The 288,358-nt window shown below is 43.2% G+C and overlaps 5 protein-coding genes, 1 non-coding gene and 1 pseudogene across 13 annotated transcripts in view; 2 read left to right on the top strand and 5 right to left on the bottom strand.

The window, feature by feature from the left end:
• Positions 1–37,083, bottom strand: part of Ppp6c (protein phosphatase 6 catalytic subunit) — a 69,115-nt gene extending 32,032 nt beyond the window's left edge. The window contains exons 1-2 of the mRNA XM_045153683.1: positions 36,904–37,083; positions 421–516 (exon numbers count right to left, since the gene is read on the bottom strand). Coding sequence (XP_045009618.1) covers positions 421–516; positions 36,904–36,978 — 171 coding nt within the window. The 5' untranslated portion in view covers positions 36,979–37,083. The remainder of the gene's footprint in view (positions 1–420; positions 517–36,903) is intronic.
• Rabepk (Rab9 effector protein with kelch motifs) lies at positions 37,061–78,812 on the top strand. Of its 2 annotated transcripts, XM_045153665.1 has the most exons (9): positions 37,061–37,394; positions 45,235–45,342; positions 51,706–51,764; positions 56,723–56,880; positions 59,463–59,615; positions 68,634–68,795; positions 73,399–73,548; positions 77,870–78,019; positions 78,495–78,812. In XM_045153665.1, the coding sequence occupies exons 2-9, from the start codon at positions 45,244–45,246 to the stop codon at positions 78,785–78,787; spliced, it is 1,224 nt and encodes a 407-aa protein (XP_045009600.1). In that variant the 5' UTR covers positions 37,061–37,394; positions 45,235–45,243; the 3' UTR covers positions 78,788–78,812. The 2 variants fall into 2 exon arrangements, with proteins under 2 accessions (XP_045009600.1, XP_004662861.1); XM_004662804.2 differs by lacking the exon at positions 45,235–45,342 and having other exon boundaries at positions 37,063–37,394.
• Positions 78,813–80,247: 1,435 nt separating this feature from the next.
• Positions 80,248–85,084, bottom strand: Hspa5 (heat shock protein family A (Hsp70) member 5). The gene is made up of 9 exons (XM_004662806.3): positions 84,930–85,084; positions 84,603–84,828; positions 84,266–84,497; positions 83,624–83,761; positions 83,066–83,178; positions 82,591–82,981; positions 82,233–82,470; positions 81,841–82,008; positions 80,248–81,151 (listed from the first exon to the last, which is right to left on the bottom strand). The coding sequence occupies exons 2-9, from the start codon at positions 84,725–84,727 to the stop codon at positions 80,589–80,591; spliced, it is 1,968 nt and encodes a 655-aa protein (XP_004662863.1). The 5' UTR covers positions 84,728–84,828; positions 84,930–85,084; the 3' UTR covers positions 80,248–80,588.
• An 18,999-nt stretch (positions 85,085–104,083) lies between these two features.
• Positions 104,084–235,334, top strand: Gapvd1 (GTPase activating protein and VPS9 domains 1). 7 transcript variants are annotated; one of them, XM_045132893.1, is made up of 27 exons: positions 104,084–104,207; positions 133,381–133,598; positions 137,315–138,158; positions 141,286–141,372; positions 150,128–150,262; positions 150,379–150,568; positions 152,798–152,878; positions 155,145–155,305; positions 167,575–167,641; positions 170,742–170,867; positions 172,470–172,643; positions 177,656–177,796; positions 181,793–181,927; positions 182,510–182,629; positions 192,213–192,290; positions 192,396–192,766; positions 198,519–198,606; positions 199,526–199,606; positions 206,473–206,595; positions 211,684–211,813; positions 214,003–214,112; positions 214,492–214,651; positions 215,984–216,171; positions 224,649–224,862; positions 227,286–227,358; positions 230,641–230,838; positions 231,408–235,334. In XM_045132893.1, exons 2-27 carry the CDS (start codon positions 133,414–133,416, stop codon positions 231,546–231,548), a joined length of 4,401 nt encoding a protein of 1,466 aa, XP_044988828.1. In that variant the 5' UTR covers positions 104,084–104,207; positions 133,381–133,413; the 3' UTR covers positions 231,549–235,334. The 7 variants fall into 7 exon arrangements, with proteins under 7 accessions (XP_044988828.1, XP_044988822.1, XP_044988846.1 ...); XM_045132887.1 differs by having other exon boundaries at positions 167,575–167,704; XM_045132911.1 differs by lacking the exon at positions 152,798–152,878.
• LOC101593523 (suppressor of cytokine signaling 2) lies at positions 160,652–161,749 on the bottom strand. Its single transcript, XM_045132928.1, has one exon. The coding sequence runs from the start codon at positions 161,507–161,509 to the stop codon at positions 160,913–160,915; it is 597 nt and encodes a 198-aa protein (XP_044988863.1). The 5' UTR covers positions 161,510–161,749; the 3' UTR covers positions 160,652–160,912.
• Positions 166,484–166,585, bottom strand: LOC123458173. The gene has a single exon (XR_006635471.1). It is a non-coding gene; the product is annotated as a U6 spliceosomal RNA (small nuclear RNA).
• On the bottom strand, positions 219,491–222,527 carry LOC101598667 (annotated as a pseudogene).
• Positions 235,335–288,358: the final 53,024 nt, after the last annotated feature.

Raw genomic sequence — 288,358 nt, 5'->3', positions numbered from 1 at the left:
GTTTCATTTTTCTGAACGCTCCCTATTCTCATTCCAACTAGGGAAATGGTAACATTTTAATATAATAGGAAAAGACCAGCCTAAAACTATACCTCCTATTATCACTATATGCAGTGCAGTCAATACTTGTACTAGCTCCTCCTACCCACATCACACATCCAACATCACAGAACAGCAGCACAGCAATCTATATACTTCACAGTAACTGCAATTAACTTCATGAAATTATATGACCACTGCTTTTCTCTACCAGTACAGTAAACCAGGAGCTACTAATGTCATTAAGACTGAGGTAACTTAACCATTTGTTGGGATTTCTTGGGGTTTGGTTTTGTTTTGTTTGGTAACTCTGCAAAACAAGTAAAAACATAAATGGTTTATACATAGTAGAAAACCTAAAAATCCTCTGTGAAATTTTACCTGTCCATGTATGTCCCCACACACTGTTACTGGTGTTGATACTGGCTGAACATTCGACTCTTCCAAGAGAAGGTCACAAACATAGTCACAGAGCCGCTGAAAGCAAAGACAGAAGGAAAAATTTTATTAATTATTATTAAAGAATAAAAAAAATACAAGGAATAATATTCACACAACCTAAGTATCTTTCATTTGCAAGCAGAGAAAGACAGGGAGAGAGAAAACAGGTAGGCTGGGGCCTCTTGCTGCTTCCACCAAACTCCAGATGCACGTGTCACTTTGTGCATCTGGTTTTACATGTATATTAGGAAATCAAACCTGGGCCAGCAGGCTTTGCAGACAGGTGTCTTTAACCACTGAACCATCTCCCCAGCCCTGAAGTGTCTTCTTTTTTTTTTTTTTTTTTTTTTCTGGTTTCTTTCTTCTTTTTTTTTTTTTTATTTTTATTTATTTGAGAGCGACAGACACATAGATAAAGACAGATAGAGGGAGAGAGAGAGAATGGGCGCACCAGGGCTTCCAGCCTCTGCAAACGAACTCCAGATGTGTGTGCCCCCTTGTGCATCTGGCTAACGTGGGACCTGGGGAATCGAGCCTCGAACCGGGGTCCTTAGGCTTCACAGGCAAGTGCTTAACCGCTAAGCCATCTCTCCAGCCCTTTTCTGGTTTCTTGAGGTAGGGTCTCACTCTAGCCCAAGCCAACCTAGAATTCACAAGCCAACCTAGAATTTACTATGTAGTCTCAGGGTGACCTCAAACTCACAGTGATTCTCCTACCTCTGCCTCCTGAATGCTGGGATTAAAAGCATGTGCCACCACAATAGGCCCTCTAAGATACTTAATCTTTTTTTTTTTTTAATTTATTTATTTATTTATTTGAGAGCGACAGACACAGAGAGAAAGACAGATAGAGGGAGAGAGAGAGAATGGGCGCGCCAGGGCTTCCAGCCTCTGCAAAAGAACTCCAGACGCGTGCGCCCCCTTGTGCATCTGGCTAACGTGGGACCTGGGGAACCGAGCCTCAAACCAGGGTCCTTAGGCTTCACAGGCAAGCGCTTAACCGCTAAGCCATCTCTCCAGCCCTACTTAATCTTTTTGATAAGAAAGAAAACTATCTTTTGATGACTACAGAATTACATTTCTGTCAACTTTCACCTACATTTCAAAGTACCTAAGAAGTGATACAAGTACTACAAAATGTAAACTCCCTAACTATACAGACAAATTCAAGGAGAAACAATAGCTTTAAAACTGCAAAATGGACCTAGAGAGATGGTCTCAGTGGGTAAAGTACATGTTGTACAAGTCTCGTGACCTGAGTTCAGAACCCAGGTAAAGCCAGATATGTAGCATAAGTGTCTGAAATTCCATTGTGTCTATGGAAAGAAGGGAAGTGGAGACAGGAGAATTCCAAAGCTCTCAGACACCCTAGCCTGACAAACAGCAGCACCAACCAAGAGAGACCACACTTCAAACCAAAGTAGAAAGTGGGGGCCAACACTGGAGATTGCTTCATGACCTCCATATGCACACATGCAAGCACACACACACAAATACATGACACACAGTAACTAATTATAAAACAAAACTTTTCAGCAGAAAGAAATGTAAGAGAATATAATGTTAACAGCGTTTGTTCTGGGTACTGATAGCAGGGCCACTGAGCTGCATCCTCAGTCCTTCTGATTTTTTGTATTTTGAGACAAAGTCTGAATTGCCCAAGCTGGCCTTGAACTTGTTATCCCCCTGCCTCAGACTCCCAAGTAACTGGGATCACAGGTATATGCCAGAAAAGGAAAAGTTGGGTTTATCTGCTATTATTTTATTTTGGTGTTGTATGGTGGTGTATGTGTACACACACACACAGCCTAAGAGCACATGTGTGGTGGAGTTAAGAGGACAGCTTCAGGTGTAGGTCCTCGACTTCCACCTTGTTTGAGTAGGGTTTCTCCTTGTTTACAACTGCCTGTGAGGCTACCTGCCCCAATATAAACACACAATTCTCCTTCTCACAGTAAAAGCCTTCTGGGATTACAGCTTCCAGTTTTTTTTTTCTTTTTTCTTTTTTTTTAAATTTTTATTAGCATTTGCCATGATTATTAAAAAAATCTCATGGTAATTCCCTCCCTCCCCCACCACTTTCCCCTTTGAAATTCCATTCTCCATCATATTACCTCTCCATCACAATCACTGTACTTATATATATACAATATCAACCTATTAAGTACCCTCCTCCCTTCCTTTCTCTTCCCTTTGTGTCTCCTTTTTAACTTATTGGCCTCTGCTACTAAGTATTTTCATTCCCACGCAGAAGCCCAATCATCTATAGCTAGTATCCACATATGAGAGACAACATGTGGCGCTTGGCTTTCTGGGCCTGGGTTACCTCACTTAGTATAATCCTTTCCAGATCCATCCAATTTTCTGCAAATTTCATAACTTCATTTTTCTTTACTGCTGAGTAGAACTCCATTGTATAAATGTGCCACATCTTCATTATCCACTCATCTGTTGAGGGACATCTAGGCTGGTTCCATTTCCTAGCTATTATAAATTGAGCAGCAATAAACATGGTTGAGCACGTACTTCTATGGAAATGAGATGAGTCCTTTGGACATAAGCCCAGGAGTGCTATAGCTGGGTCATATGGTAGATCAATATTTAGCTGTTTTAGGAACCTCCACAATGATTTCCACAATGGCTGGACCAGATTGCATTCCCACCAGCAGTGTAGAAGGGTTCCTCTTTTTCCACATCCCCGCCAACATTTATGATCATTTGTGTTCATGATGGTGGCCAATCTGACAGGAGTGAGATGGAATCTCAATGTAGTTTTAATCTGCATTTCCCTGATGGCTAGTGACGTAGAACATTTTTTTAGATGCTTATATGCCATTCGTATTTCTTCCTTTGAGAATGCTCTATTTAGCTCCATAGCCCATTTTTTGATTGGCTTGTTTGATTCCTTATTATTTAACTTTTTGAGTTCTTTGTATATCCTAGATATTAATCCTCTATCAGATATATAGCTGGCGAAGATTTTTTCCCATTCTGTAGGTTACCTCTTTGCTTTTTGCACTGTGTCCTTTGCAGAGAAAAGTCTTTGTAATTTCATGAGGTCCCAGTGATCGATCTGTGGTTTTATTGCCTGAGCAATTGGGGTTATATTCAGAAAGTCTTTGCCAAGACCAACATGTTGAAGGGTTTCCTCTACTTTTTCCTCTAGCAGTTTCAGAGTTTCAGGTCTGATGTTAAGGTCTTTAATCCATTTGGACTTAATTTTTGTGCATGGCAAGAGAGAAGAATCTATTTTCATCCTTCTACAGATATATATCCAGTTTTCCCAACACCATTTGCTGAAGAGGCTGACTTCTCTCCAATGAGTATTTTGGGCATTTTTATCAAATATCAGGTGGCTATAGCTACTTGGGCTTACATCTGGGTCCTCTATTCTGTTCCACTGATCTACATATCTATTTTTGTGCCAGTACCACGCTGTTTTTGTTACTATGGCTCTGTAGTATAGGTCAAAATCAGGGAGGGTGATACCACCAGCCTTATTTTTGTTGCTCAGTATTATCTTAGATATTTGAGGGTTTTTATGATTCCAAATGAATTTTTGGATTGTTTTTACTATTCCCATGAAGAATGCTTTTGGAATTTTGATAGGGATTGCATTAAATTTGTAGATTGCTTTTGGTAAGATTGCAACTTTGACAATATTGATTCTTCCAATCCAGGAACAGGGGATGTTTCTCCACTTTCTAGTGTCTTCCGCAATTTCTCGCTTGAGTGTTTTAAAGTTCTCATTGTAGAGATTCTTTACTTCCTTGGTTAGGTTTATTCCAAGGTACTTTACTGTTATTTTTTTTTGATGCAATTGTGAATGGGAGTGATTCTCTGATTTCATCCTCTGTGTGTTTGTTGTTAGCATATATAAAGGCTACTGATTTCTGTGTATTTATTTTGTATCCTGCTACATAGCTGTAGGTTTTGATCAGCTCTAACAGTTTGCTAGTAGAGTTTTTAGAGTCCTTTATGTACAGAATCATGTCATCTGCAAATGATGATAACTTGATCTCTTCCTTTCCAATTTGTATCCCTTTTATGTGTCTCTTGCCTTATTGCTATGGCTAAGACTTCCAGAACTATATTAAATAAAAGTGGGGACAGTGGACACCCTTGTCTTGTTCCTGATTTTAGTGGAAAAGTGTCCAGTTTTTCCCCATTTAGTAATATGTTGGCTATAGGCTTGTCATAAACAGCTTTTATTATATTGAGATATGTTCCTTCTATTCCCAGTCTCTGTAGGACTTTTGTCATGAAGGGATGTTGGATTTTGTCGAATGCTTTCCCTGCATCTAATGAGATGATCATGTGATTTTTGTCCTTCAACCCGTTTATATAATGTATTACATTTACACATTTGCGTATATTGAACCATCCCTGCATCTCTGGGATAAAGCCTACTTGGTCAGGGTGAATATCTTTTTGATATACTCTTGTATTCTGTTTGCCAATATTTTGTTGAGAATTTTTGCATCTGTGTTCATGAGGGAGACTGGTCTGTAATTTTCTTTTTTTGTTCTATCTTTGCCTGGTTTTGGTATCAGGGTGATGCTGGCCTCATAGAAAGAGTTTGGTAGGATTCCTTCTTTTTCTATTTCCTAGAAATCTTAAGAAGCAATGGTGTTAGCTCTTCCTTAAAGGTCTGGTAAAATTCAGCAGTGAATCCATCTGGGCTGGGCTATTTTTAGTTGGGAGATTATTGATAACTGTTCAGATCTCCATGTTTGTTATAGGTCGATTTAAGTGATCAATCTCATTTTGATTTAATTTAGATAGGTCATATAAATCAAGGAAATCATCCATTTCTCTCAGATTTTCATACTTTGTGGAGCATATGCTTTTATAGTATGCCCCTATGATTTTTTGAATTTCTCTGGAATCTGTAGTGATGTTACCTTGTTCATCTCTGATTTTATTAATTTGTGTCTCTTCTCTCTTTCTTTTGGTCAGATTTGCTAAGGGTTTATCAATCTTGTTTATCCTTTCAAAGAACCAACTCTTTGTTTCATTAATTCTTTGGATTGTTCTTTTTGTTTCTATTTCATTAATTTCTGCCCTAATCTTTATTATTTCTTCCCGTCTACTACTTTTTGGTTTGCCTTGTTCTTCTTTTTCCAAGGCTTTAAGGTGAAGCATTAGGTCGCTTACTTATGACCTTTCGAATTTCTTAATATAGGCACTTAAGGCTATAAATTTACCTCTTAGAACTGCCTTCATTGTGTCCCAGAGATTTTGGTATGTTGTGTTCTCATTATCGTTTGACTCTATAAATTTTTTGATTTCCTTCTTGATTTCTTCATTGACCCATTCATCATTTAGTAGTGTATTGTTTAGTTTCCATGATTTTGTGTATGCTCTATAGCCTTTCTTGCTACTGATTTGTAGTTCAATTCCATTGTGGTCAGATAGAATGCAAGGAATTATTTCAATTTTCCTGAATTTGTTAAGATTTGCTTTGTGTCCTAATATATGATCTATTTTAGAGAATGTTCCATGTGCTGCTGAAAAGAATGTATATTCTGCAGCCTTTGGATGAAATGTCCTGTATACATCTGTTAGGTCCATTCCTTCTATGACCTCATTTAGTCCAGATGCCTCTCTGTTTATTTTTTCCCGGGATGACCTGTCAATTAATGAGAGTGGGGTGTTAAAAGTCACCCACCACCACTGTGTTTGGTGTTATTTGTGACCTTAGTTCGAATAGTGTTTGTTTGATGAATATGGGAGCCCCCATGTTAGGTGTATATATGTTTAGGATTGTAATGTCCTCCTGTTGGAGTGTGCCCTTAATCAATATAGAGTGACCTTCCTTGTCTTTCTTGACTAACATTGGACTAATGTCTACCTTGTCAGATATTAGGATAGCAACCCCTGCTTGTTTTCTAGGCCCATTTGCTTGAAACACCGTCTTCCAACCTTTCACCCTAAGATAATGTCTATCCTTTGTAGAAAGGTGAGTTTCTTGGAGCCAACAAATTGTAGGATCCTGCTTTTTAACCCAGTCTGCAAACCTATGTCTTTTCGTTGGGGCATTGAAGGCTGTTGATATTAATAGATATTATTGAAAGGTGTATATTTATGTTTGCCTTTTTTTTTTTATTGTGGTTCCGGTTCTACCTGTGCTCTCTTCTATTAACTAGTATTTGAGTATTGCTTGTTTTCTCTACGTTCCTTACATGTGTGCTTTTCCTTTTCTTCAGCATGGAGGATTCTATCAAGTATTTTCTGTAGAGCTGGTTTTATTTTCAAATACTCCTTTAACCTGCTTTTGTCATGGAATGTCCTTATTTCTCTGTCTATTTGAATGGATAACTTTGCAGGATAAAGTAACCTTCGTTGACAGTTGTTATCTTTCAGAACTTGGAATATATCACTCCAAGCCCTTCTAGCTTTAAAAGTTTGTGTTGAAAAATCTGCTGTAATCCTGATGGGCTTGCTTTTGTAGGTAACTTGATTTTTCTCTCTAACTGCTTTCAATAATTTTTCTTTGGTGTGTGTGTGTTTGGATGGAAGTTTGATTATAATATGGCGAGGAGAGGTTCTTTCCAGGTTTTGTCTGGCTGGGGTTCTAAAGGCTTCCTGTATCTGTATTGGCACCTCTTTCCCGATTTGGGGGAAATTTTCTTCTATGATTTTGTTGAAGACACCTACTATGCCTTTGGAGTGGAATTTTCCTCTTTCTACTATGCCCTGAATTCTTATATTTGATCTTTTCAGTGTCCCGAATATCTTGAAATTCCCACTCATACTTTTCTATAAGTTTGTCTTTCTCTTTGTTGGACTGTATTAGATCTGTCCCCTGGTCTTCTAGCTTAGATATATATTCTGTCCTCTCCCTCATCCATCCTACTGGTGAGATTTTCTACAGAGTTTTTTATTTCATTAACTGTGTTCTTCATTGCTAGTAATTCTGACTGGTTTTTCTTTATTATTTCTATTTCCTTATTTATGTCTTGTATTGCCTTCTTTATTTCATGAAATTGGTATCCTGCATCTTCTTTGATTCCTTTGATTTCCTCTTTGAGATCCTCTTTGACTCCTTTGATTTGTTCTCTGACTTCTTTGAACATATTTACAATCATTCTTTTGAAATCTTTCTCAGGCATTTCCTCTAACTCGTTCTCACTGGAGGTCATTTCTGATGCATTAATACTTTTAGGTGGATTTATATCATCTTGCTTTTTAGCGTTTCTTGTGTTATAATGTATATATTTTTGCATCTTGGATTAAGTTAATGCTTGGATTTTCTAGCTAGCTGGGTATTCTTAGCTGTATCAATTGATTTGATGTAATATATTTTCAGGGTAGGAGCTTAAGGTGTTAGGTGTGGCTCTTAAGACTCTCAGAGTATCTACAAAGGTGCTCCTAGGGGTTGAGCCTCCCTGCTATGGGAATATTCAAGTAGGTTGAGTAGAATAAAATACAGGTAGATTCTAAAAGTTAACTAAACACTGTACCCATTCAATCAAAAACAGCCCCAAGTATGTATGCCAGAGTAGTTATTACAACAACCAGATCCTCTATCAACATAGAGGCTAAGATTTCTGATCTGTTGAGGGATCCAAGTCAGCTTGTGACCAAGTGAGACCCTTCCCTGGTGCAATCCCAGTTACCTTGGATGATTTTGTTCTCAGTCAAGTTGCTGCCTGGGTCGTCGGGCTGCTGTTCTGATTTGTGGAGCTGGGCACTGGCTTTTCCTGCGGGGCAAACCAAGCCTGGCAACTGTGGCCCTGCAGATCAGCACCCTGGCTGGTGGAACTGCTGCTGTTAAAGCTGCCTCTGCTGGGTCTGTCAGCAGCTGAAGCTGCTGCTGCTGCGCCCAACACTGCTGCTGCTGCTGCTGTAGCTGCCACTTCTGGAGCCACTGCTGCTGCTGGGTCCACTGATGCTGCTGCCACTGAAGCTGCTGCTGCTGGGTCAGCTGCTGCTGCCACTACTGGGTCTGCTGCTGCTGGGGCTGCTGTTACCAGTCCCTGAGGCACTGATGTTGCTCCCGGACTCTGTTCCTGTTTGGGTCCTGGGACTGCTGCTCTGTTCGCTGGAGCTGGGCTCAGGCAGTGGGGGAGGGGATGGAGCCGCAGCTGCTCTGGTTCTCTCGCTGTTCCACGTGTTCTTCCACCTCGTGGTCTGCTCCTCCGTTGCTCACTGCCGCTCTCCCTTCACGTTTTTTGAGTTGCAGAGAGCGCCAGTGTGAGTGGAAGCTCCTGCACGTGGCTTTTCCTGTGGCTAGAGCCGAGCCTGGCGGCTTTCTGGTGCGCTGCCACCACCACGGTTGGCAGAGCTGCCAGGGCCGCTTTTGCCGGCCTTGCGGGCTCTGGATGCTCTGGATCTCTCCTACTTCTCCGCAGCTACTTCAATTTCCTATACACCTCACTTTTTAGTAAAAGTGTGTGTTTTGCTGAGTTTTTTTGGTCTTTTTCCCCCCCGCAGGCTGCTTTGGCGTGGTACCTACGCCACCATCTTAACCGGAAGTGCACAGCTTCCAGTTTTACATGGGTTCTTTGTGTCCAAACTCATGTTTGTATAGCAACAGTTGTATACACTGAACTATCTCCCTCTGCCCTGTTCAGTTTCTGGGGCAAGGTTTCCTGTCGCTCAGGCAAGTCATGAACTATATAGTTGAAGATGACCCTAAATTTCTTGACCCTCTTGCCTCACAAGTGAGAGCAGATGTTAGGTCATGAATACAACAGCTGTGTCATGTCCAGAAGACAGACTATTGAAGACAGTTTGCTGGTTTGCATCCTTTATCCATGAAATGCCCTTTTTAAAAAAAAAATTTTTTTTTTTAATTTTTTTTCAGTTTTTAAGGTAAGAGCTCACTCTAGGCCGGGTTGACCTGGAATTTATTCTGCAATCCCAGGCTGACCTCAAACTCAAAATGATCCTCCTACCTCAGCCTCCCAAGTGCTGGGATCACAGGTATATGCCACCATGCCCGGCTGTGTCCCACCTTTTGACAATGTAACATGATGCTGCTATCTAAAAATGTGTTGGGCTGCATGTTAGACACACTTGCATCTTTTTTTTTTTTTGTAATTTTTTATGAGAGAATTGGCATGCCAGGGCCTCCAGCCACTATAATTGAACTCCAGACGGCATGTGCCATCTTATGCACATGTGCAACCTTGCTTGCTTGCGTCACACTTTGTGCATCTGGCTTATATGGGATCTGGAAAGTTACAATGGTCCTTAGGCTTTGCAGGCAAGCGCCTTAACCATTAAGCCATCTCTCCAGCCCCACATTTGTATCTTTGACAAGCCCATAGGGAGGAGAGGTACTGTTGTGGTGAGGAGGTGTTCTTTTCATTTTCTTGGGAATCTCCATTTGCTGATTACAAAAGGAAGAAAGTGAGCCTAACCGATGTGGAAAGCCTCACAGTGCTTGACAGAACCTGTTACAGGGAGACTCCTTTCACAGGCTCACCTACTGATCTTGCAAAACACCTCTGAACTTGATATCCCTGTTATTGGAGAAGAAGCAACAAGAAGTGTACATACATTAGACACTCATCACAAGTTTCTAAGAGCAGTAAAAATGGCTTCATGGTTTAACGTATGTGTCCAGTTTGGGGCACAAGCACAACCCTAAAGCATAGTTGTGGACACTGCACATCCAAAGAAGCAGGACTGAGACTATGCTAAATATATTGCTTGTGACACTGAATTGAAATGCTCTTATTCTAGAAATTAACATAATTTCCAGATTTCATTAACATAAAGAATTCTTTTTAACATGGATAGGTAAGGGGAGAACTTGAGAAGCTATGATAAACTACCTGACGACATAAGTCTGTGAAACTTACTTATTTTGGTAGAGAATACTGATCAAAGCCAGTGTGGTGGCTCAAGCCTACAATCCTAGCACCTAAGGTAGAAGGATTTGTGTGAATCCAAGACCAATCTGGGCTGCAATGAGACCATGCCTCGTGGTGGTGGTGGAGAATACTGATACACAAGATAGAAATTATCAATAATTAAGGTATACTATTTTTAACATTCATTTATTTGCAATGAACTACAGAAAAAGACAATGACAGAGATGTGGGTGCACCAGAACAAACTCCTGATGCATGTGTCATTATGGCTTTAAGGGGGGAATAGGGAATCAAACCTGTGCCATCAGACTTTGCAAGCAAGTGTTTTTAACACCTGAGCCATCTCTTCAGTGTATTCTTTTTTTTAATTTTTTTGTTTATTTTTATTTATTTGATAGTGACAGAGAGAGAAAGAGGCAGATAGGGAGAGAAGAGAGAGAATGGGCGTGCCAGGGCCTCCAGCCATTGCAAATGAACTCCAGACGCTTGTGCCCTCTTTTGCATCTGGCTAACGTGGGACCTGGGGAATCGAGCCTCGAACCGGGATCCTTAGGCTTCACAGGCAAGCAATTAACTGCTAAGCCATCTCTCCAGCCCCTCTTCAGTGTATTCTAAAGCTACTACGATTAAAAAATTAAAGTAGAAGCCAGGCATAGTGGTGCATGCCTTTAATCCCAGCACTCAGAGGCAGAGGTAGGAGGTTCGCCATGAGTTTGAGGCCAGCCTGAGACTATATAGTGAATTCCAGGTCAGCCTGGACTAGAGCAAGACCCTGCCTCGAAAAACCACTGGTACCCCCAAAATATGACAGGCTATTGTCAAGGCTTTTGGTTGCCCACCAAAAGTAGATAAGACCCTACTGCTAAAAACTCCACATGCTGAGACTACAGGTTACTGGCAAATCAAACTGGAGCTGAGCTGGAAGCCTCCCTGTTGACTAGTTGTCAGGATGCTGGAAAGACCTATGCAGCTTCTTGGAAGACATAAGTTATCAATGGTCTTAACCAGTAGTGGACCCTATAAGCCAGACCAAATGCACCAACTGGTGTGATGGTAGAATGACTGTTACTAGGGACACCAACTGCTCTCATATTGGACCTAAGGGCCACATCAGGGGAGGAAAATTTTGCTTGGTACTGAAAACCTAATGAAAAGCCTATGACTAGAGATGTTATAAGCTATAGGGGGGAAACTATTATTGCTGTCTAGTTAAATACATATATTATGCCCAGCAAAATGCCCTCTAAATAATTATGTTTATCTGCAGAAGGATGAAAATAGATTCTTCTCTCTTGCCATGCACAAGAATTAAGTCCAAATGGATTAAAGACCTTAACATCAGACCTGACACTCTGAAACTGCTAGAGGAAAAAGTAGGGGAAACCCTTCAACATATTGGTCTTGGCAAAGACTTTCTGAATACAACCCCAATTGCTCAGGCAATAAAACCACAGATCAATCACTGGGACCTCATGAAATTACAAAGATTTTGCTCTGCAAAGGACACAGTGCAAAAAGCAAAGAGGCAACCTACAGAATGGGAAAAAATCTTCGCCAGCTATATATCTGATAGAGGATTAATATCTAGGATATACAAAGAACTCAAAAAGTTAAATAATAAGGAATCAAACAAGCCAATCAAAAAATGAGCTATGGCTGGGCGTGGTGGCGCACGCCTTTAATCCCAGCACTCGGGAGGCAGAGGTAGGAGGATCGCCAAGAGTTCGAGGCCACCCTGAGACTACATAGTGAATTCCAGGTCAGCGTGAACCAGAGTGAGACCCTACCTCGAAAAAAAAAAAAAAAAAAAAGAGCTATGGAGCTAAATAGAGCATTCTCAAAGGAAGAAATACGAATGGCATATAAGCATCTAAAAAAATGTTCCACGTCACTAGCCATCAGGGAAATGCAGATTAAAACTACATTGAGATTCCATCTCACTCCTGTCAGATTGGCCACCATCATGAACACAAATGATCATAAATGTTGGCGGGGATGTGGAAAAAGAGGAACCCTTCTACACTGCTGGTGGGAATGCAATCTGGTCCAGCCATTGTGGAAATCAGTGTGGAGGGTCCTAAAACAGCTAAAGATTGATCTACCATATGACCCAGCTATAGCACTCCTAGGCATATATCCAAAGGACTCATATCATCTCCTTAGAAATACATGCTCAACCATGTTTATTGCTGCTCAATTTATAATAGCTGGGAAATGGAACCAGCCTAAATGTCCCTCAACTGATGAGTGGATAATGAAGATGTGGCACATTTATACAATGGGAGTTCTACTCAGCAGTAAAGAAAAATGAAGTTATGAAATTTGCAGAAAAATGGATGGACCTGGAAGAGATTTTGCTAAGTGAGGTAACCCAGGCCCAGAAAGCCAAGCGCCACATGTTCTCTCTCATATGTGGATACTAGCTACAGATGACTGGGCTTCTGCGTGGGAATGAAAATACTTAGTAGCAGAGGCCAGTGAGTTAAAAGGGAGACATAAAGGGAAGAGAAAGGAAGGGAGGAGGGTACTTAATAGGTTGATATTGTATATATGTAATTACAATGATTGTAATGGGGAGGTAATATGATGGAGAATGGAATTTCAAAGGGGAAAGTGCGGGGGGTGGGGAGGGAGGGAATTACCATGGGATTTTTAAAATAAAAATGCTAATAAAAACTTAAAAAAAATAATTATGTTTATACACGTATTGTTTTATTTTATTAATTTTTTTATTTTTTATTTTTTGTTTTTTGAGGTAGGGTCTCACTGTAGCCCAGGCTGACCTGGAATTCACTGTGGAGTCTCAGGGTGGCCTCGAACTCACTGCGATCCTCCTACCTCTGCCTCCCAAATGCTGGGATTAAAGGCGTGTGCCACGACGCCCGGCTCTATACACATATTTTTTAATATTTTATTTATTTGAGAGAGAGAGGAAGAAAGAAAGAGCTAGATAGAGAATGAGTATGCCAGGGCCTCTAGCCACTGTAAACAACCAGACACGTGCACTACCTCGTGCATCTGGCTTACATGGGTACAAAGGGATCAAACCTTACACTTTGCAGGCATGGACCTTACCCACCAAGGCATCTCTCCAGCCCTGTTTCCAGTTTTACCTTTCCCATAACATCATATAGTTAGAATCATACATACATAATCTATGCAGATCAGCTTCTTTCGTTCATTTAGATGCACTTAAGATTGCTTCATGAAGCCAGGTGTGGTGCCTCATGTTTTTAATTTCAACACTGGGGAGGCTGAGGTAGAAGGGTCACAAGTTCAAAACCAGCCTGGGATAAAATGAAACACTGCCTTACAGAAAATAAAATTTGGGCCAGGCATGGTGGTGCACGCCATTAATCCCAGCACTTGGGAGGCAGAGGTGGGAGGATCGCCATGAGTTTAAGGCCACCCTGAGACTCCACAGTGAATTCCAGGTCAGCCTGAGCTAGAGTGAGACCCTACCTCGAAAAACAAAAAACAGAAAAAATAAAATTTGGGACTGGAGAGATTGCTCAGTGGTTAAGGCAGTTGCCTGTGAGGCCTAAGGATCCAGGTTCAATTCTCTAGAACCCACATAAGTCAGATGCATGAGGTGGCACATGCATCTGGAATTCATTTACAGTGGCATGCCCATTCTTTCCTATCTGCCTCTTTCTCTCACACACAAACACAAATAAAATATTAAAAATAAATTAAATTTTAATTTTAAAACATACAGAGCTGGAGAAATAGCTTAGTGGTTAAGCCACTTGCCAGCAAAGTCTAAGGACCCAGGTTCAATTACCCAGTAACCCATGTAAGCCGGATGCACAAGGTGCCACTTGATATGGAGTTCATTTGCAGTGGCTAGAGGCCCTAGCATGCCCATTCTCTCTCTTTCTGTCTCTCAAATACACACACACACACACACACACACACACACACACACACACACACACATATATTATTTTTATTTTTTTTTTTTACAAGCTATGGTCTCACTGTGGTCCAGGCTGACCTAGAATTAACTATGTAGTCTCAGGGTAGCCTAGAACTCATGGTGATCCTCCTACCTCTGCCTCCTGAGTGCTGGGATTAAAGACGTGTGCCACCACACTAGCTCAAATAAATTCAATTAAATAAAGACATTTGAGCTGGGGACATGGCTCAGTGGTTAATAGCATTTGCTTACAAAGCCTGCTATCTCTAGTTCAATTCACCAGTACCCATGTAAAGCCAGATGCACCATGTGGCACATGCATCTGGAGTTCGCTTGCAGCACCAGGAGGCCCTCGTATTCTCTTTGTCTTTCTCTGTCTCTCTCAAATAAAACAACTTTTGCTGGGTATGGTGGAGCATGCCTTTAATCCCAACACTTGGAAGGTAGAGGCAGGAGGATCATTGCGAGTTTGAGGCCAGTCTGGAACAACAGAGTGAGTTCCAGGTCAGCCTGGGATAGACTGAGACCCTACCTTGAAAAAAATTAATAAAAAATCAGGTGTGGTGGCACACGCCTTTAATCCCAGCACCCAGGAACCAGAGGTAGGAGGGTCACTGTGAGTTCGAGACCACCCAGTGACTCCATGGTTAATTCCAGGTCAGCCTGTGCTATAGTAAAACCCTACCTTGAAAAACCAATAAAGAAGAAAGAAAGAAAGAGAGAGAGAGAAAGCAAGCAAAATAGAAGGTAATTTTTATTGCTATGCTGAATACATCTATGGAAAACACCCTGTATTTCTCTAACAAAATGAGTTACCATTTAAGATTTTGAAACTAATCTCAACAGACTCTATGGTTTCCACATACCAATATGCCAATATTTGCACGTTCAAGTGACTGGCTCTCCTAGTCTATGATGCCTCTTGAATTGCAAGGCCTGCCTAGCTCGCATTTCCAATGCTAATTTGAAAATAAGAGCACACTATAAACACCTGAAGTAAGCACTAAGGCATAATCTTTTTTTATTTTTTTAAAGGTGCCTATGCAACACTTCTAGGCAGCAGCTTTTAGCTAGAGTAAAAATTCCAGCCACCTTCTGTGACTGCCACTTCTGCAGGCCATCAGCCCAAAGCATTGCCTTTCATCTCTTCTGTTCAGTAGTAGTTGACAAGTACATACCATATACCCACGAAAATAAGAACAGTCTATGAAATTTCAGAGTGTACCCTGCACAGGTCAGCAATTACACATAGGGTGGGTTCACACAGCTCAGGTACACCATGAGCAAGACAAATGTCATCACCTTCCCAACACTTCATAGTTTTATTTGCTGCTTGATGTGTGAAAGCATGGCTTCTCTTACTACTCACAATCTTACAGATTCTAAAATGGGTGTGGTAATGCACACCTTTAATCCCAGCACTTGGGGAAGCAGAGGTAGGAGGATCACTGTGAGTTCAAGGCCAGCCTGGGACTACAGAGAGAATTCCAGGTCAACCTGGGCTAGAGTGAGACCCTACCTTGAAAAAGCAAAACAAGGCCAGGTGTGGTGGCACACGCCTTTAATCCCAGCACAAGGGATGCAGAGGTAGGAGGATTGCTGAGAGTTCGAGGCCAACCTGAGACTACATAGTGAATTCCAAGTCAGCCTGAGCTACAGCAAGATCCTACCTTGGGGGAAAAAAAAAGGCAAAATAAATAAATAAAACATGCTATTTCCTATGTTTACTTCAATATACTGTTATTTATAAGACACTCAGTTTCAAGGTCCTGGTTTGTAAAGCTGAAGGAGAAATTAGAGGTAAATACTTTTTTTTTATAGACAGTTGGGGCAGCGGCCCAAGGAGAAAAAAAGAGACGCCATCCCACATGCGTTGGCAGAACTAGAATTCATGGCTATTCCAGTCTCACCTAAAATGAGTAAGAGCAATTCCGCCGTGACAGTGCCTCCTGCTTCTTCCTCAATCTGGCATAACTTGGTGGGCTGGGACCCACGCTGGATCAGTTCCTTGAGTCCAAAAACCAATCAGGTCTCTCTTTTATACACCAGAGTTTGACAACAAAAGGCTGATGTAATTACATTCTCTTGGTATCTGAACCTCCTGGTCCCTACTCTGGGAAGCTCTTTCCCCTTCCTAGTCTGTCTGGGAAGGGAAAAGATCAATTTCTCGTTTGCTTGGATCCCTGCTTGTTTGTTTCTTTTCTTTAAGCTTGAGTCCTTCACTCTTATTTCTTAGTCTTTCCTGAACCCTATGTGATTATAGGGGTGAAGAACTTACACTTCCAAGCTCCACTTCCCACATATGCATATATGCCTGTGTTTCTTTTAGATCTTTTGGCATGAGCTCTCAGGTCCTGCCTTCTACTCTCCACCTCCCTTCCCCCTTGCAGCTGAGCAAGAAATTCCCTTCTGGCCTAAATCATTCCAGCCTTTCCCTGGATAACTTTCCCAAAATAAACCTCATAGCTGGGTGTGGTGGCACACACCTTTAATCTGAGCACTCGGAAGCAGAGGTAGGAAGTTCCTGTGAGTTTAAGGCCACCCAGAGACTACATAGTGAATTCCAGGTCAGCCTGGAAGCAAAACCCTACCTTGAAAAACCAGAAGAAAGCAAAAAACAAAACACTCATAATAAATTAACAATTCATAATTTACCCTTTTCAGAGTCTGTTTTCTCAATTCTTTTTTTTGTTTGTTTGTTTGTTTTTTGAGGTAGGGTCTCACTCTGGTCCAGGCTGACCTGGAATTAACTCTGTCATCTCAGGGTGGCCTTGAACTCATGGTGATCCTCCTACCTCCGCCTCCCGAGTGCTGGGATTAAAGGCATGTGCCACCACGCCCGGCTTCTCAATTCTTTGTTACAATAGACTAGACTATAAATGTTGTGGTCCACAGGCCAGGGGATCCCTGGTCCCCAAAGTTTGGTAACAAAGCCTGCCAACTGGGTTCAATTCCCCATAAAAGATAGATGCATACTACGGGAATGGTAGAGGAACGACAGTGATCTTGGGATGACTCAGAAGGCATCATGGTGCTGAGTTTGTTACAGGAGTACTCAGCACTGCAATATCTCTATCACACCTTCCAAGGCTCAGGATCTATGGCAGAAAGAATGTAAGAGCCAAAGGAAGGGTAGGACTCCTTACAATGTGCTCCCCCCAGACAGAAAATGGCCTGGATATCCATGACCTCACAGTGCCTGATACTACCTATGCAAGACCATCACAAGAGGAGGAAAAGATGATGACATCAAAATAAAAGAGAGACTGAGATGGGGAGGGGATATGATCGAGAGTGGAGTTTCAAAGGGGAAAGTGGGGGAAAGGAGGGCACTACCATGGTATATTGTTTACAATCATGGAAGTTGTTAAAAAAAATTTTAAAAAGATAGATGTACACAGTGGCACATACATCTAGAGTTTGTTTACAAAGCAAGAGGTCCTACAGTGTGCATCCATTCTCATTCTCTCTCTGCTTGCAAATAAATAAATATTTTTTAATGTTTTATTTTTATTTATCAGAAAGAAAGAATGGGCATAACAGGGGCTCTAGCCACTGCAAATGAACTCCAGATGTATGTTCCACCTTGTGCATCTGGCTTATATGAGTCCTGAGGAATCAAACCTGGTCCTTGGGCTTTGCAGGCAAGCACCCCAAACGCTATGCCATCTCTCCAGCCCCAAATAAATATTTTTTTAAAAATAAAAATCTATCCTGATTGTATTTCACAAAAACATGATTGTTGGAGCCAGACGTGGTGGTACACGCCTTTAATCCCAGCACTCAGGAGGCAGAGGTAGGAGGATCGCTCTGAGTTCGAAGCCACCCTGAGACTACATGATGAATCCCAGGTCATCCTGGGCCAGAGTAAGACCCTACCTTGAAAAACCAAACAAACAAAAGATTGTTTGTTGTTTATTTTGCAGTGCTAGGAATCAACCTAGGACTCCATCCATGCTAAGCAAGTGCTCTACTACTGAGCTACCCTTGTTTTTTGTTTTTTGTTTTTTTGTAATTTTTTATTTATTTGAAAGAGAAAGAGGAGAGAAAGAGGCAAATAGAGAATGGATACACCAGGGCCTTCAGCCACTGCAAACGAATTCCAGATGCATGCAACACATTATGCATCTGTCTTATTGTGCATCTGGCTTATGTGGGATAGGGAATCAAATCTGGGTCATTTGGCTTTGCAGGCAAGTGCCTTAACCACTAAACCATTTCCCCAGTCCTTTTTTTTTTTATTTAATAAAAAAGGCAGGATCTCACTCTAGCCCAAGGAGGCCTTGAACTTACTATGATCACCAGCCTCCATAACGCAATGATTATAAGTACGAGCCACTGTGCCTAGTTTACCCTGCCCTTTTTAAAAAATTTTTTTTAATTTTTGCAAACAGAAAGAGAGGAGACAGACAGACGGTACAAACTCCAGATGCATGTACCACCTGCGCATCTGGCTTTACACGGGTACTGGAAAATTAAACCCAGATCATTAGGCTTTGCAGGGAAGCACCTTAACCACTGAGCTCTCTCTCTAGCCCACCCTTGCCTTTTTAAACTTTTTTTATTATGGACTGAAGAGATGGCTTAGCAGTTATGGTGTTTGCCTGCAAAGCCAAAGGACCCATGTTCAACTCCCCAGGACCCACATAAGCCAGATGCACAAGGGAGTTTTTGGAGTTCATTTGCAGTGACTGCTTCTTTCTCTGTCCTCTCTCTTTCAAATAAATTTTTAAAAAAGAAATTTTTTATTATATTTTTGTGTGTATATGGGGGGTGAGGGTAACAGTGCCTCTTGCTTCTGTAATGCAATGCCTATCTGGCTTTGCATGAGTCATTTGGCTTCATGTGACTGGGAAAATGAACCCAGCCAGGCCAGAAGACTTTGCAAGCACTATCTTCACTGCCTTGTTACCCCTGCCTTTTTTTTTTAAGGTGGGATCTCACTCTGCCCGGGCTGATAGGGAACTCGCTCTGTAACCCAGGCTGCCCTGGAACTCATTGTGATACTTGTATCTCAGTCTTCTGAGTACTAGGATTAAAGGTGTGTGCCACCATGCCTGGCATACTCTTGCTTCTTCCTCACCCTGCCTCCCAAGTAGGGTCTCACTCTATTCTACCCCAGGCAGACCTGGAAATCACTGTGGTCTCAAACTCAGACTGGCCAGGAACAAATGGTGATTTCTCCTACCTCTGCTTCCCAAGCGCTGGCATTAAAGGCATATGCCACAGTGCCAAGGTCTTGTTATGTAGCACAGGCTGGCCTTGAACTCATTAGTACAAGCTGACTTCAAACCTGTGATCCTCTGCCTCTGTCTGTCTTACAAGGACATGCTAACATGTCTAGATAGGTAGCCTTGATGATGTAGTCTCTAATATAATGCAAATTACTGGAATGGAAGAACAGGACTCAGAGTTAACAATAATATTCACACTTTATGCTCTAAAAAGAATATCTATGTCTTCAGGCTAGCCTTTTTCTCAACCCTGACAGGCTACTTGTTGAAGGCAGCATGTCTGCAGCAGCAATAACTCTGGCTTCTTCACTTACCAGATGCTTATAGCACCCTCTAGCTGCAACAATCAAAAATGTCTCCAAACATTGCTAAATACTGGAAGGGGGATGGGCAAAACTGTCCCAGTTGAGAACCATTTGTCTAGTTTTTTCCTTAGGGTTAGTAATATTAGGGTAGTACTTGAAGCACATTAAGTATTTGTTGCCTCTTTTGGTAAAGAACCTTCTCTTTTCAGATGGCAGTGACCTTGGGATGACTCAGAAGGCACCACGGTGCTGAGAAGTGACAGAAGGCACCACGGTGCTGAGAAGTGACAGAGGAGTGCTCAGCACGGTAGTATCTCTAACACACCTTCCCAGGCTCGGGGTCTATTGCAGAAGAGGTGGCAGAATGTAAGAACCAAAAGAAGGGTAGGACTCCTTACAACGTACTCATCCAGACACAAAATGGCCTGGATACCCATGATCTCACAGTGGCTAACACTGCCTACACAAGACTATCATAATAGGAGAAAAAGATTATGACACCAAAATAAAAGACAGACTAATTGAGTGGGGGAGGGGATATAATGGATAGTGGAGTTTCAAAGGGGAAAGAAGGGAGTGTTACCATGGGATATTGTTTACATCATGGAAGTTGTTGATAAAAAATTAATTATAAAACAAATTAAAAAGGGAAGAAAATATTTGTTGCCTACCTGACCTGTGTATCTAGTAATCTTGTAGACTTCTTTACCTCAGCCATTTACCTTGGAACATCTTAAAATCATGGCCCAAAATCCCAGCATTCAGGAAGTAGAGGTAGGAGGATCACCATGAATTCAAGGCCAGCCTGAGACTACATTCTGAATTCCAGGTCAGCCTGGGCCACAGAAAGAAAGACCTGCCAGGCATGGTGGTGCACACCTTTAATCCCAGCATTCGGGAGGCAGAGGTAAGAGAATCGTTGTGAGTTGGAGACCACCATGAAAACTACATAGTGAATTTTAGGTCAGCCTGGACTAGAGTGAGACCCTACCTCGAAAAAAAAGAAAAAGACCTTACCTCAAAACCCCCACGACCCCACCCAAAAGAATGGCCCAAACCAAACTCCCCATAATTGCTTTTTGAGAAAGTGTCTCACTATGTAACCCTGATTGGCCTAAAACTTACCATGTAGACAAAGCTAGCCTCAAACGTGCATCGATCCTCAGGCCTCTGCCTTCTGAGTTATGGGATTATAGGAAATCAAGTCTGAATTACTTAATCAATAATAGTAAATCATCCTTGCCAGAAACTAACAGGTTATTGTGAATCCCTCTCCTCAATTTAGACATAGTCTGTCAATAGGTGTCGTTCTTTTCATTTTCTTAGTCATATTGGGAACCAAACTGAGAGCCTCCTACATAGTATGCAAGTCACAACCCCAACCCAACAACTGTTCACTTCCAGAATATGTAAAACCTGACTTTTCTGTTGGTAATTCTGCCTCAGGAATACCCTATGGAGCTGTGTGTGGTGACATACATCCTTAATCCCAGCATTTAGGAGACAGAGGTAAGAGGATCACTGTGAGCTCGAGACCAGCCTAGGAATACAGAATAAATTCTAAATCAGCCTGGGCTAGAATGAGACCTTATCTTGGGGGTGGGGGGGGAAGAGCCGGGTGTGGTGGTGCATGCCTTTAATCCCAGCACTCAGGAGGCAGACGTAGGAGGATCACTGTGAGTTTAAGGCCAATTTGGGACTACAGAGTTCCGGGTAAGCATGGGCTAAAGGGAGACTCTACCTCAGAAAAGAAAAGAAAAGAAAAAAAAAAACACTAAAAAGTTACATACATATACTCAGCCAGAGGTGTAACTCAGGGGTACAGTTCTTGTCTAGTACTGCAAGGCCCTGAGTTCAGTGCTCTGTTCCCCTGCATGTGCAAGTGTGCCACACACATACATTAAACTTCTTATTGGAATTGTTTGTTTATTTTATTTATTTATTTATTTTTTGGTTTTTCAAGGTAGAGTCTCACTCTACCCAAGCTGACCAGAAATTCACTAGGTAGTTTCAGGGTGGCCTTGAACTCATGATGATCCTCCAATCTCTGCCTCCCAAAGTGCTGGAATTAAAGGTGTGAGCCACCATGCCAGGCTCTGGAACTTTTTTTGAATATTCCATTTATTGGCTGGATGTTAAGGCTCCTATGTATAAGCATTAATATTCACACCAGGCAGGGTTTTAGAAGACACAGGAGACTGATTCTGAGGCCAAAAAGACAACAAAACGCCAGTCATTATCAGCAGGGATCTAGAAAGCCCTCTGGTAGTTTTCTACACAAAGCTGCCATGGTGCAGCTACTGCTGAACTGTGCTTCTTATTCTCCTCTGCACTAGGAAAGTCACTGGAAACTGGGGAAATAACTCAGTGGCAGTGACAGTGCTGAACACGCAAGAGCTCCTGGGTGGGAGCACAGCCTATCAGGAACAAACAAAAAAGATTCAACACAAAAGCCAAACAGAGCAGAGAATATGGAACCAGAAATGCCTCTTTTTGCAGTCTTCCAAAAAACAGATTTCAACTCTTAGATAAAAGATTGTATTGTTGTTCCCACTCCTCACACTCAGATGCCATTACATTAAGAATCTGTCACTTGGGCTGGAGAGATGGCGTGGCAGTTAAGCACTTGCCTGTGAAGCCTAAGGACCCCGGTTCAAGGCTTGATTCCCCAGTACCCACATTACCCAGATGCACAAGGGGGCACACACATCTGGAGTTCGTTTGCAGTGGCTGGAGGCCCTGGCGCACCCATTCTCTCTCTCTCTCTTTCTCTATCTGCCTCTTTCTCTATCACTCTCAAATAAATAAATAAAAATGAACAAAAAATAAAAAAAAAAAAAAGAATCTGTCACTTGAGGCTTCCATTTAAGATGGCAGCACAGGAACCATGCCAAAGCAGCCTAGGGGAGAAAAAGCCAAAAAAAAAAAAAAAAAAAAAAAAAACGGCAAAATACAGTCTTCTACTAAAAAGTGAGGTGTATAAGAAATTACCAGTGGCAGCAGAGAAGGAGAGATCCAGAGCATCCAGAGCCCACACAGGCAAGCAGAAGCGGCTCCAGGTCTGCCTGGCCACAGATGCAAGGCTCGGCTTGAGCTGCAGGAAAAGCCAGGTGAGGGAGTTTTCCACTCACACCGGAGCTCTTCACATACTCAAGAAACATGAAGGGAGAACTAGAACCACCATCCACAGGCTCCCTCCCCCACCACCAGTGCCAGCACAAGCACCAGAGACCAGGGGAAGGGAGATCATAGCACCCAGCACCAGCGACCAGAGCAGTGATCCAATGGCCCAGCCAGCCTACTTGAACCCACAGTGCACCAAAGAGGGACCCAAGCAAAAGCGCAGCATAATTGAGACCAAAATCATCCCAAAAGGTAACTGGGATTACACCACGTCAGCACCCGCCAAATAAGCCTGGTACAGAGACCTGAACCGGAAGTACTAATTGCACCTTCCATATCAGGAAAAATTATATGTTAAATCTCATGGATGGCTGGATTTGCCATTCCTAAATAACTTTTTTGGGCTTGTTATTTGTTGCTTCTTGATTTATAGTGGCTTTGTTTCCTCTTCTGTTGTACATTATTAGGAAAGGGTCTCACCTGGTCACAAGTTAACTTGGAACCCTCAACAGACCAGAAATCTTAACCTCCTAGTTGACAGGAATAAAGGTGTGGGGTACCACATATCCTAAGGGACTGTGACTTTGTTAGAGGATCTGGCTGTCATAATACCTACCCTTGCATAAATACTCAGTGAAGTTTTTCACTGAATATGTACACTGTGTAGTTAAATTTTAGAATCTGCCTGTATTTTGTCCCACTCAGCCTACTTGAATACTATCATAGCAGGCAACCCCAAAATCTAGAGTCACTTTTGTAGATACACTGTTGGTCTTGAGAGCCACACCTAGCATCTTAAGCTCCTACCCTGAAGATATATAACATCAGATTGATTGATACGTCTAATAAAACTGAAGCTAACTAGAAAATCTAAGCATTAAATTAATCCAAGATGCAAATATATATACATTATGTATAACACAGAAATACCAAAAAGCAAGACAATATAAATCCACCAAAAAGTATTAATGCATCAGAAATAACCTCCAATGAGAATGAGTTAGAGGAAATGCCTGAGAAAGATTTCAAAAGAATGATTATAAATATGCTCAAAGAAGTCAAAGAAGAAATCAAAGGAATGAAAGACGAAATCAAAGGAATCAAAGAAGACACAGGAAACCAATTTAATGAAATAGAAAGGTCAATATAAGACATAAATAAGGAATTAGAAATAATAAAGAAAAACCAGTCAGAATTACCAGCAATGAAGAACACAGTCAATAAAATTAAAAAAAAAAAACAACTCTGTAGAAAATCTCATCAGTAGAATGGATGAAGGAGAAAACAGAATATCTAAACTAGAAGATCAGGTGGCAGATCTAATACAGTCCATTAAAGAGAAAGACAAACTAATAGGAAAGTATGAATGGGAATTTCAAGATATTTGGGACACCAAAAATCAAACATAAGAATTCAGGGTATAGGAGAAGGATAAGAATTTCACTTCAATGGCATAGTAGACATTTTCAACAAAATCATAGAAGAAAACTTCCCCCAAATTGGGAAAGAGGTGCCAATGCACATACAGGAATCCTTGAGAACACTAACCAGACAAAATCTGAAAAGAACCTCTTCTTGCCATATTATAATTAAACTACCAAACATACAAACCAAAGAAAATATATGGAAAGCAGTTAGAGAAAAAAAGCAAGTTACCTACAAAGGCAAGCCCATCAGGATCACAGCAGATTACTCAACACAAACTTTAAAAGCCAGAAGGGCTTGGTGTGATATATTCCAAGTTCTGAAAGATAACAACTGTCAACCAACGTTACTTTATCCTGCAAAGCTATACGTTCAAATAGACTGAGAAATAAGGACATACCCCAACAAAAGCAGGCTACAGGGATTTTTGAAGACAAAACCAGCTCTACAGAAAATACTTGAAAGAATCCTCCATGCTGAAGAGAAAGAAAAGCACACATATAAGGAACCTGGAAAAAAACAAACCATACGCAAATACTAGTTAACATGAGAGAATAGGTAAAACCAGAAGAACTACAAAAAAAAAAAAGGCAAAAATATATACACACCTTTCATGATATCTCTTCCTATCAATGGCCTCAATGCCCCCACCAAAAGAAATAGGTTGGCAGTCTTGGGTTAAAAAGCAGGATCCTTGGGGCTGGGTGTGGTGGCGCACACCTTTAATCCCAGCACTCGGGAAGCAGAGTTAGGAGGATTGCCATGAGTTCAAGGCCACCCTGAGACTACATAGTTAATTCCAGGTCAGCCTGGGCCAGAGTGAGACCCTACCTCAAAAAACCAAAAAAAAAAAAAAAAAAAAAAAAAAAGCAGGATCCTTCAATTTGTTGCCTCCAAGAAATTTACCTTTCTACAAAGGATGTACACTATCTTAGGGTGAACAGTTAGAAAACTGTGTTTCAAGAAAATGGGCCTAGAAAATAAGCAGGGGTTGCTATCCTAGTATCTGACAAGGTAGACTTCAGTCCAACATTAGGAAAGATAAGGAAGGTCACTTTATATTGATTAAAGTACACACTCCAACAGGAGGACATTACAATCCTAAACATATATGCACCTAGCATGGGGGCTCCCAACTTCATCAAACAAATGCTATTGGAAAAAGTTGTAGTGTGGGTGACTTAAACATCCCACTCCCATCAACTGACAGGTCATCCTGGCAAAAAAAAAACAAATAGAGAGGCATTTGGATTAAATGAGGTCATAGAACAAATGGACCTAACAGATATATTCAGGACATTTCATCCAAATGCTACAGAACATACATTCTTTTCAGCAGCACATGGAACATTCTCTAAAATAGACCATATATTAGGACACAAAGCAAATCTTAACAAAAACAGGAAAACTGAAATAATCCCTTGCATTCTATCTGACCACAATGGAATCAAACTGCAAATCAATAGCAAGAAAAGCTATAGAGCATTCACAAAATCATGGAAACTAAACTAAATGATGAATGGGTCAATGAAGAAATCAAGAAGGAAATCAAAAAATTCATAGAGTCAAATGACAATGAGAACACAACATACCAAAACCTTTCCAGTCCTTAGGGGTAAATTTATAGCTTTAAGTGCCTACATTAAGAAATTAAAAAGGTCTCAAGTAAACAACCTAATGCTTCACCTTAAAGCCTTGGAAAAAGAAGAACAAGGCAAGCTGAAAATCAGTAGATGGGAAGAAATAAGAAAGATTAGGGCAGAAATTAATGAAACAGAACCCCCCCAAAAGTAAATTCAAAGAATCAATGAAACAAAGAGTTGGTTCTTTGAAAGGATAAACATGATTGATAAACCCTTAGCAAATCTGACCAAAAGAGAGGAGAGACACAAATTAATAAAAAGAGATGAAACTACACTATCACAACAGATACCACAGAAATTCAAAAATCATAGGGACATGCTATACATATACTCCATGAAGTTTGAAAATCTAAAATAAATGGATGATTTCCTTGATTTATATGACCTAACTAAATTAAATCAAGATGATATTAATCACTTAAATAGACCTAAAACAAATATGGAGATCCAAGCAGTTATCAAAAAAATCTCCTAACTGAGGGGATATGATGGAGACTGGAGTTTCAAAGGAGGAAGTGGACAGAGGAGAGAATTATCATGGAATAATGTTTACAACCATGGAAGTTGTTAATTATAAAAAAAATTAAAAATTCCCCACCAGAAATCGATGGTAAGACCCTATTACTGAAGACTCCACATACTTGGGTTGCAAGGCCACTGAGAAATCCTGCTGGAACTGAGCTGATAACTTCCTCCAGGTAGACCAGCTGACAGAAAGCTGGAAGAAGCCATTCTACATGCCATTCAATGGGAGAAAGAGATACCACTAGTGAAGATACTCAACAGTGGACACTGCAAGCCTTATAATTGGCCAGCCAGGCCAAAGGACCCAACGGGTGCAAGAGTGGCACATCTGTCATGGTGGAAACCAACTGCCCTCCAATTGGACTGGAGGCTCGCTCCAAGGAAGGGAATACATCTGATACTGAAAACTTAAAACAGGGGTAGTCATGAGCCTTAGGGGTGTAACATCTGCTGATGTCTGGATAGTGTATATACTATGCTTATCAAACTGCCCAGTAAGCACTTCTCTTAATATTCATACCCTTATATTAACACTACTCTCACTTTGGGTAGAGAATCTTCTCTTTTCAGATGGCAGTGACCTTGGGACGACTCAAAAGGTATCATGGTGCTGGAAAGAAGTGACTAGAGTACCAACTAACATCTCGATCATACCTTCCAAGGCTCAGGGTCTAATGCGGAAGAGGTGGTGGAAAGAATGTAAAAGCCAAAGGAAGGGTTGGACTCCTTACAACGTGTTCCCTCCACACATAAAATGGTCTCGATATCCATGACCTCATAGTGCCTGACACTACCTACACAAGACAATCATAACATGAGGGAAAGATCATGACATCAAAATAAAAGAGAGACTGATTGAGATGGGGAGGGGATATGACAGAGAATGGGATTTCAAAGGGGAACGTGGCGGGGGGGGGGGAGGCATTACCATGCAATACTTTTTATAATCATGGAAAATGTTAATAAAAATTGAGAAAAATAAAAATAAATTTCTCTTCCCTTTATATCTCCTTTTTAACTTACTGGCCTCACTTAGTATAATCCTTTCCAGATCCATCCATTTTCCTGCAAATTTCCTAACTTCATTTTTCTTTACTGCTGAGTAGAACTCCACTGTATAAATTGGCTTGTTTGACTTCTTATTATTTAACTTTTTGAGTTCTTTGTATATCCTAGATATTAATCCTCTATCAGATATATAGCTGGCAAAGATTTTTTCCCATTCTGTAGCTTGCCTCTTTGCTTTATTCACAGTGTCCTTTGCAGTACAAAATCTTTGTAATTTCATGAGATCCCAGTGCTTAATCTGTGGTTTTATTGCCTGAGCAATTGGGGTTTTATTCAGAAAGTCTTTGCCAAGACCAATATGTTGAAGGGTTTCCCCTAATTTTTCCTCTAGAAATTTCAGAGTTTCAGGTCTGATGTTAAGGTCTTTAGTCCATTTGGATTTAATTCTTGTGCATGGAGAGAAAGAAGAATCTATTTTCTTTTATATTATTATTATTATTATATGACAAAGGCACTTTATTTTTTTTAATTTTTAATTCTTTTTTTCTTTTCATAATTTTTATTAACATTTTCCATGATTATAAAAAATATCCCATGGTAATACCCTCCCCTCCACCTATTTTCATCCTTCTACAGATACATATCCAGTTTTCCCAGCACCATTTGCTGAAGAGGCTGTCTTTTCTCCAATGAGTATTTTGGGCATTTTTATTGAATATCAGGTAGCTGTAGCTACCTGGACTTATATCTGGGTCCTCTATTCTGTTCCATTGATCTTCATATCTGCTTTTGTGCCAGTACCATGCTGTTTTTGTTACTATGGCTCTGTAGTATAGGTTAAAATAAGGTATGGTGATACCTCACACCTTATTTTTGTTGCTCAGTATTGTTTTGGATATTCGAGGGTTTTTTGTCATTCCAAATGAATTTTTGGGTTGTTTTTTCTATTTCCGTGAAGAATGCCTTTGGAATTTTGAAAATTTTTTAAAAATCTCCCAACTAATAAAAGTCCAGGCCCAGATGGATTCACTGGTGAATTTTGCCAGACCTTCAGGGAAGAACTAACACCATTGCTTCTTAAGCTTTTCCATAAAATAGAAAAAGAAGGAATCCTGCAAAACTACTTCTACAAAGCCAGCATCACACTGATACCAAAACCAGGCAAATACAGGACAAAAAAAAAAGAAAGAAAGAAAATTACAGACCAATCTCCCTCAAGAACATAGATGCCAAAATTCTCAACAAAATATTGGCAAACAGAATACAAGAATATATCAGAAAGATCAGTCACCCTGACCAAGTAGGCTTTATCCCAGAGATGCAGGGATGGTTCAACATACATAAATAAGTCGATAAACGTAAGACATTATTTAAATGGGGAGAAGAACAAAAATCACATAATCATATCATTAGATGCCGAAAAAGCATTTGGCAAAATCCAACATCTCTTCATGATAAAAGTCTTACAGAGACTGGGAATAGAAGGAACATATCTCAACATAATAAAGGCCATATATATATATATTTTCCCCCTAGGTAAGATCTCACTCTAGCCCAGGCTGACCTGGAACTCAAGGGGATCCTCCTACCTCTGCCTCCCGAGGGCTGGGATTAAAGGTGTGCACCACCACGCCCGGCTATAAAGGCTATTTATGACAAGCCTACAGCCAACATATTACTAGCCCAGGCTGAGCTGGAATTCACTATGTAGTCTCAGGATGGTTCAAACTCACAGCAATCCTCCTACGTCTGCCTCCTGAGTACTGGGATTAAAGGAATGCACCACCATGCCTGGTTTTTTTTTAAAAAAGGGGGGGGTTCGAAATAGGGTTTCACTCTAGCTCAGGCTGACATAGAATTCTCTATATAGTCTTAGGGTGGCCTTGAACTCATGGTGATCCTCTTACCTCTGCTTCCCAAGTACTGGGATTAAAGGCATGCGCCACCACACCCAGCTATGAGTCGTGTTTTGTGTTTTTTTTTTTAAATATGTGTGTGTGTGTGTGGCAGACACAGAGAGAGAATAGGCACACCAGGGCCTCCAGCCACTGCTAAGGAACTCCAGATGCATGTGCCACCTTGTGCATCTGGCTTACGTGGGTACTAGGGAATCAAGGCTTCACAGGAAAGGGCTTAACCACTAAGCCATCTCTCCAGTCCCCATCCACTTAGGAGCTGGAGAGATGGCTCAGCAGTTGAGGTGTTTTCATGGAAAGCCTAATGACGCAGATTCAATTCCCCAGTACCCACATAAAGCCAAATGCACAAAATGATGAATGCATCTGGAGTTCATGTGTAGTAGTTAGAAGCCCTGGCATGCCCATATTCTCTGTCTCTCCCCTCTCCTCTCTCTCTTCTCTCTTCTTTCTCTTCTCCTCTCCTCTCTCTCTCTCTCTTTGGTTTTTATTGAGGTAAGGTCTTGCCTCCAAACTTTTTGGAATCCAGGTGTGGTAGTATTCTCAGCACTCAGAAGGCAGAGGTAGTAGGATCACCTTGAGTTCAAGACACTGAGACTACATAATGAATTCCAGGCCAACCTGAGCTAGAGTGAGACCATCTATGGAAAATATATAGATATAGATAGATATATTTTTAATTCATTTATTTATTTTGTGGGAGAAGAAAAAGAAAATGGGCACACCAAGGTCTCTTGCCATGGCATACAACTTTCAATTGTGTATTTCACTTTGTGCATCTGGCTTATTGCAGACACTAGGGACCTGACCCTAGCCAGCAAACATTCTAACCAAGTACTTTTTACTGCTGAGCCATATGCCCAACCCCATCTTCTTTTTGCTTTGTGTTTATGGTAGGATCTCATGTTAGCCCAGGCTGACCTGGAACTCACTGTGCCACCCCAGGCTGCTGGCCTTAAAACTCGTGGTGACTACTACCACCCCAGCCTCCCCCAGTGCTGGGACTAAAGACATGGGCACCATGCTTACCCCACTTTTTTCTTGAAGACAGGGTCTATCATTGGTCTGGAGATTGCTGATTAGACTATACTGGCAGGCCAGCAAACCCCAGGAATTCACCTGTCTCCATCAGGCATTTTCATATGCATCTGGGGATTAAACTCAGGTCCCCATATATGCACAGTAAGCATTTTAAGAAATGACCTATCTCCCCAGCCCCTTGTATGTCATTGTTAGGAAGTCTTTTTAAAAAATGCCAAGCATGGTGGTACATGCCTTTAATCCCAGAATTTGGAAGGCAAAGGAAGGAAGATCGCCATGAGTTCAAGGCCACCCTGAGACTACCTAGTGAATTCCAGGTCAGCCTGGGCTACAGTGAAACCTTACCTCAAAAAAAAAAAAAAAAAAAAAAAAAGCTGGTAAGAAACAATATCACGCATGACAGTACACACCTGTAATCCCAGCACTTCGGAGTCTGAAACAGGAGGATTGCCTTGAGTTTGAGGCCAGTCTGGGCTACATAAGGAGTATCAGACCAGCTAGAGCTACACAGAAAAACCCTGTCTCAAAAAATGTGTGGTGGGGGGGAGGACGACTCAGTGATTAAAGGCACTTGCTTGCAAAGCCTCAGGCCCAGAGTTCAGTTCCCCATCTACTTAAAGGCAGATGCAAAGCAGCTCATGCATCTGTGATCCCAATGCACCTACAATGGGAGGCAGAGCTAGTCTGACATTCTTTGCACTCTGGAAGTTCCTTTGCAATGGCAAGAGACCTGACTCAAAAAAGGTAAAGTATAGGCACCTCCTCTGACCTTCACACACATTCCCTAGCACAGATGCCCATAAACACACTCATACACAATCAATAAATAAATAAATAAATAAATAAATAAATATTTTTAAGTGTGGGGAGGACTAAAGAGATGACTCAGCAGTTAAAGGCTCTTGCTTGCAAAGCCTGCTAGCTTGGTTTCATTCCCCAGTACCCACATAAAACCAGATGCAAAAAGTGGTACATGCAGAACTGGAGAGAGGGTCCAGCAGTTAAGGCACTTGCCTGCAAAACCTGGGGCTGGAGAGCTGGCTTAGCAGTTAAGTACTTGCCTGTGACGCCTATGGACCCCGGTTCAAGGCTCGATTCCCCAGGACCCACGTTAGCCAGATGCACAAGGGGGCACACACGTCTGGAGTTCGTTTGCAGTGGCTGGAGGCCCTGGCTCGCCCATTCTCTCTCTATATATATATACCTGCCCCTCTCTCTGTTACTTTCAAATAAATAAATAAAAATAAACAACAACAACAACAACAAAAACCTGACTCCCTGGGTTCAATTCCCCAGTACCCATGTAAACCCAGATGCACAGAGTGGCACATGCATCTGGAGTTCATTTGCAATGGCTAGAGGCCCTGATGTGCCCATTCTCTCTGTCTCTCCTCTCTCTCTCTGCCTGCACAACAATTCTTTAAAAATGTATTTTTTTAAAGTGGTGCACAGCCAGGTATGGTGACACACACCTTTAATCCCAGCACTTGGGAGGAAGAAGTGGGAGGATTGCTGAGAGTTGAAGGATACTCTGAGACGACATAGTAAATTCCAGGTCAGCCTGGGCTAGAGCGAGACCCACCTCAAAAAATAAAAAGTGACGCATGCATCTGGAGTTTGTTTAGGGCAGCAAGAGGCCCATCCACACATATACACAGACACATGTACAAATGAACTTTTTTGGTTTTTGAGGTAGGGTCTCACTCTAGCCCAAGCTGACCTGGAATTCACCATGTCGTCTCAGAGTGCCCTCAAACTCTTGGAGATCCTCCTACCTCTGCCTCCCAAGTGCTGGGATTAAAGGCATGTGCCACTATACCTGGCTGGCAAAAAAAAAAAAAAAAAAAAAAAAATTAATAAATGAGGGGGGGTATAATCTCCACATTACAGAACCTCACCTCCCCAAAACTCTTTAAGTATAAGGTAGTATTTGAAAAAGCTGAGAATCTAATTCAGTGGTAGAGTGACTGCCTAGCAAGCACAAAATGCTGGACTGGATCCTCAGCACTGCAAAAAAAAAAACAAGTAAAATTTAAAAAGTAAGTAAAACCTCTTAAGATTAAGTATTCAGTAAATGTGCAGACCAGGTATGAAATCTGTACCTTCTACGGCATTCTCTGAAATCTTACAGATAAGAGTCCCTGAGCCCTTTATGAAAGTTATACTGTGTCTAATCACTTTTAGGAATTTCACTCTCATCCCTTCAAAACAGGCTCTAGCAATTTCCCCATTTCCTACTCAGCTACAGAGCAACTGGAAACACACCTACAAACAAAAATGTAGTTTTTGATCTAGTACCTCTAAATTTGTCTCTTCTTTTCCAAAAGAAAATCTTGTCCATTATGTTCATTAAGTGCTCCCAATTTCTTTTCTTCCAATGGTACAATCGTTTATTTTGGCTTTAAAAATTTCAAAAAGGGTACTCCTAGAATACTTTCTTGGCCTGCTTATTTTTAGTTTGTACTTCATGCCAAGAAACAGAAACAAATTTAAACAGCTTTAAATATACTAGATGGCTCAGCATAGTGGTTCATGCCTTTAATTCCACCACTTGAGACTGAAGCAGGAAGATTACAGTTGCAACTACTTCAAGGACAGCCTGGGCTACATAATGAGGTCCAGGCCAGAGTGGGTTACAGGGCAAGATCCTTTCTAGACAGACAGACGATAAAGATACACAGACAGACGGACAGACAAATATACTAGCAACTAGCAGCACAAGTAAATTTATTGATTAATTTATTTTTGATTTCTCAAGATATGGTCTTACGCTAGCCCAGGCTGACCTGGAATTCACTCTGTATTCTCAGGGTGGCCTCGAACTCATGGTGATCCTCCTACCTCTGTCTCCTGAGTGCTGGGATTAAAGGCGTGCTACCACACCCGGCCAAGTAAATTTATTTTGATAAAAGACATTTCCAGACAGAAAAGAAGCCTAAGGGCTGGAGAAGTGGTTTAGCAGTTAAGGTGCTTGCCTATAAATCCTAAGGATCCAAGTTCAACTCTCCAGGTCCCACATAAGCCAGGCACATACACACAAGGAGGCACACATGATTGCAATGGCTGGAGACCCCTAGCAGCCCAATTCATTCCACCACCTTCCACCCCCCCACACACACACACATAAGAAAGGAAAAAAAAGCCTCAAATTTTAGAGAAGTGTTCAAAATTCTTTTCTCAGTGGTTAACCAAAAGACTGGTGGTGTGTGTGTGGTGGGGCAGAGGGGGGCAGTCCTATTAAAAAAGAAATAAAGAAGCTATGGATGTAGTAGTGTTAGTAGAGTGCTTGTCAGGAATGCATGAGACCCTGGGCTAAATTCCCAGGAGCACCATAAGACCAGGCATACTAGTAGCACTCCTGTAACCCCAGCACTCTGGAGGTAGAAGCAGGAGGATCAGAAGTTCAAAGTCATCCTCAGTCTACATAATGAGATTGGGCAGGGGAGGTGTTTGTTTTGGGTTTTTTTCCAAGGTAGGGTCTCATTATAGCCCAGGCTGACCTGGAACTCACACTGTAGCCCAGACTGGCCTTGAACTCACAGCAATACTCCTATCTCCACCTCCCAAGTGCTGTGATTAAAGGCATGCACCACCATGGCAGGCTAAAAAAAAATTTTTTTTAAAGGGGCTGGACAGATGGCTTAGTGGTAAAGTGCTTGCCTGTGAAGCCTAAAGCCCATAGTTCGAGGCTCAATTCCCTGGGACGCATGTAAGCCAGATGCATAAAGTGGTGCATGCATCTGGAGTAAGTTTGCAGTGGTGAAAGGCCCTGGCATGCCCATTCTCTCTCTCTTTCTCTCTGTCACTCTCAAATAAAAATTAACAAAAATAAACTTTAAAAAAAAGCAGCACCAGGACTGGAGAGATGGCTTAGTAGTTAAGGCATTTGCCTGCGAAACCAAAGGACCCAGGTTTGATTCCCCAGGACCCAGGTGTACAAGGGACACATGCATTTGGAGTTCGTTTGCAGTGGCTGGAGGCCCTGGTGTACCCATTCTCTCGTGGTCTGTCTCCCTTCTCTTTCTCTCCCTTTGCTTACGAACTAATTAATTAATTTTTTTTTTTAAAGCAGCACTAAGCAGACATACAAAGCAAATGACTGACTCAGGCAAAATTGAACAACCCTATCATGTGACACAGAATTAACATGTACGTACAATTCCGTTACATTCAAAAACAGCACATGATGGGCTGGAGAGATGGCTTAGCGGTTAAGCACTTGCCTGTGAAGCCTAAGGACCCTGGTTCGAGGCTCGATTCCCCAGGACCCACGTAAGCCAGATGCATAAGGGGCATATGCATCTGGAATTCGTTTGCAGTGGCTGGAGGCCCTGGCATGCCCATTCTCTCTCTCTCCCCCTCTGCCTCTTTCCCTCTCTGTCTGCCGCTCTCAAATATATAAATAAAAATTAAAAAAAAAAAAAAACAGCACATGAGGCCTTAAGAACATCTGGCTAAAAACCAACTTCTGGTATACAAAAGGAGATAGGAAAACAGAGTAAACACTTCCCTAAAAGAAATAACTCACTGACAAAAATAATTTTTTTTCTTGAAAGATAAACTGTTTTATTTATTTATTTATTTACTGGGTTTTTTCAAGGTAGGGTCTCACTCTGGCCCAAGCTGACCTGGAATTCACTATGTAGTCTCAGGGTGGCCTCGAACTTATGATAATCCTCCTACCTCTGCCTCTTGAGTGCTGGGATTAAAGGCATGTGCCACCACGCCTGGCAATAAACTGTTTTAAGCCTATAGTTTAAAGTATAAAAAGAAACCATCAAGAGTTTACCCATCTGCCACACAGCAAATAAGTTAACAGAACAGAACAGACCACTGGATGAACACTTCTGGGGACCTAACCACCAGTTTTATAAAAATAAAAATAGGGGCTGGAGAGACAGCTTAGTGGTTAAGGCACTTGTCTGCAAAGCTAAAAGACCCAGGTTCAATTTTCCATATAAGCCAGATGCATAAGGTGGAATATGCATCTGGAGTTCATATGCAGTGGCCAGAGGTCCTGCCACACCCATCTTCCCCTACCTCCATCACCACCAATATTTCACTCTCTCTCTCTCAAAATATAATAAATGTCTTTTAAAGAAACTTTTTATACTTAATATTTATTTATTTGCAAAGAGCGGGGGGAGAATGAATATGGGTGTGCCAGGGCCTCTAGCCGCTACAAACAAACTCCAGATGCATGTACCATTTTGTGTAGCTGACTTTACGTGGGTACTGAGGAATAAGGAAACCCAGGTCATTAAGCTTTGAGGTAAGTGCCTTAACCACTGAATCATTTCTCCAGGTCCTTTTAAAAATATTTTTATTTATTTGAAAGCAGAGAGAGAAAAAGAATGAGAATGGGTGTGCCCAGACTTCTTGCCACTGCAAACGAACTGCAGATGCATGTGCAACTTTGTGCATCTGGCTGTCCGTGTGTACTAGAGAACTGAACTCAGGCCAGCAGGCTTTGCAATCAAGCTCCTTTAACCGCAAGCCTTTTCTCCAGCCCAAAAATCATAAACACTTTAAGAAAGGCAGACGGAGCCGGGCATGGTAGCACATACCTTTAATCCCAGCAATCCGGAGGCAAAGGCAAGAGAATCGCTTGAGTTCGAAGCCACCCTGAGACTACATAGTGAATTCCAGGTCAGGCTGGGCTAGAGTGACATCCTACCTCGGAAAAAAAAAAAAAAAAAAAAAAGAATGCAGACCAAAGGCAAAGGTTTATTTTCTTTATGTTCTTTTTTTTTTTGTTTTTAAAGTCACTCTTACTTGGACTTGGTAGCAACGGGGGGAAATCGCCTTTTTTAGAAAATGCTATCTTGAGTTATGGGGGAATGGCTAATGGCCGGAAAAACATTTGTACTTAGTGACAACCCGTTTTGTTCATTTAAAGCAGCTCAACAATATGCTTCAATTGTTGAGAGAAAAGCAACCCTCAAAAGCAACTCCAGAGTTTGGTAAGGAAAGAGGCGACTTGACACTTTCTCTTCCATCACTGCCACACTGATCCCGCCCACCGCCTTCCCGGGTCTCAGGCACCTAAACACCGAGCTGCACCTCCTGTCAGGTGCCTCCCGTCACCCCCGGGAGGAGGAGCCCATCCCGAGAGCAGTGCCCGCCGACGCCTGGGTGGGCTTCGTCTCCGAAGGCCGGGCTGCTGAGGGCTTCGAGTCCTGGAAGGCCAGCAGGGGCGACCCGGGCACCGAGGCCGCGACAACCCCCTCGGCATCCCCTCTAGGAAACTCGGGGAGCATTTAAGGAAGTCGGGTCTCCCAAGTCCTCCGCGTCTCGCCACATCGACCCCGGTGGCCCAGCACCGCGCAGCGCCCTCCAGCGCGCAGGCACCGGTTACCGGGCTGGGGTCCAGCCGAAAGAGAAGGCGGGCCGGCGGCTGCCGCACAGCCGGAAGGACTCCCCGCCCGCTAACAGGACTCCCCCCGGCCCCGCTCACCTTCAGGTCGTTCTCGGGAAGGTACTTGCACAGCCGCGCTATCTCCACATACTTGTCCAGATCCAGCGGCGCCATTTTAGAAATAACAAACCGCAGCAGCGGCGGCGACAGCAGCGGAGGCGGTAGTAGCGGCGATAGTAGCGGAGGAAGCGGCTGAGGCCGGAGCCGGAACTCTGGCTACGTCACATCCGGGCGTCTGCGCAGCGACGTCGAAGCCTAACCCTCTTCTCTCCGCCGCTTCGACACGCACCGCGCCCCCTCCAGCTGAACCCCGGGGCCGTCGGTCTCCAAGACACGTCCAACCACTCGGTGGCTGATACCTGCTGGGACCCGTAACTGTCTGCGGAGAGGGAATGCTGGGATTGGTAGTTTCAGGCGCGGCCAAATTCACCTCGCGGGCAACCGACGGAAGACTGCGAAGTGGGTAACTAGGCACCGCCTGGTTTCTCGTTCCGACCTTGTTAAGCACTCTCCCAACATCTTCAGAGAAGGTAGGAAAACACTGCATCTAGCAACCTTTCCAAAGCCTTGCGAAGACCGGGCATACACCTGTGGTACAGACGTCAGGTTCCCAGTCCCAGAAAACAAATGTTAAAGCGTTTCTTACACTAAATTCTATACAAATACTGGATCTCTCTCTCTCTCTCTCTCTCTCTCTCTCTCTCTCTCTTTTCCTTTCTTTCTCTCTCTCTCGCGTTTTATTCTAATAAGATTGAAAAATGCAAGCCTTGAACATATTAACTTTCCCCAAATCTCAAAGAGATAAAACCAAGATTGGAAAATAGGATCCTGGCCTTAATCATACTTCCGTTTAAGTTGCATGAGAACAAACTTTTGTGTATCTCGTTGCCAAGAATAGTCTCTGGCACTTAGTATAGCCTTCATACTGGTTTGTTAGCTGTTTATTAAGCAGTAACTATGCTGAAGAGATGGATCAGTAGTTAAAGGCGCATACATTTTCGCTAAGCTTATGAACCCTGGTTCAGTTCCTCAGTACCACCCTAAAGCAAGATGCACGAAGTGGTGCATACATCTAGAATCTGTTTGCAGTGGCCCTGCTGCACCTTCTTCTCCACCCGCCCCCCAAAATGTAAAAACAAAATAGTGGGCTGGAGAAATGGCTTAGCAGTTTAAGACGCTTGCCTGCAGGCACCTAAACACCAAGCTGCACCTCCTGTCAGGTGCCTCCCGTCACCCCCGGGAGGAGGAGCCCATCCCGAGAGCAGTGCCCGCAGGTTCATTGTGGACCCAGGTTCAATGGCCCAGTACCCATATAAACCAGATGCACAAGGTGGCACATGAATCTGGAGTTCGTTTGCAGTGGCTAGAGGCCCTGGTGTGCCCATTCTCTCTCTCTCTCTCTCTCTCTCTCTCTCTCTCTCTCTCTCTCTCTATCTATCTCTCAAATAAATAAATAAATATTTTTTTTTAAAGTTTAGGGAAACCAGGTATGGTGTCACATGCCTTTAATCCCAGCACTCAGAAGGCAGAGGTAGGAGGATTGCCATGAGTTCAAAGCCACCCTGGGACTACATAATTAGGGAGATGGCATAGAGGTAAGACACTTGCCTGCAAAGCCTAAGGACCTAGGTTTGGTTCCCCAATAACCACATAAGCTAGATGCACTTGGTGGCACATGCATCTGGAGTTCATTTGCAGTGGCTAGAGGCCCTAGTGTGCCCATTCTCTCTATATATCTGCCTCTTTCTCTCCCTCTTTCTCAAAGTAATAATGAAATGTTTCTTTAAAAAAAAAGTTTAGGAGCTAGATGAGGTGGCACATGCCTTTAGTCCCAGCACTCAGGAGGCAGAGGTAGGAGGATTGACATGAGTTTGAGGCCAACCTGAGGAAAAAAAAAAAGGCTGGAGAAATGGCTTAGGAATTAAGGTGCTTTCCTGCAAAGCTTAAGGACCCATGTTTGACTCTCCAGGTCCCACGTAAACCAGACACTAGACATACAAAGTGACACAAGCATGCAAGCTTGTACATGTGTACAAGATGGCATGTACATCTGGAGTTTGATTGTGGTGGCATGAGGCCCTGGCACACCACCAATTCTCTTTCTGTCTGTCTCTGTCTCTCTCTCTCTCTCACACACACACACACACATACACCATATATATATGGTTTTTAAAAAAATAGTAAGCAACAACTATGAATGAGGTATAATGATAGACATTTGGAATATTCATTGAATTCAGTAGTTAAAAACCTCTGTCCACATCCAGTGTGGTGGTGCACACCTTTAATCCCAGCATTCCGGAGGCAGAGGTAGGAAGATCTTTGTGAGTTCAAGGCCAGCCTGGGACTACAAAGTGAATTCCAGATCTAAAAGTTTGCTAAAACATGATGCTAACAAGCATTCATCTCTTCACACATTCAACACATATGTTTATATAGTCCCTGTGACATGAATAAGTTGGTATGATCCCTATCCTAATGGGGTTTAAAGTTTTATAGGAGAGACAAGCAGTAAACATAGCAAATATAGAAGAATGTTCAGGCAGGGTTTTACTATATAGCCCAGGGTGGCATATAACTTGCCATCTTCCTGCTTCATCCTCTTCAATACTGAGTTTATTTGCATGGGTGGCATGTGCCACCATGCCCAGCTTGAAACAAGCAAATATTTAATTATAAAATGTGACTAGTAGTCAAAGAGGGAAAAGAAGTTTTCATAAGAAAAATGGAAGTAGAGACGCTGAGATATAGCTCCTTTGGTAGAGTACATGCCCAATATATAGGAACCCTAGATTGAATCCCCAGCACCACATAAAATAGGTATGGTTGCACAGACCTGTAATACTGGCACTTAGGCAGTGGAGGCAGGAACAATCAGAAGTTCAAATTCATCCTTGGCCACATTAATGAGTTTAAAACCAGTCTTAAGAGGATTCTTAATAGGTTCATATTGTATATATGTAATTACAATGATTGTAATGGGGAGGTAAGATGATGGAGAATGGAATTTCAAATGGGAAAGTGTGGGGGTGGGGAGGGAGGGAATTACCATGGGATATATTTTATAATCATGGAAAATGTTAATAAAAATTTAAAAAAAACAGTCTTGAATACATGAGATTCTGTGAGAGAATTAAAGAAAAATAGAAGTCGTCATCTACTTAATGCTGGCAAGAGTTACAGGAGGCATGCAGACTAATGCAGATGGCTGGGCTTATATCCAGGCTGTACAGCTTACTGTGGTACTTTGGGCAAAAGTTATTTATCCTTTCTGTGCTCCAATTTTCTTGGCTCCGACATGGTGATATTAATGGTTCTTCATAGGTTTATGTGGGGCTTAATATTATCAATATATGAAAATGACTTTAGTCAATATCTATCACAAAGTAAAGGTTATAAAAGTACTAGTCCTGGATATTGGGTGATCAGGAAAGACCTTTCTGAAGAGATAACATTTAAAACTATTTTATTTAAAAAATAAAAAGATTGGGCTGGAGAGATGGCTTAGCGGTTAAGCGCTTGCCTGTGAAGCCTAAGGACCCCAGTTCAAGGCTCGGTTCCCCAGGTCCCACATTAGCCAGATGCACAAGGGGGCGCACGCATCTGGAGTTCGTTTGCAGAGGCTGGAAGCCCTGGCGCGCCCATTCTCTCTCTCTCTCCCTCTACCTGTCTTTCTCTCTGTGTCTGTCGCTCTCAAATACAATAAATAAAAAATTTTAAAAAATAAAATAAAATAAAAAGATTGGCTGGAGGGATGGCTTATCAGTTAAGGTGTTTGCCTGCAAAGCCAAAGGACCTACGTTCAATTCCCCAGGTCCCACATTAGCCAGATGCACAAGAGGGACATGTGTCTAGAGTTCATTTGTAGTGGCTAGAGGCCCTGGCACACCCATTCATATACCCCCTCCCTTTTTCCCTGTCAAATAAAAAAAATAAAATATTTTTAAAAAGATAAAAAGAGGACTGGGGCAAGGCATGGTGGCATACATCTTCAATCCCAGCACTTGGGAGGCAGAGGTAAGAGGATCACCATGCGTTTTGAGGCCACCATGAGACTACAGAATGAGATCCAGGTCAGCCTGAGGTAGAGTGACAACATTACCTCGAAAAACCCCTCCCCTCCAAAACAATAGAGGGCTGGAGAAATGGCTCAGCAGTTATAGGTGCTTGCTTACAAGGCCTAAGATCTGGGTTCGATTCTCCATTGCCCACATAAAGTCAGATGCACAGAGTGACACATGCATCTAGATTTTGTTTGCAGTGACAGGAGGTGTTGGCACACCTATTCTCTCTCTCTCTCCCCCTCTACCTCCCTCTCTCACTTTCTCTCTGTAATAATAATAAAATATTTTTAAACCAGGCTTGGTAGTGCACGTCTTTAATCCCAGACTCAGGAGGCAGAAGTAGGAGGATTGCTGTGAGTTCAAGGCCACTCTGAGACTACATAGTGAATTCCAGGTCAGCCTAAGCTAAAGTGAGACCCTACCTCAGAAAAACCAAAAATAGATAAATAAATAAAATATCTTTAATATGAAAGGAGGACTGGAGAGATGACTTAACTGTTGAGGCGCTTGCCTGCAAAGCCTAAGGACCCAGGCTTGACTTCCCAGAACCTACACAATCCAGGCACACAAGTTGACACACACACACAAAGCCACACATGCATACAAGGTGGCACATGCATCTAGAGTTTGATGGCAGTAGTTGGAAGCCCTGGCATGCCAATTCTCTCCCTCTTTCTCCTCTCATTTAAAAAAAAAAAAAAGGAAAGAGAAAGAGAAAGGAACAATATACTCCGTGAGGAAAAGATGCTATTATAATTTGTTTTTGTTTTTTCATTATGATCCTAGCTCAGGCTGACTTGGAATTCACTATGTAGTCTCACAGTAGCCTTGAACTAACAGCAGTCCTCCTACCTCTGCCTCCCGAGTGCTAGGATTAAAGGCATGGGCCACCATGCCCAGCTGCTTGCTTGGTTTTTGCTTGTTTATTTGTTTGTTTACAAACATTTTTGGAATGCTGGTAATTCATTTTTTATTTCTGTAATTAGGTGTAAATGCTACTCAAGATACATTGTCAGTAAGTCAGGCATGATGGTTCAAAAAATATTCTCAGAAATAGCAAGGGCTGGGGAGATGGCTCAGCCATTAAAAGAGCTTAATTGCAATTCCCAGGTTCTAATCCCCAGCACCCACATAAAGCCAAATGTAAAGTGGCACGTATGTGGAAGGAAGAAGGGAGGGAAGGAAGGATGGAAGAGACAAGGAAGGGAGGGAAAGACAAGAAATAAGGAGGTGAACATCAGTGGGGTTTCTTGTTTGTTTGTTTGTTTTTAATTTCAGGCAGGATCTTATTCTAGTCCAGGCCAACTTGAAGCTCACTCTGTAACACAGGCTGGCTTCACTGCAATCTCCTTACCTCAGCCTCCCAAGTGCTGAGATTAAAGGGGAAAACCACGTGACCATCCCATGAATGCTCCCTCTAAATTATAAAATGTTTAAAGGGAATTGAAGGTGCTGAGATAGTGCTTAGTTGATAAAATGTTTATCTTGCAAATATAAGAATTTGAGTTCAGGGGCTAGAGAGATGGATCAGCAGTTAAGGCACTTGAATGCAAAGCCTAAGAACCCAGGTTTGATTCTCCAGCACCCTCATAAAGCCAGATACACAAGGTGGTACATTTGTCTGGAGTTCATCTGGAGGATTGCTGTGAGTTTGAGGCTAGTGTGGGACAACCGAGTGAGCTTCCAGCCCTGCTCCAGCTTGATTTCTCAGTGACCTGAAGTTCAAGTATGTGGAGTCTTCAACAATAAGGTTTTACCCTGTAGTTTTGGTGGCAACCTAGAGCCTTGGCAATAATAGCCTGTAATGTTTTGGGAGCATGAGGGCACCTTCAACAACTCATTGGAAGATATCCCACCCCTGGAAATGAAGATTTTTCTAGTAACTATCTGTGGCTTCAAAGCACAACAAAAGTATTTGTGTGTGTGTGTGTGTGTGTGTGTGTGTGTGTGTGTGTGTGTGCAGGGTTCCCTTCGTTGCTACATACAAATACCAGATTCTAGCACCCCTTTGTAAAAAAAAATTATTTTATTTATTTTTTTATTTTTATTTTTATTTTTTTGGTTTTTCAAGGTAGGGTCTTACTCCAGCCCAGGCTGACCTGGAATTCACTATGGAGTCTCAGGGTGGCCTCGAACTCACAGCAATCCTACCTCTGGCTCCCGAGTGCTGGGATTAAAGGTGTGCGCCACCACGCCTGGCTTATTTTTATTCTTTAGTTAGTTATTTGAAAGAGAGAAGGTGGGAGAAAGAGGCAAAGAGAGAGAGAATGGGCACATTAGGGCCTCTAGCAACTGCAGATGAACTCCAGCTGCATGCGCCACCTTATGTCTCTGGCTTACATGGGTCCTGGGGAGTTGAACCTGGGTCCTTTGGCTTTGTAGGTAAGCACCTTAACCACTAAGCCATCTCTCCAGCCCACTAGCACTCCTTTTTATATCTGGATTTACATGGGTGCTGGGTAATTGAACCAGGGCCAGCAGGCTTTGCAAGCAAGTATCTTTAAGTACTGAGCCATTTCCCCAGCTTGAACCTGGATTTGATATTTTAATTTTTATTTTATTCTTATTTATTTATTTATTTGACAGAGAAAGAGGGAGAGAGAGAATGGGCGTACCAGGACTTCCTGCCACTGCAAATAAACTCCAGACACATGCGCCCTTCTGTGCCTCTAGCTAAGGTGGGTCCTGGGGAATTGAACCTGGGTCCTTTGGCTTTGCAGGCAAACACCTTAACGGCTAAGCCATCCCTCCAGCCCTGAATTCAGATTTTTAAGAATATTTCATTTATTTATTTACTTGAAGAGAAAGAGGCAGATAGAAAAATTGAGAATAGACACACCAGGGCCTCCAGCCACTGCAAATGAACTCCAGATGCATGAGCCACCTTGTGCATCTGGCTTTATGTAAGTACTGTGGAATTGAACCCAGGGCCTTAGGCTTTGCAGACCAGCATCTTAACTGCTGAGCCATCTCTCCAGCCCTTGAAGCCAGATTTATCTGACCTTTTCCCACTAATCTACCTCTGCTGTTTTCAAGTTCCTACGATAGTAACTGCTTCAGAATGGAGTACTCAGTACACATAGGTGAGCCCCCTCTATTTTAGGAGAGTCACAGGGAACCTATGGTTAGGAATTAGGTCAGAGGTAATGAACTTGACTAGAGAGGGAAGTTTTGTGATAGAGGGCCAGTTCTGTGCCAGTTAGCCATTGGGTCTTGGGTCTTCATAATATGCACCATGCCAGCCTCGACAGAAATCAACACAAATGCCAGGCTCCAGACACTGCACACTGAGCCCCAAAGAATAGTAACAGGAACAGACACTCCTCAGTGAACTTTTTTTTAAATTTTTTTGTTTTATGTTTATTTATTTATTTGAAAATGACAGACAGAGAGAATGGCCATGCCAGGACCTCCAGCCACTGCAAACAAACTCCAGACTCATGTGCCCCTTTGTGCATCTGGCTAACGTGGGTCCTGGGGAATCGAGCCTCGAACCGGGGTCCTTAGGCTTCACAGGCAAGCGCTTAACCGCTAAGCCATCTCTCCAGCCCTCTCTGTCACTCTTAAATAAACAAACAAACAAAAAAAGTTCACTGAGGGGCTGGAGAGATGGCTTAGCGGTTAAGCATTTGCCTGTGAAGCCTAAGGACCCCGGTTCGAGGCTCGGTTCCCCAGGTCCCACGTTAGCCAGATGCACAAGGGGGCGCACACGTCTGGAGTTCGTTCGCAGAGGCTGGAAGCCCTGGCGCGCCCATTCTCTCTCTCTCTCCCTCTATCTGTCTTTCTCTCTGTGTCTGTCGCTCTCAAATAAATAAAAATTTTTAAAAAAAGAGTGACAGAGAGAGAAAGAAGCAGAGAGAGAGAGAATGGGCACACCAGGGCTTCCAGCCATTGCAAATGAACTCCAAACGTGTGTGGCCCCTTGTGCGTCTGGCTAACATGGGTCCTGGGAGATTGAGCCTTGAACCGGGGTTCTTAGGCTTCACAGGCAAGTGCTTAACCGCTAAACCATCTCTCCAGCCCCTTCAATGAACTTTTTATTTTTTTTATTTATTTATTTAATTTTTTTTTTTTTGGTTCTTCAAGGTAGGGTCTCACTCTAGCCCAGGCTGACCTGGAATTCACTATGGTGTCTCAGAGTGGCCTCGAATTCACGGCAATCCTCCTACCTCTGCCTCCCAAGTGCTGGGATTAAAGGCGTGTGCCACCACACCTGGCTTTCAATGAACTTTTTATTGCTTGTTCCCTTACAATCAGACCTAATTATTTGTCTTTTTTTTTTTTTTTTTTTTTTTTTTCTCCCTAGAGGACAAGGATGTGTGGTCTAGAGCCTGCTGTAACCACATGTGGCAATTATGGAATGAGCCAGTTTAAATATCAGTTTGGGTCTGGAGGAATGAGTCAGCAGTTAAAGGTACTTGTTTCTGGTCCCAGGATCAATTTCCCAGCTACCCATGTGAGACCAGACAAGCATTTGTTTACAGTGACAAGAGACCCTGGATTGCCCATATACACACATGTGCAAATAAATAATAAATAGGGCTGGGGACATAACTCATCAGTTAAAGACAAATGTTTATAAAGCCTAACTAATGCCCAGTACCCACTTAAAGCCACATGTACAAACTGGCAGAAGCATCTGTAGTTTGCTTGCTGTGGCAAAAGGCCCCAGTGTACCCAATCTCTGTGTCTGTCCGTTTCTGTCCTTGCAAATAAAAATAAACACTTGCCAGGCATTTAATCCCAGCACTCGGAGGCAGAGGTAGGAGGATCACCATGAGTTCGAGGCCACCCTGAGACTACGTAGTGAATTTCAGGTCAGCCTGGACTAGAATGAGACCCTACCTAGAAAAACCAAAAGGAAATATTAATAATAATAATAAATAAACATTTATGTTACCAAATTGGAGTGGCATATGGTGAGCAATGCCTGTAATCCCACCATGTAGGTAGTGAAGGCAGGAGAATCAGGAGTTCAAGGGCTACATAGTGAACTCCAGGACAGCTTGGACTACATAAGACCCCTATCCTAAAAAGAGAGAGAGAAAGGAAGGGTCAGAGGGAGGAAGGAAGGAAAAGGGAGACGGGTGTGATGGGGCACACCTTTAGTCTCAGAACTTGGGAGGCAGAGGTAGGAGGATAGGACAAGAGACACTACCTTGGAAAAACTGGGGTAGGAGGGGAGAAAGAAAAATGGTGAGGAGATGGCTCAGTTGTTAAAGATGCTTGCTTCCAAAGTCTGCTGGCTGGGGTTCAGTTCCCCGGTACCCATGTAAAGCTAGATGCAAAAAACGAGCACATAGACCTTTGCATAGCCATGCACACACACACACAAACAAATATACAAATATTGTTTTTTCGAGGCAGGGTCAGCCCAAACTGACCTGGAATTCACTATGTAGTCTCAGGTGGCTTCAAACTCATAGCGATCCTCCAGCCTCCTCTACCTTCCTAGTGCTGGGAGTAATGGCATGCGCCACCAAGTCCAGCATATATATATAGATATAGAGATAGAGATAGAGATATATAGATATAGATATAGATATATAGATATAGATTGAGAATAAATAGGATCAAAATATATTATACATGTACGAAATTGTCACACACAAAAAAAACACCCAAACTGGCCATTATTCATAAATTCTCTTAAAAGCTCTTTCTGCATAAGTGAACTAGTTCAGGTGCCCAAGGAATCTGGGTGACCCTAGGGAACTTTGTTTCCAGGCAGCCAGCACTTCTTTCCTCTGACAGGAAGGGATGCTGCTGCGCAAGAGCATGAAGCTGGCAGGTGGCTTTAGCCTGCGGGACAGAAGGACCTGGGAGGCGCTGGGCAGTTGGCCCTAATGCACTTCCGGAATGGGGGAGGGGAGGGCGAGTACCTAAACCCCGCCCTGACGTGGGCGGAGTCATGGCTCAGGACTGGCCAGTGCCACAGCAGGTAGTGCGGTGCTGGGGTTGGGCGGCTGCTGGGCCCTGGGTGTGATTGTGATCTGGGAGAGAGCCTGCTGGTCCTCTGTCGGAGAAGGCCAGAGCTGGGTGGAAAGGGCTGCCTGCGCCCATGGACTCTGACCAGGCAACACTGGCTGGAAGCAACCAGCCATTTCTTCCCTCCCCTCTCCCCCGACCTTGGCTCCTGTCCCCTTGAGCTGCATGCAGAAATGGGGGTGGGGTTAGTAATGGGATGGCTGTGAGAGATTCCCAACTATTGAATCCCACCCCAAATAGTTCTAGGCTCCGGACACTGCTATCATTAATCTAGGTTGTAAGTGGGGTTGACTCTTTCATCTCTCCATCCTTTCATTCCTTCATCTCACTTCTAGTCTGTGCAGCTCCATTGGTTGGCTCTCGGAATGAATCTGAAGGCCCCCAGCACTATAGGATTCTAAAAGCTACTTTAGAGAGGTAAAAAGTTTTTACAAGCTAGGGTCCCACTTTAGCCCTGGCTGACCTAGAACTCACTCTGTAGCCCAGGGTGGCCTCAAACTCAAGGCGATCCTCCTACCTCAGCCTCTGAAGTTGCTGTAAATACAGGCATGAGCCACCATGCTGGGCTAGAGATGTTTTTTTGGTTGTTGGTGTTATAGTTCTGTGGCAATTTTGTTTTGTTTTGTTTTAGTCAGGGTCTCACTATGTAGCCTACACTAGTCATGCTGTCTCTGCCTCTTTGAGTGCCAGGATTACAGGCCTATACTATCATGCCTGGCTAGACAACAGACACAGATTATTACATTTAGAGAGCTTGGGATGTAAATCAGTTGGTAAAGTGATTTCTTAGCACTGCATTAAACATAGAGGGGGCAGGGAGTCCACACCTACAATCCTACATAAAATGGAAACAGGAGAGTCATAAATTCAAGATCATCCTAAACTAAGTTCGAGGCTTCTGGACTATATTGAAAAGATGTCACAAACTGGGCATGATGGTGCACACCTTTAATCCCAGCACTTGAGAGGCAAAGGTAGGATTGACGTGAGTTTGAGGCCATGCTGCTGAGACTACATAGTGAATTCCAAGTCACCCTGGGCTAGAGCAAGACCTTAACTTGAAAAAAAAAAAAAAAGATTATATATATATACATACATAGATATATATTTTCCAAATTATCAAATCCTGAAATAGTGTGACCTGAGGCTGAGGGAAGTTGCTTGAGAAAGTAGACTAGGAAAGCAAAAAAAGACTTAAGGAAAGGACATTTGAAATGGGTTCTGAAGATTAAGAGTTTTCAAGCTTACAGGAAGGAAATAAAGGGGTAGGCAATGATTACCACTGGACAGATACTAATTTTGTTAAAATCCCAAGTAGTAAGGCAGTACAGGTTACATGTTATTTCATATTAGGCCTAGAGAGATGGCTCAGTGGTTAAAGGTACTTGCTTGCAAAACCTGACAACTTGGGTTTGATTTCCTAGTATCACAACACCTGTCTCTAAATTTTGATATGTGCCCCTATCTCATGAGAATCATACAGAGATGGAAAACATGAGCAAAGAGATTTCTGTAGCTGTGTTCTGTTAAGAGTTGGGGGTGAGGGGCTGGAGAGATGGCTTAGCAGTTAAGGTGTTTGCCTGCAAATCCAAAGGATTCGGTTTGACTCTCCAGGACTCATGTAAGCACAAGGAGGTACATGCATCTGGAGTTAGTCTGCAGTGGCTAGAGGCCCTGGCATACCCATATTCATTCTCTCTCTCTCTCTCTCTCTCTCTCTCTCTCTCCCTCTTTCTCAAATAAATAAATAAAATATATTAAAAGGGGGCTGGGAAAATAGCTTAGTGGTTAAGACATTTGCCTGCAAAGTCTAAGGACCCAGATAAGCCAGATGCACAAGGGGGCACATGCTTCTGGAGTTAATTTGCAATGTCTGGAGGCCCTGTAATGCCCATTCACTCTTTCTGTCTGCCTCTTGCTCTGTATCTCTCAACTAAATAAATAAATAAAATATTAAAATATATATTTAAAAAAGAATTGGGGGTGATCTGGACATGGTGGCACTTGCCTTTAACTCAGCACTTGGGAGGCAGAGATAGGAGGATCACCATGAGTTCAAGGCCACCCTGAGACTATATAGCAAATTCTAGGTCAGCCTGGGCTAAAGTGAGAACCCTACCTTGAAAAACCAGAACAAAACAACAAAAAAAATTGGGGGTAAAGCTCAGATGAAAATGCTCACCTAGGATGCAGAAAGCCCTTGGTATGACCCCCAGCACTGGGAACAAAATAAAAGGAGGCTGGGGCTGAAGAGATGGCTTAGCAGTTAAGGCACTTGCCTACAATGCCAAAGGACCCGGGTTTGAATCTCCAGGACTCATATAAGCCAGATGCACAAGGGGGTGCATGCATCTGGAGTTCTTTTGCAGTGGCAGGAGGCCCTGGCATGCCCATTTCTCTCTCTCTCCCTCCCTCTTCCTCTCTCAAATAAATAAGTAAAAATAGAGCTGGAGAGATGGTTTAGCGGTTAAAGTGCTTGCCTGCAAAGCCTAAGGACCTAGGTTCAATTCCTCAGGACCCACATAAGCTAGATACACAAGGTGGCCCATGCATCTGGAGTTTGTTTGCTGAGGCTGGAGGCCCTGGAGCATACATACTCTCCTTTTCCCTCTCTCTGCCTCTTTCTGTCTCTTTCTCTCAAATAAATAAATAAAAATAAAATATTAAAAAAATGAATAAGGGCTGAAGAGATGGCTTAGGCACTTATCTGCAAAACCTAAAGATCCAGGTCCCATGTAAGCCAGATGCACAAGGGGGCACATGCATCTGGAGTTCTTTTGCAGTGGCTAGAGGCCCTGGCATGCTCATTTTCTCTCTCTCTCTCTCTCTCTCATAAATAAAAATAAATATTAAAACTAAATAAATAAGCCAGGTGTGGTGGCACAGGCCTTTAATCCCAGCATTTGGGAGGCAAAGGTAGGAGGATCGCCAAGAGTTCAAGGCCAGCCCGAGACTACATAGTGAATTTCAGGTCAGTCACCCTGAGTGCGAGTGAAACCCTACCTCAAAAAACCAAAAAATAATAATAATAATAAATAAATAAATAAAAAACACTTTTAAAAAAAGGAAGCTGAGTATGGTTTCCGTAATCTCAGTACCTAGAAAGCTAAGACAGAAGGACTGCCAAGAGTTTGAAGCCAGTCTGGGCTACATGCAGTCCTATTTCAAAAAGCCGAAAAGATGCAGGCATGATGGCACATGCCTTTAATCCAAGTACTTGGGAGGCTGAGGCTATGACTTCAAGTTCAGCCTGGACTACAGGGTGAGTTTTGGATCAGCCTGGGCTAGAGTAAGACCTTGCCTCACAAAAATGAAAACATGCCAGGTGTGATGGCTTTTTTTTTTTTTTAACCCAGCATTTGGGAGGCAGAAATGGGAGGATTGCTGTGAGTTCAAGGCCAGCCTGAGACTACATGGTGAATTCCAGGTCAACCTGGGCCAGAGCAAGACCCTACCTAGAAAAACCAATAATAAGAAAGAAAGAAAAGAAAGAAAGAAAGTTGGTCTGTGGTGGCACATGCCTTTAGTGTCAGCACATGGGAGGCAGAGGTAAAGTGATCTCTGTAGTTTGAGGTTAGCTCAGCACTTGGGAGGCAGAGATAGGGTGATTGCTGTAGTTTGAGGCTAGCCAGGAACTAGAACTACAGAGTGATTTCTAGGTCAGCTTGGGTTGGAGTGAGGCCCTACCTGGGGGGGAGACGGGGGCGAGCAGAATATCTGGCCATAGAAATTTGTACTGGGCAGGGTGTGGTGACACACACCTTTAATCCCAGCACTTGGGAGGCAGAGGTAGGAAAAATAACGTGAATTCAAGGCCACCTAGCGAATTCCACCCTGGGCTAGAGTGAAACCCTACCTTGAAAAACCAATAAATAATTAAATAAATAAATGTTATACTGGGGAGATTGCTCAGTGGTTAAAGGCATTTGCTTACAAAGCTGCTGGCTCACATTTGATTCCCCAGTACCCTGGTAAAGCCAGACACACAAAGTGGTGCATGTATCTGGAGTTTGTTTGCAGAGGCAAGAGGCCCTGCTTCACCCTTTCTTTCTTTTTTTAAAAATTCTTTATTTGAGACACAAAGAGAGGGAGAGAATGGGCATGCCAGGGCCTCTAGCCACTGCAAACGAACTTCAGATGCATGTGCCACGTTGTGCATCTGAATTACATGGGACCTGGAGAATCTAACCTGTGTCCTTAGGCTACTCCGGCAAGAGCCTTAACCACTAAGCCATGTCTCCAGCTCTTCACCCTTTTTCTCTCTCTTTCCTTGCAGATGAATAAATAAAAATGTTTGGGACTAGAGGAATTGCTTAGTGGTTAAGGCATTTGCCTGCAAAGCCAAAGGACCCAGGTTTAATTCCCCAGTACCCACGTTACCCAGAGGCACAAGGAGCCGCATGCGTCTGGAGTTTGTTTGCAGTGGCTAGAGGCCTTGGTGCACCCATTCTCTCTCTCTCTCCCCCCCTCTTTCTCTGTCAAATAAATAAATAAATAAAAATAATATATATATTTAAATGTTTGCAAACATATTGGTACATTCAAGGGGAAAGGTTTTTAGTCCAGCCCAAGGTAACCTAGAAATCACTCTGAAGTTCCTGGCTAGCCTCAAACTATAGCAGTCACCCTACCTCTGCCTCCCAAGTACATATTAACCAAGTACTCTACCAATGGGATGCATCCACAGTCCAAATGGAAAAGGTTTGAGAAAGAAGGGAGTAGATTTATTATGTGTTTTAGGGAGAAGATAATTATAAATGTGTAAACACTGTCTCTTTCTTATGCATAGGACACCATGAAGCAGCTGCCAGTCTTGGAACCTGGAGTCAAGCCCAGGAAAGCAACATGGTCTGTAAAGAAGGATTCACACATACAATTACAAAACAAGGATTTTTGTTTCATTTTTAAGTAGTTTACTAACATATTTGATCATCAATGAGAAAGGGTAGAGATGAAAATGTTGTTTCTGATAATTAGACTCATAATGTCTGAGAAAGTCTTCAGAGGAAAGATAGGAGAGCAATAATTATCATAGAACAGATGGTAATTTTATTAAAATCCATTTTCCAGGAAGAGTAAAGCACTGGCCATCTGGCATCCTCAAGTCTAACACTGTTTTCCCAACTGAGTTGTGACTCATTCTTAAGAGTTTAAGAAACTGGGTCTGGAGGGATGGCTTAGCAGTTAAGGCACTTGCCTGCAAAACCAAAGGACCCAGGTTTGATTCCCCAGGACCCTCATGAGCCAGATGCACAAGGAGTGCATGTATCTGGAATTTGTTTTCAGTAGCTGGAGGCCCTGGTGCACCCATTCTCTCTCTGTCTCTCTCTCTCTCTCTCACCCTATTTCTCTCTCCCTCTCAAATAAATAAAAATAAAAGATAAAAAAAAGATTTTAGGAAACTGAATATGGATTATACTGGCTTCAGTATTTCTTGCCTATTTGTTCAACCAACCCTGTACTCAATAACTCACACTAGGCAGGTGCTGGTGGTCTAAAAGTAAATAGTGTCCTTCAGGTGGTGCTACAGATAAAGTGATCAAGTGTGATCAGCACTGAGGGGCCCAAAGGAAGTTGCAGAGAGGTGGCATTGTTTTCACAGGACCTAGAGGAGAGCTACCTTGCACCCATCTTGCTCTAGACCCAGCACACATAAATTCGTGTCATTCCCTAGAATAAAGCCCTGTAGAGGGCTGGGGGTATAACTCTGGGCTATAGTACTTGCCTAGCTTGTGTTATACTGTGGGTTTAATCCCCACTATTGGAAAACAAAACAATCTTTTTGAACTGGCCCACTGGGCTCTGCATAATCTATTTCTGCCTATTTTTCCTATTTCATATATCCTTTTCCTTTTATTATTCTTTTTTATTTTTTAAATATTTCTATTTATTTGAGAGCAACCTAGAGAGAATGGGTGTGCCAGGGCCTCCAGCACTGTAAACGAATTCCAGATGTGTGCACCCCCTTGTGCATCTGGCTAACTTTTTTTTTTTTTTCAGTAAGCATCTCACTTTAGCCCAGATTGACCTGGAACTCACTTTGTAGGCCCAGACTAGTCTCAAATTCATGGCTAGCCACTTACCTCAGCCTCCCAATTGCTAGGTTTATAGGCATCAGCCATTACACACAGTTTAATTTCAAAAATACTTACTAATCTTTTAAATTTTTACTTATTTAATTATTTATTTATTGGTTTTTCAAGGTAGGGTCTCACTCTAGCCCAAGCTGACCTGGAATTCACTATGTAGTCTCACAGTGGTCCTTTTTTTTTGTATTTACTTAATTTATTTATTTGAAAGAGGAAGGGGAGAGAGAGCAAGCTTGAGAGTGAGAGAGAGCATGCCTTTAGCTGCTGCAAACAAAGATGTATGCACCATGACATGCATCTGGCTTACATGGGTCCTGGGGAATCAAAACCTGGGTCCTTTGGCTTTGCAGACAAATGTCTTAACCGCTAAATCATCCTCCTAGCTCTCAGGGTGGTCTTGAACTCACAGCAGTCTTCCTACCTCTGCCTCCCTACCTCTGCCACCAAGCCTGGTTTCTTCTTCTTCTTTTTTTCAAAATTTTATTATTCTAATCAGCCAGGCATGGCAATGCACACCTTTAATACCAGCACTCAGGAGGCAGAGGTAGGAGGATCACTGTGAGTTCAAGGCCAGCCAGAGAGTACATAGTAAATTCCAGGTCACTCTGGGCTAGAGCGAGTCCCTACCTCAAAAAAAAAAAAAAAAAAAAAAAAATCTAATCAACTTAGGTTACTTAGTCACATGACTAAACCTTCAGGTTTATTTTTAAAAATATTTTATTTTTATTTATTTAAAAGAGAAAGAGGGAGAGATAGAGAATGGGCACACCAGGGCCACCAGCCGATGCAAATGAACTCCAGATGCATGTGCCCCTTTGTTCATCTGGCTAGCGTGGGTACTGGGGAATTTAACCTGAGTTCTTTGGCTTTGCAGGCAAAGGCCTTAACCGCTAAGCCATCTCTCCAGCCCTATGTTTTCTTTTTTCTTTTGGTTTTTCGAGGTAGGGTTTCGCTGTAGTCCAGGCTGACCTGGAATTCCCTATGTAATCTCAGGGTGGCCTTGAACTCATGGCAATCCTACCTCTGCCTCCCAAGTGCTGGAATTAAAGGTGTGTACCACCACACCCAGCTTTTTAAATTTTTGTTTATTTATTTATTTTGGTTTTTCAAGATAGGGTTTCACTCTAGCCCAGGCTGACCTGTAATTCACTATGTAATCTCAGGGTGGCCTTGAACTCTCGGCTCCTCCTACTTCTGCCTCCCAAGTGCTGGGATTAAAGGCATGTGCCACGCTTCTGGCCCAGCCAGATATTTTTAAAGTATTCTTTATTTATTTATGACAGAAAAAAAAAGAGAAAGAAACACAGAGAGAATATGGGCATGTTAGGGCCTCCAGCCACTGAAAACAAACTCTAGACACGTGTACCACTTTGTGCATCTAGCTGTGTGTGTGTACTGGGAAATTTAACCTGAGCTATCAGGCTTTGCAAACAAGTACCTATAACAGCTGAGCCATCTCTCCATCTCCAGAAAGGTTCTTAGTGGATTTTATCCAGGGTTTATGGGGTTTAATCCATAAATTCTGGTGTATTTCTTCACAGGGAGACATCATCAGCTATTAGCAAGAGCCTTGGCACTGTAGGTATCCCTGTGATACACTAGACACCATTTATTAAGCCTCTCCCTGCACTGGTCCCTGTCTGAATCTTTACAGCCTCATTTGGAGGTGGATTACTTTCTCATTGACGGCTGGTACTGAATACTTGAACAGAAGCAACATAAAGAAGGAAGGGTTTATTTGGCTTACACTTTGAGGTTACAGTCTATCATGACAGGGAAGGCATGGATAGCAGCAGCAGCTTGAGACTGCTGGTCATATTCCTTCCACAGGGAGGAAACAGAGAACAGTGAATGCTGCTGCTTAGCTAGCTCTCTCCTTGTATCCATTCTGGGACCCCAGTGTTTGGAATGCCACCTGTAGTTAGGTTGGATCCTCCCACATCAATTAATTTAATCTAGCTAGGGGTAGTGGCTCACAGCTTTAATCCTAGCACTCAGGATGCAGAGGTAAAAGGATCTCTGTGAGTTCAAGGCTAGCCTGGTAGTACATACTAAATTCCAGATCACCCTGGGTTAGAGAAAGATTCTACCTCAAAAAAAAAAAAAAAAAAAACTAAGGGCTGGAGAGATGACTTAGTGGTTAAGCGCTTGCCTGTGAAGGCTAAGGACCCCGGTTCGAGGCTCGATTCCCCAGGACCCACGTTAGCCAGATGCACAAGGGGGCGCACGCGTCTGGCGTTCGTTTGCGGTGGCTGGAAGCCCTGGCGTGCCCATTCTCTCTCTCTCTCTCTCTCTCTCTCTCTCTCTCTCTCTCTCTCCTCTTCCTCCTCTTTGTCACTCTCAAATAAATAAATAAAAATAAACAAAAAAATTAAAAAAAAAAAACAACTAAGCCGGGCCTGGTGGTGCATGCCTTTAATCCCAGCACTCGGGAGGCAGAGGTAGGAGGATCGCCATGAGTTCGAGGCCACCCTGAGACTACAGAGTTAATTCCAGGTCAGCCTGGACCAGAGTGAGACCCTACCTCGAAAAACAAAACAACAACAACAAAAAAACTTAAGAGTCAATTAACTTAATATAGAAAATCCTTCAAACATAAGCCCTGTGATTTTGTTTCTATGGTGATCCTAAATCCTGTCAAGTTGACAATTTATGTTATTTATTTTTAAATATTTGTTTATGAGAGAGAGAAAGCGGCAGACACAGAGAATGAGTGCACCTCCAGCCACTGCAAATAAACTCCAAACACATGCACCACCTTATGCATCTGACTTATGTGGGTACTGGGGAATCAAACCTGGGTCCTTAGGCTTTGAAGGCAAGTGCCTTAACCACTAAACCATCTCTCTAGCCCCAAAGCTGACAATTTAGATTAACTATCACAGGTAAGAACTAACACTATCCTTGTCTACAAGTGAGGAAACTACAGTTCAGTAAGGTTAAGTGACTTTCCAAAGACACACATCTAGAATGTACCTGAGCTGAGACCTGAAGCAGGTCTGACAGAAGTTACAAAACTGAGCTGGGTGTGGTGGCGTATGCCTTTGATCCCAGCACTCGGTGGGAAGAGGTAGGAGGATTTCAGAAAGTTCAAGACCACCCGGAGACTACATAGTGAATTCCAGGTCAGCCTTAGCTAGAATGAGACCCCACCTTGAAAAACCGAAAGAAAAAAAGAAAAGAAAAAGAAGTTACAACCCTGATAATAACCACTGTGCTGTGTGCCAAGAGATCATGGAACATCTGGGTGTCATTTTCCATAATGTGGACATTATAAGCCCAGACATTTCCCACCCCCATTAGATTACTGTGAGATTAAAGTCATGACAAAACGGAAAAGTCAGGTTGGAGAAGTGGCTTATGGTTAAGGCACTTGCCTGTAAAGCCAAAGGACCCAGGTTCAATTTCCCCAGGACCCATGTAAGCCAGGTGCTCAAGGTGGCGCATGTGTTTGGAGGCCCTGGCATACCCATTCTCCCTTTGTCTCTCTGTCTCTTTCTCTTTCTCTCTCTCAACTAAATAAATAAAAATTTAATAAGAAACTGAAAAGCCAAAGACTTAGAATAAGGAAGATACTGTTGTTAATCAGGAAAGTGTTGCTTTGCTTGATACAATGTTAAATGTGGGTGTGCATAATAGGCCTTATTTTTTGAGTGGGAAAAATACTACTTTTTATTCTCTTTGCTCAGGCCTTCTAAATTCATCCTCCTTTGGCAGGTACACCTTGACTCCCCCTGGAGACAGTCCCTGTCCTCGAGTTGGCCACAGCTGCCTGTATTTACCCCCAGTTGGTGATGCCAAGACAGGGAAGGTCTTCATTGTTGGAGGAGCAAATCCAAACCAAAGCTTCTCAGATGTACACACTATGGATCTGGGTAAGAATATCGGCTATAGGACACAGCTGCCTTTGGGCTGCCAGCTGTAGGCAGAGCATTTCTAAGAACACTAGGTCAGACCAAACAGCAAGGTTTTCCTCTCAAAGAAAGAACATCACCAACTGATCCCTAAGGTTTCAGTGGACCTCTAGCACACACCCACCCACCTGATCAGTAAAGCACTTCCTTGTTCTAGGGAAAGAACCTGAATGAAGCTCCAGCCATCCAGCTGTTCATTCAACAACTATTCCTATGGCTCCTACCTCTCCTTTAAAAAGGAAAAAATATGCCGGGTGTGGTGGTGCACGCCTTTAATCCCAGCATTCAGGAGGCAGAGGGAGGAGAATCACCCAGAGTTAGAGACCACCCTGAAACTACATAGTTAATTTCAGGTCAGCCTGGAGTAGATTGAGACCCTACCTCAAAAAAACAAAAAAAGAAAAAATATGTTGTGTATGTATATATTTACTTATGAGACAGAGCGTGTGTGTTTTGGAGGGGCATGTCACGGCTTCTCACCTCTGTAAATGAACTCCAAATATATGCATCACATTGTGCATGTGACTTTATATGGGTACTAGGGAATCAAACTCAAGCCTGCAGGCTTTGCGATCAAGCACATTTAATTGCTGAGCCATTGCCACACACCCCCTACCTCTCCTTTTATCCATAAAGCTAATCATCACTCCTAAGCTGTTACGAGTTCATGAGTGCAATGGCCATGTTATGTCTGGAGGACAACATTCCACAGCACTCCTCCCCAGCCTCTAGTTCTTGCATTCTTTCTGCCCCTTCTGTAATGTTCCCTGAAGCTTGGAGAGGGTGATATACATGTCCCACTTAGACTGAGCATTTAACAGTGACTTCTCAGTTCACTTGGCAGTTGTCATGAGCTACCAAGATATTTGTGAAGTTCCTGTATTAGTTGCTTGCTTACTAAAAAAAAAAAAAAAAAAAAAAAAAAAAAACTAGTAGGTTAGATATATTCTGTTTTAGTCAGAGTTTGTTTGCATTGCCTAGAAGCCCTGGCATGCCTATTCTCTCCCTCCCTGTCCCTCCCCCTCCACCCTGTCTCTTTTTGTGTACAAATAAATAAATAAATAAAAATATCTAATGCTGGGCATGGTGTTACACACCTTTTATCCCAGCACTTGGGAGGCAGAGGTAGGAAGGTTGCTGAGTTTGAGGCCATCTTGAGACTATATAGTGAATTCCAGGTCAGCCTGAGCTAGAGTGAGACCCTACCTCGGAAAACATGTGTGTGTGTGTGTGTGTGTTTAAAAAATATTAAATATTTAATTTAAAAAATTTTTTTTTAATTATTTATTTATTTGACAGAGAAAGAGTAAGAGAATGGGCGCACCAGGGCCTCCAGCCACTGCAAATTAACTCCAGATACATGTACCCCCTTGTACATCTGGCTAACATGGGCCCTGGGGAATCAAACCTGGGCCCTTTGGCTTGCAGGCAACTCCTTAACCACTAAGCCATCTCTCCAGCCCTAAAATTAAAATATAGATAGATAGATAGGTAGGTAGGTAGGTAGGTAGGTAGGTAGATAGGTAGGTAGATAGATAGATAGATAGATAGATAGATAGATAGATAGATAGATAGATAGATATGCATCTGAGAGTGGGAGAGAAAGAGAGGAACAGGCAGAGAGAGAAAATGAACATGCCTGGACTTCCAGCCACTGCAAACAAATTCCTTGGGTATGCACCACCTTGTAAATCTGGCTTCCATGGGTCCTGAAGAATCAAACCTAGGTTCTTGGGCTTAACAGCCAAGTGCCTTAACCGCTAAGCCATTTCTTCAGCTCAATAAAAATATTTTTAAGTGGAGCATGGTGGCACATACCTTTAATCCCAGTACTTGGGAAACTGAGATAAGAGGATCACCGTGAGTCCAAGGCCACCCTGAGACTACATAGTGAATTTCAGTTCAGCTTGGGCTAGAGTGAGACCCTATCTTGAAGAAACAAACAAATAAAAACAAAATAGAGAGAGAGAGAGAAATAAGCTCAGGCTCATGAGTAAAAACTGGATCCAAGTGGCCCATTTGGATGAAGTGTTTGCCTCCAGCCCTATGAGCTAAGGCTAGAAAGACACAGTGCCATACACACGTTGCCTGAGCTATGCCTGTGTGCTTAGTACAGAAGCATGGGGTAGTCTCCATAAAGGAAGTTCATGCACAAATCCCACAGCCCCACAGTGTCTTCTTGGAGGTTGTGCATGTTCCCTTTAAGTGACTGTCATTTTTTTTTCAATTATTTTTTCAATTTTATCTATTTATTTGCAAGCAGAGAACGAGATGAGAGAAGAGAGACACACAGAGAATGGGCACGCCAGGATCTCTAGCCACTGCAAACAAACTCCAGATGCATGTGCCCCTTGTGCATCTGGCTTACATGGATCCTGGGGAATCAAACCTGAGTCCTGTGGCTTCTCAGGCAAATGCCTTAACTGTTAAGCCCCTAAGTGACTGTCATTTTATGCATTGGGTTCTCTGTCATCACACCGTCTCCAAGTTTATTGACCAAGGTCAACAGTTGGCAGTCCCTGGCTAAGGACAATGTTTTCTAGGTACACACGAATGGAATTCAGCCTCATGGGAGGGTCTCCTGCCCCGGTATGAGCATGCCAGTTTCATTCCCTCCTGTACACCTCACAGCATCTGGGTATTTGGAGGTGCCGACCAGTCTGGAAATCGAAATTGTCTACAGGTTCTGAATCCTGGTAAGTAGGCAGAGGTTATTATGTTCTTTTGTCATACACATATAAATGAAAGTATATTACAGTACCTTCGAATTGCTCTAATTAATCTACTTTGCTTTGCTGCCCTCATGGAAAATAGGAATTTAGGATTGGAGAAGGCTCGGCAGCTAAAGGCATTTGTTTACAAAGCCTGACGGCCCCAGTTCGATTCCCCAGTACTCACGTAAAGCCAGATGCACAAAATGGCACATGCATATGGTATATGTTTTCAGTGGCTGGAGACTCTGGCATGCTCTCTCTCACACACACGTATTCTCTGTCTCTTTTTTATTCTCTGCTTGCAAATGAATAAAAATAAAATAAATGTTAAAAAGGGACTGATGGTATTTTGAGATCCTGCAACTAAGATACAATGGTCATTTATTTTCCTAATAAAGTTACTGCTCTTAAAGAAAAAAAAAAAGGCTGATGGGATGGCTTAGCAGGTAAGACATTTATCTGCAAAGCCAAAGGACCCTGGTTTGATTCCCCAGGACCCACATTAGCCAGATGCCAGTGGCAGTGGCTGAAGGTCCTGGTGTGCCCATTCTCTCTCTCTCTTTCTCTCTCTCTCTCTCTCTCTCTCTCTCTCTCACCCCTCTTTCTCTGTCAAATAAATAAATAAATAAAAATAAAATATTATCTTCTAGGCACAAAATGGCCTGGATACCCATGACCTCACAGTGCCTGGCACTGCCTACACAAGACCATCATAATAGGAGGAAAAGATCATGACATCAAAATAAAAGACTGATTGAGAGGGGGAGGGGATATGATGGAGAATGGGGTTTCAAAGGGGAAAGTGAGGGAGGAAGGGCATTACCATGGAATATTGTTTATAATCATAGAAATTGTTAATAAAAATAAATTTAAAAATATTAAATGAAAAGCCAGGCATGGTGGTGCATACCTTTAATCCTAGCACTCGGGAGGCAGAGGTAGGAGGATTGCTGTGAGTTAGAGGCCACCCTGAGACTCCATAGTGAATTCAAGGTCAGCCTGGGCTAGAGTGAGACCCTACCTCAAAAAAAATAAAAATTAAATAAAGAAAATAGGAATTTAGATTTTTTTTGAAAATTAGTTTTATGTGGTGCTGAGAATCAAACCTAGAACCTTTGCATACTAGCTAAATACTCTACTGCTGGGCTGTTTATCAATTTTTTTGTTTATTTATTTATTTATTTGAGAGTGACCAACAGACACAGATGAAAAGAGACAGATAGGTAGAGAGAGAATGGGCACACCAGGGCCTCCAGCCACTGCAAATGAACTCCAGATGTATGAGCCACCTTGTGCATCTGGCTTAAGTGGGTCCTGGGGAATCAAGTCTCAAACAGAGGTCCTTAGGCTTCACAGGCAAGTGCTTAACTGCTAAACCATCTCTCCAGCTCCAATTTTTTAAATAGAAAGCTGGAAGGAACTTTAGAAAACATTTATGCCAAGTAGGCAACTTGTGTCCACAGAGGGGAAACTGGTGGGCAGGGGTTAAAAAGGGTCTCACAAAAAAAGGAACCCTTCTGCACTGCTGGTGGGAATGCAATCTGGTCCAGCCACTGTGGAAAACAGTGTGGAGGTTCCTAAAGCAGCTAGAGATTGATCTACCATATGACCCAGCTATAGCACTCCTGGGCATATATCCAAAGGACTCATCTCATTTCCTTAGAAGTACATGCTCAACCATGTTTATTGCTGCTCAATTTATAATAGCTGGGAAATGGAACCAGCCTAGATGTCCCTCAACAGATGAGTGGATAATGAAGATGTGGTACATTTATACAATGGAGTTCTACTCAGCGGTAAAGAAAAATGAAGTTATGAAATTTGCAGAAAAATGGATGGACCTGGAAAGTATTATACTAAGTCAGGTAACCCAGGCCCAGAAAGCCAAGCGCCACATGTTCTCCCTCATATGGGGATCCTAGCTACAGATGACTGGGCTTCTGTGTGAGAATGAAAATACTTAGTAGCAGAGGCCAGTAAGTTGAAAAGGAGACATAAAGGGTGGAGAAAGGAAGGGAGGAAGATACTTAATAGGTTGATATTGTATATATGTAATTACAATGATTGTAATGGGGAGGTAATATGATTGAGAATAGAATTTCAAACGGGAAAGTGTGGGGGTGGGGAGGGAGGGAATCACCATGGGATATATTTTATAATCATGGAAAATGTTAATAAAAATTTAAAAAAAAAAAAAAAAAAAAAAAAAAAAAGGGTCTCACAGTGTAGCCCTCATTGGCAAGGAAACTCAGCAGTCCTACTTCCTCCGATTCCCAAGTTCTGGGATTACAAGGGTGGGAAATGACTTTTGTTGTTACTAGTGTTTTTTGTTTTATTTTTAAAATATTTTTTTTAATTTTTATTTATTTATTTATTTGAGAGAGACAGACACAGAGAAAGACAGATAGAGGGAGAGAGAGAGAATGGGCACGCCAGGGCTTCCAGCCTCTGCAAACGAACTCCAGACGCGTGCGCCCCCTTGTGCATCTGGCTAATGTGGGACCTGGGAAACCGAGCCTCGAACCGGGGTCCTTAGGCTTCACAGGCAAGCGCTTAACCGCTAAGCCATCTCTCCAGCCCATTTTTAAAATATTTTTTTTAATTTTTTTAAAATTTTTTATTGATTGCTAATGTGGGACCTGGGGAACCGAGCCTTGAACCAGGGTCCTTAGGCTTCACAGGCAAGCGCTTAACCGCTAAGCCATCTCTCCAGCCCTAAAATATTTTAAAATAAATTTTATTTCTTTATTTGAGAGAGAGAATGGGCGCACCCATTCTCCAGCCACTGCAAATGAATTCCAGACACATGCCCCCTCCCCATCTCCCCCCTGAACCCCACCCCCCACCCCCGCCGGCATCTGGTTTACATAGGACCTGGAGAATGGAACTTTGATCTGAACCGGGATCCTTTGGCTTTGCAGGCAAATGCCTCAACCTCCAAGCCATCTCTCCAGCCCTTATAGTTTATTTTCTTTACTGGAAAGATAGAGAATGGGCACACCAGGGCCTCTAGCCACTGTAAACGAACTCCAGATGCATGTGCCACCTTATAGATTTGGTTTATGTGGGTACTGAGGACTTGAACCTGGATCCTTTGGCTTTACAGGCAAGCACCTTAACCATTAATCTATCTCTCCAGCCCTTCCCCTACCTCAGAAAAGCCAAAAATAAATAAATAAAGCATTTTTTGTTTACTTATTTTTTTTTTTTTTGAGGGAGAGAGAGAAAGAGGCAGAGGGAAGAGAGAGAGAGGATGGGCACACCAGGGCCTCTGGCTACTGCAAATACTCCAGATGCACCACCTTATGCATGTGACTTTACATGGGTATCAAGGAATAGGGTTATTTGCTATTTTACTTTATTTTTTGGTTTTTCAAGGTAGGGTTTCACTGTAGTCCAGACTGACCTGGAATTCACTAAGTAGTGTCAAGGTGGCCTTGAACTCATGGCAGTCCTCCTACCTCTGCCTCCCAAGTGCTGGGACTAAAGGTATGTGCCACCATGTCTGGCAAAAAAAAAAAAAAAAAAAAAATTAATGAAAAAACAGCCCCTTCAGTCTGTAAGCCAAAATAAGCCCTCTTTACCCATAAGCTGCTCTTGGTCAGGTGTTTTCTGCCAGGAATGTGAATCTGACTGTAGTGGTAATGTTGGTACCAGAATGGGGTCATTGCTGCTTGTAACCTGACTGTGTTTTTTGTCCTTTCGGACGAATTTGAAATCTTGGCCTAAGAGATGCTCTGCAGTGCTGTAAGTACAGCTTGATGGACCATTCTGGTCAGAGTTGAAAGACCTGAATGCATTAAGAGTTGTGTACTGTGAGGTCTGGCTTATGAGGGTGAGAAAGAGCTTTTCCTGGACTGGGCTAGAAGCAGTTTATGTGAGAGGCTTATGCTGTTATGCTTGTGTCCTGAGAAGTTGTGCAGGGTTGCATTACATAGAAATGGACTGGTGTGAGCAGAGGTATATGGCACTGAAATAATGAAATCTTTGGGCCAAAACTGCTACCTATTCACCATTGAGATTGGGCCAGCTGACCTGCATTATGACAACAGGAAAAATGCAGATTCTTTGGAAGTGGCTTGAACACTGAAGGAGTATCCTATTCTTCAAAGTCAGCTTTATTCTCCCCTGGTATTACACGGTATAAGAAATGCAGGAAAGTTGCTAGGCATGGTGGCGCATGCCTTTTTTCCCAGCACTTGGGAAGCAGAGATAGGAGGATCGCCATGAGTTCAAGGCCATCCTGAGACTACATAGTTAATTCCAGGTCAGCCTGAGCCAGAGTGAGACCCTGCCTACAAAAAGAAAGAAAGAAAGAAAGAAAGAAAGAAAGAAAGAGAGAGAGAGAGAGAGAGAGAGAGAGAGAGACAGAAAGAAGGAAGGAAGGAAAGAAGGCAGGCAAGGAAGGAAGGAAGGAAAGAAGGCAGGCAAGGAAGGAAGGAAGGAATGCAGGAAAGAGAGGGTCATTGAATTTGCAACACAGTTTTGTATTTTGGAAATGGCCATGTGCATTATGAAGCAGGCTTGTTGGATGACCTTGTGGAGACCCACTGGAGCTATGAGGATGAAATGTGGGTTGCAGCAGAGAACCAATGGAGATGCCAGGACTATAAGATGGCTGCCAAGAAAAGCTGCCAGCACCAGATGAAGTTTTCTGGGACTGTGAGTAGCCTGGCTAGGAGGGCAGAAATGAAGCTCCAGAGACTTGTTGCTGGTTAGAATTATTGGACTTGGAGACTTGATACTGGTTAGTTATTGGAGTTGGAGCTACAGAGCTTGATGTTGGCCCAGACTGTTTGAAATCTTGTATTGGTTGAATATTGATTTGCTATTCCCAAATGCCATCTTTAACAGTGTGAATGTTTATTTTGCACCATCATTACTATTATTATTTTGGTGTGTTTGGTATTATGGCTCACTTAAGAGATCTTGGACTATGGGAGTATATGAACATCACTGGGATTGATAAAACTATGGGGACTTTGAAAGTTGGATGAATACATTGCATTTCACATCATGACATTGCATTTCACATCATGCATGGTTATCAGTTTATGGGAGCCAGGAATAGAATGTGGTGGTTTGATTTCAGGTGTCCCTCATAAACTTAGGTGTTTGGAATGGTATGTTCCCAGCTGATGGCAATTTGGGAAGTAAACCCTCCTGTGGGAAGGGTGTTATTAGGGGCAGGCTTATGGGTATTATAGCCAGCTTCTTCTTTCCAGTGTTTGGCACACTGTCCTGTTGCTGTTGCCCAGGAGGTAATGTATACCCCTCTGTTCATGTCATCTTATCCCCCTGCCATCATGAAGTTTCCCCTCAAGTCTGTAAGCCAAAATCAACCTTTTTTTTCCCACAAAATAAAAACAGGTCTGGGAATGTGGCTCAGCAGCAATGAATAAACTGGATGTGGTGGCATACAAATAAAAACCAGACATGGCATATTTATTTATTTATAAACGGAGAGAGAGAAGAGAAGAGAAAGAGAAAGAAAGAAAAAAAAAAAGATTGGGCATGCTAGGACCTCTAGCCATTGCAAACCAAATCTAGACACATGTGCCACTTTGTGCTTCTAGCTTGAACCCATTTATTAGGCTCAATATATCATCTCCAGCCTCAATATATCATCTTTTTTAAAATATATTTTTAATATAGTTTATTATTTATTTGAGATAGAGAGAAAGAGTTATAGAGAGAGAATAGGCATGCCAGGGCCTCCAGCCACTACAAACAAACTCCAGATGCATTCACTACTTTGTACATCTGACTTATGTGGGTCCTGGGGAATAGAACCTGGGTCCTTTGCCTTTACAGGCAAGTGCCTTAACCACTAAGCCATTTCTCCAGCCCATGTTATCTTTTTCATTCACTCATCCATCTCTTATTCACTCATTCAATAAAAATTTTTTTTCAAGGTAGGGTTTCATTCTAGCCTTGGCTGACCTGCAATTCACTATGTAGTCTCAGGGTGGCCTTGAACTCACCATGATCCTCCTACCTCTGCCTCCTAAGTGCTGTGATTAAAGGCATGTGCCACCACACCCAGCTTCAAGAAATATTTTAGGAACAGAAAAAAAAAAAAAAAAAAAAAACAACCAGACATGGTGACACAGTCCTGTAATCCCAGCACTGAGGAAGTGGTAACAGGAGGATCAGAAGTTCAAGGTAATGCTTGGCTATACAGTGAGTTCCAGGCCACACTAGGCTACATGAGACCCTGTCCCCAAAACTGTTCAAATCCCAGCTCAGAGGACTGGGGAGATTGCTCAGCAGTTAAAAGTGCTTTCTTTCCAAGTCTTTTTCTCAGCCTGGGTTCAATAACCCGGCACCCATGTAAAGTCACATGCAAACTACATATGTCTGATGTTTGTTTGCTTACAGCAGCAAGAGACCTGCCATCACACATACATACACACACATGCACACAGACACACACATATGCAAATGAATAAGTCAATACATTTTTTTTTAAAAAACAACTCAGCCATTTATTAGCTATGCTACTTTTAACAAGGGGTAATCCATCTTGGCTTCAATTTTTTTTTTCTCTGAGAACAAAGAAATTAGTATTTATTTACCAGGTATTAATTAGTTGGGCTATTTTTTATAGTTTTTTGGGGGAGGAGGTTGGTTTTCCAAGGTAGGGTTTCACTCCAGCCCAGGCTGACCTGAAATTCACTATGTAGTCTCAGGGTGGCCTTGAATTCACAGACACCCTTCTATCTCTGCCTCCCAGTTGCTGGGATTAAAGGCATGTGCTGCCACGCCCAGCAGATTTATTTTATTTATTTATGTGAGAGAAAGAGAAACAATGAGTACACCAGGGTCCTCCAGTCACTATAAACAAACTCCAGATGTATGAGCCACCTTGTGAATTTGGCTTAAGAGGGTACTAGAGAATTGAACCTGACTCCTTAGGCTTCTCGAGCAGATGCCTTAACCTCTCTCCAGCCCTAGTAGAAGCTATTATTAGAATTACTGAAACTACAATAACATTATCTACTTTTTTTTTTTTCTGAGGTTGGGTCTCATTCTAGCCCAGGCTGACCTTGGACTCATTCTGTAGTCCCAGGTTGGCCTCATACTCACAGCAATCCCCCTACCTCTGCCTCCCAAGTGCTGGAATTAAAAGCATACACCATCAGGGGCTGGAAAGATGGCTTAGCGGTTAAGGCTTTTCCCTGCAAAGCCAAAGGATCCTGGTTCCACTCTCCAGGACCCATGTAAACCAGGTACACATACAGAAGGGGCGTATGCGTCTGGAGTTCATTTGCAATGGCTGGAGGCCCTGGCGTGCCCATTCTCTAACTCTCTCTCTCTCTCTCTCTCTCTCTCTGCCTCTTTCTCTCTCTCAAATAAATAAATAATTTTTTAAAGGCATGCACCATCATGCCCAGTTTATCTGCTTTCTTTTTTTAAATACTTTATTTATTTATTTGAGAGAGATAGGGAGAGAGAAACAGATAGAGAGAAAGAGAGAATGGCCATGCCAGGGCCTCTAGCTATTGCAAAGGAACACCAGATGCATGTGCCCCCTTGTGCATGTAGCTTACCTGGATCTGGGGAATCCAACCAGGGTCTTTAGGCTTCTCAGGCAAACACCTTAACTGCTAAGCCATTTCCCCAGCCCTATCTGCTTTCTTTTAATGGCCATAGTTTGGGGAAATTTTTGGCACATTTGGACTCTGGCATCTAGTGGGAATGAAATTATCAAATTTGGGGCTCCTCTGAGCACAGGGAACAGTCACTAACAAAGTTGAAGAGTGCTCAGAGGGGCTATTGACAGTCTGTTTGTGATACCAGGGTCTCTTGCTGCTGCAGAGGAACTCCAGACACATGTGCTACTTTGTATCTGGCTTTACAGGGGTGCTGGGGAATTGAACCTGAGTGTTCAGACCCCAGCCCTCATTCATAAAAGGAAATTGTTTTAAATATTTTTTATTTATTTATTTTTGAGAGAGAGAGAATGGGCACACCAAGGCCTCCAACCTCTCAAGCGAACTCCAGACACATGTACCACCTAGCCCATCTGGTTTACGTGGGTCCTGAGAAATCGAACCTGGGTCCTTTGGCTTTGCAGGCAAGTGCCTTAACCACTAAGCCATCTTTCCAGCCCTCAGCCCTCATTCTTTTTTTTTTTTTCTTCTGATTTTATAAGGCTTTTATTTAAATAGTTGTCATAGGGAAAAAAATCTGTCTCTAAAACGGGGCAGAACTTATCTCTGTATTCTTTACAATACTAGGCATGCATTCATATTCTCTTATCCTCTCTCTCTTCCCCTCTCCCTTCCTACCCCTCCCCTCTTAATATTATTAGAGGTAAGATTCAAACAATCTGGTGGATTTGGTAAAATTCAAAATCTGTTTAAGCCATTCGTCCCCAGTGTTGGCTCTTTATGTTAACATTCCCTTTGTTTTCCCCAGCCTTTTGCTTGCTTTAATGCTTGCCTGGGTTCTGAGCAATGATGAGCTCCTCTAAACTGTTCTAAGTCCAGTCCCCAAGCAAATGACCAAATAAGCAAGCAAGGTTAACCTCTGTATACACATTAGCACGTATGGGTTCGTAATAAAAAACAGCATTGGTCTTGAAGTCAGGAGTCCTAGGTATCTGACCTGACTGCAAGACCTCATTCATCACTGTACCCCATAATGCCTCCATTTCCTTCTTCACTGAATAGAGGCAAAATGCTGTCTTCCTACTTTGCAGAGCTATATCAGCCCTCATTCTTAATTGTAGTATGGCTTTTTAGCCTTAGGGGATTTGGTCAGTCTGGGCAAATTCTAGGTTATCATCCTTATTCTTCTAGACATTGGTGAGCATGAGCTCCCTGACCAAGACGGCTATGCTTCTTGGGCATTAAAAGCCCCACCAAGAGTCCAGGTGAGGGTCTGGAGATGTGGGTCAATGGTAGAAACCTTGCCTAGCTTCACACAAAGCTGTGGGTTCAGAGCCCCTCCTGAGCCTGAGTGTTTTAAGTACCTGCCTTCTCCCTGTACCAGAAACTAGGATTTGGACCACACCAGAAGTGACCACACCACCACCATCCCCAAGAACATTCCACACATCATCAGCGGCCATCGGAAACCAGCTCTATGTCTTTGGGGGTGGAGAAAGAGGTGCTCAGCCTGTGCAGGATGTGAAGCTGCATGTGTTTGATGCAGGTATGAACTGGGGGCATCTTGGGCTTGCTGCTTATCTGAACAGGGCCAACTTTCCCTCCTGAAGAGGTCAGAACATGAAACTACAGACAGAATGAGCATGCCAGGGCCTCCAGCTACTACCAGAACCTCAAACACATGTGCCATCTTGTGCATATGGCCTGTGTTGGTAGTGGGAAATTGAACCTGGGTCCTTAGGCATTGTAGGCAAGTGCCTTACTGCTAAGCCCTCTCTCCAGCCCTTGTGTTTTTTTTATTTTTTTATTTTTTTCCTGGTTTTATTTTTTGAGGTAGGGTCTCACTATAGCCCAGGCTGACCTGGAATTCACTATGTAGTCTCAGGCTGGCCTCAAACTCACAGCTATCCTCCTAATTCTGCCTCCTGAGTGCTAGGATTAAAGGTGTGTACCACCACACCTGGCTTGTTTTTGTTTTTGCTTATTTTTATTTATTTATGAGTGACAGAGGGAGAATGAGGCAGAGAGAAATAGAAAGAATGGGCACATCAGGGCCCTCTAGTCACTGCAAACGAACTCCAGACTCATGTGTCCCCTTGTGCGTCTGGCACATGGGTACTGGGGAATTGAGCCTTGAACTGGGATCCTTAGGCTTCACAGGCAAGCACTTAGTCACTAAGCCATCTCTCCAGCCCTGTTGTTTGTTTTTTTGTTTTTATTTTGAGGCAAGGTCTTGCTCTAGCCCAGAGTGAGTGACCTAGAACTCAAATGGATCCTCCTATCTCAGCTTCCCAGTACTGGAATTATAGGCATGAGGCAGGTGCCACAATTTTCATTTTTCCTTCTTTTTTTCTTAAGGTAGGGTCTTACTCTGATCCAAGCTGACCTGGAAATCACTCTGTAGTTCCAGGCTGGCCTCAAACTCAGAGCAGTCCTCCTCCTACCTCTGCCTCCCCAGTTTTGGAATTTAAGGCGTGCACCACCATGCCTGCCATGGTGCCACACTTTAATTAACTTTTTAAAATTATTTATTTATTTATATGAGAGAAAGAGAGAGAGAGAGGCAGATAGAGAGAATGGGTATACCAGGGCCTCAAGCCATTGCAAATGAACTCCAGATGCATGTACTGCCTTATGCAGCTGGCTTCACAAGGTACTGGGGAATGGAACCCAGGTCCTTAGGCTTTATAGGCAAGCACTTAACCACTAAGCCATCTCTCCAGCCCTAATTAACATTTTCATTGATTTGAGAGGCAGAGAGAAAATGGATGCATGAGGGCCTCCTGCCACTGTAAATGAACTCCAAATGCAGTGCCATCTTGTGCAGCTGACTTACCTGGCTTGAAGTGAGTACCAGGGAATCAAACCAGGGCTGCCAGGCTTTACAAACAAGCTATTTTAAGTTCTTATCCGTCTCACCACCCCCCCTTAATTAGCATTTATTTATTTATTTATTGCAAGGAGAGGGCCAGAGAGAGAGAATGTGCATGCCAGGGCCTCTAGGATATAGATGAACTCCAGATACATGCACTACTTTGTATATCTGGTTTTATGTGAGTCTTAGGGAATTGAACTCTGGTTATACATGTAGTTAAGCTTTTCAGGCAGGCACCTTAACTGCTAAGCCATCTCTCCAACCCCCATCAGTAGCATTTTGAAGGAATACATTGTATTGTATCATGGCAATGCAGTAATCCAACCATTTACACATTGCTTGTGAAACTACTCCAGTTTTGCTCTATTCCAGGCAAGTCTGTGATGAACACATTGGTGTAAAACATTTTCAGGCCTGCAGAGATGGCTCAGTAGTTAAAGACACTTACTTGCAAAGCCTGACGGCCCAGGTTCAAATCTCCAGTACCCACATAAAGCCAGATGCACAAAATGTGGCATGTGCCTGGAATTTGCAATGGCAAGACGCCCTGGCATGCTTTGTCTCTCCTCTCTCTCTTTCTCTCTCTCTAGTTGCAAATAATTAATAACTAAAATATTTTTTAAATAAAAAATTAGCCAGGTGTGGTGATACACATCTTTAATTCCAGCACTTGGGAGGCTGTGGTAGGAGGATCACCATGCAGTCTCAGAGTGGCCTTGAACTCATAGCGATCCTTCTACCTCAGCCTTCCCAGTGCTAGAATTAAAGAGAATTAAAGGTGTATACCACCACACCCAGTTCCCAAACTTTTTTTTTTTTGTTTTTTCAAGGTAGGTTTTTTTTAAAATTTTTGTTTAATTTTATTTATTTATTTGAGAGCAACAGACAGAGAGAGAAAGAGGCAGAGAGAGAGAGAGAAAGGGCGCGCCAGGGCCTCCAGCCACTACAAATGAACTCCAGATGCGTGCGCCCCCTTGTGCATCTGGCTAACGTGGGTCCTGGGGAATCGAGCCTTGAACCGGAGTCTTTAGGCTTCACAGGCAAGAGCTTAACCACTAAGCCATCTCTCCAGCCCCAAGGTAGGTTTTTTTGTTGTTGTTTTTTGAGGTAAGGTCTCACTCTAGCCCAGGCTGACCTGGAATTCACTATGTAGTATTAGAGTAGCCTCAAACTCATAGTAGTCCTCCTACCTCTGCCTCCCAAGTGCTGAGATTAAATTAAAAGCTTGTGCCACCATCCCCAGCTCACACTTTTTTTTTTTTTTACCAATCTTATTTATTTATTTGCACTCAGAGACAGAGAAACAGAGAGAGAGAATAGACACACCAGGGCCTCTTAGCCACTGCAAACAAACTCCAGATACATGTGCTACTTCGTGCATCTGGCTTTATGTAGGTACTGGGGAATCAAACTCAGGTCGTTAGGCTTTGTAAGCAAGTGCTTTAACTGCTGAACCATCTCTCCAGCACCTCTTGTTAACTAATCTGGAGCTGGAGAAATGGTTTAGCTGTTAAGGCTCTGGCCTGCAAAGCCTAAGAACCAGAGTTCTGTTCCCCAGCACCCATGTAAAGCCATATGTACAAAGTGGCACATGTGTCTGGAGTTCATTTGCAGTGGCTAAAGGTTCTGGTGTGCCCATTCTTTCTCTCTCTCTTTCTCACTCTATTTCTTTCTCTCAAATAAATAAAATGTTTTTTTCATTTTTTTTTAATTTATTTATTTGAGAGAGAAAGAATCAAAAGGGGGGGAGAGAATGGACATGCCAGGGCCTCCAGTCACTGCAAATGAACTCCAGATGCATGTGCCCTCTTGTACATCTGGCTTGTGTATGTCCTGGAGAATTGAAATGGGATCCTTTGGCTTCTCAGGCAAATGCTGTAACCACTAAGTCATCTCTCCAGCCCCTTTTTTATTTAATTTTTGAAAAAGTTAGGAGTGGTGGCATTTACCATTAGTCCCAGCAATTGGGAGGCAGAAGTAGGAGGATCTCCCTGATTTTGAGTCTGCCCTGAGACGCATAGTGAATTTCAGATCAGCCTGGGCTAGAGTGAGACCCTACCTCAAAAAAACAACAACAACAAATCTTTAAAAAAAAACTCATGCCGGGCATGGTGGCACACACCTTTAATCCCAGCACTCGAGAGGCAGAGGTAGGAGGATTGCCATGAGTTCAAGGCCACCGTGAGACTCCATAGTGAATTCCAGGTCAGCCTGGGCTAGAGTGAGACCTACCTCAAAAAACCAAAAAAGAAAAAAAAAAAACACTCGGGGGCTATATTAGCAATTAAAACACTTGCCTGCAAAGCCTAAGAAATGTTTGAGTATTCCAGAGTGTTGCAAGCATGCAATGCCACACGTGACCACAAGGGGGGCGCACAAGTCTGGAGTTCTTTCACCATGGCTGAAAAGGCCCTGATGTGCCTTTCTCTCTCTCTCTCTCTCTCAAAAAAAAAAAAGACTGACCGGGCATGCATGGTGGTATACACCTTTAATCTGAGCACTTGGGAGGCTGAGGTAGGAGGATTTCCCCAAGTTTGAGGTCACCCTGAGGCTACAGAGTTAATTCCAGGTCAGTGTGACCTAGAGCAAGACCCTACCTCAAAAAAAAAAAAAAAAAAATGTAGCCAGGACTGGTGGCATACACGTTTAATCCCAGCACTAGTGAGGCAGAAGTAGGAGTATCACTATTCGTGTTCAAGGCCACCCTGAGACTACATAGTGAATTCCAGGTCAGCCCAGGCTAGAGGGAGACCCTACATCAAAAAGGGATGGTGGGCGGCTGGAGAGATGGCTTAGCTTTTAAGGTGCTTGCCTGTGAAGCCCACGAACCCAGGTTGGATTCTCTAGGTCCCACGTAAGCCAGATATACATGGTAGCACATGCATCTGTAGTTCATTTGCAGTGGCCAGAGGCTCTGGCGTGCCCATTCTCCCTCCCCCTCTCTCTCTGTCTCTGTAAATAAATAAAAATGAAAAGAATGCAAGAAAAAAAAAGACTCTGAAGTTCTGTCACATAGAAATAGAGTTTATTTTTCAATCCAAACCAAGAAGTGGCTTCCTAATGCTCAGGAGAAGGGGCCGGCATGCTAGATTGTGGTCTTTCCAGGCCTGGAGGTGTCCTAGCAGAGGCTGTGTAGTGGGAAGGAGCTCTGCTTTCCTGAGGAGTTGTAATGAAGGACTCCGGTGTTATGTCCTCTATTTGCAGGGAGGTGCTGAAGAGGCTTGGCTGTGCTCCATAACTTTGCCATTTGATGTCAGTGCATTTACTTTTGTAGACACTCTGACCTGGTCCCAGCCAGAGACACTTGGAAATCCTCCATCTCCCCGGCATGGTCATGTGATGGTGGCAGCAGGGACAAAGATCTTCATTCATGGAGGCTTGGCCGGGGACAAATTCTTTGATGATCTCCATTGCATTGATATAAGTAAGTGTGTTACAAAGTAGGATGTCATATGTGCCCAAACAATTTTTTGTTGTTTTTTTTTTTTTAATTTTTTTTTTTTATTTACTTATTTGAGAGTGACAGACACAGAGAGAAAGACAGATAGAGGCAGAGAGAGAGAATGGGCGCGCCAGGGCTTCCAGCCTGTGCAAACGAACTCCAGACGCGTGCGCCCCCTTGTGCATCTGGCTAACGTGGGACCTGGGGAACCGAGCCTCGAACCGGGGTCCTTAGGCTTCACAGGCAAGCGCTTAACCGCTAAGCCATCTCTCCAGCCCTTGTTTTTTATTTATTTATTTGAGAGCAACAGACAGAGAAAAAGGGAGAGAGAGAGAATGGGTACACCAGGGCCTCCAGCCACTGCAAACAAATTCCAATGCATGCGCCCCCTTGTGCATCTGGCTAACATGAGTCCTGGGGAATCAAGTCTCAATCCAAGGTCCTTAGGCTTCACAGGTAAGGGCCTAACCAGTAAGCCTCTTCAGCCCTGTCCAAACAATTTTTAAGGCTGGGCATAGCAGCGCATGGCTTTAATCCCAGCATTTGGAAAGCAGGGGCAGGAGGATCACTGTGAGTTCAAGGTTACTCTGAGACTTCATAGTGAATTCCAGGTCAGCCTGGGCTAGAGTGAGACCCTACCTTGGAAAATCAATAAATAAGTAAAGTAACTTTTAAGCTAGGCATGGTGGCACACACCTTTAATCCCAGTACTCTGGAGCCTGAGGTGTGAATTTGAGACCAGCCTAGAGCTACAGAGTGAGTTCCAGGTAAGCCTGGGCTTGGGCTAGTGTGAAAATTTTTAAATGTGCTTTGAAAGAATTCAGCCTTGCTCTTTTAAAAAATTAACTTATCGCTGGGCGTGGTGGTGCACGCCTTTAATCCCAGAAAGACCATACCCAAATGTGATACCAGTGCATAGGACTGTTTTGAGAATTAGGTGGCCAATATTTTTTGTGCTTGTTGATTTTTTTGTTTGTTTTGGTTTGGTTTGGTTTGGTTTTTCCAGGTAGAGTTTCTCTCTATTCCAGACTGACCTGGAATTCACTACGTAGTCTCAGAGTGGCCGTGAACTCACAATGATCCTCCTACCTCTGCCTTCTGAGTGCTGGGATTAAAGGTGTGTGTTCCATGCCCAGCTTGTTTTTTTTAAATATTTTATTTATTTATTTGACAGACAGATAGGAAAAGGCAGATAGTGAGAATGGGTATGCCAGGGCCTCCAGCCACTACATTTGAACAGATGCATGTGTTAACTTTGTGCATCTGGTTTATGTGGGTACTGGGGAATTGAACCTGGGTCCTTATGCTCACAGGCAAGTGCCTTATGTGCTGAGCCGTCTCTCCAGCCCCTGTTGTTGTTTTGTTTGTTTTGAGGTGGGGTCTCACTCTAGCCCAGGCTGGCCTGGAACTAACAGTGATCCTCCTACCTCTGCTTCCAGAGTACTGTGATTAAAGGAGTGTGCCACCGTACCTGGCTTCCACCGTGGACAAGATTTTGAGAGTGTCTAGCTAGCACTCACAAAGTGGTTTTCTAGATCATTGTATTTAAAGCATACAGGTAGGGCTGGAGAGATGGTTCAGCAGTTAAAGGTGCTTGCTTGGCTCAAGTCCTAGTACCTGTTGTAAAACCTAATGCACAAAAGTGGCATATGTATTTGGAGTTCATTTACAGTGGCAGGAGGCCCTGACTCATTTATTCTCACTAATAAGTAAATGAACAATCATTTTCTAAAAATAAAGCATTCAGGAATGGGGCTGGAGAGATGGCTCAGCAATTAAAGGTGCTAGCTTGCAAACCCTGTCTGCCGGGGTTCAACTCTCCATACACCCATGTAAAGATAGATGGGCAAAGCCAGGTGTGGTGGTGCATGTCTTTAATCCCAGCACTTAGGAGGCAGAGGTAGGAGAATCACATGATTGGAGGCCACCCAGAGAATACATAGTGAATTCCACATCAGCCTGGGCTAGAGTGAGACCCTACCTCAGAAAAAAAAAAAGGGTAGATGGGCATTCATTTGTAGCAGCAAGAGACCTTGGTGCATGCAGTCACACACATGTACTCATGCATAAATAAATAAAAAAAAAATTAAACTTGTGGGCTGGCTTAGTGGTTAAGGCATTTGCCTGCAAAGCCAAAGGACCCAGGTTGGATTCCCCAGGACCCACACTAGCCAGATGCACAAGGGGGCGCACGTGTCTGGAGTTGTTTGCAGTGGCTGGAGGCCCGGGCATTCCCATTCTCTCTCCCCCTCTTTCTCTTTTAAATAAATATATTTTTAAAAAATTAAACTTTCAAGCATGTATGTACATGTTTCTGCATGTTTGTACATAACACACACACACCGCCAGCACTTGGGAGGCCGAGTTAGGAGGATCCCTGTGAGTTCTAGGCCACTCTGAGACTACATAGTGAATTCCAGGTCAGCCTGGGCTAGAGAAAGACCCTACCTCAAAAAAAAAAAAAAAAAAAAAACAACAAACCTACCTACTTTCCAAACAGTTAAGATCAATTAAAGGTAACAGTCACTGTAACTATAAAGGCTTGTATCAGGCTGGGTAGATGTCTTAGTGATAAAGTGTCTGCCTCTCAATCTCAAACATGACGACCTGTGTTCAATCCCCAGAACCCACATAAAAATGCCAGGTGTGCGCTGGAGAGATGGCTTAGTGGTTAAGGTGTTTGCCTGCAAAGCCAAAGAACCTCTGTTCGATTCCTCAGGACCCACATAAGCACAAGGTGTCACATGCACCTGGAGTTTGTTTGCAGTGGCTGGAGGCCCTGGCACACCCATTCTGTCTTGCTTTCTCTTTCTCTCTCAAATAAGCTGGGCATGTGGTGCATGCCTTTAATCCCAGCACTCAGGAGGCAGAGGTAGAAGGATCGTTGCGAGTTCAAGGCCACCCTGAGACTACATAGTGAAATTCAGGTCAGCCTGGGCCAGAGTGAGACCTTACCTTGAAAATAAATAATAATAATAATAATAAAAGATATTTAAAAAATGTTTAACAGGCTAGAGAGATGGCTCAGCAGTTACAGGGTCTTGCTTTCAAAGCCTGCTAGTCTGTGTTCAATTCCCTAGTACCCATGTAAAGCCAAATGCACAACGTGGTGCATGCACCTGGAATTTGTTTCTACTAGCAAGAGGCCCTGGCATGCTCATACTTTGTCTGTCTGCCTGTCTCTGTTTCTCTCAAAATAAGTAAAAATATTGCTTTAGTTTATTTGCATGTGTGTATGGTCATGCCAGGGTTTCTTGCTGCTGCATATGAACATCTGTCCTGCTTTATGTGTATGGCTAGGGGATTGAACTTGGCTGACATGTTTTGCAAGCAAACACCTTTAACCAGTCAACTATCTCCCCAAGCCTCTAAGAGCCTGTCTCAAAGGAGCTGGATTGTGTTCCTAAGGATGATACCCAAGGCTGTCCCCCTGACCTCCACACACATGCCCATGCTCTCACACACATTAAAAGGGGTGGGGGCGCTGAAGAGATGCCTTAGCAGTTAAGGCATTTGCCTGCAAAGCCAAAGAACCCAGGTTCAACTCTCCAGGACCCATGTAAACCAAATGCAAAAGGAGGTGCATGCATCTGGAGTTCTTTTGCAGTGGCTAGAGGCCCTGATGTACCCATTCTCTATCTGCCTCTTTCGCTCTCTCATATAAAATTAAAATACAAAACAAACATTGCATCACATTTCTCAGTATGCTCTCTAAAGACCACCTATATCATAATCCCATGGGGCCAGGTGTAGTGGCACAGACCTTTAATCCCAGCACTTGGGAGGCAAAGGTAGGAGGATGGCCGTGAGTTCGAGGCCACCCTGAGACTACATAGTGAATTCCAGGTCAGCCTGGGCTTGCGTAAAACCCTACCTCAAAAAAAAAAAAAAAAAAAAACAGAATTCTATGAGATGCGTGTTAACAGATTGCTGAGCCCTGCTGTCACTCCTAGGAGTACTGACCAATATCTCAGGCTCCCCCTAATAGTTTGTATGCACCCTAAACTTTGCCCATTGCTTTCACAGCTCCCTGTGAATAACCCTCAACAATTGATTGCTTTGCAAACTGTAACAAGCAATCTAAAACTGCATTTTAGCCCATGTATCAAAACTCCTCCTCCCAGGCGTGCTGGCACACACCTTTAATCCCAGCACTGAGGAGGAGGATTGCCAAGAGTTCAAGGCCATCCTGAGAATACAGAGTGAATTACAGGTCAGACTGAGTTAGAGACCCTATCTCAAAAAAACAAAAAAAAAAAACAAAAAAAAAAAAAAAGGAAAAAAACCCTCCTTCTCTTGGCAGGTGACATGAAATGGCTGAAGCTTAGTCCCACTGGGGCTGCTCCAGAAGGCTGTGCTGCTCACTCGGCTGTGGCTGTGGGAAAGCATGTGTATGTATTTGGGGGAATGACTCCCACAGGAGCCCTGGACACTATGTACCAGTATCACACAGGTAAGCAAGCAGCTGTCACGCCCGGTCTTCAAAAAATTGTTGCATCCTTTCAAAAGTGCCACAGAGCTTTGTTCATTTCAGTTTGGTACTCCATGTCTAAATCCAGGGACAGCTCCTTCCTGTCCTTTAATTTCAGCATTGGAAGGCTAAGGTAGAGGACTGCTCCGAGTTCAAGGCCAAGCTGGGATACATAAATTCTAGGACTGGCCAACCTGGGATATGAACCTGAGTTCTAGGACAGGGCAGCCTAGGCTACTGAAAAGACCTTGCCCCTCCCCCACCACTAGGAACTAATCCAGTTGTACCATATAGCACTGACTAGCTCCATAGTGAGACCAGCCATAGGATTATAGGTCTTTGCCACCAGGCCCAGCCTGGTCTTTTCCCTTTTATCTTTTTGTTTGTAGCTTAGCTGATACAGTAAGTTGCTATTTCTGGAACTTTCTTAATTTGAACTTCTTTTCCCCTAACATAGAAAAACAGCATTGGACTTTGCTTCAGTTTGACACTTTCTTACCTGCTGGACGATTGGACCATTCCATGTGTATCATTCCATGGCCAGTGACAGCTGCCTCTGAGAAAGAAGACTTAGACTCTGTCACTCTAAACTGTGAAGCTGAGAAAGGGGACTCCACTGGTACAGGAGTGACCCATGTTGGTGACTTGCAAGAGAAGAATCAGACTGACACACTACTCTGTTTTGTGTTTGGTGGAATGAATACAGAAGGGGAAATCTATGACGACTGTATTGTGACTGTAGTTGACTAATAAACCCATTTCTTATTACTCTTAAGTGAAGCTGGCCATGCTTAGTTTCCCAGCATTTGGGAAACTAAGGTAGGAGGATCACTATAAGGTCAAGATCAACCTGGAACTACAGAGTTTCAAGTCAGCCTCGGCTAGGCAGAACTCTAAATCGAAAAACAGGCAAGGGTGGTGGTGCATGCCTTTAAGACCCGTCACTGAGTTCCAGCCATGCTGAGACATGTACATAGTGAATTCCGGGTCAGCCTAGGCTAGAGAACAAGACCCTACCTTGGAAAAAAAAAAAGTTAATTAAAACATTTAACTTTTTTATATACCCAAAAATATTTTTTTGCCTGAACATGGTGGCACATGCCTTTAATCCGAGCATTTGGGAGGCAGAGGTAGGAGGTAGCCTAGGTCAGCCTAGGCTAGAGAGAGAGCCTACCTCAAAAAAATAAATTCTGTACCACATGTGTCATCTGGTCACATCTAGCTTTTTTTCTTATTTACCAGAGACTAAGTGTAGGGCTTCACACTTAATGTACTTATGTCCCCAACTCCTTTATTTTAAATATAAATTATTTCAAATAAGAATTATGGGTGCATTAGGGCCTCCAGTTACTGCAGACTCCAGATACACACATCACTGGTTTTACATGGGTACTGGGGAATCTCTTTGCCAGGAAAGCACCTTACCCACTAAGCTCTCTCTAGTCATCCCCCCCCCCCAACTTTTCTCAGTCTTTTGAGGCCATCTAAGGTGCCAACGCTGTCCTTAAACTTGTCATCCCCTATCTGAGCATCCTGAAGACCTGGGATTCCAGGACTGGTACTCCAGCAATTCTAAACAGACAGTCCAGAGCATGGTGGTGCACAATCTTAAGTCTCAGCACAGAGAAGTAGGAGTTCCAGGTCAACCTGGGCTACAGTGAGACCCTTCCTGGGGTTCCTGGGGGAGGTGGAGGCAGAATCCAGGTTGCTATAAAGCAAAGTGACACTGGGCCTGTTGGTGCACACCTTTAATCTCAACACTTGGGAGACAGAGGTAGGAGTTCAAGGCCACCCTGAGACTACATAGTAAGTAGTCAGTTCCAGGTCAGCCTGGGCTAGGATGAAACCCTACCTCAACCCCCCCCCAAAAAAAAAGCAAAGTGCAGTTTTAAGGAGAAATTAAGAAATTTCAATTGTGCCAGGCATTGTCACACACACATGTTTAATCCCAGCACTTGGGAGGCAGAGGCAGGAGGATCACTGACTTCAAGGCCAGCCTAAGACTACACAGTGAATTCCAGGTCAGCCTAGAGTAAGACCCTACCCTCAAAAAAAAAAAAAAAAAAAAAAAAAAAAAAAAACTAGACAGATTTCCTGGAAATATAGATTATCCCAATATCCCAACTCCCTCTCCATCCCACACACATTTAAATCTAGCCTTTCTTTTATCTTCATAATTAGAAAGCCTTCCACAAAAAATTAGACCAGTGTAAATAACAAACATTTATTGGTGTCATTTATGGTAGAAAAAAGTTCCTATACCACATATGCATGACCCAATTGTTAAATAGAACATTTCTGAGGTGAACACACACCCTTACCCAGCTTTTTTTACTCAATTTTAAAGATAGCCAATTCTTCTCCCCGCCCCCAAGACATGTGAGCAACTGCTAATGAAAAGCAGTAAACAGCCACTTGGGCTATAGCATTTTCAACTCCACTCTAAGGTGAAGATTCCAATTACATTCGAGACTTAAGTTCTCTCAATTTTCTCCTAACGAAAGTTCCTGAGTCCAGTATTTACAATATTACAACTCTAGCAGATCAGTGTCTACAACTCATCTTTTTCTGCTGTGTCCTCTTCACCAGTTGGGGGCGGGCCTGCACTTCCATAGAGTTTGCTGATAATTGGCTGAACAATTTCTTCTAGTTCCTTCTTTTTAGCTTTAAAGTCTTCAATGTCAGCATCTTGGTGACTTTCCAGCCATTCAATCTTTTCCTCTACAGCTTTTTCCATGGTCTCCTTATCTTCAGAAGAAAGTTTACCTCCCAGCTTTTCTTTATCTCCAATCTGATTCTTAAGAGAGTAGGCATAGCTTTCCAACTCATTCCTAGTATCAATACGCTCTTTAAGTTTTTTGTCTTCCTCAGCAAACTTCTCAGCATCATTAACCATTCTTTCAATTTCTTCAGGTGTCAAGCGGTTTTGGTCATTGGTAATTGTGATCTTATTTTTGTTCCCTGTACCTTTGTCTTCAGCTGTTACCCGAAGAATGCCATTCACATCTATTTCAAAAGTGACTTCAATCTGGGGCACCCCTCGGGGAGCAGGAGGAATTCCAGTCAGATCAAATGTACCCAGAAGGTGGTTGTCTTTTGTCAAGGGTCGTTCACCTGGGAGTTGTATGTAGGAAAAAATTGTTATCCACAAGCATTAGCACATTTGAATTCCCATGTTTCAGTCTATAGTGGGCCAAAGACATTTTATCAAGGGAACGGTGACTGACTCAGTATTTCAAGAAGCATCAATTGGATTCCACTTATCTCCTTTAATAGTACTGTAACCCTCTTTTCTTGTTCTTGTATTTTAGAAGTCAGTGGGCAAGAGTGCTATTAAATAGATTAAGTAATAGCTTTACTAATCGACACTAACCAAATTAAGAACCTCCCCATTTGAAAAGCGTAAGGTATTTCTTCAACTCTAGCCATTTAAATATATTTTTTAGCTGGGTGTGGTGTTGCACACCTGTAATCCCAGCACTTGGGAGGCAGAGGTAGGAGGATTGTGTTGAGTTTAAGGCCACCCTGAGACTACCTAGTGAATTCCAGGAGAACCTGAGCTAGAGTGGGACCCTACCTCAAAAAAACAAAAAATAAATAAATAAACATATTTTTTAAAAAGCCATGTTCTTTGCCAAGCATGGTGGGGCCCACCCTTAATCCAGCACTTGGGAGGCAGAGGTAGGAGGATCTCCACAAATTTGAGGCCATCTTGAGACTACATAGTCCAGGTCAGCCCAGGCTAGACCCTACCTACCTCGAGAGAAATAAAAGTCAATTTTTGCAAATGTGTAAGTAATTACCTTCATAGACCTTGATTGTAACAGTTGGTTGATTATCAGAAGCTGTAGAAAAGATCTGAGACTTCTTAGTGGGTACCACAGTGTTCCTTGGAATCAGTTTGGTCATGACACCTCCCACAGTTTCAATACCAAGTGTAAGGGGACATACATCAAGCAGTACAAGGTCACCTGCAAAGATAAATTAATCAGGTTAAATTCTAATTCCAGCCATAAAAACACTACCAACCAATCTCCTCATGAACTAAGTTTATCTTCTCTATTTTGACATTTGCTTAAGTTCTATGCACAAACAAATTAAATTTGTATTAGCTGTGTGACCTAGTTGCCCACATTCTACTGTTTTACAAAGCAACATCCAATAATCTTTCCATCAAGCAGTCACAGTGACCTACCTGTATCTTGATCACCAGAGAGTACACCAGCCTGGACAGCAGCACCATATGCTACAGCCTCATCTGGGTTTATGCCACGGGATGGCTCCTTGCCATTGAAGAACTCTTTCACCAGTTGCTGAATCTTTGGAATTCGAGTAGAGCCACCAACAAGAACAATTTCATCAATATCAGATTTCTTCAAATCAGAATCCTCTAACACTTTCTGGACAGGCTTCATAGTAGACCGGAACAAGTCCTAGAATAAAAGACACAATCAGTGCTGTTATGCCCAAATATTGTTTATAGTTATCTACACCATGTATTCTAAATTGTGGAGTTTAACTAGATCTCATTAAGAAAGGTAAGTGTAACATACCATGTTCAGCTCTTCAAATTTGGCCCGAGTCAACGTCTCAGAAAAGTCTTCTCCTTCATAGAAGGACTCAATTTCAATTCTTGCTTGATGTTGAGAAGATAGGGCCCGTTTGGCCTTTTCTACCTCACGACGAAGTTTCTGGACAGCTCTGTTGTCTTTTCTAACATCTTTGCCAGTCTTCTTTTTGTACAGCTTGATGAAGTGCTCCATAACACGCTGGTCAAAGTCTTCCCCACCCAAATGAGTATCTCCATTCGTAGCCACAACTTCGAAGACACCATTGTCAATGGTGAGAAGAGACACATCAAAAGTTCCACCACCCAGGTCAAATACCAGGATGTTCTTCTCTCCTTCCCTCTTATCCAAGCCATAAGCAATAGCAGCTGCTGTACTGTTAAGAGTGAAAAAAGGGAAAAATTTAACCTAGTTCACATTCCCCCTATATGGCAAACATGCCTCAGAATCTCACACTTACGGCTCATTGATGATCCTCATGACATTCAAACCAGCAATAGTTCCAGCATCTTTGGTTGCTTGCCTTTGGGCATCATTAAAATAGGCAGGTACAGTAACAACTGCATGAGTAACCTAAAAGGACAAAAGGTCATTAAGTATGCTTAGCCCTTATAAAGTACAAACTACTACTTTAAGTCAGCTTACTGGTAAGAAGATATAAAATATACAATTTTGAGTCAGGCATGGTGGTGCACGCCTTTAATCCCAGCACACGTGAGTTCAAGGCCACCCTGAGACTCCATAGTGAATTCCAGGTCAGCCTGGACTAGAGTGAGACCCTACCTTGAAAAACTAAAAAAAAAAAAAACTAAAATATACAATTTTGTATCCACAGAACACACAGAAATAACACATGTAAATTGTGTAGCATTTTTGTTTGGTATACAATAAAGTACTAATTAAACATGCTAAGATGGAAATTATCAGATTCAGATTTTTAAACCATAAAGGCTTCCACACATAAGCCAACCATGAGCAGCGATTACTAAACCCTTAATATTACTCTATAAGTATTTACCTTCTTTCCCAAATAAGCTTCAGCAGTTTCTTTCATTTTAGTGAGAACCATAGCAGAAATTTCCTCCGGGGCAAATGTCTTGGTTTGACCACCTCCAATATCAACTTGAATGTAGGGTTTAGTTTTCTTTTCAACCACCTATTGCATAGAATGGTGTAACAAATTTTCAGACACAGAAGCAATGACACCTCAAAGACCCACTTCCTCCTTAATAGCTTAATTTACTTTGGTTCTTTGGAGTAACACTGACTGAAGCTAGAAACTGTATCTGGTACACTAATTTCATTTCAGTTTTGGTCTTTCAATCTTAAACTATTTTAGAGCAACTGTTACCACATTATCTAACGTATCATGGCTCCATCTTATTCCCGATGACTTTAAAAAATGTATTTATTTGCAAGCAGTAAAACAGAAAAATACAAAGAGTGAGTATGGGCACCCCAGGACCTCTAGCCACTGCAAATGAACTCCAGATGCATGTCTTTGTACATCTGGCTTTACATGGGTGGGTAATGGGGAATAGAACTCGCATCATTAGGCTTTGGTGCATTAACTGCTGAGCCATCTCTCCAGCCCGCCAAAAGGCTTTTTATAACAGTAAGTACTCCTATCACCCTCACTAATCCCTACACCGTGCCCTACCTTGAAAGGTAAGAACTTGATGTCTTGCTGCACAGATGGGTCGTTCCAAGTGCGTCCGATGAGGCGCTTGGCGTCGAAGACCGTGTTCTCGGGGTTGGAGGTGAGCTGGTTCTTGGCCGCATCGCCGATCAGCCGCTCCCCTTCGGGGGTGAAGGCGACATAAGACGGCGTGATGCGGTTGCCTTGATCGTTGGCGATGATCTCCACGCGGCCGTTCTTGAACACACCGACACTGGGGGTGGAGGGAAACCCAACAGAAAAGGAATCAGCGCCCCGCTGTTCAAGCCAGTCCAGGAGGCCACGCCCCACTCTCCCCCTTCCACAAACGCTCACTTACCAGGAGTATGTGGTCCCCAAGTCGATGCCGACCACCGTCCCCACATCCTCCTTTTTGTCTTCCTCTTCGGCCCACACCGCGCAGAGCAGCAGCAGCGCCGCCGCCGCCACCATACACAGCTTCATCTTGCCGGCGGTGTCGGCCAGTCAGTCGTCAGTCGGTCTGTCGGGAGTCTCAGAAGGTTCAGCAACAGGCGGCAGCACGGGAGCTTAACTCGGGTTCCGATCTGAGGGTAACAGAAGACAGAGCTCAGGACCGGACACGACGAAAGCTTTGAGCAGGCCTACCAAAAAAAAAAAAAAAAAAAAAGCAGGCCACGGCGCTTACCTCTCTCAAAATCGCGAGTCTCTACGCTTCTCTCCGTGTGTTGTCTTAATCACTGTCTAGCGCGCCGTCGCCGTCTCGACTTATATACCCTCCCCCCAGCCCCATCGTGGAGGCCGCTGATTGGTGAAAACACTTCTCGTTGGAGGTCGATGATTGGTCCATACCACCAAGCTGGCCGCCGCCGATTCGAAGCGGCCCCCTCCGCAACTAACGTCACGGCTACGCCCCTCGGACGGAGTTATTGGCTACTGGGCCTTCGCAACGAACACCAATAAGAGGCAACTTCCGCTCTATGCGCTGTCTCCATTGGTTCAGCAACTGCCTGTCCCTCACACGACCTCTCACCCCGAGGCGGCTTCCGCCGCGAACCGCTCAGGTCGGGCCGTGACGCCTGGGCCCTGGGGAACTGCATGGAGTCCGCTCTGTGCCTCTGTTCCCTCAGGGCGATGAGACCAGGGGTTTCGCTTCTTAACTGACATCCTTCCTGCCTCTGCCTCTTACCGCGAAGCAGTAATGGACTTTTCTCCTCCTAGGTTCCATCCTGTGTGCATCGATTCTCTGATCGCCTCTGAACACAGTGCTTCCTCTGCCCTAAGCCGGCACCACGGGTCCTGGGAAGGCCCAGGTTCAAAGTCTTTGTTCATCCACCACAGTCCTCGAGGTGGGGCCTAGGCTGGGGTCTGCTCGGCTACAAATCATGTGACCTGCTAACATGCGCCCCCGCCCAGCTCTATTCAAGGCCTTTCCGAATTGTTCTGTTGCGGGGATAAACTCCAGAACGGACTGGACTGTACTGTCTTGTCTTCCTGAGTCTCCTGCCCACTATGGCAGCTCTCTTCCTGAGAATGGCACTCCCATCCTGGAATGGTCATTTTTCTCTAGTTTGTAAACCCCTTCCCCACCCCACCCCACCCCCACCCCGGGTCTTCCTCACCACTGCCCCTCATGTCTCTTTCAAGTCCTTATCTCCCACCTTTAGAAGGTTGAAAGTAAGCGCCTTTAACTGCTGAACCATCTGTCCAGCCCCTTCTTATCCATTCTGGAGACCTTTCTAGCTTCACGCCTGTAAAAAGACTGATATACTAAAATCGTTGGGCAGGCAACAGAAGTTGGTAAAGCTTTACTCATGTAATACCATGTTGAAAATAATAATTGGTTGGGAGAGATGGCTCAGCGCTCAAAGCACTTGCTGCAGAGTCTGACAACCCAGGTTCCGTTCCCCAATGCCGTCTTAAAGCCAGATGCACAAAGTGGCACAAGTGTCTGGAGTTTGCAGCGGCTGGAGGCCCTGCTGTGTGCATACAATCCGCCCCCTCTCCCTCCTTGCAAGTAAATAAAATAATAATAATGGCTACTGGGTCAGGTGTGATAGTGCAGGCCTTTAGTCCCAGCACTAGGGAGGGGGGCAGAGGTGGGAGGATTGCCTTGAGTTCAAGGCCACCCTGAGACTACATAGTGAATTTCAGGTCAGCATGAGCTAAAGTGAGACCCTACCTCAACCCCCCACCACCACCAAAAAAAAAAAAAAAAAAAAAAGGCCTCTATTTAAGATTACTCTGCTGCAGAATTCCATCTACCTTTGCCTCCAAAATGCTGGAATTAAAGGCTTGTGCCACCACGCCAGACTTGCAGTATTCTTCCCCCCCACCCCCCACGTAGGGTCTCTTGCCCAGGCTGATCTGGATCTCACTCTAGTCCCAGGCATGCCTTGAACTCAGTAGTCCTATCTCTCTGCCTCCCAAGTGCTGAGATTAAAGGCATGCAATACCATGCCCAGCTTGCATTATTCTTTGGTTTGATTTTTCGGTCTTTAAAAATTATTTTACTAATTTGAGAGTGAGAAAGAGGCAGATAGGAGGAGAATGGACACACCAGGGCCTCTAGTCACCACAAACAAACTTCAAATGTATGTGCCACCTTGTGCATCTGACTTACATGGGTACTGAGGAATCCAACCTGAGTCCTTAGGCTTTGAAAGTAAGCATCTTAAGCCATCTCTCCATAGCCTTTCCAGCCCCCCCCCTTTGGAGACAGGGTCTCCTGTATCCCAGGCAGGCTTCAAACTTGCTATGTAGCCTGCTCCAAGCATTTCCTACATGAGAATGTTGACACCCAAAATAATTTTGAGTCATTGATCTGATAAGTGATGAGATTAGGGTGATAATCAAGTTTTTACACTATAGCTAATTATCAATATTAAATAGGGGGAAGCTGGGTGTGGTGGCACGGGCCTTTAATCCCAGCACTCTGGAGACAGAGGATATAAATAAATCTCTGAGTTTGTGGCCAGCCTGAGACCACAAAGTGAATTTCAGATCAGCCTGAGCTAGAGCAAGACCCTACGTTGAAAAAAAAAAAAAAAAAAAGGTGGGGAAGGGTCCTAGAGAGATGGCTTAGTGCTTAAAGTGCTTGCCAGCAAGCCAAAAGATTCAGTTCCCCAGTACCTTCATAAAGCCAGAAATACAAGGTGACGCATGTGGCTGGAGTTTGTTTGTAGTGTCTACAGACCCTGCTAGAGAATGAGAATGTTCATTCCCTCTGCCTCTCTCTCTAAAAAAAAAAAAAAAAAAAAAAAAAAAGAATGCCAGGTATGGTGGCACACGCCTTAATCCCAGCACTTGGGGGACAGAGTTATGATCTCCATCAGATGTACAAGGTGGCACATGCTTCTGGAGTTCATTTGCAGTGGAAAGAGGTCCTGACATACCAATATTCTCATTTTCTCCCCTTGCAAATAACAAAAAATATAAAGTGACCAATGTAGGGTCTCATGTAGCCCACCACTGTGCCCAATTTTATGAGGTGGCTGGGGTTGAAACCCAACGATTTGTGCATACTAAGGCAAACACTCTATCAACCAATTGAGCTACATCTCCAGCTGACAAAAACTTTAAAAATTCAACATATGTAAACTGGGCGTGGTGGCACACACCTTTAATCCCAGCACTTGGGAGTCAGAGGTAGGAGGATCACTGTGAGTTTGAGACCACCCTGAGAATACAGAGTAAATTCCAGGTCAGCCTGGGCTAGAGTGAGATCCTACCTCAAAAAATCAAAACAGAAAAAAAAATCTAAGAGGATATAAATAAATCATATGGAAACCTACTTTTTTGGACAATGGAACACTCAGAAGCTATAGATTGCTGCTAGAAAATTTTCAGTGCCAGGGATGGGATACCTTCCAGTGAGTTGTTGGCCAGGGAGGTCCTTGATGCCCCCAAAACATTATAGGCCTTTGCTGAGGCCCTTGGTTTCCCACCAGGAATAGAAGTTAAGACCCTATTGCTGAAGACTCCACATACTTGGGCTGCAAGGCCACTGAAAAATCCTGATGGAACTGAGCTGATAACCTCCTCCATGTAGACCAGCTGACAGAAAGCTGGAAGAAGCCATTCTGCATGTAGTTCAATGGGAGAAAGAGAAATCACAAGTGAAAATATTCAACAGTGGACACCGCAAGCTTTACATTTGGCCAACCAGGCCAAATGAGCTAACAGGTGCAATAGTGGCACGTCTATCATGTTAGAAACCAACTGCCCTCTAATTGGACTGGAGGCCAGCTCCATGAGAGGGAATACATCCCTGATACTGAAAACCTAAAAAAGGGGTAGTCATGAGCCCTAGGGGTATAACGTCTGGCTAACTGTATATACTGTGCTTATCAAACTGCCTATTAAGCACTTCTCTTGATGTTCATACCCTTATATTAATGCTACTCTCACTTTTGGTAGACAATCTTCTCCTTTCAGATGGCAGTGACCTTGGGACAACTCAGAAGGTATCATGGTGCTGGAAAGAAGTGACCACAGTGCTCAGTACTGCAATATCTCTATCACACCTTCTAAGGCTCAGGGGTCTATTCTGGAAGAAGTGGCAGAAAGAATGTAAGAGCCAAAGGAAAGGTAGGACTCCTTACAACATACTTCCCCCAGACACAAAATGGCCCAGATATCCATAACCTCCCAGTGCCTGACACTACCTACACCAGACCCTCATAATAGGAGGAAAAGATCATGACATCAAAATAAAAGAGAGGCTGATTGAGATGGGGAGGGGATATGATGGAGAATGGAGTTTCTAAGGGGAAAGAGTAGGGGGGAGGCAGGGTATTACCATGGGATATTTTTTATAATTATCGAAGTTGTTAATAAAAATTTTTTGAAAAATAATTCAACATGTGTTTTTTAGGGTTTTTTTGTTTTGTTTTGTTTTGTTTTTTTGTTTTTTTTTTTTTGAGGGAGTAGTTTGAGGTAGGGTTTTGCTCTAGCCCAGGCTGACCTGGAATTCACTATGTAGTCACATGCTGGGGACTGGAGAAATGGCTCAGTGATTAAGGTGCTTTCCTGAAGTCTCAGTCTGGATTAGACTCAGGGCAGTCCTCTTACCTTGGAACCCTGAGAGCTGCAATTAAAGGTGGGTGCCACCATGCCTTGCTTGGCATGTTTTTGGAAAACCTGTTATGGAACAACACAAAGTCTTTGATATGAAATATTTTGAGATAGGAATTGGGGCCCATGCCTGTAATCCCAGCACTTTGGAGGTGGAAACAAGAGTTAAAAGATCATTCTTGGGTACATAGTGATTTTGAGGCCAGCCTAGGCTATGCAATAAAATTCTATCTCTTTAATAATCTGAATCAATGTTAGAATCATGCCTTTTATATCCTACTTTCCAAATAAATTCTCTTGTTTTACTACAAAAAAAAAAAAAAAGATCCTATCTCAAAAGATAAAAAGTGGAGCCAGCATAGTGGTGGTGGCACATGCCTTTAATTCCAGCACTTGGGAGGCACAGGTAGGAGGATTACCCTGAGACTACATAGTGAATTCCAAGTCAGCCTAATCTAGTGAGACCCTACTTCAAGAAACTAAAACAAAGCTGGACAGTGGTGGTTGCATGCCTTCAATCCCAGCTCTCAGGATGCAGAGGTAGGAGGATAGCTGTGAGTTCAAGGCCAGCCTGAGACTACATAGTGAATTGCAGGTCAGCCTAGGCTAGAGTGAGACCCTACCTCGAAATTAAAACATTGTCAAACATGGAAAAAATTAAAAGTAAAAAATGATGAAAATTAGAGACTTACAAAAAATACTTAGGTCATTATCATAGGCAGGAAATAATGACTTCAGTATTCCTGTTAAATGTAGTCTTGGGATTCATGAGTATACTGTGTCTAAACACTACTGAAACATCTTAGATACAGTTCACTGAGATGTTGAGCCTATGAGTCATCATTCAAGAATTTTTTCTCTCTTAATGCTCTGCAAAGGCTATACTGGTGACTCAGTCAACTCCATTCTAACTATGCAGCCTGGTTGCATCATGCAACTCTTCCAACAGGGATATTAATAATACTGCAACATTAACCCTTCTTTGGGTTGCATCAGTCAAGGTAAAAATCACCTTTTGACCACATTACAGCTCTATGTAATTTCAAACACATTTTGTTTTTATTTATGAGAGAGAGTGAGTCAGATAGAATGGGCATGTCAGGGCCTCTAGTAACTAAAAAAGAACTCCAGATGTAGCCAGGCGTGGTTGCACACGCCTTTAATCCCAGTACTTGGGAGGCAGAGGTAGATGGATCATCATGAGTTTGAGTCTACCCTGAGACTACATAATGAATTCCAGGACAGCCTGAGCTAGGGTGAGACCCTACCTCTTAAAAAAAAAAAAAAAGAACTCAATACATCAATGATTGTGCTTTAGAATTATACTATGATATACATAAAGTGCTTGAATTTTATTTTATATTATCTATTTTTTGCTTTTTGTTTGCTTTGTTTTAAAGCAGGGTTCATTTTAGCCCAGGTTGACCTGGGATTCAACTGATAAATATTCTCCCCATTTTATTTATTTATTTTTTAAATATTTTGTTTATTTATTTGACAGAGAAAGAGGGAGAGAGATAAAATGGGTGTGCCAAGGCCTCCAGCCACTGCAAATGAACATCCAGATGTGTGTGCCCCTTCGTGCATCTGGCTAACATGGGTCCTGAGGAATTGAACCTGGGTCCTTTGGCTTTGTAGGCAAGCACCTTAACTGCTAAGCCATCCCTCCAGCCCCCCTTTTTATTTTTATTTATTTATTTGAGAGTGAGAGAATGGGTGCACCAGAGCTTCCAGCTACTTCAAATGAACTTCAGATGCATGTACCACCTTGTGCATCTGGCTTATGTGGGTCCTGGGGAATCAAGCCTTGAGCCAGGATCCTTAGGCCTCACAGGCAAGCAGTTAACCACCAAGCCATTCCTCAAGTTCCCCCTTTTTTTTGTTTATTTCCCCTTTTTATTTTTATTTTTATTTTTTTTAATATTCTTATTTATTTGAGAGAGAGAGAGAAAGGCAGATAGAGAATGGGTGCATCAGGGCCGTCAGCCACTGCAAACGAACTCCAGATGCATGTGCCACCTTGTACATCTGGCTTAAGTGGGTCCTGGGGAGCTGAACCTAGGTCCTTTTGCTTTGCAGGCAAGTGCCTTAACTGCTAAACCATTTCTCCAGCCTGACCCCTTTTTAAACTGCCACCCTACTGCTGGATCTAAAGGATTGTACCACCACCACCACCACCCTCGGACTCTGGCTATATTTTGTGTGTGTGTGTGTGTGTGTGTGTGTTTGTGAGACACAGTCTCACAATAACCCAGGCTAGCCTTGAACTCATGCCATCCTCCTACCTCAGCTTCCCAAGTGCTGAGATTACAGGCATGAGCCATGAGCCACCATGGCAAGATACTTGAATTTGCTGTGAGTTTGAGTTCAGCCTGAGACTATATAGTAAATTCCAGGTCAGACTGGGCTACAGTGAGACTCTACCTTGAAAAACCAGCCCCTCCCCTCCAAAAAGGCATAGAGAGTACTTTAGTGGGCATAATATATGCATTTTTTTTCCAAGGTAGGGTCTCACTCTAGGCCAGGCTGACCTGTAATTCACTGTGTAGTCTCAGGGTGGCCTCAAACTCATGACGATCCTTTTACCTCTGCCTCCCAAGTGCTGGGATTAAAGAGATGCTCCACCACACCTGGCTTGTTTTATTTATTTGAGAGTGACAGACAAAAAGAGAGAATAAAGAAGAAGAGCAACAGACAAAAAGAAAGAGAGAATGGGTGCATCAGGGCCTCTAGCCACTGCAAACAAACTCCAGATGCATGTGCCACCTTGTGCATCTGGCTTAGGTGGGTACTGAGGAATTGATCCTCAAACCAGGGTCCTTAGGCTTCACGGGCAAGTGCTAAGCCATCTCTGCAGTGCCACTTTTAATTTTTTTAATCTGTTTTTGAGGAGAGAGATTGTGAGAGAATATGGGCACACCAGGGCCTCTTGCTGCTGCCAAGGATTTCCAGATGCATGTTCTACTTCCACTTTGTGCATCGGGCTTCACATGGGTATTGGAAAATTGAACTCCAGCTAGCAGGCTTTGGAAGCAAACTCTCTTAACCACTAAGTTGTCTCTCCAGCTTGTTTTTCTTTTCTTTTCGTTTTTTCTTTTTGTGTTTTTCACAGTAGGGTCTTACTCTAGCCCAGAATGACCTGAAACTCATTTTGTAGTCCCAGGTGGGCCTAGAACTCACAGGGATCTTCCTACCTCTGCCTCACAGGTGCTATGGACTAAAGGTGTGCTCTGGCTGGCCTCACATTTCCTTTTGTTTTACCAAGGGGTGGGATTACATACTCAGCTTCATTATGATGTTTTCATGCATATATACCACTGTGCTTTGCTCATATTAACCCTTGTGATGGTTAAGTTTTGTGTCAACTTGATCTGTTTAGGAATCAACAGACATTGCTCATAAGTGGGTCTCTGAGGTTGTTTCCAGGGAGGACTAACTAAAGGAGAAATCCTTCCCCAGAGTGAGCAGCTCCTCTGAGAGGTGGCTGGGCTTTATCTAAGGAAGCTTTGGGAAGGAAAGGATTCCCCCTCCTCCCACCTGGATGCCTGTGCTGCTTGCTGCTTTCCAGTGTGGACTAAAGACCAGTAAGGGCTGAAGAGTAGTGGCTCTCTAGGAATCCTCTAGGCCTTCAGTGCCAGATTGGGACTGCTGAGGTATCCAGCCTTGTGGACTGAGCAGCTACTGGGTTTTTTGTTTGTTTTATTGTTTTGAGGTAGGGTCTCTCTCTTGCCCAGGCTGACCAGGAATTTACTATGTAGTCTCAGGGTGGCCTTGAACTCACAGCGATCCTCCTATCTTTGCCTCCCGAGCGCTGGGATTAAAGGTGTGCATCCCTATGACGGGCTGTTTCTTAATTCTCAGGCCTGCAAACTGCTATTGTTGGACTGCCTTAAGCCAATCCAATAAATTCCCTTTTAATACAATTCTTTCTATCAGTTCTGTTCCTCTAGAGAACTCTGACTAATACAACCTTCTACTAACTTTCTCTATCCCTCTTCTTCCCATCACTGACCCTCTTACTCTTAATAGTCTTTGGTATGCTTTCATGGCATATGTATATTTAAATTGGAAATCTACAATGGAAACTTTTTTTTACAGTATTTTATTTGAGAGAGGGGGCAGATAGGGAGGATGGGCATGCCACAGCCTCTAGCCACTGCAAATGAACTCCAGATGCCTGCACCACATTGTACATCTGGCTTTACGTGGACACTGGGGATCAAACTTGGGTTTTTTTGTTTGTTTGTTTGTTTTTTTGGCTTGGCTGGAAGCACCTCAACTGCTGAGCCATCTCTCCAGACTTTGCTCTAGCCCAGGCTGACCTGGAATTCACTATGAGGTCTCAGGCTGGCCTAGAGCCCATGGTGATCCTCCTACCTCTGCCTCCCAAGTGCTAGGATTAAAGGCATGTGCTACCACATCCAGCCAGACTTTTTTTTTTTTTTTTTTTTATGCAAGAGAAAGAAAGAGAGAGAGAGAGAGAGAATTGGTGAGCCAGAGACTCCAGCCACTGTAATCAAAGTCCATATGTTTATGCCCCCTTGTGCACATATCAACCTTGCATGCTTGAGTCACTCTCCATCTGGCTTACGTGGGACCTGAAGAGTCAAACATGAGTCTTTAGGCTTCACAGGCAAGTGCTTTAACTACTAAGCCATCTCTCCAGCCCAAAGTTAATTAAAACTTTTTTTAATCTTTTTTTGCAAGGAGAGAGAGAGAGAGATGATAGAGGGATGGATGGATGGATGGATGGATGGATGGATGGATGGATGGATGGATGGATAGATAGATAGATAGATAGATAGATAGATAGATAGATAGATAGATAATGGGTGCTCCAGGACCTCTTGCCTCTTAAACAAAATCCAGATATGTGCCACTTTGTGCATCTGGCTTTAAGTGGGTACTGGGGAATTGAACCTGGGCTGTCAGGCTTTGCAAGCAAGTGCTTTAACTGCTGAGCCATCCATTTTTAGCTTACATATAAGTCTGGCTATGCACACAAACAAGGAAACAGAATTTGTTGCTATTGTTGAGGCAGAGACACATTCTAGCCCAGGCTGTGTTTGAACTCAGTGATTATCTGACCTCAGCCTCCCAAGTGCTGGTATTAAATGTGTGAGCCACCACCCTCCATTTAGAACTCTTTTAAAGTTGAAATCACCCAATCAAGAGCAGTTTGTGGGAAAAAGAGATTTATTTTGGCTTACAGGCTTGAGGGGAAGCTCCACAATGGCTGGGGGAAATGATGGCATGAACAGAGAGGGTGGACCTCACTTCCTGGCCATCATCAGGTGGACAACAGGAATAAGAGAGTGTGTCAAACACTAGTAAGGGGAAAGTGGCTATAACACCCATAAAGCCGCCCCCAACAGTATAAATTAAAGCCAGGAGGCTTTAATTCCCAATTTCCATCAGCTGGGGAACCTAGCATCCAGAACACGTAAGTTTACGGGGACCACCTGACTCAAACCACCACATTCCACCCTTGGCCCCCATAAACTGGTAACCATGCATGATGTAAAATGCATTCATCCAACTTTAAAAGTCCCCATAGTTTTTATCAATTCCAATGATGTTCATACATCCCGATAGTCCAATATCTTTTAACTGAGCCATAATACCAAAATATTCCCCCAAAACCCATAATGGTACAGAATAAACATTCACACTGCAAAAGATGCATGGGGCATAGCAAAGAAATGCTCAAGCAATACATGATTTAAACAGGGCAAACACCAAACTCTGTAGCCCCAAGTCGAACAACTCCAGCCAGTGACAAGTCTCTGGAGTTCCAATTCCACCCCTCCAGTTAGGCTACTCACAGTCCTGGAAAACTTCATTCAGAGCCAGCAGATCTCCTTGGCAGCCATCTCATTGTCCCGGCATCTTTACTGGGTCTCCACTGCAATCCATGGTTCCTCCTCATGGCCCCATGGGGTCTCCATGCAGGCATCCAGCAAAGCTTCACACTGCCCTTGGCCATTTCCAAAACACAACACAGTGTTGCAAACTCAATGACCCTCTTTCCTGCATTTTTTATACTCCACAATACCAGGTAGGGTGCCAATTTGTTAATCCAGGCGGGGGAGGACAAAGCAGACTTTGAAGAACAGGACACTCTTTGAGCACTCAGGCCACTTCAAAAGAGTCTACATTGTTCCTGTTGCCCCAGTGCAGGTCAGCTGGCCCAGTCTATCTCAAAGGTTGTAATCTCTCAATTGCAGCCGAATGGGCAGCAGTCCACCCAAAGATTTTGTTTTTCTGTGCCATATCCCTCTGCTCACACCAGTTCATTTCTATGCAAAGCAACCCTGCACAGTTTCTCAGGACACAGGCATAACAGCAAACCTCACACAAACTGCTATCCCAGTCCAAGCAAAGCTCTTTCTCACCCTAATAAGCCAAACCTCACAGTCCATAGTTCTTACTGCATTCAGGTCTTTCAACTCTGACCAGAATAGTCCAGCAAGCTGTACTTACAGCACTGCAAGGCATCTCTTAGGCCAAGGTTTCACATAGTTCCACATTCCTCTTGAAAATCAGCTCCAAAAGGCTAAATCCACAAGTCAGGTGTCTAGCAGCAATGTCACTCCTCAGTACCATTTTACTGTTGCAGTCAGGTTCGTATTGCTGGTAAAAATTACCCAACCAAGAGTAGCTTGTGGGAAAAAGATTTATTTTGGCTTACATGCTTGAGGGAAAGCTCCACAATCACAGGGGAGAATGATGGCATGAGCAGAGGTGGACATCACCACTTGGCCCACATAAGATTGAAAACAGGAATAGGAGAATGTGCCAAACACTAGCAAAGGGAAAGTTGCTGTAACACCCATAAGCCCCCAACATTACATTGCCTCCAGGTGGCTTTAATTTCCAATTACCATCAGCTGGGGAACCTAGCATCCAGAACACCTAAGTTTATGGGGGGGACACCTGAATCAAACCACCACACAGAGGAGTTTAAGGTCACCCTGAGACCACATAGTGAGTTCCAGGTCAGGCTGGACTAGAGTGAGACTCTACCTGAAAAAAAAAAACAAAAATGAATAAATCAATATAAAAAAAATAGGGCTGGAGGAATGGCTTAGCAGTTAAGGCATTTGCCTGCGAAGTCAAAGGACCCAGGTTCAATTCCCCAGGACCTATATAAGCCAGATGCACAAGGTTGTGCATGTGTCTGGAGTTCGATTGCAGTGGCTGAAGGCCCTGGCATGCCCATCCTCTCTATCTGCCTCTTTCTCTCCCTCTCTCAAATAAAATTATATCTACATCTACATCTACAATTTGCAAGCAGAGAAAGACAAAGTGAGAATGAAACAGAATGGGTGCATTAGGGCCTCTAGCCACTGGAAATGAACTTCAGATGCATGTGCCCCTTTGTTCATTTATGTGGGTATTGGAGAATTAAACCTGGGTCATTAGGCTTTGCAGGCAAGTGCCTTAACTGCTGAGTCATTTCTCCAGCTCCAATTAAAACAATTTTTTTGTTTGTTTTTTGAGGTAGGGTCTCACTCTAGCCTGAAGTCACTCTCTTGTCCTAGGTTGGCCTCAAACTCACAGGGATCCTCCTACCTCTGCCTTCTGAGTGCTGGTATAAAAGGCATGCACCACCATGCAGTGTTGCAGTCCGGGTTGCATTGCTGGTAGAAATCACCCAACAAAGAGCAGCTTCTGTGAAAAAGAGATTTATTTTGGCTTAGGGGAAGCTCCACGATGGCAGGGGAAAACGGTGGCATGAGCAGAGAGTGGACATCACCCCCTGGCCAACATAAGGTGGACCACAGCAACAGGAGAGTGTGCCAAACACTGGCATGGGGAAACTGGCTATACAGCCCATAAGCCCGCCCCCAACAATATACTCCCTCCAGGAGGCATTAATTCCCAAATGTCCATCAGCTGGGAACCTAGCATTCAGAACACCTAACTTTACCTGAATCAAACCACCACACATGGCTAATTTTTTTTTTTTTTTTTTTTTTTGGTTTTGGAGGTAGGGTCTCCCTCTAGCCCAGGCTGACCTGGAATTCACTCTGTTGTCTCAGGGTGGCCTCAAACTCATGGTAATCCTCCTACCTCTGCCTCCCAAATGCTGGGATTAAAGGTGTGTACCACCATGCCCAGTTCTAAAATTAAAAAATATATATTTTGGTTGGAGGCTTAAATTTGGCCACCTAGGCCAAATGAGCCAATGGGTACAATAGTGACATGTCTGCTTTGGGGGAAACCAACCCCTCTCTAATTGGACTGGAGGCCCACTCTACAGGTGGGAATACATGCCTGACACTGAAAACCTGTGGTAGGGGAAGTCAGGAAACCTAGGAATGTAACTTCTGCTGGTGTCTGGCTAAATGTATGTATTATGCTCACCAAACTGCCCAGTAAGCACTTCTCTGTTATTATTATTATTGTTACTGTTATTTAGTTTTTTGAGGTAGGGTCTCCCTCTAGCCTAGGCTGACTGAAATTCTATATGTAGTCTCAGTGTGGCCTTGAACTCATGGTAATCCTCATACGTCTGCCTCCCAGGTGCTGGGATTAAAGGTGCATGCTGCCATATCCGGATTCACTTCTTGTTCTTGTTCTTGTTTTTTTTTTTTTTAACCAGTAAGCACTTTTATTTATTTATTTATATTGGTTTTCCAAGGCAGGGTCTTGCTCTAGCTGAGGCTGGCCTGGAACTTACTATGTAGTCTCAGGGTGGCCTCAAATTCATGGTGATCCTCCTACCTCTGGCTCCCAAGTGCTGAGATTAATAGTGTGCACCACCACACCTGGCTCCCAATTAATGTTTTAACTATTTATTTATTTGATAAAGAAAGAGGGAGAGGGCTGGAGAGATGGCTTAGTGGTTAACTGCTTGCCTGTGAATCCTAAGGACCCCGGTTCGAGGCTCAGTTCCCCAGGTCCCACGTTAGCCAGATGCACAAGGGGGCGCACGCATCTGGAGTTCGTTTGCAGAGGCTGGAAGCCCTGGCGTGCCCATTCTCTCTCTCTCCCTCTATCTGTCTTTCTCTCTGTGTCTGTCGCTCTCAAATAAATAAATAAATATTTTTAAAAAAAAAAGAAAAGAAAGAGAGAGAGAGAAAAAAAAAGAGAGGGTGCATCAGGGTCTCCAGTCATTGCAAATGAACTCCAGACACGTGTGCCCCCTTGTGCATCTGGCTAACATGGGTCCTGGAGAATTGATCCTGGATTCCTTTAGCTTTGCAGGCAAATACCTCAGCCACTAAGATATCCCTCCAAACACCCCTTTTTTTGTTTGTTTTTCAGCCTTTATTTATTTATGTTGTTGTTTGTTTTTTGATTTTTTTTTCTTTTGTTTTTTTGAGGTAGGGTCTCACTCTAGCCCAGGCTGACCTGGAATTCACTATGGTGGCCTTGAACTCATGGCTATTCTCCTACCTCTGCCTCCTGAGTGCTGGGATTAAAGGCGTGTGCCACCATGCCTGGCAATTTTTTTTTTATTAACAATTTCCATGATTTTAAACAATATTCCATGGTAATGCCCTCCCTCCCCCTTCTTTCCCCTTTGAAACTCCATTCTCCATCATATCCCCTCCCCATCTCAATCAGTCTCTCTTTTATTTTGATGTCATCATCTTTTCCTCCTATTATGATGGTCTTGTGTAGGTAGTGTCAGGCACTGTGAGGTCATGGGTATACAGGCCGTTTTGTGTCTGGGGGGGAGCATGCTGTAAGGAGTCCTACCCTTATTTTGGTTCTTATATTCTTTCTGCCACTTCTTCTACAGTAGACCCTGAGCCTTGGAAGGTGTGATCGAGATATTGCAGTACTGAGCACTCCTGTCACTTCTTTGTAGCACTATGATACCTTCTGAGTCATCCCAAGGTCACTGCCATCTGAAAAGAGAAGATTGTCTACCAAAAGTGAGAGCAGCATTAATATAACAGTATGAAGATTAAGAGAAGTGCTTCCTGGGCAGTTTGATGAGCATACTATATACATTTATCCAGACAGCAGCAGACATTACACTCCTAGGGCTCAGGACTACCCCTATTTTAAGTTTTCTGAATCAGGAATGTATTCCCTCTCATGGAGCAGGCCTCCAGTCCAATTAGAGGACAATTGGTTTCCACCATGACAGACATGCTACTATTGCACCTATTGGCTCAATTGGCCTGGCTGGCAAAATATAAGGTTTGCAATGTCCACTGCAAAATCTTCACTGGTGATTTCTCTTTCTCCAGTTGAACTGCATGCAGAATGGCTTCTTCCAGCTTTCTGTCAGCTGTTCTACATGGAGGGAGTTATCAGCTCAGTTCCAGCAGGATTTCTCAGTGGCCTTGCAGCTCAAGTATGTGGAGTCCTCAGCAATAGAGTCTTACCATGTATTCCTGGTGGGAAACCAAGGGCCTCAGCAATGGCCTATAATGTTTTGGGGGCATTAGGGATCTCCCTGGCCAACAACTCTCTGGAAGGTATCCAATCCCTGGCACTGAAAATTTTCTAGCAACAGTCTATGGCTACTGCGTGTTCCATTGTCCAAAAATGTAGGTTTCCATATCATTTATTTATATACTCTTAGATCCTTTTTTTTTTTTTTTTGTAGGGTCTCACTCTAGCTCAGGCTGACCTGGAGTTGATTCTGTAGCCAATTATTATTATTTTTAATTAAAATCAAATGTGGGGCTGGAGAGATCACTTAGTAGTTAAGGCACTTGCCTGAGAAGCCTAAGAACCTAGGTTTGATTTTCCAGGTCCCATGCAAACCAGACACAGAAGGTGGCGCATGTGTCTGGAGTTCATTTATAGTGGCTAGAGGCCCTCGTGCACTCATTCTCTCTCTCTTTCTCTCCTTCTCTCTGTCTCAAATAAATAAATTAATTAAAATCAGATGTGAAGATCTGGGCATGGTGTCGTATGCCTTTAATCCCAGCACTTGGGAGGCAGAGGTAAGAGGATTGTCCTGTGTTCAAGGCCACATAGTGAATTCCAGATCAGCCTGGGCTGGAGTGAAACCACCCACACAAAAAAATTATACCTTTCAGTGAGTTGTTGGCCAGGGAGGTCCCTGATGCCCCCAAAACATTATAGGCCATTGCTGAAGGCTTTGGTTTCCCACCAGGAATAGGTGGTAAGACCCTATTGCTGAAGACTACACATGCTTGGGCTACAATGTCACTGAGAAATCTTGCTGGAACTGAGCTGAAAACCTCCTCCCTGTAGACCAGCTGACAGAAAGCTGGAAGAAGTTACGCTGAAGCCGGGTATGGTAGAGCACGCCTTTAGCCCCAGCACTCAGGAAGCAGAGGTAGGAGGATCACTATGAGTTTGAGGCCACCCTGAGACTACATAGTGAATTCCAATTTATCCTGGACTAGAGTGAAATCCTACCTCAAAAAAAAAAAAAAAAAAAAAAAAGGACTGGACTGTGGCTTAGCGGGTAAGGCACTTGCCTGCAAAGGACTTCCGTTTGATTTCCCAGGACCCATGTAAGTCAGAAGGACAAGGGGGCACATGTGTCTGGAGTTCGTTTGCAGTGGCTTGTGGCTTGTGGCCCTGGTGTACCCATACTCTTTCTCCCTAAATAAATAAAAATAAAGTTAAAAAAAAAAAACAATGCTGCATGTAGCTCTATAGGAGAGAGAGGAGTCATCAGTGGAGATAAACAACAGTGGACACTGCAAGCCTTAAGTACTTTGGCCAGCCAGGCCAAATGAACCAATGGGTGTAGTAGTGGCATGTCTGTTATGGAGAAAACCAACTGCTCTCTCAATTGACTGGAAGCCTGCTCCACAAGAGGGAATACATGCCTAATACTGAAAACCTATGACTGGGGAAGTCATAAGCCCTAGGGGTATATTGCCTGCTGGTGTGTGCCTAAATGAATGCATGCATGCATACATATATACATATATACATACACACATTTCTATTTTATTTATTTGAGAGAGGGAGATAGAGAAAGAGAGAGAGATTTGGGTGTGCCAGGACCTTCAGCCACTGCAAACAAACTCCAGATGTCTGTGTCACTTTGTGCATTTGGCTTATGTGGGTCCTGGGGAATCAAACCTGGGTCCTTTGGCTTAGTAGGCAAGTGCCTTAACTGCTAAGCCATCTCTCTAGCCCTAAGTGCACATATTATGCTCACACTAAACTGCCCAGTAAGCACTTCACTTAATGTTCATACTGGGAGCTACTTATCTAGTTCAAGCTTCTTATTTGTAGGTGACAACATAGGCATCCAACCAACTGGCTGAACATTCCAGTTCTCTTTTCACAGATCATGCACAGTGTGGCCTCTTATGGACTCTCAAGATCTTTGGTGCCTTTGAAAGTATTTTCTCTCCTTAGGGCCCCAGAGCCCTTGGACACATTAGTTTTGCTCAGGATGAGTTTGTCCTCTTCAATCCACACACACCATCTCCCACCTGAAATCCAATCATTAAGTAAAACCTAGTGTCACCTCCTCCATATGATAGGTTTTATTTCTCCCTCTCTCTCTCTCTGAAGGAGAGTCTCACTCTAGCCCAGGGTCTGGAGCTGGCTGTGTAGCCCAGGTTGGCTTCTAACTCACAGCAGCTATCCTCATACCTGACTCCTGGTGCTGGGATTACAGACATGCTGGGCTAAGGTCCTCTTTCTCTAGGAACCTCATAGCACTTTGTACTTTAGTTCATTATTACAATTCTTAATCTGTGGGAGTTTCTTCCCACTTTAGATTGCAAATTTTATCCTCTTGTTTTGTCATTTTCATGGTGCTTTGTACAATGTGACAGATGTGATAATCTTTGACTCACTTGAATGGCAACATAATAGCAATAACATCTGACCAGCTACCAGAGAATGTTATTGTGGTCAAGCAACAGTAAATATAAAGCACATTCTGAAAATTGTATTTTTTTGGTGTGTGTGTGATGCATGTGAGTGCAGACCGACCCCCCCCACCCCCACGGTGTGCTAATGGCAATCACGTGTGTGGAGGTCAGAGGACAACTTGGGGTGTCAGTTCCTGACTTCCACTTTGTTTGAGGCAGAGTCTCTTGTTCATCAAGGCATCCAACAGGTTAGTTTGCTGGAGTGGTTCGCGGTGATCCTCCTGTCTCTGCCCTAGGCACTCTGATGTCTGTTACAGCCCCCATCTTTTATTGTTTTTTTTGGGGGGATACAAATCCAGATACCCATGCTTGTATGGCAATCATCTTCTTAGTTCCTCATCACTTATAATTTTTTTTTTTTTTTGAGGTAGGGTTTCACTCTAGCCCAGACTGACCTGGAATTCACTATGTAGTCTCAGCCTGGCCTTGAACTCACAGCGATCCTCCTACCTCTGCCTCCCATGTGCTGGGATGTGTGTCACCACGCATGGCTTCATCACATATAATTTAAGTCAGGCTCTCACTTTGTAGCTCAGGCTAGCTTCAAACTCTCAGTAATTCTTTTGCCTCATCCTCCCAAAGTTTGGGATTACAGGTATGAACTGCCATGCTTAGCTAAATTCTGAAAAAATCTTTAAAAGGGTGTGTCAAAGGAGGTTTACAGGCAGGCAAGTGCCTTAACTGCTAAGCCATCTCTCCAGCCTGAGGTTACTTGATGGAAGGCAGTCTGGAAGCTCATTTATGTTTGAAATAGTTGGGAAGATGATTTTTCATTGCCCCCTTTTAGTTTGAGGACTTCCAGTGTGGAGGATGAAATCATTGTTTTCTTTCTTTCTTTCTTTTTTTTTTTTTTTTTTTATTTGTTTTTTTAATCTCCAAAAAACTGGGAAACAGTAGCCGGGCATGGTGGCTCATGCCTTTAATCCCAGCTCTTGGGAGGCATTGGTAGGAGGATTGCTGTGAGTTCGAGGCCACCCTGAGACTATACAGTAATTTCCAGGTCAGCCCCAGCTAGAGGGAAAAACTACCTCAGGGGAAAAAAAATTGGGCAATATTTTGCATCATTCCAGGCAGCATAACTACTAGCTAAGGGAAGGAGTAAAAGGAAAGCAAACTTCAGCTCAGCAGCAGGTGGAATTTTCTAACATTTAGTCAGCAAGGCTGCACAATTTAAGGTGGTGAGCTGCCTGAAACTGGAATAGAAGTCGCATCTGGCTGAGCGAGACTACAAGAGGGAATCATTGGGGAGGTGACTCAGTGGATAAAGCACTTACATGAGGACAGACTCCTGGATATACTCCCGAAAGAGGCATGATGACCGGCTACTTTTATTATTATTGTTATTATTAAAAAAAAAAAAAAAGACTGAGGCCTGGTGTGGTGGCACACGCCTTTAATCCTAGCCCTGGGGAGATAGAGGTAGGAAGATCGCAGTGAGTTGGAGGCCACCCTGAGACTACATAGTTAATTCCAGGTCAGCCTGGGCCAGAGTGAGACCCTACTTCAAAATAAAAATAAAAATAAAAATAAAAATCTAGATAACACCTCAAACAGTCGACACCGTTTTTCACTGAAATGGAGGCGTGCTTGCGTGTGAGAATCTTTTAAGGGTTTTCCGGCTGAGTGAGAAGCTCCGCTTTTCCGTGCACTAGCTTTGGCGGTTTTAAGCATCAGGCGTTAGGCGGGCAGAAACGAAGGCCGGTGTTCCGTGCCTCGTTCGGAGGACGACCACTCGGGACCCTACCGCGAACAGCCCCCTAACTTCTCGGCGGATCCGCCGAGCCCTCGGCTGACCGACAGCCGCCTTTCGGACTATATCTCCCAGAGGCCCCAGCGGAGCGCCGCTCTGCGCACGCGCAGTGGCGTGGCGGCAGCGCCGCGGCAGGACGCAGGGAAACTGACTGACGAGCGGCTACGGCGGCTGCTACGGCGGCGGCGGCGGCGGCGGCGGCAGGGCGGCGGTGGCAGATCGCGGTCAGGGCGACGGCTCGGAGGCCGAGGGTCTGTCGGGCAGGGATCTCGGTGCCTTTCCTCCGATGTGCTCGTGGGTGAGTGCACGTCCTCCGGCCAGCCCGCGCGGAGTGCGCGGCTCGGAGCTGCCCCGGCCTAGGGCCGCAGCCTGGCGCCTGACCCCTGGCGCTTCAGGCCCTTCCCGGTGTGCAGCGAGGCACGGGTGGGACACCGCAAGGCTAGGCTCCGGGGGAGAAGTGGCGGCGCTCAGGGGAGGGACGCGTGGGGGATGGGACGCGGGGAACCGAGGCGAGCCCCTGGCAGGTAGGAAAGCTGAGTCCGCCCGGGAGACTTCGCCCGTGACAGACGGTGTGGTGCTCCGGGGGCTCTTGACACGCTGGACGCACGGGTCTGGGGGCGGCACCTGTGCCACCAACGCGCGCCCTGTGTGCTTGTGGCATCTTTCCACTTGCTGGTGATGGTCTTGGAAATGAGAGGCTGGTGGTTGCCATCTCTTGCCTCCCCCCCCACCCCCTTCAACTTCGCCTTTTCTTGACTAGCCAGATTGTCATGGGTGCTGGCTAGGCAAATCGCAGAAATAAAACATGGTTCTGTGTCTAATTCTGCGTTAGAACGGGAGACGTGGTGAGATAGTAGTCAGATGGGAGGGAGATCGAAGGAGGAATCTGTTTTTACTTTAAAATTCAATAAGATTAAACTTAATTAAATGGGAGTTTGAGCAGAAGGGAGGAGGGTTCCGAACTAGTTTCCGACCTGGAGTTTGTCAGTGGATTGAATGTAGATAAGTGTTCCTTTAACTAGAATGATAGTAAAATGACATCTTTATACATTTTTATTTTTAAATGATTTTGTTTTTATTTATTTGCGTGTGAGAGGCAGGTAGAGAGAGAGAAAAAATGAGAATGGGTGCATCAGGGCCTCGAGCCCATATATTTCTTTAATTTTTTGGTGGGAGAGGTTCGAGGTAGAGTCTTGCTGTAGTCTGGGCTGACTTGAAGTTCTCTATGTAGTCTCAGGGTGGCCTCGAACTCACAGCAGTCCACCCATCTATGCCTCCCAAGTGCTGGGATTAAAGATGTGTGCCACCACACCTGGCTTTAAAATGATTTTTAAATTTATTTGCTTGTGTGTGTGCGTGCATGTGCTTGTGCACATGTGCCAGAGTCTCTTGCTCCTGAAAGTGAATGCCAGACACTTGTGCCATTTTTTGCATTTGGCTTTGCATAGGCAGCTAGGGAATTGAACCCTGGCTGGCAGGCTTTGCAACCTTTAACTGCTAATCCATTTCCCTAGCTCCTTGACATCTTTATATTTTAGTTTTTCAAGGTAGGGTCTCGCTCTAGCCCAGGCTGACCTGGAATTCACTATGTAGTCTCAGGCTGGCCTCGAACTCACAGTCATCCTCCTGCCTCTGCCTCTGGAGTGCTGGGATTAAAGGTGTGTGCTGCTATACTTGACATCTTTATTTTTTATTAACTAGTAATTGAAACACTGTTTCCTTCAATTATGAAAAGTAAGCAACAAGCCACAATAATATTAGCAATACCTGTGAGTTTTCCACAGATAAAATTTGTAGATTTTTTTTTTTTTTTTGCAGACAGGATGGTATTATAGACACAAAGGAATTTAATAGGTAGATAAAAGGCTTTGGTAGGATCAGAGTACAAGAGAAGTAATTTCTCTAGCTCGCTCCCTCCCTCTCTCTCTCTCTCTCTCTCTCTCTCTCTCTCTCTCTCTCTCTCTCTCTTTTGAAGTAGAGTATCCCTCTAACCCAGGCTGACCTAGAATTCACTGTGTAGTCTCAGGCTGGCCTCAAACTCATAGCAATTCTCCAACCTCTGCCTCCCGAGTGCAGGAGTTAAAAGCATGTGCCACCGTGCTTGTCATCTCAGTTTTTTTTTTTTAACTGTGAAATGTGCTATAAACTGCTTACCACTTTTCTTACCCCCCCCCAGGTTTCTTTTCTTTCTTTCTTTCTTTTTTTGTGTGCCTTGAAGTAGAGTCTCACTCACTCTAGTCCAGGCTGACTTGGAATTCACTCTGTAGTCTGAGGGTGGTCTTGAACCGCAGTCCTCCTACTTCTGCCTCCCAAGTGCTGGGATTAAAGGCATGTGCCACCACACCTGGCTAGGTTAAATTTTCTTTATGCATTTGTGTATGTGTGAATATGATGCTCTGGGGCCTGTTGATGGCCGGGGAAGTGAACCCGGAGTGAGCGGGCTTTGCAAGCAAGTGTCTTTAACTGGTGAGCCATCTTCCTAGTCTCTTCTTTTTGCCTTGAAGCAGGGATTCAATCTAGTCCTGGCTGGCCTCAAATTCATGGCAGTCCTCCTACCTCCTGTAGTATTAAAGCAGGAGTCTTCATTCCTGGCTCTTTCTTTTTTCCCTCTTGAGCCAGGGTCTCACTTTGTAGCCTTGGCCTGCTAGAAGTCACTGTGTACTGTGTGCACCACGCTGGCCTGGAACTTTTGGTGATCCTCCTGTTTCTGCTTCCCAAGTGGCTAGCATTATAGGCCTGTACTACACCCAGCTTTTCTTTTCTTATTTTTTAAAATGAATTTATTAGAGAAAGAAGCAGATAGAGATGGGAGGGGGGAGAGAGAAAGAAGGAGAATGGGCACCCCAGAGCCTCTAAGCCACTGGAAAAAACTCCAGATGCATGTACCACCCTGTGTATCTTGCTTACATGGGTACTAGGGAATTGAACCTGAGTTCTTAGGCTTCACAGGCAAATGCCTTAAATGCTAAGCCATCTCTCCAGCCCCCAGCTTGTCTTTTTGTGTTCTCTTTTATTCTTCTTCTTTTTTTTTTTTTCCTGGTATTTTGAGGTAGAGTCTCACTCTAGCTCTGGCTGACCTGGAATTCATTATGTAGTTTCAGGGTAGCCTCAAACTCATAGTGGTCCTACCTCTGCCTCCCAAGTGCTGGGATTAAAGGTGTGTGCCACCATGCCAGGCTTCCATCCTTTTTTTTTTTTTTTTAAGGTAGGGTCACACTCTAGCTCAGGCTAACCTGGAAGTCACTATGTAGTCTCAGGGTGGCCTCAAACTGGGGTCCTTTGGCTTTGTAGGCAAACACCTTAACCACCAAGCCATCATCTCCAGGTCTCTTTCCATCTTTTTAAAAATTTTTTTTTAATTTTAATTTTTATTTACTTATTTGAGAGTGACAGAGGGAGAAAGAGGCAGAGAGCGAGAGAGAAAGAATGGGCACGCCAGGGCTTCCAGCCACTGCAAACGAACTCCAGACGCATGCGCCCCCTTGTACATCTGGCTAACATGGATCCTGGGGAATCGAGCCTCGAACCGGGGTTCTAGGCTTCACAGGCAAGCACTTAACTGCTAAGCCATCTCTCCAGCCCTCTTTCCATCTTTTTACATGTATTAATTATACCAGAGTAGTAGTTTTGTGTACCTGGCTTTATGTGAGTAATGGGAAATTGACCCTAGGCTGTCAGGCTTTGCAAGCAAGTGCCTTTATCAACTAAGCCTTCTTTCTAACTCTAGAGGAGTAGTCTTGAAAGATAGACTAGACCACAGATATTTCATCCAGCATACTGGATAATCAGCAAAATAATTAGAGGAAAAAAGGGAAGTATTTAAACCCTTTGATTTTTGTACTGAGGCGCTTCCCTTATTCCAAGTGGTTGAAGCCTTCCAAACTCTTTGTAAGCTTGTGAGAGGAAATTTTAGCATTTGCTGATTTTCTTTTTTCCTTCCTTTTCTTTCTTTCTTTCTTTCTTTTAGTTGAATGGACTTTATTTATTTATTGTTGCAGGGCTAGGAATGGAACCCAGTGCCCTCCACATGCTAGGCAAGAGCTACTGCTGAGCCACACAACCAGTCCCTATTTGCTGATTCCCTTTTATTTCTTTCTTTCCTTCTTTCTTCCTTTTTAAAAATATTTTTATTTATTTGAGAGAGGATAGAGAGGGATGCAGAGAGAGAATGGGTGTGCTAGGGCCTCCAGCCACTGTAAATGAACTTCAGACGCTTGTGACACTTTGTGCATCTGGCTTACTTGGGTCCTGGGAATTGAACCTGGGTCCTTCCACTTTGCAGGCAATGCCTTAACCACTAAGCCATTTCCCCAGTCCCCCCCCCCTCCCCTGTTTTTGGTTTTACAAGGTAGGGTCTCACTTTAGCCTAGGCTGACCTGGAATTCACTGTGTAGTCTCAGGGTGGCCTCGATCTCATGGTGATCCTTCTACCTTTGCTTCCCCAGTGCTGTGATTAAAGGCATGTGCCACCACGCCCGGAATGTGTTGTGTTTTTTTTTTTGATGTAGGGTCTCAGTCTAGGCTGATCTGGAATTCACTATGTAGTCTCAGGCTGACCTTCTCCTACCTTGGCCTCCGGAGTGGAAAAAAAAATAAGCAAAAAAGTGTGCATCACCACACCCAGCAATTTTCTTAAAATCCTAAAGGTGATGTGGTGGTGTGGGCCTTTAATCCCAACACTCAGGAGGCAGAAGTAGGAGGATCACCATAAGTTCGAGGCCACTATGAGAGTACATAGTGAATTCCAGGTCAGCCTGGGCTAGAATAAGACCCTACCTCAAAACAACAACAACAAAAAAAAGCTGATTCAATTCAAACATATATTGTTGCTCTTTCACTCAGCACCTACGACATGTTAGGTAATTGCTCTGCTACTGAGCTATATCTCTGGATCTTTGCTTTTTAATTCTGAGACAGAATCTCATGAAATTACCCAAGCTGGCCTTGAACCTGCTTTGTAGCCCAGGCTGGTCTCAGACTGACAGTCCTCCTTTCTCAGCCTCCAGAGTTGCCTGGACTATATGCTCACACCAACACAGCTGACTGTTCTGCCTCATTTTTTTTGTTAATATTTTATTTATTTGTTTATTTATTTATGAGAGAGAGAGAGAGAGAGAAAGAGAGAGAGAGACAGAGACAGACAGACAGACAGACACGCACACACGCACGCAGGCTGGCAGGCAGGCAGGCAGATAGAGAGAATGGGTGTGCCAGGGCCTTTAGCTACTGCAAACGAACTCCAGATACATATAGCACCTTGTGCATCTAGTTTATGTGGGTTTGGGGAATTGAACTGGGGTCGTTTGGCTTTGCAGGCAAGTGCCTTTCTCCAGCCCCTGTTCTGCTTCATTTTTGCATTTGTCTTCTCATTGACAGATCACACAGCATTTTTCTAGCAGATGTGTAGCTCCTGTCAACATCTTGTGTGAGATTAGTTTTCGCTTTTAAAATAATAGCAATAAAAGAAAACCATACTCTTTTTTGGAAAACCAAACAAAACAAAACAGCCCGGCAGAGTATGAAAAGATGAAGGAAAGCTGGCATTGTGGCACCCGCCTTAAATCCCAGCACTCAGGAGGCAGATGTAGAAGGATAACCATGAGTTCAAGGCTGCCCTGAGACTGTAGTGAATTCCAGATCAACCTAGGCTAGAGTGAGACCTTGCCAGGAAAAACAAAAACAAACAAAAAAAAGTAAACCATGGCAAACTGGGTGTGGTGGCTCATGTCTTTAATCTCAGCACTAGGGAGGCTGAGGTAGGAGACTCAGAAGTTAGAGGCCAGCTGAGCAACAAAGCAAGTCCCTGTCTCAAAAAACAAAGGAAAGGCCTGGAGAAATGGCTTAGTGGTTAAGCACTTGCCTATGAAGCCTAAGGACCCCGGTTCAAGGCTTGATTCCCCAGGACACATGTTAGCCAGTTGCACAAGGGGGCACATGCATTTGGAGTTCGTTTGCTGTGGCTGAAGGCTTTGGCGCGCCCATTCTCTCTCTCTTTCTCTGGCACTCTCAAATAAATAAAAATAAAAAAAAATTGAAGGAAAAAAGTGAGAAAAGGAGGAAGGGAGGAAAGAATCTAATTAAAAACTTTGCATCTTCCTGCTAAAGATCTACTAATACAATTACTGAACAACAAGACCAGACAAATTCAGTGAATAATAACATATTCACTGGCGAGATTGTCAGGTGCAACAGAAAGGACACAGGATTTAATTTTCAAGGAAGACAACAATAACCACCTGGAATTGAGTAAGCAGAATTGCAGTCAGATGTGAATTACATTCTTTATTTTCCAGAGGAAAGAAATGATACAAAAGTATCCTCCATTAACTTTTAGTTGGGAATTAAGGATAACCATCTCTAATTCTCCCTGATTAGACAATCCAACAACCCATTGATATATACATAGAATGCATACATACGTACATATGTGTATATACGTATATATACATACATATGAGAGAGAGAGACACCAAGATTTCAGTGACTAGAAATGTGAAGCTCAGTAGTCTAGCATTCTTTTTTTTTTTTTTTTAATTTATTTATTTGAGAGCGACAGACACAGAGAGAAAGACAGATAGAGGGAGAGAGAGAGAATGGGCGTGCCAGGGCTTCCAGCCTCTGCAAACGAACTCCAGACACGTGTGCCCCCTTGTGCATCTGGCTAACCTGGGACCTGGGGAACCGAGCCTTGAACCGGGGTCCTTAGGCTTCACAGGCAAGCGCTTAACCGCTAAGCCATCTCTCCAGCCCCTAGCATTCTTTTTTTTCCTCACTCAGATACACGTGTGTGGTATATGCACATGATATGGGTGTGCATGCACATCCATGTGTACATATTATCCACTTCTTTTTAAAAAATCTTTATCGTTATTATTATTATTATTATTTTTGGTTAGAGAGAGAATTGGCATGCCAGGGCCTCTAGTCACTGAAATAGAACTCCAGACACATGCACCATCTTGTGCACATGTATGACATTGTGTGCTTGCATTACCTTGTGCATCTGGGGAGTCAAACATGAGTCCTTAGGCTTTGCAGGCAAGCACCTTAACTGCTAGGCCCTCTCTCCAGCCCCATTGACTTCTTTTTTTAAATTTAATTTTTTTGTTTATTTTTATTTATTTATTTGAGAGCGACAGAGAGAGAAAGAGGCAGAGAGGTAGGCTGGAATAGATGTGCCCATTCTCTCTCTCTCTGCCTCTTTCTTTGTCTGTCGCTCTCAAATAAATAAAGTAAAATAAAAATAAATCTAAAAAAAAAAAAGAGGCAGAGAGAGAGAGAGAGAATGGGCGTGCCAGGGCCTCTAGCCGGTGCAAATGAACTCCAGGTCCCACGTAAGCCAGATGCACAGTGACACAAGTACACAATGTCACACATGCTCACAAAGGGGCACATGTGTCTGGAGTTCATTCACAGCAGCTGAAGGGCCCTGGCTCACCCATTCCCTTTCTCTCTGTCTCTCAAAATAAATAAAATACAAAACAACAATAAAAACAAACAAACAAAAAACACCAAAAAACAAAAAAGGTATAGCTGAGCATGGTGGTCTATGCCTTTAATTTCAGACTTGGGAGGAAGAGGTAGGAGAATCACTGTGAGTTCAAGGTCACTTTGGGACTATAGAGTGAGCTCCAGGTAAGCCTAGGCTAGAGTAAAAAAAAAAAAAGAAAAAGAAAAAAGGTTAAGGCTGGTGAGATGGCTCACCAGTTAAAAGAACTTGCTTGCAAAGCCTGTTGACCCAGGTTTAATTCCCTAGTACCCACGTAAAACCAGATTCACAAAACAGTGCATGCATCTGGAATTCATTTGCAGTGGCAAAAGGCCCTGGAACACCCATATTCATTCTCTCCTTGCAAATCAATATATAAGCTAAAATAAAGACTGGAGATATGGCTTAGTGGTTAAGATGTTTGCCTGCAAAGCAAAAGACCCAAGTTCAACTCCATAGGCCCCACATAAGCCAGATGCATAAGGGGGCACATGCATCTGGAGTTCGTTTGCAGTGGCTGGAGATCCTGAGTGCCCATTCTCTTATCTGCCTTTTTCTCTCTCTTTTTCTCAAATAAATAAAAAATAATTAATTGAACAAGGTATAGATGACTGGAGAGAGAGATGGCTTAGTAGTTAAGATGCTTGCTTGCAAAGCCAAAGGACTCAGGCTGAATTTCTAGGACCCACATAAGCAAGATGCACAAGGTGGTGCATGTATCTGGAGTTTGTAGCAGCTAGAGGCTTTGGTGCATCCATTCTCTCTCCCTATCTACCTCGTTCTCTCTCTCTCTCTCGTATGTAAATAAATAAATATTTTTAAATAATATGGTATAGAGTGATTGAGGAAAACAGTATCAATCATCTCTGGCTTCCATATGCACACATATGCATGTGTACCGGTAGACACACATGCACACACATATATACAAGCATGCATACACACGTGCACATACCACCCACACATACAAAAATACATAAATATCTTTATAGCCTTCTGCAAATTTCTGATGATTTCACCACCCACATGCTTTAAGGAAGCTTTCACAGCCTCTTCCAGAAATACAGTGGTTTACAAAACAACCAAAAGGGAAGCAGATGGTGGGCACAGCACTTGGGAGGCAGAGGTAGGAGGATCGCCATGAGTTCAAGGCCCGCCTGAAACTACATAATGAATTCTAGGTCAGCTTGGGCTAGAATGAAACCCTACCTTGAAAACAAAACAAAACAAAACAAAAAAAAGGGGAAGCAGAGAGAACTCTTAGCTCTGGTTGCCTTCTGCTGAGCTGTAATACCAGTAAAGCCTGTTTCAAACTTGAAGAGTGTGTCGTTAAAGAAAGCAAGTAAAGCCAGATATGGTAGTTCATGCCTTGATCCCACAAAGATTGAGAAGTAGGAGGCTTTCTAAAGTTTGAGGGTTGTCCTGGGCTACATAGTTAAAAAAAAAAAAACCCAAAAAGGGTGGGACTGGAGAATTAGTTTAGCAGTTAAGACGCTTGTCAGCAAAGCCTAGGGATCCAGGTTCGATTCCCTAGTGCCTATGTAAAATAAATTTTAATTAAAATACTTTTAAATAGAGAGAAAGAAAAACTACAGTTTAGTTCTTGCAAAGATGCACAGAAAATTATAGAAGGGAAAAAAAGCCTGAATACCTTTGATGACATGCTTCCTTCAAGTCTCTATGTGAGTATACTGGCACATTATATGGGAGCAAGACCAAGCAAACACTTTTCTAGATAGACATCTTGAGTAATGAGCAGATGACACCTGTTTTTATAGTTACAAGTGGGACTTATTATGCATTATTATGGATTATGTGTTGTGGGAGCAGCAGTCAGTTATTGGGGAGAGGCAGTGTCTCTGGGCATGGCATCCCTACCTGTGGCTCTTCTATGCTCTCATGTGGAAAGCACTGCATTGTTTACAGGACTTCTTTTAAGAGAAATTGAGGTTTTTAGAGAAATACTGAAGTAGAACCTCAGGCATGTGGAGGGAAATTCTTAAAGATCACTTAAGAGAAACTGAGGCTTTTAAAGAGCGACTAGAGTAAAGCTGCTAGCACGTGGACTGCAGAATCTAGGAGCTTGTGTAGGGAGGCTGAGGGAACTCGCATGGCATCTGCCATGTATTTATCCGTGCAGGGAAAATATAAAAGCAGAGAAAGAAATTCAGAGGAGGAATGAAGAGTTACATTCATGGTTACCCTGAGTTTAAGGAAATTACATAGGTAGCAGACTTGGAGTTAGTGAGAGCATCCATGTGGTAGATGAGAGACCAGAAGAAAATCATGTGTGTAATCAAAGTGAGAAGTTAACCCAAACTATAAAGCAGAGGCACACAGAAAACCCATCTACACCAAGAAACAATATCATGCTCTCTCACCCCCACCCAGGGGCCTGATGTACATATGTCCAGAGATGAGAGGGAGCGTAGGGAGGGTAGCACAGAGTGAGGGTCATACCAAAAGAGAGGGAGGGGCTGGGAGGCCTTTACAGCATCAGATTCAGGAATGCAAGGAGAAGACCCAGTTGGCTAGTAAATTTGGAGGTTGGACCCAAGGGTCAGCCCACTCACTCACGTAGCACACTATAGTCACTGTGGAAGCTGTAGATCAGTCTCAATCAGACACAAGTTCCATTTCTGCCAGGAGTTTCCTTCTTGTGCCAGGGAAGGGTGGCATCTTTCTCCTGGTTCTGTTTGGGTCTCAATCCCTAACTGAAACTCCTTAAAAAAAATGAGCTTTCTCCTATCTTTCTTCTATAGCAAGTTAAAAGAAGAAAATTTTTTTTTTAAATTTTATTTTTGTTTTTCAAGGTAGGTCTCGCTTTAGCCTAGGCTGACCTGGAATTAGTCTCAGGTTGGCCCTGAACTCTCAGTGATCCTCCTACCTCAGTCTTCTGAGTGCTGGGATTAAAGGCATGCACCACTTTGTGTCTATTTTTAACCAAAGAATTGAATAAAATATGAGAAGGATATTTGTTAAATTATTGTATTTATTTGGGGAAATACAGAACCAAGGGAAAGAAAATGAATACACCCAAGTGTGCAAACCATAGAGGGGACAAAAAAAGAAAGTACAGAGAGCTCCTGCCATGTAGAGGGCAGGAGGTGGTAAAGAGCCCATGTGGAAAGTAGGGCTTAGGAGCTGGGCCTGGTGGCGCACGCCTTTAATTCCAGCACCTGGGAGGCAGAGGTAGGAGGATTGCTGTGAGTTCGAGGCCACTCTGAGACTACATAGTTAATTCCAGGTCAGCCTATACCAGAGTGAGACCCTACCTTGAAAAACCAAAAAAGAAAGAAAGAAAGTGGGGTTAGGGTGAAACTTATAACTTTATTGTGGTGGGTTTTACCTTCTGGATTGGTCTTGGCTAGAAACTGGCTCTGGAAGTGACTAGCCTTGACATAAGTTTCTGGGGCTAAACTTGACTAACCACAATGTTAGGAGTAGATTTAAATCCTAGGAGAGACCTCCCTCTCAGGAGGGGTCTAGGGAAGAGAGAAGTCAGATCAAGCTCGGCGTGATGGTGCATGCCTTTGATCCCAGCGCTTGGGAGGCAGAGGTAGAAGGATTGCCATGAGTTTGAGGCCAGTTTGAGACTACATTCCAGGTCAGCCTGGGCTAGAGAGACCCTATCTTGAAAAACAACAACAAAAAAAAGTCAGATCATACTTTAATTTCTAGCAAAGTAGAGACTGCAAGGATAGGCCCAAAGACATTCCTGCTCCTTATTTTCAGGGGCCTAGTCACCCTAACTGCCTAATAAAGCTACCTTATACCCCTTCAAGGGATGGGGCAGATGACTCGGTAAAGTGCTTGCCACTCCAACATGAGCACTTGAGTTTGGATCTCCAGCACCCATGTAAAAGCCGGCCTGTAATCACAGCACTTGAGAGGCTGAGACCAGAGAATCCCTGGGGTTTGCTGCCAAGTTGTTCTAGCCAAATTGGTGAGTTCCAGGTTCAGGGAGATACTCTGTCTTGAAAATGAGGTGGAGCAGTATTAAGGAGGACATCTTGCCTTTGGTGCTTATACCACTCCCAACAAACATGAGGAATTTCCCAAATTTTCTTCAAGAACTGTAGCATACCCCCTGACAATGGGTAAAGAAACATCTCATTGGTGCTGTTTGTATTAGTCAGGGACAGAACAGATGGAAGAACTTTGCCCATCCTAGCTTGATGCCTGGCTTGATGGCCAAAGCTGTTTGGTGCCTAGGGGGCACAATCCTGCTGGTGGGGGGGGGGGGAGGAAGGACTATTGGTAAGCACCAGGCTCCACAGAATTACATAGTCCAAGGAGAGCAAGGCTCCCCTGTATGCTCAGGGAAAGCAGTGTTATGACAGGAAACAGTGGGTGCAGTGGGCCCCCTAAGCCTGTGTTTCCAGAAAAAGGCTGAAATGACCAAGAAGATTGAGGCTGAGTGTGTGGAGCCCAGCTGCAGATCTGAGAGAATGCCAGCTATTAAGAGATGCAAGTATTTTGAACTGGAAGGAGATATGAAGAGAAAGAGCCAGTGACTCAGTTCTAAGCCCATTTTATTATGAAAACAATCACGAGATTATATTTAAAGAAAAGACATCAGATGACCTCTGGCTTCTAATGGGTGCACACACACACATGCACATGCATCCTCCCACATGTACACACATATGAACACATACATGTAACACACAATTTTTTTTGTGTAATAGTGTAAACACTGCAGTAGGTTATGAAATGTTGGGGGACTCTGGAGGGAACATCATAGGCTACTTGGTCCCTATTCTACGTGGTAGTTGTAAGAGACTGTAATAAATTCGAGTCTTTAAAGGCTTCATTCGCTTGTTTGATTTTGATAAATTGCTTGCTTAAATTTAGCACATCACACATGAACTCCAGACACATGCACCATTTGTGCATCTGGCTTTATGTGGGTATTGGGAAATGGAACTCAGGCCACCAGGCTTTGCAAGCAAGCATCTTTAATGGATGTACCATCTCTCCATTCCCACTACTCACACACTTTAAGATATTAAATTCATGGAGTTGGAGAGATGGCTCAGAAGTTAGAGGCCCTTGCTTGCAAAGCTTGACAACCTGGCTTCCATTCCCTAGTACTCACATAGAGACAGATGCACAAAGTGGCACATGTATCTGTAGTTTCTTTGTAGTGGCAGGAGGCCTTAGAGTGCCCATATTCACTCTCTGTCTGCCTCTTTCTCTCTGTATCTCTCAAATAAATAAATAAAAATATCTTTAAAATGTAAAAAAAAAATTAGTACATCATTTGTATAATAAAATGTGTGATTAGGGCTGGAGAAATGGCTTAGTAGTTAAGGTGCTTGCCTACAAAGCCTAAGGACTCAGTTTCAATTCCCCAGGACCCACATAGGCCAGATACACAAGGTGAGACATGCATCTGGAGTTTGCAGTGGCTAGAGGCCCTGGCATGCCCATTCTTTCTCTACCTCTTTTTTCATCTCTCAAATGAATAAATGAAATATTGAAAAAATTAAAAACTGGTCATGGTGGCACACACCTTTAATTCCAGCACTTAGAAAGCAGAGGTAGGAGGATCACCATCAGTTCAAGGCCACCCTCAGGCTACATAGTGAGTTCCAGGTCAGCCTGGGCTAGAGTGAGAGCCTACCTCAAAAACAAAAATGAACAAATAAGCAAAAACAAACAAACAAACATGTAATAAAAAAGCCTTGGGGGGGGAAATGGAGAGATTGCTTAGTGGTTAAGGCACTTGCCTGCAAAGCCTAAGGACTTATGTTCGACTCTTCCAGATCCCACATAAGCCAGATGCACAAAGTGATGCATGTATGCAAGGTTGCACATATGCACAAGGGGGCGCACATGTCAAGTTTGATTGCAGTGGCTGGAGCCTCTAGCATGCCAAGTTTTGCTCTCTCACATTAAAAAAATAAAGCCAGGGCTGGAGAGATGGCTTAGCAGTTAAGCACTTGCCTGTGAGGCCTAAGGACCCCAGTTCGAGGCTTGATTCCCCAGGACCCACGTTAGCCAGATGCACAAGGGGGTGCAAGCGTCTGGAGTTTGTTTGCAGTGGCTGGAGGCCCCAGTGTGCCCATTGTCTCTCTCTCTATCTGCCTCTTTCTCTCTCTCTCTCTGTCACTCTCAAATAAATTAAAATAAACAACAACAACAAAAGGCCAATTTGTTGGTCTTGCCTTAAAAAGAAAGTTTTGAGCTGACCATGGTAGTGCATGCCTTTAGTCTCAGCACTTGGTAGGCAGAGGTAGGAGGATTGCTGTGAGTTTGAGGCCACCCCGAGACTACATAGTTAATTCCAGGTCAGCTAGAGAAAAACCCTACCTTAACCCCCTACCCCCAAAAAAAGTCTTTCTGGGTTGGGTTGGAGAGATGGCTTAGTGGTTAAGGGGCTTGCTTGCGAAGCCAAAGGACCTAGGTTCGATTTCCCAGGACCCACATAAGCCAGATGCACATGGTGGCACATGCGTCTTGAGTTCATTTGCAGTGAGTAGAAGGCTCTGGCATGCCCATTCTCTCTCTCACTCTGCCTCTTTCTCTTGCTCAAATAAATAAATAATTAAAAAAAAACACCAAAAACATCTTGGAGTTGGAGAGATACTCAGTGGTTAAGGGAGTTGCCTGAAAATCTAATGCCCCAGGTTTGATTCCTGGCAATATCCATGCAAATCCAGATGCACAAGGTAACACATGCATCTGGCATTTGTTTGCAGTGGCTAGATAGTCTGGCATGCCCATTCTCTCTCATCTGTCTCTCTTTTCTGTCCTTCTCTCCTTTCGAATAAATGAAATATTAAGAAAGAAAGTCTTGGGCTAGAGAGATGGCTTAGTGGTTAAGGCGCTTGCCTCCGAAGCCTAAGGACCCGTGTTTGACTCTTCAGATCTCATGTAAGCCAGACACACAAGCTTGCACATGCTCACAAGAGGGTGCACCTTTCTGGAGTCGATTGCAGTGGCTGGAGGCCCTGGTGCACCCAAATGACCTCCCATCCCCCCTTCTCTCTCTCTTGCATAGAAATTAAAAAAAAAAAGAAAAGGCCAGGCGTAGTGGCACAAGTCTTTAATCCCAGCATTTGGGATGCAGAAGTAGAAGGATTGCTGTGAGTTCAAGGCCACCCTGAGACTATACAGTGAATTCTAGGTCAGCTTGGGCTGGAGTGAGACCCTACCTTGAAAAAAAAAAAAGAAAAAAGAAAAAAGAAAAAAGAAAAAAAAAATAGAAAGTCTTGCCATGGGGTCAGGGAGATGGCATAATTTTTTTTTTTTTTTTTTGGTATTTTGAGGTAGTGTCTTACTCTAGCCATAAGGCTTAATGGTTAAATGGCTTGAATTCAATTCCCCAGCTGCCCATGTGTATGCGTTTGTTGTTCCTTAGCATTGTCAAGAGACCCTGGCACCCCCACAGACATGTACACACATGTGCAAAAAAACCAAACCAACACAAAACTAAAAACCTTGCTAGGTGAGGTGGCTCAGGCCTGTAATAGCAACACATGGAGAGTTAGGCAGGAGGTCAGCCTATGATGCATAGCAATATCTTATTACAAAGCTGGGTGTGGCGGGGCACGCCTTTAATTCCAGCACTCAGGAGGCAGAGGTAGGAGGATTGCAGTGAGTTCGAGGCCACCCTGAGACTCCATAGTGAATTCCAGGTCAGCCTGGGCTAGAGTGAGACCCTATCTCGAAAAACAAAAAAACAAAAACAAAACAAATTTATTACAAAACAAACCTGAAATAGACATTGCTTTTTAAAAAATATTTTGGTTTTTCGTTTTGCGAGCTAGGCAAACTCTAGCCCAGGCTGACCTAGAATTCACTATCTAGTCTCAGGGTGGCCTCTAACTCACGGCAATCCTCTTACCTCTGCTTCCCAAGTGCTGGGACTAAAGGTGTGTGCCACCACGTCCGGCCTCATTTATTTTATTATTATTTTTTTTATTTGAGAGAGAGAGAGAAGCAGATTTTATATATATATATATGGAGAGGGAGAGGGACAGGGACAGGGACAGGGACAGGGAGGGAGGGAGGGAAGAAGGGGGAGGGAGGGAGAATGGGTACCACACCAGGGCCTTTGGCCACTGCAAAGGAACTTCAGATGCATGTGCCACCTTGTGTATCTGGCTTATGTGGGTCCTGAGGAATCTTTGACTAGGTTCTTTGACTTTGCAGGCAAGTGCCTTCACCACTGAGCTATCTCTGCAGGACCCCCACCAACTTTTTTTTTTGAGGTAGGGTTTCACTCTAGCTGTGGCTGACCTGAAATTCACTAGTAATCTCAGGGTGGCTGTGAACTCATGGCGATCCTCCTACCCTGCCTCCCAAGTGCTGGAACTAAAGGCGTGCACCATCACACCCGGCCTTTTTTTTTTTTTTTTTTTTTTTTGGTATTTTGAGGTAGTGTCTTACTGTAGCCCAGGCTGACCTGGAATTCACTATGCTAAAATATTTTATTAATTTATTTGGTAGAGCGAGAGAGAGAGAGAGAGAGAGAGGGAGGGAATGAATGAATGAATGAATGAATGAATGAGAAGGGGTGCACCAGGACCTATAGCCATGGCAAACAAATTGCAGATGTGCCACCTTGTGTGCCTGGCTTTCTCTGGGTACTGGGGAATTGAACCTGCTTCCTTAGGCTGTACAGGCAAGCATCTTAACCACTGAGCCATCTCTCCAGCTCCACAATGCTTTTAAATATTTTATTTTTATTTATTTATTTGATAGAAAAAGATGGGGAGGAGGGGAAAGAATGAATGGGCGCACCAGGGCCTCCAGCAACTGCAAACGAACTCCAGATGTGTGCGCCTCCTTGTGCATCTGGCTTACATGGGTTCTGGGGAATTGAACCTGGGTCCTTTTGCTTTGCAGACAAATCCCTAAACTGCTAAGTCATCCCTCCAGCCCCAATGTGTGCCATCTTATGCGTATGTGTGACCTTGTGCACTTGTGTCACCTTGTGTGTCTGGCCTACATGGAATCTGGAGAGTTGAATACGAGTCTTTAGGCTTCACAGGCACACACCTTAACTGCTAAGCCATCTATCAAGTCCTATACTTCCTTTTCATTGACAAAAAGTGTAATCTACTCCATTGTGCAGTTACTTCTGTTTTCCAATTCTTTCATAATTTGTTGTGTGTGATAGGTAGGGACAGCATGTCAACTTTGGTGAAGTGACTAGCCACAGTTCACGTTGCCAGTGGGTACCAGAGTTTAGTCATAAACTCTTTGGATCTGTTCCAGTTTTAGTATCCTTTGTACTATATTGACTACTCAAATGTTCTTTATATTAAATAAAGAAGGAGTCAGGCATCATGGCACATGCCATTAATCCCAGTACTTGGGAAGCAGAGGTAGGAGGTTTGCTGAGAGTTCAAGGCCACCCTGAGACTACATAGTGAATTCCAGTGTGAGACCCTACCTGGAAAAGGCAAGAAAAAATAAATAAACAAGTAGGAAATTGCCTTTCATCCACTCTGTTAACATTATTTCTAAATTTACTAGGTTGAAAAAGAGATGACTGGTTAGTTTACGTTAACTGTAGCTGCTAACTTCCAGTTTAAAATTAGTAAATATAATTAAGTTGGGATGCCTTTAAGTTAGAAGTTCTCAATAATGAAAATATGTGACTTTTTTCCATAAAAATGTGAAGTAATTTTTAAAAAATAACTTTCAAGGCATTCTCTTGAGTTCCAGGAGTTTATTTAGGTATAGCTGTCAACGTGTGCACTACAGGCATCCCTCTTGGAACCTCACGCATTTATAGTTCCAAAATTGCACCTTATCAGGCTGTGCTTCCTCTCCACACTCCTCCTTAGAAGACACATGCTTACTAATCAGAGGCTGGCAAACTTTCTGTAGGTAGCCAGATAGTAAATATTTTTAGGATTGTGGCCATGTAGACTCTAGCGGACTTTAGCACCTATTTGCCTCTGGCACTGTGGCATGAAAACAACCATAAGCAGTATATAAGTAAATGATCCTAGCTGTATTCCAATAAAACTTTATTAATACAAATAGGTAGCAGACTAAATTTTGCCCACAAGCCATGGTTAACCTGTTCCTACTCCATACCATTGTGAAAGGAAACAGTCTACTTCACTCCTTGCAATGAAAGTCTCCACTGTTTTTTTATTTTTTTTTTATTTTTGAGGTAGGGTCTCACTTTAGCCCAGGCTGACCCGGAATTCACTATGTAGTCTCAGCCCTTGAATTTACAGTAATCCTCCTACCTCTGCCTCTAGTGCTGGGATTAAAGGCATGTGCTACTATGCCCAACTGGTTTTATTTGTTTGATATGAGCTGTTTTCTTTCACAGAAAGGTTTCCATTGATGCAAATGTTAGCAAACATGTATTGAGAACTTCTAGTGTTTGACTAATGTATCTGGAGCTAGGGACAGCATATGTCTAAGATGCTCTCACCCTTTAAAGGTGACCTGACATTCTTACTGGAAAGACAGGTTAAGATGGTTAAGATAAAATTGCAAACAAACCTTGAGATCAGTGGTTTAGCAGTTTTAAATGACTGATACAGATAATTAGTTCTTCATTAGTTCAGAGTTGAGAGTCATCACCTGGGCAGCCTGTGTGCTTCTGAAGAAGGAAGGTTTTTTTTTTTAAAATATTTTTTGTTCACTATTTGTTTATTTATTTGAGAGTGACAGACAGAGAGAAAGACAGAGGGAGAGAGAGAGAATGGGCGAGCCAGGGCTTCCAGCCACTGCAAACGAACTCCAGACACGTGCGCCCCCTTGTGCATCTGGCTAACGTGGGACCTGGGGAACCGAGCCTCGAACCGGGGTCCTTAGGCTTCACAGGCAAGCGCTTAACCGCTAAGCCATCTCTCCAGCCCAAGAAGGAAGGTTTTATTGAGCCAAGCCTTGGAAATTAGAACAGGTGGATAGATAGATGGGGCTTGATACAAATATCATTAAGATGAATTGCAAATAGAAATGAGAGGGCCAGTTTGACTTTAGGAGTTTATGCCTTCCTATTAGTTTGTCTTTCTCTTTGTTGAACTGTATTAGATCTGCCACCTGGTCTTCTAGTTTAGATATTCTGTCCTCTCCTTGATCCATTCTACTGGTAAGACTTTCTACAGAGTTTTTTTATTTTGACTTATTGTTTTTCATCTCTAGTATTTATTTCCTTCCTTCCTTCCTTCCTTCCTTCCTTCCTTCCTTCCTCCCTCCCTCCCTCCCTTCCTTCCTTTCTTCCGAGGTAGGTTTCATACTAGCCCAGGCTGACCTGTTACTCACTATGTAGTGTCAGGATGGCCTCGAACTCATGGTGACCCTCCAACCTCTGCCTCCTGAGTGCTGGAATTAAAGTCGTGTGCCACCATGCCCGGCACTTTTCTAGTATTTCTGATTTTTTAAAATTAGTTCTATTTCTTTATTCATGTTTTGTATTGACCTCCTTATTTCATTAAGTTGGTTTCCTGTGTTCTCCTTTAGGGGTTGGTTTTCTTCTTTGATTCCTTTGATTTCTTCAGGTTTTTTTTTTTTTTTTTTTTTCAAGGTAGGGTTTTGCTCTAGCCCAGGCTGACCTGGAATTCACTATGTAGTCTCAGGGTGGCCTCGAACTCATGGCAATCCTCCTACATCTGCCTCCCGAGTGCTGGGATTAAAGGCATGCGCCACCACACCTGGCTTAACTTTTTGTTTCTTATAATATAGAGCTTTTTGCACCTTGATTCAATGCTTGGGTTTTCTAATTATCTGCAGTGTTCTTAGCTGTGCAAATCTGACTTTAAGTATCTTCAGTGTAAGAGTTTAAGGTGCCAGGTGTAGCTTTTATACTCCAAGAGAAGCAGCAGAAGTGACCCTAGATGTTGAGTTTGCCTGCTATTCAAGTATTGCACTAGATTGGGTGAAGCAAATTCCTGGCAAGTTCTAAAATTCAACTGAGCACTATAGACATTTGATGACAGCCAGCACAGAGTATTTATACAAGCGTGGGGATTAAACAAAACAGATAATCCATTCAAGCCAAAGTCCTTAAGGGTGTGTGTTGCCCCACACCCTTAATCCAATCAATTAGGAGGTTGAAATTTCTGGCCTGAAATGTGTGGCAAGTCAGTCTGGGGCCAGTCAGTCCCTGTTCTCAATAATGACAGAAGAAAAAGACAAAAGCCCTAAAAATCAGGAAACGTCAAAGGAAACAATAGTCAACACTAAAGTACAGTTTATTTGAGAAGGGTAAAGCCAACCAAGAATATATCATTCAATGTAATACATAACCTTTCCTGACATGGAAGGAAAGATTAACACTTCCAGTGCAGGCCTATGTATCTGGCTCTGAATAAGTAGACCCTGTTACCTTTTGGGATGGCTTCCAACATCACCAATGTTGAGTGCCCACCTTGATCTCTTTTAGTGCCTAGCGGCCTGGGATGAAGGAGTCCTCTAGATGTTCATGGTCCTGATGGTTGGGGGATGGATGGGAGACTTTGCAGGGTGCCTGGAATTGAACCGGAGCTGCTCAGCTAGCTGGTCCTATTTGTATTCTTCTTCGGCATGTCTCTGTTGTCTTCACCTTTGGGTGTCTTGACTTTGGAAGGAGGCTGATATGAGTGGAAAATCCCCTCACTTTGTTGCTGCTCCTGCAGCTTAGCACGCCTGGGAGGGCTCACGGATCAGGGCTGCTGGCGCCTCAACAGGATTCTGGTCAGTTTCCTCCTTTCAGGAAGGTCTTGGTCTCTCCTGCTTCTCTGCTGTGGTTTATAACTTATTCACCTTCACTTTTCAGTAGAGGTGTATATTTTGCTGTGTTTCTGTTTATTTCCCTCCCTAGGCTGCTTTAGTGTGGCTAGTATGTCGCCATCTTACCCAGAAGTGCGACTTCACTTTTAGAATGTTGTGTTTGAGGTGCTTGTCAGACAGAAGGGGAGATGTTGACTAGGCAGTTCAATTTGTTTATGGATCTGTCAGTGGTCTGATGGAATATGTAGTCACAGACTGAAAAGATGACCTAGGAGTATAGTGAGTGTATAAAGGCAAAGGAAAGGTCATAGGTTGAGCTGTGGTGCCCCAGGATTTTGAAATCAGGGGTAAGGAGGAACTGACAAAACTGAGACTGAATGGAGATGATGACAGGAGGGGAATCACAAGAGTGTGGGTCTGAGGTTAAGAGAGTTTCAAGGAGAGAGACTAAGCATCTCAAGTGCTCTGTTCCAGCAGGGAGGGGAGAAGTGTTTATGGCTGAACACTAGCAGTTTTTATTTTTTAATTTTTTTATTTGAGATAGGGTCTTCCTCTAATCCAGGCTCACCTGGAATTTATTATGTAGTCTCCAGCAGGCCTCAAACTCACATGATCCTCCTACTTCGGCCTCCCAAGTTCTGGGATTAAAGGCGTGTGCCACCATGCTCAGCAGAGATCAAGAAAGAGAACTGGTGGGCTGGAGAGATGGTTTAGCGGTTAAGCGCTTGCCTGTGAAGCCTAAGGACCCCAGTTCGAGGCTTTGTTCTCCAGGACCCACGTTAGCCAGATGCACAAGGGGACGCACGCATCTGGAGTTCATTTGCAGTGGCTGGAGGCCCTGGCACGCCCATTCTGTTTGTCTCTCTCTCTCTCTGTGCCTTTCTCTCTCTGTCTGTCGCTCTCAAATAAAAATAAACAAAATTAAAAAAAAAAAAAAAGAAAGAGAACTGGTGGTGTACCAGGGCCTCCACCAGACACTGCAGTGAACTCCAGACATATGCTCCACCTTGTGCATCTGGTTTTATGTGGGTACTGGGGACTTGAACTTGGGTCATTAGGCTTTACAGGCAAGCACCTTAACCACTGAGCAATCTCTTCAGCCCAACACTGGCAGTTTTGATGGAGTAAGGGGAAAATTGATGGGTGTTGATTCTGGGCTGAGTGAGAGACAGGAAGTCAGAGATAGAGATTATAGATGCCTCGATCAAGGATGCAGCAGGAGAAGGAAAGTGAAGTTTGTAAGGAAATTTGTTACTTTTGGTTTTGCTTCTTCCTTTTTCTCTCCCTCTGTCCATCTCTCTCTCTCTCTCTCTCTCTCTCTCTCTCTCTCTATCTCTTTTTTTTTCTCTCTCTCTCTCTATCTCTCTAGATAGGATTTTAGGCAGTCTAGGCTGGCTTTGCTGTCTAGCTAAGCATGACCTTGAATCTTGAATCTCATGTTTCCACCTGATATTACAGGCTTTATGCATTGTTGACAGTCAAACTCAGGGCCTTGTATGTGTTTTATTTTTAAGTATATTTTTAAAATTTACTTTCAAGTACAGAGAGAGAAAGAGAAAGAGGGCCTTTAGTCACTACAAATGAACTCCAGATGCATGTGCCACTTTGTGCACCCAGCTTTATGTGGGTACTGGGGAATCGAACCTGGGTGCCCAGGTTCTTGGGCTTTGAAGGCAAGCGCCTTAACTACTAGGCCATCTCTCCAACCCCCTTGTGTATGTTTAACAGGCACTCAACCAACTGTGCTATATCCCAGCCCATGATGTTTTTTTTTTTTCTGTTTTGGTTTTTTGAGATACGGTTTCATTGTAGCCCAGGCTGACTTGGAATTTACTATGTAGTCTCAGGGTGGCCTCAAACTCATGGTGGTCCTCCTACCTCTGCCTCTTGAATGCTGGGATTATAGGTATGAACCACCATGCCTGGCTGCTTTTCTTTTGAAAAAGAAGTTCATTTCTTTTTATTAGGAAAGCTCATGTTTTAATTTTTTAAAAATATTTTATTCCTTTGAAAGAAAGAGAGAGAATGAGAATGGATGTACCAGGCCTCTAGCAATGGCAAACAAACTCAACACATACACAGCTGGTTTTATTTGGGTACTGGGATACAACCCAGGACATTAGGTTTTGCAAGTAAGTACTTTTAATAGCATCTGGCTTTATGTAGGTACTAGAGAATTGAAATTGGCTTATTAGTCTTTGCAGGCAAACACTTTAGACACTGAGCTGTCTCTCCAGCCGCAGAGATTTCTTTTTTTTTTTTTGAGGTAGGGTCTTGTTCTAGCCCAGGCTGACCTGGAATTCACTGTGTAGTCTCAGGCTGGCCTTGAACGCACAGTGATCTTCCTACCTTTGCCTCCTGATTGCTGGGATTAAAGGCGTGTACCACCACACCTGGCTGGAGGTTTTTTTTTCCCCTCAATTTTTATTAACATTTTCCATGATTATAAAAAATATCCCATGGTAATAACCCCCCACTTTCCCCTTTGAAATTCCATTCTCCATCATATCCCCTCCCCATCTCAGTCTCTTTTTTATTTTGATGTCATGATCTTTTCCTCCTCTTATGATGGTCATGTATAGGTAGTGTCAGGCACGGTGAGTTTTGTTTTTTTTTTTTGTTTTTTTTTTCCTAGGTAAGGTCTCACTCTAGCTCAGGCTGACCTGGAATTCAGTCTTTATTCTCAGGGTGGCGATCCTCCTACCTCTGCCTTCTGACTGCTGGGATGTTTTAAAATAATTTTTAAACTTTTTATTTGAGAGAGAAAGAATGGTTGTTGTAGGGCCTCTAGCCACTGCAATTGAACTCCAGAGGCATGCATCACCTTATGCATCTGGCTTATATGGGTCCTGGGGAATTGAACTTGGGTCCTTAGGTTTTTTTTTTCCACAATTTTTATTAACATTTTCCATGATTATAAAAAATATCCCATGGTAATACCCTCCCTCCCTCCCCGGGTCCTTAGGTTGTGCAAGCAAGCGCCTTGACTGCTAAGCCATTTTCTCCAACCTTATTTTTCTTTTCTTTTCTTTTCTTTTCTTTTCTTTTCTTTTCTTTTCTTTTCTTTTCTTTTCTTTTCTTTTCTTCCCTTCCCTTTCCCTCCTCTCCCTTCCCCTCCTCTTTCCTTTCTTTTTCCTTCCTTCCTTCTTCCCTCCCTCCCTCCCTCCCTCCCTCCCTCCCTCCCTCCCTCCCTCCCTCCCTCCTTGTCTCTCTCTGTCTCTCTTTCTTTCTTTCTTTCTCTTTTTTCAAGGTAGGTCTCACTCTAGCCCAGGCTGACTTGGATTCATTATGTAGTCTCAGTCTGGCCTCAAACTGATGGTGATCCTCCTACCTCTGCCTCCCAAGTGCTGGGATTAAAGGCATGCACCACCATGCCCAGCCTATATTTCTTTTTTAAGGTGAAAATTAGCAACTTATTTATATATTGGTGAAAAGAATCCATTAAAGATAAGATATAGATGGTGGTGGGGTGGGATGTTGGTATTTCTTTAACAGTGTTCTTGGTACATACAAATGGAAAAAAGTAGTGTGAATGAGTGTTGCCTTCAACCAGGAGAAAGTCAGTTCATTGTAAGAAGGTCGAGAGGGCAAATGCAAGTAGGTCAGTATGTATATGATGCTGTGAGGTTGTGGAAAGTCTCATTGCTTTAGTATCCTCAGTGAAATAGCAAATCAGGGAGCTGAGAATAAGGACAGAAGATGAATTTGCAGAAGAGGATGGTATGCATTTGCTGTCTGGAGAGGGTAGACTGATGAGTAAATGTGCAGCACTAAGGGCCTGTTTGGGGTGGTGGTCATGAATTTCAAGTGATAACAGGGCTGCTTGAGTGGCTGATTTTTCATCCGTGTCACAGATAAGGCTTAGCGTTGGATTCTGCTGGGATTATGGTTTAGGTTAGTGAGAGGATCAAACTTAGGGGGAATTCAAGGAAGTGATTACAATGATTGATCATGAGATTTATATCAACTAAGCAAGAAAGGAAGTGGACACAGGGAGAGATGAAGGTTCATTTAAAAGATGGGGGTCAGGCATGGTGGAATAGACCTATACTGTGAATATTCAGGAGGCTGAGAGGCAGCAGGCTCATGAGATGAAGGCTAGCCTGGGCTATAGAAGAACTGTCTGCAAAAAGCAGTGGTGTGAGGGGGAGGAGGGGATATGACCAGGTGCTTGAAAACTGATATATGATTGTATCAAGGCAAGGGTGTAAGGTGGTGTGGTTAGATGATAAATTTCAAAGCTAAGCTTTGGGGCTTGTGGGTGGTAGGGAGTGGCTCAGTGGATAAAGTACTTGCCATGCAAGCATGACTACCCAAGTTCAGACTCCTAGAACCCACATAAAGATGGATATGGTAGCATGAGCATCTATAATCTCAGTGTGCCTATCTAGGTGTCTAAGGAACAGTTAGCCTGGATAACCATAGCAGTCAACAAAGAGAGACCCTGCCTCAAAACAAGGTGGAAGACCAGGCCCAGCACAAGAGGCTGTCCTTGACCTCCACACTCACACCATGGTATGTATGTATCTGCACTCATGCAGATACATGCATATCATTTTTAGTAGAGGAAGAAGGGAGAATGTGGTAAAATTAAAAATATTTTATTATTTGATTGGGGGAGGAGAGCGAGCAAGAGAGCGCACTAGGGCCTCCAGCCACTGCAAACGAACTCCAGATGCATGCAGCTCCTTGTGCATCTGGCTTATGTGGGTCCTAGGGAATCAAACCGAGGTCCTTTGGCTTTGCAGGCAAATGCCTTAACCGCTAAGCCATCTTTTCCAGCCCAGAATGTATTAAAAATTTATTAGAGGAAGTGAATCAACCTCAACAGATCTAAGGGAAGCCATCTTCACATTCTCCAGGAGCTATAGGAGAATAAAGATTAACAGAACAGTAAGTAGCTAAGATATCCAATATTATTCCTAAAGTCAAGGTAACCTGGTCCCCAGTACATGCTGCATACCAACATCTGTTGTTTGATCTTGCCCTTATCTCGTGCTTGCTCTGTGCTGACTGCCAAATTCTGCTTTTGTAAACCATGCTTGCTTGCTCTTACAAAATTAATTAGGGAAAAGAGGGAGATGACTAAAGAATAAAGGACAAGGACTGGAGAGACGGCTTAGTGGTTAAGGCATTTGCCTGTGAAGCCACAGGACCTCGGTTTGATTCCCCAGAACCCACATAAACCAGATGCACAAGATGGCACATGTGTTTGGAGTTCATTTGCAGTGGCTAGATGCCCTGGTGCACCCATTCTCTCTCTCTCCTTCTCTCTCCCTCTGTCTGACTCTGTCTCTCTCAAATAAATAAATAAAAATAAAATATTTAAAAAAAATTAAAAAAAAAGAATAAAGGACAAGAATGTGGTTTTTGCCTTTAAAAACTCACTGTAGAGCTAGGTGTTTCTGTTCTCTCCTACAACATCCTGCTGTGGAGAGACAGACGCTGGCCGGCCTGAACAAAGACTCTCCTTTTAAAATTTCATTCATGTGTTCTTCTGTTCATTTCTGGTCTGGAACTCACTAGAGAAGAAGGGAGAATGTCGTCTTAGGGAGTTTGGGAAATGAAGGTTCAGTTAGGCAAGATGGATAGGGATTTCTTCTGGAAAAGGTTCATGTTGCAGGGGGTTTTCTGTCACTGAACTAGTGTTCCAGGACACATTGTGAAAAGGACTGACCAGGTGGGAAGGGTCAGGGGTTAGGTTGGAGGAGGTGGTGTACAAAGCAGTCTAGGGATTAGGTTGTGCGTGATGAGGATGACAGGGAAATTTTGTACTTCTTGTGGCTGACATAAGCAGAAGTAAAAGTAGGCTAAATTAAGTTCTGGCATCAAGGGTAGGTCTTGGTGGGCTTGGCTCTAAGGAGTGAGGGACAGGAAAGGAGAGGATCTTCTTGCCAAATGCATGCAGTTTTCTGGGGTTTCCATTTGTCTCCTACTGTTGGAAGCAAAAAAGAATTAATAATACAATAGTCATTTTAATTGAGAACACAGGCTCCCTCTGACCTCTTCCAATTTCTTAATATATATATATTTTTTTCTTTTTCTTTTTCTTTTTTTAGAATTTTTATTAGCATTTTTCATGATTATAAAAAAATATCCTATGGTAATTCCCTCCCTCCCCCACCCCTCACACTTTCCCCTTTAAAATTCCATTCTCCATCATATTACCTCCCTATCTTAATATATTTTTGACACTACTGGGAAGTCATTAATGAATGCCTTTAAAGGGGATTTGGGAGAGGTTGGGAAGTTGATATCCAAGTGTTGCTTTGGAAATGGTAATCTATGTAGTTTCAGGATGTCCTTGAACTCATGGCAATCCTCCTATCTCTGCCTCCAGAGTGCTGGGATTAAAGATGTGCACCACCATGCCCAGGCTTTCTAAATTTTTGAATCAGGATCTTGAGCTGGGCTGGAATTCATTGTGCAGCCCAGGCTGGCCTTAAATTAACAGCGGTCCTGTCCTTAGCCTCCCAAGTGTTGAGATTATAGATACAAGCCACCATACTTGGCTTCATAATGTTATAATGTTTAATGACAATAACACAGACTTGTGGGATTGGGTATGAAGCCCAAGGGCTTCACACATGTCAGACTTCCATTGAGCTGTATTTCCTAACCCCATAATGTATTTACTTTTTAAAAAATTTTATTTATTTATTTGCAATGGGGGGGGGGGGAGAGAGAGAAAGGGAGGGAGAAAATGGCCACACCAGGGCCTCTAGCCACTGCAAACGAACTCCAGATGCATGTGCCCCTTGTGTATCTGGCTTACATGGGTCCTGGGGAATTGAACCTGGGTCTTTTGGCTTCACAGGCAAATGCCTTAACTGCTAAGCCATTTCTCCAGCCTTTATTTATTTATTTATTTATTTATTTGGTTTTTCAAGGTAGCGTCTTGCTCTAGTCCGGGCTATTTTATTAAATTTTTATTTTTTATTTTTGTTTATTTTTATTTGAGAGCGACAGACAGAGAAAGAGGCAGATAGAGAGAATGGGTGCGACAGGGCCTCCAGCCACTGTAAGTGAACTCCAGACGCATGCACCCCCTTATGCATCTGGCTAACATGGGTCCTGGGGAATTGAGCCTCAAACTGGGGTCCTCAGGCTTCACAGGCAAGTGCTTAACTGCTAAGCCATCTCTCCAGCCCTACTTTTTTTTAAATTTTGATTTATTTATTTGACAGAGAGAAAGAGGAGGGAGGAAAGGAGGGAAGAAGGGGGGGAGGGAAAGAATGTGCATACCAGGGTCTCTAGCTACTGCAAACGAACTCCAGACACATGCACCACCATTTGCATCTGGCTTACGTGGATGCTGGGGAATCGAACCTGGGTTCTTTGGCTTTGCATGCAAGTGCCTTAACTGCTAAACCTTCTCTCCAGCTCTATGTTTACTTTTTTTTTTAAATATTTTTTTAAATATTTATTTATTTATTTGAGAGATTGGCAGAGAGAGAGAGAGAGAGAGAGAGAGGGAGAATGGGCACACCAAGGCCTCCGGCTACTGCAAACAAATTCCAGATGCATGCGCCACCTTGTGTATCTGGCTTACATGGGTCCTGGGGAATTGAACCGAGGTCCTTTGGCTTTGCAAGCAAATGCCTTAACCACTAAGCCATCTCTCTGGATATGCAACATTGTGTTCTGTTATCTATACCACATATTTTTCTGTAATGCAGGTATTTCTGTTATTGATCAAAACATCTGTAGTCTGGTGGGCATTCTAGGTTTAAAGGTTAGCCTAAAATAATAATGTTTTAAAATATGTGTGTTATTTGTACCTGTTTGTTTAGCAACTAGACAAACAAGAGTTGTGCCGGTTCATTCATACCTTTGGCAAATATTTATTCAGCTATTTCTGTGAACCAGGTCCTCATCTAGGCTCTGAGATTACAGTAGTAGGTGAACAAAACAGAAAAGTCTTGGCCCTAGTGGCAAAAGCTATCTAATAAGAACAATTAACATGCAAGTAGATGTGTGTATTTAATGCTAGCCTGGGCTACTTGAGATCCTGTCTCAGAAAATAAACAAAACATACTGAAAATAAAATAAAGAGTAGAGCATGGTGGTGTATACCTTTAATCCCAGCACTCAAGACACAGAGATAGGAGGGTCACTGTGAGTTCAGGGCCAGTCTGAGACTACATAGTGAATTCCAGGTTAGTGTAGGCTAGAGTGAGACCATACCTCAAAAAAGACAAAATACAAAATAAATAAATAAAATAGGATAAATATGTGTTTGTTTTTTTGTTTTTCCAAGTAGGGTCTCACTCTAGCCCAGGCTTACCTGAAATTCACTATGTAGTCTCAGGCTGGCCTTTAACTGATAGAGATCCTCCTACCTTTGCCTCTCAAGTGCTGGGATTAAAGGTGTGTGCCACCACACCTAGCAATATGTATTTGAATTACAGAAGCAGTACAGGTTAAATATTGAAAAATTACTAAGTATAAGTCCACTTCTGAGAGAAGCCTCTATACACTCTTAAGACCATTGTCTGCTCCTCTGCTCTGAGTCATCTTTGGCTGTGTTCTTTCACATTACAGTCAATATACCCTGTCATTTTTTTTTTTTCTTTGAGGTAGAGTCTCGCTGTAGCCCAGGCTGACCTGGAATTCAGTATGTACTCCCAGGCTGTTCTCAAACTCACAGCAATCCTCCTACTTCTGTCTCCTGAGTGTTGGCATTAAAGGACTGTGCCACCATGCCCGGCTCCCTGTGTCAGTTTTTTTTTTAATCTCTAGCTCCAAATTCTGAATTTTCATGTATTTATTATTTATTTGAGAGAGAAAATGGGCATGTCAAGGCCTCTAACCACTGTAAGTGAACTCTAGTCACATGTGTCAACATGTGCATCTGACTTTTTGTGGGTACTGGGGAATCAAACCCCAGTCGTTAGGCTTTGCAGAAAGATGCCTTAACCACTGAGCCATTTTTCTTTTTTATTTTAATTTTTATTAGCATTTTCCATGATTATAAAAAAATATCCCATGGTAATTCCCCCCCCCCCCCCACTGAGCCATTTTTCCAACCCCACTCTATCAATATTTTGAGCCAGGGTTTATGTAGCCCGGGTTGGCCTATGCTGTGTGTGACCTTGAATTTCTGATTCTCCTATCTCAGCCTCCCAAGTGCTGGATTATTAGGTATACACCACTACAACCAGCAGGTATTTTAAAATTATAGTTAACAGTGGCTCTAAGTACATATACCAGTGTATTCGCCTACCACTTTTGATTTTATTAAAGAGTTTATGTGACATAAACCTTTGACTTTGGTGTTTGTTCTTAGTGACCCACCTTCGTACCTTCCCCACGTTTGAAGATGGTGAAGCTGGACATCCATACTCTGGCCCACCACCTCAAACAGGAGCGCTTGTATGTCAACTCGGAGAAGCAGCTCATTCAGAGGCTAAATGCAGATGTGCTCAAGACAGCCGAAAAGTTGTATCGTACAGCCTGGATTGCAAAGCAACAGAGAATTAATTTGGATCGGCTTATTATAACCAGGTAAGGAAATTCCAGCTTATGATTTTGTGAGCCATTATTATTCTAGGCTAACTGCTACTTGTAACTAAATGAATCTCTGAAAAACACATAGTTAAGAGATAAATATTAATGTGAATCTTTGCTTATTTTGTTTACTAACTTAAGCTCTGCTAAGACTGTAGCACTAACATTTTGTACTGTACGAGTAGTTTTGTATCTTCATATAAAACATTCTGAAAATAATTTTTATGTATTTATTTATTTGAGAGAAGGAAGGAGGGAGAGAGAGAGAGAATGGACATGCTAGGGCCTCTAGCCACGGCAAATGAACTCCAGATGCATGTACCCCCTTGTGCATATGGCTTATGTGGGCCCTGGAGAGTCAAACCGGTATCTTTTGGCTTTGCAGGCAAATGTCTTAACTGCTAAGCCATCTCTCCAGCCCATTAAAAATATTTTATTGTTGGAGAGAGTAAATTACGTACTATTTTATTTTATTTTTATTTTTTATTTTTTGGTTTTTCGAGGTAGGGTCTTACTTTAGCCCAGGCCAACCTGGAATTCACTGTAGTCTCAGGGTGGCCTCAAACTCATGGTGATCCTCCTACCTCTGCTTCCTGAGTGCTGGAATTAAAGGTGTGGGCTACCATGCCTGGCACATAGTATTTTTTATATACATTTTCATGTTTTGATATTGTATATCTACTTTTCAAAATGACATATTTTATTGTTTTACTGTTTGTTTTGTTGTTCCAAGAAGCAGTTTTTAACTGTAAGAATCCTAGTATAATGCTGAAAAAGGGAAGCAAACACACACATATACATACACACACAAAAAATAACACCATGCTGTTTGATCCTATTTACATGAGATTCAGAAAGAGACAAGTCCTCTCTTTGATGATATCATTGAAAATAATGCCATCCATGACAGGATCAAACTTAGTTTTTTTAAAAAATATTTAAATTATTTATTTATGTGCAAGCGGGAAGTGGGGGGTGGGGAGGGGAGAATGGGCACACCAGGGTCTCTAATCACTGCAAAGGAACTTTAGATACATGTGCCACTTTGTGCATCTGGGTTTATGTAGGTACTGGGGAGTTGAACCCAGAGCTGTAGGCTTTGTAGGCAAACACCTGATCCACTGAGCCATCTCTCTAGCCCCAAATCTAATTTTGTGCATGCTAGGCAAGCACTCTACCACTGAGATGCAACCCTACTCCTCTCACTTTTTCTTTAAAAGCTATAGCTTCAGCTGGGTGTGGTATTGCACACTTTTAATCCCAGCACTTGTGAGGCAAAGGTAGGAGGATTGTCAGATCAGCCTGGGCTCGAGTGAAATCCTACCTTGAAGCCCCACCCCCAAAATAAAAATAATTTATTTGGGTATTTATTTATTTATTTGGTTCTTCAAGGTAGGGGTCTCCCCCTAGCCCAGGCTAACCTGGAATTCACTATGTAATCTCAGGGTGGCCTTGAACTCATGGCGATCCTCCTAACTCTCCAAGTGCTGGGATTAAAGGCATGTACCACCATGCCTGGCCTTAGGTATTTATTTTACTTTATTTTAGTTTTTTAAAAAATATTTATTTATTTATTTGAGAGAAAAAGAGGGAGAGAGAATGAGCAGGTTAGGGCCTCTAGCCGCTGCAAAAGAACTCCAGATGCATACACCCCTTGTGTATCTGCCTTAGTGGGTTGTGGGGAGTCGAACCAGGGTCCATTGACTTTGCTGGCAACTGTCTTAACCACTAAGCCATCTCTCCAGCCCTATTGTTATTTTTTAAAATTATTTTTATTTTATTTCATTTATTTATTTATTTGTTTATTTGAGAGAGAGGGAGAGGGAGGGAGGGAGAGAATAGGTGCACAGGGCCTTCAGCCCCTGCAAATGATCCACCTTATGCAGCTGGTGTCATGTGGGTATTGGGAAATCGAACCTGGGTCCTTAGGCTATGCAGGCAAGCACCTTAACTGCTAAGCTATCTCTTCAGCCCCTATTTTTATTTTTTATGAGAGACAGAGAATTGGCATGCCAAGACCTCCAGCCACTGAAATTGAACTCCACATGCATGTGCCACCTTGTGTGCATGTGCGACATTGTGTCCTTGCCTCACTGTGCATCTGGCTTACACAGAACCTGGAGATTCGAACATGAGTTCTTAGGCTTCACAGGCAAGTGCCTTAACTGCTAAGCCATCTCTCCAGCACCTATTTTTAAAAATTATTTATTTATTTAAGAGCAACAGACAGAGAGAGAAAGAGGCAGAGAGATAGAGAGAGAGAATGGGTATGCCGGGGCCTCCAGCCACTGCAAATGAACTCCAGACGCATGTGCCCCCTTGTGCATCTGGCTAACATGGGTCCTGGGGAATTGAGCCTTGAACCAGGGTCCTTAGGCTTCACAGGCAAGCACTTAACTGCTAAGCCATCTCTCCAGCCCATCCAGCACCTATTTTTATTTTTTGAGACAGGATCTCATGTTGCTTAGGTCAGCCTTGAACTTGTTATGTATCTGAGAATGACTGATTCTCCTGCCTGTGATTATAAGCCTATATCACTTTGTCTGGTTGTAGTGCTATGGATCAAACCCAGGCAAGGCAAACATTTTATTAACTGAACTACTGTTTTGTTTACTTTTTAGTATTTGAGTAGGCTTTCTTTTGTCTGTAACTAAGCAGATTTTTTTCTTCTTCCAGGTAGGGCTTTGCTCTATCCCAGGCTGACCTGGAATTCACTGTGTAGTCTCAGGGTAGCCTTGAACTCATGGCCATTTTCCTACCTCTGCCTCCTGAGTGCTGGGATTAAAGCACTAGGTCATTTCTCCAGCCCCCTAAGCAGTTTTTTTTGTTTTCTCTCCAGCTCCCAATATTTTTGTTTATTTATTTGCAAGCAGAGAAAGATTGAGGCGGGGAGGGGGAGGGAGAATGTATATGCCAGGGCTTCTAGCTGTTGCAAACAAACTCCAAATGCATGTACCACTTTGTGGATCTGCCTTTACGTGGATACTTGGGAATCAAACTTGGGTCATTAGGCTTTGAGGCAAGCGCCTTAACTGTTGAGCCATCTCTTCAGCCCCAGCATTTTTTCGTAATTTTTTTTTGTTTATTTTATTTACTTACTTATTTGAGAGCGAGCGAGAGAGAGAGAATGGGCACGCCAGGGCCTTCAGCCACTGCAAACGAACTCCAGATGCATGCGTCCCCTTGTGTATCTGGCTAATGTGGGTCCTGGGGAATTGAGTCTTGAACTGGGGTCCTTAGGCTTCACAGGCAAGTGCTTAACCACTAAGCCATCTCTCCGGTCCTTTTTTTGGGGGGGGAGTTTGAGGTAGGGTCTCACTCTAGCCCAGGCTGACCTGGAATTCACTATGGAGTGTCAGGGTGGCCTTGAACTCATGGCAATCATCCTACTTCTGCCTCCCAAGTGCTGGGATTAAAGGCGTGCGCCACCACGCCCGGCACAGTTTGTTTGTTTGTTTTTTTAAGTCAGAAAAGTTTTATTTTTACTTACAGTGAGGAACAATAGTAAATTTTAAAATTTAATAGGGGCCACAACTGTGATATATATAAATTGATACTTCTTATGAATATGAAGAAATCTAAAATATTTTGGCAATTCAAAGTGACTTCATTATTGGGACTATTATTACCTCCCATGTCCACATTTTAGTATAATGCTTATCTTATATCATTGTGGTTATCTATAGTCTTTGCTTATGTGCTAATATTTTTAGTGCTGAAGCTTCCCCAGCTGAGTGTTGCCAGCATGCCAAGGTTTTAGAAGATACACAGTTTGTTGATGGATATAAACAACTGGGATTTCAAGAAACTGCTTATGGAGAATTCTTGAGTCGGTTAAGGGAGAATCCTCGTCTTATTGCCTCCTCTTTGGTTGCTGGAGAGAAACTCAATCAAGAGAACACACAAAGTGTTATTTATACAGTTTTTACCTCCTTGTATGGCAACTGCATTATGCAAGAAGATGAAAGCTACCTCCTTCAGGTTTTGCGATACTTGATTGAATTTGAACTTAAAGAAAGTGACAACCCCAGGCGGCTTTTGAGGAGAGGAACTTGTGCCTTCAGCATCTTATTTAAACTTTTTTCTGAAGGACTGTTTTCTGCCAAACTTTTCCTCACAGCTACTTTACATGAGCCAATCATGCAGCTCCTTGTGGAAGATGAAGACCACCTGGAAACAGATCCAAATAAGCTAATTGAGAGGTTCTCCCCATCTCAACAAGAAAAGCTCTTTGGAGAGAAAGGCTCTGACAGGTTCAGGCAAAAGGTTCAAGAGATGGTGGATTCCAATGAGGCCAAACTGGTGGCTTTGGTGAACAAATTTATTGGTTATCTCAAACAGAACACATACTGCTTTCCACATAGTTTGAGGTGGATTGTGTCCCAAATGTACAAAACTCTCTCCTGTGTGGACAGACTGGAAGTGGGGGAGGTCAGAGCAATGTGCACAGATCTCCTGTTGGCTTGCTTTATTTGCCCTGCAGTTGTCAATCCAGAGCAGTATGGAATAATTTCCGATGCTCCTATTAATGAGGTGGCAAGATTTAACCTGATGCAGGTAAGGTTTTGCCTAGGTTTATTATTTTAGTATTAATTAGTATTATTAATACCATTATTATGTGGCATTTAGTTTAAAGTCAGTGTTCATATATTCTTACTATTTCTTTTCCATAAACTGTCCTGTTTTTAACAATATTTTATTTATTGAGAGAAGGAGGCAGAGAGTGGGGGGGGGGGCAGAGAGAGAGAATATAAATATGAATGGGTGTGCCAAGGCCTCCAGCCACTGCAAACAAACTCCAGCTGCATGCACCACTTTGTGCCTCTGGCTTATGTGGCTCCTGGGGATTTTTTTTTTTTTTTTTTTAATCTTTTGAGGTAGTATCTCACTCTAGCCCAGGCTCACCTGGAATTCACTATGTAGTCTGAGGGAAGCCTCAAACTTATGGCAATCCTCCTACCTCTGTATGCCCTGCTCCATGGAATTTTTTTTTTTTTCGAGGTAGGGTCTCATTCCAGCCCAGGCTGACTTAGAATTCACTATGGAGTCTCAGGGTGGCCTTGAACTGCCAGTGATCCTCCTACCTCTTACCTCTGCCTCCCAGTGCTGGGATTAAAGGTGTGTGCCACTACACCCGGCTTCCATGGAATTTTTTAAAGTGATAAGCCTTTTTAAAAATTATGAGTCCCAGGCTGGAGAGATGGCTTAGCGGTTAAGGCGCTTGCTGTCAAAACTAAAGAACCCAGGTTTGGTTCCTCAGTACCCATGTACAGCCAGATACGCAAGGTGGTGCACACGTCTGGAGTTTGATTGCAGTGGCTAGAGGCACTAGCATGCCCATTCTGCTCTATGTCTGCTTCTTTCTTTCATAAATAAATAAATAATTTTTAAAATAAATTAAAAAAATACCAGTTCTGTCATCTTGGAGTATTTAACAATTCATTATATAGAAATCTCTGAAATAAAATTTTAATATTTTGTCTTTTGTAAAACTGCCTTTTTTTTTTTTTTTATTTTCAAGGTAGGGTTTCACTCTGGTCCAGGCTGACCTGGAACTAACTATGTAGTCTCAGGGTGGCTTTGAACTCACGGCGATCCTCCTACCTGTGCCTCCCAAGTGCTGGGATTAAAGGCATGAGCCACCATGCTTGGCAATACTGCCCATTTTTATCATAGTGTATTTGATTTTCATCCATCAGTACATACTTATAAAGTGAACTAGAGAGGGATTGTCTCAGACGTTAAGAAATTGGTACTGTAATGATGTTACTTGTAGGCAAGGAGCCCCTAAAGATTTGATTAGTAATTCAATTACTTTGGCAATAAGGAACTTACTCTGTGAAATACTTATTTTACAAAATAGCTTATATCCAGTAGGATTTGTTTGCTTTTAAGTCTAGAAAAAGAAAGAAGATCTTGAGTTTAAGGCTGGGAGATACTGTTGTTTTTTTTGGTTCCATCTTTTTTTTTAATTTTAATTTTAATTTTTAATTTTTATTAACATTTTCCATGATTATAAAATATATCCCATGGTAATTCCCTCCCTTTTTTCATTTTTAAAAAAATTTTTACTAGCATTTTCCATGATTATAAAAAAAATCCTATGGTAATTCCCTCCCTTCCCCCCCACACTTTTCCCTTTGAAATTCCATTCTCCATCATATTACCTCCCCATCACAATCATTGTACTTACATATATACAATATCAACCTATTAAGTACCCTCCTCCCTTCCTTTTTGTTTTTTTTTTAACTTGGAAAAAATTCTACTTTGAGTGCTTTGTGAACTCTAAGGGAAAGGTACTTCATGTTACCTTGAGGCCATTTAGTGAGTTAGCCATTTACAATAATGAGAATTTTTGTAAACACACTAAAAGTACAATATTAGAAACAAATGTATTTTCTTTTTATTTTTATTTGAGAGCGACAGACACAGAGAGAAAGACAGATAGAGGGAGAGAGAGAGAATGGGCGCGCCAGGGCTTCCAGCCTCTGCAAACGAACTCCAGACGCATGCGCCCCCTTGTGCATCTGGCTAACGTGGGACCTGGGGAACTGAGCCTCGAACCGGGGTCCTTAGGCTTCACAGGCAAGCGCTTAACCACTAAGCCATCTCTCCAGCCCACAAATGTATTTTCAATTTCCTAATGTTGATATGTGTGTTAAGGAGAAATTATAACAATTTTCTACTTTCTCTGATTGTTAATCTGAAAAGAGTAAAACCTGACTTTGACAGAATATTTATATATTTATTTGTTTGTTTATTTTTTTAAAATGTTTTGTTTATTTTTATTTATTTATTTGAGAGCGACAGAGAGAGAAAGAGGCAGAGAGAGAGAGAGAGAGAATGGGTGTGACAGGGCCTCCAGCCACTGCAAATGAATTCCAGATGCATGCTCTCCCTTGTGCATCTGACTAACATGAGTCCTGGGGAATTGAGCCTCGAACCAGGGTCCTCAGGCTTCATAGGAAAGTGCTTAAGTGCTAAGCCATCTCTCCAGCCCTATATATATTTATTTTTTAAGGTAGAGTCTCACTCTAGCCCAGGCTGACCTGGAATTCTCTATGTAGTCTCAGGGTGGCCTTGAACTCACAGTGATCTTCCTACTTCTGCCTCCTGTGTGCTGGTATTCAAGTCATGTGCCATCATGCCTGGCAGGATATACATGTTATTGTTATTTTTATTTATTTGCCAGGAGAGAGAGAATGGGCATGTCAGGGCCTCTTGCTGCAGCAGAGGAACTCTAGACATATGTGCCACTTTGTGCATATGGATACTGAGGGATTGAACCCAGGCAATCAGGCTTTGTAAGCAAGTGCCTTAACCACTGAATCATTATTCCAGCCCAAGGATATGCTTTTTTTTTTTTCTTTTTCTTTTCTTTTTTTTTTCGAGGTAGGGTCTCACTCTAGCCCACCCTGACCTGGAATTCACTATGGAGTCTCAGGGTGGCCTCAAACTCATGGCAATCCGCCTGCCTCTGCCTCCCAAGTGCTGGGATTAAAGGCGTGTGCCACCAGGCCCAGCTTTTTTTTTTTTTTTTTAAATCACAGATACTATTTCATGTGCCTTATAGATGTGTGTAATACTAGGAAGCTGGACATTCAGAATAGAATGAGAGTAGGCATGCTTTCAGAGAAAATTTTTGTATCTGTAGTCTGTCTATCACTGCCTTTGCTTACAGGTTGGCCGCCTTTTGCAGCAGTTAGCAATGACTGGTTCTGAGGAGGGAGATCCCCGGACGAAAAGCAGCCTTGGAAAATTTGATAAAGTAAGAATGAATGTTGTGTCATGTGAAATACTGTTTGTGGGTTACAGGCATGGTGTCTGTAATCTAGCATTTTGGGGTGCTGAGGCAGAATTACCCTAAATTCAACATGCATCTGGACTATATAATGAGTGTTTGTAAAAAGAAACAGGTCTGGAGAGATGGCTTAGTGGTTAAAGGTGCTTGCTTACAAAGCCTAAAGACCAGAGCTCAATTCCTCACATTCATGTAAATCCAGATGCATTAAGTGGCGCATGTATCTGGTCCTGGGGATTCAAATTTGGGTCTTTAGGCTTTGCTGGCAAGTGCCTTAACCACAAAGCCATCTTTCCAGCCCCCAAATATCTCCTTCTTATGGAATAAAAACAATAATATTGGGATTTTGAAATATTATAGTCATGAAATGTTTTGCATTAGTTTTCAGATGGAATCTTCATATATTTAAAAATATAATTGAGCCGGGCGTGGTGGTGCCCGCCTTTAATCCCAGCACTTGGGAGGCAGAGGTAGGAGTATCATGGTGAGTTCAAGGCCACCCTGAGACTACATAGTAAATTCCAGGTCAGCCTGGGCTAGAATGAAACCCTACCTTGAAAAACAAAAACAGCAACAACAACAACAACAAATATATATATAATTGAGCTGGGTGTGGTGGTACACACCTTTAATCCCAGCACTCTGGAGGCAGAGGTAGGAGGATTACTGAAATAGTATGTGGAAGAGACTGGGTTTATTTAGAATAGATCATCTTTGGAATTTTTAAAAACATTTTATTATTTGGGAGAGAATGGGCATGCTAGGGCCTCTTGCCACTACATAGGAAATCCAGACTATGTGCCACTTTGTGTGTCTGGCTTTATGAACCCAGGCTTTTCAAGAAAGCACCTTTAACCACTGAGCCATCTCCTTGGGCCATGGAGATACACATTTATCTTTTGAGGTAGTATCTCACTCTAGCCCAGACTGACCTGGAATTCATTATGTAGTCTCAGGGCAGCCTCAAACTCGTGGCAATCCTCCTACCTCTGTGTGCCTGGCTCCATGGAATTTTTTAAATTGATAAGCTTTTTAAAAAAGTTACAGTGGTGGGAAGCCTTGGCACGCCAATATTCACTATCTCTATGTCTCCCTTTTTCTGTCTCTCAAATAAATAAATGAAATTTTAAAAAGAAACAAGAAAAAAAAAACAGAAACACTTTTGAAGAAAATTTTATGAAAGTTGAGCTGGGCATTGTGGTGCATACCTTGTACTCAGGAGGCTGAGGTAGGAAGGAGGAGGATTGCTGTGAGTTCCAGGTCAGCTTGGGCTAGAGTGAAATGCAACCTTAACAGAACCAAAAAGAAGATTCTAGCAAAGTATTAGTGAATCTAGCTATTTATTAAATCTTTCCATAGATGATATGTAAATTAATTCAGTCACTATTTAGCTTTAAAAAAATATTTGTGGCCTGGAGAGATGGTTTAGCAGTTAAGGCGTTTGCTTGCAAAGCCAAAGGACCTCAGTTCAATTTCCTAGGACCACGTAAGCCAGATGCACAAGGGGGTGCTTGCATCTGGAGTTCATTTGCAATGGCTGGAGGCCCTGACTGGTCCGTTCTCTCTCCCTCTCTCTGCCTGTTTCTCTCTCGCTCTCTCAAATAAATAAAAAATTTTAAAAAAATTTAAAAAATTTGTGTGTGTGTGCTGTGTTCCAGGGTCTCTTGCCACTACAAACAAAATACCAGATGCTTATACCACACTTTTATTTTTCCCAAGGTAGGGTCTCACTTTATCCCAGGCTGGCCTTGCACTCACAGCTATCCTCCTATCTCTGTCTCTTGAGTGCTGGATTAAAGGTCTATGCCACCATGCCTGTTGTACTATCTTTTTTTTTTTTTTTTGGTTTTTTGAGGTAGGATTTCACTCTAGTTCAGGCTGACCTGGAATTCATTATGTAGTCTAAGGGTGGCCTTGAACTCATAGTGATCCTCTTACCTGTCTTCCAAGTGCTGGGATTAAAGGCGTGTACCACCATGCCCAGCCTTTTTTTTTTTTTTGGTTGTACCACTTTTTGCATCTGGCTTTACATTGGTATTGGGGAATTGAACCTGGGCTAGCAGGCTTTGCCACCAAACACCTTTAAGTACACAGCCATATTTCTGGTCCCTTCCCCAGCTTTTAAATTGCTACAATATTGGATTAGTAGCAGTTAAATTTTAGAAAGATTTCTGTAGAGATTACGTTTTATAGAAGTATTAGAAAAATAGCCAGATGTGGTGGCTCACAGCTTTAATCCCACCTAGATTTCCTGTGTTTTTTAAAGGACTTATGCTTTATTTATTTATTTTTTCCCATTCTGTAGGTTGCCTCTTTGCTTTTTTCACAGTGTCCTTTGCGTTGCAAAATCTTTGTAATTTCATTAGGTCCCAGTGGTTAATCTGTGGTTTTATTGCCTGAGCAATTGGGGTTGTCTTCAGACAGTCTTTGCCAAGACCAATATGTTGAAGGGTTTCCCCTACTTTTTCCTCTAGCAGTTTCAGAGTTTCAGGTCTGATGTTAAGGTCTTTAATCCATTTGGACTTAATTCTTGTGCATGGCGAGAGAGAAGAATCTATTTTCATCCTTCTGCAGATATATATCCGGTTTTCAAAACACCATTTGCTGAAGAGGCTGTCTCTTCTCCAATTAGTATTTTTGGCATTTTTATCGAATATCAGGTGGCTATAGCTACTTGGGCTTACATCTGGATCCTCTATTCTGTTCCACTGATCTACATGTCTGTTTATGTGCCAGTACCATGCTGTTTTTGTTACTATGGCTCTGTAGTATAGGTTAAAATCAGGTATAGTGATACCACCAGCCTCTTTTTGTTGCTCAGTATTATTTTAGATATTCGAGGTTTTTTGTGATTCCAAATGAATTTTTGGATTGTTTTTTCTATTTCCATGAAGAAAGCCTTTGCAATTTTGATAGGGATTGCATTAAATGTGTAGATTGCTTTAGGTAAGATTGCCATTTTCACAATATTGATTCTTCCAATCCAGGAACAAGGGATGTTTCTCCACTTTCTAGTGTCTTCTGCAATTTCTCGCTTGAGTGTTTTAAAGTTCTCATTGTAGAGATTCTTTATTTCCTTGGTTAGGTTTATTCCAAGGTACTTTATTTTTTTTGATGCAATTGTGAATGGGAGTGATTTTCTGATTTCATCCTCTGTGTGTTTGTTGTTAGCATATATGAAGGCTACTGATTTCTGTGTATTTATTTTGTATCCTGCTACATTGCTGTAGGTTTTGATCAGCTCTAACAGCTTGCTAGTAGAGTCTTTAGGGTCCTTTATGTATAGAATCATGTCATCTGCAAATAATAATAACTTGATTTCTTCCTTTCCAATTTGTATCCCTTTTATGTGTGTCTCTTGCCTTATTGCTATGGCTAAGACTTCCAAAACTATATTAAATAAAAGTGGGGACAGTGGACACCCTTGTCTTGTTCCTGATTTTAGTGGAAAAGCTTCCAGTTTTTCCCCATTTAGTAATATGTTGGCTGTAGGCTTATCATAAATAGCCTTTATTATATTGAGATATGTTCCTTCTATTCCCAGTCTCTGTAGGACTTTTATCATGAAGGGATGTTGGATTTTGTCAAATGCTTTCTCTGCATCTAATGAGATGATCATATGATTTTTGTCCTTCAACCCGTTTATGTAATGTATTACATTTATAGATTTGCGTATGTTGAACCATCCCTGCATCTCTGGGATAAAGCCTACTTGGTCAGGGTGAATGATCGTTTTGATATACTCTTGTATTCTGTTTGCCAATATTTTGTTGAGAATTTTTGCATCTATGTTCATGAGGGAGATTGGTCTGTAATTTTCTTTTTTTGTTCTATCTTTGCCTGGTTTTGGTATCAGGGTGATGCTGGCCTCATAGAAGGAGTTTGGTAGAATTCCTTCTTTTTCTATTTCCTGGAAAAGCTTAAGAAGCAATGGTGTTAGCTCTTCCTTAAAGGTCTGGTAAAATTCAGCAGTGAATCCGTCCGGGCCTGGGCTTTTGTTAGTTGGGAGATTATTGATAACCGTTCGGATCTCCATGTTTGTTATAGGTCTATTTAAGTGATTAATCTCATTTTGATTTAATTTAGGTAGGTCATATAGATCAAGGAAATCATCCATTTCTTTCAGATTTTCATACTTTGTGGAGTATATGCTTTTATAGTATGTCCCTATGATTTTTTGAATTTCTCTGGAATCTGTTGTGATGTTACCTTGTTCATCTCTGATTTTATTAATTTGTGTCTCTTCTCTCTCTCTTTTGGTCAGATTTGCTAAGGGTTTATCAATCTTGTTTATCCTTTCAAAGAACCAACTCTTTGTTTCATTAATTCTTTGGATTGTTCTTTTTGTTTCTATTTCATTAATTTCTGCCCTAATCTTTATTATTTCTTCCCGTCTACTGATTTTTGGTTTGCCTTCTTCTTCTTTTTCCAAGGCTTTAAGGTGAAGCAGTAGGTCGTTTACTTGCGACCTTTCTAATTTCTTAATATAGACACTCAAGGCTATAAATTTACCTCTTAGAACTGCCTTCATTGTGTCCCAGAGATTTTGGTATGTTGTGTTCTCATTATCATTTGACTCTATAAATTTTTTGATTTCCTTTTTGATTTCTTCATTGACCCATTCATCATTTAGTAGTGTATTGTTTAGTTTCCATGATTTTGTGTATGCTCTATAGCCTTTCTTGCTACTGATTTGTAGTTTAATTCCATTGTGGTCAGATAGAATGCAAGGAATTATTTCAATTTTCCTGAATTTGTTAAGATTTGCTTTGTGTCCTAATATATGGTCTATTTTAGAGAATGTTCCATGTGCTGCTGAAAAGAATGTATATTCTGTAGCCTTTGGATGAAATGTCCTGTATATATCTGTTAAGTCCATTCTTTCTATGACCTCATTTAGTCCAGATGCCTCTCTGTTTATTCTTTCCCGGGATGACCTGTCAATTGATGAGAGTGGGGTGTTAAAGTCACCCACCACCACTGTGTTTGGTGTTATCTGTGACCTTAGTTCTAATAGTGTTTGTTTGACGAATTTGGGAGCCCCCTATTTATTTTTTTATTAACAACTTCCATGATTATAAACAATATCACATGGTAATGTCCTTCCTCCCCCCACTTTCCCCTTTGAAACTCAATTCTCCATTATATCCCTACCTCCTCTCAATCAGTCTCTCTTTTATTTTGATGTCATGATCTTTTCCTCATATTATGATGGTCCTGTGTAGGTAGTGTTAGGCACTGTGAGGTCATGGGTATCCAGGCCATTTTGTGTCTGGAAGAGCACGTTGTAAGGAGTCCTACCTTTCCTTTGGCTCTTAGATTCTTTCTGCCACCTCTTCTGTAATAAACCCTGAGCCTTGGAAGGTGTGTTAGAGATTTTGCAGTACTGAGCACTCCTGTTGCTTCTTTCCAGTGCCATGATACCTTCTGAGTCATCCCAAGGTTACTGCCATCTAAAAAGAGAAGGTTCTCTACCAAAATTGAGAGTAGCATTAATATAAGGGTATGAACATTAAGAGAAGTGCTTACTGGGCAGTTTGATAAGCATAGTATATACATTTAGCCAGACAGCAACAGACGTTATACCCCAGGGCTCATGACTACCCCTGTTTTAGGTTTTCAATATCAGGGATGTATTCTCTCCCATGGAACTGGCCTCCAGTCCAATTAGAGGGCAGTTGGTTTCTACCACGATAGATGTGCCACTATGGCACCTATTGGCTCATTTGGCCTAGCTGGCCAAACGTAAGGCTTGTAGTGTCCACTGTTGAGTCTCTTCTGATGTTTTCTCTTTCTCCCATTGAACTGCATGCAGAATGGCTTTTTCCAGCTTTCTGTTAGCTGCTCTATATGGAGGAGGTTATCAGCTCAGTTCCAGCAGTTTTTTTCAGTGGCCTTGCAGCCCAAGTATGTGGAATCTTCAGCAATAGGGTCTTACCACCTATTCCTGGTAGGAAATCAAGGGCCTCGGCAATGGCCTGTGATGTTTTGGGGGCATCAGGGACCTCCCTGGCCAACAAGTCAGTGGAAGGTATCCCATCCCTGGCACTGAAAATTTTCTAGCAACAATCAATGCTCCTGAGTGTTCATTGTCTAAAAATGTAGGTTTCCATATGATTTATTTATATCCTTTTAGAGTTTGATCAGCGCTGACCTGGAATTCACTATGTAGTCTCAGGATGGCTTGAACTCACAGTAACCCTGCTACCTATGCCTCCCAAGTGCTAGGATTAAAGGTGTGCCACCATGCCCAGCAAGGTTCCCGCCCTTCACTCCCCCGCCCCGCTGAGGTATGGTTTCTCACTAGCCCTGGCCTACCTGGAACTCACTATGTAGTCTCAGGAGGGCCTAAAACTTATGGTGATCCTCCCTACCTCTGCTTCCCGAATGCTGAGATTAAAGGCACATGCCACTACACATATTTTGTTTATTTAGCTATTTGAGAGAGAGAGAGAGAGACAGAGAGAGACAGAGAGAGAAAAGGCACACTGGGGCCTGTAGTCACTGCAGATGAATTCCAGATGTATGTGCCCCCAGGGTCTTGGGAAGTTGAAATGGGGTTCTTTGGCTTTGCAGGCAAATGCCTTAACAGCTAAGCCATCTTTCCAGCCTGGATTTTTTTTGTCACTGTTGTTTCCTTTTTGAGGTAACTCTCACTCCATCCCAGGCTGGAATTAGTCTCAGGGTGGCATCGAACTTGCAGTGAGTGATCCTTCTATCTCTGCCTCCCAAGTGCTGCCATTAAAGGCATGTGTTAAGCCAGGCATGGTGGCGCACGCCTTTAATCCCAGCACTCGGGAGACAGAGGTAGGAGGATCAACGTGAGTTCGAGGCCACCCTGAGAATACATAGTTAGTTCCGGGTCAGCCTGGACCACAGTGAGACCCTACCTTGAAAAAGCAAAAAAAAATAAATAAATAAAAATAAATAAAAAAATAAAGGCATGTGTTACCACCCCTGGCTAAATCGTATATTTTAAGTATACTTCATAATTTAACCTTTATGACACTGTTTAGTAAAATAAATATATTTAAAACCTTTATTTTTAAAAAAGGTTTTATGCATTTATTTATTTATTTTGAGAAAGTGAGGCAGAGAGAGAAAGAGAGAGAATGGGCATACCAGGGCCTCTAGCCACTGCAAACAAACTCCAGACATATGCGCTCCCTTGTGTATCTGTCTTATGTGGGTACTGGAGAATTGAACCTAGGTGCTTATGCTTTGCAGGAAGTGCCTTAAGTGCTAAGCCATCTCTCTAGCCCTAATAAAATAAATCTTTTATTTGATTTTGAGTAGGCTATTCATTCATCACTGTTTAAATTTTTTGTTGGTGTGTGTGTGTGTGTGTGTGTGTGTGTGTGTGTGTGTACACGCGGGCATGTGCATGCCATGTATTTTGTGTGAAGGCTGGGGACAGATAACTTTATGTGTTGATCCTCACCTTCCACCTTGTTAGAAGTAAGGTCCCTTGTTTTCCTGTCTAATACCTGCTGGCTGGTCCGTGAGCTTGGCCTGTGAGCCTCTCTGGTCTCTACTTCCCACCTTGCTGTAGGTGCACTGGGGCAGCTTCTACCTTTGAGGCGGGGTCTGGCCATCTGAGCGCAGGTTTTCATGCTCGCACAGTCAGCACTTTATCCACTGAGCTGTCCCCCTCAGCCCTCAGTCTGATTTTCAATTCAAATACTGTGTTGGGTGTGGTGATGCATGCCTTTCATCCCAGCAACTGGGAGGATGAAACAGGAGGATTGCTGTGAGTTTGAGGCTAGCTTGGGCTCCTTAGTACGTGAGGTTTTGTTATTGCTGTTTTGTTTTATCGAGGTAGGGTCTCACTCTAGTCCTGGCTGACCTGGAATTCACTAGTCTCAGGGTGACCTCGACCTTATGGTGATCCTCCTGCCTCTGCCTACCAAGAGCTGGAATTAAAGGTATGCACCACCATGTCTGGCCCATCTACCTTTTTGTTGGGGGGGGGGGTTGAGGTTGGGTCTCACTCTAGCCAAGGCTGACCTGGAAGTCACTATGTAATCTCAGGATGGCCTCAAACTCTTGGCAATCTTTTTAAATCTGCCTCCTGAGTGCTGGGATTAAAGGCATGCACCACCACATCCTGTCCATTTACCTTTTTAGGAAACAGGGTTTTTGGTTTTTTTTTTTACCGGCCTGGAGCTTACCATGTAGTCTGTATTAACTGGCCAGTGAGTCCCGTCTTTGCCTCCCCAGTGCTGGGTTTACAAGTGTGAGCTGTGCTCTACAGTTTTCATATGGGTTCTGGGGATTGAACTCAGGTCCTCCTGCTTGTGAGGCAAGTACTTTACTGACTGATCTCTGCCTCCAGCCCTGAGCTTAATTTTTTTTAGAAAAAAGCTTACAATTTTTTTCAAGAAATTAGATTTTTTTTTTGCTTGTCTTCCTTCGTCAGAATTATTATTTTTTTTGTTCATTTTTATTTATTTATTTCAAAGTGACAGAGAGAGAGAGAGAGAGGCAAATAGACAGAGAGAGAAAGAATGGGTATGCCAGGGCCTCCAGCCACTGCAAACGAACTCCAGATGCGTGCGCCCCCTTGTGCATCTGGCTAACGTGGGTCCTGGGGAATCGAGCCTCAAACTGGGGTCCTCAGGCTTCACAGGCAAGCGCTAAACCGCTAAGCCATCTCTCTAGCCCCTCGTCAGAATTATTTTAAGGGGAAGAATTTCACTTTGATCTTTTCCTGTTTTAACAGAGTTGCGTTGCTGCTTTCCTTGATGTTGTGATTGGGGGCCGTGCAGTGGAGACACCACCGATGTCCTCTGTTAATCTTCTGGAAGGGTTGAGCAGAACTGTGGTTTATATCACATACAGTCAGCTTATTACTCTGGTAATAGGGTTTTCTCAAGATTCTGATAGCTAAGTGTGGGTAGGGTCATAGGTGTGAAAAGTGTATATTATTTTTGAAAAATTGATTTCACTAGCTAATGTCCTTGCTTTTGCCAGGTGAATTTTATGAAGAGTGTGATGTCTGGAGATCAACTGAAGGAAGATAGAATGGCTCTTGACAATTTATTGGCAAACCTGCCCCAGGCTAAGCCAGGAAAAAGCAGCAGTTTAGAAATGACTCCCTACAACACTCCTCAGCTGTCTCCAGCAACCACTCCGGCCAATAAAAAGAATCGATTACCTATAGGTAATGAGAACTGTTCATATTGGAGCTTTTCTTTGAATTTGGTATTTTTTTGGGTGTGTGTGGAGAAGCTAGGGATATAGCTCAGTTGGTAAAGTGCTTGCCTAGCATTCATGAAGCCCTGGCTTCCATTCCCAGTTCTTGATAAACTCGGTATAGTAATTTTAGGGCTGGAGGTAGGCAGGAAGTTCAGGAGTTCAAGGTTATCCTTGGCTACATAGGGAATTGGAAAACAGCCCAGGGTGCTTAAGATCTTCTCTTAAAAAATTAAGGGCTGGAGAGATGGCTTAGCGGTTAAGGCGCTTGCCTATGAATTCTAAGGACTCATGTTTGACTCTCCAGGTCCCATGTAAGCCAGATTCACAAGGTGATGCAAGTGCAAAAGGTCACCCATGTGTACAAGATGGCACACCTGTCTGGAGTTCAATTTTAATGGCTGGGGGCCCTGCCATGCCAGTTCTCTCTCTTTCATTCTCTCTCTGATGAAGAAAAATAATAAAAAGATTAAGCAAACATGTTTAAAGGTAAAGGATGGTACCAGTATATATTGTTTATATACTATATATGTCCATAGCTAATAAAACTAAATTAAAAAAACATATTTAAGAGCTGGACAGATGGCTTAGCAGTTAAAGGTCCTTACTTGCAAAGCCTGATGGCCTGGGTTTGATTTCCTCAGTATACATATAAAGCCAGATGCACAAAGTAGTACATGTGTCTGAAGTTCGTTTGCAGTGGCAGGAGGCCTTGCCCATTCTCTCTGCCTCTCAAATAATTAAATAAATAAAATATGGAAAAAAAGCCCATAATTAACTAAACTTTGCTTACTTAGTATTTATTATATATCTCTCATCTACTTGTCTATCTGTCTACTTATATCTATCTGCACATATGCATGTAGCCTATACCAGAGTCTTTGTAAGCCCTTTATAAATGCTTCATTTAATCCACACAAACATCCTGTCAGGGAATGATCACTGTCTTGCATGTGAGACACTATTTTAGGTTTTTTTTTTTTTTTTTTTTTGAGGTACGGTCTCATTCTAGCTCAGGCTGACCTGGAATTCACTCTGTAGTCTCTGGGTGGCCTCGAACTCATGGCAGTCCGCTTACCTCTGCCTCCTGAGTGCTGGGATTAAAGGCATGTGCCACCGTGCCTGGCCCTATTTTAGTATTTTATACCCTGAAAATACAAGGTCACTGGGTTATGGCCTTATTGTCAGGTTGGTTGTTTATAGCCAGTGAGGGAGAACAAGAGAACCCTGCCTCTCATAGTACTGTTTCTATGAGACAAGCATGAGGTTTATGGGATCCTAACTCAGGTAGTGGTAGTATGCAGAGAAGAGCACTCCACCTGTATTCTTTTGAGGACTGAATGGAGGTTAGAATGAACAAGCAGTGAGAGTTCAGACCAGGCAGTCGGAGGATTCCAATGCCTGCTTAAAGATGAGTTGCTCAGCAACACTTAGTGAGCATAAATAATCAGTATATTTCACACTTTTTTTTTTTTTTTGGTAGCACTGGGGATTGAACCTAGTACCTTGTAACATGCTAGGCAAGCACTCTGCCACTGAGCACCATCTCAGCTGATCTTTACGGACTTGGTGGCTTGGGAGATGGCTCAGTGGTTAATGGTGCTTGCTTGCAAAACCTGCTTTCACTTCCCTCTCCAGTACCCACATAAGGCTGGTACAAAGAAACACATGAATCTGGTGTTCACTTGTGAGGGCCTCCTGTCAATATAAATGAACTCCAGATACATGTACCACTTTTTGCATCTGGCTTACTGTGGATAGGGAATGGAACCTGTGCCTGCGAGCAAGTACCTTTAGCAACTGAGCCATCTCTTCAGTCCTATGTTGAATGATATATATTTTTTCTCCCTGAGGTAGGGATTTACTCTAGCCCAGACTGACCTGGAACTCACTATGTAGTCCCAGGTTGGCCTTGAACTCACATTCTCCTATCTCTGCCTACTGAATACTGGGATTAAAGGCATGTACTACAGCATATTTGGCTTTAATTTTTAGTAAAGTATTTTTTCCCCATTGTTTATTGCTGTACATTAGTTTTTTTCATTTTTTTGTCATGCAGAAATGACATTAGAGATGGATCTAATGGAGAGTAACTTCAAATGTTTACATAGTATTCATTGCATTTCTTTCATATTTAAAAAAATGTATAGTGCTCAAAGGGTTGATTTTCTTTCTGTTTAATGCTTTCATAACCCAGGACAACAGTTAGCAGCCATCACTGCCTGGGACTCTTCAGCCACCAACCTTACTGCTCATATTCCTCTAGTAACCCCATTTGGTGGGTAATAGGCTCTTCTTCCTCTTCTTCTGTAACTCTATTTAAGAAGTAGTTGATGAGTGTGCTTCATGTGCATGTTGCTTTTGCTTTCTATAAGTTGCTAATGAAATTTGATCACTTGCATTTTTATAAATGATAATCTTTAAAGTGTGCTAGGATCATAGAGCTTCTCATGAAGTTGGAATTTCAATTATAACTCAGTGGAAGAATGAGAAAAGATGAAGGTGTAAACTACAATTCAGTGGACGGGAGTGAGGAAAGACGAAGGTGTAAATGGGCCTGCGTTAGACTTGTGGAACTTGGTGTAGTGTTCTTAGTTTTCAGACCAAAAGTGACTAATGAACACATTAACAGCATTGGGGGAAATGAAGGGTATCTTGTATATTTCTGCCTCTTTCTGTTATCCAGAAGGCCAGCTTTCTTTCAAAATGAAGTTGAAGATGATTTTGTTACTATCAGATTTTTGTTTTCATTTTGTTTTTCAAGGTAGAGTCTTACTATAGCCAAAGCTAACCTGAAATTCACTATATAGTCTTAGGGTGGCCTCGAACTCATAGTGATCCTCCAACCTCTGCCTCCCAAGTGTGTGTGCCACCATGCTCGGCTTGGATGTTTTTACTTTATGTCTGTGCTTTCGATTATTTTGCACTAGCAGATTTTTTGTTTTGTTTTTGTTTTTCAAGGTGGAGTTTCACTCTAGCTCAGGCTGACCTAGAATTCACTATGTAGTCTCAGGGTGGCCTCGAACTCACAGTGATCCTCCTACCTCTGTCTCCCGAGTACTGGGATTAGAGGCATGTGCCAACGTGTACGACTTACAGTTGTATTAAATTTTATTGCTCTTTGAGGAAAAAGTGAATCAACACAGAAAACCAAAACAATTGTCACAAGAAATGTAAATTTTTCAGTGTCCATAATTTCTTAGAAGATTTATAGGCTAGGCTGGGCTGGCTCAATGTTGGATGCTTGTGCTTACCTAATGAGTGTGTCAAGGCCCTGGGTTCAACTTCCAACACCAAAAAAGATAAAATAAAATGATGGATTATTTAAGGAAAAAGTACTACTTGCTTAATTTTGGGCAGGGAAAAAAACAACAAAAATAATTGAATCTTATTAATTTAGAATTTTTCAATAAAAGAGGTCCTCACAGTAAATTTTACCCACATCTCTCCAAAGATTTTAGTAATTTTTAGGAAGAAGAAAATGTGTTTTCAGCCAGACGTGGTGGCACATGCCTCTAATCCCAGCACTCGGGTGGCAGAGGTAGGAGGATAGCTGTGAGTTTGAGGCCATCCTGAGACTACATAGTGAATTCGGGTCAGCCTGGATTAGAGAGTGAGACCCTACCTTGAAAAACAAAAACAAAACAAAAGAAAAAAAAAAAAGAAAAGAAAGAAAGAAAAAAAGGAAATGTATTTTTAAAAATTGACCCTTGGGGGCTGGGAAGATTACTCAGTGGTTAAAGGCACTTGCTTGCAGAGCCCACTGCATGGAGGTGCATGCCTTTTATCCAAGCACTTGGGAGGCAGAGAGGTAGGAGGATTGCCATGAGTTTAAGGCCATCCTGAGATTATACAGTGAATTTCAGGTCAGCCTGAACTAAAGTGAAACTCTACCTCAAAAAAAACAACCAAACAAAAACCCCCCAAAATAAATGAATTTATAAATAAACAGAGAAATCCTGACTCAAAGCAGGTGGAAAGGAGAGGATCATCAACCTAAAGTTGTCCACTGACCTCCATTCACATGTGTGTGACATATTCATACATATATACACATGTACATACAAAAAATTTGAATTAAAAAAGATAAAATACATTGTTTTATATGGTTATGAGGTTTTCACAGTAAAGTTATCAACACTTACTAGACTCATTTATTAGTGTGGGAGACCTGTGGCAGTTAAATAATTTTTTAGGAAATATAGTTAAGATGTCTTGAAAATATGAGAAACAAGGTAATGCTGTTTTTTTAATCACCCCAAAGTTTTAAATTGATTGAGGTTATCTGCTGTCCTGCAGATGTGATCAGTGGATGTGGCTCTATTGATTGTCAGCATTGAAGGGGATTCTGTGTTAGTCATTAGTAGAGCTATTGGGAAGATCTAGTATTTTGTTTGTTTTGGATTTTTCACATCCATATTTTCACTGTCTTTTTTAATGCATGCACAAATGTTCAACACTAAACAGATAGTGCCGTTTCATATCTAGTCTGCCATTTTGTTCATCATGACTTTGGTCTAACTTACTTGATTTTTATTTGTTAGCAACTCGGAGCAGAAGCCGAAGTAATATGCTAGTGGACCTACATATGGATCACGAAGGTTCGTCTCAGGAAACCATCCAGGAGGTCCAGCCAGAAGAGGTGTTGGTCATATCCTTAGGGACAGGTCCCCAGCTTACTCCAGGGATGATGTCAGAAAATGAGGTATGAATGTATTGCTACATTTAACCTGCAACAATCAGTGTTAAGCAATTGAAGCCCAGAAACGACATGCCTGTAATACTAACACATGGAAGGATAAAGTGAGAGGATTGTGAGTTTGAGGCCAGTCTGAGTTCCATAGCAAGTCTCTATTAAAAAAATAAATAAATAAATAAAATGTTTGACAAAAAGCTATGGTTAATTGCTATTTTTTTGTTTTTCAAGCTAGGGTCTCACTCTAGCTCAGGCTGATCTGAAATTCACTCTTTATTCTCTGGGTGGCCTTGAACTCATGGCAGTCCTCCTACCTCTGCCTCCCTAGTGCTGGGATTAGAGGTATGTGCCACCATGCCTGGCTTGGTTACTTGTTTTTATAAAACTGGCTGGAAAGAGGGCTTAGCAGTTAAGGCATATGCCTGTGAAACCTAAGAACCCTGGTTCGATCCTGCAGATCCCATGTAAGCCAAATGCACATGGTGGGGCATGCATCCAGAGTTGCAGTGGCTAGAGGCCCTGGTACATCCATTCTCACACTCTCTGACTCACTCTCCCTCTCTCTGTCTCTAATAAATAAATAAAAATAAAATCTTTGGCTGGAGGGATGGCTTAGTGGTTAAGGCATTTGCCTGCAAGGCCAGAGGACCCAGGTTCGATTCCCCAGGACTCAGGTTAGCCAGATGCACAAGGGGGCACATGCGTCTGGAGTTCGTTTGCAGTGGCTGGAGGCTCTGATACACCCATTCTCTCACTCTCCCTTTTTCTCTCTCAAATAATTAAATAAATGAAAATAAAATCTTTAAAAAGATAATTTAATAATTAATTAAATAATATATAATTAATAAAAATATTATGTAGTAATTTAATATTATTTAATAATTTAAGCAATATTTACTTATGAAAGAGAGAGAGGGTAGATGGGAGAGAGAGAGAGGAAGAGAGAGAGAGAGTGAGAGAGAATATATGGGCACACTAGGGCCTCTGGCCATTGCAAAGGAACTCCAGAAGCATGCACAACCTTATGCATGTGGCTTTACATGGGTACTAGGGAATTGAACCTGGGTCCTTTGGCTCTGCCAGTAAGTGCCTTATTAATCACTAAGTCATCTCTCCAATCCTCATTTTGTTTTTTTCAAGGTAGGGTCTCACTCTAGCTCAGACTGACGTGGAATCCACTATATACTCTCAGGGTGGCCTCGAACTCACAGCAATCCTCCTACCTCTGCCTCCTGAGTGCTGGGCTTAAAGGCATGGGCTACCATGCCCTGCCCATTTTTTGTATTTTATTTATTAATTAGAAAGAGAGAGAGAAGAGAGAATGGGCACACTAGGGCCTCTAGCCAACTCAAATGATCTCCAGACGCATATGCCACCTTGTGCATCTGCTTTAACTGTGTTGAAGAATTGAACCTGGGTCCTTTGGCTTTTCTGACAAGCCTGGTTACTTGCTTTTATAAATCAGTGCTAATGGCTTAGTCTAATCAGACTGCTACAACAAAGTCCTAGAATTTATTTATTTATTTACTTTGGTTTTTTGAGGTAGGGTCTCACTCTAGCCCAGGCTGATCTGGAATTCACTATGGAGTCTCAGGGTGGCCTTGAACTCACAGCAATCCTCCTACCTCTGCCTCCCTAGTACTGGTATTAAAGGCATGTACCACCATTCCTGGCTTAATTTTTTTATTTTATTTTATTTTTTATCTTTTCACAATTAAAAAAAAATTTTTTTTGTTTATTTTTATTTATTTATTTGACAGCGACAGAGTGAGAGAGGGAGGGAGGGAGGGAGGGAGGGAGAGAGAGAGAGAGAATGGGCACGCCAGGGCTTCCAGCCACTGCAAACGAACTCCAGACGCGTGCGCCCCCTTGTGCATCTGGCTAATGTGGGTCCTGGGGAATCGAGCCTCAAACCCAGGTCCTTAGGTTTCACAGGCAAGCGCTTAACTGCTAAGCCATCTCTCCAGCCCTCTTTTCACAATTTTTATTAACATTTTCCATGATTATAAAAAATATTCCGTGGTAATACCCTCCCCCCACCACTTTCCCCTTTGAAATTCCATTTTCATATTACCTCTCCATCTCAATCATTCTACTTACATATATACAATACCAACCTATTAAGTACCCTCCTCCCTTCCTTTCTTTGCCCTTAATATGTCCTTTTTAACTTATTGGCCTCTGCTAGTAAGTATTTTCTTTCTCACGCAGAAGCCCAATCATCTGTAGCTAGGATCCACATATAAGGGAGAACATGTGGCGCTTGGCTTTCTGGGCCTGGGTTGCCTCACTTAGTATAATCCTTTCCAGATCCATCCATTTTTCTGCAAATTTCATAACTTCATTTTTCTTTACCGCTGAGTAGAACTCCATTGTATAAATGTGCCACATCTTCATTATCCACTCATCAGTTGAGGGACATCTAGGCTGGTTCCATTTCCCAGCTATTATAAATTGAGCAGCAATAAACATGGTTGAGCAGCACGTACTTCTAAGGAAATGAGATGATTCCTTCAGATATATGCCTAGGAGTGCTATAGCTGGGTCATATGGTAGATCAATCTTTAGCTGTTTTAGGAACCTCCACACTGATTTCCACAATGGCTGGACCAGATTGCATTCCCACCAGCAGTGTAGAAGGGTTCCTCTTTCCTCTTTTTCCACATCCCTGCCAGCATTTATGATCATTTGTTTTCATGATGGTGGCCAATCTGACAGGAGTGAGATGGAATCTCAATGTAGTTTTAATCTGCATTTCCCTGATGACTAGTGACATAGAACATTTTGTAGATGCTTACAAGCCATTTGTATTTCTTCCTTTGAGAATGCTCTATTTAGCTCCATAGCCCATTTTTTGATTGGTTTGTTTGATTCCTTATTAGTTAACTTTTTGAGTTCTTTGTATATCCTAGATATTAATCCTCTATCAGATATATAGCTGGCGAAGATTTTTTCCCATTCTTTAGGTTGCCTCTTTGCTTTTTTCACTGTGTCCTTTGCAGTGCAAAATCTTTGCAATTTCATGAGGTCCCAGTGATTAATCTGTGGTTTAATTGCCTGAGCAATTGGGGTTGTATTCAGAAAGTCTTTGCCTAGACCAATATGTTGAAGGGTTTCCCCTACTTTTTCCTTTAGCAGTTTTCGAGTTTCAGGTCTGATGTTAAGGTCTTTAATCCATTTGGACTTAATTCTTGTGCATGGCGAGAGAGAAGAATCTATTTTCATCCTCCTACAGATACATATCCAGTTTTCCCAACACCATTTGCGAAGAGGCTGTCTATTCTCCAATGAGTGTTTTTGGCATTTTTATCGAATATCAGGTGGCTGTAGCTACCTGGGCTTACCTCTGGGTCCTCTATTCTGTTCCATTGATCTACATATCTGTTTTTGTGCCAGTACCATGCTGTTTTTGTTACTATGGCTCTGTAGTATAGGTTAAAATCAGGGATGGTGATACCACCAGCCTTATTTTTGTTGCTCAGTATTGTTTTAGATATTCGAGGTTTTTTTGTGATTCTAAGTGAATTTTTGGATTGTTTTTTTTCTGTTTCCATGAAGAATGTCTTTGGAATTTTGATTGGGATTGCATTAAATGTGTAGAATGCTTTTGTTAAGATTGCCATTTTCACAATATTGATTCTTCCAATCCAGGAACAAGGGATGTTTTTTCACTTTCTAGTGTCTTTTGCAATTTCTCGCTTGAGAGTTTTAAAGTTCTCATTGTAGAGATTCTTTACTTCCTTGGTTAGGTTTATTCCAAGGTACTTTATTTATTTATTTTTTTGATGCATTTGTAAATGGGAGTGATTCTCTGATTTCATCCTCTGTGTGTTTATTGTTAGCATATATGAAGGCTACTGATTTCTGTGTATTTATTTTGTATCCTGCTACATGGCTGTAGGTTTTGATCAGCTCTAACACTTTGCTAGTAGAGTCTTTAGGGTCCTTTATGTATAGAATCATGCCATCTGCAAATAATGATAACTTGATTTCTTCCTTTCCAATTTGTATCCCTTTTATGTGTCTCTTGCCTTATTGCTATGGTAAGACTTCCAGAAGTATATTAAATAAAGGTGGGGATAGTGGGCACCCTTGTCTTGTTCCTGATTTTAGTGGAAAAGCTTCCAGTTTTTCCCCATTTAGTAATATGTTGGTAATTTTTTTTTTTAAGATAAGGTCTCAGGTATCCAGGTTGTCCTGAACATGCTATGTAGCCAAGGATAACCTTGGAATTTTGATCCTCCTTCCTCTCCCTGGGGTTATAGGTATATACCACTGTGTCCAGCTTAGAGGTTTATAATAATAATACTAATATGAAGAAAACTAATGCCTTATAAACAACAAACTTATTTCTGTTTGTTTGCCTTTTTGTTTATTTGACAGAGAAACAGGCAGATGAAGAACGTGCTAGGGCCTTAAGCCATTGCAAATGAACTCCAGATGCATGTGTTACTTTGTGCATCTGGCTTATGTGGGTACTGGGGAGTTGAACCTGGGTCCTTAGGCTTTGCAGGCAAGCGCCTTAACTGCTAAGCCATCTCTCCAGCCCAACAAACTTATTATTTTTTTTTTAAGTCAGGGTTGTTTTTATTTAATACATTCTAATCAAATAGTAACAGCAGTAAATAAACACTTTGAAAAAAACAGGCAAGTATCCCCCTATATTTGGAAGAAAATTAAGTACAAGTATTCTACACGGTAGAAGGGAGAGAACTGCTGATGTCCACGGTGAGATAATTCAAGGACAACTTGAAAATTTCTAAAGCTATTGCCAAACACCAGTGGCAACAGGTTGGGACACGCTACTTCCAAGAATCAAGTGTCTATTATCTACATTGGTTTTATTATCAAGAATTGAATTGCATCTGTGTAGCATGACACTCTTGTCTTTAATTAGCCTTAAGGGAAAAGAGTCTCTTTTCCATTTGCACCAGTTTGAAATGTTTCTGAAGTAAGGCTCCCTTGAAGTGGATTACTACAGTACTCATTCACAGGAGAGTTTACACATGTAGTGAAAAGACAAATACAGGATTTCATGGTTACCTTTTTTTTTTTTTTTTGGATTAGGTTAATTGCATCAAGTAGGGATAAATACAAGCATGGTCTGTTTAACAAAACTCCTAAATACATCAAAACGCAAATATATAAAATGTCCTAAAACAGACTGATCTCCAGGCATATATAAAGGTGGAGTTGAGCCTGGGCCAGTCTGGTTCCTGCCGTTCTTCAGTACTGAGAGTGGAACCTTTCTCTTCTAGAGACCTTGGACCTTTGACCCAGTGCAAAGGAAATTCAGAAAGGCAAGGCATTCTGATAGCAAGGCTCCCTCCTCTTGACTTGGGATATTTTATTTTGTAATTTAAAAGGATTGCCTGGACTTGGTCAGGCATAGGAAAGGAAGCATCACTCAGCTGAAACTTATCTAGGGGAACTTTATAATACCTAGCTACCTCTTCACACCTTTAAGTTAGAGTGGGTCCAGCTGTTCTGAGAACGAATCCTGCGCAGTTATCCAGCCTGGGCAGTCACTCAGTTTTGGTTCTCTTTTACATAGCTGCATTCAGAGATATTCTATATGAGGCATTGTTTTAAAAAAAAAAACAGAGAGAGATACATTTATACCTGGAATTTATATTCTTCCAAGTAATCTTTTAGTCTTGTTGGTAAAGGCAGTCCCCAGATGGTACCGGTACATTTGTTAATGGTGAGTCGACAGAAATGCTGCAGAGAAGGTGCTGACGTATAGAGTGGTTTGGTCAGATAGAGGTGAACAGTCCCATTCCGGGGGGCTTCAGGGCCCGTCCGCTTATCCTTGCACATCTGAACATAGTAGTCAATCAGATGAACCACACTGTCAAACTGCTTCAGCTTGGACTTGACACATATGATAGAATCCAATCTGAACTTCCCATCCTGGTACTCAATGCGCAGATTAGTCAGTCCAGCTGACGTCTTAACAGATATTGTTAGTAGGTAGTCTGAGTGTGAACTATCTCTAATCAAGAAAGTTCCTTCGGGCGCCTCTTTTAATTTTTCTTTAGCTTCATTAACAGTCATACTTCCCCAGTACCATCCTGTCTGTCCGAGCTCGCGCAGGGCCTTGGCCAGGCGCGCCGCCTCCGGGGACGGCTCCTCCGCGGAACCGGCGGTCCCCCACTGGCTCCGCGTTCGCTCCGCGCCATTCCCGGAGGGCTCTAGGCACCGCAGGGTCATGGGAGAAGGGTCACTGTGTCAAGGACAGGTGGTCGCGGGGCTTGGTGGGCTGGGGTGGGGAAATCCAAGATCTCGCGTCTTTCTCAGAAATCAGTGGATACCACAAAACGAGTTCCTGCCGGGTGTCCGAAATGGTGGCGGAGGGGGAGGTGATGGGAAGCGGCCGGTTCTTTCTTTCCAAGTCCCAGAAGACCGATGGCAAAGTGTGGCACAGACGTGGTCACCCACGGATCGACTGCAGCGGGCGCCGGGGCTCCGGGCACCGCGGATCTTGAGGCTGCGCGGCCGGGATCTCGGCGCGCACGGCCCGGGGCCCGCGCAGCGTGGGTGACTGCGGGAGAGGAGGCTCATGCTTCAAGGGGAAGCCTCGGGGCCGCGAGTCGCGGCCCAAACTTATTTTTGATAGTTCTGGAGGCTGCCAAGGCTCAAGGCAAATTTGGTAACTTATTGAACTTTGGTTTCTGGTTCATAGATGGCACTTTCTCACTGAGGCTTTGTTTTCATGACCTAGTCATCCATCTACAAGCCCCATCTCCAAATATTGTCACCTTGAAGGTCAGGATTTCACCATTATGGATTAAAAATTTTTTTTTTGTTTTTAAATTTTTTAAATATGAATATATTTTTATTGACAACTTCTGTACTTACAGACTATAAACCACGTATTTCCTTCCCCTTTCTTCCCCTCTCCCACTTTCCCCTTCATAACTCTGCTCTCTGTCACATCTCTTCCCTCTCTCCATCAGTCTCTCTTTTAATTTGATGTCATCATCTTTATCTCCTATAATGAGGGTCTTGTATGGGTATTGCTAGGCACTGTGAGGTCTTGGATATTGAGGCTAAATTATGTCCAGACAGTTATATGTAAGGAGTGGTACCCTTCCTTTGGCTCTTACATTCTTTCTGCCACCTCTTCCACAATGGACCCTGAGCCTTGTAGGGTGTGAGATGTTTCAGTGCTGGACACTCCTCTGTCCCATCTTCTCAGCATTTGTTGCCTTTTGGGTCATCCTAGTGGTCATTGCCATCTGAAAAGAGAAGCTTCTTTGACCAGAAGTGAGAGTAGCATTAGTATATGAATATGAACATTAAGTGTAGTGATTTCAGGGAAATTTGGTGAGAATAATATATGCATTTATCCAGACAAGAGCAGGCTTTATACCCTTAAGGCTCATGACCTCCTCTGCCATAGGCTTTTGATTAGGTTTTCAGTACCAGGCATGTATTCTCTCCCATAGAACGGGCCTTCTGTCCAGTTAGAGAGTAGTTGGTTTCCCCCAGAGCAGACGTGCCACTATTGTACTCATTCAGATATTTGGCCTGTCTGGCCAAACTTGAGGTTTCCAGTGTCCACTGTTTTTACTGCTGATGACTTCTGTCTCCCATAGGGCTGCATGGAGTGCAGCTTTTTATATCTTTCAGTTGGCTGGTCTACAGGGGGAAGGTTTTCTGCTCGGCACCAGCTTGATTTCTCAGTGACTTTGCCACTCAGGCATGTGAAGTCTTCAGCAATAGGGCTTTACCATCTCTTTCTCATGGAAAACCAAAGGCTGTGGCAATAGCCTATAATGTTTTGGAGGCAACAGGGACCTCCCTGGCCAACAACTCACTGGAAGGTATCTCATCCCTGGCACTGAAAATTTTCTAGTAACAATCTATGGCTTCTGGATGTGCCATTATTTAAGAAAGTAGATTTTCATATGTCTTATTCAGAATACCTTGAATTTTGATTGACCCTCCCCCCTCACTTTTCTTTTATACAATCTCTTCCCCTGACCTCTCTTAGGCCTTTCCCCTCCCTGTAATCTATTCTTCTACTTACATACATACAATACCATCCCCTTAAGACCTTCCCTCTCCTCCCTCCCCTTTAGCCTTTTTCTAGCTTATGGGCCTCTGCTACTGATTTTTGGTTCCAGATCACACACAAGTCTATACATTTGTAGCTAGGATCCACATATAAGAGAGAACATGCAACATTTGGCTTTCTGGGCCCCCTTGGGCATCTGGATAACGTGGGTCCTGAGGAATAGAACCTGGGTCCTTTGGCTTTGCAGGCAAATGTCTTAACTGCTAAGCCATCCCTCCAGCCACCATTATTAATTTTTGGAGAACTCATATATACAGATGAGGGCTGGGGAGATGGCTCAGTGGTTAAAGGCACTTGCTGGCAAAGCCTGCTGCAGGTCCAAGGTTCAAAAAAATCCTAAGTACCCATGTAAAACCAGATGCACAATGTGGTGCATGCATCTGGAGCTCATTTGCAGTGGCAATATACCCTGGCATGCCTGTTCTCTTTTTTTTTCTCTCTCTCAGAAATAAATGAATAACTAAATAATTAAATATATTTTAAAATATTCAGGAGCTGAAGAGGTGGCTAAGCAGTTAACATACTTGCCAGCAAAACCAAAGGACCTAGGTTCAATTGCCCAGTACCCATATAAAGCCAGATGTACAAGGTGGTAATGCATCTGGAGTTCATTTGCAGTGGTGGCTAGAGGCCCTGGTGTGCTCATTCTCTCTCTCATATCGATAAAGTATTTTAAAAATTAAAAGAAGCTGGGTGTGGTGGCACACACCTTTAATCCCAGCATTTGGGAGGCAGAGGTAGGAGGATCGCCGTGAGTTTGAGGCTGCCCTGAGACTACATAGTGAGTTCCAGATCAGCATGGACTAGAGTGAAACCCTAGTTGAAAAACAAACAGAACAAAACAAAACAAAAAAAGTTAAAAGAGTATATTTATTTATTTATTCAATATTTTTAATTAACAACTTCCATGATTATAAAAAAATATCCCATGGTAATACCCTCCTTCCCTAAAAGAGTATATTTAGACCATAACACTATCTTCTTTCAGTGGGCCTGCCTTGTTACCCCATCAGATGCTAAGTTCTCTGGGAGCAGTTGTGGAGGGCCCTTTACATTAGTCCAACCTTGGCACTGACATTGGTGATCATGCTCACAACAAATGTAATTTTTGTTGTAGTAGTAGTAGAGTAATAGCAGCAGCAGCAGCCAGGAAAGTGTGGTGTGGAAATTGATAGCACTTTTCCATTGATTTATAGGGAATGTTTTCTGTGTTTATTCTCATTCTGGTGGTATACTAGTGGTTTTCCTGCTTTACAGAGTCCCGGATTCCTGAGGTATACTTTTATTTTTTGGCTTGTTAGAAAAAAATATATGTGATAAACTAAGAAAGCAATTTTTTTTTTTTGTTTTTTGTTTTTTCAAGGGAGGGTTTTACCCTAGTCCAGGCTGACCTGGAATTCACTATGGAGTCTCAGGGTGGGTTTGAACTCAGCGATCCTCCTACCTCTGCCTTCCGAGTGCTGGGATTAAAGGCATGTGCCTCCACGTGTAGCTATAGAAAGTAATTAAAAAAAAAAGAGAAATAGAAAAAAAAAAGAAATGGGCATGGTAGTACATGTTTTTAATCCCAACACTCAAAAAACTGAGGTAGGAGGATCCCTGTGCATTTGAGGGTACTCTGAACTGCAAAGGGAGTTCCAGGTTGGTCTGGACTAGAATGAGTGACCCTATCTCAGGGAAAAAAAAAAAAAAAAAAAAAGAGGTTGAGGGGGGTGCTAGAAAGATGGCCTAGTGGTTTAATACATTTGCTTGCTTGAAAAACCTGATGGCTCAGGTTTGATTCCTTGGTACCCATATAAAGCTAGATACAGAAAGTGGCACATGCATCTGGAGGTTGTTTGCAGTGGCAAGAGGCCCTGGAGTGCCCATGCTCTCATTCTCTTTCTTTCTTTCTTTCTTTCTTTCTTTCTTTCTTTCTTTCTTTCTTTCTTTCTTTCTTTCTTTCTTTCTTTCTTTCCTTCCTTCCTTCCTTCCTTCCTTCCTTCCTTCCTTCCTTCCTTCCTTCCTTCCTTCCTTCTTTCTTTCTTTCTTTCTTTCTTTCTTTCTTTCTTTTTTGGTTTTTCAAGGTCTCACTCTGGTCCAGGCTGACCTGGAATTAACTCTGTAGTCTCAGGGTAGCCTTGAACTCATGGCGATCCTCCTACCTCTGCCTCCCAAGTGCTAGGATTAAAGGCGTGCGCCACCACGCCCGGCTTTTCTTTCTCTTTCAAATAAAGAAAACATTAAAAAACTTTGTATAAAAAAGAAAAAAAGGGGCTGGAAGGATGATTTAGTGGTTAAGGCACTTACCTAGAAAGCCAAAGGACCTAGGTTCAATTCTCCAGGACCCACGTAAGCCAGGTGTACAAGGTGGCACATTCATCTGTAGTTCATTTGTGGTGGCTAGAGGCCCTGGTGTGCCCATTCTATATATATCTGCCTGCCTCTCTCAAATAAAAAAAAAAAAATCTGTTCTCTTATTTAAGATTTTCATCTTTTTAAAAATTTATTTATTTATTTATTTGAGAGAGGGAGAGGGAGAGAGAGAGAGAATTGGTGTGCTAGGGCCTCCAGCCACTGAAAACGAAGTCCAGACACATGTGCCCCCTTGTGCATCTGGCTTACATGGGTCCTGGGGAATTGAACTGCTGTCCTTTGGCTTTGCAGGCAAGTGCCTTAACCACTAAACCATCTCTCTAGCCCTGTTCTCTTATTTATTAAAAAAAAAAAAAAGGAAAAAAGAGTAAGACATAGGGCTGGGAATTTGGAAGCAGGGCATGAGAGTATACACCTATAGATTCCAGTGCTTGGGAGGCTAAGGCACATGGATTTTGGGTTTGAAGCCAGCTTGGATTACAAAAAGTTCTAGGCCAGCCTGGGCTCTGAGATCCTGTTTAAGAAAAGGGAAGGGAGCAGGGAGGAAGAGGGAGAAAGTTGTTAGAGATATGAGAATCAGTTTTAAGATACTTCATTTTTTTTGTTTTGTTTTTCGAGGTAGGGTCTCTCTCTGGTCCGGGCTGACCTGGAATTAACTATGTATTCTCAGGTGGCCTCAAACTCATGGCAATCCTCTTACCTCTGCCTCCCAAGTGCTGGGATTAAAGGCATGCACCACCATGCCCGGCAAGATACTTCTTCACGAATTTGCGTGTCATCCTTGCGCAGGGGCCATGCTAATCTTCTCTGTATCGTTCCAATTTTAGTATATGTGCTGCCGAAGCGAGCACAAGATATTTCTTAATAAAAGAATAAAGGACATGGAATAGAGGTGAACATAAAGAAGTCTAGACTGTGATGAGGAGCCTTTTCTTACAGTGGTGATCTGAACAAGAAGCAGTATCTTCTCTGTGGTAGCAATGACTTGTTTCCTGGGAAATCTCATCACTGGCCTGGGAAGAAGCCACAGGTTATAAGGCCAGGTGTAATGGCTTATGTTATCTCAGTTCTTGAAAGGCAGCCTGGGCTACAATGTGAGACAAAGAAAAAGTAAAAGGGTCTTTTATATAGCTTAGTTGGTAGATTGCTGGCCTAGCATGCATGAATGAGGTCCTGGGTTCATTTTCCAGCACCATGAAAACCAGGTGTGGTAGTACACATCTATAATCCCAAGAATATCATGGTTTTTAAATATTTTATTTATTTATTTGAGAGAGAGAGAGAGAGAGAGAGAGAGAGAGAGAGGGAGGGAGGAAGAGAGAGGGAGAGGGAGGGAGAGGGAGGGGGAGGGAGAGGGAGGGAGAGAATGGGGCCCACCAGGGCCTCCAGCCACTGCAAACGAACTCCAGATACATGCACCTCCTTGTGCATCTGGCTTACATGGGTCCTGGGGAATTGAACCAGGGTCCTTTGGCTTTGCAGGCAAATGCCTTAACCACTAAGCCATTTTCTCCAGCCCTTGTTTGTTTTATTTTTATAATAAATACATATTTAAATTTATTTATTTATTTATTTGAGAGAGAGATACAGAAATAGGCAGGTAGAGAGAGAAAGAGAGAGAGAATGGGTGCGCCAGGGCCTCCAGACACTGCAAATGAACTCCAGATGCATATACCCCCTGTGCATCTGGCTTATGTGGGTCTTGGGGAGTCAAACCTGGGTCCTTTGGCTTTGCAGGCAAGCAACTTAACCGCTGAGTCATCTCTCCAGCACCCATGTTTGTTTTCTTATTGTTAGTCTTTCATTTGTGATAAACTAAAATTGAAAATTTATATTTCAGGTCCTAAACATGCAACTTTCGGATGGAGGACAAGGAGATGTCCCTGTTGATGAAAACAAACTCCACGGTAAACCTGATAAAACCTTGCGCTTTTCCCTGTGCAGTGATAATCTGGAAGGCATATCTGAAGGTGAAGGGTTACTTCATTCAGGGAGTTGTGTTTTCAAGAAATATTTTGCTTTGTGTTCTTTAAAGGAGCCTTATAAATTATAATTAAACTCTCAGGCCTCTCACTAAGGAGACTAAAGAAATTTTCCTCTAATGAATTTTAACAGTTGGCTATAAAAATTGTTTCCTGTGTAAAATTATGAGAGGCTTTTGGTCATAGAAAATGTATATGATATATGTCTGTATTCAGAGTTAATCAAAATTCAGCAAGTGTTATTTCTCAGTACTAATATATATACAGCTTATTATAGAGCTCCTTTAGAAGGATATAATGCATGGACAAGTGGGAAATGCACTTCTAGTATTTCAGGATGTTGTTTTATGTTCTGTGTTCCATTATCCACACAGTGATGCATTTCTTTATGAAGGAAGATGCAATGCAGTAAAACAGGAAAGTGTGGATTGGGGATGTAGCTCAACTGCTAGGCTGCTTGCCTGGCATGTGCAATACCCTGGGTTTAATCACACAAAAAATGAGAAAATCATAAGCCAAGATTGTGAAGTGAGAGTGTGGAATGTGGCATTCCACAAATTAGAACTTTAAAAAATTGTTTTATTTATTTGAGAGAAAGGGGGGCCAGACAAATATATAGAGAGAATAGGCAAGCCATGGCCTCCAGCCATGGCAAATGAACTCCAGACACTTGTGCCACCTTGTACATCTGGCTTACGTGGGTATTGGGGAATGAAATCTGGATCCTTAGGCTTCTCAGGCAAACACCTTAACTGCTAAGCCATCTCTCTAGCCCCCTAGAATTTTTTGAGGATCACTGTGAGTTTGAGGTCAGCCTGAACATCAGGTCTGCCTAGACTAAAGTGAGGTCCTGCCTCTAAAAACCAAAACCAAAACCAAAAAATTAAAAACAAAATTTAAAGTTTATTAACATTTAAAAGTATATTACAGGGGTTGGGAAGATGGTTCAACAGTTACAGGGTCTTGCTTACAAAGCCTGCTAGCCTGGGTTCAATTCCCCAGACACCCATGGAAAGATGGATGCAAAAAAGTAGTAGTAGTAATAATAATAATATAGTAATAATATCTGACATTCATTTGTAGTGATTAGCATGCTCATACACACATATGCATATAAATAATTAAGAGTAAATATTTTTCCTATTTTTTTTTTTTAATTTTTTTTGTTTATTTTTATTTATTTATTTGAGAGCGACAGAGAGAAAGAGACAGAGAGAGAGAGAATGGGCATGCCAGGGCCTCCAGCCACTGCAAATGAACTCCAGACATGTGCGCCCCCTTGTGCATCTGGTTAACATGGGTCCTGGGGAATCGAGTCTTGAACCAAGGTCCTTAGGCTTCACAGGCAAGCGCTTAACTGCTAAGCCACCTCTCCAGCCCAATTTTTCCTATTTTTAAGCTTTTAAAAAAAAAATCATGATCATTATAGAAAATATCTACAATATATATATCTCAAAGCTCATTATAGAAAATATCTACCATACACACACACACACACACACACACACACACACACACACACACATATATATCTCAAAGCAGAACAACTACTTTCTCCCAAAGCATGTATATTTTCTTTTCTTTTTTTCTTTTTCTTTTCTTTTTTTTGGTTTCTCAAGGTTGGGTCTCATTCTAGCCCAGGCTGACCTGGAATTCACTATATATATGTATATATATACACTTTTACCATCCTATTAATACTTTGACTTATGTATAGCAAAACTGGGTTGTTGTTTTGTTTTTTCAAGGGTCTTACTGTAGCACAAGTTGATCTGGAATTCATGGTGTAGTCTCAGCTGGCCTTAAACACGTAGATCCTTGTACCTTAGCCTCCTGAGTGCTGGGATTAAAGGCGTGTACCAACAATACCCTGCTGGATTTTTGATATTTTGTAACCTTTTTTAGTTTAATAATATGCCATTAGCATTTCTCTTCAAAATTTTAAGTGGATTTTTTTTCTTTAACTTCAGCTAGGCATATCAGTTTATCTCAGCATTCTTCTGTGAGTAAATAGGCAGATTGCTTCTACCTTTTAGATGTTATTATAAATTCAATGCTATGCAGCCTTAAGTTGATTTTTGATTAGTTCTTTTGGATAGATCTTTTTATTTTTTTAAGTTTTATTTTCTAAAATTTTATTTTATTTGTTTGAGAGAGAGCACAAATGGGTATGCCAGGGCCTTCAGCTGCTGTAAACAAACTCCAGATGCATGCACCAACTTGTGCATCTGGCTTATGTAGGTCCTGGGCAATCAAACCTGGGTCATTTGGCTCCGCAGGCAAGCACCTTCACAGATAAGCCATTTTTCCAGGCCCCTTTGGATAGATCTCAAAGCAGAACAACTACTTGCTCCCAAAGCATGTATATTTTCTTTTCTTTTTTTCTTTTTCTTTTCTTTTTTTTGGTTTCTAAAGGCTGGGTCTCATTCTAGCCCAGGCTGACCTGGAATTCACTATGTAGTCTCAGGGTGTCCTTGAACTCACAGCAGTCCTCCTACCTCTGCCTCAAGAGTGCTGGAACTAGGGCTGGAGGGATGGCTTAATGGTTAAGGCACTGGCCTGCAAAGCCAAAGTACCTCGATTCAATTCCCCAGGACCCATGTAAGCCAGAGATGTACAAGGTGGTGCATACATTTGGAGTTTGTTTGCAGTGGCTAGAAGCGCTGGTGTCCCCATTTTTTTTCTCTCTGTCTCTTTCTTGAATAAATAAATAAATAAATTTTAAAAAAAGTTCTGGGATTAAAGGCATGCACCACTACACCCAGCTCAGCGTGTATATTTTCCATGAACAAATGTAGTAAGCAAAAATATTTTAAACCCACTGCAGTGGCACACACCTATAATCCTAGGACTCAGAATGCTGTGACAGGATTGAGAGTTAAGGCCAGTCAAGAATAAACAGACCTTGCTTCAAAATGTCACAAAATTTTTAATTAGTTCTTAGTCTCTTTTCAAGGCATGAAATACTGCATGGTGGCTTAGGAATGTTTTTTACAAGAGTGCTCACAGACGAACATTTCTCCAGGTCCTTCAAATCGTTCCAATTCCGTGTCCTCCCTGGACCTAGAAGGAGAGTCTGTATCCGAGCTTGGGGCAGGGCCTTCTGGGAGTAATGGAGTCGAAGCTTTGCAGCTGTTGGAACATGAACAAGGTAAGGTGAGGCTAGGTGACTAGGATAGCCCTTACCTGACTGACAGTAAGCATGGAGTTTGTGGATAAGTGGGCTTTGTTCAGTAAAAGTAAATTTAAGTGATTAATGACCATCAAAGTTGCATTTGTTTATATAGTTTCTCTAGTGGTTTGTTGATAGGTGAATTGTTTAGGTTTAAATTGCATGCAATGACATGAATTACTTTAAATTCTATAATATTTGTATATCTTCTGTAGTATTTAAGGAATACAGTGATAACTACTCAAGTTTCAAGGAACTTATAGAAAGACTGATCTGAAATTTGTTAAAAGTGTTTTGAATTATTTTGTATCAGGTATGGTGCCCTTTAATCCCAGTACTCAAGAGGCAGAGGTAGGAGGATCACTTTGTGGTGGGATTAAAGATTAAAGAGGCAGAGAGGGAGAGAATGGGTGGCCTCTTTCTCTCTCTCAATTATATAACTAAATAAAATATGTTTTTAAAAAAATAAAAATGCTGGGCGTGGTGGCACATGCCTTTAATCCCAGCACTTGGGAGGCAGGCCACCCTGAGACTACATAGTAAATTCCAGGTTAGCCAGAGCTAGAACTTTTTTTTAAAATTTATTTATTTATTTATTTATACCTTAAAAAACCAAAAATAAATAAATAAACAAACAAAATAAAATAGGGTGAGATAAGGATTGAAAAGTGAGTAGATCCTTATTGTAGAGAAAAGGAAGTCTGTATTTGAGAAGCAAGCAGAAGCTGTTGAAAACTTTTTATTAGAAGGGGATGAAAGGTTGAGGGTGACATCCTCTTAAACTTTGGAAAAAATAGTTTAACAATCTGTTTTGGATTTGTTGTGTTAGAGCCTCTAATTTAGGGCAGATATCCTCATTTCTACATCTCTAGCCACCAGTGGCTGGGTGAGGGTCTCTGTTAGTCTTAGCTGGGGTAATGTTGGTTGAGAAGCAGGTTGGTCTAGGATGGAGCTATATGCTCAGTAATGATAAGATATAACTTGAAATTTGAAGACAAAAAGTTCTTTAGGGCTAATTAAAAAATTGTAACTGGGGCTGGAGAGATGGCTCAGCAATTAAGGTGCTTGCCTGCAAACCCTAACAAACCATGTTTAATTTCCCAGTCCCCATATAAAGCCAGATGCACAAGGTGGTACATGCTTCTGGAGTTCATTTGCAGTAGTTGGAAGCCCAGATGTGCCTATTTTTTTTCTCTCTCTCTGCTGGACATGGCCAGGCCATCCTGAAACTACATAATAAATTCCTGGCTAGCTTGGGCTAAAGGGAGACCCTTCCTCAAAGAAAACAGCAACATAGGGGCTGGAGAAAAGCTTAGTGGTTAGGACACTTGCCTGTGAAGCCTAGAGACCCATGTTTGACTATAGATCCCACATAAGCTACATGCACATTGAGGCAAGCACAAGGTTGCACATGCCCACTAGATGGTGCAAGCACCTGGAGTTTAATTGTAATGGCTGAGGCCCTGGCATACCAATTCTCTTTCTCTCTCTCTCTTTCTCACTCTCTCTAAAGAAAAAAAAAGTGTGTGTGTGTAGTTGCTGTGCCACTGCTTTTCAAGTGCTCACTTTTGTTTTCAATAGCTACCACACAGGATAATCTTGATGATAAGCTGAGGAAATTTGAGATTCGTGACATGATGGGACTAACAGATGACAGGGACATATCAGAAACCGTGAGTGAGACCTGGAGCACAGATGTCTTGGGAAGTGACTTTGATCCTAACATCGATGAAGATCGCTTGCAAGAGATTGCAGGTAACTGGTGTTCAGTTCTCTGGAGGTAGCTGTTTAGTTATTCATATCCACCTACCCTTGATGGTAGGCGTGGGCATTAGTGCTGACAGATGTGTGTGAGAAAGTGTGGTAACTATATGGAACAAGTGCTTTTTACCTTAATACAGGTAGTGTTTTCATCTTTTGCATTTAATTGCTTCCTCCACCTACCTTAAAAGGGTGGAAAAGTCTTTCTTTTGAATTAGTTTTCTGTCAAGTCAGGATATAGTATATGTTTTTACTGTGTCATTGGCAATCCCTGCCTTTTTTTCTAAGGTAGGTTCTCAGTCTTATTCAATCTGACCTGGAACTCACTCTAGTCCCAGGCTGGCCTCCAACTCACAGCAATCCTCCTACCTCGGTCTCCGCAATGCTGGGATTAAAGGCATCACCACCATGCCTGACTAGTAATCCCCTCCCATTTTTTTTTGAGGCAAGGTCTCACTCTAGCCCAGGCTGACCTGGAATTTGCTCTGTATTCTCAGGGTGGCCTCGAACTCACAGTGATCCTCCCACCTCTGCCTCCTGAGTGCTGGGATTAAAGGTGTGTACCACCACGCCCAACTCTGTTTTTCTTTTTAATTTTTTAATAATGTCTAGTTTATTATTGATTTGTAGTGTACAGTATTGAAATCTCTCCTCTTAGGGTTGGAGATTTAGCTTAGTGAGCAAGACTGAATACATTCCTAGGCACGGTGTGGGGAATTAACAAAACAAAACAACCAAGGAAACTAAAGTCTAGTCTCTTATAATACTCTTGTATGAGTTCTGCAGTCTTAGAATTAAAAATTTTTTTTGTTGTTTGTTTTATTTATTTGAGAATGACAGACAGTGAGAGAAAGAGGCAGATAGGAAGAGAGAGACAATGGGCACGCCAGGGCCTCCAGCCACTGCAAACGAACTCCAGACGCCCCCTTGTGCCTCTGGCTAACGTGGGTCCTGGGGAATCGAGCCTCGAACCAGGGTCCTTAGGCTTCACAGGCAAGCGCTTAACCGCTAAACCATCTCTCCAGCCCAGTCTTAGAATTTTTTGTTGGCTTGTTTGTTTGTTTTTCGAGGTAGGGTCTCACTCTAGCCCAGACTAACCTAGAATTCACTATGTAGTCTCAGGGTGGCCTTGAACTCACAGCGATCCTCCTACCTCTGCCTCCTGAGTGCTGGGATTGAAGTTGTGTGCCACCATGCCTGGCATTTTTTTTTTTTTTGAGGTAGGGTCTTGCTTTAGCTCAGGCTGACATGGAATTTACTAGGTAGTCTCAGAGTGGCCTTGAACTCACAATGATCCTCCTACCTCTGCCTCCCTCCCGGAGTACCTGGATTAAAGGCGTGCACCACCATTTTCATTTTCTTTTGAAATCATGGAAAACGACAAGAGGAACTCACTGTATCTATTAGTCAGTGAGGTTCAATAGCCAGACACACATGACCAGTTTTGTTCCTCTTCTTTTTCTTTTTGAGGGAGGGTCTTGCTCTACCTAGCCCAGGGTGGCCTTGAACTCACCTCACAGTGATGGTCTCCCTCAGCATCACAAGTAATGGGATTAAAGGCATGTGCCTGGTGTTTGTGGCGGGGGGGGAGGGCATGCCAGGTTCTCTTGTCACTGTAAACAACTCCAGATGTATGCACCACTGGCTTTGCTTGGGTACTGCAGAATCAAACCAGGCCAGCAGGCTTTGCAAGCAAGTGACTTTTACCACTAAGCCATCTTCTCAGCCCCCCGTTTTGCTTCTTGTGCCCCCCCCCCCCCGGCTTCCATATCCCATCATGTTCAGGCAAGTTCCGCACATTCTTTTGTAATATATCTATAAAAGGTAGCTTTTATACAAAGCTTTTTAAAAATGTACTGAGAGAATTATTTTATTAGGTTTCATCAAAAGTAGCAGAGGAGCTGGAGAGATGGCTTAGCTGTTAAGGCACTTCTCTATGAAGCCTAAGGACCCATATTTGACTCCCTAGTACCCATGTAAACCAGATGCATAAGGGGGCACATTCATTTTGAATTTGTTTGCAGTGGCTAGATGCCCTGGCATGCCTGTTCTTTCTATTTGCCTCTCTCTCTCTCTCAAAAAGAAATTTAAGGTCAGGTGTGGTGGCACATGCCTTTAATCCCAGCACTTGGGAGGCAGAGATAGGAGGGTTCTGAGTTCAAGGCCACAGAGACTACCTAGTGAATTCCAGGTCAGCCTGGGCTAGAGTAAGACCCTATCTTGAAAAATCAAAAAAGAAAAGTAAAGAAAAGAAATTTAAGGCTGAAGAGATGGCTGAGCGGTTAAGGCACATACCTGCGAAGCCTAAGGGCCCAAGTTTGATTCTCCAGGTCCCACATAAGCCAGATGCACATAGTGGTGCATACATCTGAAGTTCAGTTGCGTGGCTACAGGCCCTGGCGCACCCATTCTCACTCTCTCTTTCCTTTACCCCCTCTCTGTCTCAAATCTTAAAAAAAAAAAAAAAAAAAAAAAGGAAAAGAAAAAGAAATTTCAATAAAAGTAGCAGAAGTATTAGGGAGATGTTTCATCTATTAAAGATGGTTGCTTGCAAAGCCTGCAGTCCTGGGTTCAATTCCCTAGTACCCATGTAAACCCAGATGCACAAAGTGACACATGCATCTGAAGTTTGTTTATGGTAGTCAGAGGCTTTGGCATGCCCCATTCTCATTCTCTCTGCTTGCAGATCAATAAATAAAAATAGTAGCCAGGCATGATATCACACCTTTAAATCCCAGCACTCAGGAGGAAGAGATAGGAGGATTGCTGTGAGTATGAGGTCAGCCTGGGACTACAGAGGAAGTTCTGGGCCAGCCTGGGCTTGAGTGAAACCCTACCTTGAAAAAGAAAAAAAATTTTTTTTAAAGCTGCAGAAAGCTGGATGTGGTAGCACACACCTTTAATCCCAGCACCTGGGAGGCAGAGGTAGGAGGATCATTGAGTTTGAGGCCACCTTGACACTACATAGTGAACTTCAGGTCAGCCTGGGCTATAGTGAGACTCTACCTCAACCTTCCTCCACTCCGCCCCCAAAAACTGCAGCAGAGGGTAGGCTGGAGAGATGGCTTAGTGGTTAAGGTGCTTGACTGAAAAGCCTAATGTTCAATTCCCCCATACCTAGATGGTGCATGCATCTGAAGTTTGTTTGAAGTGGTTATAGGCCCTGATATGCTCATTCTCTCTCTCTCTCTCTAATAACTAAATTAAAAAAATTTTATACACACACACACACACATTTAATTTTATTTTATTTAAGAGAGAAAGAGGGAGAGGGAAGGAGAGAGAGAGAATGGATGCACCAGGACCTCCAGTCACTGCAAATGAACTCCAGACACATGTGTCACTTTGTACATCTGGCTTACATGGATCCTAGGGAATTGAACCTGGGTCCTTTGGCTTTGTAGGCAAGTGCCTCAACCACTAAGCCATCCCTCCACCCCCCCCACACAGAATATATGTATATTTTTTGGTGTTTCGAGGTAGGGTCTCTCACTCTAACTCAGGCTGACCTGGAATTCACTATGTAGTCTCAGGGTGGCCTAGAACTCACAGTGATACTCCTACCTCTTCCTTCCGAGTGCTGGGATTAAAGGTGTGAGCTACTTCGCCTGGCTAATTTTTTATTAACAACTTCCCTGATTATAAAAAATATCCCATGGTAATACCCTCCCCCTCTCCACTTTCCCCTTTGAAATTCCATTCTTCATCATATCCCCCATCTCAATCAGTCTCTCTTTTATAAAATTATATATTTTTTAAAAGCAGCAGTGGGTTGCTAAGCAGATGGCTTAACAATTAAAGGCACAGTGCTTGCTTGCAAAGGCTGCTAGCTCAAGTTCAGTACTCCAGTACTATGTAAAGCCATATGCACAAAGTGGTGTATGCATCTGGAGTTCATTTGCAGCTGCAAGAGGCCCTGGCAGGTCTATACTCACACAAACTCCATCCTCCCTCTCTGTCTCATAAATACATAAAAATATTTGGACTGTGTGTGGTGGTGTATACCTTTAATCCCATCACTTGGGAGGCAAAGGTTGGAGGATTACTGTGAGTTCAAGGCTAGGCTGAGATTGCTTAGTGAATTTCAGGTCAGACTGGGCTAGAGCAGACCCTATATTGAAAAAAAAACAAAATGCACACACATTTGAGGAAAAATAAGCATTAGTGTATTCTCATCTTGAGTATTTTAAAAAATATTTATTTAAGAGAGAAAAAAGGCAGATAGGATGAGTGTGTCAGGGCCTCCAGCCACTGAAAACTCTAGACACATGTGCCACCTTGTGCATCTGGCTTTACATGGGTATTGGAGAATTGAACCCCAGGTTCTTAGGCTTTGCAGAGAAGCACCTTAACCACTAAGCCATCTCTCCATCCCCTCATCTTGAGTATTTTTAACACAAACATACACAAATGTTTACTTCTTTCCATTTTTGTTTTGAATTAGTGTACATAGATTTCTTAATTGATTCCACATTATTTTGTCCCAGATACCAAAGTAGTCTTGTTCTTGGCTTTATTTGTAAGCTCCATTTGCAGTGGCATGAAGATGTCTCATTTCCTGAAAATATATGTTGTTGCTTTTTCAGAGCAGCGTATGTTGTTAATGTGCCAGTAAAAATCATGTTTGGCCAGTATAGCCTTCTGTGGTCAAATTTGCTGAGTTTTTGTAATCCTTGTAGGTCTATAAGTTATACAAAGGTATTAGGGATAACATGTAAATTTTACTGAAAAAGCCAAGGTGAAAGCTAGTTGAAATAACTTGACATGAAGTGTTTTCTCAATGGAGTAACAATGGTAAACAGAGGAAACTGATGAAAAGGAGATTGTGTCATTGTGAACAAATGGGAACTTTGTGGGTTTTAGTGGTATGCTTGAGTGGAATCATTCCTACCTTGGTTTCTTTGTTTTAGGTAAAAGTTTTGTTAGCTTAGTGTTTGACCTTTCTCCTCTACCACTGCCCCCTGCACCAGATTCTTCTAACGCTTTGCTCCACACTGGTTGTACAGGTGCAGCAGCAGAGAACATGTTAGGCAGTTTGCTGTGCCTTCCGGGCTCAGGGTCAGTGCTTCTTGACCCCTGCACGGGTTCAACCATATCAGAGACAACAAGCGAAGCTTGGAGCGTAGAGGTATTGCCAAGTGACTCAGGTTAGTATGCTGTCATTGTTTGCTATTTCATTTGTGCAGAATTTTCAATGTGTACTAGGTATATTTTGTCAAATATATTTTTTGTTTGTTTTGATTTTTGAGACAGTACTTGACTAGATAGCTATTGCAATCAGTTCACATTGCTGGCAGAAATCACCCAATCAAGAGCAGCTTGTGGGAAAAAGGGTTTATTTTGGCTTCCAGACTCAAGGAGAAGCTCCATGATGGCAGGAGAAAATGATGGTATGACAGAGGGTGGACGTCACCTCCTGGTCAACATCAGGTGGACAACAGGAGCAGAAGAATGTGCCAAACACTGGCAAGAGGAAGTTGGCTATAACATCTATAAGCCTGCCCCCAATAATACACTCCCTCCAGGAGGCTTTAATTCCCAAATTGCCATCAGCTGTGAACCTAGCATTCAGAACACCTAATTATTGGGGGACACCTGAATCAAACCACCATGGTAGCACTGGCTGGTCTCAAAGTTAAATTCTTCCTAGTGGAGCTAGCCTCTGGGGTGCTGGGATTGCAGGCATGTACACAGTCTCAAGTGTATATATGACAAATAGGAGGCAGGGATAATGTTAAAAATTTGAAAGTGGAGCTGGGCGTGGTGGCACATGCCTTTAATCCCAGCACTTGGGAAGCAGAGGTAGGAGGATCACTGTGAGTTCAAGGCCACCTTGAGACTACAGAGTGAATTACAGGTGTCAGCCTGAGCTAGAGTGAGACCCTAGGGGGTGGGGGGCAGATACTAGAAAGTGGGGCTGGAGAGATGGCTTAGCGGTTAAGGTGTTTGCCTGCAAAGCCAGAGGACCTTGGTTCAATTCCCCATGACCCATGTAAGCCATGTAAGGTGGCTTATGTGTTTGGAGTTTATTTGAGGTGCCCTGTGTGTCTATTCTCTCTCTCTCTGCCTCTTTCTTGCTCCCTCAAATAAATTAAGTAATTAAAATTTTTTTTTAAGTTAGAAAATGGATCTGGGCATGGTGGGCACATGATTTTAATCATAGCACTTGGGAGGCAGAGGTAGTAGGATTGCCATGAGTTACACAGACAACCTAGAGACTACATAGTGAATTCATGTCAGCAAGACCCTACCTTGGAAAAACAACAACAACAAAATTAGAAAGTGGAAAATTGGGATATTTTCTTTCCAATAAGAAAAAACAAAAAATCAGGGGTAGGTGAGATGGCTCAGTGGTTAAGGCACTTCTTTGCAAAGCCTGATGGCCTGAGTTTAGCACCCCAGCCATCTATTAGTGCAGGATGGGTGTGTGTAGCAGCAAGAGTCTCTGGTTTACCTTTACACATACAAAGGCAAATAGCTAGATTAGTTATTTAAAAACAAAAGAAAGCCGGACATGGTGTCACATGCCTTTAATCCCAGCACTCTGAAAAACCACAAAAAAAAAAAAAAAAAAGAAAGAAAGAAAAGAAAAAGTTCATTATTGGATAGTATCAGTTCACATGGTGCTTTCTGACTCTGTGGTCAGTTTGCCTTCAATTGATTGCACCTCATTACTGGGTTCCTGACTTCAGTATCGCCCACCAACTCATCCCAGGATAGGAGTAGCAGCCCAGCTCAGACCCTGCAATCTGATTTCCTGACAAGCATGCTTAATTTTATCCCTGAGGAGAAACTGTTCCCCTATCCCCACTCTTTTTCCAAAGTAGACTCTTGCTGTAGCACACCTGATTGTCCCTTTTAAAAGATATTTAGGGCTGGAGAGATGGCTTAGCAGTTAAGCGCTTGCCTGTGAAGCCTAAGGACCCCGGTTCGAGGCTTGGTTCCCCAGGACCCACGTTAGCCAGATGCAGAAGGGGGCGCATGCGTCTGGAGTTTGTTTGCAGTGACTGGAGGCCATGGTGCTCCCATTTTTTTTCTCTCTTTCTGCCTCTTTTTCTCTCTCTCTGTTACTCTCAAATAAATAAAATAAACAAAAAAATATTTAAAAGATGTTTAATGTGGTGGTACGTGTCTGTAATCTCAAAACTGGGAAAGCTGAGATAGGAGGATTATGAATTCAAGGTTTAGGTTACAGAGTGAGACTAAGAAAACCAAGAAATTAACAAGCAAATTACTTAATTTAAAAAAGCTGTTCACGGGCTGGAGAGATTGCTTAGCAGTTAAGTGCTTGCCTGTGAAGCCTAAGGACTCTGGTTCAAGGCTCGATTCCCCAGAACCCACGTTAGCCAGATGCACAAGGGGGCGCACATGTCTGGAGTTTGTTTGCACTGGCTGGAAGCCCTGGCGTGCCCCTTCTCTCTCTCACTCTCTGCCTCTTTCTCTCTCTCTGTGTCGGTCTCAAATAAATAAATAAAAATAAACAAAAAAATAAAAACAAAAAAACAAAAAAAGCTGTTTAGGCCAGGTGTGGTGGTACATGCCTTTAATACCAGCACTTAGGAGGCAAACGTAGGAGGATTGCCGGGAGTTCAAGACCACCCTGAGACTACATAGTGAATTCCAGATTAGCCTGGGCTAGAGTGAGACCTACCTCAACAAAAACAAAATAAATAAATAAAAATAAAAAAAGCTGTTTTGTGTTTCTTTTTCTTATTATTTTTATTGATAATTTTTGTACACATATATATTTTGATCGTAATCCTCTTGTTCTTAGTCCCCTATCCCTCTTCCACTGAATTCCTTCTCAGCTAGTCCCTCTTCTACTTTGATACCTTTATTCTTTTTTAAAATTTTATTTATTTTGAGAGAAAGAGGCAAAAAAAAAAAAAAAAAAAGGTGCACCAGGGCCTTCAGACACTGTGAACAAACTCCAGATGTGTGTACCACCTTGTGGTGTGTGTGCAACATTGCCCACTGCACCACTGTGCCTTGTGTTGGACTTGGAGTTTCAAACATGAGTTCTTAGGCTTTGCAGGCAAGCACTTTAACCATTAAGCCATTTTTCCAGCCCTGATGCCTTTTTTCTTTCTTTCTTTTTCATCTGTTGGTATGATCCACTGAGTGAGTTATTTATTTTGATTTATTTATTTTATTTATTTTTTTTTTTTTTGAGTTACAGTCTTCCTCACTCTAGCTCAGGCTGACCTGGAATTTACTATGTAGTCTCAGGCTGGCCTCAAACTCACAATTATCTTCCTACTTCTGCCTCCTGCATCCAGGGATTAAAAACATACACCACCATGCCTGGTGCCAGTTATTTAGAATGTAGTTATTTCCAATCACCACTTCAGAAAATGTCTCCCACTCCCCTAGCTACCGCAAACTGTTAGCAACTCCTCAGGGAGGGACAGGGTCCTGTGTCCTCTTCCATTATCTATGATAGAATGTTGATACACCCAACATTATGTGGTCTTGTGTAGATTATGACAGTCATTGTGAGATTATAAATGCAGCAGCCATGTCATGGCTGGGAAACAGCATGCTACTGCACTTCTCTTCATCCTTGGGCTCTTATATTCTTTCTGATCCCTCTCCTACATTGTTCTCTGAACCTTATAGAAGCTAGTGTGTTTTACTTTGATTTTTGATTCAGCAATCTCACTATTTATTTAGTTCTGGTTGGCCTAGAACTCAGTATGTAGACCAGGCTGGTCTTGAGCATGATCCTCCTGCCTCTTCCTCCTCAGAATTTGGATTATAGACATGCACTGCCATAATTAACCATTTAATGTCCTTTTGAAATACATTGCAATTGAGACAGAGTTAATTTGATATAAAGCTATCCCATATTCTCTTGTTCAGTTTACATGTTAACTAATCAGATGCTTTATGATACTAGTGAGCAAGAAACAGTTGTTATCTATATACAATGTTGTCTATATACAATGAACTGGATTATGTTGAGTTCAAATCACAACCTTTCTTACTTGATCTAAGTTAGCTTTGCTAAGTGCTCTAGACTTAGATATCTATTCACACTGATTTCATTTACACCCTGATAGCTTTGTGTATGTGGGTCATGAAATCTGACATTGTGGCATGCTCACAGTGTCACTATGTGACTTATCCTGTCTTCTGTACAGAAGCCCCAGACTTAAAGCAGGAAGAGCGCCTCCAGGAGCTTGAGAGCTGTTCTGGCCTGGGCAGCACTTCTGATGATACGGATGTCAGGGAGGTCAGTTCCCGCCCCAGCACACCAGGCCTCAGTGTCGTGTCCGGTATGTCTGTCTTGTTTTAAGGACTAGAAATTTGAAAGTGTTCCCAACCTTCTTATTTATAAAGTGATACCCAAGAGATTGATTTTCTTTTGTTGTTGTTTTGTTTTGTTGTTGTTGTTGTTTCTGGTGTGATACTGGCTATTGATACCAAGGGCTTTGTGCATGTTGGGCTAGTGCTCTACTGCTGAGCCACATCCCAACTCCAAGAGATACCTTTTATTTAAGAGATGAGTAGTGACAGAATTATTTTCATAAATCTAAATCTATGAGAGAACTTAATGTGTGGCTGTTATAGCCTGTTGAAATAATCAACAAACTGTCCCTCTATACGTTTTTCTATTCATGATAGCCTTGCTACAGTATTTAGATATTTAGTTTAGATATCACATGATAATTCAGATTAGGTTGTATTTTACAGCAGGTAAACATAATTGAATAAAAATGTAACAAAAGTCATATTAGTACTTGCATGTATAGGCTTGGAATATACAAAATTTAAGTTAGGTTTTCTCCAAATTTCATAGGATTTTTGTGGCTATTCTCTTTTCCTTGCTGCTTATTTTTTTGCTATGTTTTTTGAAGGTATAAGTGCTACCTCTGAGGATATTCCCAATAAGATTGAAGACCTGAGGTCTGAGTGCAGCTCTGATTTTGGGGGTAAAGATTCTGTAACTAGTCCAGACATGGATGAAATAACTCATGGTAAGTAGTGGGAATAAAAAGGATCCTTTAAAATGATATGTCATGTTACTGTGATTTCATCAATGGGTGTAGGTAGCAGTGGCAGGAGGCTCTCTTTCTCTCTCCCTCTCTGATTATAAATAAATAAATATTAAAAAAAAATAAAAATAAAAAGAGCCAGGCATGGTGGAGCACGCCTTTAATCCCAGCACTCAGGAGGTAGAGGTAGGAGGATTGCCATGAGTTTGAGGCCAACCTGAGACTCCATAGTGAATTCCAGGTCAGCCTCGGCTAGAGTGAGACCCTACCTCAAAAAACAAAACAAAACAAAACGCCATATGTGGTGGCAGACACCTTTAATACCAGCACTTGGGAGGCAGAAGGTGGGAGGCAGAAGGTAGGAGGATTGCCATGAGTTTGAGGCCATCCTGAGAGTACGTGGTGAATTCCAAGTTAAACTTGGGCTGGAGCAAGTCCTTACCTTGAATGCTCCCCCCTCACCAATATAGGAATAAAGGAAAGCCTTCTATATGATCTTAACAGCTTTCTATTATTTAAAGACTTTTTGATGAGATTGGTAGTGATATAAAAATGTGCTTTGTGGGGCTGGAGAAATGGCTTAGTGGTTAAGGCACTTGCCTGCAAAGCCGAAGGATCCAGGTTCAATTCCCCAAGACCCATGTAAGCCAGATGCACAAAGGGGCACATGCATCTGGAGTTTGTTTGCAGTGGCCGGAGGCCCTGGCATGCCCATTCTCTGTCTCTCTGCCTATGTCTCTCTCTCCCAAATAAATAAATTTTAAAAAAGTACTTTGTGCTAAGTGGCAACTCATGCTAGTAAGCCTAGAACTCAGAAAGCTAAAGTAGGAGAACTGCTGTAAGTTTGAGGCCAGCTTCAGCTATAGAGTGAGACCCTGTCTCAAAATCCAAAATATATAAATTTTGATATTCTGTAATGAAAGTATGTCAGCATTTGGAAAATCTACATAAGTATGGTATTTTTATTTTACTTTATTTATTTATTTGAGAAAGGGGTGGGGAGGGGGGATGGAGACGGAGGGGGGGAGGGGGGAGAGAGAGACAGAGGGAGAATAGGAGAATGCACACAAGAGCCTCTAGCCACTGAAACAAACTTCAGATGCATGCAACACCTTGTATATCTGTTTTACATGGGTCCTGGGGAATTGAATCTGGATCTTTTGGTTTTTTATTTTTGGAAACTTTTGCAGTTTTTTTTTTCTGGGCTAGGGTCTCATTCTAGCTCAGGCTGCCCTGGAATTCACTATATAGTCTCAGGGTGGCCTTGAACTCATGGCAAACCTCCTATATCTGCTTCCCAAGTGCTGAGATTAAAAGCCCAGCTCCAAATTTTTATTTTTTTAGTTTCTCACTCTATCCCAGGTTGACCTGGAACTCACTCTGTAGTCTGGCTGGTCTTGAACTCACAGTGATCCTCATATCCCTGCTTCCCAAGTGCTAGATTAAAGGCATGTGCCACCTCACACAGGCAACTTTTGCACTCTTAATTGTGGAGTGGTAACAGTCTTGAGGTATTTGACAAAGCTCATTGAATGGTGTATGTAAGCAATGTGCTCTTAGTGAATTATACATTTCATATTGTTATGTAAAATAAACTACAATATCAGTATGTATTGAAACATGTTATGCCATTAGTATGTGGAATACTGATACTTTTCTATTTCATTTAAAAATACTCTTATGTGGGGCTGGAGAGATGGCTTAGTGGTTAAGTGCTTGCCTGTGAAGCCAAAGAACCCTGGTTTGAGGCTAGGTTCCCCAGGACCCACATAAGCCAGATGCACAATGTGGCGCATACATCTGGAGTTTGTTTACAAGGGCTAGAGGCCCTAGCGTGCCCATTCTTTCTCTCTCTCCCTCCCTCTGCCTTTTTCTGTCTCTGTTGCTCTCAAAAAAAAAATTACCAGCCGGGCGTGGTGGCGCACGCCTTTAATCCCAGCACTCGGGAGGCAGAGGTAGGAGGATTGCCATGAGTTCAAGGCCACCCTGAGATGACAGAGTAAATTCCAGGTCAGCCTGGACCAGAGTGAGACCCTACCTCAAAAAACCAAAAAAAAAAAAAAAAAAAAAAAAATTACCCTTATGAACATAAGATCCATCAGTTTGTACAATTGACATATAGTAGTTGTGGCAGTTTGAATGTGAAATGTCTTTCATATCCTCATGCCTTTTTTTGTTTGTTTGTTCGTTTGTTTTTGAGGTAGGATCTTGCTCTAGCTCAGGCTGTCCTGGAATTCACTGTGTAGTCTCACCTGGCCTTGAACTCAAGCTATCCCCCTACCTCTGTCTCCTGAGTGCTGGAATTAAAGGTGTGCACCACCACGTCTGGTTTTCCTCATGCATTTGTGATTAAGCCTTCTACTTGAGTCCCCAGCTGGTAGAGCTTTTGGGAGGTGGAGCCTTGTTGGAGGAGATGTCACTGTTGAGGGAGGGGCAGGCTTATTAATGCTAGCTCACTCAGGCTACTTCCTTTCTGTTGCTGGGACACAATATGATGCTGTGACTGTGTGCTCTAACATGATTTCCCTGCTATGATGAAACTTCCCCTCAAAACTATAAGCTGGTTGAGTGCTTTGTCCCAGCAATGATAAGGTAACTACTACGTTAGTACAAATGATTAATTTTAAAGTTAAAAAGACTGAATTGTCATGTGTGGTGGCGTACACCTTTAATCCCAGCACTCAGGAGGCAGAAGTAGAAGCATTGCTATGAGTTCGAGGCCACCCTGAGACTACATAGTGAATTCCAGGTCAGCCTGGGCTAGAGTGAAACCCTACCTTGAATCCCTGCCCCCCAAACAAACAAACAAACAAACAAAAAAACCCCAACAAACCCAAAACCAAGAAACTGAATTGTCTTTTCCCTCAGGATAATGCTGTGTAGTCCAATCTGCTGCTAAAAGTGCAAACGTATTTTTTTAATTTTAAGTTAGCTTACAAAGTAATGGGCTTCATTATGTCATCTTTATACTTGTGTTCTTGTATTTTGCCTTGTAGATGGGCTTTAGCACCACTGAAACCACATGGCTTTTCCCATGGGCTTGTGAATATCTTAATTACTGTGGCAGTTAAACCTCCTTTACAACATCCACACTAAATGGAAGGGAATAAATCCCGTCTCCTTTCTCAACTGGGCTCTTTCCATATTGTTACCTCCACACCACCACAAATTAAAGAAAAGGCAGGTAGACTAACTCAGTTGGAAACTACATGATTAGTCCTGCCTCGTAAAAGCTTACGTTCATTCACCTGGCAGGTAGAAAACTGGAAGTAGCATTTTAGTAGCTTTTTTTTTTTTTTTTAAAGAATTGCATTTTTTTGGATGGACCTGGAAGAGATTATGCTAAGTGAGGTAACCCAGGCCCAGAAAGCCAAGCGCCACATGTTCTCTCTCATATGTGGATACTAGCTACAGATGACTGGGCTTCTGCGTGGGAATGAAAATACTTAGTAGCAGAGGCCAGTGAGTTAAAAGGGAGACATAAAGGGAAGAGAAAGGAAGGGAGGAGGGTACTTAATAGGTTGATATTGTATATATGTAAGTACAATGATTGCTATGGGGACGTAATATGATGGAGAATGGAATTTCAAAGGGGAAAGTGTGGGGGGTGGGGAGGGAGGGAATTACCATGGGATTTTTTAAATAAAAATGCTAATAACTTAAAAAAAATTGGAAAAAAAAAAAGAATTGCATTTTAAAAAGTGTTTTATTTTTATTTATTTTATAGAGAGAAAAAAGGAGAGGGAAAAAAGAGAGAGAATGGTCACAGCAGGACCTGCAGCTGTGCAAAGGAACCCCAGATGCATGCACCACCTTGTGCATATGGCTTACGTGGGTATTGGGGAATCGAACCTGGGTCCTTTGGCTTTGCTGGCAAGCACTTCAACTGCTAAGCCATTCCTTTAGCCCCATGGAGGTAGCATTTAAAAAAAAAATTATTGGGCTGCAGAGATGGCTTAGCAATTAAGGCGCTTGCCTGTGAAGCCAAAGAACCCAGATTCTATCCTCCAGTACCCACATAAGCCAGATGCACATTGTGGTGCATGTATCTGGAGTTTGTTTGCATTGGCTGGAGCCCTGGCGCACCCATTCTCTCTTTCTCTCTCTTTTTCTTTCATAAATAAAAAAGAAATATTTATTTGAGAGAGGTAGAGAGAAAGAAAGTGGGTGGGAGTGAATGGGTGCGCCAGGGCCTCTAGCCACTGCTAACAAACTCTAGAGGCATGTACTACCTTCTGCATCTGGCTTTACATAGGTACTGGGAATCAAAGCCAGGGCCTTAGGCTTTGCAGGCAAGTGCCTTAATCACGGAGCCATCTCTCTAATCCCAAAGAAGTAGCATTTTTCATTGTTATTTCTTTCATTACTTCTAAGAACTGATACAATTTATCATTATTACAGTTAGGAAAAATTCATTAAATGCTATTCATGTTCTTATGCTCTCATTTCAAAACATAAGTTTTACCTCAATAACTAAAAAAATAAGAACCTTAAGCATATTGAACTTTAACTCATAACACTTTCTTTACAATGTCATGCTGTTTCAGTGTATCAGTTAGTACTACTTCCTGTGGTTTCTTTTTTTTTTTTAATTTTTATTAACATTTTCCATGATTATAAAATATATCCCATGGTAATTCCCTCCCTCCCCACCCCCTCTCTTTCCCATTTGAAATTCCATTCTCCATCATATTTCCTCCCCATTATAATCATTGTAATTACATATATACAATATCAACCTATTAAGTATCCTCCTCCCTTCCTTTCTCTTCCCTTTATGTCTTCTTTTCAACTTCCTGGCCTGTGGTTTCTTTTTGTAAAATATTTTATTTATTTATTTATGAGGGAGAGAGAGAGAGACGCAGATAGAGAGAAAGAGAGAATGGGCATGCCAGGACCGCTAGCCACTGCAAACAAACTCCAGACGGATGCGCCTCCTTGTGCATCTGGCTTATGTGAATTCTGGGGAATTGAACTGGTGTCCTTAGGCTTCACAGGCAAACACCTTAACCACTAAGCCATTTCCCCAGCCCCCTTGTTTTTTCTTTTCTTTTGGTTTTTTGAGGTAGGCTCTCAGTCTAGTCAGGCTGACCTGGAATTCACTCTGTATTCTCAGGGTAGCCTGGAACCCATGGTGATCTTTCTACCTCTGCCTCCCAAGTGTTGAGATTAAAGGTGTGTACCACCAACCCTGGCTTTGTGTTTTCTTTTTTCAAAAAAATAGTTTTATTAATTTGAGAGAGAAAGAAAGAAAGGCAGAAATAGAGTATGGGTGTGCTAGGACCTCTTGCCATTGCAAATGAACTCTAGACGCATGTGCCACTTTGTGCATCTGGCTTTATGTGGGTATTGGGGAATCAAACCCAGGCCGTTAGCCTTTGTTAGTAAGCTGTTAACTGCTGGGCCATCTCTCTAGTCCTGTGTTTTCTTTAGTGTGAACAAATGAAAGAGCACACACACTAAAGGGAATGGGAACCTGGCTCACACTTGAAGATGTATGTAGGTTTCGTAGTTCTGCTGGGAGAGGCTCAAGCCCTAACACTTGAGCAGTAACAATAAGCACAAAAATATTTTTATTCTTTATTTATTTAAGTGTTTATTTATGAGAGTGAGAAAGAGGCAGGCAGAGAATGGAAACTCAGGGCCTCCCTGCCATTGCAAATGAACTCCACATACCTGTGTTACTTTCTTCATCAGTGTTATGTGGATATTGGGGAATTGAACTTGAGCTGTTAGGCTTTGCAAGTTAGAGCCTTTAATCACTGACCCATCTTTCCATCTTCCTGTAATTAGATCTTCTTTTTTTTTTTTTTACTCAACATTTTACTTTTTCTTTAAATTTTTTTTTTTTTTTTATTTGAGAGTGACAGACAGAGAAAGGAAGAGGCAGAAAGAGAGGGAGAGGGAGAGAGAGAATGGGCACACCAGTGCTTCCATCCACTGCAAATGAACTCCAGACGCGTGCGCCCCCTTGTGCATCTGGCTAACGTGGGTCCTGGGGAATTGAGCCTCGAACTGGGATCCTTAGGCTTCCCAGGCAAGTGCTTAACCACTAAACCATCTCTCTAGCCCTCAATATTTTACTTTTATTTATTTATTTAAGGGGGGGCAGATCCCTCTAGCCACTGCAAATGAACTCCAGACACATGTGCCACCGTGTGCATCTGGCTTACATGGGTACTGGGGAATCAAGCCTGGGTTCTTATGCTTTGCAGGCAAATGCCTTAACCACTAAGCCAGCTCTGTAATTAGATATTAAGTTCTCAATCCACTCTCCACTAAAGGGTCTACTGTGAGAAATGCCTGATGCTACAATAAGAAAAGTACATGTTTTCATTTTATTCAAACAAAAGTTTTTAAGATTGGGCTGGAGAGATGGGTCAATGGCTAAAGGTATTTGCTTGCAAAGCCTGATGGCCCAGGTTCAAGTCCCTGTGTAAAGCTAGGTGTGCAAAATGGTGGTACATGCATCTAGATTTCCATTGCAACAGATTCTCTTCCCTCTGTCTCTGGAGCCCTGGAATTAAAGGTGTGTGCTACCATGCCCACATCAAAAAAATCTCCCCCCTCCCCAGGTACAGTCTTGCTTGCTTGCTGTAGCCTACACTGACCTGGAATTTGCCATATCTCAGGCTGGCCTCAAACTCAAGGTGATCCTCCTACCTTTCCTCCCAACTGCTGGGATTAAAGGCATGGGCTACTATGCCAGGCTCACAGTCAATGATATTTAAGGTTGTAAAAGAGTCCTGAGACCAAAATTTTGAGAACTACTTTTCTTAGCTAGCTTTCTAGTGATAGAAGTATAAAGTATAGAACAAAAGCAAAAAGCAAAAGGCAGGGCTGGAGAGATGGCTTAGCGGTTAAGCGCTCGCCTGTGAAGCCTAAGGACCCCGGTTCAAGGCTCGGTTCCCCAGGTCCCACGTTAGCCAGATGCACAAGGGGGTGCATGCGTCTGGAGTTCATTTGCAGAGGCTGGAAGCCCTGGCGCGCCCATTCTCTCTCTCTCTCTCCCTCTATCTAGCTTTCTCTCTGTCTCTGTCGCTCTCAAATAAATAAATAAAATATTTAAAAAAAAAAAAAAGTAAAAGGCATAGTAATATTATTCATCTGCAAATATACAGCTTTACATTTTAGAAGCTTTTTTAAAAAAGTTTTAATAATTTCTTCTTATTGGAAGTTTTAGTCTCTGTATACTTACCTTTTTTAATTTTTCTGGTTTTGAGTGCTTAGACATATGAGGAGAATCTTTTTTTTTTTTTTTTTTTTTGGTTATATAGCTTAAAATTGTACATTTTGTAGTGGGTTTTTTTTGTTTGTTTTTTGGTTTTTTGAGGTTGGATCTCACTCTAGCTCAGGTTGACCTGGAATTCACTATGTAACCTCAGGGTGATCCTCCTACCTCTGCCTCCTGAGTGCCACACGCCTGGCCATTTTATAGTTTTTTATTTTTTTGTCATTGGGTGTGTGTGCATGCATGTTCATGTGTGTGAATTTTTACCTGTGAGAGTGTGCACATGGAGACCAGCAGACAACCTTAGGATCATTTCATTCCTTTCATTAGTTAAGCTATGCTGAGTGGCCACTGAGTTCCAGGGGTCTTTCTGGGTTTATGGGCATGTGCCAGGTATGTCTGGTATTTTTTTATTTTTATTTTTATTTTTATTTTATTTTTTTTTGTTTTTTTGAGATAGGGTCTCACTCTAGCCCAGGCTGACCTGGAATTCACTATGGAGTCTCAGGGTGGCCTCAGAACTCACAGCAGTCCTCCTACCTCTGCCTCCCGAGTGCTGGGATTAAAGGTGTGTGCCACCACGCCCAGCTTTTTATCATATTTTTTACTATTTTACTTATATTTATTTGAGAGAGAAAGAAAGAGAATGGACACTCCAGGGCCTTCAGCTGCTGCAAACAAACTGCAGACAAATGTGCCACCTGGTACATCTGTATTACATGGGTCCTGGGTCCTAGGGAGTCAAACCTGGATCCTTTGGCTTTGTAGGCACAAGTGCCTTGACCACTAACCCATCCCTCCAGTCCTGCCTGGCATTTTATATGGGTACTGGGAATTAAACACAGGTCCTCATGTTTGTTAGGTAAGCTCTTTACTTAGCTTTCTTCATAGCCCCCAAATTGTATACCTGAGAAGCTTATTTCATGGAATAGTATATTTATCTCATGGGTTATTTTTAAAATTCAAAGTCATTTGTGAAAAGCAACATTAGACTTTAAAATTTTACAGTTCTTCAAATCATTCCTCTTGTTTAATATTATTGCCTTTTTTTTTTTTTTGAGGTAGGATCTCACTCTGGCCCAGGCTGACCTGGAATTAACTATGTAATCTCAGGGTGGCCTTGAACTCATGGCAATCCTCCTACCTCTGCCTCCCAAGTGCTGGGAGTAAAGGCGTGCACCACCATGTGTGGCTTGTTTTGTTTTTTCGAGGTAGTTTCTCACTCTAGCTCAGTTTGTCCTGGAATTCATTATGTAGGCTCAGGCTGGCCTCGAACTCACAGTGATCCTCCTACCTCTGCCTCCTGAATGCTGGGATTAAAGGCATGCACCACCACTTCTGATTTATCGCCTCTTTTTTTTAGGTGTGTGTAGTGTCTGTATGTTTGCATGTGTGGATGCGCACTGGATGTAGAGAGGCCAGAAGAAACCATGAGGTGTTCTCCTAGCTCTTTTCCTCGTTTTTCCCTTAGATAATCTCTCACTGAATCTGACGCTTCAGTTTTAGATTAGACCAGCTGACCTCTGAGATCCAGCAATTCTCCTGTCTCTATCTCACTAAGCACTGGGGTTATGGGATGTCAGGACATACATAGCTTTTTTAATGTGTCCTGAATATTGTATTCAGTTTCTCATGCTTACACAGAGCTCTTACCCACTGATCCATCTCCCCAGCCCCTGCTTCTAGTTTCATAGAGTGGAAAGGTGAGTGTTGTAGCTACTTTCTCAGTGCTGACCCAAAACAGCTAATGTGAGGAAAGGGTTTATTTTGTGTTACAGTCTTGAAGGGAAGTTTTAGTATGGCAGGGAAAGAATGGTAGAGTAGAAGTCATAGCAGTTGGCAGAAGCAGCAGGAGTGAGCTGAACTCTGGCAAGAGGGAACTAACTGGTTATACACTCCTAACCCTGGCTAACAACACACCTCCTCCAGCAAGTCTCCACCTCCCAAATTGCCACCAGCTTGGGACTGAGCATTCAAAACACATGAGTTTATGAGGGACATCTGATTCAAGCCACCACAGAAACATTCTGCTATGACATTCTGGAAACCATGGCTCTGGTCTTCTGGGAATGTGCTGTGTGCATTAACCATAATGACATTTGCCCATTCGAGGTAATCAACATGGAGAGGCTCTTAAATGTAATGAAAATCCATGTGGGAAGATAAAAATGTGAAGTGAATTTGAAGTAATTAGATTTGATATTTATTTCTAGTATGCTTCTCAAGTTGTAATTGATCAGAAAAGGAAAACCATGGAAGAGCTCCAGCTTTGCTGTGGGGAAGCCCTCTTTGTCTCACCCTGGCTCAATCTCTTGGTTTGCCCTCTCATTTTAGGTGCCCACCAGCTGACCTCTCCTCCTTCTCAGTCAGAGTCTCTGCTTGCCATGTTTGATCCACTTTCTTCTCACGAGGGTAAGCAGTCTTGTCAAAAACAGAAGCATGAAACTAAACCTTGATTAATGCCTTTGTTGGGTTGGTTATATGTCTTGGCTCCAAAGCTTCATCTTTGTGTTGCAGGGGCTTCTGCTGTGGTAAGGCCAAAGGTTCACTACGCCAGGCCCTCACATCCACCACCAGATCCTCCAATCCTTGAAGGAGCAGTGGGAGGCAGTGAGGCCAGGTTGCCCACTTTTGGTTCTCACATTTTAACTCCAGCTGAAATGGAAGCATTCAAGCAAAGGCACTCTTACCCTGAGAGACTAGTTCGCAGCAGGAGCTCTGACATAGTATCTTCTGCCCGGCGGCCCATGAGTGACCCCAGCTGGAACCGGCGTCCTGGGAATGAAGAACGAGAACTCCCTCCAGCTGCAGCCATTGGTGCTACTTCCTTGATGGCCGCACCTCACTCTTCATCTTCATCCCCGAGTAAGGACTCCTCCAGAGGAGAGGTAAGGAACCCAAGCCAGGTTGAATTTGCTCATTGTGACCTGCTCAGGGTTTTGTCTGCCAGATCCTCATGGTGAATGAACTTGAACTATTTAAACTCAGGATTCAGAAGGACTGTCTGTAGTTGTGGTTAAAGGTGATGTTACAGTCTAATATAACCTCCACTGTAAGCCTTATGAAACAAGTTGGGTTTTGTAGTAATTCTCTCTTCCATTGTTGTGATACTTCTAGATACTTGTAACTCTTCAATTTCATCCAAAACTCACAGTAACCTTTTGAGATGGTCAAGTGAGATATATTACTTTTTATTTTGAAAATCTTAATGTTATAAAAAGAAGTTGGAAGTACAAAGAACACTTCCTCTTTGGTAGTAAACTGCTAACCTGATGCTTATTCCCTCACCTCTGAAAACTTTCAGTTTCCTGCAAATAAGCACGTCCTCCTACACATCATCAACCAACCATCACCATCTGAAAAGGAACACTCACACATTATTACCATCAGATTCTCACTCCCTACCTGTGCATACCCAGATGCTGCTTAACTTGTTTGTTTGTTTGTTTCTTAAGTAGATTTCTTTTTCTTTTTCTCCCCCCCCCCCCCAAGAAAGTAGGGTCTTGCTTTACCACAGGCTGACCTGGAAATCACTATCTAGTCTCAGGATGGCCTCAACCTTACTATGATTCTCCTACTTTTGCCTCCCAAATGCTGGGATTAAAGGCGTGCGCCACCACCACACCCGGCTTTGTTTTGTTTTTATGAGATAGGGTCTCACTATATATACCAAATTAGCCTTGAACTTTCAGTGATCCTCCTGCCTCTGCTTCCTGAGTGCTGGGATTATAGGCATGTGCTACCATGCTTAGTTCATAATGTTCTTTTCTATTAATTGACAATTTCCATACATATTCACAATATATTTTGGTCACAATCTCTTCCCCATTACTTTCTTTGTTCCCCCTACCCCACCCTCTCTCACTAAACACCTTCTTTCCAGCTAGTCCCTCTTCTATTTTTTTCAAGGTAGGGTCTCACTCTAGTCCAGGCTGACCTGGAATTCACTATGTAGTCTTAGGATGGCCTTGAACTCACAGAAATCCTCTTACTTCAGCCTCCCAAGTGCTGGGATTAAAGATGTGTGCCACCACATCCGGCTTATTTATTTAGTTATTTGTGAGGGAGAGGTAGATAGAGAATGGATGCACTAGGGCCTTTAGCTGCTACAAACATACTCCAGACACATGTGCCACCTTGTGCATCTGCCTTTACATGGGTGCTGGGGAACTCAACCTGTGTCCTCTCTCCAGCATCCTCCTCCTCCTCTTTTTTTTCCAAGGTAGGGTTTCACTCTAGCCCAGGCTGACCTGGAATTCACTATGTAGTCTCAGGGTGGCCTTGAACTCTTGACGATCCTCCCACCTCTACCTGCGAGTGCTGGGATTAAAGGTGTGCGCCACCACGCCAGCACTCTCTTCCATTTTAGTGTCATTTTATTTATTTACTTTTGCTCTCCTTCATCCATGACAACATGTTGATGGGTCCAAAATAATGATGCAGGTTTTGTGCAGGTGACAACACTGCTGTAAGGTCATGAGTGTCTCGGCCACTTTTTGCCGGGAAGACAGCATTTCAAAGTACTCCTTCCTCATCCTTTGGCTTTTAAATTTTCTTCTGCCACCTCTTCCCCAGTCGTCCCTGACTCTTGGAGGGGGTGATAGAGATGTCACATTTAGGGGTGAGAAGTTCTTTGCACTTTGATGAGTTTTGGAATATTCCCATAGTCACTACTATCTAAAATGAGAGGCTTTTTTTAACTAAAAGTGATAGCAGCACTTGTGTATGGACATAAACATAAATATTTAGAGGGCATTTTGGTGGGTATAAAATATTTATTTAGCTGAACAGCAGTAGTAGTTTCCTCCCTGGAGCTTACGGCCTTCCCAGCTATAGGCTTTTGACAAAGTTTTCAATACAACACATGAATTACTTCCTGTGGAATTGACCTCAAATCCAATCTGAGAGCAACTGGTTACTCCCATTACAGACATATCACTATTGCATTAGAGGGCACATCTTGTTTGGCTGGCTACACCATCCACAACTGGTTAAGGCTATTGATAACTTTTCTCCCATAGTAACCTGCATAGCACTTTCCAAAACTATTATAGCTAATCATCAGGGAAGAGGCTTTCAGCTCAGTTCTAAGCTTGATTTCTCAGTGTCCTGCAACTGCAGCATGTGGTATCTTTAGCAGTACCATCTTACCACTTAATTCTGGTGGGCAACCAAGAGCTTTGGAAGTGGCCTGTATTGTTTGGGGGTTCTTAAGAGCCTCCCTTAACAATGACTCACTGAGAGGTATAACACCCCTGACATGGAACTTTTCTGTAACAACCTCTGGCTTTTGGATGTAGCATTGTACACACCCATGGGGTACGTCTGCCCAAACTCTTTTTAAAAATTACACATGCACACACCTTTTTTTAAAGTTTCTTTTTAGAGGTAGGGTTTTACTCTACCCCAGGCTGACCTGGAATTTACTATGTAGTTTCAGCAGGCTGGCCTCAAACTCAGAACCATCCTCCTACCTAAGCCTCCTGAGTTCTGGGATTAAAGGTATGTACCACTACACCCAGCCTAATAAGTTATTTATTTATTTATTTATTTATTTATTTATTTATTTATTTATGAGAGAAAGAGAGCATGGGTGCACCAGCGTGCATGCCTTTGATCCTAGTACTCAGGAGGCAGAGAGAGGATAACTGTGAGTTCAAGGCCAGTCTGAGATTACATAGTGAATTTGAGGTCAGCTTGGGCTAGAGTGAGACCCCACCTTGAAAAACAAAAACAAACCTCTTCACATTTGTCTCCATTCACTTCTGAATAACACCTCCAATGTTCTTTTTTTCTGGGGGGAACTCATACTTTCAAGAAAAGTATGTGGCTCAAGACCTGTTACTTGTTAAGGTTTTTTGTTTCTTCTAGCCAAAACTAGTTTTTTTTTTTTAAATTTATTATATATTTATTTATTTATTAGAGAAAGAGGGAGAGAGAATAGGCACATGCCAGGGCCTCCAGCCACTGCAAATGAACTCCAGACGCGTATGCCCCCTTGTGCATCTGGCTAACGTGGGTGCTGGGGAATCGAACCTGGGTCCATTGGCTTTGCAGGCAAGGGCCTTAACCACTAAGCCATCCCTCCAGCCCCAAAACTAGTTTTTAGAAAATGTGATGAGTCAGCATTCATTATTGTAGGTGGTGGTTCTTCCAGAGCCTTTCAAAGGACAGAGCTGGAGATTGTGGGTATGTGTTCACAAATTTCCCATTTCTCTATTTTCCTTTCTCTGTATAGAGAACCATGAACTCACAGATGTGGTCAGTCTCAGTCTAGAAACAGAGAGTTTGTCTTTCTCCCTGTCTTGTACTTGTAACTTCTTTCTCCAGCAGTGAGGCCGCCTATTATTATTCTTTCTGCATGTATTTATTTGATGAGTCTGATAACTTCTTTTTGGCATAGACGCCCTGTTGCAGTCAGGTTTGCATTGCTGGCAGAAATCACCTGACCAAGAGCTTTTGGGAAAAAGGGGGTTTGTTTTGGCTTATGGACTCAAGGGGAAGCTCCACGATGGCAGGGAAAATGACAGCATGAGCAGAGGGTGGACATCACCCCTGGGCAACATCAGGACAACAGGAACAGGAGAGTGTGCCAAACACTGGCATGGGGAAACTGGCTATAATACCCATAAGCCCACCCCCAACAATACACTGCCTCCAGAAGGTGTTAATTCCCAAACTCCATCAGCTGGGAACCTATTATTCAGAACACCTAAGTTTATGGGGACACCTGAATCAAACCACCACAGGCCCACTTCTCTCTCCCTGGGGCCTGATTTTCCAGTCACAGGAATAACGTAAAGATCTTTTTAAAACTATTTTTTTTTAAATTTTTTGTTTTTTATTTATTTATTTGAGAGCGAGAGACAGAGAGAGAAAGAAACAGATAGATAGAGAATGGGCACGCCAGGGCCTCTAGCCACCGCAAAGGACCTCCAGATGCATGTGTCCCTTGTACATCTGGCTAACGTGCGTCCTGGGGAATCAAGCCTTGAACCAGGGTCCTTAGGCTTGATAGGCAAGCGCTTAACCGTTAAGCCATCTCTCCAGCCCAAAACTTTTTTTTTTTTTTTCTTTTTCAAGGTAGGGTCTCACTCTAGCCCAGGCTGACCTGGAATTCACTATGGAGTCTCAGGGTGGCCTCGAACTCATGGCGATCCTCCTACCTCTGCCTCCCAAGTGCTGGGATTAAAGGCGTGCGCCACCACGCCCGGCCCAAAACTATTTTTATATTTGTTGTTATGTTTATTTGAAAGCAGAGAGAGGCAGAGAGAAGAGGTGTGGGCAGGAGGGAGAATGGGCACATCGGGGCTTCCTGCCACTGTAAACGAACTCCAGTTGCATGTGCCACTCTGTGTACTGGGGAATCAAATCTGGGCCATCAGAGTTTGCAAGCAAGCAAGCACCATTAACTGCTGAGCCATCTCTGCAGCCTCTGAAGATTTTTTTTGGTGGTTTTTTTTTTTTTTTTTTTTTTTTTTTTAGGTAGGGTCTCACTCTAGCCCAGGCTGACCTGGAATTCACTATGGAGTCTCTCAGGGTGGCCTCAAACTTACACCAATCCTTCTATCTCTGCCTCCCGAGTGCTGGGATTAAAGGTGTGTGCCACCACGCCCGTCTGAAGAAGATATTTTTAATTCCAGTTTTGTAGATGGAAAAAAGGAAAATTAAGAGGTTTGTTTGTGGTAACATTATAGCCTAGTAATTAATTTATAGACCCTGCCATCTGATATGAGCAGAATTCATGATGCTATATAATTGGCTACTAAAGCTAGACTTTGGAGTTGGTCAAATTTAGTGTGAGGGTCCACTGTTCCACATGTAAGAGCTGGGCATTGAGACTCATGTCGGTAGTTCCAGTACTCAAGGACTGAGGCATGAGAATTGCCATGAGTTTGAGCCCAGCCTGAACTGAAGAGAGTGACACTGTCTCAAATTAGATAGATACATATAGATATGTAGATCTTTCTGCCAAGGCTGCTCTGAAGATAAAAGAGGTTACACTCACACACACACACACACACACACACACGCGCGCGCGCGCACGCACCCTTCTGCTCAGTGTCAGTATGCAGTACACACTCAGTCTTACATTACTACAAGTGACTGCTGTCATCTCTACTACACATGTAGAGTTAATTTGCATTGCATTTACTTACGGTTTTGTTGTTTGTTTTGCTTCCCATGGTGCTGGGGGTAAAACCCAGAGCCTTGCACCTGTAGCACACCCTTACCACTTCACCCCAAGCCCTCCATAGATCTTCTTTGGGTTCAGGTTCCTATTCTATACCAGTCTCTACCCTAATCTTTTAGTTTGAATAGTAGTGAGACAGTGCCTGTGCTCCAGCAGATTTCAATTGAACGCTTGCAAAGGATACTTTCATGTTCTAGAAGATTCCTACATGGCAAAAGAAATAGTTTTGTGTGCTGGGATGTGGCTGAGTTGACAGTGGTTGCCTAGCGTTTATGAAATGCTGGGTTCCGTTTCTAGCACTGCCTGCCTTGCCCTGTTCCCAAAAGAAGTTTTACTTTAGGGCAACTAGGACTGGTTTTTGTGTTTCACAGACTTAACTGAAATCCTTTTCATAGCAATTTTTCCTGGTGCTCAACTTCAAATAAAGCATCAAACTTTTTCTACAGACTGAAGAACGCAAAGATAGTGATGATGAGAAATCAGACAGGAACAGACCTTGGTGGAGAAAACGTTTTGTTTCAGCCATGCCAAAAGGTAATTTTATAAACTTTTAGAATGTTGTCTTAGTAATGCCCCAGAACTCTTGGGAGAGCCAGTATCTCCACTTCTGTGTGAATGCTGGGTCTGTTTCGAACCATTTTGAGAGTATAGAAATTGCTTCATTCAGAAGAATGCAAAGGCAGGGGTTTAGCAATGTTCTTTGTAGGAAGTGGTAGCCATTTCATAAATGGATGTCTTGCCAGTTATTGTTGCTTAAATGTCATTGAGATTAAGCAGAAAAAGCTTTTGGCATGTTATCACTATCACTTATTGCAGGAAAATTGGGATGCTATTGTTAATTTAATGATATTCATCCTGTCTGTTCCTGGAGTCAACTTAAGCTTTTATGTCTACGTGCATTGAAAATGTGTGCACCCTACATGTTAGCAAGTGTCTATTTGGGAAGGTAGTTGTAAAAATGTTTGTTTTTAGTGAATATTCTGGCATCATGTGAGGTGGCAAGAGCCTCTCTTCCTGAAAGAAGTGATCGTCTAAAAGCTAAGAGCCTCTTTCAAGGGCCTCTCCCCATGTTTTGGTGCCAAGGAGCTGGGGAAGCTGCTTCTAGGCTACACCAAGCCCAAGCCCACTTGGTGGGAGGAGCAGACGAGACAGATGCTCTGCTCTTTTTGAGGAGAGACTATTGAGGCTGTGGGTTTTTTTATGTTTGTTTTTGTTTTTAGTCCCTGTGGATCTTCATGATTTTACTCTTTCTATGGTAGACAACTTCATATCAGATTCGGAAAGTTTTCAGAGCCTTCAATGCTGTTTTAAAGAATGACTATCATTCACACTTAGGATTTCTTAGCTTTTAAACTTTTCAATCTCCTTGCACTTAGAAATGTTGACACACCAGTTAACTTCCAAGTAGTGCAGTATGTTATATGTCACACTACTGACTTTATTTAATTTCCAGCTCCTATACCATTTAGAAAGAAAGAAAAACAAGAAAAAGACAAAGATGATCTGGGGCCTGACAGATTCTCAACACTCACAGGTTTGTAGACCATGGGCTCCCTGGCTCCTTCATTCCCAGAGCACATATTTCATAACACTTTTTCTTGGGTGCCATAAGCGTTGCCTTTTTAGAAGAGTGTGTCTGTGTGTGTCCAGTGGGGAGAATGGTCTTCATGGCTATGAGGTTTCCAGTTTGCAGCCACAGTGGATTTCAGTGTGTTCTTCCTGCAAACCACCCACCTCCACCATCATCATCATCATCATAACCTTTTCTGATAAGGCCCTGATCCTGAGCCTCTGGGCTCACATGTAGGGGATGATGCCATGCGCCTGTTGGAGAGAGTGGTGCTGCACATGCAGAATCTTGGGACCATGGGAAGATTAGTGATCTCTAACATTGAGCATAGGATGCTAAATTTGTATCTATATATAGTTTGCTCTAGTTTATTCAGAATCACAATGAAATTCCATTTTACCTAATTATTTCCCCTGTTTTTCACCGTTAAATATTCGTTTAAACACTATCACAAATGCCTACCATTGTAGCAAAAGTTAAAAGCTTTACTAATTTTTTACAGCTTAAACCATTGTGACATTGCTGTGTCAACCAAGGAAAATCAAAATCAAGTAGGGAGGTTTTTCCTTCTTGAGCATCTGCTTTTCCACAGTGACTGCTCTGGCACATATGACAAGCACCCTAGAAGCAAAGAGTCTGCGAAGAAGTGTTAATGACCCAGCCTTGAATTTGATAGCTGTATGTTGTTTCCTAGATACTGTAGAGCACTCTAGGAAAATTTATTTTTCACCTTTTTAATTTTGATTTTAAGGTGTGCTATCCCATCATCCTATTAAGTTATAATGTTTTTTTTTTTTCTTCCTGGTTCTTTGAAGCAGGGTCTCACTCTAGCTCAGGCTGACCTAGAATTCACTATATCGAGCTCATGGTGATCCTCCTACCTCTGCCTCCTGAGTACTGGGATTAAAGGCATATGCCACCACGCTCAGCTGTATAATGAAGTTTTTAAATTAAAAATAGAATATATTCAAAAGACCATTCTGTCTAAGCAATGAGCACAGAACATGCAGCATCTCATGGAGTGCGTGTTGGTCTGATGTGCAAACATACATATCTAGGTGTACTTCCATGTCCTACCATGTTCCACCCTGCTTTATTGGATATGGTTCCTACCTAGCCTGTGCTATCCATCGGCAGATACTTGTAAACTATCATTCATGCCAGGTCCTGTGCTCAGTATGGTGAGCCTCAGGTCAGATCATGACGTCAGCTGGCCAGGTCCTTCCATTCTGGTTGGGAAGAACTGGAAAGACATTGTCTTTCTGGCAAGATATTTATACATATTGTCTATGTTTCTTAGTTCCTTACATTAGAACACTATGTATGTGAATTACGCTGGGAAAAATAGCTTTCGATTAATTTTTTTTTAAAGATAAGTTTCTGGAGAACAGTCTTATTTATTTATTTGAGAGAGAGAGAGAATGAGCACTCCAGGGCCTCTAGCTACTGCAAACGAACTCTAGACGTGTGCACTACCATGTGCATCTGGTTTACATGAGACTTGGAGACTTGAACCTGGGTCCTTGGCTTTGCAGGCATGTGCCTTAACTGCTAAGCTATTTCTCTAGTACTGCATTAATTTTTTTAATTGATGACTTTGAAGAAGTTATAAATGATACATTTTCCTTGATTCTTGATGCTGAGACTGGAAGCTGAGTAGAATAACTATTTTTTTCACTTTTAAAAATTTTATTTATTTATTTATTTGAGAGGGAGGGAGAGAATAGGCATGCCTGGGCCTCCAGCCATTACAAACAAACTCCAGATGCATGTACCACCTTGTGCATCTGGCTTACATGGGTCCTGGGGAACTGAACTGAGGTCCTTTGGCTTTGTAGGCATATGCCTTAACCACTAAGCCATCTATCCAGCCCCTAGAATAAATTTTTGAAAAAAAAATTATTATTTGCAAACACAGAGACAGAATGGGTGGGTACTTCTGGGCCTCCTGGCTAATTTTTTATTTACTTTATCTGAGCTAGTGAGCGAGCGAGCGAGCGAGTCACAGACAGATAGCCAGGTGTGATGGTGCATGTCTTTAATCCTAGCACTTGGGAGGCACAGGTAAGGGGATCACCATGAGATCGAGGCCACCCTGAGACTACATAGTGAATTCCAGGTCAGCCTGGGCTAGAGGGAGACCTTACCTTGAAAAGAAAAAAGAGAGAGAGAGAGAGAAAAGCAGATAGAGGGAGAGAGAGAGAATGGGTGCATCAGGGCCTTTAGCTACTGCAAATGAACTCCAGATGCATGTGCCACTTTGTACATCTGGCTTATGTGGGTCCTGGGGAAGCAAACCTGGATCCTTTGTCTTTGCAGGCAAGAGCCTTAACTGCTAAGCCTTCTCTCTGGCCCAAATAATTCACTATTATATTTTTCCTCTTCCACCTTTTAAAAATGTTTTTATTTATTTATTTGACAGAGAGAAAGAATAGGCAGGCTCTAGCCACTGCCAACAAACTCCAGACATGTGTGCCCCCTTGTGCATATGGATTACATGGGTCCTAGGGAATTGAACCTAGGTCCTTTGGCTTTGCAGACAAATGCCTTAATGGCTAAGCCATCCCTCCAGCCCTTTTTTTTGTTTTGTTTTGTTTTGTTGAGGTAGGTGTTGCTCTCGCTCAGGTGGCTGACCTGGAATTCCCTTGGTAGTCTCAGGGTGGTTTTGAACTCAGCAATCCTTGTGCCTCTGTCTCCTGAGTGCTGGGATTAAAGGCATGTACCACCATGACCAACCCAGTTATTTTTATTTTAGAGTGAGAGAAAGACAGAGAGAGAGATAGAATTAACACACCAGAGTCTCAGCCACTACAGTTGAACTCCAGACACTTGCACCACCTAGTGGGCATGTGTAGCCTTGCACTCGCCTCACCTTTGTGCATCTGCCTTATGTGGGATCTGGAGCATCAAACATGAGTGTTTAGGCTTTACAGGCACTTGCCTTAACCGCTAAGCCATCTCTCCAGCCCCAAATAGTTCATTTTCTGTGGGTATGCTTACAAAAGCTTGCAGAAATTTCTGCTTATTCCAAACAACCTGTTTGTAGTCAGCCTTAAGTCAATTTAAAATGTTATGAACAGACTTTTCTTTTCAGCCTGGCCATATAGTACGCTAAAAACTTTTTAAAAAATGGTGTTTATCTCCTTTTTCAGTATTTGTACATGGAGGCATTTCCATATTGAGTGAGATTACATATGTAACATTGTATCATATTTTTCCATGTCATTTATAAATTGTTCAGTTTCTACCAGACAAGTTGGTTTTTAAATCACTTTTGTTGGCTATAAAATACTTTTATTCACTACAGTGTAACTATTCTCTTCCTATTGAGTATATAAATTATTTCCAATTGTTTTACAATGAAAATAATGTTTGTATCTTCATATTTGTAGTGTTTTTTTTTAATTATTGTTTTAACATTTCTGGGATTGACCTCAGGGGCTTATGCGGGATAGGCAAGCACTTTATTACTAAACTACGCCCTTAGCTCTGCTTGCTAGTTTTGCTTTAATTATTTTCTTGAATATTTAAAAAATATATTTTATTTATTTATTTATTTGAGAAAGAGAGGGGCAGATAGAAAGAATGTGGCTTCACCAGGACCTCTATTCACTGCAATGAACTTCAGATGCATGTGTCACTTTGTGCATCTGGCTTTATGTTGGTACTGGGAACTAGAACCCAGCTCATTTGGCTTTGCAGGCAAGCACCTTAACCACTGAGCCATCTCTCCAGTACCAGAATAAATTTTATTTTTATTTTTGGTTTTTCGAGGTAGGTTCTCACTCTAGCCCAGGCTGACCTGGAATTCGCATGGAGTCTCAGGGTGGCCTTGAACTCATGGCGATCCTCCTTCTTCTGCCTCCCAAGTGCTGGGATTAAAGGTGTGCACCACCACGCCTGGCCAGAATAAAATTTTAAAGAATGATGTTAATAGGAAAACAGCTTTAATAAGGCAACATTATGATTAAGACGACTGTTTAGCTAAATTAAAGTTGCCCCCTTTTTAGAGCCCTTATGAACTCTCAAAAACTGTACCCAAGAAGTACCATTCCTCCTAAATATGATTCTATAGTGATTAACGTTTTATGTTTACATTTTGAAAGAGATCAGAATTGATTAAGAATCTCTAATCGTGAACTCAAATCCTGTTATTAGCAGGTTTATTCATTTGCTTTGGATATTGGCTGAGGTTGAGGCAAGAGGAATGCCTTTGGGCTGGAGTGGTGGCTTAGTGGTTAAGCACTTGCCTGTGAAACCTAAGGACCCTGGTTCAAGGCTCGACTCCCCAGGACCCACATTAGCCAGATGCACAAGGAGGTGCAAGCATCTGGAGTTCTGTAGTAGCTGAAGGCCCTGATGCTCCCATTCTCTCCCTCCCCCCCCCGCCTCTTTCTCTGTGTGTCTGTGTCTCAAATAAATAAATTAATAAAAAATAAATAAATTTAAAAAAGAAGAGTGCCTTCATTCAAGGCCAGCCTGGGCTACAAAGTGAAATAATGTCTTAGAACCCAAACCAAGCTGGGCATGGTGGTTTATGCCTTTAATCCCAGCACTTGTGATGCTGAAGTCGGAGGATCACTGTACTACAGTGTAAGTTTCAGGTCAGCCTGGGTCAAAATAAGACTCTGCCTCAAAAACAAACAAACAAACAAACCTCACTAAATTAAAACAACCCCAAAACTATATCACCACCACCACCACAACAACAAAAAAAACCAAACTGGCTGTATAAATCTATGTAGTTAAAGATAATTTTAGAGACATGTATAGCAGAAACTTGTTTCATGGAAACAGAAGAGTAGTTGAACATGCTGCTTTATTTTCCCATGCCTTGATTTGATCTTCTGTAAAATGGGGAGATACTAGTATAGTCCCATAGCATTATTTAATGAGTGATAGCCAGTAAGATGCTTCGCAGTTTCTGGCATGTGATAAGGGCTCAGTAAATGCTTAGTAAGTAAGTGGTGACTGCTATTAGCCACCAAGGCGTACATACCTACACACACATATAGCCTGATGGTGTGATTTCAGAATTTTCTTGATTTATTTATCTACTTATTAGAGAGAGGGAGAGAGAGAGAGAATGGGCGCACTGGGGTCTCTAGCCACTGCATATGAACTCCAGATGTATGTGACACCATGTGCATTTGGCTTACATGGGACCTGGAGCATTAGGCTTCCCATGCAAGTGCCTTAACCACTAACCACTAAGTTATTTCTCCAGCCCATCAGAATTTTTTATAAATAGAATTCTGCTAGATAGTCTTGGCTATCTGTGGGATTAGCTCTATCCCAAGAGTTTGTGCTTACTGTCATTTGAGACTCTAAGATAACTTTCTCTCTCTGTGCGTGTGTATGTGTGTGTGTGTGTGTGTGTGTGCACGCGTGCACACCCATGCATGCATGGGCTTTGCTAGGTATTGAATCCAGAGCCTCACACATGCTAAGCAAATGCTCTGCCACAGAGCTCCTTCCTTAGCCTTTGGCTTTTGACACAGTGTCACTCTGTAGCTTTGGCTGGCATTGAAACAGTGCACCTGCTTTTACCTCCTGAGTGCTAGAATTACAGGTATGTGCCACTATGTCTAGCTAGGTTAACATTTTAAAATTATTATCATCATTCTACTTTTGAAAGAGAGATAGGAAGAGGTTGAGAGAAATAGAGAGTGGTTGCACCAGGGCCTTTCAGCCACTGTGAACGAACTCCAGACGCATGCAACTCACGCACCCCCTTGTGTGCATGTGCAACATTGCACACTTGCATTATTGTGAGTCTGGCTACGTGAGACCTGGAGATTTGAACATGCATTCTTAGGCTTCACAGGCAGGCGCCTTAACCCCCTAAGCTGTCTCTCCAGCCCTAGGTTAACATTTTTGATATACAGTTTGGTTGTCAGGATAACAGTCCTGTCTGAGAACAGAGCTGCATTTGTGGTGTGGTAAGTTTTCCTCTGTGCATCCCAGCAGCAAGATTCTCTAGCGGTGCCTCTTGTTGCTCGCTGTGTGTGCAGAAGTGCTCTGTTCTGGCAGCTCACTGTCTGCTGAGATGTGGCAAAACAGAGTATGAGGCTCTAGCTTTCTGATGCAATGTAGTAAGGATTCACAAAGAATGAAGACATTTTTCATTATTAAAAGTAATGGCTTAAAACTGGGTGTGATGGTGCACACTTTTAATCCTAGAACTTGGAAGGCAGAGGTAGGAGGATGGCTGTGAGTTTGAGGCCAGCTTGGGCTAGATCGAGACCCTACCTTGAAAACAAAACAAAACAAAAGGCTTAAGTCTAAGTTTGAGTAGTTCCCTTTTGCCTTCTTGATTAAATTAAGTCTGTATACAAAAGTGTGTTGTAACTCCAGGCATGATGGTGCATGCCTGGACTCTTTGCTCTCAGAAGCCTGAAACAGTAGGATCACAAATTCAAGGCTAGACCTGGGCTACATAGTAAGTTCAAAATACACTTGGCTACATAGCAAGACCCTTCCCCTCCTCCTCCAGTGCCCTCACGCAGTATTGTTGAAAGTACTAACAGTGACTTGAGAAAGTGGAAACATTGACATTTGCCATCCATTCAGTCTGCATCAAACTGTCATGGTCATGCAGAAGAGTACAGGCAAGGAGAACGTGGAGTTCCTGACTTCCTGCTTTGGCAAAGTTCTTAGACCTAGAAGTAGGATGAGCAAGCAGCTGCATGGCGCCTCATAACTTGGAGATATGTGCTCTTTTAAGTCTGACTTCCTAATCTGCCTTTGGGATTATGCTACTGGTGTCATACTAACATTAAAGGTGGTGCAAACCCGGGTGCTAATTATCTGTTTCCTTTGTCCTGCAGATGAGCCCAGCCCTAGGCTCAGTGCACAAGCTCAGGCAGCAGAGGATATTCTGGACAAGTACCGGAATGCCATCAAACGGACCAGCCCCAGTGAAGGAGCAATGGCAAACGAGGAAAGTGCAGGTGATTGTCATGATACAGATTGAATACTCACACTTTTGTCACAGTGATAAAAGTAGTCTGAATACCAGCGAGAGGAATCAGTACCCTGTTTCACAATTCTAGGTTGTGCACAAATCAGATGAAGGTGTCTATCTCTGCAGTCTCCCACTAAGCCTGGACACCCCTAAATGTTCCAATGCCTTAGGGTCATTGCCCCATAGGTCTGGGGTGAAGGTTGGGATTTGGTGCATAGCTTTACTGGGAAGAAGTTGTTTTTTGTTTTTATGATTTTCTGAGGTAGGGTCTCATGCTAGCTCAGGCTGACCTGTAATTCACTATCTCTGCCTCCCAGGTGCTGGGATTAAAGGCATGTGCCACCATACCCAGCTAAGAAGGTGTTTTTAGCATCTACACAAGTATCCTTTTATCTAGCTTCAACTTTCAGTACAGCTGCAGCAGACTTTTAAGTCAGGGTGTCCATTGTTTTTTGGTACTTTTTAATTTTTATTTTTTAAAAAAATATTTTATTTTAATTTATTTATTTGAGAGAGGGAAAGAGAGAGAATGGGCACACCAGGGCTTCTAGCCACTGCAAATGAACTCCAGACACATGCACGCCCTTATGCATCTGGCTAATGTGGGTCCTGGGGAATTGAACCTGGGTCCTTTGGCTTTGCAGGCAGTTGCCTTAACCACTAAGCCATCCCTCCAGCCCTTATTTTTTTTTTAATTTTTTATTTATTTATTTGAGAGCAACAGACACAGAGAGAAAGACAGATAGAGGGAGAGAGAGAATGGGCACGCCAGGGCTTCCAGCCTCTGCAAACGAACTCCAGAACGCGTGCGCCCCCTTGTGCATCTGGCTAACGTGGGACCTGGGGAACTGAGCCTCGAACCGGGGTCCTTAGGCTTCACAGGCAAGAGCTTAACCGCTAAGCCATCTCTCCAGCCCCAGCCCTTATTTTTATTTTAAGGATTCTGTTTTTGTTTTTCTTTTTTGAGGTAGTGTCTCACTCTAGCCCAGGCTGACCTGAAATTCACTACATACTCTCAGGGTGGCCTTAAACTCACGATGATCCTTCTACCTCTGCCTCCCGAGTGCTGGGGTTAAAGGTGTATGCCATCACGCCTAGCTGGATTCTGTTGGTTTTTCTTTTTCTATGATAGTATACTGAATAACTGTCAGAAAAATATGGTGGAGTCTTCAAGACAAATTAAAAGGAAGTAAAAGCATATATAAGGAGTATGCTAAATATACCTACACATATCAATAGTGCTTTCTGAAAGAGTCTTTAACAAACTGCTAACCTGAGCTATGTTTGAGGAGAACTCTTGGGGTCCTGAGAGGGACTGAGGAGCAGGGAGAAACTACTTATTTTGAAAATAAGCAGAATTGAGTAAGCAAATAAGTGGGATGTAGTGAAATAGGGTCTTCCTATGTAGCCCAGGCTGCCCTTGGACCCCAGATCATTCTGCCTTCCAAATGCTAAGCTTATAGGCATGCACTACCACACCTAGCCTTATTTTGACAAGTTTATAAGTGACAGAAATTTGAAAGAATAGTGCAGTGATTGTTTATATACTTTCTTCCTCAGACTCATCAGTTAATAACGTTGTTTTGTTTTGTTTTGTTTTGTTTTTTGGTTTTTCAAGGTAGGGTCTCACTCTAGTCCAGGCTGACCTGGAATTCACTATGTAGTCTCAGGGTAGGTTTGAACTCATAGTGATCCTCCTCCTCCTCCAGTCTCCCAAGTGCTGGAATTAAAGATGTACGCCACCACCCTAGCAAATACTCTTTTTTTTTTTTTTTCAAGGCAGGGTCTTACTCTAGCTCAAGCTGACCTGGAATTTACTATGTAGTCTCAGGGTTGCCTCGAACTCACAGTGATCCTTTTCTGCCTCTGGAGTGCTAAGACTAATGGTGTGCACCACCATGCCAGCCTTTTTTAGTATATGTGCTGCCGAAACGGGCAGATGCCTGGCTTTTTTTTTTTTTTTTTTTTTTTTTTTGAGGTAAGGTCTTGCCCTAGCCCAGGCTGACCTGGAACTCAGTATGTAGTCTCAGAGTGGCCTTGAATTCATGGTAATCATCTACCTCTGTCTCCCAAATCCTGGGATTAAAGGAGTGCACCACCACACCTGGCAATTACTAACATTTTTGTTATATTTTCTGTCTATGTAATTTAAAAAATATTTTTGAAGTATTTGAAAGTGTCTTCTGATAGTAAAGATATTTTCCTACATGAACACAGTGCCTTTATTACATTCAGAACTTTGTATTCCTTTTAATGTAACACATGTGTGTATTGTCTGTTCCTTTTAAAAAAAAAAAATTATCGGGGGTGCTGGAGGGAAGGTTCAGTGGTTAAGGTGCCTGCTGGCAAAGCCAAAGGACCTGGGTTTTGTTCCTTGGTATCCACATACAGCCAGGTGCACAAAGTGGCACGTGTGTCTGGAGTTCATTTGCAGTGGCTAGAAGCACTGGTATGCTCATTCTGCCTGTCTCTTTTCCCTCTCCTTTCCTCTCCTCTCTCTTGCTTGAAAAGATTTGAAGAAAAAAAATGTTTAAAAAATATTTTTACTGGGTTGGAGAAATGGCTTAGTAGTTAAGGCATTTTCCTGCCAAGCCTAAGGACCTAGGTTTTATTCCCCAGAACCCACTTGAGCCAGATGCACATGGAACATTTGTCTGGAACTCATTTGCAGTGGCTAGAGGCCCTGGTGTGCCAATTCTCTCTCTCTACCTCTCTCTGTCTCTCTCTAATATAAATAGATAAATAAAATATTAAAAATATTTTTATTTCTTTATTTGCACAGGTGTGCATGAGAGAGGAAGAGAAAGGAGAGGAGAGAATGGGCTTGCAAGAGCATCTCCCCTGCAGACAAACTCCAGAAGCATGTGTTATTTTGTGTGTCTGGCTTTACATGGGTACTGGGGAATCAAACCCTGACCAGCAAGCTTTGCAAGCAAGCACATTTAACTGCTAAGCCATCTCCCAAGCCAGTGTTATCTGTTTTTAATTGACTAAAACCATAACAGCTGTGAGAACAACAGATGTCACCTTGCTGTGTTTGTGAGCTAGATCCTGGCTCAATCTTGAGTGTGAGGAGAGGGCTCTGGTGAGGCAAATCAGGAGCCAGAAGTCTGGGTCCACCTCAGCTGTTGGCCAGCCAGTGGATAATAGAGCAAAGGCTTTTCCTCCTGGATAGGAGTGCATGTCTCTGAAATGGGGCTATTGTATCAAATGCCTTGTTTATTTGTTATTTTTTAGTTTCTTTAAAAAAATATTTTATATATTTATTTGAGAGAGAGGCAGGGAATAAGCACACCAGGGCTTCCAGCCACTACAAACTCCAGAAGCATGTGCCACCTTTGTGCATCTGGCTTATGTGGATCCTGGGAAATTGAACCTAGGTTCTCATGCTTCACGGGCAAGTGCCTTATTTGCTAAGCCATCTCTCCAGCCCTCCAATTTCTTTCTTTTAAAAAATTTTGTTTTTATTTATTTATTTGTGAGAGAAAAATAGGTAGGTAGGTAGGTAGGAAGAGAGAGAGAAGTGTAGGAGAGAATGGGTACACCATGGTCTTCAGCTACTGGAAACAAACTCCAGATGCATGTACCACCTTGTGCATCTGGCTTATGTGGGTCTTGGGGAATTGGACCTGGGTCCTTTGGCTTTGTATGCAAGTGCCTTAACTGCTAAGCCATCTCTCCAGCCCCTTCAGTTTCTTTTCTTGAGGCAGGATCTCACTCTAGTGCAGGCTAACCTGGAACTCACTCTGTAGCCCAGGCTGGCCTTGAAATCAAGACAATCCTACCTCAGCTTTTCCAGTGCTTTGGTTAAATGTATGAGCCACCACACTCAAATGCTTTATTATTATTATTTTTATTACTTGTTTTGAGAGAGAGAGAGAACACAAGAGCAAGCACATCAGGGCCTTCAGCCACTATGAACAAACTGCAGATGTGTGCGCTCTCGTGTGCATGTGCGACATTGCATGCTTGCATCACGGTGCATCTGGCTATGTGGGACCTTGAGATTCAAACATGAGTTCTTAGGATTTGCAGGCCAGCACCTTAACCCTTAAGCCATCTCTTCAGCCCCAAAATACTTTTTTTTAAAAATTACTTACTTATTTGCAAGTGGAGAGAAGAGAGACAGAGAAAGGGAGAGCATGCGCTACTTGGTTCATCTGACTTTACATGGGTGCTGGGGAATTAAACCCAGGTTATTAGGATTTGCAGGCAAGCACCTTAACCACTGAGCAATCTCTCCAGCTCTAAAATGTTTGTTTGTCTTGTGTTGTGTTTTGAGGTAGGGTCTCACTCTTACCCAGGCTGACCTGGAACTCATTCTGTAGTCCTATTCATAGTGATTGTTGCAGTCCATTTTGCATTGCTGTTAGAAATCATCCAACCAAGAGGAGCTTCTGGGAAAAAGAGGTTTATTTTGGCTTACAGGCTTGAGGGGAAGCTCCACGATGGCAGGGGAAAACAATGGCATGAGCAGAGGGTGGACATCACCCCCTGGCCAACAGAAGATGGACCACAGCAACAGGAGGGTGTGCCAAACACTGGCATCTGGACACTGGCTATAAAGCCCTTATGCCCGCCCCCAACAATACACTCCCTCCAGGAGGCATTAATTTCCAAATATCCATCAGCTGGGAACCTAGCATTCAGAACACCTAATTTTATGGGGGACACCTGAATCAAACCACCACAGTGATCCTACCACCTCTGCCATCAGAGTGCTGGGATTAAAGGTGTGCATCATCATGTCTGGCCCTAAGATGCTTTTTGTGGCCTTTCTTAGTTCCATAGTTCAGTGATCTGGGAATAGTCACTCTGTTAAGTTAATTCAACCTTCACTGTTTTGGATTAGGGTAAGAAGTAGAAACCATTCTCTTCTCTAATGTCCTCTTGGCATGTTGTCACTTCTATTGATAACTTGGCTCATTGTCTGAAGCTTGTTTGATTTCTCTCTATTCTTTCTGTTCAAAGAACTTTTATTGCAAGTCAACACTGGCATATGGTTAAGTTTTTCTGAGTAACAGAAAGTTCCCGTAACCTGGGTTATTCTTCTCTTGGGATGGGTCTTGTCTAGATGTCATGGGTGATGGTGAAAGTGCACATGATTCTCCTCGTGACGAAGCACTGCAGAACATCTCTGCTGATGACCTCCCAGACTCTGCGAGCCAGGCTGCCCAACCTCAGGATTCAGCCTTCTCATACAGGTATATCTTCTTTAGGAAGTGGGGGTCAGGGTTTGGACTGTTGTCACTATTGAAGTTGCTTCATATTAAGTGACATACTAATTCAGCTACATGCATAAGTAGAGAAAGAAGAATGAAGTGATACCAAAACTTATTTTGGGTTTGAAATGCTGTCTGTCAAAGCTTTTAATTCAGGGATTTTTTAAAATGTATTTTTTTAAATTTACTTTTTATTTATTAGAGACAGAGAGAAGGACAGAGAGAGGGGAGGAGAGGGAGGGAGGGAGTGAGGAGGGAGAGAGAGAGAGAGAATGGGCACACCAAGGCCTCTAACCACTGCAAACAAACTCCAGATGCATGCACCACCATGTGCATCTGGCTTATATAGGACCTGGAGAATTGAACTGGGTCCTTAGGCTTCACAAGCAAGGGCCTTAACCACTAACCTATCTCTCCAGCCCCTGATTCAGGGGTTTTTAAAGAAGACAAAACTCATGTGTGTCCAGGAGTAACTTAGATGAATCAAGTTGTGTTGCCTCTGCCTATATAAAGCCACCAGCTATGTGCAGGGCCCTGGAGGACCAGGTAGTTATTAATCGCCTTTCTGAAGCACCCCACCATCCTGGCAAACATGCTGGAGCCCACTTTTAGTCATCTCCCTGTTTCCTGGCTGCCCTCTATCCTTAACAGGGCTTGGAAAATAAAATGACTTTGGGATACCAAAGTTCTTATGTTTGTTTGATAAGGAGCTACTGCTGCTTCAGACCAGTAAGATTTGCTTTAAAGCACCACAAATGTATCTCCTATGCACTTAGAAAGTTCCCTTTGTCCATCTTATTTGAACTTTTAATTTTAGATTTTTCTCCCATTCTGTAGGTTGCCTCTTTGCTTGTTCACAGTGTCCTTTGCTGTACAAAAGCTTTGTAATTTCGTGAGGTCCCAGCAGTTGATCTGTGGTTTTATTGCCTGAGCAATTGGGGTTATATTCAGAAAGTCTTTGCCAATACCAACATGTTGAAGCTTTTTCTCTACTTTTTCCTCTAGCAATTTCAGAGTTTCAGATCTGATATTAAGGTCTTTGATCCATTTGGACTAAATTCTTGTGCATGGAGAGAGATAAGGATCTATTTTCATCCTTCAATAGATACATATCCAGTTTTTCCAGCACCATCTGCTGAAGAGGCTGTCTTTTCTCCAATGAGTATATTTGGCATTTTTGTCGAATACCAGGTGGCTATAGCCATCCTCACTTCACGTTTCTTGAGTTAGCGAGGAGGCCGGTGTGAGTGGAGAATCCCCTCACCTGGCTCTTTTTGCAGCTCAGGCTGAGCCTTATGGCTGTGGTTACATGGACCTGGTTCTGCCGCTGCTGGAGCCGCTTCTGCCTGCTTCTTTGGGTTCTAGACGCTCTGAATCTCTCCTACTTGTCTGATGCATTTGATAGTTTCTTATACACCTTACTTTTTAGTAGAAGAGTATATTTTGCTGTTTTTTTTTTTTTTTTTGGCTTGTTCTCCCGTAGGCTGTTTTGGTGTGGTTCCTACACCGTCATCTTAACTGGAAGTCCCCTAGGTCTTTGTCTTGTGCTGAGGACTTCTGTGCCCTTCCCAATACTGGCATCTGTTCTGATTTTCAGTTTTTGTCATAGACCTCAGCATGTTATGTAGACTGGAAAGGAGTTTTTGATGATTGTGGTGACCCTGTGGAGCAGTTCTTGCCCAGAGCATCTTATCACCTTGTTCCTGCAGTAATTAAAGGCCCTTTCTTATCACTGTGGGGTCACTACATGATGGTAGATGTTTTCTTAAATGTCTACTTGAGATATTTGAGGCCTGAGGTATTTTATTTGTTACTATTTCTGGCCGAAGATATTCCTAGCATCTATGACACCCTGGGATCTAGCCCTAGTACTATTAAGAAAATAAAAATGACAATTTCTTTTTTCTTTTTTAATATATTTTATTTGTTTATTTGAGAGAAAGAGGCGGGGGGGGGGGAGGAGAATGGGTGTGCCAGGGCCTCCAGCCACTGCAAATGAACTCCAGATGCATACATCCCCTTGTGCATCTGCCTTACGTGGGTCCTGGATAATCAAACCAGGATCCTTTGGCTTTGAAGGCAAATGCCTTAACTGCTAAGCCATCTCTCCAGCCCCCCAATGTGACTATTGCTATACAAAGAAGTTAATGTATTCTCTTCTTATTCTTCAGAGATGCAAAAAAGAAACTGAGGCTTGCTCTTTGCTCAGCAGACTCTGTTGCCTTCCCGGTACTAACACATTCAACGAGAAATGGCTTGCCAGACCATACGGATCCAGAAGGCAAGTTGCTACTTGTTCTCCCCTATCTATACCTGTTACCATACAGAGTGGCCCCTGCTCAGCTGTTCAGCTTATAGAAAGAGTGCTTTGATTTCTTTTCGGAAGTCCCCCCCCCCCCCCAGGTAGGGCCTCACTCTAGCTCAGTCTGATTTGGAATGCACTGCGTAGTCTCAGGGTGGCCCCAAATTCACAGTGATCCTCCTACCTCTACCTCCCAAGTGTGCCACCACACCTGGCCATTTAAGTACTTTCTAAACAAGGGTGGCAGTGTCACTTACTGCTGATGCTTTTGAGTGTAGTAGAATTGATATCCCAAATGGTGAGAGGCTGGGTAAGCCGTAACAGAACTCTTTTTTTTGTTTGTTTGTTTGTTTTTTAGACAATGAAATTGTATGCTTCTTAAAAGTTCAAATAGCTGAAGCAATTAATTTACAAGATAAGAACTTAATGGCTCAACTTCAAGAAACCATGCGCTGTGTGTGCCGTTTTGACAATAGAACGTGCAGGAAGCTGCTGGCCTCCATCGCTGAAGACTACAGGTAGTCCTCCCAGCCTGGTCAGCTCATGGGCTTTCCACTACAAGTAGTTTGGGTTTGGGGTTTGGGTCCTTTATGGAAAAATGAATGTAGGCTTACTGTAAAGTACATGGCTGTGGTAGTTTGATTCAGGTGTCCCCCATAAACTTAGGTGTTCCGAATACTAGATTCCCAGCTCATAGAGATTTAGGAATTAATGCCTCCTGCAGGCAGTGTAGTGTTGGGGTGGGCTTAGGGGTATTATAGCCAGTTTCCTCTTGCCAGTGTTGGGTACACTCTCCTGTTACTATGGTCCACCTTATGTTGGCCAGGGGTAATGTCCACCCTCTGTTCATGCCATCGTTTTCCCTGCCATCCCGGAGCTTCCCCTTGAGCCTATATGCCAAAATATACCTGTTTTTCCCACAAGTTCCTTTGGTGGGGTGATTTCTACCAGCAATGTGAACCTGACTGCAACAGTGCCTATGCAACACAGAGTGCAGATACAGTTATAAAGGAGTATCTCTGACTAATAAAGAAGTGCTACTTATTTTAGCAGCTTTTTAGACAAAATCAGGTAAAGAGATTTGGCCCATTATAAGGTAGGAGAGCTAGGTTATCGCAAGTGTGAGGAAAGACTCCTTTAGTGGCCCAGAGAAGCAGGAGTCACCTTAGGAACTGTTACTCTTTTTTGACTGCCCATCCTTTGGTTTTGGGAAAGTGTAAGTGCAGTGCTTGGGCAATACTGAAGCTCGTGGCCTTGGAGTGAGCACTCTAATACCTGTTACATTTACACTGTAAGCAGATCATTGGTGGCGGGTGTTTAATGACCTAATGAGTATTATGTGGTAGTGTTGTTATCTTTAGTCTTTTGTAGCAGCCAATTTCCTATTCAGCATAAGCTCTTAGCAAGCAGGGAGACTGTGCTTTCATGTAAAATAAAACAAGCATGTGAAGGGACTTGAGGGCATTTCTTGAGTGAGGCAGCTGATAAAGATTACATCAGAAACATGGACTAGGGATCTGTGTCTTGAGCAGTAGCAGGAATAGTTTCTGAGACAGTTGCCTGTAGCCTGACATGCCAGTTTCTAAAACCAAAACCTATGAAGTAATTTTTTTTTTTCGAGTTAGTTTTTTTTTTTCCTCTAGTTCAGGCTGACCTGGAAATCACTGTGTAGTCCCAGGGTGGCCTTGAACTCATGGCAATCCTCCTACCTCTGCCTCCTGAGTGCTGGGATTAAAGGCGAGTGTCACCACACCTGGCCTATGAAGTAACTTTTTAAAATTAACTCTTAGTTGACAAAGAAAGTATGTCTTATGTATGTGTGATGTCCTATATAGCATTTTTTCTTTTAGGAAAAGAGCCCCATATATCGCTTACCTCACTCGCTGTCGGCAAGGACTGCAGACCACACAAGCTCATCTGGAAAGGCTCTTGCAAAGGGTCTTGCGGGACAAAGAGGTGGCTAATCGGTACTTTACCACTGTCTGTGTGAGGTTACTGCTGGAGAGCAAAGAAAAGAAGATCAGAGAATTCATTCAAGGTAGCTAAGTACCTTTTGATGAAGCCTTTCTTCAACCATATATGATTGGAAATTTTGTTTTGTTTTGCTTTACTAATTTATGGAAGTACTTAATGCCTTAGAATAGTTCTTTGTTATTGGTTTAAAATAATTTTATTTATTTATTATTTGAGAGAGAGAGAATGGGCATGCCTGGCCTCTAACCATTGCAAATGAACTCCAGAGGCATGCGCCACTTTGTGCATCTGACATTACATAGGTACTGGGGAATCAAACCTGGGTCCAGGGTCCTGGGTCCTTAGGCTTCACAAGCCAGCCCCTTAACTGGCCTGCAAGCTTCAGAATTCTTCTGACTCTACCTCCCATTGTCATAGGTGCATCTGGATTACAGACAATGTATGCTACTTTGTGTCCAGATGTACATGGGTGCTGGGGATCAGAACTCCAGTCAGCAGGCATGGGGAACAAGCTTATTTAGCCACAGAGCTGTCTCCTTAGCCCCTATGATATTTCTTCTTCTTTTTAGTATTTTTATTTTCTTTATCTTGATTTTTCAAGGTAGGGTCTCACTGTAGACTAGGCTGACCCGGAATTCACTTTTTAGTTCCAGGTTGGCCTCAAACTCACAGTGATCCTCCTACTTCTGCCTCCCGAGTGCTGGAATTAAAAGCATGAACCACCACCATGCCTGGCTTGTAAAAAAATTTTTTTTTGTTGTAGGGTCTCACTCTAGCCTAGGATGACCTGGAATTCACTATGGAGTCTCAGGGTGGCCTTGAACTCATAGCAATCCCCCTACCTCTGCCTCCTGAGTGCTGGGATTAAAGGCACGTGCCACCATGCGTGGCTCTTAAGTATTTTTATTTATTTATTAGAATGAGAGGGAGGGAGGGAGAGAATGTGTACATCAGGGCCTCCTGATGCTGCAAACAAGTTCCAGACACATGTGGTGTTTTGTGCATCAGGTTTTACATGGGTATGGGGAATCAAACCTGACTGTCAGGCTTTGCAAACAAGTGCCTTTAACCACTGAGACATCTCTCTAGCTACCCCCAGAACATTTCTTAAATGCCTAGATTTTTGTTTTTGAATTTTTTTATTTTGGTTTATCATGGTAGGGTCTTGCTCTGGCCTGGAATTCACAATGTAGTCTTAGGCTGGCCTTGAATTCACAGCAGTCCTGCTACCTCTGCCTCCTGAGTGCTAGGATTAAAGGTATGCACCACCGTGCCTGACAAATACCTAGTTCTTAAACTTGGAAGCTGAGTGTTATGGCTACATACTTATAATCCCAACACTTGGGAAGCTGAGGCAGGAGGATTGTTAATTTAAGCCATATTGGGCTACAAAATCAGAACTTTCTTAAGGAGAAAAAGAAAGAGAGAGAAGAATGAAGAAAAGAAGGGAGGGATGAAGGGAGGAAAGAAGGGAGGGTAGAATGAATGAAAGAAGAAAGAATGTAGGGAAAGAGGAAGAGCCTAGTGATGCAGCCCTGTAATTCCAGCTGTTTAGGAGACAAACATTAGAATTATCACAATTTCAAGGCTTGCCTGAGCTTTATAGTGAGTTCAGGCCAGCATGGACAATGTAGTGAGACTCTTGTTTTAAAATTAAAGGGAAGCCAGGCATGGTGGCACATGCCTATAATCCCAACACTCAGGAAGCAGAGTCAGGAGGATCACTATGAGTTTGAGGCCAGCCTCAGACTAGAGTGAGTTCCAGATCATCTTGGGTAAGAGTGAGACCCTACTTAGAAAAAACTGAAAAAAAAAATTAAAGGTAAAAATGGACTGAGGGATTGGAGAGTTGGCTTAGCAGTTAAGGTGCTTGCTTGCAAAGCCTAATGACCCACTTTCAATTCTCCAGTACCCACATAAAGCCAGATTCACGAAGTGATGCATGCATCTGGAGTTCATTTGCAGCAGCTGGAGGCCCTGGCACACCATTCTCTCTATGTCTCTTCTCACTGTGTGCTAATAAATAAATAAATAAATAAATAAAATATTTTTTTTAAAAAATGGACTGAGGAGCTGGAGAGAGGCTTAGCAGTTGGGCGCTTGCCTATGAAGCCTAAGGACCCTGGTTCAAGGCTTGATTCCCCAGGATCTAGTTAAGCCAGATGCACAAAGTGGCACATGCATCTGGAGTTCCTCTGCAGTGGCTGGAGGCCCTGGCACACCCATTCTCTATCTGCCTCTTTCTCTGTCACTCTCAAATAAATAAATAAAAATAAACAAAAAAAAATGGACTGAGGTTATAGCTCAGTGGTAGCTATAACATAACATTCATGAGGTGCTAGGTTCAGTCCATAATCACTATAAAAATAAACAAACTCTGGGTGTGGTGGTGCACACCTTCAATCCCAGCACTAGGGAGGCAGAGGTAGGTGAGTTTGAGGCCACCATGACACTACATAGTGAATTCTAGGTCAGCCTGGGCTAAAGTGAGATCCTACCTCAAAAAACCAAAAATAAATAAATAAAACAATAATAAACAAACTCAAATATATTTTAAAAATTAAAAAGTACCTGGATGTGGTGGCTTACACTTTTAATCCCAGTACTCAGGAGGCAAAGGTAGGAGGATCACTGAGTTTGAGGTTATGCTGAGACTACATAGTGAATTAGAGGTCAGCCTGAGCTAGAGAGAGACAAATAATAGATAAATAACTTTAAAAAATAAAAACAGGGCTGGAGAGATCACTTAATGGATAAGGGTGCTTGCCTGGGAAGCCTGAGGAGCCATGTTCAACTCTCCAGATCTTATGTAAGCCAGATGGCCAAAGGTAAGGCAGTCACAAGACTGCAAATGCTCAGTAGGTGGTGCAAGCATCTGGAGTTTGATTTCAGTGGCTGAGGCCCTGGTACACCAGTTTTCTCTCTCCCTCTATCTCTCTCTAAAAATAAAAAAAGATTAAAAAGTTAAAAATAAATGAAAACTACATTTTTCTTGCAGTTTGAATATGTGTAGTTTATTTTAAAAACTGAAGAGGATATTATATATTTGGGCCCATTTGTTTTTACAGTTTTCTACTGCTATAATTTTTATAAAGGTCTTAAAGTTTCAAATAAAGAAAATTAAGGTACTAGGATAGCTCTGCTGTGTCTTTAACAGCATTTGTATACAGAACAATTTGAGTTGGCATGCAAGCAACTTTTCTTGTTGTCACATACCTGAATTAGGGGCAATTCACACCCATTTTATAGAAAAATCCCCATACATACACTGCAACAAGCTCAGAACAATGTTAAAAGGATGAGTGAGGATGGCACACGTCAACCTGTTTCTTTATAAATTAACTGGAATTCTTGATCAGGAAATAGGCACAAGGAACTCCAGTTCTTAGGGCTTTGCTCTCTGGAAGAATACCTTTAGGTAATTTTTAAAAACTTAAGCATCAGGCTGCTGAAGTGCTTGACAGAACTCCTGAATTATTTTTGGAGCCACTTGTAAAGACGCAGGTATTCTTGTTGGAGATACTGAACACATTCTGGACCCCGTCTGAGATGAATCGTTTTCAGTGTCTCGGCGCATTCAGGAAGTGCCAATACTGTTTGTGCATCTGCCAGGTCAAAGGTTTGTTTTAAAGGCTCTAGGAAACATGCAGGGACAATGTGCTTATAAACAAAATCAGCAAATCCCACTGGTCCATCTTTACCTCCCCAGAGCTCCACAAGCTTTGAGAGGATGATGATGCATGTTTTCTGGGCAGTAGGATCTGGGTACTCAACTGCTCCTTGGATGACGGTAACCAGCACTCGTTCTACGTTCTCTGCACCTTGATTTGGGATAACTTCGCTCATTCCGCTGCCAGTGACAGTCTGCAGAAAGGCAAAATAGCTCCTCTGCAACATCTGCTTCTCTAATGCTGCAGACTGGTCATTGTCTTCTGCTGGCCGGAGCAGAACTTCAAAAATTGCATGAAGCAGGGCCATGAACATGTGTTGTAGAAATGAGGATACCTGAATCTTAAATTTGTCTGTAATCTGGTTGATTAGTGGAATGAATTCCTGGAGGTCTTTTGCTTCACAGTCTTTGAGCATGTGTTCTGAGGCAGATGGGATGAATGGAAGAACTTCTTCCTCAAGGCAAATAATCATTCGATGAAGGAATGTGTGAACTCCACTTCTAAGAATATCCTTTTGTAAGGGACAACTGAGGGCCGGCAGGAACATCTGCAAACAGTCCAGATAAACTTTGGGGCAGCCACACTGTTTCACAGTCTGCTTGTTGCTGAAAGCTTTGCTGGTCCGACTGGCAAATCCAACAGCATGGTTGAGGCAATCTGCAAGAGATGCTTGTCTTTCTTCATCTTGTGCCAGCATCAGTTTTTCCAACAGAATTTTAAACTTTTCCATTAGTGGAGTCAACAGATTCCTCATTAATCCTTGCTTCCTTTCTGCTGGGTATTCACTATTAACAATCAGCGCTCCAGCTGATCATCGCTACTCAATAAGGACTGGTAACCATTCTCAGGTGGAGAAAGGGTTAAAAAATCTTGTATTCTATTCAAAATATCCTCATTGAAAGGATTCATTTGTTTATTGAGAGATTTGACAAATCTAGAAAATAAGTAGGCAGTTCTGCTCCGGAATTTAGCACTAGAATGCCGCAGACCCCTGTGATCCAGGAAAGCCATTAATACACACGGAATGTGTTGAGGTTCAACTGTGAAAAACTTTTAATATCTAACAACAGTTTCAAAGAAATCCACTGTCACAGATGTATGCTGATAGGAACTAACGCTTGATGTTACCAAAGTTCGCATCATATCCTGCAAAGCACTAGCTTTTGAAACATCACCTGAGAAGTGAGCACCATGGGACACTGGAAGAGCTTCTGCCAACATATACAGCAATCTTATTGCTACTTCCACTTCCATAAACCGTGTAGTCTGCCAGTTCTGCAGTGTGGCACTAAAAACTCTGCAAACAGAAGCCAGCAGTAACTCTGGTGAAACGAGCAAGTCTGTCCAACAGTAACTTTAGTTGTTTTCTATATTCTACAAACATGGCTTCATCTTCATCCTCATTTTCAAAGTTATATTCTTCATCGTAAGTCAGTTTTTTTCATGACGGCCAACATGATTGCCTCTACATTAGCTCTTTGCTGATCTGAGAGCACTGTAAGCTGTTTCAAAATATGAAGATAATCATAACAAAACCCAATAATGTTAGAAGAAATGTCATCATCCTCATGAACTAGCAGCTGTAACATAAGTGCCACTTTTGTCTCGATAGCCTGGAGTGCCTCTTGAGCATTATTGATATCTCCATTCTTAATTAATTTAGTCCAGCTAACTATCAATGACTGTCTCATTCCATTTACCAGCTTAGAAAATCTTGCCAGGAATTCCACATCTTCTTCCTGGTCAATGCTGAAAATCCCAGCAGTCTGTAATACTTGACACAAGGACTCTACTAGCTTTATTTTATCAATAGGGTCCATTCCTTTATTTACAATTTCAAATAAGCAGTCACATGCTTCCTCCCGTAGAACTTCTACTGACATATGACTAGCAGCATATTTATAAACCTCTCATTGGCTATAAGGGATAAATCTATCCAAGAGACATAAGTTCCAGCTACTTCAAGGCACTGACATGTCACTTCTGAATTTGTATACTGATAATTTTGTAAGATTTGGTACCACAATTCCACCAGATTTGGAATGCACTGTTCCCTCATAGTATGTTTTATCAAAGTATTCCTACGAGCCTCCTCTGATGGATGGACCACATCACGATCCACCAACTCAGAATCAATGGTCATGAGGATTCGGAGGTACAAATCTACTCCCTTAGGGTTTAGGTCTACAACTGAGAGAATGTCAAAAAAAAACTTGGGCCATTTAGTGAGATATTCTGTAACAAAAAGCAAGGCGAAAGCCGGGCATGATGGTGCACGCCTTTAATCCCAGCACTTGGGAGGCAGAGATAGGAGGATCACCATGAGTTCGAGGCTACCCTGAGATTCCATAGTGAATTCAAGGTCAGCCTGGACCAGAGTGAAACCCTACCTCGGGGGAAAAAAAAAAAAAAAGCAAGGCGAAGACTTGGGCTGCTTTATTTCTTATAAAAGTCTTCTCTGGTTGGGGATTCAGCATCTGAGCGTGAAGCCACGATATCAGTGTCTCCCTAATTAGCTGTTGTTGAACAGAGGTTAGTTCTGAATATTTGTATTTAACTTGATGTTCTAATACTTGAAAGCAGAAAAACTTTATGTAATCATCACTGTATGTTCTCTGTGCTAGAGCTTCTGCGCACACCTGCCAGACATCTGGGGAAACCTTTAACTGCTCAAAATAGGCTAGGGCCCTTTGTCTGAAGTCTGAGTCAGCATTTGGATTTAGCCCTAAGAGAGCCTGTTCATCCATCCCTGCTGTTAAACGTGTTCTCTGGGTACAACAGTTGTGGCCTCTGATCCCACAGGAAAATCCACAAACATCTTCCCTATCACTCCATCTCCGCAGCCCACCTGCACTCCTGAAGGCCGGCCTGCCGCGCACGCAGGGTGTGGGGAGAGCGGCCCTCCAGGCGGCGGTAGTCCTCCGCCAAGGCCGCAGCACCGCGCTGCTGACCGACATGGAGCTGGCCGGGCTGCGTTCCCTTCCCCACTCGGCATGCCTGGGTGCCTTCCCTAGCTGGGCACTGAGCTGGGCACTGAGAAAGAGAATGGGTATACCAGGGACTTCAGCTGCTGCAAATGAACTCCAGACATGTGCACCCCCTTGTGCACATGTGTGACATTGTGTGCTTGCGTTAGTACATCTGGCTTAAATGGTACATTGAGATTCGAACGTGAATTCGTAGGCTTCACAGGCAGGTGTCTTTACCGCTAAGCCATCTCTACAGCTCCCCCCCCACTTTTTTTTGGTTTTTCAAGGTAGGGTCTCACTCTAGTCCAGGCTGACCTGGAATTCACTATGGAGTCTCAGGGTGGCCTTGAACTCATGGCAATCCTTCTACCTCTGCCTCCTAAGTGCTGGGATTAAAGGCGAGCGTCACCATGCCCAACTCCCACCCCATTTTTTTTTTGAGTCAGGGTCTCATGTAGCCAAAGTTGTCCTTAAACTCCTGATCCTCTTGCCTTGGTCTCCCAAGTGCTAGCATTACAGGCAAGTGCCACTCCAGATTGTTATGTGGTATTCAACTTTCAGCATGCTATGCAAGCACTCTAGCAGACCTACATTCCTAGTTTGAGAGAGGATTTCATATTAGAGTCCAAGCTGGCCTCCAACTTGCTGGGATTACAGGCATGTATCACTATGTTCATCTGTTTTTGTTTTTGTTTTTTTTTTGTTTTTTTTTGAGGTAGGGTCTCACTCTAGTTCAGGCTGACCTGGAATTCACTATGTAGTCTCAGGGTGGCCTTGAACTCATGGTGCTCCTCCTACCTCTGCCTCCCAATTGCTGGGATTAAAAGCATGTGCCACCATGCCCAGCTCCATGTTCATCTTTTTGAAAAATATTTTATTTATTTGCCAGAGAGAGAGAAGCAAGCAGGCAGATATATATAGAGAGAGAATGGGTGCACCAGGGCTTCCAGCCACTGCAAACGAACTCCAAACACTTGTGCCATTTTGTGCATCTGGCTTTACATGGGTATTGGGGAATTGAACCTGGATCCTTTGGCTTTGCTGGCAAGCATCTTAACCACTAAGCCATTTTTCCAGCCCCCACCATGTCCATCTTTGATTCACACAGTTTTTAAAAATTGTACACATTTTTATAACAAACCTCTTGTACTTACATTTTTGTATACTTCTTTTTGGGTGGCCCAGGAAGAGGGATGTTAGAGATAGAACCCAGGTCTTTGTGTATGCTCAGCAAGCACTACCACTGAGCTCTATTCCCCAGATCCTGTTTATGTATTTGTCACATCTTTGTTGCATATTCCTCCTGCTATTAATGGCTTGGTTGCATAACCTCGTAAAATAGACTATACCCAGACCTTTTGATCTTAGGATCAAATTAAATTGATTTCTATAGATTAGTTCTCACCTTCTCCATGAGAGGTTCCAAGACTCCCCAGTGGAATCCTGAAACTGCATGGTACCAAACTCTTAAGTGACTGACGGGCAGGTGGCCTGTGGCATGTGGATGTGCTTGACAAAGGGATGCTTCATGTCCTGGCTGGCTGGAGTGAACGACCCCAGGTCTGTTCATGCTCTTCAGAAGAGTATAGTTTCAAACCTATCAGTTGTTTATTTCTACAGTTTCTGCATTTAATACTTTTGGATAAGAATAACAAACTGGAAAATGGAACTAAGGATAAGAAAGGTGTACTGTAGCTGGGCACAGTAGCACACACCTTTATTCCTAGCACTTGGGAGGCAGTGATATGAGGGTTGCTGTGAGTTCGAGGCCAGCCTGACACTGCATAGTGAATTCCAGGTCAGCCTGGGCTAAAGCAAGACCCTACCTGGGAAAAAAAAAAAGGTGTACTTTCATGTTATTTCTGTAGCATACTTTAAAATCTGTTGTTTTTTAATTGGAGACTTTCAGAAACTCACAGCAGCTGATGATAAAACTGCTCAGGTAGAAGATTTTCTACAATTCCTTTATGGTGCGATGGCTCAGGATGTCATCTGGCAGAATGCTAGTGAGGAGCAGCTCCAGGACGCTCAGCTGGCCATTGAGCGCAGTGTGATGAATCGGATCTTCAAGCTCGCTTTCTACCCTAACCAGGATGGGGACATACTGCGTGACCAGTGAGTACTTCCATGCGGAGTGCCTATATTGGACTGTATGAGATGTATCAGGCTATATTGTACTTTAGAATCTGATGGGAAAGGGTTACCATTGTCACCCACCAGAGCAGTACAGTCAGAAAGAATGGTAACACCTACTTTTCAGGGCTGTGGAAAGTCAGGCAGGAGGTAAGTAATATGGGTTAATGAGATCTATCTGGAAGGCACTGCTGTATGCTCTGCCTCAGACACTGTTTTCTGCCTTCTCTCTCTTTCTAATTAATTCTTGCTTATTATTTGATCATTACTGAAGCATGACTTATTCACTACCATGTCATAGCATCAACTATAGTGCTTCTAATATGAGTGTGCTCATTATATATTGGAATAAAAAGTCATATAAAGCCAGGTGTGGTGGTACATGCCTTTAATCCCAGTACTGGGGAGGCAGAGGTAGGAGGATCACTGTGAGTTCAAAGTCACCCTGAGACTAAAGAGTGAATTCCAGGTCAGCCTAGACCAGAGTGAAACCCTACCTTGAAAAAAACAAAACAAAACATATATTTACATAGCAGTAACTATTCAGAATTGTATGAAATTTGAGTAATGTCTCAATAAAGCAGTTTCAAAAAATAGAGCCTAAGAGCTGGGGATGTAGATCGGTGGTAGAGTAGAAAAGGCCCTGGGTTGGACTCCCCCCGCCCCAATACTTTAACAAATACTTAGTAATCCAGAAGTGTCACGTGTTAACTCTTGGGACGCTGAGGCAGGACAGTCACTAGCATGCAGTGAGACCTTGCCTCAGAATACAAAACAAAACAAGTAAACCTGAAAAAATCTGGACTGGTTATTACGGTTATTTTAGGGTATTGAGAATACAGAGAATTTAACATTGCTGTTTTTCCCCTTCTTGTTTCTCAATCCTGTTTCTACTTAGAGTATGTTGCATTGTCACCATGTTTTCCAGCACTGATGGTGCCTGACTGTATGGGATCCTCAGGAGTTCATCTAACAGGATCTCAGGGAGGGTTCTCAGTGCTTTATGTAAAGTGTTTTTTTGTTGTTTTTTGTCTTTGGGTGCGTGTGTGTGTGTGTGTGTGTGTGTGTGTGTGTTATTGGTGTTGGAATGGAACCCAGGGTTTCATGCATGCTCAGCAAGTGCTTTGCCATTGAGCTGCACCCTGCCCTTCAGAAATTCAAAGAGGCTGTGCATTAAGAGAGTTCACTTTCCTGTGAAATGGGTGGTAGGATTGTTCTAGCTTGCCTCCCCTCACATGTTCATAGTATCAGAGGTTGCCTACTCACGTGGGGCCATTTCCTCTCCAAGACATCAGGCATGGGATAAGGAGTTGGAACATTGAAGCTGTGTTTGCTGCAGGGCAGTTTACTCCTACTTCTCCATTCATTTCTGCAGGCTTTCCAGGGTGTGTCTGGAAAGGACACTAGAAGTCAGGAGGCCAGATTTAGCTCCTGCTCCTGAGGCAAATCCTTTCCCTTTTGAATCCTTGTCATCTTTGTCTACAAAAGCTGCCTCTGGAGCCCACTTACTGCCTCTCACTTTCCCCTCTACATTTTCTTCTGCTTTACTGAATAATATGTCCAAGCTAAGGGCTCCTCTGTTGTTTTTTTTGTTTTGTTTTTTTGAGGTAGGGTCTCTCTGTAGCCCACGCTGACCTGGAATTCACTCTGTATTCTCAGGGTGGCCTTGGATTCATGGCATCCTCCTACTTTTTCCTCCCAGGTGCTGGGATTAAAGACATGCGCCACCATGCCCGGCTCCTCTGCTCTCTGGCTGAGAACACTGTCCTAGTCTAGAAGAATAGCTTCCCCACTCTGCCTTGGCTTTCTAGGCAAATCCTAAAGATGAGCCTTTGTGAGGTGGTCTTGTTATGTAGTCTAGTGTGGCATTGGTCTTGATGGTCCTGAGCTAGTTCTTTTCCTTCTTTAGCTTTTTGAGACCTGGAGCTACAGCTGTGCACTGCCACACCCAGCTTTAAATATGAGCTTTTTTTTTTTTTTTTAATTTTAAGATAGTGTCTTGTTATGTAGTTCAGGCTAGCCTCAAACTCACTATGTAGTCCAGGCTAATCTTGAATTCATGGTAATCCTGCTTCAGCCTTCCCAGTGCTAAGGATTACATGTGCTGTTCACCTTGACCAGGTAATATGAGCTTTTTGCTTGAGTTGGGGGTAGGGATTGAGAATTGAACCCAGGGCCTTGAGCATTCTAGACAAGTACTTTACCACTGAGCTACACCCCTAGTACCTAACAGGAACCTTTTTGACAAGAGAGAATACATAAGGTGGAGAGTCTCAGCTATCATTGTAATCTCTACCTGGATATAAGTCTAGAATGTTTTAAGTGTTTTGAATTAAGTCTATGATGGCTGTGTACCTTATTTTCTGAAGTGTGTACTTACATATGTATTTTGGGGCATTTTTCAGGGTTCTTCATGAGCATATCCAGAGATTGTCTAAAGTCGTGACTGCAAACCACAGAGCTCTTCAGATTCCAGAGGTAAGACAGTTTATGTATTGTGGGTAGTGCTTACCAAAGCTGCATCATGTACTTGACATGTTACTCTCTTGTCAGGGCACCAGAGTACCATGAAGTAGAAAACACCCTTTCCCCAGATGTGTTCTTCAGTTTAAGTGTCATGTTCCTGAGAGTGCTTCTGGCATGGAAAGGGACCTCAGGAGAGGAAAGGAGGGAGAGCTGGCAGAAGATTCCTTCTTCAGAGCCACTCTGTGTCCAGGCACAGCTTCTGGCCCAGCTCTGTACTCGGGCATAGTGTTCTTCTGCCTCGGCACTCCGTTAGCCTGGTTTCTGCATAGCTACTCCATTAAAGGGGTTGTGGGCTAGAGAGACGGCTCAAGAGTTAAGTGCTTTCTGCACAAGCATGAGGGCCTGAACACGCCTGAGTTCAAATCTCCAGAACCACATTTGTGCCTGTAACCCCAATCCCTAAAGGAGAGCAGAGACCAGGGACTTTCCCAGGCTAGTGAAAAGCAGCATGCTCCAGTATCAGTAAGAGACACTGGCTCAAACAAGAACGGGCAGAAGAGCCATGGAGCAGGACACCCAACGTTCTGCTCTGGCCACTGCAGACAAGCACCTCCTGCCACAGGCATGTGCACATACCCTACACACCGTCACACACACACACACACACACACCACCACCACCACCACCACCACCACCACCACCACCACCACCACCACCACCATATTTCATACACTGTTGCAGTCAGGTTCACATAGTTGGCAGAAAACACCCGACCAAGAGCAGCTTGTGGGGGGGAAAAAAAAAGGTTTATTTTGGCTTACAGACGGAAGCTCCATGATGGCAGGGGAAAATGGTGGCATGAGCGGAGGGTGGATATCACCGCCTGGCCCACATCAAGTGGACAACAGCAACAGAAGAGTGTGCCAAACACTGGCAAGTGAAAGTTGGCTATAACACCCATAAGCGTGCCACCAACAATACCCTGCCTCCAGGAGGTGTTAATTCCCAAATTGCCATTAGCTGTGGACCTAGCATTCAGAACAACAAGGTTAATGGGGGCCACCTGAATCAAACCACCACGCACACATACAAAAAATAAAAATTAAAAGGGGGGATGCGAGTGGCACTTCATAGAGTATGAGCATTGTTGTTCTGAAAGAAATGACAAAAATCTGACATGGCCTCAGTTTACCTTTTAGTTACTCAAAAAAATTATTTAATTTGAGGGGGAGATGGGCGGAGGGAGAAGGGAGAAAGAGAGAAAATGAATGAATGTGGGTGCTCTAGGGCCTCCAGACACATGTACCACTTTTGTGTATCTGGGTACTGGGGAATGAACCTGAACCATCAGGCTTTAAACAAGCACCTTTAACCACTAAGCCATTGTTCCAGCACATATTTTAGTTATTGATACCAGTGTTTTTACCTGACATACTCTCTTTACATTTATCTCTTAAAGAAACAGCTATTTAAGCTTTCTGGATGTTTATTAAACTCCTCATAATGGGCCATTAGATAATAGCATAAAGTTTAGTTTTCTTTGAAGTGTAGGAGTTTATTGTAGTGGTGGTCTATGTGGTTTCAGTGTTTTGAAGCAGAGCCTTATATAGCCACGCTGGCTTCAGACTAGTTATGTAGCCAGTGTTGACCTTGAACCTCTTGCCTCCACCTCATAGACGTTAGGATTGCAGGTGTGTGCCACCATGCCTAGCTTTGAATCTGTCCCTCTCCCTTTCTAGAACTGCTGCAGCAAGGGTGCATAGTAATGAATAAATAGTTTTTGTTTTGCTTATGTGTGGTACGTAGGTGCATGTACACAACTATGCCCATGTATGTGGAGGCCAGAGGCAAATGTCAAGTGTCTTCCTCAGTCACTTTCCACCTTATTTATTTATTTATTATTATGGGTTTTTTTTGGGGGGGTGTTCAAGGTAGGGTCTCACTCTGGCTTAGGCTAACCTGGACTTAACTATGGAGTCTCAGGGTGGCCTCAAACTCATAGCGATCCTCCTGCCTCTGCCTCCCGAGTGCCATGCCTGGCAATTTTGGTGTTTTGAAGTAGGGTTTCACTGTAGCCCAGGCTGACCTCAGACTCACAGTGATCCTCCTACCTCAGCCTGGGATTAAAGGCATGTACCACCACACCCAGCTGCTTTGTTGTTGTTTCCACCTTATTTTTTAAAATACGTTTATTTATTTGAGAGAGAGATAGGGAATGGTCATGCCAGTGCATACACCATCATGGCTTACATGGGCTCTGGGGGATTGAACCTGGGTCCATAGGCTTTGCAGGCAAGCACCTTAACTGCTAAGCCATCTCCCCAGCCCCTCCACCTTATTTTTTGAGACAAGGTCTCTTACTGAACCTGGCACTCACCAATTTAATGAGATTAACTAGCCAGCAAGCCCCAGGGATCCTCCTGTTCTCCCCACTGCTGAGATTACAGGCACACACTGCTGTTCCTGCTTTTATATGGGTGCAAGGGATCCAAATTCAGGCCCTCACATTTGTATGGCAAGCACTTCACAGTCTGAGCTATCTCCATGCCCCATACTAATTTTTAAATTATCTTCTTTTAGTAGCGTGTTTGTGTTTTTGGAATTCGCTAAATAAAAGTTTCATTTTAGCCATTTAGTAAGTACAATAATTTGTAATTTTATGAATTCTAGGTTTTATGTTATTATATGCTCTTTCTTCATGAATGGATGTCTGGCTTTCTCTATTATAAAATGCAAAACAATTTTTGTTTTCAGTTTTTTTTTTGAGGTAGGGTCTCATTAGGCTGACCTAGAATTCACTGTGCAGTCTCAGGGTGGCCTCAAACTCACGGTGATCCTCCTACCTCTGCCTCCCGAGTGCTGGGATTAAAGGTATGCACCACCATGCCCAGTGCAAAACAATTTTTGAAGTTTAAAAGGAAAGTCTTCAAGCTGGAGAGATGGCTTAGTGGTTAAGGCACTTGCCTAAAAAGCCTAAGGATCCAGGTTCTGTTCCCCCAACCATGTAAGCAGATGCACATGGTGGTTCCTGGAGTTCATCTGCAGTGGCTGGAGGCTCTGGCGTGCCCATTCTCTCTATCTGCCTGTCTCTCTCTCTCTCTCCAATAAATAAAGAATAAAATATTGAAGGAAAAAAAAAAAGGAAAGCCTTCATCTTGAGTGGGAGGGGAAGGAATCACAGTATGATCTCACTGAAGAAAGCAAGAAGCAGCCCCTGGCGGGGAAGCTGAGGTGGCTGCTGCTTGGGTGGCCGTTGCATTCATGGTCTGCATGTTGTTTACCATCTTGCTATAGGTGTATCTCCGTGAGGCCCCATGGCCATCTGCTCAGTCAGAAATCAGGACCATCAGTGCGTACAAGACCCCCCGGGACAAGGTGCAGTGCATCCTGCGGATGTGCTCCACTATCATGAACCTGCTAAGCCTGGCCAACGAGGATTCTGTCCCAGGGGCAGATGACTTTGTTCCTGTGCTGGTGTTCGTGTTAATAAAGGTGGGTCTCTCTCCAGTATCAATGTACAGGGCTTCCCATGGAGGTTAGACCCCTGGGCTTCCGTCTAAGTCTTTGAGCTGTCTAATGTCAAAATTTGTTCTCTTGGAAGCTGGAAAGATGGCTCAGCAGTTGAAGGCACTTGCTTGCAAAGCCTGAAGGCCCCAGTTCAGTTCCTCAGCCATCCACATAAAGTCAGAAAAACCTTCTTCCAGTTTTTCTTTTGCATCTGGTTCTACCTGGATTTACCAGGCTTAACTCAATTTGCCTATAGCATTTATTTACTTATCTAACTTTCTGGAGTCTTAGGATGTTGAGTAAGTCCACAGAGATTAGGGACCAATAAGATAAATGATTTGCCAAGATAGATGGACTGTAGATAGTCCATCCAGGTTTAGAACTGGGCTGCTCTTTCAGTATATTGTTGCTATTCATAGTAGCTGTTGTTCCAGGAGGCAGTCTGGGATTGCTGTGTCTTTTCACAGAGCATCACTTGAAGAGCAGATCCCGGGGTAGATCTGGCAGAGCATAGCCCCCAAGTAACTGGCTCTTCCTCATTTTCAATTTTGTAGGCAAACCCACCCTGTCTGTTGTCCACCGTGCAGTACATCAGTAGCTTCTATGCCAGCTGTCTGTCTGGAGAGGAATCCTACTGGTGGATGCAGTTCACAGCAGCAGTGGAATTCATTAAAACCATCGATGACCGCAAGTGACGAAGACGCAGGCCCACCTCGGCAGCAGACTGTTAGTCGGGCAGACATCGCTGAGATGCAGCGGCTGCTTTGACATCTAAGGATTGATTTGTAGAGTACTGTACAGCAGTCAGACATTTTAAACAGATCTTTACTAAACAGATGAATGCGCTAACAAGCAGGTTCTTTTCTTTGGGTTCTTTTCCTCTCTGAGTTGCATCTTTCATCTCCAAGTAGAGAGTAACACTGCAAAAAGGGACCACGATTTTCAGGCATTTTGAAATATTTAAAAATAGAACAGAATCTCTTAGTAAATTTTCAGATCTCCATTCATGGATACCCAGTTCTTTCTTTTCATTTTAAAAAGAACAATACACCTCTTTTAAGATGCTGCCTAATCTATATGCAGCTGAGGGAGGAAGGAACCAGTGGCACTGAGGACCCTGGCAGTGGTGCATTTATGGCATGCTCTATAAATACACTCACCTGAGTTCAGAAGCTGAGAAGGAAATGTAAATATCATATATATTTATATTTGATGTAATATGGACATCTTCAGATTCTAATAAACAAAGACAGTTGCTGATAGTAGGTCATGACATACCCTCTTGTGAGATGGTTTCCTTGACAGAATTTAAGCTGAGCTTAAGAACAAACCCAGAAATATTTATTAACATGTAATACAGTTTGGTGAACTCTCCATGTATGGAGTTTGACAAGGAGAGGAAGTCACATAGGCATTTATCCCCATGGGCACCTGTGAGCCTGCACGCAGGAGTCAGACTCACTCCTGGATGTTACATAAGAAGAGCAGTACACGTCTGACTTCAATGTGGTACTTCTCATCCGAAACCCCGAGTATGCTGTAGGAACCCCAGACAGAGCTCCTTACGAACCTTTCATTGTAATATATTTTAGATGATTATTCACATTGAATGCACAGACCAGGAATTCAGTGAATGTCATTTTTTAAGAACTAATTTGTATTGTCTGCTCTAGTGATACACGTTTTACTAGTGTTAAACTATTTTAACCATACTATTCTTATGGAAAAAAATCTATTTTGGCAGGTTTTTGTGCCTTTATTTCCCTCTTCTGAGAAAAAGAAAGTATGTGTTTAGAAGTTTGGTTTGCATTGTAATCAGTGATCAGCCAAGAGTGGGCTTTGGTATCTGAGCAGCTGGCCGGGGAGGCACCAGAGCTCCAAGCACAAGTCCTCCACACACACCATCACCCACTGGCTTAGCTGTGTATGCTTCCTAAATGTAGCACTTAGCCTCTTTTATGACAAGTGCTGCAGTCCCATTCTTTGAGTCCCTTGTTGCTGCAGGATATTCAGCTTGTTTTTTTTTGTTGTTGTTGTTGTTTTTAAGGGACCTGTGACAAATAGCCTTGAGCAGATGCACACAGAGCTATCTGCTGTTCATCTCTTTCTGAGGTCATTGTCCCCTGATGCCAAAAGAAGCGGGATTTTCTTCACCCTTCCACGTCTTCTCATTTATTTTAAAATACTAAAATAGTAATTTGCACAGGAATATGGGATGTGGTTTCTGCCTTTTAGAGAGAGCTCAGAATTAAACTAGTCCTACAGAATGTCCTTTTGAAGATCAAGTCAAGAAGTCATGTGCAGTCATGTGCTTCCTGGGCTGTCATTGTCAGCTCTGCAGGGGTTCTAGAGTCACATCCCCCCATAAGCACATTGCAAGACAGACAGGAACACGGCTTCCAAGACCTAGATGGGAGTTCCTTTACTTCAGTATCTGAGTCAATAAATGTTAAGTCAACAGAAGGCTTTTGAATAGTTGGAATTCACTGTTATGGGACAGCTTGCAAATCAATGAGAGATTTTTCTCTCTCTAAATATATTCCATATTATCACTGTGGAAATAAATACGAACATATGGGCATTGCATGAGGGCCTTTTTTTTCTGTGGAGGAGAAGGTAGCAGATTTGGGGTGCAGAATTGCACTGGAGAAAGAAAATAGGGCTTCACAGTGCCCAAACCACTGGGGAGGTTGAATTTGGCATTGTGACACTTTTGGACTCAGAGATTGAGGAGCTCCATATTATTCCGGGGGTATAGTCATGTTTCCCTTTGGAAACCATATCAGGAGGTGGGAGGACTTCAGCATTAACCATCACTGGTTAGATTTCATGATAGGATTCCTTGTATTTCCAAATTCAGGAATGAGTTAACTCTGTATGACAGTGACCACATGTGAGACAGAAAATGATTTGTCTTTCTGAGAAAGAGGAATGGTTGTCCTTCAAATGTTTCTTACTGGTCTTCAACACTTTTTTTTCTCCATGAAGGATTAGTGCAAAAGTGCAAAGCCTCCCTTGGGAAATATTTGGTAGCCTCCAATTATTACATGGAATTTTATAGTTAGTAGATACTAAATGTGGAGGTCATGACCCAGTTTGCTGAAAGTTCATGCATATTTCTGTTAACATTCTGCTTCTTGATGGAATAGGAATACAGATTGAAGATTTTTTTTTTTCTCTTTGTAAATGGTAAACGTTTTTATTTTTTCTCTCTACCTTAGGTAAAATCTTGGTTACAGTAATTACTTCCTCTGCTATTTCTTTATAAAAATGTGTTTATGAAAGCCTTGTGGTATAGGTATATGGCTGTTGGAGGGGAATTGGGCTTTATGGGCATTGAAAATTAATGTGATCTACAGTTGTCTTTTTCCTCTTGTGTCCCTAGATGCCTTTACTGAAGGAAGACTTCACAAATACATGTTCTTGACGTACTTAAGCAAAGAAAATCCAGGCCCAAGCAGTGGGGAGCTGTGTTCTTGTCCTGAGAACCTGTGCCCATCTGCATGCTAAGCTGGACACTGTCCTTGCGTTGTTAGCTTGGCAGTTGCATTCGGGCCAAGTGAAGGCCAACCAGGAGTTTTAAATGTCTTCCTTGGGTGTGGCTGGGTGTGGAGAGGGAAGCTAGGAACACATCTGCTGGAACTCAGTGAGTTGAATAGATGTGATAGAAACTTAGTGTCATTAGAGTGTGGGAGTTAGTCTAGTCTCTTCTGACTCTCCATCCATTTTGTTTCTTTGCAGAAAAGTCTTTTTCCCTCTTTTCAGGTCTTTGAAATCCCTAGAGTTGATCTTGCAGTTGCTGTAATTGAGGAGGGAGTGTTAGAAACTGTTTTCTCAGAGCTCAAGACAGTTTTAGCAAGTAGACGTATCAGTGATGGACTATTTGGGATACTTTGAATGCCAAAACACTGGAGCTAACTAGGCATGGTAGCTCATACCTATAATTCAAGCACTTGGAAAGCTAAGGCAGGAGTATTGTCATGAGTTTGAGGCCAGTCTTGGTTAGAGTGAGACCTTGTCTCAAAAAAAAAAAAAAGAATAATAAAAAGCTAAAAGCTTAAGAGCTTTATCAGATGAGTATTACTTCATGTGCGTTAGAATGTAGGTTCCCAAGAGGCAGGGTGACCCAGAGTAGCTTTATCACTATGAAAACACAGGAGGAATGGTGTGGAGCAGAGCCGGCTGCGAGGGTGGGCTGGGGAGAAGACGACCCAGGGCAGGGCCTCTTGCCTTGCAAGCTCAGCCAAGGTAACTGTCCATGGTGGGGCATCAGCTGAGGTAATTGTCTGTCTTGTCTGATGTGCACCTCCTGTGTTAAGAAGCTTTGTACTGCCTTTCCTCCAACACCTTTATGTAAGCCTCAGCCCATGAGCTCGCACCATCTTGTATGTGGGCTGGAAAGCTGTCCTGCTTCCCAATGAAATAACTGTATGGTGTCCTTCTGTGAACTGATTAAAAGGAAGGCAGTTTCCTTTACTGGCTTTATGTCTCTATCATGTGTTCTGTGATCAGAAGCATTTCTGCAAGTGTACTTGTCTTCTTGAATGTCACTGATGTTCTCCCTGAGTTCACGCTCATCTCTCAGCTGAGAGGTGAAGCGTGTGTAGACACCCACTCTTGTGGAAGACGGCAAGTCTGAGGCCAGCCTAGGCAATATAATAAGACCCTAGCGCAAAACAAAGCAAAAACGTGTCCAAGTGGTACTGGAAGGAAGTCGAATGACCCAGCAGCTTTTATACATTTCTTGTCCTCACCCCTATACTTGGTAGCTCTCCATCAACCTTTTATGTTGCCCCCTAATCATGGTGTTCACGGATGCCTTTATGAATCCCAGTGGAGGGAAGCTGCTGATAGACAAGAGCCCTAGCTTGCTTGGCAGGCACCCTTGCTGTCCTGTACAGATACACACCCTTCATTTAAGAAGAAACATTTGAAAACTGGCTTAGGGCTTGATTTTCATTCACTCTGATCAGAATTAAAAAGTGTGCTATGACTTGCCTAGAATTGAGAGAATTCTATCTCCCTTGAAACTGGAGTTTTCTTCCTCTCCAGCTCCTGTCATGTTTGGGCCTGCTCAGCCCTCTTCTCTAGCTCAGTGGCTTTGGAACATCTCCCAGAAGGATGCTAACTAAGGTCTGCCTATACTGCAGAGGAACCATCTTGGCTGTAAACATGGCCCACCTAAAGGTGGAAGTATTCAGTGAAGAGCTTGTCCTTTTGTTCCAGAAGAATCCTTTCCGTCTGTTCAGGGCAGGAACATATGGTCTATAGACTTTTAAAAACATTGGCCAAATAATCATACTGGAAAATGTCTGGTTGAGAGGATCCGGAAAACATATTCTACATTTTGTGGGGAAATAGAAAATGTTCTCAGCCCCAAGTCATTGGACAACAAACTTGAAAACCATGGGAAACTTATTTCCATCAACTGTCTAGGAATTCAGCATATTGTTGACTGAAAAGCATGCCATTTTATGTTTCTGTGAAGAATACTCAATGTGGTTTTTAACAGTAGGACATGTTCACTTCAGATTGTCTTAGCTTCTAGTTTGTAATCTTGACAAAATGTTTGTAACCAGGACTATTGATAGATGCATCTACTACTGTTTCCTGTTCCTGGTTAACCCAATATCCAGAGCCGGTTTGACCCACTCTGGCTAAAGGAATTGTCATCTTTGGAGGTGAAATCCAGGAATTATGCCATTTTTAGGTGCTACACCATTTTTCCCCCAACTTCCCTGTTGAGACTCTCCTGGTTTTTTGTTTGTTTGTTTGTTTGTTTTGGAGGTAGGGTCTTAGTCTAGCCCAGGCTGACCTGAAAGTCACAGTGATCCTCCTACCTCTATTTCCCAAGCGCTGGGGTTAAAGGGATGTACCATCACACCGCACTCTAGTATTCTTGTTGAAATATATCAGAATCCATAGGGGACAGTGTCAGGAATCTTGGCCTTAATTCAATATGTAAAACCAAAGATGTCTTTGAACTCCTGGTTCTCCTATCTCCATTCCCAAGTGCTAGGATTATAGATGTAAACCACCATGCCCAACAACACTAAGACTCTTAAACAAGTGTTCTAAGTGATTCTAACTCCCAGGAGAGTCAGATCTCAGGATGTCCAGCATTCATAAAGTAGAAGCTGCTGCCCTGCCCTGCATTGTTCACCTGGGGGTACTGCTAAGATTTGTCTTTGTTGCCCCATCGTAACCAGAGTCAGGTTCTGGGGGAGGATCTCAGAAATCTCTATTCCTAGTTTGGCCTGAACAGCTTATTTATTTATTTATTTATTTATTTATTTTAAGCTAGGGTCTCATTCTAGCCCAGGCTGACCTGGAATTCACTATGGAGTCTCAGGCTGGCTTTGAAGTCACAGCAATCCTCCTACAGTTACCAGAGAGAGAGGAAGAGAGAGAGAATGGGCATGCCCAGGCCTCTAGCCACTGCAAATGAACTCTAGATGCATGTGCCACCATGTGCATCTGGCTTATGTGGGACCTGGAGAATTGAACCTGGGTCCTTAGGCTTTTCAGGCATGCACCTTAACCTCTAAACCATCTCTCCAGCCCTATTTTTTTAAAACTGCATTTATTTGAGAGAGAGAAAGGGGCAGAGAGAGGGAGAGAGAGAATGGGTACGCTAGGGCCTCCAGCCACTGCAAATGAACTTCAGACGCCTGTGCCTTCTTGTGCATCTGGCTTACGTGGGTTCTGGGGAATCAAACTGAGGTCCTTTGGCTTTGCAGGCAAATGCCTTAAGTGCTAAGTCATCTCTCCAGCTCCCCTTATTTTATTTTATTTTATTTTATTTTATTTTATTTTATTTTATTTTATTTTATTTTATACCAAAGTCTTATGCAGGGTAAGCTGTAGCTGAGGATGGCCTTGAACTGATCCTGTTCTCTCCACCTCCTGAGCACTGGGATGGATTATAGGTTTGCACCACTGTGCTTGGCTGAAGACAGCAGTTTTTAAATATGCTGATGCCCACAGGTGTTCTTTACTCATAATCTACTGCCTCATTATGAAATGCACCGTCCTCAACCACAAATTACTAAACATCTCTAGAGCATGATGTTCAGTGTGCCCCCCCCCTCCAATCTGTCTGCTCTTGTTGGTCTCTGTTTTCTGTCTGAGCTTCTAAAACCATTTTCATTTGGAATGTGCTTTGTGTCCAGTTGTAACTCGTGTCCCCTGTATGACAACACTGGGCACAGCAGTCTCTGCTGGAAGCAGAATGTCCTCTTAGTAGCTTCTCGACTTCTGCATCTGCTGCCCACAGTTGGTCTGTGACTCCCACTCTGCTCATGTGGCTGAGATAGTGACTGGTGAGAGACCAGGTGTTTAGTGCTACTCTGCTGGCAAGTTGTGAGGGAGCCAGGCCAGAGGTGAGAGTAGGAAATGAACTGGTGATGGGAAGGGAAGGTGTGACAGACCATTCTCAGTTTGACAGATGCCCAACAGCACACACTTGCACAGTAGGATGTAACCACAACAGGAGCCTGTCCTAGGAGATCTTTGCCCTCACTCACCCCTGTCTCGTTTGCTGAAAAGGCAAAGGTTTCCAGCAAGGTACAGAACTCTCACGCATAGGAACCTGAGCAACTAACTACATAGGCAAGCAGCAGCTCCAGGAAGGATCTTTTCTCATTTGGACCTGGGTTACCTTACTGGTTCCTTACAGGCTCCAGCTTTGAACCATGCACGAAATCTTGAATTGTTTCTCCTGGGCTAGCATTTAGCTGAGAGGTGTGGATAAAGTGAAGTGCCAGCAGGTCCTCCGTGGAACTGACGTCTCAGGGAACGTCAGTCTTGCCAGTGAACACAAATATAACACCAGACTTCTTTCCAGCCTGGCATGTATGGAGGGTGACAAAACAGCCAGGAATTCCTGGACAGTTCACCCTCTGACACCAGCCAGCAGTGCCCTCCCCTGGTGCTGGCTGTGCTCCTGGTGTTAGGAGCACGTGTGCAAAGTCCAAGACACCCAATAAAACAGTGTAAAGAAGGGTTTATTGTGGCTTGCACCTTGAGAGCACAGCCTGTGAGAGGGCGAGGCGAAGGGCCCATTCCACCTGCAGCACCTGCACTTAGGAAAGAGACGAACGCTGGTGCTCGGCTTGTACCTCCTTTTTAGTCAGCACAGGATCCCCGTGTATGGCTTGGTGCTGCTCACGGAGTGGCATTTCAACCTCATCTGGAAACACAGACGCTTCTGGAGATGTTTCTATGGTGATTCCAAGTCCTTCACAGGTGGACTGTGAGCCTGCTTCGCCCTGCTAGGGTCATGAATGATCATGGCAATAGACGGATAGCCACGCCCGTTGGAGTCTGGATTCTTTACCCCTGTGTGCCTGGACCTGCCTCAGGACTCTCACTTCTCTTCCAAGTGCCCCCCCCCCCCCAATGAACCTCCCCAGGATCCCGAGGAGCTGCCTCTGCTGCCACCTGCAAGGTTTCCGTGCCTCCCTGTGGTCCTTCTGGTGCCTCAAATAACAAAGTCAGATCAGGTTGGACTTCCACCTAAAATATTTTTTCTATTTGGGTTCCACCATTGCAGTCAGTGCTGGCCTTCCCCTGGAGTTCCACCCTGACCCCTCAAAATTGTCGCCTTTGCCCCAAAGTGCTTGGTTTGTCCCCCTCTTCTGCTGGTCTCTCTGCCTCCCACAACCACCCTCCAGTTTCCTGTGGCTTTTCTGGAGAATTCAGGCGAGTGAGTCCACCCTTTCCAGTGAGTCACAGATGTTTGCAGATGAGGGTGAATGGCAAGTAGGCAGGACCTATCTTTGGCGCTTGAGGTGGGGATGGGGGACAGGGGAGGAAACACTGTTCCTCAGTTACTTTCACATGGTCCAGGGACGGGCGGTGCCTGGCTTCTGGGATGACCATTGCCATTCCCTTGGATATCAAGGGGCACCTTTGGACTGCAGGCCTCATCCTGTTCTTTCAGTGAAGGCCAACAGGAACAGCGCCTCCCGTCACGTCCCCGTGCTTCGACCACCTTCCATGCCCAGGAAGGCCGTCTGCTATCTGTGGCTGACGTCTGGAAACTCGGTGGCCCTGGGTCTTCAGATTGCGCGTGCGCCTGTCGGCCAGGCACTCCTCCCTTCTCCCTCTCCCGGGCCTCGGTGCCACATGGGCTCCCCTAGGAATGAACGACCAGGAAGACGTTGCCCAAGGCCATGCTCACTCACCTGTCGTCCCTCTCCTGCCAGGCACAGGGCCGGGATGGGGGTACCGCCCCCTACCGGGGTCGCCGCCCTCCTCGCTTTGGGTCTGCACGCCGCTGTTCGGCGCTGACTCACCCCACTTGTAAGATAGACGGCGTCTAAAAACTGCTCTGCTGGAAGCCCTTAGGCACTCAGCGTTGAGGCCACCCCCTGTGCAGGCGCTCCCGTGGAACCCGCTGTTCCCTGGGTAGATTCTTTCCCTACCCCATTTCCAGGACTCTGTTTTGCTGTTCCTTGGGTGACATCTTGTGGCCAAGAACAGGTACAAACCTTATTGGCTAAAAGGCTAGGGAAGAAGGCAGCCAGCCCTCAAGGCTCCCTGGAGATTAGCGCCTGACGGCCTTGCAGGAGCTCGGACCCCAGAACCTGTCCAGGTCCCCACATTAAACAGGAATGCATCAGATTATGCCTTACCCAGCCTTTAAATAGTCATCATCCCCAGCACAGGAAGCTTTTCCGTGGCAACCCAGGGCTACTCCAGCCAGACAGAGGCCAGTGCCGGGAGTCCTGCCCCAAGAAAGAAAGAGAGAGAGAATGGGCACACCAGGGCCTCCAGCCACTACACACGAACTGCAGATGCATGTGCCACCTTGTGCATCTGGCTTAAGTGGGTTCAGGGGAATCAAACCAGAGTCCTTAGGCTTCACAAGTAAGTACCTTAACCATTAAACCACCTCTCCAGCCCCCTAACCTCATTTTTTGTTATTTATTTTTTAAAAGTTGTTTATTTTTATTCATTTATTTGAGAGAGAGAGAGAAAGTGAGAGAATGGTTTGTAGGGCCTCCAGCCACTACAAACGAGCTCCAGATACACATGTCACCTTGTGCATCTGGCTTACCTGGGTACTGAGGAATTGAGCCTCGAACCAGGGTCCTTAGGCTTCACAGGCAAGTGTTTAACCACTAAGCCATCTCCCCAGCCCTTTTTTTTTTGAGGTAGGGTTTCACTCTAGCCGAGGCTGACCTGGAATTCCCTGTGTAGTCTCAGGGTGGCCTTGAACTCATGGTGATCCTCCTACCTCTTCCTCCCAAGTGCTGAGATTAAAGGTATGCACCACCACACCCAGCTCATTTTTAAAAGTGGTGACAAACTACGTTATTTTATGGATATGGTTTTTTTATCTATTATTTTTGTTTATTTTAATCATTTTTTCTGATTTTTAAAAAGTTATTTATTTGAGACAGAGAGGGAGAGAGCGAAAAAAATGGGCATGCCAGGGCTGCTAGCCACTGAAAATTAACTCCAGATGCAGGTACCACCACGTGCTTCTGGCTTACGTGGGACTTAGAGAATCAAACCTGGGTCCTTGGGCTTCACAGGCAAGCGCCTTAACAGCTAAGCCATCTCTCCAGCCCTATTTTTTTTTTTTTTTTAAGGTAGGATCTCACTCTAGTCCAGGTTGACCTGGAACTCACTTTAGTTCCAGGCTGGCCTTAAACTTACAGTGATTCTTCTACTCTGCCTTCTGAGTGCCAGAATTAAAGGCTTGTGCCAGCACACCAAATTTATCTATTTTCTTATTGATGACTATCTTTTTGGTACAAAAGAGTTGCTCAGTATAATGGTACATGCCTGTAATCCCAGCACTTGAGAAGTGGAAGCAGGAGGATCAGGAAATCAAGAGTCCAGTCTCAGCTACATAGTAAGCTTGAGACCAGTCTGGGCTATATGAGACCCTGTCTCAAAAAAAAAAAAAAAAAAGGTAAACAGGGGCAACAGGGCTAGAGAGATGGCTCAGAGGTTAAGGCACTTGCCTGCAAAACCTAATGACTCAGGTTCTCAGAGTCTATGTAAAGCAGATGCACAAAGTGGCATAGTCGTCTGGAGTTTGTTTGCAACTGTGGCTGGAGGCTCTGATGTACCCATTCTCAATCTCTCTCTTTCTTTCTCTGCTTACAAATAAATAAAAATATCTTTAAAAAATTATGGGCTGGAGAGATGGCTTAGCGGTTAAGCGCTTGCCTGTGAAGCCTAAGGACCCCGGTTCGAGGCTCAGTTCCCCAGGTCCCACGTTAGCCAGATGCACAAGGGGGCGCACGCGTCTGGAGTTCGTTTGCAGAGGCTGGAAGCCCTGGCGCGCCCATTCTCTCTCTCTCTCCCTCTACCTGTCTTTCTCTCTGTGTCTGTCGCTCTCAAATAAATAAATAAATAATTAAAAAATATATCTTTAAAAAATTAAAACAGGGCTGGAGAGATGGCTTAGCAGTTAAGTGCTTGCCTGTGAAGCCTAAGGACCCCGGTTCGAGGCTCAATTCCCCAGGACCCACGTTAGCCAGATGCACAAGGGGGCGCACGCATCTGGAGTTCGTTTGCAGTGGCTGGAAGCCCTGGCATGCCCATTCCCTCTCTATCTGTCTCTTTCTCTCCCTCTCTCTCTGTCACTCTCAAATACATAAATGAAAATAAACAAAAAATATTTTAAAAAAATTAAAACAAACAATAAAAAGTGGGAGCAGACCCATGATTCAAATCCAGAGTTCGAGAATCCCCTAGACCATATTTCACTACCAGGACACCCTGTCTGCCTTGTGCAAAAGCAGCCTCATGGCACGGTGGAGGATCATGGGAGCTGCAGAGGGAAAGGAACAATGCAAACTGGAGGTGTCGGTGCCCGTGACTGCCTTAGTGTCCCCATCCTGGTGTGCGTGAGTCAGTCCCTCCCGGGCAGCGCTGGACACCCACAGCATGGGACTTGGTTCCCAGTGGACACTCACAGGTCAAACTGGATTTTAGTTTCCAAAGAACGAACACCCACTTTCCCACACACGGCCTAAGTGTGTCAAGGCCACAGACTGGCTCATTGTATACAGAAGGAGGACAGGTAGGTGACTTTCACCTCTTCCTCTGCTGAGGCCTGCTGGCACTGGGTTCCTTGTAGGACCTAGGGGGAGAGAGCCTGTTTGGGGGGGGGGGTCGCTTACAGACTGGAGAAAGCAGCAGGACAGGCTGAATATGAATGTGTCTGTGCAGGCAGATGAACAGATGAGAGAAAGCCTCCAGGTGACTGGGTGGAGAGGCCCCATGGGGCGCTGCCTCCTATCTGTGCGCAGAGTGCATCTATGATGAAGATGAATGAAAACCTTTTGGCTAGAAAACGTGGCAACGATCAAGCCGGTTCTCTGTGCCCAGGGTCCCTACCAGCAGTCCGGAGCAGGAAAATGTTAGGATTTGAAATTTCAGGCAGCAGCCACACCGTTAGCATGGTAAAACTGATCAGCACCTCAATTCCAGGATAAATGATACAGGACCCCCGTGAGCTTGGCAGGAACACTTGACTCCAACAGTAAACAATTGACAGCTTGCACAAAAGGTGGGCAGCCTAGATGGGAGGCGAGATCCCAGGCCCAGTTCATGCCCCTCAGTGAGGTGGCCTTAATGAGCAAAAACCTTTCCTGACTGTGGCAGTGGGTTTGTAATGGCTCCATGAAGGTAAGAGTGGGTATTATTTTAAGGATTCCCCCAGGGTTTCTGGTGATAACTAATAGAACTTGCAGCATCTAAATCCCCACGCTGGGAGGGACGACGACAAGGATGCCGAGTCTTCATCTTTCCAGATGGAAAATTCCCAGTTTTTCTCAATATGCCCACTGCAGAACACGTGTGATCATCTGGTCACATGCACCGTGCACTAGGAAGGCAGGCTTGCCGACCAAGCAAGTTAATACTGTCGGCAGGATTGCAGGGGGCATGCTTAACTCGCTTCAGGTGCTCTAGAAGCATCGCACAATGGATAAGCTAATTACAAATCATGCCTATTTATTCATTAAACAGGGCCTGGGGGAAATTCAAAGAGGCAGCACTGTCTTAACTTCATTCAATTTGCAGTCTGTGATTAAACGGAACACAGCTGCAAGGCTCCTCAATGAGACTAGATTCCTACCTTTTCACTGGATGGGACTGATGCTGTATCTGGGTGCTGGGTCCTTAAGCAGCACATTGACACCCTTTTTCAGCCCTTCAGCCACCCAGAAGCTGCTCATGACTCTGGGCAAGTCCCTCGTGCAGCCTGCATCTCTGTTGCCTCATCTATAAAAAGTTGGCACACGATTCCCTGGCTGCCAGGATTCCTGGGAGGAAGACGGGGGTGCTGAATGCTCCTCAGTGAGGCCTAAACCTAGCCAGTGGCATGAGCAGACTGTATCTAAAGCGGAGGTTCAAGAGCCCCCCCATGGCCTGACCAGAATGAGTTTACCGCTGCTCCCTGGAGCCCAGCACGGAGCCGGACACACCAGGCTGCATGTCCTGTGCTGAGCCCAGGTGCCCAGTCTTCTGCTGTCTGGTGAGGTGACTAGCAAGCAGCCTCTTTTTGCTTAGGATTGAGGGTTTCCCTGAATGGGGCAAACTGGGGCAATTGGTCATTGCAGAAGAGTGCCCCAGAAAAATAGCTAAGACTATTAAACCAAAAAGCAACATTACCTTAATTCTGTAGAACCATCTGGGAGATCCCAGGATAATTTATGGTCACCAATAAATTATAAGAACCAAACACTTGGTATTTGCTAAGCATTTAAAAAACTTTTTATTGATAATTTTCATAAATATAAACAATATACCATGATCATAATCCCCTTTCTTTCCCTCCTTCTAAATCCCCCTCCACTGAATGCCTTCTTTCCAGTTAGTCTTCTATTTTGATGTCATCATTTTGTTTTCCTCCTATTATGCAGGCCTCAAGCCCAACCAGAGAGCAGTTGGTTTCCCCCATAACAGACATGACATCATTGCACAAGTTGGTACATTTGGCTTGGCTGGCGGCTTGCAGGGTCCACTCCTTTTTAAGAGCATTGGTGACTTTTCTCCCCAAGGAGGCTACACAGGTCTTTCCAGAAACCTGACAGCTAGTCAACAGGGAGGAGGCTTCCAGCCTAACTCCAGCTTGATTTCTCAGTGACCTGCAGCCCATCCCCTGCATGTGGAGTCTTGAACAACAGGGCCTTAACCATCTTGTTCTGGTGGGCAACCAAGAGCTTTGGCAATAGCCTGTATTGCTTTGGGAATATCAGGGGCCTCCATGGCCAACAACTTGCTGGAAGGTATCCCATCCCTGGCACTGAAGTTTTTCTAATAGCAACCTATGGCTTCTGGATACATTATCCACTTCCACAGGTTACTTCTGTCCAAACCCTACCTCTCTCTTTTCTTTCTTTCTTTCTTTCTTTCTTTCTTTCTTTCTTTCTTTCTTTCTTTCTTTCTTTCTCTCTCTCTCTCTCTCTCTCTCTCTCTCTCTCTCTCTTTCTTTCTTTCTTTCTTTCTCTCTCTCTCTTTCTCTCTCTCTCTCTCTTTCTTTCTTTCTGTTTTTTTTTTTTTGAGGTAGGGTCTCACTCTGACCCAGGCTGACTTGGAATTAACTATGTAGCCTCAGCGTGGCCTCGAACTCACAGTGATCCTCCTACCTCTGCCTCCCAAGTGCTGGGATTGAAGGCGTGCACCACCACGCCTGGCTCTTCTCTCTGTTTTTTCAAGGTAGGGTCTTGCTGTAGCCCAGGCTATTTACTATGTAGTCTCAGACTGGCCTCAAACTTACATCAATCCTCCTACCTCTGCCTCCTGAGTGCTGGGATTAAAGGCATGCACCAGCCCGTCCAGCCAAACTCTCTCTCTCTTTTAACATATTTCATTTATTTATTTATTTATTTATTTATTTATTTATTTATTTATTTACTTGAGAAAGAGGCAGATAGACAGTGGGCACACCAGGGCCTCTAGCCACCACTGCACATGACCTCCAGATGCATGCACCGCTCTGTGCATCTGGCCTTACATGGGTACTAGGGAATTGAACCAGGGTCATCAGGCTTCGCAGGCAAGTGCCTTAACCACTGAGCAATCTCTTCAGCCCCAAACTCTCTCTCTCTTATTTTAACATATTGTTATTAGCTATTGAAGAAGTAGGTTTTCATAAGGCTTATACACAACATCTTGAATTTTGATTAACCCTCCTCCCACCCCCTCCTCATCTTAGCCTTTTCTTTCTTTCTTTCTTTCTTTCTTTCTTTCTTTCTTTCTTTCTTTCTTTCTTTCTTTCTTCCTTCCTTCCTTCCTTCCTTCCTTCCTTCCTTCCGTTCCTTCTTTCTTTCTTTCTTTCTTTCTTTCTTTCTTTCTTTCTTTCTTCCTCTTTCTTTATTCCTTCCTTCCTCCCTTTCTTTTTTAAAAGTTTTAAAAAAATATTTTGTTTTTATTTATTTGATAGAGAGAGGGGGAGAGAAAGAATGGGTGCTCCAGGGCCTCCAGCCACTGCAAACGAGTTCCAGATGTGTGCGCCCCCTTGTACATCTTGCTAACGTGGATCTTGGAGAATGGAACCTGGGTCTTTTGGCTGTGTAGGCAAACGCCTTAACAGCTAAGCCATCCCTCCAGCCTTCTTTCTTTCTTTTTGAGGTAATGTCTCGCTCTAGTCCAGGCTGACCTGGAATTCACTATGTAGTCTCAGGGTGACCTCAAACTCATGGTGATCCTCCTACCTCTGCCTCTTGAGTGCTGGGATTAAAGATGTGCATCACTACGCCCGGCTAAGCCTTTTCATATATGTGTAGAGTGTGTTTAACTTATGAGTGTCTCTAAGCCTCCTTTCCAGCTTTTCAACACCCACTGACTGAATCCCCACTGCTTATGTGGGAAGTGTGAGGTAAGGGGCCATGGCAGGAGCACAGGCCTCTTGTCCCTCCCTTGTCCCCATTAAGGCTGAAGAGTTGGCAGCTCCTTGATTCTATGTTCATTTCTGTCCTTCTTTTCTCTTCCTCCTTCTTTTCCTCTTCTATTTCCGTTTTTTTTTGCATTTGCATATATGCACATATGTTTGTAGGCGTGTGTGTGTGTGTGTGTGTGTGTGTGTGTGTGTGTGTGTGTAGAAGCCAGGGGTCAGTCTTCTTCTGTCACTCTCCACCTTATTTATTGAGATGGAATATCTCATTCAACCCAGAACTGGGCTCCAGAGCTGTCAAAAGTAGGAAATCTTAAAGGGTTCAAGCAAGTTGATGCAACTCACTCTCTGTAAATTTGGATTTCTTCTCTTAAATTTGAGATTTTAACTCTCGCTTCCCACTATTGCTGGTGGAATGAAATGGGAAGGCTCTCCTCCTAGTTTGGCATTTCAGCAGTGCCTGGCTCCTGGCAGGTGTCTCTCAATTAGAACTTTTATTGTGGGGGGCTTGAGTTTGTGCATTGTCTCCCTCCTACTGGTGTTTCCCAAATGACCTTGAACTCAGATAGGCTGCTTTCCCACCCACCACCAGCCAGAGGGCTCTCCCTCTGCCCCCCTTCCTTTGGAATCCTCTCAGTAAAACACCCCATTTCCCATGGCTCCCTGTGGGGGGCATGATGGGTTTTGAGATGTTTCCATCCCCCCTAGGGTTCCCAGAACATACAAATCATTCGGGCTGCACTTGTGTGTTTCATTACTACAAATGCACATTTGAAAACAACAGAGGGCGAGGTTTAAAAGCAACATGCAATTTTTATTACATATATCTCCAAATCTGCCATTAGGCCTGTCCCCGTGGTGTTATTGACCTTGGTTCTTTCTCATTTGCATCCTGCATTTTTCATCCTTTGGAATATGGTGTTTTGGGACTTCTCCATCATTAAGTGGATTTACAGCAATTTCCCTGTGTGTTTTCTCCAAGGGATTCTGTTATGAGATGCACATTAAATCTCCATTAATACCTCATTATCCGACTGATAAGATTACCATGATAATGAGGCAGAAATTCTAATTGTTTCACTTCTTATTGCGCCTTCCATTTAATCCTTCCTCTACCTGGAAGTTGATCCTGAGCTGGTGAGCGCCAGGCTGGAGAAGTCCTTCCCATTGGAGGAGTGGAGGCTGGTATTGTTGTGATCACTGGTGATTGGGCACCAAAAACGGGGCGGCTGGTGTATGTGAAATTCCTGGACAGAGTTTGTGGGTGGAGGGCCATCTGCACAGGGCCTGGTTGGATTAGTGCAAAACACATTGTCAATGCAAAAAGACACAGCTCTCAACTCAAAGGGAATAAGAGTTTATTCTGGAGCCAAAAATGAGTGACCATGGCCTGGAAATATAGATTTCAGTTACTCTGAATTCCATGTTTCCAGGTAGTGACAGTTTCATGATGTTTTCATACCACAGAGAAAAGAAAGTCATCAATTAAGAATATTTCAGCAATAGCAGTTAAGACACTTGCCTGTACAACCAAAGGACTCAGGTTCAATTTCCTACAACCCACCTAAGCCAGATGCACAAGGTGGTACATGCTTCTGGAGTTCATTTGCAATGGCTGGAGGCCTTGGCACACCCATTCTCTCATTCTCTCTCTCTCTCTCGGCCTCTTTCTCAAAATAAATAAATAAAAATAAAATATTAACAAAGAATATTCAAGCAACCTCTTTAGCCACTGAGCAGTCTCTCCAGCCCAAATCAAGACTTTTCACACTGAGGAAACAACAGGTAGGTGGGTTATGGTAAAGTGGGGAAATCTCTGTCACAGGCATCAGATTCTGGCCAATGACATTCTTCGTTTTGGGGTTGTTGGAAGCTAGGGGATCTGTTTGCATATTTAAAAGGATTACTTGCCGGGCGTGATGGCATACACCTTTAATCCCAGCACTCAGGAGGCAGAGGTAAAAGGATTGCCATGTCCGAGACCACCCTGAGACTACAGAGTGATTTCCACATCAGCCTGAGCTAGAGCGAGACCCTACCTCAAAAAATAAAAAAAAAAAAAAAAGGATTACTTAATAGTCACATGAATGTTAGGTTACACATAGAGGTGGGCAATGAGTGAAGGGGCTAAGTCAGCCCAAGATAATTTGTCTGTATACCCAGAACTTCCAACTCTCCACAATTGAGGTTTAATCAGTCAAGCAGCCTTGAGTGCTTCATACAGCTATAGCTTCTTTTTGGAAACTTCAGTTAACAAAGTTCACATACAAGCAGATAGACACACACACACACAGAATGATTCACCCAGGTGCTTTCAACACACAGGTTGGATGGACCTCATGCTCCATTTTCCCACTGGATGCCTGGATGCCCTTCTAGAACATTTCTAGCTCCCCAGCATTCCCTGAACCTACCTTCTAGGTTGGTGAACTTGTTTGACAGAGTCAAAAGCTCCAGGGCCACGAGGCACTGGGCAACAGAGACAGTGAGAAAAGATCTCTTCAAGGACATCTCCAGTTCCCTAGATATTACTGGAGCTGACAGAGATGGCTGTACCAGCCCTAAGCCCATCCCATACAACACACCTCCTCCAGCAAGGCTCCACCTCCCAAATTACCACTAGCTGGAAATCAAGCATTCAAAACACATGAGTTTATGGGGGAAATCTGAATCAAATCACTATATTATGTCTTCTTTTAAAATTATATACATACATATATATATATATAATATATATATAAAAATATATATATATAAACTTTTTTATTAACAACTTCCATGATTATAAACAATATCCCATGATAATGCCCTCCCTTCCCCCACTTTCCCCTTTGAAACTCCGTTCTCCATCACATCCTCTCCCCCTCTCAATCAGTCTCTATTTTAATGTGATATCATGATCTTTTCCTCCCATTATGATGGTCTTGTGTAGGTAGTGTCAGGCACTATGAGATCATGGATATCAAGGCCATTTTGTGTCTGCGGGGAGCACGTTGTAAGGAGTCCTACCCTTCCTTTGGCTCTTACATTCTTTCTGCCACCTCTTCTGCAATAGACCCTGAGCCTTGGAAGTTGTGATAGAGATATTGCAGTGCTGAGCACTCCTGTCACTTCTTTCTAGCACCATGATGACTTCTGAGTCATCCCAAGGTCACTGCCATCTGGAAAGAGAAGGTTCTCTACCAAAAGTGAGAGTAGCATTAATATATAGGTATGAACATTAAGAGAAGTGCTTACTGAGCAGTTTGATGAGTATAGTACTGGCCCAGTTTTTATTCCCCAGTACCCATGGAAAGCCAGATTTACAAAATTGCACATGCAGACAGCAGCAGATGTTACACACCTACGGCTCAAGACTACCCCTGTTGTAGGTTTTCAGTATCAGGGATGTATTCCCTCCCATGGAGTGGGCCTCCAGTCCAATTAGAGGGCAGTTGGTTTCCACCACGGCAGACATGCCACTATTGCACCTGTTGGCTCATTTAGCCTGTCTGGCAAAATTTAAGACTTGCAGTGCCCACTGTTGAGTATCTTCACTGATGATTTCTCTCTCTCCCATTGAACTGCATGCAGAATGGATTCTTCCAGCTTTCTGTCAGCTGGTCTACATGGAGGAGGCTATCAGCTCAGTTCCAGCAGGATTTCTCGGTGGCCTTGCATCCCAAGTACGTGGAGTCTTCAGCAATAGGGTCTTAGCATCTATTCCTGGTGGGAAACCAAAGGCCTTGGCAATGGCCTAGAATGTTTTGGGGCTTCCCTGGTTAAATTGTATTTTATATTTTTTTATTTATTAATTTTTTTGTTTATTTTTACTTGTTTATTTGACAGCGACCGACAGAGAGAGAGAGAGAGAGAGAGAGAGAGAATGGGTGCACCAGGCCTCCAGCCACTGCAAACGAACTCCAGATGTGTGTGCCCCCTTGTGCATCTGGCTAACTTGGGTCCTGGGGAATTGAGCCTCGAACCGGGGTCCTTAGGCTTCACAGGCAAGCACTTAACTGCTAAGCCATCTCTCCAGCCCTATTTATTAATTTATTTGACAGAGAAAAAGGGAGAGAGAGTGAGAGAATGGGTGCGCCAGGGACTCCATCCACTGAAAATGAAATCTAGATGTGTGCACCCCCTTGTGCATCTGGCTAATGTGGGTCCTGGGGAATTAACCCTGGGCCCTTTGACCTTGCAGGGAGATGCCTTATCTGCTAAGCCATCCCATCAGCCTTTCTTTTTAAATATAAAAAAATATTTTTATCATTTATTTGCAAGGAGCAGGGGAGAGAGAGAAGGGGAGAATGGGCACTCCAGGTCCTCTTGCTGTCTGAAAAGAACTCCAGATGCATGTGCAATTTTGTAAATCTGGCTTTCCATGGGTACTGGGGAATAAAAACTGGGCCAGTAAGCTTTGCAAGCAAGTGCATTCAACCCGAGCCATCTTCCCAATCCTAAAATCTCTTCTTTTTAAAAATATTTTTATCTATTTGAGAGAGCGAGGAGGAAAGACAGAGGGGAGGGAGAGAGATGGCATGCCAGGGCATCCAGCCACTGCTAATGAACTCCAGATGCATGAGCCACCTTGTGCATCTGGCTTACATGGGTCCTAGGGAATCAAACCTGGGTCCTTTGGCTTTGCAGACAAGCACCTTAACCACTAATCCAGCCCTCCAGTCCCTAAAATTCTTCTTAATAAAACTCAAACTCTGCTTCATATTGGCCCATTTCGCTGGGCATGGTGGCACATGACTTTAATTCCACCACCTAGGAGGCAGAGAGATGAAAACTGCTGTGAATTTAAGGCCAGCTTGGGAGTACATATTAACTTCCAAATCAACCTGGGCTAGAATGAGACCCTACCTCAGAAGAAAACAAACAAACGAACAAACATACTGGCCCATCTTGAAATTATTTTCTGTGGCAAACTCAAGAGGTGTCTTAAAGGAACTCAGGCAGCTACAAGTAGCTGAAACTCTGTCTCCAGCCCATGCCACACTGCCTGTGACACCATTCCTGGTGACCACAGAGGGATTCTGTGAAGCAGTGTTGCGGAGTCTCCTTGATTGCCTGTGGTTCAGCAGCTCTGTTTACTCTTTGGTTTGTGTTTCGCTGGTTTCTTTGCTTCTGTTTTTCTGGCCTGAGACCCACATAGTGTTCAATGATTCCACTGGTGCCAGAAATAGGAATCCCCTTAGAGCCATCCCTGGAATAATACACGGCTGTCTGAGGGGACACCAACGTCAGCACGGGGACAAATCCACTGACATCCTCTGCTACTCTCTTGCCTCCATGAAAGCCCTCCAAGACCCTGTTGAGGTAAGCAGAATTGGGGGTGATGGCCAGAAGAGCTAACCTCATTAAGCAACATATTCTGGATCTAGAGCCCAGTAGGACAGGCCACTTCTGAGCATGGCATGCTCCAGTCCACTCTTGGCCCTGGAACTTTCCTGCTGGTGCTGCTGCATTATGATTATTCCTGCTGTCTATGGAGGAAGCAGCCTCGGCTGTGGGAATGGCTGACTTGACCTTCTCTCATTGCCATACGGCCAGCATGTGGGTGCTGTGCTGTGCTGTAGGGTGTGAACATGTGTGTGCAGATGTGTACACCCTCTGTTGCTCTTCCACATATCTCTTTGAGATGGAGTCCCTCTCTGAACCCTCTCTGAACTGTCTTCAGTCAGCCTGGCTGACCAGTGATCCTCCTGTCACTGCTCCACACAGGACTAGAGTTACAGGCATGTGTGGCCACTTCAAGCTTTTTACATAGGTGCTGGGGACTAAACTCAGGCCCATTCAGGCTTTCTCGGGACCTCATGTTTATGAGGCAAGTGCCTTTACCCACTGAGACATCTCCCAAGCCCCAGCAGCTTACCGGTATAGCCTCAGATCTTTCTCCTTGTAAGACTTTCTTGTCTTTATTTCTGGCTTCACACTAAGTGGGGAGGGGGGGGGAGGAGTCTCCCTAACCTTCCAAGGCCATAACAGGTGAATTTAGATTCCATAGGTTCTTATTTACCCGTTTACTCTGCATCTCGTGGTGTCTTTGAACTATTATAAAGGGTCCCAGTAGGGCGTACTTTAAAAAAGTGGACACCAAATGCCCAGTTAATGACACTATGGATGGGCCAGGTGAGGATCTCAGGCTGTTTCATCTTCCTTCCTTTCTTTTTCCTTTCAGATACAGAAGTAGGCATGGGGAATAAAGCTTACCCTCATTATAAATTAAAAATAAAAGGAGGGCTGGAGAGATGGCTCAGTGGTTAAAGTGCTTGCTTACAAAGCCTAATGACCAGAGTTCAATTCCCCAGTACACACATAAAGGAACTCATGGATTGAGGCAATGACTTATCTCTGTGCCTTCAGCTTTCTATGGTATTAATACTTGCAGAGGTAAGCAGGTAACCTCAAGGAAAAGGACAGACATACAAAATAAAATCAAAGCTAGTAGAGTTTTCCCCCTGCTTTCAGTTTTCTTACGGACATAAACTGATATGCTTTAGCAAAAGTACTTTCTTTTTATTAATATTTTATTGTTTATTTGTTTACTTGAGAGAGAGAAAGAGAGAGAGAGAGAGGATGGGTGCACCAGGGCCTTTAGCCACTGCAAATGAACTTCAGATGCATGCGCCACCTTGTGCATCTGGCTTTCCGTGGGTACTGGGGAATTAAGCCTGGGTCATTAGGCTTCATAGGCAAGCACCTTAACCGCTGAGCAATCTGTTTCTTCAGGCCAAAAGCACTTTCTTTCTTTCTTTATTACTATTATGATTTTTTGAGTTAGGGTCTCACTCTAGTCCAGGCTGACCTGGAATTCACGATGTATTCTCAGGCTGGGCCTCAAACTCACAATGATCCTCCTATCTCAATCTCCCAAATGCTGGGATTAAAGGCATGTGCCACCATGCCCATCTTCTTTAATATATATAATATACAGAAATAAATATATATATACATACATACATACACACACACACACATACATATATGGGCATCTAGGGTCTCTAGCCACTGCATACAGACTCCAGATGCATGTGCCATTTTGTGCAACTGGCTTTATGTGGGTGCTGGGGAATTGAACTCAGATCATAACCACTGAGCCATCTCTCCAGCCCCCAAAAGCACTAAGTGCCTGCTATAACAACTCTGAAGTTTCTGTGGTGTTTGAGCGAGATGTCTCCCAACTCCTTATGTGTTTTGAATATTTGGTCCCAGCTGGTAGCCATTTGGGAGGTAAAATCTTGCTGGAGGAGGGTGTGTTGCTGGGGGCAGAGGCTTTGGGTATTATAGCCAGCTCCTCTTGTCAGAGCTCAGATCACTTTTGCTGTTTTCTGCCAGCTGCTGTGGCAAGATGTGATGCCCAGCCTCTGCTCTGCTATGCCATGATGAAGCTTCCTCTCAAAACTGTAAGCTGAATAAGCTCTTTCATTCCATCAGCTGCTCGTGGTCAGGTGTTTTGTCCTGGAAACAAGAAGGTGACTATGACAGTCTCCAACAAATTAATTTTTAAAATATTTTATTTTTCTTTATTTGAGAGAGAGAGAGAAGGAGAGAGAGAGAGAGAGAGAGAGAGAGAGAGAGAGAGAGAGAGAAAGAAATAGACAGGGAAAGAGGGGAAGAGAGAGAGAGAATGGGCATGCCAGGGCCTCTATCTGCTGCAAGCGAACTTCAGATGCATGTGCCCCCTCGTGGATCTGGCTTATGTGGGTCCTGGAGAATCAAACCTGGGTCCTTTGGCTTGGCAGGCAAGCGTCTTAACCACTAAGCCATTTTTCCAGCCCCAAATTAGTTAAATTTAATGGTAAAAAAAAGGTTAAAAAAAAATCTCTTAAGGACCATGTTTTCTTTTTCTGTGTTTCAGACAATTTCCTGAGTTTTCACTGGAATGTAATTATTTTATTAGGAAAGAAATATTTTCTAATTTTTTTGGTTTTCTAAAAGAAGATAGAAAGGAATAATTAAGTAAAAACAAAAGATATATAGAAAGTTACAGTATCAAATGGGCTGTAGAGATGGCTTATCAGTCAAGGTGCTTGCTTGTGAAGACTAAGGACCTAGGTTTGATTTCTTAGTACCTATGTAAGCCAGATGCACATGACAGTATATGTGTCTGGAGTTTGATTACACTAGCAAGAGGCCCTGGTGTGTCCATTCTCTCTGTGTGTCCTTTTCTCAATCTCTCTAAAGAAAGTAAAATTAAAATATTTTAAAAAATAAATGAAAAGCAAAAATAAAGTTATAGTTATAAAATATATTTTTGTGGATGGCTGAGAGCTTAAAGTGCTTGCCTGCAAAGCCTAATGTCCCAGGTTTGATTCCCCAGTACCCATATAAAGCCAGATATACAAAATGGCACATGGATCTGGAATTTGTGGTGGCTGGAGGCCCTGGTGTGCCCATTTTCTCTCTCCCTCATTCTCTGCTGGCAAATAAGTAAATACAAATATTAAAAATACTTAAAAATTAGAGCCGGGCGTGGTGGCACATGCCTTTAATCCCAGCACTTGGGAGGCAGAGGTAGGAGGATCGCGTGAGTTCAAGGCCACCCTGAGACTACAGAGTTTATTCCAGGTCAGCCTGGACCAGAGCCCCTACCTCGAAAAACCAAAAAAAAAAAAAAAAAAAAAAACCTTAAAAATTAAAAAAATGTATATTTAGTAAAGAAGCTTAACGTAAAAGGAAATACGTTTAGACAAAAAAGGACTTTATATGGTAGTTTTGTCCTAATGTAAAGGATTGTTCCAAAATTAAAATATTTTAAAAAGTCAGGACCAAATCCAGAAAGCTTGAACATATTTCAGAAGGTCTAAGTCAGAAAAAGACTTGTGAAAGACAAAGAAAGGTGGTTTGAGCACAGTGGCATACACCTTTAATCCCAGCAATAGTGTGAGGCTGAGGTAGGAGAATCCGTGAGTTGAAGGCCAGCCTGTGGCTATAAAGTGAGTTCCAGACCAGCCTGGGTGAGTGAGACCCTCCCTGGAGGTGGGGATGAGGAAGACAGAATGGATGTATAGCTCACTTAGGAAAGACCTTGCCTAACATGTACAAAGCCCTGGGTTTGGTTTCCAGCCCTATGTAAACTGAGTGTGAGGGCACACGCCTGTAATCCCTCCACTCCAGAGACAGAGGAAGGAAGATCAGGAATTAAAGGACATCCTTAGCTACAAAGAAGTTTGAGCTCAGCCTGGGTTACCTGAAATGATGTTTAAAAAGAAAGGACAGATGGTATGTAGATGAGTAAGTTTGCCATAATCAAAGTTGATTTTCCCTAAGGTCAGAGTTTGCTGAGTACTTATTTCATCAGTGAATGTGCCCCAGACATTAGGAAAAAGATACAAAAGCAGGCCATGGGCCCTGAGACATTCTAAATCAACTTTTAAATTTGTCTTTTGGGGTTTCTAACAACAGAAACAAAATAGAGACAGTCTAAAAGGCCCAAGAGGATGTGATTACAGACAAATGAACAAGCCCAGCTGATAGCCCTGGCCTCGGAGAATAAGCAATACATTTCCCAGGCAGAGAAGTGCCTGCTACCTCAGGGAACCTCCAGGCAGAGAGGATGCTCTAGAGGGGTCCAGGCTTGCCTCGCCTGAGGAAAACCGGGGTGCTGGAAAGAACTGCCCTCAGTGGGGTTCTAGAAGAACAGGGCTTTGCCACTGTCAGGGAGGGGGTTTCATCTCTGAAGGGAACACAGGCCATCACCTCCACTGATGGTCGCTCTTTGAGTGAAGCTGCCTGAGGTTTCCCAGTGAAAGCCCCTCTCAGGCAGCTGCAGGTAAGCACTGAGCAACTTTGCATAACTTTTTCTGTTTTTATTTTAATTTCTAAAAATATTTTATTTTTTATTTGCTTATCTTTTTAGAGAGAGAGAGAGAATTGGCTAGCCATGGCCTCAGCCACTGCAATGGAATATCAGATACTTGTGCCATCTAGTGGGCATGTGCGACCTTGTGCTTGCCTCACCGCTGTGCATCTGGCTTACGTGGGATCTGGAGAGTTGAACATGGGTCCTTAGGCTTTGCGGGCAAGTGCCTTAACTGCTAAGCCATCCCTCCAGCCCCACATTCTCTTTCTATATCTGGAGAGATGGGTAAGGCACATGCCTGTGCAGTCAAAAGTCTCAAGTTCATTTGCAGTGGCTAGAGGCACTGGCACACCCATTCTCACTTACTCTCTCTGTCTCTCTCTCTTCCTCTCTCTCTGTCTCTAATAAATAAAAATAAAAAAAGAAAGAAAATGTGCATGCCAGGGCCTCTAGCCACTGTAAATGAACTCCAGACACATGTGCCAACATGTGCATCTGGCTTGCATTGGTATTGGGGTATTGATCCTGAGTCCTTAGGCTTTGCAGGCAAGTGCCTTAACCACTAAGTGATCTCTCCAGCCATTTTTTTTAAACAAGCCCAACAGATTGGCCTTTTTCTTCTATGAGAGAGAGAGGGAAAGAATTGGCATACCAGGGTCTTCAGCCACTGTAATCAAACTCTAGACACATGTGCCACCTTGTATGTATGTGCCACTTTGCACATGTATCACCTTGTGTTTCTGGCTTATGTGGGATCTGAGGAGTCAAACATGGGTCCTTAGGCTTTGCAGGCAAGCACCTTAACTGCTTAACTGCTAAGCAATCTCTCTAGACCTCTTTTTTTGTTTTTCTGAGGTAGGGTATTACTCTATCCCAGGCTTATCTGGAATTCAGTATGTAGTATCAGGCTGGTCTCAAAACTCATGGTGATCCTCCTACCTCTGATCTCCCATGTGTTGGGGTTAAAGACATGTACCACCATGCCTGGCTAACCTTGGGTAACTCTTCTTTTTTTTTTTTTTAATGAGGTAGGGTCTCACTTTAGCCAAGACCTGGAATTCACTATGTAATCTCAGGGTGGCCTTGAACTCATGGCAACCCTTCTACCTCTGGGATTAAAGGTGTGTGCCACCATTCCTGGCTCAACCTTGGGTAACTCTTGATGTGACATGTAAAAACGTCAGCTTACTTTTCAGACTGGGGTCTTATTCTCTGCCTTAATCAATAACTCAGGACTCCCTTCTGAACAAATCTGTGTAGTTAACAGTGTGGATGGGGATAGAGCCAAAGAAATCACTGTCATCTCTAATCTTGGGAATTGTCCAATATGTGTCAGAAAGGATAAAACCTGACTCTGGGGACCTGCACCTAAAAGTTAGGGGACAGTCCCAACTTCTGGAGCTTCTTCTTCACCTAGACGCTGTTTGTTGGTTTTTTTGAGGTATGGACTTACTCTAGCCCAGGCTGACCTGGAACTTGTTCAGTAGTTCCAGGCTGACCTTGAACCTGTAGTAATCCTTCTCCCTTTTCTTCCTTTGTGGTTTTACCTGGGCCCTGGCTGATGCGAGAAGGGCAGTTTATATTCTTGGTTCTGTCTTCATTTTGCCCTCAGGGAACAGGCTTCCCTTCCCAGGCATCAACCCCTTATTTGACATTTTAAAAACACTTTTTTGTTTGTTTTTCAAGGTAGGGTCTTGTCCAGGCTGACCTGAAAATTCACTATGTAGTCTCAGGTTGGCCTCGAACTCACAGCAATCCTCCTACCTTGGCTTCCCAAGTGCTGGGATTAAAGGTATGCACCACCACACCTAGCTTCTTCTTTCCCTTTTTATCTCCCTCTCTTTTCTCTTATTCCTCTCTCTTCTCTCTCTCTCCCCGCTTTGGCTTTCCTGCCCCCATGCTTGTATCACCGTCTCTCTCCCCTCTTACTCTGTCTATCTCCACCCTCTTTCTCCCCTCCCCCATCTCTCTCTTACACATTACAATAAAGTCTTAAGCTAAAAACTAAAAAAAAAAGGCATATGAACCTATCTCTTCTGTCTCTAACTGGTGAAACCAAGCCACTATCTTTCTTTATCCTACTGTAAAAAATAGGCATATTCCAAGAAAAAGATTAACAATTAGATTTGACACAGATGCTGCCCTGTCAAAGATATAAGTTTATTCTTATTGTGTGATGTTTCCTGGGAAGATGACAGCAAACACCCATTCACTGAGAGAGGGCATAGATGACAAGCCAAAGTACAGTGGCATCAAAATTCAACTTGGCAAACCAATGAGTTTATTGATATAACTTTCAGGAGCATGGGTGGCCCCAAAGCAGCTGTTATCACGGCATTTCATCATGGGTGCTGACTCACAAAAGCTGCATTCTGGAGCTGCCTACTTACTAGGCAGGCTGCTATGCTAGCAAGAGAGTCTCTTCTCCCCAGCAACTATTGCTGCTTATTTAAACTTGGGGAGGGACCTTGGGGATCTCATTTGCTTCTGAGTTTTATGAGCCTCCCTCCAGGAGGAGATGTTTCAGTCAGGAGGCAGTAGCTACACAACACTCCACCCCTTTCTCTGGCTCTTGCATTCTTTCTGACTACTCTTCTACAGAGTTCCCCGAGTCTTGGAGGGGGTTATACAGATGTCTGATTATTTTCTTCCATTTATGAATGAGTTTTGGGCTACTATACACTCAGTCTCAGGAGCCTGAATTTGGTTATGAATCTCTGTGGTAACCAGTACCTACTGCAAAAAAGGCATTTCCCTCCATAACTGAGGCTGACAGCAGTAGCAATCTATGAGCATAAACACAAATGCTTAGAAGAAAATTTGACAGGCATATCATATGCATGTAAGAAAATGATAGAAGCTGTCTATGGTCATACCCCCTGAATGTGCCCAGTCTTGTCTGATCTTGGAAGCTAAACAAGGTCAGGCCTGGTTAGTACTCAGATGGGAGAAAACAATATAAGTTGCTCCCTCACTGGGGCCTATGACCTTCCCAGTCATGGTATTTGACCTTCCGTTACAGTCCAGTTAGAAAGCAACTGGTTGCACTCAGAGTAGCTGGTCCATCATTGTGCACACTAGCATATCTCGCCTAGCATGTCTGTACTGGAACACACAGGGCCCACAGACAAGCAGGACTACTGGTGACAATTCTTTCCTAGCAGCCTGTGTGATGCTTTTTAGCCCTATGAAAGCCAGGGAGAGGGCCTCCAGCATAGTTCCAGCCTGATTTCTTTATGTCCCGCAGCCAAAGCATGCATTGTCTTTAGTAATAGGCACTTGCCATCTAGTTATGGCATGCAAACGACAGCAGCGGTGTGGTGGTCTGAATAGACGTCCCCTGTAAACTCACGCGCTTCCAGTGTTTGGTCCTCAGCTGGTGGCAGTTTGAGATGTGGAGCCTTGCTGGAGGAGGTGTGTTTCTGGTAACGGGTTGAGGGGTGCTATAGACAACTTCCCCTTGCCAGAGCTAGCCTCCCTTTCTTGCTGCTGTTGTACAGCTGCTGTGGCAGAGGTGGTGTCTGGCCTCTGCTCATGCCATGCCTTCCTCTGTTTTCATGAAGCTTCCCCTTTAGGCTGTAAACCAAAATAAACCCTTTTCTCCCATCAGGTGCTTGCTTTTAGGGGTTTTGTTCTAGAAACATGTGGTAATAGCCATTGTAATTTTTGAGACCTTAAGGTCTTCCCTGGCCAACAACATAGAGGAAAGTAGCTCACCCTGGAATTTTCAGTGGTCAACTGATGGCTCCTGGGAGAGCCTTTTTCCATTCAAACAGGCACCTTCACTTAAACTCTTTAACTGAAGTTTTTACTATTCTTCTGGATGCTCTTACTAAAATGTAGGATTAGCATTATAGAAAGAAACCTTTTTACAGAGGATTGCTAGGGTCTGTGAAGGTCTACTGTCATCTACTTCATGCAAGTGCAAACTGGTCATGGGCAGGTGAGGGGATACAACAAAAGAAATGTGGGCCAGGGCTAGTACATCCGAAAATGTTCTCATCCCTTGTACCAATTGTTTCATCTGAAGAACGATGTCAGTGTTGCAGTTAGGTTCACACTGCTGGCAGAAATCACCTGACCAAGACCAGCTTATGGGAAAAAGAGGTTTATTTTGGCTTACAGACCCGAGGGGAAGCTCGACAATGGCAGGGGAAAACGATGGCATGAGCAGAGGGTGGACATCAACAGACAGTGTGCCGAACACTGGTGAGGGGAAACTGGCTATAACACCCATAAGCCCACCCCCAATAATACACTCCCTCCAGGAGGCGTTAATTCCCAAATCTTCATCAGCTGGGAACCTAGCATTCAGAACACCTAAGTTTATGGGCATCTGAATCAAACCATCACATTCTGCCCCTGGCCCCCATAAACTGATAACCATACATGATATAAAATGCAACGCATTCATCCAACTTTAAAAATTCCCCATATTTTTTTAATCAATTCCAATGATATTCATACATCCCATAGTCCTTTTAACTGAGCCATTAATACCAAAAAACTGAAAAAAATCCCATAATGACACAGGATAAACATTCACACTGCAAAAGATGGCATTGGGCACATCAAAGAAATAGAAGATTTAAAACATTCAGGGAAAACACCAAACTCTGTAACTTTAAGTCCAACAATTCTAGTTAGTGAGAATCTCTAAGTCCAATAATTATAACCAGCAACAAGTCTCTAGCATTCCAATTCCACCCCTCCAGCTAGGCTACTCACAGTCCTGGGAAACTTCTTCAGGGCCAGCAGCTTTCCTTAGCAGCCATCTCGTGGTCCCGGCATCTCCACTGGGTCTCCACTGCAATCCATGGTTCATCCTCATGGCCCCATGGGGTCTCCATGCAGGCAACCAGCAAACTTGCTTCACACTGCCCATGGCCATTTCCAAAACACAAGACCATGTTGCAAACTCAATGACCCTCTCTTTACTGCATTTCTTATACTCCATACCAGGTAGGGTGCCAGTTTGTTAATCCAGGGGGAAATAAAGTAGACTTTGAAGAACAGGACACTCCTTGAGCACTCAGGCCTACTCAGTGCAGGTCAGCTGGCCCAATCTCAAAGGCTGTAATCTCTCAATCGCAGCTGAACAGGCAGCAGTTTACCCAAAGATTTTGTTTTTCTGTGCCATATTCCTCTGCTCATACCAGTTCATTTCTATGCAAAGCAACTCTGCACAACTTCTCAGGACATGGGCATAAGAGCAAGCTTCCCACACAAACTGCCCACAGCCTTGTCTAAGCAAAGCTTTTTCTCACCCTCATAAGCCAAATCTTCCAGTCCATAGTTCTTACTACATTCAGGTCTTTCAACTCTGACCAGAATAGTCCATCAAGCTGTACTTACAGCATTGCAAAGCATCTCTTAGGCCAAGGTTTCAAATCTTTCCACATTTCTCTTGAAAATCAGCTCCAAAAGGCCAAAATCACACAGTCAGGGGTCTAGCAAAAACCCCACTCTTGGTACCACTTTATTGTTGCAGTCAGGTTTGCATTGCTGATAGAAATTGCCCAAACTAGAGCAGCTTGTGGGAAAAAGAGGTTTATTTTGGCTTACAGGCTTGAGGGGGAAGCTCCACGATGGCAGGGGAAACAATGGCATGAGCAGAGGGTGGACATCACCCCTCACCTGCCCATGACCAGTTTGCACTTGCATGAAGTAGATGACAGTAGACCTTCACAGACCCTAGCAATCCTCTGTAAAAAGGTTTCTTTCTATAATGCTAATCCTACATTTTAGTAAGAGCATCCAGAACATCAGGTGGACAATGGCAACAGGAGAGTATGCCAAACACTGGCAAGGGGAAACTGGCTATAACATCCATAAGACCACCCCCAACAATACACAGCCTCCAGGAGGCTTTAATTTCCAATTGCCATCAGCCAGGAAACCTAGCATCCAGAACACTTAAGTTTATGGGGGACACCTGAATCAAACCACCACAGTTGGGTTATTCAGCTGTGAAGAAAAATGAAATGTGCAGAAATATGGATGGACTTGATATACTAAATGAGATAACCCAGGTTCAGAAAGGCAAACATCATGTTCTCTCTCATATGAGGATCCTAGCTTCTAAGTTTTAAATTTGTATGCAAGTTGAAGTAAGAGTCACTAGAGGGGCTGGAGAGATGGCTTAGCATTAAGGCATTTGCCTGCAAAGCCAAAGGATACCGGTTTGATTCTCCAGGACCCACGTAAGCCAGATGCACAAGGTGGTTCATGCATCTGGAGTTCGTTTGCAGTGGCTGGAGGCCCTGGTGTGCCCATTATCTCTCTATCTCTCTCTTTCTCAAATACATAAAATATAATTTTTTTTTTTTTTTTTTTTTTTGCGAGGTAGGATCTCACTGTAGCCCAGGCTGACTTGGAATTCACTATGGAGTCTCAAGGTGGCCTCAAACTCACGGTGATCCTCTTACCTCTGCCTCCCGAGTACTGGGATTGAAGGCATGCACCACCATGCCCAGCTTAAAATATAATTTTTTAAAAATAGAAAAAAATAAATTAAAACAAAAAGAGTCAGTAGAGACAAGGTAGCTAGAAATAGGCCATAAAAGGAGAGGTGGGAACAGGGCTTAAGAAGAAGGGATAATAATTTGTAAGTAGAGGAGTGAAATACTGGGGGCTGAAAGATTCAAGTGGGGTTAGGGGCAGAGGATAGGAGAGAGGTGGGGGCGGAGGAGGTTTAATAAAAACTAAAGATGGGCTGGGCATGGTGGCACACGCTTTTAATCCCAGCACTCGGGAGGCTGAGGTAGGAGGATTGCCATGAGTTCAAGGCCACACTGAGACTACATAGTGAGTTCCAGGTCAGCCTGGGCTAGAATGAGACCCTAACTTGAAAAACAAAGACAAACAAAAAAACCTAAAGATTGGCTGGAGAGATAATTCAGCAGTTAAAGGGGCTTGCTTGCAGAGCCTGACAGCCTGGGTTTGATTCCCCAGTACCCATGTAAATCCAGATGCATTTGGTGCATGTGTCTGGAATTCCTTTGCAATGGCAGGAGAAACTGGTGTGCCCATATTCATTTTCTCTCTTGCAAATCAATGAGTGAATGAATAAATAAAATATTTTTTAAAACTTCAGATTTGGGTTGGAGAGATTGCTCAGCACTTAAAGCATTTGGCTGCAAAGCCTGACAATCCAGGTTCATTTCCCCAGTACCCACATAAAGCTAGATGCACAAAATGGCACATGCATCTGAAGTTTATTTGCAGTGGCCAGAGGCCCTGGTACGCCCATACTCTGTCTCTCTTCTCTCTCTGCTTGGAAATAAATAAATAAAATATTAAAAAGGAACTAAAGATGTTATGAAAAAGCCATATAGAAACCTACCTCTTTGTTATATAATTAAGCCAGGCATGGTGGTACATGCCTTTAATCCCAGCATTCAGGAGGCAGAGGTAGGAGGATCGCCATGAGTTCAAGGCCACCCTGATATTACATAGTGATTTCTAGGTCACCCTGAGCTAGAGTGAGCCCTTACCCTGGGAATGAATATATATATGTAAATTTTTAAAAGCTTGGAGGCTAGAGAGATAGCTTAGCAGTTAAGGCATTTGCCAACAAAGCCAAAGGACCCAGGTTTGATTTCCCCGGTACCCACATAAAGCCAGATGCACAAGGTGGCATATGCCTCTGGAGTTTGTAGTGGCTAGAGGCCCTGGTAGAGTACCTAGAGTACCCATTCTCTCTCTGTGTAGTCTTAGGCTGGCCTTGAACTCACAGTGGTCCTCCTACCTCAGCCTCCTGAGTGGATAGTGCTATTCAGCTGCTATGGAGAAATGCCATCATTAGTCTTAACTAGTACTAGACCTGGCAAGCTGCATAACTGGCAGGTAAGATCTGACCACTAGTACAGCAGTGGCGTGACTGCTGTGGGGTATCCAGCTGCTCTCTGGTTGCATCTGAGGGCTGCTTCATGGGAGGTACTTCATTCTTGTACTGAAAATCTAGTCAAAGGGCTGTGGCTGAGAAGGTCATAAACCCGAAGGGGGAAGCTACTACTGCTGTTTGACTAAATGGGTATGTTGTGCCCATCAAATTGCCCTCTAAATATTTATGTCCATAGATTAGTGCTGCTCTCACCTTTGGCCAGAGAAGCTTCTTTTTGCAGATGGCAATGGCTATTGGGGAGGCTCAAATCTTATCAAAGTAGCTGGGTGTGGTGGCACACGCCTTTAATCCCAGCACTTGGGAGGCAGAGGCAGGAGGATCACTGTGAGTTGGAGGCCACCCTGAGACTACATAGTGAATTCCAGGTCAGCTGGGCTAGAGTGAGACCCTCCCTCAAAAAAAAAAACAAACAAACAAAAACAAAAAAACCAACAAAAATATTATCAAAATGCTGAGAAGTGAATATTGAGTGTTCATCCCTGAAATGAGACAACTTTATCACCACCTCCAAAGCCCAGGGAACATTGTAGAAGAGGGGGCAGAAAGAATGTAAGAGCCAGAGAATGAGGAGAACTTTGGAACTCTCATTGAGACATGAAGTGGCTGTTGCATTCATGACTCCACAGCAGCCGCTGCTACCTGTACAAGATCTGCATAATATTGGGCCTGGAGAGATGGCTTAGTAGTGAAGGTGCTTGCTTGCAAAGCAAAAGGACCCAGGTTTGATTCCCCAGGACCACATAAGCCAGGTGCACAAGAGGGCGCATGCATCTGGAGTTCGTTTGCAGCAGCTGAAGGCCCTGGCACACCAATTCTCTCTCTCTCTCTCTCTCTCTCCCTCTTCCTCTCTCAAATAAATAATAAATATTTTATTAAAAAAGATCTGTGTAATACTGGATCCACCAATATTCTGTTATGTATGATAGAGGAGGGGAAAAAAAGACATGAAAGTAGAAGAGGAACTAGGTGGAAAGAAGGGGTTCAAGGGTGGGGTACCAATATTGTAGCTCTGATCTTTCCATTAGTTACATCTGGCTGTTGAAAGGGCTCTGGACTAAGCAATTTCCACTCCCAGTACTTACTTGCAGAACAGAAGTGTACACAGCATATTATGTGGTGGTAACTACCCACCCTTAGGACAAGCATAAGCATTTTCAGCTGCACTTTTTATTGTTATACGTTTTCGAGGTAGGGTCTCGCTATTCCAGGCTGACCTGGAATTCACTATGTAGTCTCAGGCTGACCTCATCATACCCCTGCTTCCTAAGTTCTGGGATTAAAGGTGTGTGCTATCATACCTGGCCTTTTAATTATTTATATTTTCTGTAAACAGTTGTTTGGGATTAATTAGTTGGTTGTTTTGCATCTAGTGTAGTCTAATTATATTGAAAACATTTGTACATGAAGGCTTAAGAAATACTAACTGGGGGGCTGGAGAGATGGCTTAGTGGTTAAGCTCTTGCCTGTGAAGCCTAAAGACCCCAGTTTGAGGCTCGATTCCCCAGGACCCACATTAGCCAGATGCTCAAGGGGGTGCACACATCTTGAGTTTGTTTGCAGTGGCTGGAAGCCCTGGCACGCCAATTCTCTCTCCCTCTCTTTCCCTTTCTCTCTCTGTCACTCTCCAATAAATAAATAAAAATTAACAAAAAAAAAAAAAAAAAGAAAGAAAGAAAAGAAATACTAGCTGGGTGTGGTGGCACATGCCTTTAATCCCAGCACTCAGGAGGCAGAGGTAAGAGGATCACCATGAATTCGAGGCCACCCTGAGATCACACAGTAAATTCCAGGTCAGCCTGAGCTAGAGTGAAACCCTACATCAAAAAAAAAAAAAAAAAAAAAAAAAGAAATACTGAAATTTACATCAAATTTAGCATTTCACTGACATTGTGTTAAAGTTTTATATTGTCCTTATTTCCGTAGCTCTGCTTGTGTATGCTGCTCTGGGGCAAAGGAACTAGTGAAGTGATGTTCAGCTCCATGCTATGGCCAGTCGCCTCTACAGAACTGCCACAGCACCTTGCCCTATTAGGCAACGTTGACTCTTCTTTCTCTAGTGGGTGGCTGGCAGTTTCTAAAACTAAAATTGATTTTTTCTTTTAGGCAATTTCATGTATGTATATGATGCACTTTGATAGTTTGATAACATTCATCCCCATTACCCTCTTATCTCCCTTCCACTCCTGCTAAGACCCTTCTTCTTCCCAGCTAGTCCCTTCCTACTTTCACACGTTTTTTTTAGTGACCTACCGAGTTTAATTAGGATTGCTTGCATGAAAATGGTTGGTGGGGGGGATTATTTACTGGAGCAAGGGCAATTTATCAGTGGCTGAACCACTGAAAGCAAAATTCTCTCTCCTCCAGCAACCATTAACTGCCAAAAGCTCCTCTGGGCAGAGGGGGCCCTCATAAGCCCCCCATATCTATGATGGAATGTTGCTGACCTGTTCTGTCTTCTTTTTAAAGATTTTTATTTTATTCTATTTATTTGAGAGAGAGAGAGAGAAAGAGGGAGGGGGAGAGAGATAGAATGAATGAGCACACCAGGGCCTTCAGCCACTGCAAAGGAACTCCAGACGCACGCACCACCTTGTGCATCTGGCTTATGTGGGTCCTGGGGGAATCAAACCTCGGTCCTTAGGCTTTACAGGCAAGTGCCTTAAGTGCTAAGCCATCTCTCCAGGCCTATGTATTTCTTGTTTTCTAAAGTTTGTTTTCAATATTTGAGGTAGGGTGCACTACCATGCCCAGACTGTTCAGTCTTGTGCAGAAAAAAAAATTAGCTGCTTTGAGTTCATAATCATGCCATGTTCAGAGGAATATTCCACAGCACTTCTCACTAGCCTACATTATTCAGTTCTTATATGCTTCTCTTCTTTCTTTTTTTCCAGGTAGGGTCTCACTGTAGCCCAGGCTGACCTGGAACTCACTCTGTAGTCCCAGGCTAGATTCAAACTCACAGCAATCCTACTTCTGCTTCCCGAGTGCCAGGATTAAAGGCGTGTACTGCTGTATCCAGGGTCTTACATTTCTTTCTGTTCCCATTTCTGTGTGTTGCCCGAGCTTTGGGGGGAAGATGGTGAGGTAGATGTCTCACGTAGGGGTTAGTACATAACAGTCACTTATGCTCCGTGCTTTTGCCACCTATGCATCTCTGTACCAGCCACCATCACCCACTGCCAAATGAAGCTTCTCGGATGGAAGCTGAGAGTAACTCTAATCTATGGATATAAGCGTCAATATTTAGAAGACAGATTGACAGCCTGCCCTTTTGGGTGTGTGTACATGCCTGTGTGTGCAGATGTGTGCACCCTTCACACATTTGTGTGAGGGTCAGAAGAAGATTCCATTGGTAGCCTCTCTCACTCCTCTGCCTTATTTCCTTGAGACAGGTGGCACACGGGTCTGGAGTTCGTTTGCAGAGACTGGAAGCCCTGGTGTGCCCATTCTCATTCTCTGTCTCTCTTTTTTGCTCTGCCTCTTTCTCTGTCTCAAATAATTAAATAAAAACAAAAGATTTTTTAATTAAGTATATGCTTTATTCTTTCATGAAAATAATGGAGAACTTTGCTTGCGTGACAAAACAGGCAAAATGGAAGTCACCTGGTACTTGATTGCAGGAGTTCTTGAGGCAATGAGGAAGTGTTAAAAATGGCGGGGGAGGGGGAGGGCTGGGAAAGGAAGCAGTAATATTCTGTAGAGCCTAATATTTTTCTGGCCATAAGCATGTGTCAATAGTTTAAAAATGCATGGAAGTTATTAATAAAAAAATTGAAAAGAAAAAAAATTGAAAAATAAAATTTTGCTGGGTGTGGTGGCACACACCTTTATGAGAAAGAGAGCAAGCAAGAGAGAATTGGCACACCAGGGCCTCCAACCACTGCACTCAGACTCCGGGCACATACACCTCCTTGTGCATGCACAACCTTGCACATGTGACACCTTGTGCCTAAAAACAAAATATTTTTTTAGAAAGAAAGAAAAGAAAAAGCAATAACTGTCACCCTCGAAGGTAGACAAGGCTTTATTCCCTAGAATAAAACCCGTCTTTTCTGACATCCTCAAGAACATACTTGAATTAAATATAAAGTTGCTTAAATAGGGGGCTGGGACGATTGCTTAGTGGTTAAAGGCACTCGCTTGCAAAGCCTGCCAGCCTGGGTTTGATTCCCCAGTACCCAAGTAAATTCAGAGGCACAAAAATGTTACATATATCTGGAGCTTGTTTGTAGTGGCAGGAGGTCCTGGTGGGTCCATACTCACTCTCTCTCAAATAAATGTAATAAAAATATTTTAAAAACAGAGTTGCTTAAACTTTCAAACTGTCAGAGGATATAAACTTTCTCTTCAGAAAGAAAAAAGTTAGCTGGGTGTGGTGGCGCATGCCTTTAATCCCAGCAGTCAGGAGGCAGAGGTGGGAGGATTGCCTTGAGTTCAAGGCCACCCTGAGACTCCATAGTGAATTCCAGGTCAGCCTGAGCTACAGTGAGACCCTACCTTGAAAAACCAAAAAGAAAAAAGAAAGAAAGAAGCATCTTTATTATTATTATTATTATTATTATTATTATTATTATTATTTTGAAGTAGAGTCTTGCTCTAGCTCAGGCTGACTTGGAACTCACTATGTAGTTTCAGGCTAGCCTCGAACTCATGTAATCCTCCTGCCTGTGCCTCCTGAGTGCTGAGGTTAAAGGTGTGCACCACCACACCTACCCTTGTCTTAAGCTTTAGTTTTATTTATTTATTTATTTATTTATTAGAGACAGAGAGGAAGAGAGAGAATGGGCACGCCAGGGCCTCTAGTCACTGCAAATGAACTCCAGATGCATGTACCACCTTGTGCATCTGGCTTATGTGGGTCCTGGAGAGTCGAACTGGGATCCTTTGGCTTTGCAGGCAAATGCCTTAACTGCTAAGCCATCTCTCCAGCCCCTTGCCTTAAGTTTTAATGATTTACTAACATCATGATTCTCAGGCATCTCATGATAGAAGGTCAGACTATATTTTTGTTCGTTTTTCCAGGTAGGACCTCACTCCAGCTCACGCTGACCTGGCACTCACTCTGTAGTCCCAGGCTGACCTTGAACTCCTGGGGAATCCTCTATCTCTGCTTCCTGAGTGCTGGGACTAAAGGTGTGCAGCCGGTTATTTTTGGTGCTAATCGTAGGCATAACAACCTGCTCTATGCTTCTTATATGTTCTTATGTATGGTTTGACCTTCCAAGTCCTCCAGACTCTGATGAGAATGACAATCCTCTAGGCTCCAAGCTCGGATCTTTTTATGTTCTCCTTACATGGTCATGACATTAGGTCCCTGGAGAGGCAGGGTCTACATTCCTGTTCAGCAGGGAAGGGGCTCTAGAAAAGAGATCATTGGCCATCATCATCCCTTTTAAATTATCAAAATCTCAGAGGGGGAAATTGAGGCAAGATAAAAAAAAATAGACTAGAAAAATTAGAGGACACTGTGACAGAAATAAACCGCTAACTCCAGCATCTGGTTGAAGCCTCCCACCAGCTGAGAACTGAGAATTCAAGAACAGGCTGGGGTGAGTCTCTTTGGTAATAGTGCTTGCTGTGCCAGTGTGAGGATGGGTTCAGATTCCCAGAGCTCATGTAAAGCTGGGTGCAGTGGCATGTTTCTGTAATCCCAACCTTCCTCTGGTGAGGTGGGAGGCAGAGACAGGAGAACTTCTGAAACACACGGACCAGCCAGCCAACCTGGAATGCGCTACAGTGAACCAGAGACCCTGCCTCAAACAAGCTGGGCCGTGAGAACTGAGGTTGTCCTCTGGCCTCCACACACATGCTGTGGCATGGACATTTGCACTTACACACATGAACACACACACACACACACACACACAATAAAAAATAATCCAAGTAAAATTAACATTTCTTGAGAAGATTGCTTATATAAGAGACTAAATTCCCCAGAATTTTTTGAGGTAGGGTCTCACTCTAGCCCAGGCTGACCTGGAACTCACTCTGTTGTCTCAGGCTAGCCTTGAACTCAAGACAATCCTGCTAGTTCTGCCTTCCTAGTGCTAGGATTAAAGGTGTGTATCACCACAACCAGCAATTATCCTTTTATATAGAGATGTTCAAATACAATCCTTAACACAGCCATGAAACATGTTTAAGGCTCAAGAGCATATGGCCTTTCTCCTTTCCCACTGTAAATGTACAATTTTCAAGAATCTTACAAGAAACCCCATTAATAGCAAAAGATACATCTCAACTACCTAGTACCACCCTTGTGACCATGGTTTATTACTTTATTGTTATTTATTTATTTATTTATTTTGGTTTGTTGAGGTAGGGTCTCATTCTGGCCCAGGCTGACGTGGAATTCATTATGTAGTTTCAGGGTGGCCTCGAACTCACAGTGATCCTCCTACCTCTGCCTCCCGAGTGCTGGGATTAAAGATGTGCACCACGCCGGGCTTGGTTTATATTTTATTTTATTTTATTGTTCATTTTTATTTATTTGAGAGTGACAGAGACAGAGAGGCAGAGAGAGAGAGAGAAAGAAAGAATGGATGGGCCAGGGCCTCCAGCCACTGCAAATGAACTCCAGATGCATGCGCACCTTTGTGCATCTGGCTAACATGGGTCCTGGGGAATCAAGCCTCGAACCAGGGTACTTAGGCTTCACAGGCAAGCGCTTAACTGCTAAGCCATCTCTCAAGCCCTTTTTTTGTTTTTTTTGAGGTAGGGTCTCATGCTAGCCCAGGCTCACCTGGAATTCACTATGTAGTCTCAGGATGGCATTGAAATCATGGCAATCCTCCTACCTCTGCCTCCCGAGTGCTGGGATTAATGGCATGCGCCAATATGCCCAGTGAAAGATTTCTTTTATTGTTTGTTTGCTTGGTTGGTTTTTCGAGGTAGGGTCTTACTCTAGCCCAGGCTGACCTGGAATTCACTATGTAGTCTTAGGGTGGCCTTGAACTCACAGTGATCCTCCTATCTTTGGCTCCCAAGTGCTGGGATTAAAAGTATGTGGTACCACGCCTAGCTGGAATTGCATTTTTTTTGTATTTTTATTTTATTTTTAATCTTTTCACAATTTTTATTAACATTTTCCAAGATTATAAAAAACATCCCATGGTAATACCTTCCCCCCAGCTTTCCCCTTTGAAATTCCATTCTCCATCATATTACCTCCCCATCTCAATCATTCGACTTACATATATACAATACCAACCTATTAAGTACCCTCCTCCCTTCCTTTCTCTTCCCTTTATATCTCCTTTTTAACTTACTGGCCTCTGCTACTAAGTATTTTCCTTTTTACACAGAAGCCCATTCATCTGTAGCTAGGATCCACATATGAGGGAGAACATGTGGCACTTGGCTTTCTGGGCCTGGGTTACCTCACTTAGTATAATCCTTTCCAGATCCATTCATTTTCCTGCAAATTTCATAACTTCATTTTTCTTTACTGCTAAGTAGAACTCCATTGTATAAATGTGCCACATCTTCATTATCCAATCATCAGTTGAGGGACATCTAGGTTGGTTCCATTTCCCAGCTATTATATTTTGAGCAGCAATAAACATGGTTGAGCACATACTTCTAAGGAAATGAGATGAGTCCTTAGGATATATGCCTAGGAGTGCTATAGCTGGGTCATATGGTAGATCAATCTTTAGCTGTTTTAGGAACCTCCACACTGATTTCCACAATGGCTGGACCAGATTGCATTCCCACCAGCAGTGTAGAAGGGTTCCTCATTTTCCACATCCCCGCCAACATTTATGATCATTTGTTTTCATGATGGTAGCCAATCTGACAGGAGTGAGATGGAATTTCAATGTAGTTTTAATCTGCATTTCCCTGATGACTAGTGACGTAGAATATTTTTTTAGATGCTTATATGCCATTCGTATTTCTTCCTTTGAGAATGCTCTATTTAGCTCCATAGCCCATTTTTTGATTGGCTTGTTTGATTCCTTATTTTATTTAACTTTTTGAGTTCTTTGTATATCCTAGATATTAATCCTCTATCAGATGTATAGCTGGCGAAGATTTTTTCCCATTCTGTAGGTTGCCTCTTTGCTTTATTCACTGTGTCCTTTGTAGTGCAAAATCTTTGTAATTTCATGAGGTCCCAGTGATTAATCTGTGGTTTTATTGCCTGAGCGATTGAGGTTGTATTCAGAAAGTCTGGAATTGCATTTTTAAAAAATATTTAAAATTTATTTATTTATTTATTTATTGAGAGAGAGAGAGAGAGAGCGAGAGTGCGAATGGGCATGCCAGAGCCTCTAGCTGCTGCAAATGAACTCCAGATGCATGTGCCACCCTGTGCATCTAGCTTATGTGGGTCCTGGGGAATCGAACCGTGGTCCTTTGACTTTGCAGGAAAGTCCTTTAACCACTAAGCCATTTCTCCAGCCCTGGAATTGCATTTTTGTTGAGTGCCTCTAGCTTGGAAGACTTAGTTAGGCTTAGGGTACCACAAAGAAAAGACTTTCGGAAGGCTGAACCATTGAGAACTGAGATTAAAGAGAAAGGGATGATAGTAAGAGCTAGGAAAGTATGCTATCTGTTTCAGGTTAGGATCAGGGGCTTGCTGGGACTGGTGTCTGGGGCTAGAGTATAGGTGGGTCCTGGGCAAGATGGAGACTGAGGCTGGATTCCAGGACCAGTGTCTAGAGCAGGTAGCTGATTCTAGGAATGGAATCTGGGCCTGATGTCTGGGGGTAGATAGAGTCTGGAAGTGGTGTCCTGGGCTGGCATCTGGCTGGGGTGTCTGGTCTCTTGGTTGCATTCTGGAACTGGAGTCTGGGCTGGAGTCCAAAGCTGCTGTCTGGTAGTGTCTTGTGTTTGGAGTTTAGGGCTGGGGCACAGGGTCGGTTGTCTGGACTGGAGTCTGGGCTAGTGTCTGGACCTGGAAAATTTGGGTCTGGTATCTGGGGCTGGAGTCCGAAGCTGGTGTTCAGGGATGAATTATGGGTTTGAGTCTGGGGCTGGTGTGTTGGTCTGGTGTCTCGGGTTGTCATCTACGCTGCTCTGTGGATCTCATCTGGGCTTGATTCTTTGAACATTGTCTGGCTACTGTCTGGGGTGAAGTGTGTGTCTGTAGCTCTGAGCTGGTGTCTGGGTATGTTTTCTGGGCTAGAATCTGGGGCTTGGGTCTGGGTCTAGCATCACCATGAATAATTGATGCCTTTATGGATTTGATTCCTCTGTCCTACACTCCCAAACTGAGTACATACTGAAGGTGCCTGCCAGTGAGTGAGCCTAATGATGTCTTTCCCAGCATTTCAATCTCTCTAATCTTCTCTTTGTTCTTTCTTTCAAATATTTATTTTGTTCATTTTTACTTATTTATTTGAGAGTGATAGAGAGAGAAAGAGGCAGATAGAGAGAGAGAATGGGCGCGCCAGGGCTTCCAGCTACTGCAAACGAACTCCAGACACCTGCGCCCCCTTATGCATTTGGCTAACGTGGGTCCTGGAGAATCGAGCCTTGAACCAGGGTCCTTAGGCTTCACAGGCAAGCGCTTAACCGCTAAGCCATCTCTCCAGCCCTGTTCTTTCCTTCCTTCCTCTCTCCCTTCCTCCCTCCCTCTCTCTTTCTCTCTCTCTCTTTCTTTCTTTCAGACAAAGTCTTGAAATATAACTCAAACTGGAACTTATAACCCTCCTGCCTCAGTGTCTAAAATGCTGGGAGTCCAGGTGTGCGCTTCTATACCTGGCCTTCTCCAACTTCTTGATCATTTCTTCTACACTATACAAAGTAGATCCTGGCAGCTCCCCCTCACTCACTGTAGACCACCTTTGTGTCAAGATTCCGTGAATCAACCAAGCATCCCTTAGAACCCCTCTGGCTGCGTGAGCTCACACAGTGGATCCAGAATCGCCCAACACGTTCACCTTTGTCAGTGAGTCAGCCCAGATCCAACACTGCACTCCTTTTACTGGTCTGCGACATGGAAGGTCTGCTCCCAGGCACCCCCTCCCTGTTGGTATATGTTGGCACATCTCTTGGGCAGTGATGCTCCTCATGGGTCCTACTTTGTCCCTGAGCCCTGAAGCCTGCAGAGTCTTTGGCCTGATTGTAGATCCAGAGCATCAAGAGATGGGGACTGGTCTTGAAATTGATCCCTGTTATCCTGCTATCAACTTGAGAGAGGCCACCAGCGCTCTCTCTCTCTCTCTCTCTCTCTCTCTCTCTCTCTCTCTCTCTTTCTTTCTCTCTGGGATCCAGAGTTTACCACAAGGCATATGAGCATTTCAACTGACAGCTCCAGCCAAGCCCACAAGACACAGCCAGAACCAACTGCCGTGTGTGCGTGTGTGCGTGCGTGCGTGCATGCGTGTGTGTGTGTGTGTGCATGCGTGCGTGCGTGATTGCATGTGTGCGTGTGTGTGCGTGCGTGTGTGTGTGTGTGTGTGTGTGTGTGTGTGTGTGTGTCCAGCCTTCATACTATGCCAGCCTCAGCTTTTGAGTTTTCCAACATGGAAGCAGAGATAATCCATTGACATTACCTTTGTTCCCGAGCCATGAGAGGTAACAAGGAGTTATTTTTTCAGGCCCGTAGGTTTGGGAACTATTTGCTACACGGCAGTCTTGTGTCCCTTTGCCACTGATTCCTCTCTCCTGGGTTATTTCCATCCTCCTAGTTTTCTCTGAGATCACCTACAAATCAGCCATCTACACTCCAGTGTCACCTCAGGGTCTGATCCAGTCAAGAATATGTATTATTTGGAAAACAGATATAAAAGAAAGAAAATCATTAAACATAAAAACCAAAGGGTTTTCCTTTGAGAATGGGTTCTAGAGCCAGAAGCTTTAATTTTTTAAAAGATATTTTATTTATATTTATTTATTTATGAGGGAGAGGGAAGGAGGGAAAGAGACAGAGAGAGAGAATGGGCACACCAGGGCCTTCAGCCACTGCAAACAAACTCCAGAATCCCAGAATCATATGCCACCTTGTGCATCTGGCTTATGTGGTGTTGGAGTCAGGTCCTCATTGCTGGTAGAAATCACCCAACCAAGAGCAGTTTGTGGGAAACAAAAAGACGTTTATTTTGGCTTACAGGCTCCAGGGGGAAACTCCATGATGGCAAGGAAAATGATGACATGAGCAAAGGGTGGACATCACCCCCTGGCACACATAAGGTGGACCACAGCAACAGGAAAGTGTGCCAAACACTGGTGAGGGGAAACTGGCTATAATACCCATAAGCCCACCCCAACAATACACTCCCTCCAGAAGGCGTTAATTCCCAAATCTCCATCAGCTGGGAACCTAGCATTCAGAATACCTAAGTTTATGGGGCACACCTGAATCAAACCACCACATTCTGCCCCTGGCCCCCATAAACTACTAATCATCCATGTTGTAAAATGCAGTGCATTTAGTCCAACTTTCAAAGTGCTCATAGTTTTTATCAATTTCAGTAATGTTTATACATCCCCATAGTCCAGGATCTTTTAACTGAGCCCTAATACCAAAAAATCCCCCCAAAACCCATAATGGTACAGAATAAACATTCACACTACAAAAGATGGCATTGGGCATAGCAAAGAAATATTCAACAAATGTAAGATTTAAAACAACCAGGACAAACATCAAACTCTATAGCTTCAAGTCCAACAACTCTAGCCAGGGACAAATCTCCAAGTTTGGTAATTCCAGCAATAAGTCTCTGGCATTCCAATTCCGCCCCTCCAGCTAGGCTACTCACAGTCCTGGAAAATTTCATCCAGGGTCAGCAGCTTTCCTTAGCAGCCATCTCGTGGTCCCCGCATCTCCACTGGGTCTCCACTGCAATCCACGGTTCATCCTCATGGCCCCATGAGGTCTCCATGCAGGCATCCAGCAAACCTGCTTCACACTGCCCATGGCCATTTCCAAAACACAAGACCGTGTTGCAAACTCAATGACCCTCTCTTGCCTGCATTCCTTATACTCCACAATACCAGGTAGGGTGTCAATTTGGTAATCCAGGGGGGAATAAATCAGACTTTGAAGAACAGGACACTTCTTGAGCACTCAGGCCCCTCCAAAAGAGTCTACATTCTTCCTGTTGCCCCAGTGCAGGTCAGCTAGCCCAGTCTCAAAGGTTGTAATCTCTCAACAATTTGCAGGTGAACAGGCAGCAGTTTAGGCCCAGAGATTTTTTTTTTTTTCTGTGCTATATCCCTCTGCTCACACCAGTTCATTTCTATGCAAAGCAACCCTGCACAACTTCTCAGGACACGGGCATAACAGCAAGCTTCTCACACAAGCTGCTAGCCCAGTCCAAGCAAAGCTCTTTCTCACCATCATAAACCAAACCTCACAGTCCATAGTTCTTACTGCCTTCAGGTCTTTCAGCTCTGACCAGGATAGACCATCAAGCTGTACTTATAGCACAGCAAGGCAGTTCTTAGGCCAAGGTTTCAAATCCTCCCACATTCCTCTTGAAAATCAGCTCCAAAAGGCCAAAGCCACAGAGTCAGGTGTCCAGCAGCAACCTCACTCCTCGGTACCACTTTACTGTTGCAGTCAGGTTCACATTGCTGCTAGAAATCACCCAACAAGAGCAGCTTGTGGGAAAAAAAGAGGTTTATTTTGGCTTACAGGCTTGAGGGGAAGCTCCACTATGGCAGGGAAAACGACGACATGAGCAGAGGGTGGACACCCCCTGGCCAATTTCAGGTGGACCACAGCAACTGGAGAATATGCCAAACACTGGCAAGGGGAAACTGGCTATAACACCTATAAACCCACCCCCAACAGTACACTCCCTCCAGAAGGCATTAATTCCCAAATCTCTGTCAGCTGGGAATCTAGCACTCAGAACACCTAAGTTTATGGGGAACACCTGAATCAAGTCACCACAGGTGGGTTCTTGGGAATCAAGCCTGGGTTCTTAGGCTTCCCAGGCAGTACCTTAGCTGTTAAGCCATCTCTCCAGCACTGCTTTAATTAAAAAAAAAAAAAATTATTTGCAAGGAGAAAGAGAGAGGGGAAGGGAATGAGAATGGGCACACCAGGGCCTCTTGTAGCTGCAAATGAACTCCAGATGCATGCACCATTTTGTGCATCTGGCTTTACATGGGTACTGGGGGATTGAATTTGGGCTGTCAGGTTTTGCAAGCAAGTGCCTTTAACTACTGAGCCACCTACTCAGCCCCAGAAACTTAATTGTTTTATAAAACATTTCATAAAACCTTGTTCAAGGCCTCAATTGTCTCAAAGCTGAACCCAGAGAGTAGATTCTGGAGAAAAGGTGAGCTCCTGGCTTCTTGTACCCAGATAGCAGCTGAGTTGGGGGTAACAACATTTGTTTTTTGAGGTAGGGTCTTTCTCTAGGCCAAAGTCACCTGGATTTTATTATGTTGTCTCAGGCTGGCCTTAAACTCACAGAGATCCTCCTACCAGCTTTGTAGGCAAGCACCTTAACCACTGAGCCATCTCTCCAGCCCTGACAACTATCTATCTATCTATCTATCTATCTATCTATCTATCTATCTATCTGACCATCCATACATCCATATATACATCCATATATGTGTATATACACACACATGCACATATATATATATATTATATATATATATATATATATATATGTAAATATATATTTTTTGTTGTTGTTGTTTTTGTTTTTGGGGTAGGGTCTCAATCTACCCAAGGCTGACCTGGAATTCACTCTGTATTCTCAGGCTGGCCTCGAACTCACAGTGATCCTCCCACCTCTGCCTCCCAGGTGCTGGGATTAAAGGCGTGTACCACCACACCCATATATATATTCTTTAAAAATTTTTATTGACAACCTCAGTACATGTAAACAATATACCATGAAGATAATCTCCTCCCACAGCCCACATAACTCTTTCTTCTTTACATCTAGTCATTTCTATTTTGAAGTCTTCAATTTTTTTTTTAAATGGTCTCCTAGGCAGGTGGCACACTCCAGGTCAGAAAAGGCCCCAGTTTCATCCTGCTTCCCCAGGCAAGAGTCGACTTTTGTGGCCCAGTCAGGCCCTCTGCCAGGCCCAGACCCTGCGCTCCCATGATCATCCGTGCTCTCACTTTCACAGCTGGCCCCTCCTGGGCTATTTAAGGGCCCTTAGCCCAAAGAAGCTGGCAGTGGCAAGAGACCCCAGACACAGCAGCTCCTGGGCTTCTGTCCTAGGAATGCTCTAACCCCAATAAGCTCTTCCTATAAGGAGGCTCAAGGAACCCCAACCCTTGCAGGGGCCTAGGTTCCATGTGCTCTGCTCCTTCCCCAAGCACAACCCCATTTCACCTCCACTGCTCACTGAGGAGCCAACCTGGACAAGGTCCAGAACCCTCTGGAGACACAGCTGGGAGCTCCAGTGTTTCAGCCTCAGGAGGCATCTCCTCCACACATGCTCCTCAGGGTCCAACTCACCCAGGAAGCTATGAGGCTGCTGCATCTTGTCCGGCTCCCTTCTGGGGTTTGAAGCTGCACTCAGGTAATAGAACTTAATTATTCCTCCACGACCTGCCCACCCTTCTCAGAGCCTCCCTTAAATCCACCCTACATCCCACCATCTCCAAGAGTGGCCATGGGGCTTAATCTCATCATAGAGCAGCTACTGAGTGCTGGTATCTGGCTGGTTCTGGGAAACTGAGGCACTTGTCCCCGCCCTTACTCAGAAAAAAAAAACTTCATCATTATGAATTTTATTATGGCAAGGTGACACAGGAGACTACCAAGATCAAAGCCATCTTCATCCATATAGAAATATCCTGTCACAGGACTGCAGCAGTGGCTCAGTGGGTAAAGGCACTTCTTGAGATCTCTGACAGCCTGGGTTTACACGAGTACCCACGTGAAGGCGCACACAGTGGTGAATGCATCTCGAGTTCATTTGCTATGTCAAGAGGCAGTGGTACATCCATTCTCTCTTGCTCTCACTTTCTTTTTCTCTCCTTTCAAATGAACAAAACATATTAAAACAAAAGAAAAAAAGATAGCCAGGTGTGATTGTGCACACCCTTAATCTTAGCACTTGGGAGGCAAAGAAGAAAGATTGCCATGAGTTCGAGGTCAGCCTAGGACTATAAAGTGAGTTCCAGGTCAACCTCGAAAATCAAAAAGAAAAAAAAAAGCTATCTAAAAACCAAGAAAAGGGCTGGCAAGATGGCTCATGATTAAGGTGCTTGCTTGTAAGGCCTAACAGCCTGTGTTTGATTCCCTAGAACTAACATAAAGCCAGATGTACAAAGTGGGGCATGCATCTAGAGTTCATTTGGAGTTGCTAGAGGCCCTAGCGCCCTATTCTTTGTCTCTCTGCTTGCAAATAAATAAGTAAACATAGCTTTTTTGTTTGTTTGTTTTTGTTTCTCGAGGTAGGGTCTCATTCTAGCCCAGGCTGACCTGGAATTCACTATGTAGCCTCAGGGTGGCCTCGAACTCGTGGTAATCCTCCTACTTCTGCCTCCCAGGTGCTGGGATTAAAGGCGTGTGTTAGCACGCCTGGCTTGTTTTTAAAAACTAATAAAGTTTAGCTGGGCCCATAATGGCACAGGATAAACACACTGCAAAAGATGGCATTGGGCATAGCAAAGAAATATTCAACCAATACATGATTGAAGTAGGGCAAACATCAAACTCTCTAGCTTCAAGTCCAACAACTCTAGCCAGTGACAAGTTTCCAAGTCCAATAAATCTAACCAGAAACAAGTCTTTGGAGTTCCACTTCCACCCCTCCAGCTAGGCTACTCACAGTCCTGGAAAACTTCATCCAGGGCCAGCAGCTCTCCTTGGCAGCCATCTCGTGGTCCCCGCATCTCCACTGGGTCTCCACTGCAATTCACCATTCATCCTCATGGCCCCATGGGGTCTCCATGCAGGCAACCAGCAAACCTGCTTCACACTGCTTATGACCATTTCCAAAACACAAGACCGTGTTGCAAACTCAATGACCCTCTCTTGCCTGTAGTTCTTATACTCCACAATACCAGGTAGGGTGCCAATTTGTTAATCCAGGGGGGAATAAATCAGACTTTGAAGAACAGGACACTCCTTGAGCACTCAGGCCCCTCCAAAAGAGTCTACATTCTTCCTGTTGCCCCAGTGTAGGTCAACTGACCCAATCTCAAAGGTTGTAATCTCTCAACAATTTGCAGGTGAACAGGCAGCAGTTTAGGCCCAAAGATTATTATTATATTTTTCTGTTTTGAGGTGGGTCTCACTCTAGCCCAAGCTGACCTGGAATTCACTAGGTAATCTCAGGGTGGCCTCAGACTCACGGCAATCCCTCTACCTCTGCTTCCTGAGTGCTGGGATCAAAGGTGTGTGCCACCATGCCCAGCTTCCAAAGATTTTTTTTTTCAGTGCCAGATCCCTCTGCTCACACCAGTTCATTTCATTTCTTTTCTTTTCTTTTTTTTTTTTTTTTTGGTTTTTCAAGGTAGGGTCTCACTCTGGCTCAGGCTGACCTGGAATTCACTATGTAGTCTCAGGGTGGCCTCGAACTCTCAGCGATCCTCTTACCTCTGCCTCCTGAATGCTGGGATTAAAGGCGTGCGCCACCACGCCCAGCAACACACCAGTTCATTTCTATGCAAAGCAACCCTGCACAACTTCTCAGGACAGGGGTTTAACAGCAAGCTTCTCACACAAACTGCTAGCCCAGTCCAAGCAAAGCTCTTTCTCACCTTCATAAGCCAAGCCTCAGTCCATAGTTCTTACTGCATTCAGGTCTTTCAACTCTGACCAGTATAGTGCATCAAGCTGTACTTATAGCACGGCAAGGCAACTCTTAGGCCAAGGTTTCAAATCCTTTCACATTCCTCTTGAAAATCAGCTCCAAAAGGCCAAAGCCACAGTCAGGTGCCTAGCAGCAACCCCACTCCTCGGTACCACTTTACTGTTGTGGTCAGGTTTGCATTGCTGGTAGATATCACCCAAACAAGAGCAGCTTGTGGGGAAAAAAAGAGTTTATTTTGGCGTACAGGCTCGAGGGGGAAGCTCCACGATGGCAGGGAATACAACGACATGAGCAGAGGGTGGACATCACCCCCTGGCCAACATCAGGTGGACCATAGCAACAGGAGAGTGTGCCAAACTCTGACAAGGGAAACTGGCTATAACACCCATAAGCCCGCCCCCAACAATGCACTGCCTCCAGGAGGCTTCAATTTCCAGTTGTCTTCAGCTGGGGGACCTAGTGTCCAGAACACCTAAGTTTATAGGGGACACCTAAATCAAACCACCACAGTGTGTGAGCACAGTGTGTTTGTGTGTGTGTGTGTGTGTGTGTGTGTATACGTAGGTCCGAGGACAGCCTCAGGTCTTGTTCCTCAAGTATGCTGTCCACTTCTTTTGAGACAGGGTCTCTCATTGGCCCATAGCTCACCACTTAGGCTAGATTGGTTGGTCAGTAAGCCCCAGAGATCCATCTGTCTCTGTCTCCCCAGCACTGGGAGAAGACACACGTCTCCATGCTTGCTAGTTGCAAGGGTACTGAGGATAGAACTCAGGTCCTCATGCTTGCAAGGCAGGCACTTTACTGACTGAACTATCTTTTCTTTCTTTCTTTCTTTCTTTTTTTTTTTTTTTTTTGAGGTAGGGTCTCACTCTGGCACAGGCTGACCTGGAATTCACTATGTAGTCCCAGGGTGGCCTCAAACTCATGGCGATCCTCCTACTTCTGCCTCCCAGTGCTGGGATGAAAGGCACGTGCCACCATACCTGGCTTTGAACTATCTTTTCTGACCTGGAAATTAACTTAAAAATGTATTAGTTAGGCCAGAGGGATGGCTTAGCAGCTAAGGCACTTGCTTACAAAGCAAAAGGACCCAGGTTTGATTCCCCAATATCCCCATAAAGCCAGATGCACAAGGTGGTACATGCATCTGGAGGTCATTTGCATTGGCTACAGGCAATGGTGCACCCATTCTGTCTGTCTCTCTCTCTTAAATAAATAACTAAATAAAATATTAAAATATATTAGTTATTTGTTTACTTATTTGTATACACATATATGTGCACATACACCAGGGTCTCTTGCCCCTCCTAACAAATGCCAAGCACCTGCACCACTTTTTGCATCCAGCTTTACATGGGGAATTTAGCCGACCGACAAGCTTTGCAAGTGCCTTTAACCACCGAGCCATCTCTCCAGGCCCTCTTTAAATGAACTTCTGAACATTGTGGTTAGAGCAGGAGAGATGGCTTGGTGAATAAAGCACTTGCTGTGTAAGTGAGAATATCTGAGTGCAGACCCCCCAGATCTCACATAAAACCATAAAACCAGACCCAGTCGTGTTAGCATCTATAATCCCAGGGCACCTGAGGTGAGATGGGAGGCAGAGACAGAACTTCCTGGAATCTTGCAGCCCAGCTAACCCAGTCAACATGGCAGTGAATGGCAAGAGACCCTGCCTTAAACAAGGTGGAAGACAAAGCCATCCAAGTTTATCCCTTGACCTCAAAAATGTACATGCAGGGCTGGAAAGATGGCTTAGCAGTTAAGCGCTTATCTGTGAAGCCTAAGGATCCTGGTTCGAGGCTCGACTCCGCAGGACCCACGTTAGCCAGATGCACAAGGGGGCGTATGCGTCTGGAGTTCGTTTGCAGTGGTTGGAGGCCCTGGTGCACCTATTCTCTCTCTCTTTCTCTCTGTGTCTGTCACTCTCAAATAAGTAAATAAATAATGAACAATTTTTTTTAAATGTACATGCACATACCAAAAACATATTGTTGGGCTTGGGTTACAGCTTTAGTTGGCAGAGTGCTTGTCTAGTGTAGATAAAGCCCTGGGTTTGATCCCCTGCTTAAATGGGGCATGGTGGTACATTCCTGTAATCTCAGCACTCTGGAGGTGGTAGCAGGAGGATCAGAAGTTCAAGGTCATCCTTGGCCACACAGTGAGTTTGAGGCCAATCTGGGCTACATGAGACACTGTCTCAAAAAAAAAAAAAAAAAAAAAAAAAAAATTCTAGCCAGACGTGGTGACACACGCCTTTCTTTAATCCCAGTACCAGAGAGGCAGAGGTAGAAGGATCGCTGTGAGTTCAAGGTCAGCTTAAGACTACATAGTGAGTTCCAGGTCGGCCTGGGCTACAGTGAGGGCCTTCCTTGAAGCCCCACACAAAAAAAATTATAGTAAGATATGCATAACAGAAGTTACCATTTTCAGTGCACAGTTGCAGCATTTAGTGTGTCCACATTCTTGTAAACTACTCCACTCTTCTTAGGACTTTTTCATCACTCCAAGCCCAACTGTGTCCCTATTCAATACTCACCCCCGGTGCCTCACACCCAGGGCCCTGGCAGTCATTTCCTCTTTCTCCATGAATTTGACTCCTCTAGGACCTCATAGTAGAGGACTCAGGGTGACAGTCTGTATGTCTGCCTTCAGGGAGTGCAGCACTTTCCCACACGGATTGAGGGTCACTCTGCTCACTGCTTCCTGGCCCAGGACCTACACCTGTCCTGTCCTGGTATGGCCAGCGGATGTGGCTGGCAGACAGGATGGCTTGCGTGGCTGGCCCAGACATTTCGTTCCGGACCAGCTCCCGGCGCCTCCCCTTCCCCAGGCCTGAGCAGAACTGCCGGGCGAGGTTAATCAACATTCAGTCATGTTTCCAAGTTTAAATGGAGCATTTGTTTAATTATGTGTAAGTAGCAATACATTGTGGCCATTATCTAAATCACTATTTTATTTCCTGGATGTGGTTTCATAATGCAGGGTTTCTGCTCCAGCCTAGCATCATTAACAGAGAAGAGTTAATGAATATAAAAGCGTAAAGGCTAATTACACTTTAATTTACAATCATGGTCTCATTTTGGGACCACATGAAATCTGTTTTGAAAACAATTATAAAAAAAAAAAATCCCACTCTTGCCCTGGTAAGTGGAGGGACCCCAGCCAGGAGCCCAGCTCTGTTTGCCACATCATGGCTGAGCAGGAGTGGTTGGCACGGATCTCGTCTCTGGCTCCATGACTGGGTGGTAGGAGAGGCCAAGTTCAGTGCCCTGTGAAGCTGATGCCTTTTGTTTGCAGCAGCGTTCCTCTTGCCTTTAGTGTCTGCTCTGCAGAGACCACAGAGAGTCATGGGACGGAGTCCGGAACATGTGGGGGCTGACATGTCTCCTGTGTGTCCTCACAGAGAGGAAAGCCATGGGAGTGACTAGGGCTTTTCAGGCAGGCTGGGGTGGGGGCACCGGCGCCATCAGATTCCCACGGTAAGCCAGGCACTCAGCTGGCTTCTTTTATGTCTATTATTCACTCTTAGAAATTGCCTATCAATGATGATTGGCCTCCCAGAAATTTTACTTAGTCCCTTGGAAATGCTTAATGGAGTCATGGAATCACAATTAATTATCTTTGGAATAATATGGCATTGTAGAATGTTCTTGTTCCCATTCCAGAGATGAAAAAAAAAAAACCTGGGGGTGAAGGGTCATCATGTTTTCCACCAACTCCCGAGTGACTCTGGAAAAGATTAAATTTGAAATTATATACATACATACATAGATAGATAGATAAATAGATAGATAGATAGATAGATATGCATTAATACATATAGAGAAATACAGTGTGATTCATTATTGATACGAGGTTTACAAGTTTTTTTTCTCAATTTTTATTTTTATTTGAGACATAGAGAAAGGGAGAAAGAGAGAGAGAGAGAGAGAGAGAGAGAGGAGAGAGAGAGAGAGAGAGGGAGAGAGACAGGGAGGGAGAGAGAATGAGTGCATCAGGGCCTCCAGCCATTGCAAACGAACTCCAGACTCATTGGCACCTTGTGCATTTGGCTTACATGGGGCCTGGAGAATCGAACCTGGGTCCTAGGCTTCATGGGCAAGCACCTTAACTACTAAGCCATCTCTCCAGTTCCAAATGTTTTGTATTACATGTGCATGTATGTATAGTGTCCATGCATGTATGTATGTGTGTTCATATGTGCATGGACACACATATGTGTGATTTATGTGTGTGCACATGTATGGAGGGCAGAAGATGATGTCAGGTGATTTCCTCAACCATTCTCTACCTTTAAAAATATTTATCTCTGTGTGTGTGTGTGTGTGTGTGTGTGTGTATGTGCCTGTTTGGATTTCATGTGGGTGGTTGGAGAACTGAGCCAGGCCTGGCAGAATTTATAGGCAGTTACCTTTAACTATTATCTCCCCAGTCCCCCCACCTTGTTATTTATTTATTTATTGAATGAAGAGACAGAGAGAAAGAGGCGAAGAGAGAATGGGTGCACCAGGGTCTCCAGCTATTACAAATGAACTCCAGATGCCTGTGCCACCTTGTGCATCTGGCTTACGTGGGTCCTGGGGAATTGAAACCTGGGTCCTTTGGCTTTGCAGGCAAGCACCTTAACCACTAAGCCACCCCTCCAGTCCTTATTATTATTAATTTTAATAAAATATTTTATTTTTATTTATTTATTTGAGAGAGAGAGAGATACAGAAATAGGCAGGTAGAGAGAGAGAGAGAATGGGCATTCCAGGGCTTCCAGCCACTGCAAATGAACCCCAGATGCATGTGCCCCCTTGTACATCTGGATAATGTGGGTCCTGAGGAGTTGGACTTGGGTCCTTTGGCTTTGCAAGCAAGCACCTTAACTGCTAAGCCATTTTTCCAGACCCTTGTTATTATTACTATTTATTTATTTAGTTTTGGTTTTTTGAGGTAGGGTCTCACTACCTTAGGCTGACCTGGAATTTACTCTGTAGTCTCAGGGTGGCCTCAAACTCATTGTAATCCTCCTACTTCTGCCTTTCGAGTGCTGGAATTGGAGATGTGCACCACCATGCCGAGCTATTTTTTTTTTCAATTAAAATTTTTTTTTGTTTATTTTTATTTATTTACTTGAGAGTGACAGACAGAGAAAAAGGCAGAGTGGGTGGGGGGGGGGAATGGGTGCACCAGGGCTTCTAGTCACTGCAAATCCTGACACATGTGCCCCTTGTGCTTCTGGCTTATGTGGGTCCTGGGGAATTGAGCCTTGAACTGGGGTCTTTAGGCAAGTGCTTAGCCATCTCTCCAACCCCATGCCCAGCTATTTTTTAAGGTAGGGTCTCACTCTAGCCCAGGCTGACCTTGAACTCATAGTGATCCTCCTACCTCAGTCTTCCAAGTGCTACGACTCATTGCGTGCCACCGCACCTGGCTACCTTATTTTTGAGCCACGAGCTCACTGATTTGGCTAGACTAGGTAACCAACGAGCTCCCGAGACCTTCCCGTCTCCACCGGCTCAGTGCTGGGATTGCAGGTGGGCACCACTGTGCCTAGATTTTCTGTGGGTAGTGGGGATTCCAACTCAGGTCCTCATGCTTGCACAGAAGCCTGAGCCACCTTCCAGCCCCTCTTTTGACAGTTTTATAATTTTATTTGACATTGTAGATTGATTTTTTTTTTTTTTTGCTTTTTTGAGGTAGGGTCTCACTCTAGCCCAGGCTGACCTGGAATTCACTACGGTGTCTTAGGGTGGCCTCGAACTCACAGCGATCCTCCTACCTCTGCCTCCCGAGTGCTGGGATTAAAGGCGTGAGCCACCACGCCCGGCTGTAGATTGATTTTGAATGTGCTACCAGGGTCATACATGCAGAGCTGGCTTGATGAATCTTCATTGTTGTTACTTTTTCTGGACAAGGGCCCATGGCTACAATATGGGACATTTCTTACTCCTTTGGCCCAGACGATTTCATCAAACCTGATTGCAATGCACATGTCTGGAGCCCACATCTCTTGCATGGCAAATTTCTGTATTTCCTTGATTGTTCCAGGGGCCAGCTTCTAGAAGCTACTCTACGGATGCTAGAATTGATATGTATCTGCAGGTCTTCCATCTTGATAATGACAGAACAACCTTCCTCTCTCTCATCCTTCTTCACAGTAGCCGTCTAAATAAAGGGGACGAAAGCTCTGAGCAAACAGTGGGAGCAACCTAAACTGTCTCCTCCCTCTTTGCTGGCTGCTGAGTCCAGCCAGGATTTGATTAAGGTCTAGCTGGCTACCCTGTGGTCTTGTGTATGTGTGTGTTTCCATTGCCGGGGATTGAACTCAGGGCCTTGTGTGTGCAAGGCAAGTGGTTTACCATTGTATCACACCACCATTCATGGCAGTGTTCATTAAACAAGTTTTTTACATTTTCAGATGTTTTGAAAAATCATACAATAAAATCTGGAAAGAAAAGCTATCCCCTGGTGAGGCTGGAGCTCAGTGGTAGAGCCCTGATTGGCTCTAGAGCTTCCTGCCTCAGCCTCCCAAGGGCTGGAACTACAGGCCTACCCACCATGCCCAGCTTGCCCAACTGACACAAGCTCCTTCAGTTGACCCTGTCTGCTTGTTTAAGTTTGCAATGTGGAATATTTACTTATTATTATTGTGTGTATGTGTGTTCATATGTGGTGTGTGTATTCACAGGCTGTAGGTATGGAGGTCAGAGTTTAATGTTGGGTGTCTTCCTTTATTACTCTCTGCCTTACTTCTTCTTCTTCTACTTTTTTTTTTAAATTATTTATTTATTTATTTGAGAGCGACAGACACAGAGAGAAAGACAGATAGAGAGAGAAAATGGGCGCGCCAGGGCTTCCAGCCTCTGCAAACGAACTCCAGACGCGTGCGCCCCCTTGTGCATCTGGCTAATGTGGGACCTGGGGAACCGAGCCTCGAACCAGGGTCCTTAGGCTTCACAGGCAAGCGCTTAACCGCTAAGCCATCTCTCCAGCCCTTCTTCTACTTTTTAAACTTCTAAAAATTTTATTTTATTTGGAGAAAGAGAAAAATAGGGAGAGAGAGAGAGAGATAAAGAATGGGTGCCCCAGGGCCTCCAAGGACTGCAAACGAACTCCAGACACATGTGCCCTTTTTGTATCTGTCTTACATGGGTCCTGGGGAATCGAACCAGGGTCTTTTGGCTTTGCAGGCAAGTGCCTTAACTGCTAAACCATCTCTCCAGCGCCCCCCCCTTTTTTTGAGAAAGGGTCTCACTGT

This window comes from Jaculus jaculus, chromosome 1 (assembly GCF_020740685.1).
Source record: "Jaculus jaculus isolate mJacJac1 chromosome 1, mJacJac1.mat.Y.cur, whole genome shotgun sequence".
Lineage (NCBI taxonomy): Eukaryota > Metazoa > Chordata > Mammalia > Rodentia > Dipodidae > Jaculus > Jaculus jaculus.
This window is presented reverse-complemented; position numbering and strand designations above follow the sequence as displayed.

Bases quoted from the DNA above. Each gene is read 5' to 3' on its own strand.
- LOC101593523 (XM_045132928.1), bottom strand. From the start codon at position 161,509: ATGACCCTGCGGTGCCTAGAGCCCTCCGGGAATGGCGCGGAGCGAACG.
- Gapvd1 (XM_045132887.1), top strand. From the start codon at position 133,414: ATGGTGAAGCTGGACATCCATACTCTGGCCCACCACCTCAAACAGGAG. The intron at 214,652-215,983 runs GTAGTCCTCCCA...TTTTTCTTTTAG, and splicing joins TCCATCGCTGAAGACTACAG to GAAAAGAGCCCCATATATCG. The intron at 216,172-224,648 runs GTAGCTAAGTAC...TTTTAATTGGAG, and splicing joins GATCAGAGAATTCATTCAAG to ACTTTCAGAAACTCACAGCA.
- Rabepk (XM_045153665.1), top strand. From the start codon at position 45,244: ATGTGTGGTCTAGAGCCTGCTGTAACCACATGTGGCAATTATGGAATG. The intron at 51,765-56,722 runs GTCTGTAAAGAA...CTCCTTTGGCAG, and splicing joins AAGCCCAGGAAAGCAACATG to GTACACCTTGACTCCCCCTG. The intron at 56,881-59,462 runs GTAAGAATATCG...AATGTTTTCTAG, and splicing joins TGTACACACTATGGATCTGG to GTACACACGAATGGAATTCA.
- Hspa5 (XM_004662806.3), bottom strand. From the start codon at position 84,727: ATGAAGCTGTGTATGGTGGCGGCGGCGGCGCTGCTGCTGCTCTGCGCG. The intron at 84,498-84,602 runs GTAAGTGAGCGT...CTCCACCCCCAG, and splicing joins TTGGGGACCACATACTCCTG to TGTCGGTGTGTTCAAGAACG. The intron at 81,152-81,840 runs GTAATTACTTAC...TACAACTCCCAG, and splicing joins TACAATCAAGGTCTATGAAG to GTGAACGACCCTTGACAAAA.